The sequence below is a fragment of the Phyllostomus hastatus genome, unplaced genomic scaffold (assembly GCF_019186645.2).
Source record: "Phyllostomus hastatus isolate PE091 unplaced genomic scaffold, TTU_PhHast_1.1 phas_contig_209, whole genome shotgun sequence".
NCBI classification, from domain to species: domain Eukaryota; kingdom Metazoa; phylum Chordata; class Mammalia; order Chiroptera; family Phyllostomidae; genus Phyllostomus; species Phyllostomus hastatus.
The window spans coordinates 10303798-10592155 of record NW_025333735.1 but is presented as its reverse complement, the minus strand read 5'-3'; the positions used below and the strand labels follow the sequence as shown (position 1 = coordinate 10592155).

At 39.1% G+C, this 288358-nt stretch overlaps 1 protein-coding gene and 1 pseudogene across 1 annotated transcript; both read left to right on the top strand.

Annotated features, from left to right (window-relative positions):
• The first annotated feature begins 70389 nt into the window (after window positions 1-70389).
• Window positions 70390-77114, top strand: LOC123816409 (annotated as a pseudogene).
• Window positions 77115-123555: 46441 nt separating this feature from the next.
• On the top strand, window positions 123556-283264 carry ST6GALNAC5 (ST6 N-acetylgalactosaminide alpha-2,6-sialyltransferase 5). The gene is made up of 5 exons (XM_045835611.1): window positions 123556-123753; window positions 124545-124793; window positions 263819-264228; window positions 270510-270617; window positions 281652-283264. The coding sequence occupies exons 1-5, from the start codon at window positions 123739-123741 to the stop codon at window positions 281881-281883; spliced, it is 1014 nt and encodes a 337-aa protein (XP_045691567.1). The 5' UTR covers window positions 123556-123738; the 3' UTR covers window positions 281884-283264.
• The last annotated feature ends 5094 nt before the right edge of the window (window positions 283265-288358 follow it).

Below are 288358 nucleotides of genomic sequence, written 5' to 3'. Positions count from 1 at the left end.
TAAATGTGTATTCTCTCATAGTTTCTTTTTTAATTTAATTTTTTCAACATATTTTTGCATATTCTCCCCTTCCAAAGTGTATAGGTGAACTCTACAACTTGTCCAAAGCCTCTACAGGAACAAACCCCTAGTAAATGAATTTCAGCCATAAGAACACATACTTGGCATGGAAAATAGTTTGTTCTACAACCACAGACAGGAACACCAATAAATATTGTTAATCAAAGTATTTAAATGAGTACTTCATCATATACAATGTTAAAATTCTAAGAAGGTAACTTTCTTCTCATCTTCCATGTGTCTATCAAACATTTGTCAGAATATGCTACAGTAGAATGATATTGAAACTTGCAATTCAGAAGCCATGTTCTTATAAAATGTATCTATGCCAGTTAACATTCTATCTTGTTTTTCTCGCTTTCCTGCTGAATGTTGGGGAAGGAATCACCATTTCTATGCTGTATACCTACAGCCATACTAGATTAAAAACACACATAGGGGGGCAGAGCTGTTTGAACAGCTTTTAGTCACCAGTGGTGGCCTTCCATAGGATGACTTCAATTTTAATGACATTGCTTAATCTGAGAACAATTTGCAAAGTGAAAAAGTGCATTACAATGTTCCCTGTAATACATTATCAACTCTAATATCATTCTTTTGTGCCTATTTAAACATCAAGTTAATATTTATGGGCAATAATATTTATCAGTAAGTATATTGGAATCCGGGTTTCTTCCCCAAAACATTTTTCTATTAGATGAAACTGCAAAGTTGATATATCTAATTTCAGAACATTTGTATACTGAACTGTAAAAACCTATGTGTTATAGTAGGTAACTTTCTGAGCTTTAATTTTTTATAAGGAGAATAAAACTTTCAGGCTATGTTTCTATGTATAGCAGAAATTACTATAAACAAGCAATGCAGGCTTTGTTCATAGGACACAAAATAGCCTACAAAAGTAGGCAAGAACATAGTCAATAATATTGTGATAAGTTTGCATGACAACAGATGATCACTAGAGTTAGTGGGATGATCACACTGTAAAGTATAAAAATGTAGACTCAAAATATTATATGCTTAAAATTAATATAACTGATTTAATATTATATACTAGTTATAGTTATTTTTCTTAAAGTAAGCAAGCCCTGGCTGAGTGGTTCAGTTGGTTGGAGCATTATCCTGTACACCAAATGTTCTATATCTTCATTTCATTCCATTGATCTTCTGTCGGAGCACATACCTAGGTTGTGGGTTCGATCCCCAGTCTGGGCATGTGCAGTAGGCAATAGATCAATGTTTCTCTCATATATTGATGTTTCTTTCTCTCTCTTTCTCTTCCTCTCTCTCTCCAAAAACATCAGTAAATGTATCTTCAAGTGAAGATTAAATTTTTTAAAAAGTAAGCAAGAGCCATCGACAGCCTAGATGAAGAAGTCCAAAGTAATAAGGAGTATGTAAACAGGAATACTGAGGACAAAATAGGCCTGAGGCATCAGAGAAAGCCCATGTGTAACTGCAAGCTCAAAAAGACCTTTGGGGGAAACTTATTTTTTTTTTACAATATTTTTAAAATTCCTAGTGCTAGATTTAAAATACATCTTTCTGTAACCTCCTCCCATGAAAACAATTGAGTTTTGGTTCATGGAACACATATACTTTCAAATTCCAAAACGACCCCCAGAAAACTCTACAATGTTTCTAAAGAGGTATAAAAAAAAAGCCTGTTGACAAACTAGAAAGCTTATTAGAAACACTGGTTTTGGGAAAACAACAGAGCAAATATAGGAATATAGTTCTAGACATACAAAGGTTCAGAAGGCATCCCTTCTGCCTAAATATACTTCTGCAAAATAATAATAAATCCAGACAGAAAGAAAGCATGCTCATGGCTGTGCATATGCTCAGGAAAGAAAGACTTTAGAAGGCTCTAAGGTCTTATATCCTCCTGACTTCGAGGCTGTGCTAGAGCAGGAACTGAAGGCAAAGGCAGAGCTGTAAACTGGCTGAGTGCTGAAGGTGTGCCCCAACACACCAACATAGTCCATCAGCACGGATTGGAACACTTTTTGGTCCCAAGACTTTAAGTAAATCTCTGTCCAGTCACAAGTTGACTAAGCCAATGGGACAGTGGATCCAGGAGCCAGACACAAAGGTAGAGAGGATTTACATAACCTGGCTCTAAGACTTACTATAGAAGTGTAGTAGTCAAGATATTATGATACAAATAGATTAATAAGTCAATGGAACAGAATAGAAGTCCAGAACTAGACCTTACGCACACATGGTTATTTGGTTTCTGAGAAAGTTACCATAGGGAGAGGGAGAAGACTGAGTAAAAAACATTCCTAGGAAGTGCTCAGGGGTGATGAAAATGTTCTATATCTTCATTTCATTCCTGGTTACACAACAATTTATATTTCCAAAACTCATTGCATTGTACTGAAAATTGGTAAACTGTATTATTTGTGAATTATACCTTGATAAAATTGACTACAAAACTTGAAAAGAAATAAATATATTAAAATTGAAAATTTTCCAACTGTAGAATTTTGAACTTTCAGTAATATATCTATATAAAGAAAATTTTGTCTACATTTATTAATTTTCTTAATCTGTGTAAATGTATTATAAAAGTTAAGATAAATTAAAAAATTAGTTTCTAAAAAGAATACAGGATTAATGGGGATAAATAACTATCTAGAATTAAAATCTCAAATTATTTGAAGACAGCATGGGAGAAATTAGAGAATTTATGAAAGTATGTTAAATGCCTTGTTTAAAGTAATAGAGATTAACCATATGTGTGAAAATTAACCCCTAGAAGGAAAGAGATAAGAAGTATGACTGCAAAACTCCTGAGGGGAAAAAAAGCAAAAGGAACAAAAGACAAGCAATTTATGTAAAGATAAAAAAACAGTTATAATATATCCAAATTCTTTATATATTTTTAAAGTGGAATAAATAAATACATACAGTATATTTTAATGGGGAAAATAGTCTAAAAATTGTGTATCTACATTATTATAGATATAATAAGTGTGAGTATATGTGTATGTGCCTGTGTATATGTGGGTACAGAGTAAATATTAAAGTAGCAGGAATAATGCCTGGTTATCTCTGGGTTATTATAAACAGTTTTATCTTTTTTTCCTGTAGTGTGATGTCTATGATTTCTAAATGTTCTTCAATTATTATAGGTCTGCATGGGACTTTCAGGCAAGATTTGGCTCCGCAGTATTTTCATTGAGTCCACCCAGCAGTGTAAGGCAAGGGCCAGCCCACCCCTCCAGTAATTCCTTCCACCTCTGCAGGTTGAGGCACCTGGGATTTCAACTGTTAAGTTGCTCCCCACAGTCTGCAGTTCATGCGAGAGCATAGGTGACACAATAACACACCATGACAGCCATGTAGCCAAGCAGAAACCTAGTTGACAATGAAATGCCTACCCCAGGAAGCATCCCTGTGGCACTTTAAAAACAAATGGAAACCAGGTGCACACAAATCACACAGAACTGCAGCCCCTCATAGAGAGCTTGAGACCCATGGACACTCTGTGAGCCCCTATTGACTAGCGTAGAATATTACCACGTTTATTCTTCACACTAACGTAAGAGGCAGAGAGCAGAGCTACATCTTTCTGTCTTGAAACAGCTCTGGGGTTGTTGCTTTTGGCAGAATGACCTCATCAACCTGTAACCTTTGTGGTTGGAAGAGGATGAAAATCACAAAGGAATGTGAAGGTGGCCATGGCCTTGGTATCATTTTGCTGTCACTTCCAAGATAGTTTCTTCTCAATTCACAATGAAGAGCTGGCAAAATGGACCATCTGGAAAAAAAGAATTAGATGACTCTGATCTTTGCCTCCCTGAAATAGTCCTTCAGGAGCACACAGCATTCAGCAACAACCGCTGTCATTTTCCCCTTCTCAGCAATGACATCCAACTCAACTTCAGTTATGTGGTTATGTGGTTATGTAAAATCAATTGTTCAATAGCATAATTATCAGCTATTCTGAAGAAATTGAATTTATTGATGACAGTCAGCAATCCCGATACGTACATCAGGGAGGAAAGCGAGAGTAGCTAACTGTTCAGTGAACACACTTGGGCCTCTGCAATTTTCTCTGTGACAAATTGTCGACCCCAGATAGATTTGCTGACCAGTCCACCATCATATTGTTCTGCTAGAGCAATTCCACTGCAGGTGATAGTAGCTGTTACTGAAACTTGCATTGGGAAAATGAAACTAAATATGACCAGGGTAAGGCATAGCATGTTTTAGGATCAATAATCAGCACTTGTGCAAGTGAAGCTGGAATACAGAGAATGAGCCGCTCTGATTTGTTTCTATTAAGGTGAAGTGGGTTTTATTGCAGCTGTTATGATCAATTGAAGGTGAAAAGCAGAGGGAAATCTACACAGAGAAGAAGACAGTCTCTTCTCAAGGGCAGCTAGAAATCTATCATGTCAGCCTAACTGCACCTGACACATGGGATCCTGGTGATTCTTTAACCAAAAGGGTTTCCATCTGGATACAAGCAGTGGAAACAGTGCATGGTTTTGTTCACTTCACAATTGCTGAAACTTCCCTGTAATCTTACTTACTTCTCATTCCCATAATCTTACTTACAAGTGTTGGGTACAATACCAAAATGAAGAATTTTACGGCTGAAGTTGGAATCATAATCACATGTTTTCTACTCAAGTTCAGTATAATTATGCACAACTCTGCCTGTGGGGAAAAGGAAGTGGATCTGTAAACAAACGATCCAGATTCATGACGTGAAATTGAAAAGCAGATGGGAAATGTATGATTATTTCCACAAACACGTCAATGAGGTACCAAGAATGTGCCTATGTGACTCAAATTCTCTCTCCTTCAACATTTGTGCCATCTCGGCTTTAACTCTTTTGCAGGGGGAGTAAGTGGTCCTGTCAGCAACAGCTTCGTGCAGTAAAGCCTCCCTCATTAAGTCCATTGTCAGTTATTTGAAGTTTTCTGAGTTCAGTAGCACTTTGTTTTTGACACTATCTTTCCATCCTGGAATGCCTTGCTTTGTGGCACGGCTGAATCACTGTTTATGCTGCGGCCCCATACTGAGAATGTGCCTTGCTGTTCGTCCACCTGCCTCTGCCCTGCCTCACTTGGGAGCCCCACTCCTTCCATTTGCCTCTGGGTGGCTCCTTGTGGGCTTCTCAATCAGAACTTCTCTTCCACCTTGCTGTGCTCACACTGACCTTTGTCCTTGATCCTAACCCAGTATTTACTCTATGGTCCTGCAGTCATTCTAATTGACTTCAACATACTCTGGAGGACCAACCACTATTCCCATCACCCTCCACTTCAGCACCTCATTCCCATGCATGGTCTTAATGTCAGCATCATTTTCATCAATAGCAAGTACAACCTCTCAATGCATTCCACTCTCTAAATGCTTTTTGTACTCTTCCAGCTCTTAATCTGATCTTCCCAGTCCAACTCTCCTTTCACCCTACAGGAATGGTGAATCTATGTCCCCTGCCCCACCCACCACCATTTCACTATCCTTATACTTTCTGAATCTATATCCAATCCTGGACTCTGCCATGAGCTACAGACATACGTTTATGAATACCTATGAGACATCTTTATTTGGATATCTAAAGAATTACCACAAACTTAATGTCTTAAACTGAGGTCTGATAACTTTATCTCCCCAAGTTATTTCCCAGTGGTGTTCCCCATTTCAGTAAATGTCACCACCATCCAGGAAGTTATTCAAACTAAAATCCCCAAATTGCCTTGCTTCATTTTTCTCTTTTTAATACATCCTTCATATAGTCCTTCAGCAAGTACTATAAACTCAACTTTCAATGTATCACTCATCACCATCTCCAACTTCTAAAGCTTCAGTTAGCTCTTGCTTAGAATAATGCATCATCTCCTGATTGTTTGCTGTTTCCTTTTTGTCTCTCAAAGTCCATGCTCCACACAAGCAGCCAGAGTGATCTCAGTGCTTACCTTAAATCACATCACCCACCACTGTCTTTCCATTGTAAAGGCATTGTGGAAGGCTTAATCTCTCGCTGACCTCATCGCCTCCTCCCTTTCTCTCACTTAATATATTCTAGCCACACAGGAAGCTACATTTCTGTTCCTTGAATACATAATTTTCTGTCAGGTCTCAAGGTCTTTGCACATGTCCTCCCCTCTGCCTGGAGTCCTCTCACACCCACATATTAGTTTGATGGTCTTCCTGTCATCACTGGGATTTTAGATCAAATAACATCAATGTAGAGAAATACTCTCTACATTGCTTAACACAATAAGGTAGCCCCATTTCCCTAGGCACTCCCTCTTCCAACTCCCAACTTAGTATGTTTGTGATACTTCACAATATAAAAATGTTTTCTTGCAATAAATCTATCTCACCATCCCCATCCACCAAAATAAATAGAAGATCCATGTTGTCAGGAACTTGGGACATATAACTTACTCTGTGTCTCTTAGTGGACAGGGCTGAACATAAAGCAAATTATCAATAACTGTTTGTTCAAGATAAAATTGATAAAATTACATTAAGAAATGGGCTGTAATTTAATTTTATACTAATAAAGGTGAAAGTGTTATTTCCAGAGCAATGAAATCTATAAATAACATTTCAAAGAGAGTGTTTGGCTATGTCATAGAACAAAGCTCTCAAACACATTAGAAGCACGTACTTTCATACGTATTTTGTGATTGTCTAAGGGGTGTCCAACCTGCAGCCCAGGATGACTGTGAATGCAGCCCAACACAAAATCGTAAATTTACTTAAAACATTATGAGATTTTTTGTGTGTATTTGATCAGGGATCTCAATGTATTTAATGTGTGGCCCAAGACAACTATTCTTCTTCCATTTGGCACAGAGATGCCAAAACGTTGAATAGCCCTGATTCAATTTATATATATATATATATATATATATATATATATATATATATATAATATATATATATTTCTGTGTTAGGTTAGGACAGCTGTCCAGAAACATGTTGATGTAATTTCTTTTCTAAAAAAAAAGAAAAGAAATAAAGTATTTATTTATTTTTAGAGAGGGGAAGGGATGGGGGAAAAGAGAGAGAGGAACATCAATGTGTGGTGCCTCTTCAGTGCCCCCTATTGGGGACCTGGCCCACAACCCAGGCGTGTGCTCTGTCTGGGAATCAAACCGACCACCCTTTGGTTCACAGGCCAGTGCTCAATCCACTGAAACACACGAGCCAGGGCTATTGGTATAATTTCTGACAGACACAACACAGAGTAAGCACAGTGATGTTCATTATTGTTTTAAAAGGGCCCACAGTTCAGACATTTTACTAATTATTCCAAACCAGAACCATGATCTTTGGGCTATATACCAATGTGACAAAGTTTATTTTATATAATTAACAAGGGGAATGTTAAAGAACATTTTAAGGATTCACATTCCATGAAGTTGGTCAAGGATAGCACAACAAATATTAGTCAGCATCAGCCAGTTTTAATCACTGTCATTTTTAAAACACATGTCCGTAGAGACATGAGAAAATGACAGATGGATGGTTGGAAATCATTAGCTAACACTTGATAGAGCTTGACTGGAGCTGTGCACAGACTGCAATTGTACTGTCTCTCTAATCATTGTTTAAATTTACTCTGTGCCAAGTGTGTTTAGGTAGTACTAGGACATGCTTGACAGTATTCGTTTTGTTTGGAACCTGAAGAAAATGTGAAAACGTTGGGCAGAATGCAATTGCCATTTATAGTCAGAAAGATTAGCTCTTGTTAGAAATTATATCCCATTAAAAGTAGGATCGAGCTCCCATTTAGGGTCCTCCTCCTCCTTCTGTGATTCCCTAATTCTGACTACTATTCACCACTGTCAGGTCACCCAGCCTGAAATCTTGGTGTCATCAGAACTTAACTCCCTCCCTCCTGTTGCCTCTTAAGCTCAGACTTCTTCCACTGCATTGGTTCCCACCTGTCTTTTTTTCCAGCATTGCAGAAATCACCTAATTAAATCACCTTCCTGCCTGCTGTATTCAATTCTCTCTATTCCCAGTGCTGAGGAATGAAGAGAGGGGGAAAGGGAGTGTTGCAGAGAGACAGGACTAAATCCCTAAAGGCATGCCCAGGAATTGGCTAATGCCCCCACAGCCTCAATAAAACTATAAGGTAAGAGGACCCAGTGAAAAAGGCCCTTGCTCTTACCCTGTGAAATTCATCATTGGATGATCAGACTATCCACAACCAATAATGCCCATTGAAGACAAACTTTATAACATGCCATCCTCACACCTGTGGGAGACTGGGTACCACTTCCCTATGTTCCCTTAGCACCTAGGCACAGCTTTGTAGGGACCTGACTGCTACATTTATGGAGCTTATGAAATTAAAGCTCTGTCTGACCCACTTCAACCTCCAACACCAGATATTTACTTTGTCATCATTTTACCCTTTGTACTCATACAGATTACAATATCTAACACATCATGGGAGTATGCACAAGCACATGTCCTATTATAAGCATATAATAATTCTTTAGTTAACCAATTAATTAGTTATTGCATGATTGATTAATTAACCAGCTTGTACATGGGACTTGAGGAGATGGCATTAGGGATTTAATAACCTATTTTTTGAGTACACAGATGTGGCATCAAGAGTTCCAAACAGAACTTGGGCAGCTGATGATTTCAGTGCCTATTGTGGGAGAAGAACATTAGCGGTTAAATGCTTCATTTTTATACATCAAGAAACATGTGCTAAGCCTACATAGAAGTAAGGCCTTAATTCTCTGCACTTGTACTATGCTCCTTCAGAGTCCTGCCAGGACTCTGATTCAAGCCATGTTCTTGAAAATTCAAGCTTCTGTAATGAACCAGCAGAAGAAAGATATTACTTTCCTTAAAAGCTCACCATTTCCATCCATGGCTCTTTTCTGAAACATTTATTAAACACACTCTGCATGACAGGCACTGTAGCTGGCCCTTAGATGTACTTAGTCATCACAACTTTCCCATGAGGAAGGTTTTATTATCATCCAGATTTGACAAACAAAAAACTGAGGCTTAGGAAAACTGAATATTTTGCCAAAGTCACAAAGCTAGGTAAGTGCAGACCAGGAATTCTAAACCAGGTATGTCTAATCCCTAAGCCATGTCTTCAGCATCGTGATGTTCTATTACTGCACCAATGCTGAAGGTAAATATAGAAAAGAGCAGCACCTTCAGGTGGTTCCTGAATCATTAGTCAGACAAGGGCTAACTCCCGTGCTAACTAGAGGAGAACAGGATGACTGCTACACTAGGTTGGTCAATAGTAGTCATACCCACCACTTACATTTGCCTTGAACATGCACCTGTGTGCTGTAGGGAAAAAAATCAGTAAGACATGGTACTTGCTTTGGAGAGTGTGTTAATGTAAAAAGGAGATAAAGATATGTTTAGAATTCTCAGGAAATATAGGAACAGACATTTGGTCTAGTCTGGATTCTAGAAAGAGTTCCTGGAGAAGCCAATGCTAGAAGTAAAATATCAGAAGAAAAGTAGGAAAGGGTTTCCAGGCTAAAAGAACAGAATGTATAAAAACTCAGAGGACTGAAATCATGTAATGGGTACAAAACCTGGAAATATGTGGGTGTTGCTCAACTGCAAAAAGTGGAAATTAGGAAGTAAGCAGATGAATAAAATGACCATATGCCCAGGTTTTCCTGGGATAGTAAAGTTTAAACCTGGATTTACATCTAAATTAAGTGTGCATATCCCTCAAAACTATCCTGGTTTGGGTGATAATCTCTATGACCACCTTGCAGATGAGGCTACAGGGTGAAATAGAAGCCAGAACATAAAGAGTCATTTATTCCATAATGAGAAGTTGTCAAAAGTATACAAGGTTTACCACAAATATAAGGTAATTTTAGGAAATACACAAACTTTAAAAAATTTTAATAGTTGCCTATGTAAGAAATATCCAAACTTGTACAGAATTTTTGTCAGAGTTTGGCAAATTGGCAATTGCCAGGAAGCAAGGCCTTGAATGCTCTGGAGGACAGTCCTGCCATTTCTTTTATGCACTTGAAATTAAGGAGGAAGCATAAGGAAGATTACATGAAGGTGGGGGAAATCAAGTCAGGGATTAGATTACAGGATAGTTAATGAGACTATGTGCTCTTTTAGGGCATGTTAACCTAGATGCACAGAAACAATGGACAGAGCTTGTTTAAAGCAAAAATTGGCATTTTACTAAAGAAGATGTAGGCTTGGGGCATGACTACCCACCATTACCTGTCCAGTTGGGAATGTATGATTAGATCATCCTGTGAGGTTACTTTCCATAGAACCCCTTTTGCATCCACATAGTTATATACATATGTTAATTTATATTGGTGGGGGAACATAGCTAGCACATCAAATTCATGATTTCATGGATATTATCGGCTTGGATAGACTAAAATAGTTACTGTTCTGGTGATCCATCCTACCTGGACTCCATGTACTCAAGCCCAGTGTTCCAGCAGGGATGTTCCAGACTTTGAACAACTGAAATTTCTCTTACAACTCTTTGGAAGGTTGGAAAGGACACACAACATGGGTTGGGTGCATGGATTCTCATATATTGAATAGTATGGATAGCAATGTATCCTTTTCAGCAGTACACCAGCTATTATTTTCAGTGGTGTAAGACTATAGCAACAATATGAAAGGGCTATGGAAATGACTGAAATGTAGGAAGCACTGCAGTATGAGACAAGGAGATGATGAAGGGCTCCAGGCAAGGGGGTTCCATGGGAATATTCTTATTTTACTCTCCTGCTTAAAGCTTTTCACATTGGTCCTTGGTTGGAGTTTAGGAAGCAATGTTAAAAGAAAATCTAGGAAAAGCAAAATTATTTTCATAATTTAAATACATCATTGTAAAGACAAAACTAAAAGGTGGTGGGATGGAGAGAGGACAATTTTTGAGATACTGTATGTTTTGGAGCTAAAAATCAATAAGACTTGATGATGGAGCAGACGTGGGAGAGAAAATAGTCTAGTTTGAGTCCTTGGTCTCTGCCGATGGCAACTGGAAAGTGGTTCCACCAACCAAGACCAGGACTAAAGGTGAAGCAGCAGGTTTGAAGCAGAAGACAGTGAATTTACCAGTTCTTTAGCCACAGCATGACCGCATGGAAGAGTGAGGTAGATGAGATGTTCAGAAAAGAGCATTGAATTCAGATCAAGAAGAACTTGGTTCAAAATTTAGATTTGTTATTTACTTCTGAAATGTGCATAATATATTAGTCAGTTGTGAGAATTACATGAGAGGCTATGTGTGAAAGCACTTTGTAAATTGCAAAGTGTCTTGTTATTTTGAAGTAAATAAGCAGACGCGATAATGAATTCTAAGAATTGAAAGATTATAAAGCTCAAAGGCACACTTAAAGAAGCAGACCACATGGTCTGTTCTTCCTGCGCTGCACTCAAGCCACCTCCCACAGATGAGACTCTCTTATTTTTTAAAACCCCCTAGAGAAAGAAACCTGATTCACTCATTTGAGAGTTTTAAAACCTTCACTATTTATCAATATTTAGTCTAATTTTATTGTGCTTCAACTCCTTTTGTTCTATATCCTTGGGTACTTTACATTATTGAAAAACCCTTCATGAGGGCTTTCAATCTTGTCTTCAGTACGCTAAATGATACCTTACCTATTAAGCTATCTGTTCAGCTATTGAGTGTATATATTTCTCAGAGCAACCAACTTAAAGAAATAACAATTCTTCATCTCCTTAAATCCTTTTTTTTTTTTTTTTGGAAAAAAGAAAGGCTTATTGTGTAGTATTTATTTGGTGATGGCGTCAAATCCTGGGTCTATTTTTATTAATTCATTCTCTCCTTAAATGTGTTCTGCTTGAGGAAAAAGAGGTGAAGAAGAAAAATATACATCCCGCCTTTTCCCACTGCCTTCCCCATCAGAGCTCATACTCTAATAGGAGAGAAAAACAAATAAGGCCTTTGAGACTGGACTAATTTTCACACCATTACTGCTTCACCAAAATTTGTCAGAATCTGGTTATCTGTTTGCTTCATATATTAAATCTTGGAAAAATCTCTCTGACGAATCATTTGGAGTAAAACGTTTTTGATGAATTTAGAAATAAATTGTATCCCACTTGTTACTGCTTGAGGCAAACACCAATTGTCTAACTAATATCCATACTGACAAAATGCTCCCCATATTTCTTGCCAACAGAATTGTGAAGATGTTTGAAAATACAAAAAAAAAAATACTCATTCCCCTACTTCTTTTGCTGTTAATGGTGGTTAGTTGGTCCTGTTTGACTAGAGACATGGAAGTAAAAATCTATTAGTTAAGATTTTAGAAAAATTATTATTTTCCTAATAAAAAGGGACAGACTCCCCTGGTATCTCTCTCTTATCTTTTATCTACCCTCCTTTACTCCACCCCTCCCCCTGTTTCTTCATGAGATTGGATGTAATGCTTAACAAGAAAAAGCTGTTTTATGAGCATAAGGAAGAAAGTTAAATAGTAGCTGAAACCTAGGTCCTTGATGACATCATGTAGCCAACGTACAGCACTAGACTCTCTGCCTCCAAACTCCAGTCTGTAAGGAAAAGAAAACGCTATTGTGTAAACCCCTTTTTGGAGATCAATGCACATCCAAAAACAATTACCAATAATATGTAGCCCTTGTGTTATTAGCAATGAGGGCCACCAACCAGCATTCTTTGACATAAAAAAACATAATGTCACAGAGTGGCCTAGATTTGGGTTTCCTTTCTCCACCATTTTAGTAATTTGGAAGCAAAAAAGGAGAGTACTCTATGACAAGTGTTCTTAAATTAGTTCTTTAATTTTTCTATTACATGGTTGCTAGAGCACAATTTTGTGAAGTGTAGATATCTCTAGGGTGGTGGTGTGGTGTCCGGTCAGAATTGTTCCCTGTGTGTCTTCACCCTATTTGGGTCATATTCCACTGCTATGATACAGAGAGTTTGTATACTTCCATATAGGAGATGTATGCAAGATATCAGAGACACAGTATCTTAGAACAGATAACTATATCGTCTGATGATGGGGATGCAAAACATCTCCTCTTCAAGACTAGTCTGTTCACATGGATTCTAGATTCACACCATCTCTATACAAACACTGGCAATCTTTAACATATTTGTCCTGCTGAGATCCAGTGCAAAAGGTAATGGAGAAAACCTACAAATGAAAAGATTAAGGCTTCAAGTTTCTCACCACATTTTCTGATAGCCACAGATTCTCTGAGATCCAGAAGGCTTTGTTGGTGGGCCCCAACAGGTATGACTACAGGAGTGTGAGATGGCTGTATCCTGCTGCCTCAAGCTGTCCTAGACAGTTGGCCATAACACCCTCCTCTGGTAAGACTGGCTGAGGGTAATAGCCCTGACCCTAGTCAGAAGTAGCAGGACATATAGAGAATGGGCTTCTAGCTTTATCAGTGACAACCAAGTATATACATTTTGTACTGACCATTCAAAGAGGCCAGATATTCAAGAGCTGTAGACATCAGATGAAACCAACTAATTCTTTAGCCTCTTAAACATATACCTAAAAGCCCATCACACATTACATTTCAAAAATAGCAGTGGCACGGAAGCTCAAACTGAAATATTAAGTTCCGGTTCCAATAGCTGGCTTGTACCAAGACTTAAAAACTTTTTTTTTTTTTACTCTCCCAGGCTTCAATTTGATGAGAAGAAAAAATAAAGAAGGATGAGAATCTCTGTGCCTTCTTACCAAGATAGCACCTAATAAAAAATTAAACAATATTGAATAAACCTTCTACAATTTTCCAATGAAATAAGGAGTCATTACTTTAAAAATCAGAAAATGTTCTTTTATTCTTTCAACAAATATTTATTATATGCTGACTTTATTGGCCTGGTGCAGTTAATTATATTAATTAATTGTATATTTCCTTGTGCACATAAAGGTTTTGCACCATGCAGGCCCATGTGGCAAATATTGACCCTAGCCTGAACTTCCCAGCCAGCCAGCATGCTTCTTGGTCACTTTTCTCCTCCTATACCTTTCTTTTCCTTTTCTCCTACTCTTCTGCTGCCAAACATCTTTCAAATGCAGACAACACGCAGATAATTTTACTGTTAGCTTAAGCAAAGCAAGTAAGACATAAATCCTCTGCCAAAGAAGTCATTCAGTGCATTCTAAAGCCCAGTTTTATATGCTGTTTTTAAAAGATCTACTGTTTGGTGTGACTCATGACACAGTTCTACTTCCATTAACTCAGAATTAATTACGTGACCTCATCTCTTCACCACCCAAGATTCTGGAATTGAATCCAGTGTTCTAAGAGGCCCTGCTTCTCTTTGCTGCAGTCGACAGCCACCATTATAACATCAAAATACACAAAAAATCACCTCAGATCATCATGATCCCCACCCTCAATCCAACCAGAAGTTTGCTTGGTGCTTATATAGGATTCGGGATGGCTTAATAGAGTTCCCAAGCTACAGACAACTTCCTGGATCATTGCATCCACATGTAAGTATGAAATTTTACAAAACCTTAGGTGAAAAGATGGTAGAGCAGCTCTGAAAATGACATTGTAAGGGCTCAAATTAATCTCTGGAGGTAGAACATTTCATAACTGAAAGCTCTTGCCAGAAAATTCTTTTAGTCCGTTTAAGCTTCATTGCCTTTCCAAGTCTCTCCCTTGTCATTGAGATGTACCTGTTCGAATGTCTGGAGTTAATTTTCCTAGGCAGTTGTCTTCACAAACTTTTTCTTTCTACAGTTTCTTTCTCCCTTCCTCCCTCCCTTCCTTCCTTCCTTCCTTCCTTCCTTCCTTCCATCCTTCCTTTCTTCCTTTTCTTTCCTTCCTTCCTTATTTTCTTTCTTTTTCTTGTTCTTCTAATCTCCAATTTCTTCCAGTCTCATGGCTTTCTTTGTCCCAAATGACATTTGCTAGGATTCTCAATTTAAGTCCAAACGTAAATTTAATTTCCTGGCTGCTAATGGAATGCACACAAAGCTACCAGAGTGTCTTTCTAACACGTAAGTCTGGTCATATAACTTTGTGGCACAATATTCTTCAACTGCCTTTGTTACTCACTCAGAATAAAATCAAATTTCCTCATCAAGACCTTCATTCATTTATTCAGTCAAACAAATATGGTCTTACTGAGAGACCCTGTGTGCCAGGCATGGCTCTAGTACACAGAGATTCAATGTTAAATAAGATATATACCTTCATGGAATTTACATCTAGTGTCAGAGAATGAGACAAATAAAAAGAAGCGACTAACATAACTTCTAATATAAACTGTGAAGAAAATAAAGAAGAATAAGAGGAGAGAGTGATTGGGGAAGGGGACTCTTTAGTTAATATGCTTAAGGAAGGTCTCTCTTAGGAGGTAGCATTTGATCGGATAACCAGATTAATAAACTCTTAAGATCAAAGCGTTAGTTTAAAAATGAGTGTAACATTTTTTAAACAAATATTTATTTCCAGTTGATAACTAGCTTTAAGAAATTTGGGGATAATCAACTCACTTGACATCACTGATAGTCATATTCTTCTGTACCAATTGCAAAGGGCCCACTGGGAAAGGGGATATGTGTGTCTTTCTAGGGCAGAGTACACTCTGTCTGAGGCATTGTGCTGGATGCACATTCTTGATAGTCAAGAAACCCTAAAAGAGCTAAATGGTAATGGAAAAAATACAGTTAAAACATTTTTAAAGAAATTAAAAAATAATAAAAGACTAAAATAAACTTCATGAGAACAAAACTGAAAAAGAGAAAGAAACCTATGAGACATGTATTATTATCACTATTTTACAATGAAACTGAAGTAAAGAAAAAGTCCTTTATATATTCTAAAAGGCTTTGTGCATTCATTACATCATAAACATAGTATTAAATGTTAATGTTGTAGAGGATTGCGTTGGCCAAATCCTTCAAACAGCTTTTAGGATAATCACACTGATAAAGTGTTGGCTGGCAAGACAACAGAAAATCTAAGATTGTCAAATCTGTCCAGGAAGATCTAAGAAAAAATAAATAAAGTGTTAGTTACCTATGAAATCCAGCTATATAAGATTTATTCCCTTATATAGGTATGTTACTTTGTAAAAATTATTTTGAATAACAATCTAATCTTACCTCTTTCTATACTGCTCCCTTGTAGACTAACTTTTTGTGCTTGTGTGTCCTCTAAATTAACAGAATCTTATTGGGCTTGAAACCTGTACATATAGTGAGACCTTGGGTAATGAGATCCTTCTCGGGTAGATAATGAAAACATCTAATATCTAAGTCTTCTTCTAAGTCTAAAATATTTGACATTTTGTAATTCCAATTTTGCATCCTTTTAAATTCCAATAGTTATAGTTTTAGAGGACCTAGTGAATGACTTTGTCTTTGTAGTTTCAAATGAGATAAATAAAAGGAAAATTGGATAATAATAGCTAACATTTACTGAAATCCTATTAAGAATCATATTTTAAGTCCCCACATGTAAAAATTGACTTATCCCTTACAACAAAACTAAGGTAGGTTATTATATTGATTTTACACATGCAGAATTAAGGTATGGTTATTTTAATTGTCCAAAACCATTAAACAAAAGAGCTGATATTTGATCTGTATTAATATGCTATCAGAAGCTATAGTTTTAATTACTACACAATACTGCACTTAACAATTGGGCTATGAGGAAGAGGGGGGAGCTAGAATTGTTCTGGTTTTTCTTTTATTTTCTCCTTTCTTTCTTTCTTTCTTTCTTTCTTTCTTTCTTTCTTTCTTTCTGACCATGAACATGTACACTTTGCTTAATTCCATTTTTAAATCATCACAACAATTGATTTCTTGTTTTTCATATGGGATAGCTAGAGCAGAATTGGAGTTGCTAAATCAGTAGGTTGAGAAAGGATGCACATTTCATGGCAGAGTTTGGTGGATTTAAGTCACATGGGCAATAGCAGTGGTGAGCAACAGGTGAAAGTGGTAGGAGTATGATACTGTGCAATTTTTTCTTGTATTATATGACACACTAGCTGTACTTTTGGAAAATAAATTATAATTATATATTTTTTCAGTCTGCATTACTTGACACTTAAATATTTAATAAATTCACCTGTTACTTCTCTTGCTTTAAAGATATGAATTTTTCCAGTTTTACTGAGAAAGGATGGACATACATCACTGTATAAGTTGAAAGTATACAGCATGATGGTTTGATTTACATATATTGTGAAATGATTACAATAGGTTAAGCTGACATCCATCTTCTCATATAGATACAGATAAAAGAAAAAAGGTTTCCAGCCAAGATAAAGGCATAGGTAGATACACTTTTCCTCCTCTCACAACCAAAAGAAGGATAACAACCAATTTAAAAACAAAAAACAACCAGAACTGCTAGAAAACTGAACTGCAAGAAAGTCAAACAACCAAGAATTTAAAGAAGAAACATTCACCCAGACTGATAGGAGGGGCAGAAACAGGAAGCTGGGGTGGTGAGAATGTGCAACAAGGCAGCAGCCGGTAGACCAGGCAGTCCCATGTTTGTGTGCAGATAAGATGGGAGGAACAACTGAGGAGTCAGACAACCCATACAGCCCAGGGTTCCAGCATGGGAAACTAAAGCTTCAAAACCTCTGACTGTAAAAACCTGTGTGGATTGCAGTGGTGGAAGAAACTCCCAGTCTCACAGGAGAGTTGGTTGGAGTGGCCCGCAGGACCCTAGAATGTACACAGGCCCACCCATCTAGAAATCAGCACCTGAAAGGGCACAATCCACTTGTGGGAAGCAAGGGAAGTAACTAAAAGTAGGACAAGAGCCAAGTAAGAGGTATTGTTCCCTCTCTCATCCCTCCCCCATGTACAGTGCCACACTGCAGTAGCAACATGGGTTGCCCTGCCCTGGCGAATACCTAAAGCTCTGCCCTTTGCAAGTAACAGGTATGCTGAGACAAAGAAATATGGCCCAAATGAAAGAACAGATCAAAACTCCAGAAAAAGAACTAAGCGATGAGGAGATAGCCAACTTATCAGACGCAGAGTCCAAAACACTGGTAATAAGGATGCTCACAGAAATGGTTGAGTATGGTCACAAAATAAAGTAAAAAATGAAGGCTATATGAAGTGAAATAAAGAAAAATATACAGGGAAGCAACAGTGTAGAGAAGGAAACTGGGACCCAAATCAACAATTTGGAACAAAAGGAAGATAAAAAACATTCAACCAGAATGGAATAAAGAAACAAAGGAGGGAGGCTTAGGAACCTCTGGGACAACTTTAAATGTTCCAACATCTGAATCATAGGGGTGCCAGAATGAGAAGAGGAAGAGCAAGAAATTGAAAACTTATCTGAAAAAATAAAGAAGGAGAATTTCCCCCATCAAGTGAAGGAACTAGACATGCAAGTCCAGGAAGCTCAAAGAGTCCCAAGAAGTTGGATCCAAGGAGAAATACACCAAGACACAACATAATTAATTACCCTAAGATTAAATATAAGGAGGGAATCTTAAAAACAGCAAGAGAGAAAGAGAGAGTTACCTACAAAGGAGTTCCCATGAGACTAGATGATTTCTCAAAAGAAACCTTATAGGCAAGAAGGAGCTGGAAAGAAGTATTTAAAGTCATGAAAAACAAGGACCTACAACCTAGATTACTCTATCCAGCAAAGCTATCATTTACAATGGAAGGGCAGATAAAGTGCTTCTCAGATAAGGTAAAGTTAAAGGAGTTCATCATCACCAAGGCCTTATTATATGACATGTTAAAGGGACTTATCTAAGAAAAGAAAATCAAAACTATGAACAGTAAAATGACAATTCACAACTATCAACAACTGAACCTAAGCACAAGCAAACAAACAAACAAAAATACTAAGCAAACAACTAGAACAAGAACAGAATCATAGAAATGGAGATCACACGGAGGGTTCAGTGGGAAGTGGGGGTGGAGAATGGGGAGAAAAGGTACAGTGAATAAGACACATAATTTGTAGGCCCAAAATAGATAGGGGGATGTTAAGAATAGTATAGGAAATGGGGAAGCCTAAGAACTTATATGTATGACCCATGGACATGAACTAAGGGAGGGGGAATGCTGGAGGGAGCGGGGTGCAGGGTGGAGGGCAATAAAGGGGAGAAAAAAGGGAACACTGTAATAGCATAATCAATAAAATATACTTTAAAAAAGAAAAAAAATTCTCCTTATGATGAGAACTCTTAGTATTTACTCTCTTAACTTTCCTATATCATATAGTTGTGTTAGCTATAGTCATTATGTTGTGCATTAGCTCTTTAGGATAAATGTGAATGTGTGGCTTAGAAATTATTTTACTCTGAGAATATTTTGCAGGACCTCTCACCACCAAAATAAATACTATTGTTTTTAGAGTATAAGACAAGTATATTATATAATGTTCTTTGTTCAGTCCTGATACATAGGTAAGAAAAGGGTAGTCGTGGAATTTACATGTCTTTAAAACCAGAGCATTGGGAAGGGATTAAGACCACAACTCAAACTGCAAAACAAATATGTGATAATGCTGATAATTAACTTCACAGACATGGGGTTATAGGGAAAGGAGTTCAATTCATCTTCATTCTAAAATAAGCTAGATCTAAGGTTAATTTCAGGTTTAAAGAACAAAACTCAGTAAAGGTTTGTGCCCTAGACTTATTCCAAATGGCAGTGAAATATCACTGCTGGTACTATTTTACGTGTATATCCAATAATGTTACAAAAATATTATGCTGGTAGGCATGTGTATATAAGAAAAAATTAATATAGTTTTCTTTCATATCCATAAAAGGAAAGACAATAATATAGGGCACATGTTGCTGATTCTACAGACTACTTTTTTTTTTCTTTAACAGGGAAGGAAGCTTTGCTCCACCCTGCTGAAAAGAGGAATTGTACTGTGTCCACTACAGTAACTCACCAGCAGACCCAGTAGGCTTTGAGATGTGCACTATTATTGCTCAGTGAATACAATCTGATGGGAAATTCTTAGAGGAGGGATAACTGCCATTGCTCTGGCTGTTACTGACCAGTGGCCCAGGCTATTAACAGGTGATACCTTAGAAGGAGTGCATCACTGCCTAAGTCTTGACCATAAAAGATACCTTTTGACTGTTCCCTCCAGTGTTTTTCAGAGTTCCACATCCCATTCTTAAGGGAGGGATTAGCTTATGTTGTTTTCTTTCAACTATAAAGGTCTGGGGTATTTACAGCTTGCTCAAGTCAATTTTATAAATAGTCTTTACTATGTGCAAGGCATTTAGGATGAGGCATTAGCAGAAAGCTTCAAAGATGAATAAAAAAGATATAGTCTCTGCTCTCAAAAATCTGGTTTAAAAAAAAACATGTAACTACAATACAAGGCAAAATGAAATTCATTCTAAAGACATTTTAGGAGAGAAGCTGTAGGAGGGCAGAGTGTTGGAAATCCTTAAAATTTAGTATATCACATAGATTTGGATGCACCAATCTGTTTAAAGCAACAGATAGCAGCTCTGGCTAATGTGAACAGAAAATGGAATAAATAAAAGGGTACTGAGTAGCTCACAAAATTGTAGGAGGGCTCAGCATGGAGACTTTGCAGGCAAAAGTAGTATACAAAATCACATAGCACAGGGCTGGGCTGAGAAGACACCAGTGCCACCAGAGATTGACACAGATTCCACAAAGTGCACTACCCACACACGGACAGTGAACATAGCACCATAATCCCAGAACTACATTCTGAAGTCTCTGAAAACTGAATGTTGCTGCTGCCACTCTCATCAGAGTGAAATCCACACAGTCCCTGCCTTTCCACGTCACCAGCATCCAGCTGAAAGCCTGGAGTAGCTATCATTCATTGCCAGGGCCTGAGTCATGTTCCTACACCATAAATTCAAGTGTCTGGGAGAACAATCGTGATGTTTTCCATTTCCCTAGCAGGCTTCAGTTCTTTATTATATGGTAAGGTGGGGAGTGATTCACAAACACATAAAAGGTATTCAAATGCTGGGAGGCCAAAATTCATTGCAGCAGTTTACCTATATCAAGCAAGCTATACTGGACACCCAGTTTAAGGGGATGATCTGTAGTTGGCTCATTTTGGTTTACATGTCCTGTTTCCTTTGTTCAGTGAGATAATGCTTTTGTGTTACTCGCTACCGTCCTGTGTTCCCTTCTGTCTTAGAGCATTTTGCAGTCTCCTAGGTGAGATAGTCAGAGCTGATACTCCTAGGGTTTATTTAATTGCAGTATTTTTTATTTGTGCCCAGGATTATAAATAAGACCATTTGAAGGGAAAAAGGCTTAATTGAAGGGAAAAATAGTAATCTTTCTAAAGTAGGTTGTGGTTTAGAAGAAAAATAGATATTATTATAACATGTTTTTTCAAAGAGATAGTTGGAGATAACTCACAGAGGTGGATAGTTCATCTGACAACTGAAAGAACTTTGAGATGTAAGAGTAGAGGTGACACAATTAGCTATTAGTTTCCTGACAATGAGCAATATTCAATACAAAATGTTTAAGGATGCAGAGTGATTTCAGGCAGTGGAAAAATATAATAAAATTGAAACCCTCTCCCAACCATTTAATAGGATAATATAGAACAGGTTTTCCTAAGGCACTCTGATTCATTAGTAAACATCCCCTTGGTTTCCTCTGATCACTAAATAAAAAACTTTTGGTAACTAAAAAAAACTTTAAATTAAATAATTACACAACACAAATGACTATATAGAAGATATAAGGCATTCCTTCTGAATTTCAGACTCATGTATACAAATGTCTATTAGAAGTCCACTTACAACCCTCAAGTACATAACACTCAATATCCCTGAACTGAATTATATTATCTACTCGCCAAACCCTGTCCCCTTTTTAATATTTCCTACTAAGTTAATGGTGCCTCCATATTCCCAGGCGACTAACCAGGAACTAGAATGTCACCAACAAGTCTTCTTCCACCTAAGCTCTTACATCTAAGCCATTACCATATTCCTCAAATTTTACATCATAAATATGTTTTCAATCTGTCTGCTTCTCTCTACGACCACAATCACTCTATCTGAAGTGCTAGTCATCTCTCCCAGGAATCACAGCCATGCACTCATACTTGCCCCTCTAGCTAGGCACCTTCTGTCCTTGGAACCACCCTCCAGGCAGGAGTCAGAAGGGCCTTCTGAAAAGTCTTCTGGGCTCCTCATTTCATAGATGTTTTGCATTCAGATGAATCTGGTTTTGAATTCTGACTTTGCCCCTTATTAGTAAGTTGGTCTTGGGAAAGTTACTCAATCTCTCTAAGCCTCAGTATCTTCATTTCAAGATGGAAAATAATCCCTTTTTAAATGAAGATTACTCTAAGAATTAAATGGTAAAATGTGTTAGAAAGGGTCCAGCACAGTTGCCAGCATAAAGTAAACCCTTTTGTGAAATTTTCTGTAATCATTAGCAAGAATTAAAGTCTTTTTGTATAGATTTTCCATCAGAGGAGGATTTCAACACAAAGCAGATTCCTTTTTTAAAATTAAAAAAGTGAAAGGACAATGAATAAAACATTACTTGCATGCTCTACAGAGTACCATGTAACAAATGATGCCCTTGGAATCTCCCAAGGGCAAAAGGGGTTGTTTACTTCTCAGTAGGAACAGTGTCAATGAAAAAAAAATTTTTTAATCCACCAAGACGCATGAGGAGTGACAGCAGCAACAGCTCCAGCACCATTAAATGTTTTACAGGTATTCATTCATTTATATATTCATCAAACATTTATTAAGCACCTAACATGTGCTCTGTGCTTCTTGCTGGGAATACCAAGAATAGAATTCAAAGTATACTCTTAAAGGAGCTCATAGTTTAGTGAGCACATTGTAAGTTAAAGTGCTTTATAAGATAATAGAAATATGCACATTCTTTGAGACCTGTAAGACCTCCATTGCAAAGGGAAGGAATTAAAAAGAGTGACAAGAGTAAGAGGAAAAGGAAGGGTAAAGGAAGTTCATTTGAGACAGAACAGCACATTGACAGACACAACTTCCATATATGGAGAGGTCCTGATTGATGAGTCAGTGGTGGAGGTAGATTTTGTGTCTGGTTGTGACAGGCCCTTGCTTTGCCCCGGGACACCAACATGGGACAATATTAAGGACTATTGCCTTCAGATCTTAGCCTCATCTGAGGTGACTCCTTGATCATTGGTCTCTCTAAAACCCAAGTTTAATTCATTCAAAAGACCTTCACCCCCTCTTTACCAAAATGCACAAGAGGGAGTTAAATCAGTCCTTCTTCTGGGCTACTCTGTCTGTCCAATTCCACCTGACTATACGCTCCTAAAGATGCAGTGACTCGTGGCTAGTTGGAAGAAAAGCCAAGGGCAGGAAGAAAGGAATGCAAGGCCACATTTTAATCAATTGAGTTATGTCCTTATGCCAAACAAAGATTTTCCAGAATCTCAGTGCCTCAGAGGAAAGGCCATAAAAGACTCTCATTCATTTCTAATTCTCTGTCTCTCTGCCTTTCTCCCTCTCCTATTTTTTCATACCATTCCTTCATATCTCTGTTCAATCACCTAAATTATTGTTCAAGAAAACTAAACTCCTCCCCCAAATCCATCTTCTCTATGTTCCTGCCTAAGTTACTCACAGCATTCTTTTCAGCACAGTCACTGAGGTCCCCAGAATAAAAGCAGAAAATATGGGTTTCCCCAATTCTAATTTCATCTATTTTTCCATAAGATCTGCAGGTCTCCTGACTTCCTTACTAATATTGAAGTCATCTAGTATCTTGGGCAACCGGGTGTGTGGCAATACCACTAGATGAGACAGGAAAGAAAGAAATCTGAAGAAAGGGTAATAAGCCCTCAGTTTGACTGTGTTAAGTTTGAGGGATCTCTGAATGGAGGTACACAGTAGGCTGTTGGAGATATGGGTCTGCCTCTTGGTAAAAAAGTCCAAGATATAAAGACCTAGGAAAGACCTCACCAGTTACATGAGTGCCAAAATTACCAAAATTGATGAGATTCCCCAAAAGCAAGATAGAAAGCAGGGAATAAAAAAGACTGAAAACAAAACTTTGAAGTCCAAGATGAATGAAGAAGATCAAGTGCAAGTGAAAGAATGCATGGTCAGAGAGACAGTAGGACCAGAAAGTGTGGTGTCACAGAAGCTAAGAGATGAGGAGCATTCAAATTTGTTCATTCCACCCAACACTGATAAGATATCTATTATGTTCCAGGTACTGTTATAGATGCTGAAATTTACCTGAAAGAAAAAAAGAAAAAGAAAAAAGAAACTCTTTTCCTACATGGAATTATATTCTAGGGGAGAGAGACAAGTAACAGGTAGGTAGTGATACAGTGATAATAAGCTATGAAAAAATCTGAAGCAGGTAAAAGGATTGGAAGTGATGAGGGAAGCAGATGATATTTTAGGTTAAGTGTTTTCAGGGAGGGCTTCTTTAAGAAGTGGCATGTACACAGAGATCCAAATGAAAAGGAAAGATACAAATATCTGAAAGACTAGTGTTCTAGAGGCAAGGCACCAGTACATTCAAAGGCCGTGAAACAGCCCTGCCAGCTTGTTTGCAGACCAACAGGTTGGCCAGTGTAGTTGTGGTGTGGTAAGGGGGATGCAATAGGAAATGAGGCAAGAGATTTGGCCTTGGGCCAGACCATGCAGGGTCTCACTGAGAGGTCAATTGTGATGACTGAGTAGATGATATTTTTTACAACAATTAACAAACCATTGATGACCACCAGGAGAGCAATTCAGTCAAGTGTTGTGGAAAGAAGCCAAATAGACTGCAAGAGTTGAACAGTGGATTACACAAGATACAGGAGAGATATCTCTTTCAAGATTTGTGTGTATGAGAGACAGGATCTCATACACACAAATCTTTCATCATTGCTGGGTTGAGACAGCATTTGCTTTAGGACAGGGAAAACTTGACAAAAAGAAAGATGCAGAAGAGAAAAAGGGAAAATCATGGACAAAGGAAGGCCCCACAGGTGAAACAATGAGTTGAGAAGCACAAGGGCAGTGAAGCTTTGAAGAGGAGGAAGGACCTCTGCAGACTGCTGTGCATATGCCAACATGATGCAGCAAGGTGAGCCATGGAGTTTGTGTGCACTGGTCTCTATTTCTCATGAGAATGACGAGGTCAAGTCCTGTGCTGACAGTGAGAGGAATGGGTACGAGTGGGAGCCTGAGCAGGGTGAGGATAGAAGATACAGAGAGAAAGGTTGAGAGAGGGGCAATCCACACTGAAAACTTTGACAAAGGGAGGCAACCCATGAGTTTGTAACCTCAGGATCCAGAGAAACCTGGAAGTCTAGGGCAGGCAAGTCAGGCCAGAAAGGATCCAAGAGGGTAAGTGGAAAGAGAAGAAAGGAACAAGAGACATCTGGGAAGCTGATGCCCACACACTCTAGTGCAAAGAAAGTGGTGGCTGACAAGAAAATTCACACTGTACAATCTCTGTGCATCTAGCAGGGCATATTCACAGATAATTAAATCCATGCACAATCTGTTCGTATCCAACTACAGCAGTACCTTAGTACAGTGGTACTCGTTAATTCATTCGAGAATCCATGACAAGTGACAAAACTGATGAGTACCGGACGAGTGATAAAGCATTTTCTCTTGCAGGGCAGCCTTATGACTCATACAAGTTCTAGCAATTGCTATGAGTCTTAATCAAGTGCTAAGTGCTGAAACACTTTTTCTCATCAAAATGTGATGAGTACAGGGTTTGATGAGTTCTGAAGCTGAAAAGTATCGAGGTATGACTGCATTTCCTGTTTCTGAAGTTCTGGGAAAGCACATCTTTCAAGTATGATTGGCTAATAAACACTTAATATTGGAAGTATTTCAAAGTTGGTAATCAGTATGTTATAGATTAGTAACTAAGAGGGTTGTCTCTGGCACCAGGCCTCCTGGATTTGACCCTGTCTCTCTTGCTTACCAGGTCTGTGACCTTGAGTAAGTTACTTAACCTATCTATACCTTATTTTCTTCAACTGTAAAATGGAAATCATAATAATATCTACCCTTGTGGAGTGATTATGAATATTTATAAATCACTTAGAACTAAGTCTGGCAATATGAACACTATTTACTTAAAATAAAATTATCTTCGGTCAGTAATAATGCTAACCATTAAACATGAATTAGCCTAATTCTCATTTAAAAACTATAAGATAGGAACTTCTGGCCAAGATGGAGGCATAGTTAGATACACATTGCCTCCTCACACAACCCAAAAGAAGGACAACAAGAAATTTAAAAACAAAAAATAACCAGAACTGCCAGAAAATCAAACTGTATGGAAGTCCAACAACCAAGGAGTTAAAAAAGAAACATTCACCCAGACCAGGAAGAGGGGCGGAAAGGGGCAGCCTGGGTAGAGAGGACTCGAGGCAAGGCAGTCCTCGAGGATCTGGGCAGGTGAGGTGGCAGCTGGCAGAGCAGGCAGCCCCACATTCACATGGGGATAAACCGAGGGATTGAGACAGACCGCATAACCCAGGGTTCCTGCACAGGGAAATAAAGCCTCAAAACCTCTGACTGAGAAAACCTATGGGGTTGAGGCAGCAGAAGAAACTCCCAGCCTCACAGGAGAGTTCACTGGAGAGACCCACAGGGTCCTAGAACATACACAAACCCACCCACCCAGCAACCAGTACCAGAAGGGCCCAATTTGCTTGTGGATAGTGAGGGAAGTGACAGAAAGCCAGCAGAGAGATGAGCAAGCAGCACTGTTCCCTCTCGGACCACTCACCCCTGTATAGCACCACAATGCAGTAACGTAGGTTGCCCCACCCTGGAGAATACCTAAGGATCTTCCCCTCACTTTGTAACAGACGTGGCATGACAAAAAAATATGGCCCAAATGAAAGAACAGATCAAAGCTCTAGAAAAAATTCAACTAAGCAATGAAGAGATAGGCAGCCTGTCAGATGTAGAGTTCAAAACACTGGTAATTAGGATGCTCACAGAAATGGTTGAATATGGTCACAAAATAGAGGAAGAAGTGAATGCTTTGCAAAGTGAAATAAAGAAAAGTGTACAGGGAACAAACAATGAAGGGAAGGAAACCAGGAATCAAATCAATGATTTGGAGCAGAAGGAAAAAATAAACATTCAACCAGAACAGAATGAAGAAACAAGAATTCGAAAAAGTGACAACAGGCTTAGGAACCTCTGGGACAACTTTAAATGTTCCAACATCTGAATCATAGGGGTGCCAGAAGGAGAAGAGGAAGAGCAAGAAATAATGAAGAACTTCCCAGTCTGGCAAAGGAAATAGACTTCCAGGAAGTCCAGGAAATTCAGAGAGTCTCAAAAAAGTTGGATCCCTGGAGGCACACACCAAGACACATCATAATTACATCACTCAAGATTAAAGATAAGGAGGGAATCTTAAAAGCAGGAAGACAAAAGGAGACAGTTACCTACAAAGGAGTTCCCATAAGACTCTCAGTTGATTCCTCAAAAGAAACCTTGCAGGTAAGAAGAGGCTGGGAAGAACTATTTGAATTCTTGAAAGGCAAGGAAAGGACCATATCCAAGATTACTTTATGAAGCAAAGCTATCATTTAGAATGGAAGAGCAGATAAAGTGCTTCTCAAATAATGTCAAATTAAAGGAGTTAATTATCACCAAGCCCTTATTATATGGAATGTTAAGGGATTTATAAAAGAAAAAGAAGCAGATCAAAAATACGAACAGTAAAATGGAAACAAACTCACAACTGTCAACAACTGAACCTAAAAAAAAAAGAAACAAAAACAAATTGAGGAAACAACTAGAAGAGGAACAGATTCACAGAAGTAGAGATCTCATGGAGTGTTATCAGCGGGGAGTGGATGGGGGGAGAATAGGAGGAAATGTACAGGGAATTAGAAACATAAATGACAGGTATAAAATGTACAGGGGGTCCTGGCTGGTGTGGCTCAGTGGATTGAGTGCTGGCCTGCAAACCAAAGGGTGTCCGGTTCTATTCCCAGTCAGGGCACATGCCTGGGTTGCAGGCCAGGTCCCCAGTGGGGGCCTCTCAGAAGGCAACCACGCATGATATATCTCTTCTTTTTTTTCCCTCCCTTCCCTTTTCTCTAAAAATAAATAAATAAAATCTTTAAAAAGAACAAACAAAATAGACAAGGGGAGGTTAAGAATAGTATGGGAAATGGAGAAGCCAAAGAACTTATACGGATGACCCATGGACATGAACTAAGGTGGGTGAATGATAGTGGGAGGGGAAGTACAGGGCAGAGGGTGATGAAGGGGAGAAAAAAATGGGACAACTGTAATAGCATAATCAATAAAATGTACTTTTTTAAAACTATAAGATATGTTGATTGTTCCCATTTCATAAATTAAATAAGCTGAGGAGGGTTAGGTGAATTTCCCAAGATTACACAGCAAGGAAGAATAGGAACTGGGATTTGAATGTGTGTTTATCTGCTCCCAAGATGTGTGTTCCTTCAACTAACTCATGTGAAAGTTTATACTTCCAAAGGTTATATCTGCTTGGCAATTTCCAAGTGGAGAAAGCCACTATGTACTTGATGTTGTTCCCTTTTGAATGGCTTATGAGGTCTGTTTTCATATGCATCTCAGCTACAGAATCCAAATCACATCGCATATACACCACACGCACACGCACAACCTCCAAGCTCAGCACTGAATCACAACTCAGATTTTGAGGTTAAGTTTAAAGTATATTAGTTTTGGTTTGGTTGTTTTAAACCTTTGATGACATTTGATACATTAACTTTCTGCCACCCTGAAGTAATTTTAAAATGTCAGCTGAAATGATTGATTCATATTCACCTTTTATAAGGTTGCACAAGCCCTACCAACAAAATGTAGATGACTGATTAAAGGAAAATGTGCCATTTGCTCTATCTGACTTAGGAATTCCCTCCATACACGGCACAGCTCATTTGCATTCCAGGTCCCTTGCTGGTACACAGCCTTTGGCAGTAGTGTAGGGCTTCCCAAATGCCAGTCCAGACTGTTCTGTGATGATGTCATCACAGGTCTGTGGCAACAGGGTAAAAAGAGAGAAGAAACATCCATGCACACTCAGTTTGTGGAGGTTTCTCTTCTGGAAAGGACCATCTTGTTAGAGATGCAAGACCACAAGAAATTCGAGATCACTACATCACACACTCCAAAGCCAGACATGTTAATTCAACTCCCAGTCTCACCACCTATTAGAGAGTGACCTAGGCAACTCTTACACCCAGTGCTTCACCTTCTTATAAAATGAAGGTGGTATGTTTTTTTATTAATCTAAGCTTCAAAAAGCATGTTTATTTTATTTTTTAACTCTTTATTTTTTTCCATTACCATTTAGTCCCCTTAGCCCCCCCACCCAGTACAATCACACTATTGTCCATGTCCATGAGTTCTTTTGAATTTTTGCTCAATCCCTCCCCTCACTTACCCTGTTAGCTGTCCTCCTGCTCTCTATCTATGAGTCTCTCTATTTTATTTGTTAGTTCAGTTTATTCATTAGATTCTACTTATGAGTGAAGTAATATGGTGTTTATCTTTCTCTGACTGGCTTATTTCACTTAGCATAATGTTCTACAGGTCCATACATACTGTCACAAAGGGTAAACCTTTCTTCTTTTTATGACCTAGTTGTATTCCATTCTGCAAATGTCCCATAGTTGTTTTATCCATTCATCTACTGATGGACACTTAGGCTGTTTCCATATCTTGGTGATTGTAAATAACACTGCAATAAATATTGGGGTGCTTATGTTCTTTCAAATTAGTGTTTTAGCTTCCTTCAGATGTATTTCTGGAAGTGGGAGAGCTAGGTTGAAAGGCAGATCCATTTTTAATTTTCTGAGGTGTCTCCATACTGCTTCCTACAGTGGCTGCACCAATCTGCATTCCCACGAACAGTGCAAGCGGATTCCCCTTTCTCCACATCGTCGCCAGCACTTGTTTGTTGATTTATTGATGATAGCCATTTTGACAGGTGTGAGACGATATCTATTGTGGTTTTAATGTGCATTTCTCTGATGATTAGTGACATTGGACATATTTAATACGTCTAATGACCATCTGTATGTCCACTTTGGAGAAGTGTCTGTTCAGGTCCTTTGTCTATTTTTTTCATTGGATTGTTTGTTTTTTCAGTGTTGAGTTTTATAAGTTCTTTATAAATTTTGGATATTAACCCCTTTTCAGATATATCAGCAAATATGTTCTACCAATCTGTGAGTTGTTTTATTTTATTGATAGTTTCCTTTGTTGTGCAAAAACTTTCTGGTTTGATGAAATTTCATTTGTTTTTTCTTTTGTTTCCCTTGCCTGGGGAGATATATCTGATAAAATATTGCTATGAGTGATGTCTGATATTCTGCTGCCTATGTTTTCTTCTAGGATTTTTTTGGTTTTGGGTCTAAAATTTCTTCAATCCATTTTGATTTTATTCTTGTGTGTGGTGTAAGAAAGTGGCCCAGTTCCATTTTTCTGCACATATTTGTCCAATTTTCCCAGCACCATTTATCTATCTTTAGCCCATTGTATATGCTTGCTTCCATTGTGAAATATTAATTGACTATAAAGGTGTGGCTTTATTTCAGGGCTCTCTCTTCTGTTCCATTGATCTATGTATCTGTTTTTATGCCAGTACCATGCTGTTTTGATTATTGTGGACTTATAGTATACTTTCATATTAGATTGCATGATTCCGTCAACTTTGTTATTCTTTCTCTGTTGCTATGTGGGGTCTTTTGTGGTTCCATATAAATTTTTGAAATATTTTTTCTAGGCCTGTGAAATACTACATTGGAATCTTGATGGGTTTAATTGGTATCTACAGAATATTTCACCCCAAAGCAGCAGAATATACATAGTTTTCAAGTGAAATGGAATGTTTTCTAGAATAGACCACATGTTGGGATCTAAAACAAGTCTCAATAAATTTAAGAATATTGAAATCATATCAAGTGTATTCTCTGACCACAATGCTATGAAACTAGAAGTCAATCACAAGAAGAACAGTGGAAAACACACAAAGACATGGAGGCCAAATAAGATGTTACTAAACAATGAATGGCTCAATAATAAGATCAAGGAAGTAATCAAAAGATACCCTTGAATGAATAAAAGTGAGGACACAGCAATCCAAAATCTGTGGGACACAGAGAAAGCAATCCTAAGAGGGAAATTCATAGCATTACAGGCCTATCTCAAAAAAAAAAAAAGCTCAAATAAACAATCTAACTTTACACCCAAAGGAACTTGAGAAAGAACAGCAAACAAAACCCAAAGGGAGTAGAAAGAAGGAAATAATAAAGATCAGAGCAGACATAAATGAAATAGAGTCTAAAAAAAGATACAAAAGATCAATGAATCCATGAGCTAGTTCTTTGAAAAGCTAAGTTTCCACTGTACAATTTCCTTGTGAGAATTCATAGTGTTCATGCAGTTAAGATACACCTGGCACATAATACTCAAAACATATAACCCAATGATATCATATCAGGACATTTTGTTTTTTCTGTCTCCTGACTTGAAAAAAATAGCCTTTGCTTTTATAAATAGTATCAGTAGCACATGTGTGTCATAGTTGTTGGTTTTATTTTGGGGGTATTATTGGTGGTTTAGCTGTTTGTTGTTTTCATATTCTTGCTTGGCAACATAAAAAGTTTAAAAGATGTCACTAGCACATGGTGGTTGTTGCTTCTTTTTTCATTTTGTCTTTTTTTATTGTTTTAATATCCTTGCTTGATAAGACAAAAAGTTTACAAATTCATGTCAGTCCCCAAATTAATTTTTAAAATGTATTGGTCCACAAAACCCCCAAATGTGGGTATCACTTTCACCCTTAGGAATTTTCTCAATAAAATAGCTGCCCCACTAGCTCATGTGCAGCTGTGAATTGTGGGACATTCCATTTTAATTCAAGTAAGTGGGATAAAGGAATATTATAAAGACAGCTAGTGTAACTCCTGGGACACTTTTGCCAACCCATCTAATTAAAGGCTACAGTGGTTACTCAGGCAAGGCAGAAAGATTACCCTCGGCTTAAGTAATGAAACTGGTTTTATAATTTGAGCATTTGGAGATGTAAGAGGGCAGTGTGTCCATTTGCTTTACAAAATATCTCACGTACTTCACTCAAGACTTTTAAATGTGAAATAATATCAGTGTAGTCAGCATGAACTCTACCCACATATACAGAAAAATCTTAAATTGAGCCTTACATTTCTTAAAATCTTAGACTTCTGCAAATATGTTCTTAGACTGCTATAATTGCTATTCTGGGATGTCTTTTACACAGCATTTCTCAAAGTAAGTTCTTCAAAACGGGATTCTCCTGTGGACTGTATTAGTTTTCCTGGGGCTGCCATACAGAGTGGTTTAAACAACAGATATCTATTTTCTCACAACTCCAGAGGCTAGAAGTCTGAGACTGAGGTATCATCACGGCCATACTCCCTCTGAAGGCACTAGGGGACAATTTAGTCTACCAAGGGTGTCCAACCTGCAGCCCATGGGTTGTATGCAGCTGAGGATGACTGTGAGTGCGGCCTAACACAAAACCATAAATTTACTTAAAACATTATGAGATCTTTTTTGTGATTATGTATCCCAATGTATTTGACGTGTGACCCAAGACAACTCTTCTTTTTTCAGTGTGGTACGAAGATGCCAAAAAGTTTGACACCCCTGGTAGGCCACTCTTCTGATTTTTGGAGTCCCTTGGATTGTGGTAGCATGGCAATCCTCACATGGCGTTCTTCCTGTGTTTGTGCCTGTCTCTGCGTTCTTCTATGAGGATCCCAGTCATATTCAGTTAGGATCCAGCCTACTCAAGTACATCCTCATCTTAAACTATTGCATCTGCAATAGCCTTACTTCCAAATAAGGTAACATTCTGAGGTACTGGGAATGAATGTTGCAAGGGGCTGCATGTTTGTGTCCTCCCAAAATTCATATGTTGAAACCTAATCTCCAATGTGGTAGTATTTGGAAATGGAGTCTTTGGGAGATGATTAGGTCATGATGGGGTAGCCCTCAGGAATGGGATTAGTGCCCTTACACAAGAAAGCTCAGAGAGCTCCCTTGTCCCTTCCACAGGTGAGGGTACAGCACAAAGGTGGCCATCTATGAACTAGGAAGCAGGTCCTCACCAGACACCAATTCTGCCAGTGCCTTCATCTGGGAGTCCCAGCCTCCAGAATTGTGAGAAATAAACCCTGTTTAAGCCATCCAGTCTATGGTATTATTTTATTACAGCAGTTTGAACTTAAACAGGGCTTCATTATATAAGTTGAGTATAGGGGACACTATTCAACCCATAACAAATACTCTTCCATAAAATGGTTCTAAGGCTAAAAAATTGGGAAAGTTGGCCAGCTCCATCCACTACCTACATCCATAAGGCACAGCAGCTTCTTGTATACCAAGAAAATTTATAAAACCCAGTGTGTCTCAAATTGAGGAGACTTGGGAATATATTTTCTTAAGTGACATTAATTTACACCCACTATTATTCCATGAAATACCCCTCAGAAAATGCAGCCAGATTTCAAGCAGGACAGCAGCCCAAGGCTAAGACCATGGTCATTGTCCATAACAACTGTGAAAACAAATTGCAGGCAAAGCAGCAAGCCTGTGACAGTCCGTAACCCTCTGGCCTCTTCTTGTCTCTTTGGGAAAAGAATAGGAGAGTTACACATCCTGGACATAGAAGCTCTTTGTGGCAATTATGACAGACTCAGAATCAAGTGGCCAAAAGGAGGAGGGGGAAACAGGATGCTGACATTCTGCCAAAGCTCTTAAATGAGGTCATGCACTTGAGTGCACAGACTATTGCTGATAAACGGCAGTGCAGGAAGAATGGGTAGGAAACAATATAGTGTGGTGGCGGCTGTTTTATGAGTGGGAAGAAAAAAGAGAGTGAGGAGGAGCATGGGGGCTGCATCGTGGTTGCTGATAATCAGATCCACAGCTGGCTACCTTGGGCAAGCACTCAGCCAGTCTCAGTGCCCCTGCAGCAGCACTGAGGCTCGTTGCCCTGCTAATCCCACTCTGCACATCGCTGTGCTCCAGAGGAGCAGGAGAGAAGTCACTGTGCAGGGGTAGATGTGCTTTTCCTTTTCAAGCAGATGCGGCTTTATTGGACGCCTGACTCTGCGATTAACTTTGGCTTATTTTTTGCCATATGTCTTTCCCAAAGCCGCTTTAATTTCTGGTGCAAGCTGAGCCCCTGTGATTTTATTAATCCAGTACTGCTTCTGCTCTTCACAGCTGGTTCACCACTGGGTCTGCATTTGGCATTTTGCTCTCCTCCTTTGGCCTGGCTAGGACAATCGCTGGCCTACTTGTCTCCACAGGCTCATTATCACTTTAGACCATAAACCTGTATCAGATACTGTGGAGCTACAGTCTCTTCATTCAGAGCTGAAAGAAAAATGTGCTAAATATGACAATACCTGTGGAAATCTTTATAAGGCCTGATATAAAAAGGGGAGAAATGAACAATTGTAGTGCAGAGAGGAGGGCAGCCAACCAGAGGCATTTAATTGGAAAGCAAACCAGCCTCAGGTATGTGAAGATATGGGAGGTGATACCCAAATTTTGATGAGAAACAATTCTGAATAAAACATTTGAAAACAAACAGGGGAAGAATATGAAGTCTGTTTCTCAAAGGAAAACCTTCAACTGAGTCCAAACAAAAGACGATGTCATCTAGTAATAAAAGGCAACTGGCCCTGGCCAGGTGGCTCAGTTGGGTGGAGCATCATCCCATATACCAAAAGGTTACTGGTTCAATTCTCAGTCAGGGCACATACCTAAATTGGTCCAATCCCCAGTTGAGGACCATACAGGAGGCAACCAATCAATGTTTCTCTTTCACAATGACTGACTGACTCTCTCTCTCTCTCTCTCTCTCTCTCTCTCTCTCTCTCTCTCTCTCTTTCTCTTTTCCTCACTCTCTCTCTTTTCCCACCCACCTGTCTCTCTCTAAAACCAATGAACATATCCTCAGTTGAGGATTTAAAAAAATAACATTTGCCATCCTCTGGCAAAAAATGAGTCTTCAAAACTTCAAAAGCCAATTTCCAGGGCTTTCAATTATAGCCTCTAAATTCCAAACATAGGCCCTTATCCACATGAAACGATTGCTTAGCAGGTGAAATGATTAGCAGAACAGTAAGATCAGAGATTGAGATGCCAATGTTATGCTAGTGTCATGAAACTCAAGCAATCAGTGTCTGTAAGATAAACCCAAACTCCCCTTTGGCCATTATTTGAAGCCAGAAGATGATCCATTTTCCTGCCTGTCATCACATACCAAAGGACTCAAATACACACACACAAACACTCACACACACAGACACATAAACACAACTAAAGTTTCTGCTTCTCCACTTAGAAAGAGGAGCTGAAATCTGTGCACTTGCAACCATCTTGCCAAAGGCACACATGTTTACCTGCCTTCCCTCTCCACTCCATCTTGGGGATGTGGAACAAAATAAAGATAAGCATATTGAGAAAAACTGGGAAAATAATAACTTCACTCTGCTGGTGACAAATTGAAACCCAACAAGGCTGTTGGATAAAATGCAATTGTTCTTCGGTCAGCAACATATCGTCAATTCTGTCTTAGAAACCAAAGCAAAGGTCTACAGAAAGCTCAGAGCCCAGGAAAGAAAACGAAACACAGGAGGGTGGTTAGTGATTCCCCACAAGTGATCTGGGTGTTCTTTAAAACTGCATCATTATTCCAGGCTCCCCACAGGGTTTTTTTCTAAGCAATTCCTTCTAAATGCCCTCAGAGTGAAAACATGCTGTAAGTTCAAGGAAGAATGACTTTCTGAGATGGAATACGCAACATCTTTGGGAATTATGAACCAGAGGGTGGTGCAGGAGGGCATTTTGATGCTAGAAATTAGAATTGCTACAGAAGATAAAATATGGTAGGAATCCAACCTTGCTTTGGCAAAGTTTGTCATATTTGCAAAATTTTCACAAGTAGAATAAAAATCAAAGCATTTTATTTGTAACATGTTTCTCTTCCTCACCCTGATACCTATTTTTATTGTTATTTCCACTAATAAATCATTTTAACAACAATGTAGAGGCCCTGAGATAGTGAATTTCCATTCAAATGTACTTTATTTTGTCATTGAAACTAAAGATGAGGGAAGTGTGCCATGGCCCCTCTGATGCCCTCCCAGAGGCAGTATATCCTCTGAACATTGAGTAACCAGTGTTCTCAATCTGGGCAGAACGCTGGATTACCTTGAGAAGGTTTTTCAAAACCCTGAAGCCTGGATCCTCCCTCCCCAGAGATTCTGATTTATAACTTGTCTGGGCTTTGGTATGGCACAGGGATTTTTTTTTAAGCTCCTGGGTAATTTTAACTTGAAGCCATGGCTAAAAACCATTTTGAAACTAACACATAGCATTTGGGTTTATTATTTTTACAAATCTTTTTCTCTAATATTCCTTTCTTTCCCTACACTTCCAGAATTCCCCAAGGGCCTCTCCTCAGAACCACCACTGACTGATACTGTAAGTCCTGGTTATAGCCCAACAAATGGGTCTGATGCCCTTTTCTGCTATAAGATGAATTAAAACAGCTCCATATCCCCACTATCTGATTCTCTCTCTCTCTCTCTCTCTCTCTCTCTCTCTCTCTCTCTCTCTCTCTCTCTATATATATATATATATATATATATATATATATATATATATATATATATATCTTCCCTGATTCAGTACACCACACTGCATATCATATCATACAGATTGAAAACTTAGTAAAAGGTTGGAGCAATTTCAGAAAAAAAGCTACGAGTAGGAAAGAACAGAGCTTCTACTGAAATGGACTTTTCTGAGCAATTTCCTTACTATTAACCAGGGCTCCCTGTCATCATGGGTAGCAAGCTCCTCCACCAAAGGCCTTGTTTCTAAAATCTCTCAGTAGACTTGTTTCACTTAGTATAATACCTTCTAAGTCCATCTATGTTGGCACAAATGGCAAAATTTTATTTTTTATTGCTGTGTAATATTTCATTTTCCATTTCTTTACCTATTCATCTATGATGAGCACTTAGGTTGCTTCCATATCTTAGCTATTGTAAATAATGATGCAATGAACATAGGGATGCATATATATTTTCAAATTAGTGTTTTCCTTTTCTTTGGAGAAATACTCAGAAGTGAAATTGCTGAGTCATGTCTTCTCCAAGAAAACTCCACCTCTTTCCACTCCTAGGTCCTCCTTCCATACACCATATTCCCAATTGGATTTCCTCAGTCTTGAGAACAAGCCTTTTGCGTAAGCCAGATGGGCAGTGTTGCTCTTAGCCTTCCAAGTTTCTCAAATTGTCAAGGCAGACATAAGGTCTAGTCCCAGGAGCAAGGGTTGTCCTGGATGGTCCAATTGAGTTTTCTTTCCTGTATCTCACCACTAAAGTTATATTCCTACCAATGCCTTCAACTAGAGACCCTAATAAGTTAATTAGGCAACTTTTCTCAAGAGTGGGTTATTTGTCCCTTCCTGTTCTCTACACTCTCTTTTACCCCCTTCCCTCTGTCCCTTTCCTGGCTGATGCCCATTTGTGCCTCAAATCTCAGCTGAGGTGGAACTTTCTCAAGGGAGAAAACCAGTACAAACCAGTACAGTGTTGGCTAGGAATCTCAAATTTAAATAACTTCAGAGGTCAGCAAGATATGCGAGTATAACACAGTAGAGAAGATTAGTGACTTAATTCATTTAATGCTATTCCATCCTGTATTAATCAGTTTTCTTCAGAGAAACAGAACCAGTAAGATATTAATATATATTTCCACATATGTATAGAAATATATATGCATATATATGGAAATATATACTAATTTATTATGAGGAATTGGCTCACATATATATTTATGGAGGCTGAGAAGTTCTGCGATCTGCCATCTGCAAGCTGGAAACCCAAAAAAGTCAGTTTAATTCAGCACAAGTCCATAGGCCTAAGCACAGGGTTGCCAAAGGTTTAAATCCTAGTCCAAAGGCTAAAGAAGAGGAGATCATGTGTCTCAACTAAAGCTGGAATGCAAGAAACACAAAAGGTAAATTCTTCCTCCCTCCACCTATTGTTCTATCCAGGCCCTCAATGAACTGGACGATGCTCATCTACATTGGGGAGGGCTGTTTACTTTGCTGAGTCTACTGATTCAAGTGCTAGACTCATCCAGAAACACCTTCACAGACACACCAAGAAATGATGTTTAATCTGGACACCCATGTCCAGTCAAGTTGACACATAATATTAAGCACAACAAATACTAAATGTATAAAATATAAAAATTATAAAAATTACTGTGACAACCAAACAAAATACATTTAAGTATCTAAGTCAGCCTACTAGTCCAAGTTTTTTTAACTCAGGTCTAAATCTATATTGAGAAAAGAATATATCTTTACTCCATCTTCAAGACATATGTCCTAGCATAGCAGTTATCATTAAGCTATAAAAAGATGTGCTATTCTTTGCTGCTTTACCTGAATCATCATTGAGGAGCTACATTACCACTAGTGGATATCCCCCTACTCAACAGTGTTGTATTAATTCTCATGTTTACACTTTTAATCAAGCTGCTCTCTTTTACCCCCTTCCCTCTGTCCCTTTCCTGGCTGATGCCCATTTGTGCCTCAAATCTCAGCTGAGGTGGAACTTTCTCAAGGGAGATTCTCTACCATGTCACCCAAGTTAGTCTGGACCTCCTTAGGCATTCCCATAGCACCCTGTATTTGTTCATAGAACCCTTAATAATTTTATATATCTTCTCTAGGCACACTGACCAGATTGGAGAAGATTTATAAGTCAGATGACATTGTGTGTTAGTGAGGCTGTGCAACAAAATGAACTTTTTACTGCTGCTGGTGGGAATGAAAATATATAACATATAATTGCATGGAAATTCAATGCCTAGGTATCAGTCCCAGAGAAACTATGTGTACAAGGAGATATTGCTGATAATTTACACAGCAGTATTTTTATAATCTACATCATTAAAAAAATGGACAATTAAATTGTATTAACTAAAGTATATTCATCAAATGGACTACTATGCAACAATAACAATGAAGATATTAAAGCTACATGTATCAATGGATGAATCTCATAAACATAATTCTAAGAGAAAAATTTCAGTCATAGAAGACCACCTGCAGCATGATATAGTCTTTATAAAGTGTTGAAATACTTAAACAAAATTATAACTTGTTCAGGGAATATACAGTGAGTTGTATTAGCTTGCTTCAATGGCTATAACATGGAGCTCAAACTGGATGGCTTAACCAACCGCAATGTGTCTCACATTATGGAGGCTATAAATCTAAGATCAAAGTGTCAGCAGGGTTGGTTCCTTCTGAGGGCTCTGAGAGAGACTGTTTCATGCCTGTCTCCTGGCTTCTGGCAATTTGCAGACAATCTTTAGTGTTTCTTGACTTGCACATGCCGCCATCCTCACGTGGTGTTCCCCCTATGTGCATGTCTGTCTCTGTGTCCAAATGTCCCCTTTTCATAAGGACACAGTTATATTGGATTAGGTTAGGCCACACAGTTATATGTGGCCTACCCTAATGACCTCTTCTTAACTTGATAATTTGCAAAGACCCTATTTCCAAATAAGGTCACATTGAGAAGTACTAAGGATTAGGACTCAATCATGTTTGAAGGGACACAAGTCAACCTATAACACAAACACATAAAGAAATGCATGATAATGATAAATGCTAAATTAAGGGAAGTGGTTACTTCAGGGGAAAAGGAGGGATATGTGTTCAAGAAAGGGTTAACTGTACTTCAACTGCCATGAGAATATTTCATTTTTGAGGTTGGTCAAGAATACACAGATGTTCATGCCCTGGCTGGCGTAGGTCAATGGATTGAGCTCGGGCTGCGAACCAAAGTGTTGCAAGTTCAATTCCCAGTCAGGGCACATGCCTGGGTTGTAGGCCATGGCCCCCAGCAACCACACAGTGATGTTTCTCTCTCTCTCTCTCTTTCTCCCTTCCCTCTCTAAAAATAAATAAATAAAATCTTTAAAAAATAATTTTAAAAAAGAATACACAGATGTTCACTCTTATTTATTATAGTTCCTTTTATGTCTAAAATATTTTGTGATAAAATATGTATACTTAAAATTACTTTTCCTAATGTTGTTCTTCAAATTATGCCATAAAATATACGAGGACAGAACCTCTGTATCACAAGCCTAGCACAAAGCTTGGCACACTGTGGGCCTCTAATAAATCCCTGAATTAAAGAATGAGGTGCACATTATTATGCTACTTGGAGATGAGAAAATTGAGGTGCAAATGAGGAGCTTGAGGCTATGATCACATCATTGTATGGATGATTGGCACAGTCAGGGCTTGAATTCAAGTACTCTGCCCTTTCAAAGATCACTATTGCCCTTTCTTGGTGAGCAGGTGGGTAACTGAAGGCCCCAGAAATCCAAAGAATTATTGGTTCTTTTTTGTTGTCATTGGATACTCAATAGTTAATTGGGAAAAGACACTCAGATGTTAACAGGATTCAGCACCTTTAACAACAAAGACACTAGGTAAGAATTTAGACATCAACATCTGTGGAGATATATACCCACTGGAATTGCCTGGATGCAGGTGGGTAGCCTTGAAGAATTATAGTGATGACATCTTTGTGGCAAAAGTAAATAAATAAGAACTGGAGGGATCTGCAGGGGTGTCCAACCTTTTGGCTTTTCTGAGCCACATTGGAAGAGTGGTCTTGGGCCACGCACTAAATACATTGCAACCATGTAATCACAAAAAAATCTCATAATGTTTTAAATAAATTTACAATTTTGTGTTGGGCTGCATTCACAGCCATTCTGAGCCGCATGTGACCCGCGGGTCGAAAGTTAGAGGGAAAGAAGCAAATGATATAGCACATCTCTGGGGATAAGGATATCTAGGAAGTCTGCTTGTGTTCCTAAATATTGGAAATTGTCTCTTAGCCCACAGAAGTGGGTCTTTCCATTAATTTTATACTACGTGTCCCCACCCCTTTCATCATGGTTTATTGGACCAGAGATAATTATCAGACCAGAATCTACCAATCACTTGTAGATGAGAAACAGAGACTGAGAAGTTTAGTCAGTCTTTGCAGCTGAATGGAAACATAACATCTGAATTTGCATGCTGCGGGTTGGCCACATTCTACACGTTAAACAGGAAACCTAGAAAGAGGGTTAGGAAAGAGAGAGGAGAGACAAGAGAACACCAGTGACTCATGAGAAGCAGAGATATATAAGGAATGAAAAATAGAGAGAGCAAAAGACTTTCCAGGTGCTCTTTCCAAATCCTTCCTGAGGGCTATCTATCCTTGTGTTCTGTGAAAGATCCCCTATAGTCGTAAAATAAATGTCCATTTTACTTAAGTGAGGTCAAGTCAGTTCATGTTATTTATAACCAAAAGAGCTGACTAGTATAGCTTGGCAGATGGTGGGTACAAAGCACACACACAAAAAAAGGAATAGGTTTCTCAGCCCAACAGTTGGCAGAAATAGTGTGCCTGGTCCCATTCTCCCAGCCTCGCCCACCTGCTACCTTTCCATACCACTCAGCAGACACACTTCTACTTTTTCAATCCAGAATGGGAAACAAATGAAAGGAGCAAAACCTTCTAAATTATTAGCATGAGCCAAATGGAGCTGGACAGCCCCCCACTACCCACTCAGCCACCCTCAAGCAGTTGTCTCCAAAAGCTAAATTGGAACAACTGAGCCAGAAAGAATTCAGCTTTGGGAGCACACAGAAACCTATCCCAGGACCGGGGAGGTGGGACACTGATGTAGTCATGGCAGTGGGAAAAGGTTTTAAGGCTGAGAAGTTTGAAAAACAAAGATGAGAACTGACAAAAAGAGAAATTAGAGTAAGCAAAAGACCAAATACCCTTTTTAAGCTCTTTAAGGACCATATTAATCACTATTGTACAAGTCAGTAATAGTTTGCAGGCAAGAAAGAGAAAAAACCAAACGCATTTATTGGAATATGTCCATGTCTACCAATTGCCCCACAATGGCTCTATGCATGTATTAGATGAGCATCATTAACTTTAAGGAGCTACATAGAACTAGACTGTATCCAGACCATGAAAGTGAATAACCTTCTCTTTATGCAACTTTGTGTCACCAGTAAGTAGCATGGTGCCTGAGTCAAGGTTGGTGTTCAACATGTTCTTCATGAAATTGATTAAAGTGAGTTGAAAGCGTTAAGATGATCATATTGGAAATGAAAGTTAGGAGTATACTCTTGATTATTACAACCAGAGGTGAAGGTCCAATATTAATACACAAAGCCATGTTTCTGACAAAAAAAAAGTGAAAATCAGAAAACTACTTTTCTACCAAAAATATTCAAAACAGTGTCTCCTGCACTATAGCATAACTGTGAAGGCAAAACATCAACAGAAGGCCTAAAGCATTCAGATTATAAGGAGACAGAGCCTCAGCTTCAAGTAAAGTAAGGCAGTGAAGCAGCCCCTATATACCTGGGTGAGTTTCTCCACTATGCTGCCCACCCATGTTCCTTTCACATTGCCACCATGCCTAACAGCATCAAACATTTTCCTCATTTGATGAAGAGGGCTTGTGAGTATGCCACAGGGATTTCAAAAATGAGGGATGCCCACTTGTGACAGTTCAGATAGGGCTCAGCAAATCCTCACTTCTGGTGTGAGAAGTGAACAACACACTAATGACAAGTATGCTGGATACCATTACTAAAAGGAACCCACCAGTCATCAGGGACATCATGAAGAGTTAATGTGGATCCCTTGCTCAGATGATGGTCAGTGCCTCCCAGAATGCTGATGAGTGTTCTGCAGGATTGGTCTGGCTTCCCTGAGGGCCCAAAGAACTGGGGGTCAGTGATCTTTTGTCGCTGATACCTTCCCCTGTCTGCAGTTCCCTTAGGTGTGGTCCCTACACCAGCTTCTCTTCTATGCCTATGCAATCGTTCTGATTTCAAGTTCCCTCCATATCTCAGTGATCCTAATTTCAAGTTCATCTGGATCTTCTTACTACCCTGGAAGTTCATCTGGATCTTCTTACTACCCTGTGCAGTATGATATGCTGGCATAATCTTCAGGCCCTGCATGCTTGAGAGCTGCCTTCATGATTCTCAAATCCTCTCCTTGTTTAATGAATCTTTTCGAACTCAGAAATTCGACCTCTCAAAACTTATTTCTGCTTCGAATTCTAATAGCCTATTACAGAAGTCAAAGAACAAGCAAACAAAAATCCTTCACTGCATTCTTTTTCCTCTTTGAATCTCTGCTGCAGCAGTTCTCATTCTCAAGGCAGTATGGATGCCTCCAATGGTTTCAGGAATATTCACCTTCAAGGAAATGATGAGAACAAAAGTACACATTTCTTGGCTTTACTTTTATGTAGCATATTAACAGGAATAAGGTGGCCAGCATTTTGCAAAGGCTTCTGGAGGAAGAACACATAGCAATATTATTTCTAAAGATTTTACCTAAAAGGAACTAACTGCAGGGTCATAAATAGGGAATTTTAAAAGCTGATAGTCCTTTCTAGTTTCTTGACCAAGATCTGAAATCCCTGGATCCTGCTCACTCTCCTTGCAACTAAGCTTCTGATGGCTAGAGGCCCAATAGAGATTCCCCCCAAAATGAAAACTTTTAGTCACTAGCTAGGTTTTTGCTCCAATTTTCTTTCAGGTCTTCTACCCTGGTGAACTGAACTAATATGTATGAGACCCACAAAATACTTTACCCTTTCAGGTTTTACTCCCTCCTACCTTCACTTTGGGGCTCACCTTTGACTCCTCAAAAGATGATGAGGTTGATAACCCAGGGATTCTCCTAGTGTCACACTATGTGAGATGAAGAGAAGAAAAACAAAAGAGAGGCAAAGAGAAGAGAGGGAGAAGATAACTTTTTAACCCTCTTTTCTCCTTCAGTTTAGCTACACCATTATCAGAGGAATCACACTGTATGTGAATAGAAGACTGTGTTGTCCTGTATCCAAAGTTGCATTTCATTGGACTTTCATTGTTCAATATGGTAGTCACTAGTCACATGTGGCTATTTAAATTTGAATTGTATTATTAAAATCAAATTAAAAGTTTAATTCCTCACTCACACAAGCCACATTTCAAGAGGTCAAGAGCCTGTGTGATTAATGGCTGCTCTTTAGACAGTGTAGATATAGAACATTTCCATCACTTCAGAAAATTCTAATAAATAGCACTGTAAACCTAGAAAATGGAGAGAAAGGGTGGGGACTAGAGTTCCTTAGAGCTCAGTGAGTATGACCAATAAAAGTAACATCACAAAGCAGACTCAGGTAGTGGTAGTAGGAGGAGTGGTTGTCTTCATAATAGCTTAGCATTTATTAAACACATACCCAGGTAGATACAGGACTTATTTCCATTTTACAGAAGGGAACAGGAAGACTATGTAGTATGCTCAAGCTTAAACAGCTATGAGTGGTGGAGCCAAGTCTCAATCCAGGAAGCTGGGTTTTAAGAGTCCATTCTCTCAACCACTATGTGGGATTTAGAGAAGGATCCACAAAACCTGAAAGAAGAGTTATCTGTACCAGAAAGATGGAGCGTAATCCAGTGATATTTGAAAAATGCATAGGGTTGTGCTTTTGCAAACACTGGCTACAGCTTTCCATCAGCTACTCAGAAGGAAGGATTGAGACATCAGTTCCAGATTCAGCAGTGTGTCTTTTGTTGTATTTGTAGATGTTGGTATATTCTAAAACACATGTTCATTATTGTTCCATAATCTTTAATGATTCTTTAGTTGTCATTCTAGGTTATAAGCTTCATGGAGGTGGGGATCATGTCTGTCTTTCATATGAATGTAACACCAATATTTAACACCAGCATTTAAAACAGTATAAAGTTTGTAGTAGTTTCTCAAGGTATATTCTTATGAGAATAATGAAGAAATAAATAAAAATAATCCCTCCAGTTTCGTTATGCAACAATATGTGGACTGGTGGGATTTACCTGGTTATCAGAGTCAAGACTATGATGCTACAGATACTCAGTACTCTTTCAGAATGTCTCACACAATGGGCATTTCTTAATTTTGCAACTGAGTTTGCATTCTTCTTTCCTGTGGTACAGCACCCCAGTTTCTATCTGGGGAATGACTCTTTCCCCATTGTATACAATCTTGAAATCCTGTCAGTCAAGGAGATCTGCCCTCCTCTAGACACATGGATGCCAAGGTGGACCAAACCACTTCCCTTGTCTGAATGGAGCTGCACAGGCAGAGACAATCACATGGAAGAGATTCACTCCAGCTGCAATACCCATAAGACTGACCTTTGGAACTGTCCTGGTTTTGGCCTTTTTTAAATCTGTTTTCTCAGGTGTTCCTTTAGTCCTGTGAGTATCCTGCATACTTCCCAAACAAAACAAAGGAAAACAAAACAAAAATGTTCTTGATTAGGTTAGCCAAGTTGATTTTGATATCTTTAAAAAAAGAAAAGAAAAAGCCTGCCTCTAAGGAGGCTTTTCCCTACTTGCATGTACTCAGCATCTCCCCACCATCATTTTACTCACGGCTGGGTATGTCATTTGTGAGCCCAGTGCAAAATAAAAATGTGGGCTCCTTATATAAAACAGGAGGGAAATGTTATTAAAATAATAAAAGTAAAAGCTTTTTCTTCTGTGGGCTGTCTCTCACCTCATGGAGTTTCTTTTTTGTTTGTCACTCCAAGTTTAAAAAATGAAAATTTGAAATTATCATGATGAATTTTACTGTTTATATTGTACAATGTATGTTTTAAATTAAAATATTAGAGCACTTAATTGATATGCAGAATCACCAAAGTTACACATTCTGTATTTTATAGATCATATACATATGTATTTTGTTCTCACTAGAACAATGGGAACACTGTACAAAACTAACTCAACTGCTTTTACTTCACTTCTTGGTACCTGCATATTCCACCTTCAACTTACTGCTAAGTAATTTGGGACTCGAAGGAATAGAAATGACAGGAATCTCCTTTTTTGTCATCATGTTCAGCATAAGTTTAGGGTAGCAGCACAAGTGAGAAGGGGTATGTATGATTAGGTTCCTTGGTCATTCATGTTTCTTAGAAATTATTGCCTTTCTGCATTACAAGCAGGTTCTGGTTAGAATGGAAGCATTGTCTCATGTGACTGTGTACCACAGTTACCTTATTGTGGCTTTGAGTCTCACTGAGCCCCCACACATTATGTATCCTCTGAAATTTTGTGCTCGTGGGGTGTTGCTAACATTATGTGTAAATCAAGTGGCAAATAACAGCAGTCAACATGTATATTACCTATACCCCTTCTGCTCACACACCTATTCTACTGTCCCATTGAACTTTACTTAAAAAATGTAAGTTAAATATAAAAATTATTCATAATTTCAGGACAGTAGCAACAGACAAACCACTCATGGTATGGGTCCTGTGAGACCCCACAGGTTGGGTGTGAGAAGCCAGCCCTGATCTCGACACAGCTTGGATTTGGGGCAAGAGCAGTCAAACAGCCTACCCTCCATCCACTTCAACTCTGAAGTCTGATGGCCTGTGGACTCCTCCTTTCAAGGAGGTGCCCCTGAATGGGAGCTCACCCTAGTGCCCTTTCTGGAAGATTTGGGGAAAATAAGAGGAAATCAAGTTTCAAATAAGGGTTTTATGATTATCCTATTTAGGTACATTCCAGAGAAACCTCTAAACCCCATTTAATGAAAGGGAAGAAAAAAACCCTGAGTATTATTCTACTGCTTCTTATAACCATAAAAGAAGGGAGATTTCTACATGGCAGGGGAGCATCCAATAGTGACCATCTACTAGAAAAGATGAGCACATTGCTGGAAACATTCTTGAGAGGAGCCTTGAGAGTGACCCTTTTTATTCCCAAAGCTTCAGCTCTGCCTTCCTATTGTTTCAGTTCAGAGGTGACAGCATTTGAGTCATGAAATAATAACAATTTTGAATTAGAGAGAACTTTTGAAGTCTTCATATCTAACTCATGCGACTTGAAGACTTTCCTGAGGTCACAACACCAGTTAGTAGCAACACCTGACAAACACCTTAATTTCTCACTTTTATGTATATCAGTAGACACATAGCATTCTTTCTCCTAAAGATAAACATAACAACTATGCTGTATGATTCCAGTTACACAATGTTTTTAAAATAACAAAATTATAGCAGTGGAGAACAGATTTGTGATGGCCAGAGATAAAGGGTAGTAAAAGCAGTAGGTATGGCTGTGACAGGAATTGAGGGATCCCTGTGGTGGGTTTGTGTGTTCACTACATCAGTGTCAATATCCTGGTTATAATACTGTGTTATAGGTAGTGTGAAAAGATGCTCACTGGGGGAAACTGAATAAAGGATACAAAACATCGCTCTGTATTATTTCTCATAACTGTGGATTAATCTACAATTATTTCAAAATAAAAAGTTTAATGAGAAAGTTTAGTAAAGAACACAATTTAAAGTTTAACTTCAATCATTTGTGATAAATAATAAAGCCAAATACTAAATTAATAATAATTGAATACTATTTTCTTACATGAGCAACTTGAGGTTGTACCTGGGCCCTCATATTGCATGCTATTCCTGATTTTATTATTATTATTAATTTATCATTATTAATTTTTATCATAATTTTAACTCTTCAAGGTTTTTTCCTGACATAGGCTATTTGACAACACTCTTCCAAAAGAGCAAAAAGTCACAGTCCCAGAATACACACAATGAGGTGACACCTGTGTCGCAGGTAACCAAGAATGTTCACATTCAGATTTCAGAGAGGTTATGAACACCACTCAGCACCTCTGGACAACATGGTTTTATCTCTTCAGAATGACTCATTGTAGGAGAAGAGACATTTATAGAAGAATGTCCATCAAATATAAAACCACCCAATGAAGACTATTAGGGCCATTTTGGGCTATTAGAGTGCATCCTGGAAGAACAGAGAAATAGAATGATTTAAATTGGCTGGCCTCATCTCAAATTATATGAATAGTTCAAAGTTGATCCCATTTGGAGTTAAAGCTACAACCAGAATATTTTCAACAGTTACTGTGAATTGCCTTTTCATAGATATGATTGTCTTGTGAACAACCATGAAACAGAAGTAATGTATATATATTATTAAAATTACTGAGAGTGTGGATACATGAACAAAAAACATCAGTGCACCACCACTTTGGTCATTTATCCTAATTTTGACTTTAGTATTTGGTACAAAATAAAGGTAGTTTTGAAAATTTGGACTTTTTGATCACTTAAGCAAAAAAAAATTTCTTTCCAGTGGAAAAATAAATGAAATTTTTGTTTCATTCATTTATCTATTCACCCTTAAAAAAATCATTCTGTGTAAGCACTATACTAGCTATTTAGTGTATCATGGGGATAAAGTCATGAAAAATAATTAGAGCAGCAAAAGTTTAATTAGTTTACATAGGTACCAAGCACTGTTACAACAAATATTAAATTATGTGGGGTTTTGAATAGCCCTATGAGGCAGGTATCACTATCTTCCTTGCTATCTTCAAAATAATGCATCTAGAAACTTGTAAATTTTCCATAAGGAACATCGTGTCTGCTCCGTGGTAAAGAGCAAAGCTATAAAACTTGCCTGGCAAATTGGGTGTCAATTTCCTAGCTACTTCTTGTGGGCATTAAAAAAAAATCCTCCCATTAGTATTTTATATTTCTTGCTGCTGATATTTCCACTGAAAGCAATTTTATTAATGTGAGGATTCAAAAGGACAACGTGAAAGGAAAATTAAATAACTTTTTTATATTACAAAAAACCTTCATGTGGGAACTGATAGTTAGAGCTCAATCTTTGCTCATCTTGGGCCCACAAGCCTAATTAACACTGACTTGCAATCAAAGCTATTATTCTAGTGGCTACTTCCTTTGCGGACCTGCCACCATAGCACTTCTGACCCTACTTCTTGTTTTCAAGTTCACACAATAGATCTTTTCTAAAATGTCTCTTTTTTTCCTTATGAGAATGAAACTAGTGGTATTAGCCATCTCCCCTACTGCTTTTCTTTTGAATTCCTTTTAACTTTTTTATTTTTTTTTTATTTCTAAGGATCTCTCTGGAATGAGAGCACTATTTCTTTTTTGCAATGCCTCCTTTCACACTGGAAAAAAAAATGGAGTTTGGTACTCAGTAAAGTGGAGGCTCTCTGACTGTAAAATGATTAGAAAACACTTTGTTTAGAATTCTAATCCCCTGTCCCACTGAGCATGGAATTACTCTCCAGGACACATTGGAGGGTCCCTGCAGGAAAGTGGAAGGACACAGGCCTCAGAGTTAGATGGATTTAGTGGAAAATTTCAACTCCCTCACTTTCTAGCTCTGTGACCTTGGGCAACTTAGCTAAGCCTCAGTTTCCTTATCTATAAAACAGAGAAAATAATGTGTAGTTTGCAATGTTGTTTTAAAGATTTGGACGACTTCTGGCCAAGATGGAGGCATAGGTAGACACACTGTGCCTCCTCACACAACCAAGATAGGGACAACAATAATTTAGAAATGGAATAACAACCAGAACTGACAGAAAATTGAACTGAATGAAAGTCGGACAACCAAGAAGTTAAAATACATATGTTCATCCAGACCTGTAGGAGGGGCAGAGTCAAGCAGCTGGGCGAGGGTCGAGGCATGAAGAGCAGAGAGCATTGGGGCGGGCGTGTAAGGCTTCCGGGGCGCTCAAGACCACAGCAGGTGGATCCTGAGCATGCAAGCGGCAGCTAGCAGACCCCAGCTGAGGGGTGGCAACTGGCAGACCCAGTGAGGTGGTGATTGTGAAGCAAGGCACCTCAAGCAACCCAGGATTCCAGCCCTGGGAAATAGAGCCTCGGGGCACTGATTGAAAACACCTGTGAGAGTTGAGGCGCGAGGAGAGACTAACAGCCTCACAGGAGAGGTTGTTGGAAAGTCCCATGGGGTGCACGAGCCCACCCACATGGGAATTGGCACCAGAGAAGCCCAGTTTGCTCAGAGGAAGCGGCGGAAGGGACTGAAGTCCCACGGAGAGCAGAGCAAATGCCATTGTTCCCTCTTGGACACCACCCCCACATACAACATCACAGCCCAGTGAGTGGGGTGCCCCACCCTGGTGAACACCTAATTGAAAGCTCCACAATCAGTACTTTTAAGTGACCAAGAGATAGCCAACCTATCAGATGCACAGTTCAAAGCACTGGTGATCAGGATGCTCACAGAACTGGTTGATTTTGGTCACAAATTACTTGAAAAAATGAAGGCTACAATAAGTGAAATGAAAAATGCACAGGGAACCAATAGTGATGGAATGAAAGCTGGGTCTCACATCAATGGAGTGGACCAGAAGGAAGAAAAAAACATGCAATCAGAAAAGAATGAAATAAGAATTTTAAAAAATGAGGAGAGGCTTAGGAACCTCCAGGATGTCTTTAAACATTCCAACATCCAAATTATAGGGGTACCAGAAGGAGAAGAGGAAAAGCAACAAGTGAAAAACTTATTTGAACAAATAATAAAGGAGAACATCCCCATTCTGGCTAAGGAAATAGACTTCCAGGAAGTTCAGGAAGCTCAGAGGGTCCCAAAGAAGTTGGACCCAAGAAGGAACACACCAAGGCACATCATTACATTAGCCAAGGTAAAAATGAAGGAGAGAATTCTAGAAGCAGCAAGAGATAAGGAGACAGTAACCTACAAAGGAGTTTCCATCAGACTGTCAGCTGATTTCTCAAAAGAGACCTTACAGGCAAGAAGGGGCTGGAAAGAAGTATTCCAAGTTATGAAAGACAAGGACCTACACCCAAGATTGCTCTATCCAGCAAAGCTTTCATTTAGAATGGAAGGGCAGATAAAGTGCTTCTCAGATAAGGTCAAGTTAAAGAAAGGAGTTCATCATCACCAAGCCCTTATTTTATGAAATGTTAAAGGGACTTATCTAAGAAAAAGAAGATTAAAAAAACATGTACAATAAAATGACAGCAAACACAATTATTAACAACCATACCTAAAACAAAAACAAAAAGAAACTAAGCAGGAACAGAACCACAGAAATGAAGATCACATGGAGGGTTAGCAACAGGGGAGTGGGAGGAGGAGAGAGGGGGAAAAGGTACAGAGAATAAGTAGCATAGATGGTAGGTAGAAAATAGACAGGGGGAGGGCAAGAATAGCATGGGGAATGTAGAAGCTAAAGAACTTATGACACATGGTCATGAACTAAAGGTGGGGAATGTGGGTGGGAGAGAGTGTGCAGGGTGGAGGTTAATAAAGGGGGGTAATGGGACAACTGTAATAGCATAATCCATAAAATATATTAAAATAAATAAATAAATAAAGTTTTGTAGGCACAGAACAGAGTCTACAGCAAAGTGTGACTTTTTCCTTCTTTGGGGGGAGATTGTGGGGGATTAAAGTCAAGGTGTAGGGGCATCAAGTAGAGAGTTAAAGGAAAAGAAAGAGTATACTATAAAGCATCAGTGTCTCGTAGTTAGTGATGGTGAGAAGGCAAACCCACCGTGGAAGCTTTTAGTGCAGTGAGCACACAGTGTGGTGGCTGATGATGAAAACCTTGTGTTGTGGGGTCTGGAATCAGACAGACCAGTGTTAAGTCCAGTCTTCACCATTTACTGGTTGTAATATTTTCTTCTTCTGTAATTTAGGTAAATTAATATCTCTTTCAAAAGGTCATACAAAGGCTGAATTCCATAATATTTGCAAAGTACATAATGCCAGTGCCTGGCACGTAGTAAGCTCTCAATAATTGACCACATTTTTTATTAATATCAGTAGCAATTAGATGTGAGTTTTACTTTCAGTGAATTTCTAAATCTTTCCAGGCCTTCATTTCTCACTTGGAAAATGGATGCCATGGAAGGTCCCTCATACACCTATTGTTAGAAGGGAAACAAACAGCTGGTGAGATACTTGGCACCTAATGGGTAACAGATACTTGTCTTCTCTCTTGTCTGCTATGATCATCAAATAGTAGCTGGAAACTACACTCCTGACTTTCTCTGAAAATGTACTTTTGTGAATGAATATCATAGCCTCTCTCTGTATTTTTCTCCATCTCTTTGAACTTTGGTTGTTTCTCATTCTCAGACCTGACCCTTGATGTGTGATCATTCTTGATTGCCTGGGAGATGTGTCTGATGTTTCCCTGAAAGAACCTTGTTCCAGAAAAAGTCTCTGCTACGGCTCCCACATTTTTATTATCAGCAGTTTGTTTCCCCATGACCTCTATAAAACAGAAATTCATTTTAACACTTCAACTGGAGTAAGTTAAAACTTTCCTTCTTGACAGGAAAACTAAATATCCTAGAAGGGACTGGGTGATGGAGTAAATGAAGAATGTGAAGACAGAAGAAAAAATTTTAAGAATAAAGGTGGGAGAAGGGTTTCAAAGAACACAATCTTCATATTTTCTCAGCAATTTGAGAAATGCAGCAAGGTCTTTTAGAATTGGTTTCTGTAGTTTCTCTCTTCCCTCCCCTCCCTGCCCTTCCTCTTTCTGTCTCTCTTTTTCATCCCCCTTTCTTCCCGCTCCCTCCCTTTCTTTCTTTTCTGATTCACATTTATTTTTGCCCATTTAAACAACTGTACCTGCTTTCTCTTTTTCCACTCAGAGTGTTTTAAACTGTTTCCCACTTTCCCTCCCTGGTTTCAGGCACTTCTTCTATTGCATTTGCAATCCCCATGCTGACACAGCACCACCACTCTCTTTCCCTTTCTCATTTATAACAAATATGTGCAGAAAATTCATCCTGCTCAGTGTCAGATGCCAGATCCACTTTAGACATGCATTATTTTTATTCAAGGTAGGTTTTATTCCCTTTGTCTTTACCATAACCTTCATAATGCACCCACACATTCCCCATCATTACCTGACCAGTAAATCAAAAAAACTGTCTATTCTTTATACTTTTAAAGATGTGAGGTAATATTAGATGGTGAAACCTGGATCAGCTCAGAGTGAATTAGTGCCCAAAAGCTAGGAAGCATGGAAGGTTGTCTGATCAGACTTCTTTTTTCCCCCTGAAACTTATCCTAGCTTTTGAATTTGTAAAAAGAGAGTGAATAATTTGGTGGGAACAGAAGATTTGCATCATGTCCAGCTTTTCTTTAGGGTTGAATTTTCCACTAAAAACCTTCTTTCCTTCTGGAAATTGGAGAAATTCATGTCCAGGGAAAGAAAACACATGTGCTGTTAGAAATATTGAGTCAGTAGTCACTGCCATTTGAGTCCCATTTAAGCCTAATATAGAGATCAGTGTCTACTCTGGTGTTCACTTTCATAGAGCTGAGACTCTAACATGCAGTCTATGACCAAAGTGTTGGAGAAAACTGCCTGCAGAAATGCTCCCACATCCCACACTCTGATCCCCCAAATATAATTCTTTGGGTACACCAATGGTAAAATGATTTTGGATATAATAACAACCCACTAGATTATTATAGTCTCTTTGGAGTTCTTGACTCTAGGACCCCCAGCACAGTGCATGTGGCATGCCCTCAGTAAAAGCATTTTGAGGTGAGTTGAACTGAGTGGATATTAGCCAAGCCCTGCTTAATGAGTGAAGCACAAGATGAATAGATTGGTTCAAACTACCACAGCTGTTATCGTGTTCCATTAAGTAGACACAGCCAGACTCAACACAGATACAGTGTTCAATTTAAAGGCTGAAACAGTGGTCATAGAAAACTGCCTTATTCCCAGGCTCTTGTTCTTTTTTCCCTTTGTAACAGTGCTCTATACATATTCCATTTAATTGACTTGTTGCTTCACTGGATTGTGCACACAATACAGTAGTATCACCAGACTATAAGTTGAGATGGTCAATTTATGTGCAACCAGAGAGATCCTAGAAAGCAGTCAAATTGCACTGAAACAGTTTTTTCCTGTCAGGAAGCCATTAACAGTGAGCTCCCTCCCTCTCCTGGTTTCTAAGACAACACAATTGTTCACTACAGCATCATTTCTCATAAGACCCTGGAGTGAAAATCAGGAATTCTGATTTGCATTTCTGCCTCTTCCCACTTGGCTTTGGGACCTTGGATAGGTCATTAAACCTCTTTGGACCCATAAAACAGCATCTTAATTTTGCCTTTTTACTTGTGTTATCTTATTTTTTCTTTGTTAAGGTTCTTGGTTAGAAATTGCTTTTTAGGTTAGATCTTTTAGGTTAGGTGTTGCTTTAGGTTAGATTCTTTCAACAGCAAACATGTGTTGAGTCCCAACTATTCTAAATTCCAGGGATAATCAAACTTATGGCTCAGAGAAGTTTTTTAGTGAGGCCACTAATTAGAAATTCATTCTAATGATGGCAATCTAGATCATTTTAATCAACCTGTAAGAATGTGTAATTATAACCCACCTCACCATTCTTTTGACATTGTTTCTGTAAATACTGCCTCTGACTAACATGTAGCTTATAGATAAAAAGCATGTTTGCATAAGAATCCTAGAAACTAACTTTAAAAGATACAGCCATCCCTTCAGTCATCCCAGTTCTGGGAGATTTGCTACCTTCAAATGAAAACCAGAATGATGTAAAACCAGAATGACAAAGACCAGGATGATGCACACCAGACCATTGCTTAACCAGTTTTGAGGTCCTAATGGGAATGGACTGTGCTGGTCTGCACCTAGGGAATTACTCAACCTCCTTCCCCTTGATCTCTTTGTTCTGCTTTCCCTCTCCCTCCTTATAAAAACCTCTGCCTGCACAGAGATGTTAAGAGTTACTTTGGTACAAAAGTCTCCCATCTTCTCAGATTGCTGGCATCTAAGCAAGCCTCTTTCCTTTCCACCAGCACCTGTCTCACCAGTTTGGCTTTTGTTGTGGCAGGAAGCCAAACCTGCATTTGGTTCAAACTCCCAGGCTGGAGACAACAAAAAGGAGAGAAGAAATATAAAAAGCATCTTCTTAAAAGCACCTGAGAACTAACAAGACCCCGAGAATGACTCAGCCACAGTCTAGGATTAGCTGAGGATACAGAGAATTAAACCCAGAGCTCAAAGGTGCTTTTGCCCGGGCACACTTGCCTATTTGGGAAAAAAAAAAACAGCTACAAAACAAAGTTGTGATTCTGGTGACTTTGGAAAAATAATAGAGAAAAAATAAAACCCCAAGACCTGCCAAATAAATCTTGGGAGAATGACCACTCACCACATTAAGATGGGACCCCCAAAGGGCTATAGTCTCAAGTGTGAAGCAGAAATAAACCAACTCTTGCTTGACTCAGCCTACATTAATGGCAACTAAGGGTCCAGGGAACTTCAAAGCTTAATCTTCAATTAATATTATCTGAGATGCGAATTGACTCAAGCCCCTGGTAGAAGCCAACAAAAATTCTCTTTGGAGAAAAGTATCAATATCCTAGGCTTCCAATTTTAAAAACTAAAATGTCAAGTACAGATATATAACCAGACAGCAAGAAGACATAAGTCAACAAGAGTATCTTCTCAACTAACAAAGCCCATATGCTTGAATTATCAGACATAGACAATAAATGGCACATTTTTCTTCCTATGTTTAAAGAAATAAAAAGCACCCTATAAAATATCTGTAAATAATAAGAAACTACAAAGTTACATAGCAGATCTGAATAAGAACTATTTAGAACTCTTAAAATGTAAATTAATAACAAATTAAAAACTAAATTTTATATTACATATGTTAAACACAACTGAAGACAGAGCTGGTGAACTAAAAGGCAGATCATAAGATATTGCACAGAATGTAGCACAAAGAAACCAAATGCAGAGTATACAAAAGGTAAAATGCATAGAAAGCACTGTAAGATTAACACATATTTAAATCAGGTTCCCAGGATGAGAGAAACATAATGTAATAAGAGAAATATTTTAAAAGATAATGGCAGATAATTTTCAGAATGAAAACTTAAATTCAAGGCTTGTAAACTCCAAATTGTATGTTCTTTTTTTGTGTTTGGAAGTCTTAAATTTCTTTATGCCAGCATTCTTTATTGTTTGACATTTATCTTTCTCTTCCTTCATTTACTCTTGTCATCTGTGTTTATCCTGAAAAAAATATTTTGTAATATCACTTGTCCTCAGAAAAATGGTAATGATTCCACCTGCCATCTCTTATAGAAAGAAATAAATGGCTTAGTGGAGGTCTCAAAAAAGATCTCCTTAAATTGCCAAGAGATCAATGCTGCAATGAAGTTGTGTGTGTGTGTGTGTGTGTGTGTGTGTGTGTGTGTGTGTGTGTGTGTGTGTTTAATAGTGCTGTGGGGATCATAGAGCACGAAACAACTAACTCAGTCATGAGGAACTTGAAAAGCCTTCTCCAAGGAGATGGCATTTCAACTGGGTCACAAAGAGTCTTGAGGGAAGAGTGGGAGTTTGTCAGACTAATAAGGTGGAGTGGGCATTCTAGGTAGGAGAAAGAAAATGTCTGTAACCTCCAGACATTAACATTCATGGAGTGCTGAAGGAAGCAATTCATGTTGCTTGAAGACAGTGCATATGATAGGAAAGAAGGGAAAGGAGGTCTGAACAATTAAGATGGCATTAAAATGGAATGAACACCACTTGAAAGAATTTGGTTTTATCTTATAAACCAGTGTTCCTTGAATTGGAGTTCATGGACCCTTAGGAGAAAAGTGAGGGCATAGTCTTGAGATGCAAAAGATCTTCCAGAAAAGCTTCCCACCCTCCTTTTTTGATGAGAATCTAAATAAAACAGAACAAAGAAGCAAACAAACAAAAGCCTTAAAATGAATACAGAGATATTCTGGATCATTTGGATTACTACCATATTTATCGCCTCTGGTTACATGGCACATTAGATTCAATGTGAGAGTTGAATACATGATAGACTCTATTTTTCAAATACACAACCACTCTGTCTATAAAATAATCAAGAGTGGTAGGGACTATTGTATATTAGAGATTACATGCCTCATTTTTAAAAAAGTATCTGAGTCTGATTTTTAAAAAAGTAACTTTGTGCAATCCAAATAAAACACAGTACCATCAGTTTTCAACCCTGGCCTAAAGTGACAGTTTTCAACTTTTAATGTGCTAGTAAGTGCATTTGATTGTATGGGGTTACATGGACACATCCTAGTGGGAAAATGACACTTGTCCTACACTGAAGCCATTATATTCATGTGGAATTATTTTACCAGTTATTATGAATTATGTTTGCTTCTCATTGATAATTGAAGTAAAACGCAGTTTCCTAGACTATGATTTTTGTTTCTTAAGTTAGAAAATAAACTGAAACTCTGCTGTGAGATCATGAAAACAGCATTGCACAGGAGAGTGATGTTCCCTTTAAGAGTTTCTGGTTTATAACAAATGATCAGCTATGGATTTATTCAGTAAATTTTTTGTTTATGCCAAATAAAGTTCAAAGAACATCATGGGGAATTGGACAAAAGATCTTTGACTGTGGTTTGAATACATTTTCTTCCAAATTTCAGACAAAATAGAAATAATGATTGAAAACTTGATTTATAATCATTTCAAAATAGTCCGAATGTCATTTCCAGCATTTACTGACATCTTTCCACTGGCTCTGTGTTACAGCCATGAATATTTTTTAACAACTCTAAGAAGTAAAAAAAATAATTTCAGATATTATTTTCCCATACATAGGTCCAGTAATAATTGGATTAGGTAATCGTTTAATGCAGATTGAAATATGCCATAATGATAACCTTATCTTCAAGTTACCATGATAGCTCCATAAGGATCAAGAGGCAGCTCATCCCAATTGGCATTTGATGATTATTCTGTAGACAGAATACAACAACGAGGTGGCTTGAATATCCTAAAATAGTAAACAAAACTGTGATGCTACTTAATACTCTTATGAACAGCATCCTTAAGTTAACAACATTGCACTCTTTAATAATTTCAAATTTAAGACACAGAAACAGAGTAAAGGTAACACACAGAAATAAGAAAGAAAAATTTAGCTTTCTTATTCTACTAATTTTTCTTATTTAATTAATGTTGTTAATTAGAATTTTATTGGCATAGCTTTGTCTATATTTGATTCTATATTTATTTTTGGATTAGATTTACATATATTTATGAGGAACAAGAGTTATATCTCATCTTTTGTATCAATAGATTTTGTTTTTATTATAATAAATATTTTAAGTCACCATTATGAATCTTAAAGAACTTATCTCCTTTAAAAGAAAAACACTGTTATAGGCCCTATGTTGCCTCTGAAAGATTTAAAAAGGAGAGTAGGTGATCAGGTTTTAATTTTAAATTTACCCTCAGACAGTGTGTGAAGGTTAGAATATAAGGGGGCAATACCTGAGGCAGGGGTTCACTTAGGAAGCAGTAATGTAGTTGGGAGATAATGAGGATTTTAATAAAAGATACTGTTTTAGGTTGAAGAGGAATGGTGACATGCCAGGTAGACCCCTTGCAGCTTATTTCCTATTATGCACAATGGTTTAAGTTATAGAAGAGTATATGGCAAGGATTGTGGAATAGGCTTTTTGGGGAAGAGGATAACTTACCAGCTGGATCAAGAAATCAAGAAAAGGTGAGAAGGTGAGAAGGTGAGGTTCTCTGGATCTTAACATTATTCCATAGGCAGACATGCTGGGGCTGAAGCTCTGATGGCCATGAATGTGGGGTCTGTGTTCCAGCAGAAGAATGCCCCCACACAGCTATGAATCACTTTCTTTATAGGACAAGCTTGAAAAAAACCCAGCTTTGCCAACTGGGGGAATACAGAATCTGCCTAGAATAAGACTGTCTGAATTTGAGGTGCTAGCAATTTGAGAACTGACCAGGAGTGTCAGATCTTCAGAACCTAGAAAGCTTGAGTTCATGAGATGAAGCAATTAACCTCACTGGAGAGAAGACACCTGTTGACACATGGGAAGTGCTGCTTCTCCCTCAAAGAGAAGAAGACCCAGTTTTGGCTAGCTCTTTGCTCAAGCAAAGAGGGAGAGCTTTCAGGGTCACTTTGAGACAATTATGCTCATTACACTACAATCTAAAAGTTATTTCATAGATAGAATTCATCAAAGCTGGTGATTAATTATGTTTTGGGGAGTGAGTGACAGGGAAAGAGGAGTCAGGAATTGCTCTTAGTTTTATATCTTGGCTAGTTGAGTATATGACGATTCCTTTAACTGAGATAAAGGATTTGGAAGAAGAAAAGGGCTTTATGGTGAAGAGAGAGATGATACATTCACATTTGAATATTTTGAGTTTGAGATGTCTATCATGCAGTCATTTGAAAGAAAAGGAAGCGAGGGAATATTGATTTGAAAGTCAGATGCACTGGTTATACTTGAAGCTTGGGAGGTGAATGATAATGACATTTTTTCTGTGTAGACTGGGAAGAGAATGGAAAGGAATTTTAACATTTAAAAAACAGCTCAGTATAGTAGATCAATTGGTACATGGGTTGAGGCTGGGGGCAGAAAAAGGAAAATCATATATAAGAAGCCCAAGAGCTTTCAGTCTAATGAAACATTCAGATAATGTGAGAATTTTTAGGAAAGTAGTAAAAGCACATTTTACCATTGTCTGAGAAATGGTTGAGTTTATAAAGCAGATGACTTTTTTTCTGGAAGTTTGCTGATGAAGAGGAGAGAAAGAGGAGCAATAAAACAGGAATCAACAGGGAACCATAAGAGAGAGTATTGTTATTTATTATATTATAAAATTATATTGACAGCCTTATGAGTTGGGTTGACATTACATAAGATATATGGAATAAGGTCGGATTATATTTGCCCACCTCACATTTTGTTTTGTGTTGTGTTGTTTTTTAATTACCATTATTTTTAAGGTGTTTAACAGAAGAGATTTTACTTTAAGTGTAAAGCAGATCTGCAAAATTATTTCTCTATTCTAATACCCTGTTAGCATTTACCCTGACTTCATTTTTAGGCCCTCTGAGTCAGCCCTCCCCCTAATTCCCAAGACCATGGTAATGTACCAAAAATAAAATTCCTAGCCCTGGCTGGCATAGCTCAGTGGATTGAGTGCGGGCTGGGAACCAAAGTGTCCCAGGTTCGATTCCCAGCCAGGGTACATTCCTGGGTTGCAGGCCATAACCCCCAGCAACTGCACATTGATGTCTGTCTCTCTCTCTCTCTCTCTCTCTCTCTCTCTCTCTCTCTCTCTCTCTCTCTCTCTCCTTCCCTCCCTTCCCTCTCTAAAAATAAATAAATAAAATCTTTAAAAAAATAAATAAAATAAAATTCCAGTCACATCAGTCACTTGCTCATTCATTCCATTCCCAAATGCAAATGTCCATTAAGCCTATATTCACTGCATACCTCTATGTGCAGTCTAATGTGGGAGACTAAGCAGTAAATGAGCAATCATAAAAGAGCCTGGTACAAACTGTAATAAGAAGCCTGGCACACCAGATTGAGAGAGTTCCCCAGAATGGGGATGGCTCATTCCATGAGTCCCCATGGAATGTCAGGAATTGACTGCATTTCTCATAAATGCCCATTTGCTCTAGCCTTTCTCTTTCAACTTCTGAGTCTTCTATATGCTGTTCCTTTTATCTAAAATGCTTACCTCCATACCCATCAGCCTGTGGAACTCCTATTTAAGACTTCATACACAGGTATCTTTTCCTTAAAGTCATCTCCAACACTCCTTGGTTGAGCCAGGTGCCCCAACTTGTGGTCCCTGAGAAAGCATTAACTTTTGCAGAAATATTTGTCTTCACATATATCTATGTAGGTACTCTTTGAGGACAAACTATGTCTTTCATTTCTAATACCTCCACTCTAGCATAATACTTGGCACATAATACACAATTAATGTTTGTTAAATGGCTGAATGAATAAAGTTGCTTGACAAGTGAGTAGTCTAATTCTAGAACATTTTAGGATCCTGTGCAAAATTCATTTAATTCATTTAATTTTCCTGATCTTTTCCAGCTATATGTCTGGCTATTAACAACTAAGGCCCTTTATCACAATAAAATTCTGTAATTCTACTTGACCCTCTGTGCTTATGAGTACACATAATATTTGATTGTTCAAACATGTCTACCATTGGCAAAGTCTAATAAATTGATTCATTTAACCTTCAACCAATATTTATCAAATATTTACTGTGTGCAAGGACCTGTGCTCAGTGTTAAGTATCAGCCATGCAGATAAAGGCCTTGCCTTTCTTGTCCTAACGAAGTTCATGATCTAATGAGGGAAACATTGTAAAGAAATAAGCTTGTACATAAGTACAATCTGGGATAAGAGCTATGTAGGAAGAAAAAAACATGCAGCAAGAGTGATTAACAGACCAGGCTTATTTTAAATTATGGGGTCAGAGTAGGCCTGTTATAGAGAAGTGATATTTAAAGCTAAGATCTAATGGTATATAGGAGGTGAGAACAGAGGGAGACCATTTCTGTCAAGGGGACACATTTGAAAATGCCTGTTGACAGGAAAGTTGGTGCATCCAGAGCCTAGTTAGGATGAAAAGTCCCTTGAGTTGGTGTTGGAGAGGTAGGCAGATGCCAGACCATGCTGTGACTTTTGAATCAAGCTAAAAATTGTAGAACTATTTCTGTAATTAGCAGAAGATTATTGAAGGCTTTTTGATAAGAAAATTACATAATCATTTTGATTTTAAAAGATCTCACATATGGTGTAGAAAATGGATTTGAAGGAGCAGAAGGGAGTATGAGAGTACATTAGAAGACTGTTTTGGTTAGAAATTTAGGTTTGGTTGCTTGTAATGGAAAATCCCAGAGAGTAGTGGCTTACAAAAAGCTAGGAGCCAACTCTCCTCTCATGTATGAGGAGGCTTGGGTGAGTAACCCAGGGCTGGGGCAGAGGCTTTTATGTGTAAGAGCTGGGCTTTTATGATTATCTGGGCCTTTCCCTCATGAGATGGTCACAAGATAGGCACTAAGGCATCTGCCAGCATGTTCACATTTCAGGCAGGAAAAAAAAAAGGAATCTCTAAGGCAAAAATAGAATATGTCAGCACCAGTCCCCACCCCCTCTAAAAGACTTTCTCAGAATTCTACCCAACAGTTTTTACTCATATTTCACTACTCAGAACTGTGTCACACAGCCACCCCTATCTGCAAGAAGACTTCAGAAAAAAAAATTTTAAACTATGTCTGTTACCAATCCAGACAAAATCAAGCTTATAAAAGAAGAGAAAAATGAATATTTGATAGGCAAAAGCTGCCTCTGCCCCTGTTGACCGTTTTTCATCTCTTGAAGGGAAGGTGAACATGATTTGCTTGTATGAGAGATGTCTATTCTAGGTTAGGGAGAAGCATGCTGTTGTTTGTAAGTTTGATGACGGGACGAACAATATGCCATGTAAAGGACTGAAAAGGAGGCCTGGAAGACACTGTAAGTGTCCAGTCCCCTTCTAACTTGCTCTCTTGAACTACAATCGTAGATTCCTTTGCTACTTGGATACTGACATATTATCTAGTTTACACCCATCAAAGTCCCCCAAATTTTGGATTCAGAAGTGCCAATGCATTGTGGCATATCAATGTTCATATGGATATCATCTTTTATGGCAATAAGTTGACAAAAATGTCTGTTCTCCTGGTAGGACCAGAATTCTCAGGTCCTATCCCTAAGATTAATATGTGCCAAAGAATCCAGGGATATGGTTGGGTATTTGTTTTGAGTGTGTTGTCCCTGGATGTGTTTTCATGGCTATGTAGTATCCAAAATTCAGGGGCTTTCCAGTCTCCTGACCTTCTGTACCTGGCCTATCATCCTTGCTCTGCTCATTTCTAACTGCCTAGATCCTGGAAGCAGACAGCAGAGAGATTTGAATCTTAGTGCCACAGTGTACTGGCTATGTAAACTTGGGAATCTTATGGTTTTAAGTCTTATATTTAGATTTCCAGTCAAGATAGAGGCATAGGTAAACACCTCTTTGAACAACCACAGCAAAAATTACAACTAAACTACAAAACAACTATCATCCAGAATCATCAGAAAACTGAACTGTATGAAAGGCAAACAACTAAGGAATTAAAGAAGTCAACATTCATTCAGATGGGTAGAATGGGTAGAGATGCACAGAGATGCAGAATGGGTGGTCCTACATCCATATATGGTGGATAATAATTGGGAGGGATACCTTAGGAACGAGGGATCCCATCTCTATATTAGACCACTCAGCCCAGGATTCCAGTGCTAGGAAGATAAGCCCCATAACTTCTGGCTATAAAAACCAGTGGGGGTTGGGGCAGAGGAAGAAACTTCAAGATTCTCAGACATCTACTCTTAAAGGACCCACAATGGACTTAGGACTTGTATAGACTCACTCCCTCTGGGCTCCAGCACCAGGGCAGCAGCTGGAAGGACACCAGTGGCACACAGGGAGAAACTTAAGTGTCTGGTATTGGGGTGAGTGCTGGAGGACAACTTGCTCCTAGACAAAACTCCACAGGCCAGACAATGACATTGTCCCCTTTCTGAGCCCTCCCCTACACAGAGCCACAGAGCAACAACACCATATCGGAGAGTCCATAAACCCAGTTCACACGGGTTGCCCAGCCCTGGTCATTACCTATGGCTCCACCCCACCTAACTTATTGGTGCATTTTTCTATGATAGGCCATGTTACTAAGACAGGGAGCCAAAGCAACTCTACCTAATACATAGAAACAAACACAGGGAGGCTGCCAAAGTGAGTAGACAAAGAAATATGGCCCAAATGAAAAAGCAGAACAAAACTCCAGAAAAATAACTAAATGACATAGAGATAAGCAAAGCATCAGATGTAGAGTTCAAACACTGGTTATTAGGATGCTCTGGGAACTCAGTGGTTACTTCAACAGCATAAAAAGGACCCAGGCAGAAATGAAGGTTACACTAAGTTAAATAAAGAAAAATTTACTAGGAACCAACAATAGAGTGGATGAACCAAGAATCAGATCAATAATTTGAAATATAAGGAAGAAAAAAAGCATTCAACCACAAAAGCACAAAGAAAAAAGAATAAAGTGAAAACAAATGAACAAAAAAAAAAACAAGAATAGGCTAAGGAGCCTCTGGGACAACTTCAAATGTACCAATATTCAAATCATAGGGGTGCTGGAAAGAGAAGAGAAAAAGCAAGACTTTTTAAAAATAATGAAAGAAAAATTCCCTAGTTTGGTGGAGGAAATAGACATACAAATACAGGCAGCACAGAGAGTGCCAAACAAGACACAATATAACTAAAATGTCAAAGGTTAAAAATAAAAAGAGAATCCTAAAAGCAGCAAGAGAAAAGCAGAGAGTTACCCACAAAGGAGTACCCATAAGACTGTTGGCTGATTTCTCAAAAGAAACTCTGCAGGCTAGAAGGAACTTGCAAAAAGTAATCAAAGTGATGAAAAGCAACTACCCACAACTTAGATTACTCTACCTAGCAAAGCTGTCATTTAGAATTGAAGGGCAGATAAAGTGTTTCCCAGACATAGTAAAGCTGAAGGAATTCATCATCACCAAGCCATTATTATATAAAATGTTAAAGGGACCTATTTAAGAAAAAGAACAAGATCAAAACTATGAACATTAAAATGGCAATAAATTTACAACTAGCAACAATTGAATCTAAAAAAGAAAGCAAACAAGGAGAACAGAAACAGAATCATAGATATGGAGATCATGTGGAGGTTTTATCAGCTGGGAGGCAGAAGGAGAATGGAGGAAAAGGTGCAGGGATTAAGAAGTAAAAGTTGGGTTCTGGCTGGTGTGCCTCAGTGCAGGTCTGCAAACCAAAGGGTCGCTGGTTCGATTGCCAGTCAGGGCACATGCCTGGGTTGCAGGCCAGGTCCCCAGTGGGGAGCAATGCAAGAGGCAGCCACACATTGATGCTTCTCTCCCAATCTCTCTCCCTTCTCTTCTGTCTAAATAAATAAATAAATAAATAAATAATCTTTTAAAAAAAGAAGTACAAATTGGTGGGTACAGAATAGACAGGAGGATGCTAAGAACAGTATAGGAAATGGAGTAGCCAAAGAACTTATATGTATGACCCATGAACATGAACTAAGGGAGAGGGATTGCCCGAGGGAATGGGAGGTACCAGGTGGAGGGGGACAAAGGGGGAAAAATTAGAACAACTGTAGCATAATCAATAGAATGTATTTTAAAATATATTTAGCATAATCAAAATATATTTTAAAAATTTGTCTTCTGGCTCTTTTATAGATTTATTTTTAGTTAATCAGTGTTCTTTAAGAAACACTGCCCTACTACAAACAGTTAGAATGGATTGAGCTGTCTACAACTAAGGACCTTGAGTAGCATAGGAGGTAGCGTCCTATAGGCAGTATATAAGCAATATTTTGTATTGTTGTGAATATAAAATGTTTGCATAATATGATGTATAACACATGTCATTTTCTTAAATGCCAACGACCTACTTAACCCTCTTTCTGGATATCTTAGATACCCTAGACTCAACAAGTCCACGTAAGAAATTCCTGGTATTTGCCACTTAATCTTGTTTTTACGGCTTTGGGTTATACAACCCAGAAATTGAGTAGGCTTTGTAGATAGTCCCCTCAGTGAACACATTCATTCCAAAACCAAGTTCTACTTTGCTACCTAAATGCCTAGACTTCATTTACTTTTCTCTATGTCCACCATCACCATTTGGATGTGCTCTCTCTCTCCTGGAGTACTAAATTAGTCTCTTACCTAATTATATCACAAATTCTCTAGGTCTTTTCTAATCCAGATTTTACAGTTTTGCAACAATTTTCAACACTGAGACAAACTCATTAAACTAATCCAGAAGTCCCTGTACAGTCTGGCCTTGCCCACCTTTGTAGGAACACCTATCACCCTACACCTTGTTTTCTGTCCTGCTTACTTGCCACACTCCCCAGCTATTGCATATGTTCCTCTTCTAGAATGTTCCTCTTTCCCCTCTTTTCCTGGGGAACTCTTACTCATTCCTCAGATCTCAGCTTAAGCACAACTTCCTACTTGACTAGGATTATGAAACTATATAGCATTTATCACAGTGACAATTTTTAATTTATTTGTTATTATTTGATGAATGTTTAAACCTTCTAGACTATAAGTTCTATGCAAAGAGGAACCATTTCTGATTCAATCTGTTATATAATACATATTGTTTTCATTTATATTCACTTGATTACTGAGATTGAACAAGCGCAGTGTCTTTTGAACAGTGAATAAAAGAATGAACAAACCAGGTAATTGTACGTGTAATTGCTCATTTTCATATAAAAGCTACAAAGTCAGCAGTATTTCTAAATTTCCAGACAGGTTCTCCAAGCAGTTAAGTGGCAGAGGCAGGACTTAAGTTCACTACTGTCTGACTCCAAAGCCTGATTTTTTTCCATTTCATCATGCTGACTTCCTCTCTTAAATGAGACAATGCATGTGAGAGCACTTTGTAAGAAATATTACCGGGTGTGGGGTATTTTTATCATTACCATCCAGGCTGAAAGAACAAACAAAGGGCAGTAATGCTGCCCACTATCAATATTGAATACCAAATGATAAAGGGAAATGTCTAGCATACTCTGTTTGCACAATACCACACTATCAGTATTCTTGCATTTTGGTTTGGTTGGCAGCCTCGGGAATTTAGTATTTTGTTAGGAGTCTTGTGATACCACTCAAAAACACAATTCATCTTGATTATTAATGTCTCTTGAAATATTTTATAATAAATAGACTGTTCTGATCTGAACCAGATAAAACTAAGACTTTATTCAACTCTCCTCATCTTACAAACCCATAAGTCATCAATGATGTAATGCTAGAGACAAAGAACAAAAGAAGAGGAAGATGAGTACAGACAGGGCTAACTCATCATTTTCTTATCTCTGAGGAATGTGTCCTCCCAATATTTCTGACCCACTCCAGCCAATTACTTTGATTTGTAGCTGGGAGGTGGTAGCTTCCAGGTAAACACATCATCTGCTCCTTCTATTTGGCAGAGTCAGAGGAGAAAAAGCGCATAGTCATTAGGGTCTCCAGACGACACCAGTCCTTAAGACAATAACCAAAGCAGACTTGGATTTGGGGAACATTTTAAGAGCAGGGTGAGCAGGAACTCTGAGGACTCTAAATGTCACAGCTTGTTGATAGCCAGCTTCTCTAGTCCCTCATCCCAAATGAGGACAGAAAGGAAACAAAATCAGGACTGTTTTTTCAACATATTCAACATGACCAAAATAACTTATAGGCATTGACAAATAGTATAGATAATTCTCTGGTATGTTGCTTCTTTACAAATAATATTGATAATTTCGCTATTGAGGATTTGAAAGAAAGGCTAGCGTAAGAGGTAGAAAGATATCAATTAAAAATCAGCCAATGATGGTACCACCCAGAAATAACCTCTGTTAAATTTTGATCAGATATATTTACTTTCAGCATTTTATATTAATATTTTAAACAACTGTTAACAATTTAAATATATAATTTTGTATTATTTTTATAAGATATTATCATCTTGCCATGTCATTAAATTCTTCATGAACATAATTTTAATAGCCAACATAGAATTTCATTATAAAGATACACATATTTTACTTAACCCCAACTGAAGATATTGTCTTCTTTTTTTACTTTTGTTGTATAACACCATAATAAAGATTTTTACTGTTAAATTGTTGTCTCTATATGTTAATATTTCCTTAGACTACATTCTGCAGATGAGATTCTTGTATTGAGAGACATGAAGGACAAGGTTTTCAATATGTATTTAGAAATTGCTTTAAAAAACAAATGTAAGTTCATTTTATCATGTATTCATCAGCCTTAAGTATTAGTAATTTTTAAAATATTTAATACTACAGTAAACAATGTCTTATTTTAATTTATGTTTCCTTGATTACTAATGGGATTTGATTAGAATTTTATATGTTTTTTATATTCTTCTTTTACAATGTTTACATATTCATTTTTCTATTGGGCAGTGCCCATTTTTTTAAAGATTTATGTGAGTTTCTTATATGTGAAGGATGTATATAGCTTCATGAGGCTAAAGTTTATGAGTTGCTGTTTTTCCTAAAATCTATGGAGTTTGGCAATTCAACTGGCTCCAGTTCATATAAGCTACTCTTAATATTTTAAAAGACAGGCAAAGAGATCATGAAGATTGAGAAGACTAACAAGCAAGCCTAAAATATTTATTTATAACCAGTGATTTTTATATAACCAGAACCCCCATAAAGCAGACATTTTGGGGAAGAGAAGATAGTTCCAAAGGTTCTAATGACCCCAAGGTAATTAGAATATTCACTTTTAAGATAAGAATTTTATTTCACTTTCTATCTGGATAGTGGTGGATTGCGGGTGTTAAAAATGCAAACTGATAAGCAAGGAATAAAATTAAGATGAAAAGACTTACAAAATGCCTTCTATGTTGCTTTACCTTGCTGAGATGATGGGCTGGTACACAAGATAAAATAAATTATCCAGGAGTTGTGCAATACAAAATATTCAAATGTGGAGAAAGAAATAAAAACCAGCACTAATAATGACCTGGAAGGTGGAAATAGGTATACTCTTTATGTCCATCCCTATGCTTTAAAAAAATCTTTTTTTATTCTGTAAATATGTACTACTTTATAGTCAGATATAACTAAAGCTACCAAAAAATGCCCTGGACTACTGGCAAGTTCAACAAGTTACAAATGAGGGGAAAATAATCTCACTAGAACTGTAATAAGTATATGAGACTATTTATGGAGTGAAAATTTAGAAGCAGCATCCCTATTAACACCAAAGAAGAAACACATGGATTAAGTAATGAGATAAGTTCTTGCAGGTGCCAAAGGACCACCTAAGAGTTCATTTGATTTGGAAGAACATGGACCTCAACCTCCATGTTTTTGTTAAATGATCTTAAAAAAAATCCCTTAATTACTGAGCCTCAGCCTCTTTATCTGTAAAACAGGAGTTAATAATACTCAATTGCAGGATAACTGAATATTAGTGACAAGGTATATAACACATTTAGCACAAGTTGGCATAAATAGATAAATATTATTTTATTATTATCATTGTAACATAAAAGTTGCACTTTATTCTCATTTTCAAATAAGAACAGAGAGTTTAGATAACTTACCTAAGAATTGAAAAGTAGTGGAATGAGATTGAATCAACGTATGTTTGACTTCATAACTTCTCAGAACCACTGAAGTGTTCAATATATGTTATTTTATCTGAATGAATGAATGAATATTGAGTGTATCAAGACAATCCCAAAAGCCAATAATGCAATAAAAACAAACATGTATTATATCTCTGGAGAGTTTAAAGTTCCATCTAGGAAACAGACTTGGGGATTTACATGGTATTTTAATAGCTTGCCCCAATAAAAATTTTCTCTCTGTGTAAGAGAAAGATGCACATTGAGTCAAATAGCTGTATACTGGGTGTTAGATGCACAGAATTTAGCTATTGGACACAAATTCTAGCAAGAAATAAAATACATATCACAAAATCTGGGGAAAAGATATTTGCAAGAAAATTCAGTAACCTGACCAACAGTGTTTAAAACTGAGATATGGGCATAAATAAAGTAAATAAATAAAACCACCAACCTACATTCTATGGAGTACAGCAAGTGTTACAAAGAAAGGTGCCATCACAAGGGTACAGCTGACAATTCTGAAGAAAAGACTGTAAGGAAGCGAGTTGGCTGCAATCCTCACAACATCAGGGATGGGGACATCTGTTCCAGGAAAATCAATCACACATGGATAGGATAGAGGTGAGGGCATGGTATGGTAAGGGAACTGCAAGCAACTCAATATGGCTAGAAGGCAGGATGTACACAGGGACCTATGGGAGGGAGTCTAGAAACACTGGCAAGATCCAAGGTAGGACTATCTAGCATTCCATGCCAGAAACCTTGCATTTTATATTGAAGGAGAGAAGCCACTGTCAGATTTTAAGGAGGGCAATAATAGGATCAAATTTGTGTCTTTTTATGGAGGATGGAATGGAGACAGACCATGACAGGTGGCCATGGCAATAGCTAGGATGCATACAAAGTAATTAGGGCAAGAAAGCATGATATCCTAAGTGCAAGAGCTTGCAGGGAAACTGGAAGAAAGGAGACTGTTTTATAAGCTGTTTAGGAAATACAAACACTAGACCTGGGTTGTGTGGGATGCATGAGAGCATAACATTGCAAATGACTCATCAAACTGGAAACATTTGCACTTGCTTTTTTCTCTCTTCATCTCAGTTAAAATATCATTTCTTCAAAAAAAAAGTAGTCTCTGACTACCTTATTAAAAAAAAACATTTCCCAAAAAAAGATGAAATACTACCATTTGCAACAACATGGATGGACCTTCAGAATATTACGCTAAGCAAAACAAGTCAGTCAGAAAAAGCTAAGAACCATATGATTTCACTTATATGTGGGATATAAAACTAACACTCACAGACACAGACTGACAACAGTGTGGTGGCCACCAGAGGGAAAAGGGGTAGTTGATCGTAAAGGGTAAAGGGAGGCAAACATATGGTGACTAGAGATGATCTGACTTTGGGTGGTGGGAACACAATGCAATACACAGATGATGTATCATAGAAATGTACCATTAAAACCTGTATAATCTCATTAATAAATGTCATACCAATAAATTTAACTTAAAAAAAGACCTTTCTCCAACACCTGTCTATCACATTACCCTGCTAAAGTTTTTTTTTTATAATAGTACTCTCAATCAGGGATTATTTTACCTATTTGTTTACTAGCTTTTGCCCATCTTCTCACTAAGTCATAAACTCAGTGAGTAGAAACGCAGTATTTGTTTTATCAATACATGGCCAGGCACATACTAGGTACAAAATAAATGTTAGTTGAGTTCATGTTTCTAGCTTGACCAGCTGAAAGGTGGTGGTACCCTTGACAGTTAGAAAGTGCAGGAGATATAAGGGATTTCTGTAGGGATGGAAGAGAAAGATGAGAAATTCTGCTCTGAAAGTTTTTAAGTCTGAAGTGTCAGTTATAAGTTTTTGGAGCAATTACAGTTGGGGATATCTGGCCCATTGTTTAAAGCTAATGAAACTTGGGGCACAGATGTGGGCTAGCAATGGGGGTTTAAGAGCCAATAGTATTTAACAGCAGCACTTGAAGCCATTTGTATGACAAGGTGCCATGCACACTAGCACTGATTCAAGGGCACAAGTTGGGGCTTAAATCCAGCCTGGCTCTGGCTTGCCAAGCTTTGTGCTTAGAGAAAATGTGAAGTCGCTGAAGAAAGGAAGATTTCTTCATCACCAAAAGGTGTTATGATCTGGGCAAGCCATGCACCCAAGAAACTGGGACACCCCAGGAAGCAGGGAGGACCACCTTTTCCTAACTGGCACAAAAGCACAGTGCAGGCAAACAGCATGCCTATGAATGAATAACACCCAGGAAAGAGGACAAAATAGCAGCAAAGGACCTGCTGCAGTCACATTCATCTGGGTTGCATTTTGTTGCCTGGTTGTTTATAGTTCAGAATATGAGGAAGGTGGGATGTAGGTTCCAGGGTATGAGTCCAAATTCCAGCTCCTTTGATTACCAACTGTTACCCCCAAAGAAGTCATTGTACCTCTACAGGCCTCAGGTTTGTGTTTGTTTTTGTTTTTCTTTTAATTTTTAAAACAGGAAAAATAATGGTGCTTATCCCATAGGACTCTTGAGAAGATTTGATGAAAATCTCAATAATGCCCATAGCACAGTGCTTGGCACAGACCAAGCCCTGGAAAATGATGGTCATCATCATGATAACTGTAGTGGACACTGATGCACCATCATCCAGATTCATCTTTAGAAAGAAAGGAACTTCTTCCCACAGTGGAGAGCACTGCCAACAGAAAGTTCTTAGCTGTCAGCTTCTACAGAGATATTCATGGCTGCAGAGAGCTGCCTTGCTCCTGGTCACAGACTCTTCCAGCAGCACCAGGTATCTAATGACCAATCCACATAGGATATAAAGGCCAAGTCCTTTCATCCCAAATTAAGGCAACTCTGAAGGTTCATTCCCACATTGGAACTGCCCTGAGGGTCAGCCCAGCCTCTAGTGAGGCTAGGGAGGGAATCAAAAGGTAAAAGAATAGCACACTCAGAGAAGGGAGCTATTATACAGTAGATATACTGTGCAAGGCTGAAAAGCTAACTAGAGGGTTTTGTTCCATGGGATAGCCCAAATGATACACCAATCACCAAAATAATAAGGGATGCATTGGTGCCACGGGTTCCAGTAACACTAAGAAGTGCAATGGTGGCTCTCCTTTTCAGACCAGAACTGAAAAATGGAGACTCCATTGTAGATCAGACCAGCAAGTAGCAGGGTGCTAATAAGACCCTGAAACATTGAAGGTCAGATGCCAGAAGACTGATGGATGCAATTATGGTGAGTGACAGTCAGAAGGGCAGACAGGGGTTGGGGTTCTGACCTATAAAAGATTATGGAGAAGGCTGATTATAAATGGCATGCCTGGGTGGGGCAGGGGAGGTAGAGAATAAATGGGCAGCCAACAAGGGTTCTGTCAATGTACATAATCAAAAGATATCGAAAATAGATGAAATAACATACTGCAAAGCTGTGAATCAAAGAAGGCAGTCACTCCAATATAAAGTCACAATTCCTTGCCAGTTTCCAGGATTGAGCTAGGTTTCAGACCCAGGTCCACTGACTGAAAGAGAAGGCAGGCCCCAGGAAAAAGCATCTTCTAATGCCACACAAGTGTATATAGTAATAATTCCCCCAAAGTGACCTACAGCCATTTACTTGAGTAGCTGTGCAGTGAAGAAAGGAGATTACCCAAACATTGAGAGGACTCTTGGACACAGGGTCTGAGTTGACAGTGACACCTGGAGACTCAAGGTGGCATCATACTTCACCATTACTGTATGGCTATAGAAGAGCCAGGCAATAAATGTAGCCTGGACAGGATTATGTAAAAGTGGGTCCCTTGAGTCCAAGGACCCATCCAGTATTCAGTTCCCATGTCAGCAAATGTATAATTAATCTGAAGACACCTAGTAGTTGGCACAATGGACACAGACAGTGCTTGGCCTGTGGGGCAAGAGTTACCATGGTGGAGAAGGCCAGTGGAAGCTTCTGAAATTGCTCTACACTCTAAGCTAAGACAGGAAGCCAAAAATAATGTCACATCTCAGGAAGAATGGCAGAAATTAGTGCCACTCAGACCTAAGTGGGTAGGGATAGTGATTCCCATGATAACAGCATTTAATTTATAAGTCTGGACCCTATAACAGCTGGTGGAGGATGACAGGATGCTATTGCAAACTCAAAAATTAGAAGCCCCAATTGCAGCTGCTATGTTAAATGTGTTATCTATGTTAGAGCAGATTAACAGACTCTGATACAAGTTATGCAGCTATTTATCTGGCAAATGAATTCTTTTCCATCCCTATCAGAAAAGAGGATCATAAATAGTTGCACTCACTTGAACAGACAGCAGTATACATTTGCAGTCTTGCTGTAGGGCTTCTGGGAAGAGACAGACCACAGGGCATCAAATGACCATGAGGCCAGAACTGTCCATCATGACCTGAATTCTGTCAGGCTCACCAAGTCATAAAATTGGATGGGCCCAGCAGCAATCTATCTTAAATTGGAAGTGCAATGTTGGAGTACATGAACTGGCTTAAAGAGGAGGTAGGACAGATCCACATGTCACCCACCAGTTTTTCCCCAGTACTTTTTCCTCACCTGCACTCCAACACCTAGGGTCCCCTGGGAGATCTCTCATAACCTCCAAGCTTGATTCATGAGTTGGTCTGTTTTCTATACGACAAAATGCTGAAACTGAATGGTGGCAGCAATACCACCTCATTCAGAGGTGTCCTTGATAGACAGTAGTGAGTGGAGATCCCCCCAGTGGGCAGAGCTTTAGGCAGTTTACAGGGTCTTCCAATTTGTGTCAAAAGAGAAGTGGCGTAAGTTAAGAGTATAAGTGGACACTTGGGCAAATGTCGTGGCTGATTAGCCTAGAGTCCAAAAAGAGGAAGAGAGGAATCTTGGGAACAAGGAGTTCTAGAAAAGAGGGATTTAGGTAAGAGAAAAAATTATTATAATCTACTGAAATTATAGAGCAGCTCACATGTCCTCTCCCCCACTCTTCCTGCCTTGTGTTGAACCCAGGAACACAGTCTAATAAAACCTCTAGCCCAGAGTTTGCTCTCTGGGAAAATCAACCTGAAAAAAAATACTTAAAACATTGAAATCACAACTTTGTTCTCTGTTATATCCCAGTGCCTGATTCTTCCTGCCATATATGAGGTTCTTGATAAACATCTGTTGAGTAAACGATTGAACCTTCAAGGAGGCTGATTAGACAAGGTCCACCACAGAACTATTCCTGAACTCTGTACCATTCTTGAGTTCTTACCTTCCTGGCTCTAATGCAGGTTTCAGCAGTCTGAGGAAGATATCACATGGTCAGAGTAAGAAGACCATCTTGCTCTGCTTTGCCAGGCCCAGATTATTATGACTGCAAACACATACACATGCACATTCATGCACCTTAACTCAACTAGACATACCAAAACACACATTTTCGTCTGTATTTTGGACAGCTAGAAAGTACACTGATGATTTTTACAATAATCAGTAACAAATGATATCATGAAAGAATAGTTAATGAACTTCTATTTTCAATAAATTGTGTTAAAGAAAAACAGCATTTTATAGAATATTAGATTTTTTTAACAAAAACTCAAGTTTCTTATTTAACACTTCTGGATAAAAATGTTTATGGATGTTTAAGTATAATGCATCACTAAAGTCGAAAATGTTGTTTGTAAATGTGAAACAAATTTGTTTTCAAATATTCAAAATAATAGAAAGAAAATTTTGTTAAAATATATGTAGTGTTAGTTGCAAAGTCATATGTCAAGAAGACATATGAAGAGAGCTTGAAAAATGTTCTTGATGAGATTAAATATCCTATATAATAGCATCCTTTCTAAATGTAAGGAATTCACTACCCACCTTTCATTATATCCTCTTCCTAACTTGTTCTCGCATTTCACTTGCCCAAAGAGAGAAAGAACTGAAAGTTCTGCTTACACCATTTGTGGGATAATGAAAATTCTAATTTTTATCAAGATAATTTTATATGTAGATGCAAAACCACTGGATTATGAAGTTTGAGTCCTCTCACTATGTAATAGAATTATGTTGGTCCAACCTGGGGATAGAAAGTGCTAGTGACTTCCAAAATATCCACAGATTGTGGTGGTAGCAGCAGTAGTACAGCCTAACTTGGTGTTCTAACATACCCCTTCACTGTTTGGGACACGGAGGTGATAGCATTTTAATAGTCAACTGTAGATGGCAGGTAGTAACTCATATATCCTAATATTTTTTATTGTTGTTCTATTTATTGCTGTTCTATTTATTGCTGTCCCAATTTCCCCCCACTGCTCTCCCCTGCCCCACCCGATTGCCACTCACACAGCCAATCCCCACCAATATCTTTTTTTATCTGGATTGTTGCTACAATTTTAAGTTGCCTCTATTGCTGGTTTATCTTTCACTTATTGTTTAATTTTTAAGTATTTGATCATGTTTGTAAAACTATAAAACTATTATAAAACTACTATAAAAATACTAAAGATAAAAAGTTACAGTCCTCCCTTTCCCTTCCCATTTGAATCCACATGTATACCCTCATAATCCTGAAATACCAATTCATAAGAACCTATGCATGCCAATGTACATAGCAGCACAATTTACAATAGCCAAGTGCTAGAAACAGCCTAAGTGCCCATCAGTAAATGAGTGGATCAAAAACTGTGGTACATGTACATAGTGCTGGAATACTATGCAGCAGAAAGAAAGAACCCCTACTTTTTGGAACAGGATGGATGGAACTGGGGAGCATTATGCTAAGTGAAATAAGCCAGGTGGAGAAAGACAAATGCCATATGATCTCACCTATAAGTGGAACCTAATGAACAAAACAGACAAATGAGCAAAATAGAACCAGAGACAAAGAGATAAGGAATGAAATGTCAGTGACCAGAGGGGAGGGGAGGAGGAGAAGAATAACAGGGGAAAGAAGGGAAAGGGTCTAGTCAAGGAACATATATAAAGGACCCACGGACATGGACCACAGTGTCGGGACTGACTGAGGTGGGGCGGGGAGAGCAATGAGGAAAAGTTAGGACAACTATAATTGGACAACAATAAAAAAAGAAAAAAATCTACATGTCATCATTTTAAACAGTTAATTTTTGGATGAGGGGATGGAGGTGTATAAATACATTTATATGCATTAAATTTTATGTAAATGTCATCATAAAGTCACCCAAATTTTTATGTCTTTTCAACCTTTTGCTAGATGGTCAGTATTTTGGTTATATTTTGTTTTGTAAATTTTCATTTCTGATCTGCTTTTAGTTCTGTGGTGAGCTCTCCCTCTCCAGAAGCCGCCGGGTCCTCTCCGAGTTTTGCACTTTTAGATACAGAGCTGCAATGCAGTTGTGATGCTGAGTGGAAGGCAAAGCCCATACCTCCCTCTTGGCCCCTCTGGCCAGCCAGGCACCTCAGATAAGAGCTGTGCCCAGGCCAGCACCAGCAGCTCTGCCACCAGCGCCAGCTCGACCATCTGCTATGAACTCACCTGCTGCTGCCCCCACTGCCCAGCCAGGTCTCATGGCCCAGATGGCAACCACTACAGCTGGTATGACTGTGGGCTCTGCTGCAGCAGACCACACACTAGGTCATGTTATCACTGAGGGCTTCAGTGGAGGAAGTAATGCTGAGGCCTCAGGGCCTGACATCACTTACCAGGAGCCTCAGGGAACTCAGCTGGCATACCAGCAGCAGCAGTAGCAGCAGCAGTGGCAGCAGTTTGGCCCATGCCACTAGGAGACGAAACAGTTTTGAGGTGTGCACAGAACCAGAATGACCTTAAGCTTTGTGAGGGTTTCATGAGGTGCTAACACAGTGCAGATTTGCAAATGGATTAGCCTACTCAAGAAGTTCATATTGAAGAAATGGGAAAACATCTCTCATGACCAAGTTAATTTAGTATAAAGATATAACTTATAGTGAAAGTATGAAATTACCAGTTAAACCTCTCCTATTATTAATAGTTTCCTTCCCTCAGAACTGCAATGGAAAAGAGGTTTTTACTATACAGAAGTTCACTGAGGTATTGAGTTTGGGGCTGGGCAAATGTTTGTGTGGCCTCCTTAAACCAGCTTCTGTGATGTTAATGTTAGTGAATCAGAATAAAGTGATTTTCTTCAAAAAAAAACATTACTTATGGAAAATGAACATAAGTCCCAACTTCCTGGTTTGCCATATTTTTAGGACTTTAAGATGCACTGGACCATAAGACATACCTAGGTTTTAGAGGAAGAAAATAGGAAAAAAATTGAAGCAAAAAATATGGCAAAATATTTAACAACATAAATAACATATGTCGCCACCCTCCCCCCACTCACACACACACAGTGAGTCATGTAAGCTAGATTCGGACTATAAAGTACCCCCCTTTCCCTCTCAAATTTGGGGGGAGGGCATTTTATAGTCTGAAAAATATGGTAACAATGTTGTATTCAATCTGTTGAGTCTCCAGTATGAAGGTTGAAGACATTGGTGCATGTACATCTCTCCTTATTTCTCCCCAATCCTTACCACCTCACATGTTGGGGTTTTCCAGTTTACTATTACTTTAACTGTGTCAAGTATAACAACCTCTATATTTTGGTTTACAACCGTAATCCTCATAGTTTATTAACCTCTTATTTCTTGTTACAGTTTTCTAATGCCACAGGTCTTCATTTGATTCTCATGCTTAGCTTGATTTCTTCATCAGTCACAGCAGAAATATTTGAGAATACAGGGAGGGCAAAACAGTTTTAGAGCTGTAAGTAAATGTAACAGAGTTTAATCTTGTATTATTATTTATCAATTATTGTAGTATTTTCCATACAAACAACTATAAACCTACTTTTGCCCTACCCTGTATGTTTGTTTTGTCTTTATTAATAAACAGCTTGGCTTGAAATAAAGTTTTGGTTTCCCCTTTCCTCTCTTTTCTAAGACCACTAAAGATATTGCTCCAATATCTCCAAACTTTGAGGTCAACCTCATTTTTATTTCCTGAACTTCACTAATTCTTTCTACCTAGATATCAATGAAGCTCCTTTTTATTTTTCTTGAGGTTTGTTGCTTCAGCAGGCCATGACTTAGAGTTTTTTTTATTTATTTTTAAGTGTTTCTTGTATTGCCTTTCACATCCACCCTTATTTTTTCTTTTTCTGTTTGTTTGTTTTCCTTTTTTTAATCCTCACCCAAGGACAAGCTCATTAATCTTAGAGAGAGGGGAAGGCAGGGAGAGAGGAAGAGAAACATCGATGAAAGAGAGAAATATCCATCTGTTGCCTTCTTGTACCTGTCCCAACCAGGGATCAAACTCACAACCTAGGTATGTGCCCTGACCAGGAATTGAACCCACAACCTTCCAGTTCACATGACCATGCTCAACCAACTAAGCCACATAGGCTAGGGCAAAGTTATTTTTTTAAATATATTTTAGTTTCTGGAACAAACTAATGGGAGGGAATAACAAATTCTCCTGGAGATCAGAAGACCTGGGCTCTAGAATTTTATATAAATAGATAACTTTGGATTACTCATTGATGCTTTCTGGGACTTCATTTCCAGGTAGTGCTATAGGAGAAAATATTACATCATTTCTAACATCTTCTAGCTCCAAAATCCAATGATACCCATTCAGATTCCTGGCTTTATACAATATTTACTAACTCACTGCAACCCTTGATAAGCTGAGAGTATTATAAGAAACGTAAATTAATTATAATAAAGAAGAGAGAACAGATGTGGATATCTCTTTAGCTCTTCCTCCTTGCTACATGTTCAATGGAATACATTACATATAAATAAATGTTCATATGTGTGATCTTATAAAGATATGGAAGAACTACGAGGAGATTAAAAAAAAAAACAGTCAAAGCTTCGGGTCTTTTTCTCAGGGGCCATGTCCACATTTGCTTGGAAGCATCATATTGAGCTGGAAGGGTGCTGAGCTATGCATCATGAAATCTGTTTCTGGTATGAGTTTGGGCAATTGATTCAGGTAAACCCCGGTTTGAACCCTACCTTTGCCATTTCCTAGCTGTGTGCTTTTGAACAAATTGTAAAGCTTCTCTTAACCCTTGTTTCCTTATATGCAAAATGACAATAATTATACTTACTTTCTAGAGGTATTGTGGGCATTAAATGAAGCATATTTATTTAAATGAATGTTTAGTTCTCTACCTTCCAGCCACTTTCTCTCTGAAATATCTTCTCACGTTAACATTCTATGAGTCTAATTAAAATCGGGATAATGTAGTATATTATTCATTTCCTCCTATTTCTCTGTGATATTTTTGTAAGGTACCTGCTATTATAGCTTGGTGTAATATTTTTCTATTACTTGGAAATCTCATTTTTTAGAAAAATATTTGCTAAAGACCCATTTGTAGTTCCTAATTAGGCATGACAAATGTATCCCTGAGACCACCATTTAGTAATTGCAAAATACACATCATAAAAATACATAAATATAAAGAAAACTGCCTGATAACAGCTGGATTTTTTTCATTTCTCTACCTAGCAAATTCTTTAGATTTGGGGAATTCTCTGAGGTCAACAGGAAATCAGGCATGTGGAAAGAAACTTGACATTTTATATCTAAATATCCACCTGAAGAATCTGAATTTGACATGAAATCTTGTTCAATTAAAGAAAAGAGCAAGTTAAATATAGCATTTTGCAAATAACAAACAGGTGCCGGTGAGTACACTGTAAAAATGCAAAACAGAAATAAAATATATGCTTAACTGCTGTAACTCTTTTAATTGTGTCTCCTGAAGCCATGCATCATCTGGCTAGGTGATTGATGACATCATTTAAATTCAATTCTCAAAAAAATAGCCTATTAGATCACAAATAAAATTGTCATATTTTCCACTTACAAAAAAGAGAAGGTGGGTTATAAATAAATTAGCAGTCTAACATCTCCTCTCAGGGGATCTCACATTAGGCCTTTTTAAAGTAATGAGCAGTGTGGTGGAAACAACACAGAAATCAGCTGTTTATTAGCACCATGACCTTGGGCAAATTGCTCAACCTGCTCAAGGCCTCATCCTCTTTGTCTCTAAAGTGGGGGTAAAAACCAAACAAACAAAAGCAATTAAAAAAACAGATTTCAAATGGTTGTTTTAAAGATCAGGTGAAGAAAGCAACCTTGAAATGGCATTGTAAAACAAAATGGCATTATTAATAATTAAATAAAATAATTAATAATAACTATTAATTATTAAAATAAAATCCTGGAATCTCTGTTTTATATTTTATTTCCTCACAACCCCAAATCTAGAATATTTTATTTCTCCTCTTTGCTCAATTTTTAGGGGAAAGTATGAATTTTGAGAAACTATACCATTCCTCTAGTTTGACCTTCAAATGTAAAGCATTAATAAGTCCCACATAATTAAATCAAAACCTCTTCCTTGAGCTTCTTGTATATTATGCTTTTCGTTAGGTGTAAGGAGAGAAGAAATGCAGCCCATGTTAGTGTATGGGACTTAATGAAATAGAATTACAGTAAGCAAAACTCACCTTCAGTATAGGTAGTGCTGAACATTTCAGTCATCCTTTTAAAAGGATTTGATTTCCTCTTTTTCTCTGTCCCTCCTGTGCTGAATATCTTCCTTTTGCTTTTACGGACTCAGCTCCTTGCTTTGCCATCTTGCTATCTGCCCTCTGGGGGTCAATCTGCCTGGCTACATGTGGCCTCCCTTGCCCTGGGGGCCTTCAGTAATGGATCCCCACAGAATGGAGAGGGGGAAGAGAGCGAGGCTCGGGTATTTCCTTCTGTGAGCTGGCTGTGTCCCTCAGGTGAAGGTCACAGCTTCTTTTCTGTTTCTGTTCTGGGCATTACTTCTTCTTCCTCCACTCTTCCTACCCTAGGGGTATTAAAGGAATCTTTGCACTGTACTTCCCTTAATGGCTTTCCATCACCCTTTGCAACTTGGTAATACTCTCTTTATTCAAGTCTCCTCAAACTATCCAATTTAAGTGGTCTTCTATTTGTTGCCAAGACCCTGGCTGACAACTTCCCACTCCCAAATTCCCATCCATCTCTACCTCTTACCTGTCTGCTTTCAATTCTAGGTCCTGTTTGGCTTGATATCTCTAAGCCAGCGTTTCTCAATTTAGGAACTTGCAGACTCTGAAAATACATTTCTGGCCTCTCAGGAGTCCATAGACACCAATGTGAAAAGCAATATATCCATTATTCAATCGTCACCTCCCAACACAAGATCCCCATAGGTTCATTCTTTTTCTATTTAAAGGAATCTGACCATATTAGATAGGAGTCAAAATAATTATTATATGTTATTGTTTGTTTTTCTAATTTATTACATATTACAAAATCCCAATGGTCTATAAAACCGATAGTTCTTAGAACTAAAATATAAATGTAGAGAGAGTTAAGTCTAGTGCTTTGATTTTTTAAATGAACTAAGACTTAGAAAAGTTAAGTGATTTACTCAAGGCCAAACAGCTTTCATTGACCAAGTTGCTATCTGCTCCCTGAGTCCTAATCCAATGTTTTCCTGTCTAATACCTTACCCAATTTACACTATCTTGTACAGAAAATAATTTGAAATAAAATGTTCTGTGCCTGAATAGGAACACTTTTCTAAGAATCTGTTCCTAAAAGCAGGGGAGAAATTATAGACTTGTGAGATATTCAGGATAGAAGATACGTTCAGACTGCCCCTGAGTCTCTAGACAGGGAATCTGAGCCCCACTTGTGCTCCTCATATTTCCTGAAGTATTTCCATGGCATTTTCCCCATCACTTTCAGAACCTCTAAGGGGACTCTGAATCATTTCATACCCAGAGTGTCTCCATAAATCTATCATTTTTCCTGATGGTAGGATTTTAAGGCTCAAAGATATGGTAAGATATGTATAAGATAATGAAAAAGCAAAATATGCCATCTGATGGAGAATATCACAAGAACTAACTTGTAAATCAAAATATGAATTAGTTAGCAGTTTCCTTCATTCTAGCTTGATGGCAACTGACCAAGGCTCCCAGGAAGAGGACACACATGCCCAGTGAGCCCACAAAGTCAAGGTGCCTATGGCAGCGCAGTGTTCAGTCAGCATGCTCTTGTGCTAACGTTTACACAGGACGCCACCACCAGCGCGAGACATTCAAGATAAAGTTTTCAATCTCTGCCTGAGGAAGGCGTGACTGCCATTCAATCCACAGGAACATGTCAAAAGATAGTATTAACACTGAGCAGACATCATTTTTCATCTTAAAGGGGATATTAAATAAGCATAGTAAATTCATACAGGTGAGCCTACATGCAGTGGCCATAAAACAGCACATTGTTCAGGTTGAATTCTTTTATGAATCCTTATTCTGCGAGTCAATTGGCCAATAACTTTGCCAAATTGTTAATATCTATATTGAGGAAGGCCATGAAATTGAGGTCCATGGCCACCACTATGATAAAATCAATTCTAATTTTCTTCTTCCACCATTATCAGTGGGTACACTGGAATTTGAACAGAGATGTTTGAGATTTTTCCTTAGATATCCATTTCAGGAAACCCAGGGCCAGCATCTGGTCATTACCTTTTGCTTACCTCTAAAACAGAAAGACCTTTTAGAACACAGGCATTTTGCTCAAATTTGATAACATCTAAATGTAATCCATAGAAGTTTGCTGCAGAATAAGCTAGAATTTTGTGCCTCATGAAAAAACATTTCTGCTTACTCCACCCTCCATCTCAAAAGGCAGTACTATGACTCTCTGAGGCTCAGCTGGCTGAAAAAGGGTCCTTTAACCTTTATGGTGGCAGAGGATGGCTCAGGTCTGTTCTTTTGTTTGAAACCCCTAAATTGGCTGCAAATCTAGAAAGAGTCCAGGAGTGCCTCCCATGAAGCCTGCTGGAGTGTTTTACCCAGGTTAGTCAGAGTGAGGGGCTTGAACTTCAGTCCTGGCTCTGAATCCTGGTATAACCCTGACCCAATTCATTCATCTCTCTGAGGGTCAGTAGTGTTGTCTGTAAAATTAAGTACAGCTATTTATGCAGTGAGATGGATGAGGGGCTAAAGAGAGACTGTAGGCTGCTTACACTGAAGTTCAGCTTCAGCCCTGGGGTTTAGCCAAAATCTGGTAGGTACTTCAACTTTGGCCTTGATCTTTGAAAGGTATAATAAACAATTTACCTACTTTATCATCATTTCTGGTATTCCCCACTTCAAGAATGGCCAATGATTGTGGGTTCTCACCAGTTATCAGATGGATATAACACATGATAATATTGGCAATAAGAGCAGGGGGTTCTATTAAGACTCGGCATTGATGTAAGAACATTCACCTTCTACTATATCTAAGTTATTTCTAACCCTGCTTAATTTTTCTACCTAGTCCTTTAACTGGTGAGAGCTGATCTCCCTGGTGGGTTTGTCCATCACACCTAAGGTCTGGAGCCTGACATAATATCAAGGGAGCAGAGAGTAGACACCACATCCTCACAGTCTTCTTGCCATGCTGACTCCCACAGAAATATCTCCTCTGATTGCCTACTCCCCCAGATTTCTTTGGATTTAGTGGTTCTCTCTCTGCTACTTCTGAACCATTCCTGGACACACAGGAATTATTTTGCAGCTCCTACACCATGCTAGAATTCAGAGAAATTCTGAGTATCTAAGGTCCATTCAGGACACAGGCATTTCTCTTCTGGATACCTGTCACTTTCCCAGGACTCTGTGTAGGAGGAGGCTCAGAGACCCTCTCTTTTCAGATCCTACAAACTCATCTGGGCTTACCAGCCAGCCCCACTCATCTCGGTCTGGGGCTCAGCCCAGATAGCAGGGCATACCGAACTCCTCTGTTAGGGGCACATCAGTGTTTCTTATAGGATAGTCTTCTATCTCTACTGACAGATATTTTTTCTAGTCTTCACTGGAAAGTTTGAGAATTCTCAGAGCCTGTGCTTTTGAAACACAGGCCAGGACAATGACTTTTTCTCTGCTCTGTGTAGCCACTTTCTTCTTCTGAGCCAGTGAACACAAACTAATTTAGTTGGTCAAATGTGGAAGAAAGGTCAAGGGAGGAAAGCAAATGTGAGGAGAAAAAACAGTCATTAGCATTCCTAAAACATCATACCACACACTAAAACACACGCATGCCCATGCACATACACACACAATGAGTAAATTTAAAAATACCAGTCCAGCTGTTTAAGCTTCTCTGTGAAAATCTCTAGCCCTCTCGTATTTGGGAAATGGCAGATCAATTTATAGAAGAGCTTTCAAATCCTTGTTCTAATAAGCTTGTCTAAGTAATGCCAGCAATACCCATAAATAGATGCAGTTCCAGACCCCTAACATCTGGGCACAGGAAGCAGCATGGCAGGTGGCAGGCCCCGTGCTCATCCACACCAACCTGCTTACCAGCATCTCCTCTGAGAAGCCCTTCCTGGTCCCCCCATAAAATGGTCACCAGTCCCTCACTGTATCCTATTATAATTCAAGGGCTAGGTTTCAAGTTGCTGAAAACTCTAAAGAACAATGGCTTAAAGAAAAGATGTTTATTTTCCTCTTATGTAAAATGAAATTTTAAGGTAAGAAGCCCAAAGCTGGAGGCTGGCCTCTTGATCACCAAAGATCTGGATGCAGAGGTCAGCCTGCTTTCACTGCTGCCCTAGTCTCTCCTTCCACGACTTCCACCTCAGTTTCAACATGCATGTTTAGACTCCAGCTACCATATCCCAGAGAGCAATAAAAGACAGGAGATGACAAAAGAATATCCCTTTATCTTTGGAAACATCCCAGATGTTGCACATAGAACTGCTATTTCACATTGGCTGTAAGCTAATAGCAAGGACACACCTACTTCTATAGTGGAATTTGGTAAATGGTATTTTAGCTGAAGGGCATGGTTTCTGACAAAATGTGGGGTTCTTAGTTGTAAAAAAAAAGAAGAGACCCTAGAAGGCCTCAACAGTTTCTCTCACTCTTTGTAAAATGGTCACCATGTTTGTTTGCCTGTCTTTGCAAGCATTTGGTAAGTCCCTTGAAGAAAGAGAAAACAAAACAGTGTCCCATTCATCTTTCTCCCCAAGATTCTAAGAGGGCCTGACGAGAGTTACACTCACTACATGTTCGTTCATAAAGTAGAATTAGAAGTACCTGCAATGTGCCGAGCACTAGATGCATGTGATCTCTAGCTCTTAATCAAAATACAAAACAAAAACCATTAAAAGTACACTGAAAAAGAACCTGTTTCAATCCCATTTTATGAAAGTAGGAATCAGGCTTATAAATATTAAGTAACTTACACAGACCTCATGTCCTGTAAGGGGCAGAGTTTGGACTTAAAGAAATCTCTGCCTGACTCCAAAGTCACTCTTTTAATTATGTGGGCTCCCTTACCTGCTGTTTCTACGGTTTCCTTCTCTGCAACTAATGTGACCTTACAAGGAAGACAACATGGATTCCTGAACCTTGGTTTATTAGCCCATATCAGGGCCATGCTAGTGGAAAAAAATGACTGGTGAGAACAGTGTGTCCTGGCTCTTGAAGATAAAAGCTTGGTACATCTCTTTCATTTACCACAAAATCCCTTCCTCATCTGATCTCACACTTCACCATTCAGTCCAACCGTTCCTTCACTCTAAGCTCTACTCCAAGGGCCAACTGATAAAACAACCTTCTGCACTACCTTGATGACTGCTTATTCCCTTTGGGTAGATTTTTGCTCATCCTGGTAGGACTCTAATATTACCTAGACCACCAAGAATGATGGTTGCAGAGTTCATTCTTATCTGAGGTTTCTGCCCCACTTAGTGAGACTCTGACTGCTCTCCTCGGCTCTCGATATTACTGTGGTCACAAAAACATAGATCCTTACAGCCCCCTCCTCTCTGTCTTGACAGGGCCTTAAAATAGTTTACTATCTAAAAATCTATTTCCCCAAATCCACTGATGTAGTATATTCTATTTCTATTACCATAACACAAATTATTCCTAAGTATATAATGCCACATAATTATCTTTATAAACCCTCTAACCAAATACACTTTATATACTTATTAATTAAACTAATAAAATTCCCAATAAAATTTCATATTGACCTATATTGCATGCTATATTACACTATTTTACCTTTCAAACAGGGAAATTCTTAAACACTGTAAGCATATGACTATGCAAGTAGAATTAGTCGCAGATCAAGACTAGAATGCAAGGCTTTTGGACAAATGGTCTGATTATATGTCTTAAGTGTCTATGTTCTCTGGCCCTCACCTTGCCATGTATCATATCAGCTATCACTTACTTAATTCTTAGATTGATCCATGTGGAATACATTGTCTACAGCCTGTGAAGCAGGCCCCAGCCCTAACTGTTCATTGGACTATATTCAGCAGCAAATTACACTCTCCTAAGAAAGCAATATTATAGCCTTATGACCAACAATGTTTAGTTTAGTCTTATTTTGTTTTTGCTTTCTTTCCAAATAGATATTTCCATGAAACCAATTTGACTTAGGAAAGTATGGTTTTACTCCTCTTTGGACCCAACCTTTTCTGACCAAGCCAGGTAGGTGGTAATAAATAGCATTTTAAAACTGTTTTTTTAACCAGGATGGCATATGGCCTAACCGTTGGTAGACACTCCTCAGGAAATGAGACAACACTCATTTCCAAGTGTTGATGAGAGCCCTGCTATCACCCCACCAAGCTGTTTAGCACTGCCAGCGAGGGACAAATGCAAACACCCTGGCATCCCCAAGGCACAGAGTTTAGATACGAACTTCAGGGTCTTTCAAGGGACTGGGCAGGACCTGGAACAGGTCTGGAAATCCTGGAAAACTTTTCAGAGAAGAATATGAAACCAAAAAGAACAATTCTATTTTAACTAAATTCAAGAAAAAATGTATTAATGCTGACTACACACCAAGAATAATGTGAGGCACCAGAGGCACATAGATCAGAAGACATACTTCCCACCTTCAACGGGCTTAGGGACTAAGGAAGGAGATACAGTTATCCCTACTTAGCTTACGCATGTCACACTGTGCCATGGATTCCAATAAAGGCATAAGAACAAAAAGAAGAGCAAGAAGAAGAATGTAAATACAAATACAAAAACTAACACAAATATAAGAATGACTAATATTTGCTGAGTGCTTACTATGAGCTCTAAATGCATTATCTCTCTTATTCCTCATAACAACCCATCAGGTATGAGTCAGTACTCTGCATTTTGTAAGCAAAGAAATGCTATTGGGATGAGCAGACTGAAGTAACAAATTCTGCCTTCAGGCTTTGGGGAAGGCTTCACAAAAGAAGTAACATTTGTTAGGATCATCAAATCTGGTTCTTGGGATAGGCCCCACCAGGCAGCAATGAGACTTCATAATAAAGCCACTAATAGAAATTACGTACTGGGGGATTTTCTATGCAATTGTTAATGGGGAAAGCGCCTCAACTAGATGACTAAATATGTTGTTCTAGGCCATTAAAATTGCATTATGCATATGCTGAGGTTGGAATCGGCTAAAACATTATGGAAGGCTGCTAATCTGATCACTAGACCATATTCAGTAAATTTGTTCAAGGATGAGCCAAAGTTAAAATTATAAATCCAGTTGTAAATAAGGAAATAATTGGATGGCACACATAAGTTGATGGGAGTTTGTGGCCAGCTACAACCTTTTTAAAAATTTACTTTTTATGAAATATTTTGTACATTCAAAAAAGTATGTCTAGTGACCAACTAAGATATAAAGAATGATTAAATGAACAGTCCTGTGCCCAGCTTAATAAACAGAAAATTGCTAAATCTGGCAAAGGCCCTGATATGTTTCCCCAGTACAGCTTTTCTTATTTCCCTCTCTCCACACCAAAGATTGTGGCTTTTTAAAATAGTTGTATAACATATACACATAAACACATATAGCACATATATGCTATATGTGTTAATGAACATATGTTCATTTTTGTACACTTGAACTTTAGTAAGTGGAATCATAGTCTGTGTATTCTTTTGTGATTTGCTCCCCACCAACATGGTTTCCAAGTCTCATCCACATTGAAGCAGACAGTTACATTCAGTCACCTTCCCTACTGTAGAGTATGCAAATAATTGATCCAGTCTCTTGTCAATAGACTTTTGTGCAAACCCAGCATGAATATTTTAAATGTCATTCACATCAGCAGGAGCTTTTCTACAGTCTATACCTAAGAATAAAGTTGCTTGGTAATAGTATGTTTTCTTCAAATTTAAAAAATAATGGCAAAGAATTTTCCAAAGTGCTTATACTGATTTATACTCTCACAAGGTCAGTATGTCTTATATTCTCATCAAGATCAGCATTGTCCAACTTTGTCAGACTGATGGGTGTGAGACATTTTTATTGTAGTTTTAATTTGCATTTCTCTGGTCACTAATTTTTCCACATAGTTATTAGCATTAACATTTCTTGTTCTTTGCAATGTCTTTTGATCATTTTTTCTCTCAGGTTTTTAAAAAATTCATGTTAATATAAACAAACATTACTTTTTCATTTTTGGTTTATATGTGTGTGAATTGTGTAAATTACATCTCTACCTGAGGTAAAGATTTTATTCACATTCTCTTTTAGAAACTTGAAAGATTTCTTGCACTTTTAAACTTTTAACTCACCTGAAATAGATTTGTTTAGAATACGAGGCAGAAATCCTATTTTAGTTGTTTGTGCATGGATAGCCAGTTGTCCTGATACCATTTATTGCATAACACATTTGTTCCCTTGGTTTGTAATGAGAGCTCTGTGCATGTTCTATATATGTGATGCTTTTATATATGGGTGGGTCTGTTCTTGGCTCTATTCTGTTTAGCAATTTCTTTTTTTTGTAGATTTTGTTTATTTATTTTTAGATAAAAGGTAAGGGAGGGAGAAAGAGAGGGAGAAAAACATCGATGTGTGAGAGATTCATAGTTCAGTTGCCTCTTTCATACCCACAATCAGAAATCTGGTCAGCAACCCAGACATGTGTCCCGACTGGGAGTCATACCAGTGACCTTTTGGTTTGCAGGCTAGCACTCAATCTACTGAACCACACCAGCCAAGGCTGTTTAGGTGATCTCTTTATGTACCAATACATTAGGCTAATATAAGGCTTTATGACAAGTTTTTACAGTTAATAGGTCAATTTCCCCCATGTTTTTTCTCTTTTCGAGTTACTCTTGGCTGTTTGTTTGCCCTTTGCTGTTTCACATATATTTTAGGTGCTATCCATCAAGTTTCATCAAGAGTTCAATTGCTACTTTAATAGATCAACTATGGGAGATCTAATCACCTTATCCAGGAAATGTACCTCCATTTATTTAGGTCTTCTTTAATGTCTTTGAGTAAAATTGGGTACTTCTCTACAGAAAAGATTTAGACATAATTTTTGTTACATCTATTTCTCAGTACTATACTTTGTTGCTATTTTAAATATATTTTATTTTGAGCTATGTAACTATTGGTTGCTATTGTATGACCACACAATGGATTTAGAAATTGATCTTATAACTGGCAATCTTATTAAACTCTCCTAATGTGTGTGCATGTATATAAAGTAAGTCTTTTATCTGGACAATTTTCATGTCATCTCTAAATAATCAATTTTGTTTATCTCCAATCATGTCAACTTTTATTCACTTTTCTTGCCTTACTCCAATGGCTAGAACCTCCAGTACAATGCTGAATAAAAGTCATGGCACTTGGCTTCCAAAAATTGGAATATTTCAGTGACCTTCTTGCACAGGAAGCCATGCCAATATTCTTGGACTCATTCCATTGTTAGTTTCCATGCTGCCAAGGGAGAGACAGCTAAGTTCTGCTGTCCCAGATGGCAGTTGGCCTCCCCTAGATAAACATGCAGGGAACCAAAGAGATGATTGCACAGGGCAAGTCTTCCTTCTGGGGCAAGGCAGACTGTTTCCAGGGCAACAAGTTTCAGTCCTTGACCTAAATCATCCTTTTGACCATATCTCCCTCAAGCCCACTTCCTTGAATAAAGTCTTCATCTCACAAGCAGCCATGCCTTTTTATTTGTATTCTCTCACTTCGACTACCTCGAAATGAAAGGCAACATTTCTGCCACAAGGTGACCACAAACAGGTCCCAGGTGACAGAATGACCAATCTTCCAGAGGACCAAATTTGCATTGGTACTGATACACGTGATTATCGTGCCAGCCCCAGATATGTCATACTCATCATCTCTGCAACTGAGTATGTGTGCTTAGGCATTTCAGCATGCCATCTCATCTTTTCTTCTAAATCTCTATTAGACAAATTGGAACTTCAGCAGCCAGTGGCAGATTTTGGTCCAAACGACTTTTTGCTGGCTTATGAGAGTGAAATTGAGCATTTCAGTTTTAACTCCAGTAGATATGTAATTTATTGCATAAACTGGGAAATTGAGAGTGAAAGGGGGTGATAAATAGATAAGATGCCTGGGTGCAGGTGAAAACTAAGGCTCTCTGAAACCACTACAAGTATATTACTTTCCTAAGTGCTATTTCTATCTCTAGCTCCTATCCCCCACAATGTTTCTTCCTGTCATGTTTCATCCCTAATTCAAATGGTTTTCAGTTCTATTTCTGTGAGGGATTCACCCAACCACCAGCCAACCTACCTGTCTACTTGGAAACTGTAAAACCGCAAATGAGGTGTAGCTGAAGTACGTGATGAAAAATCATTTGAAAGAACCTCTGCTTGACCTCATGTGCTGTGTTTCACATCCTTGGTAGTGTTGCAAAAGATAAGACTCTAATCTTATCTGTACTTTTCTTCACAAATTACATTATCAAAATGTTCTGTTAAAGTAGATGGCATACATAGCTTAATACATACATACACACATAAAATATGACGTAAGTGGTTTATTTACCCTTGATCAAGGAAATTTTCTGTAAATAACACCATATCAGGATGATCTTTAGTATGCTTTTTGTGCTTTATTGGTGATACTCACAGGAAAGCGTTTCAGTTATTTTCAAAGAACATTTCAATGGGTTTCCAGCTTACTCTGTTTACCTGACTGACCTGACTGACACAAACCAACATTATTATTCTGTACCAGTTATCATTTATTAATTGCATTTTAATTAGTTTCAACTACTGCCAGCTTACAAGAGGAGATGACCATCAAGTGCAGTAGATACAAACTTGAAAGAGAGAAGACGAGTGACTCCTCCAATTGAAGAACTGGTTTATCTGAAACAGATAATACAGGGTCTGGCAGAAGTAACGCCTGCTTGAATGTGGTTGGTAGGGTAATAATATGGGTGTAATAATTTATAGTTTTAACTTCAGTATTTCACCTACAGTGTCACATGGTGTGCTTGAGTGTGATATTTTTATGTTATAGAATTCATGCTTATGATTTTACAATAAAAGATTTTATAATAAAAAGGGGTCATTATTTGTGCTGGATCGTACATAAGTTCCACAAACTACATTTCCTGATGCTCCAAATATTCTCCTGATAGTCTCCAGTTTTATATTTGCATAGGAAATTTAAAATATGTATCTATCAAGAAAAGTGGATCTCAAGAGCTAGATTCAAGACCAGCACTGAATCTAGTCTTAGAAGTTCAAGGAGATTGAGATACTCACAAAACAGTAAATGATAATAATAATCAATATTTATTGAATTCCTATCATGTGTCAAGTTCTTATCATATTAAGAGCTTCATAGTTATTATCTGATTGAATCTCCATGCCCCTGTGATGTAGGTACTACTGTAATCTTCATTTTATAGATGAGAAAATTGAGAAACTTGTTTGAACTCATAACATAGAGTAACAGAGCTAGGATTTTATTCTAGAGCTGGGCCATTAAATACTCCAGTGAACAGTATGGCTTGCTGTATATATGAATTAAGTACGAAACCTCTGACACTCGCTTTCAGAATCTCTTGTCACCTTCTGCAGACTACCCCAGCATGCCTAAGATATCTTTTTACCCGTGCTCCACGACTATAATAAGAAGCCTGTTTACTCATCCACACATCTACTCATTCATCAAGATACATACTGCTTCAGCTATTCCAAGAAGGGAATCTTGCTCTCAGACTGTGATAATAAAAGAAGATTTTAGAGGTGAGGCTACAGTTGACCTATTTCTTCTAAAAGTGAGGATGGGAATCTTTCCAAGTTGGAATAAATAGAATGTAACCAGACACAGAGTTAGGAAAGCGTAAGGATTGCTTAGGAAATGTGGTGGTTCAACATAGACACAGCATAACATACTGTGGTAGGAAGTTCATTTGGAAAGGCAGGTTGGGCCAGATCACAGAGTTTATCAGATTAATTCAGGAAGCCACACACATCCCCTCCCCCCAAACTGATAGTTTCTTGGAGTCGAGGACCATGACAATCATTTCAGTGACCCCTTCTCCCACAAAAGACATTTCATGGTGTTTTGCTCATCATAGACACTTATAAATATGCTAAACATAAAAAGAAATAAAATGTCAGTCTTCCCAAGGCAATGTGCTTAAAAAAAAAAACATGGATCACAACCTTAAATGAAAGGAAGTATATTCAAGTGGTGTAGCAGGGCTTGCATAAAATGAAAGAATAGAATTTAAGGAGTTAGCGGCATCTCAGTAGAATGTCTAAAATTGTATGAACTAATTAAAAACTAACATTTTCTGTGCTTGGGCTATGTGCCAGCCAGTGTCCTTGGTGTTGCATTTAGCATCTTAACAAACTTTGTGAATACATACAATTATTATGTCCAGTGTCCATTCAGGGATACTGGGGGTCATCAATAATCTCTGCAACATTAAACTAAAATTAGTGTGCAACCAGAATTTATGGAAGCCTCTAATTTATGATTCTATTAAGTCTGACCATTTTTTCAAGGATTGGCAACAATGAAAACCTCCTCCTACACTGAATGTATACACATAGTTAAAATGTCCAGCTTAGGGGAAGAAAGCTTGTTATTAGAATATGATTTGTGTTGTCTTGATCAGGTGTTATGCTTGTTTTAAATTACTGTTATTTTAGCTTCACTATTTTTATTTCACTTTTTATGGGTTAATAACTCTAAAATTGGTAATGACTTTTGGGGGACTCTAATTTTTCAGTAACTAAGTGGAAGAGTTTGAGTATAGTTTTCATTATTTTAATCTACTCCAATTTTTTTTTACTGTAGGGTATTTTTTAACCAGAAAGTTAGGAAGGGGTAAAATAGGGGAATCAAAGAATCTTTTGCTCCACCTGAGGTCAGAAAAAAAAAGAAAGGAGGATAGAAAGGAAGGAAGGAAGGAAGGAAGGAGGAAAAAAAAACTGACCTAGAAGAGGAATGTTAAATAAATGTCATCACGGCCTCTGCTCTCATAGCTGACATCTCTAAATGCCATGGCTCTCTTTCCCAATGAGCTAAGATGCAACCTCAGAACCCATCTTAACCCAGCATCCCAGGGAGTATGTGGGCAGAGGAATCAAACCCTATGTGCAATCTATATCCTACAGCTATACTCTAATCTTTGATTGGGAAAGAATCTGCAACATAATTACTGCTTATGAGTTACTGCTTTGGTTGGCACACATCATCAGCCACACAGCCATGTTTAGGCATGTTTAAGCTTCATATATTATGTCATTTAGTTCTCAGGATAATCATATGATACCAGGACAACCAATCCCCACTTTGCAATAGTTTTATAGTTTAAGTCTCACAGCTATTCACTTGCTAGTTCCCAAATATTAACTACCAATGGCCTCTCAGTCTTTGGGCAAGGGAAGAAGTCCCTATAAGAATATTCTAGAAAGTCTTCAAAAAGCAAATATGTGAGCCTGAAGAAAGAATGCAAGTGCAATCAATCAAGTAAATTCATAAAAGATATGGAGGCTGTGTAGTGGAGGTTTTTCAAGGCAGACAAGGTAGTGCTGAAATTAAGCCTCTAGATATAATATAGATAAAGGACAAACATATTCTACAACATTGTGCATTCAGTCAGGGAATATGACAGGTACTTTCATCGCAATTAGTCCCTGAAATTACCTAGAAGGTGAGTATTGTTGGCCCCTTCCACAAAGAAGAAAAATGATATTTGGAAAGATTCAGTTCCCTTCAAAGTCTTACTCTATGAACCGTGATACAAACTGGGTCAGCTGAATCCAAAGCCTAGACCCACCCAGATCAGGCAACCTGAGAAACAAGTTAGTGTCCATCCTAATTGATGCTGAAATTCAAAGCAACTCAGTCCTACAGGATTGGACTAGCCGAGGTTTGGAACAAACTCAAAACCAAGATCTAAGCAATCTTAAGCTTCAGCATTGAGGAAGAAAACAAAGTTATCCACACATGTGAATAATTGCCTTATGCAATAAGAAATTATGCAATTTCTTTTCTCTACCAGGACAAATGCTTTTCCTTTCTCACCCAAAATACCAGTGCCAAGGGCCTCTATCAGTCACTTTACCCCATTGTACTGTCATCAAACAAATCGTGCTAGTCATTATTTCTGCTCAAGACTTGCCAGTGAGCATGCATCAGAAAATGTCAACCTTCCATTTCTCATCTTAAAGACGACAACATAAAGTAGGAACCGAAATTCACACAGGTGAACCCATCTGTGCTAAACATAAAAGCACACGGTCTTCAGGATGAATTATTTCAGTGTTTAAGCGTTTTGACTCAGATGGCCAACTTTGCCAAATTATTGTGTTGGGTGTTTTTACTTTCAGATAGAGACAATTCAGAAGGAGGTTTTTAGTCACACCCCCTTATAATCTTAAATTTAAATCAAGGATTTGGCTGGCTCCGTTTTCCTGACATTTTGAAAGCAATCTGGAGCTAGAGACTTTGCACCCTTTTTTCTTTTAAATTCTTGTGCTTCATTAAAAACATGTGTCTCCTATTCATTTATTAATCATGGGCAGCTCCCAAAATCAAATATGCCTCATCTTCCCCCATCCTCCTAGGATAATAACATTGGTCAAACTTCATTGAAATCTCATTTAGTTGGTGTTACAGACATTTCAGAGAAGTAGAAGACACTTTCCAGTCAGAACTGGGAATCTGCTACTTTTCCTATGGCTCACTTGGCCTTAATTTTTTTTAAGTGAAGGCAAATATCCTTCCCCACATAAAATATTTCTCTAAATGGAGTGTGACTTATGCATCAATAAAAAGTTTGTAAGTTCCTCCTTTAGCAAGCAAATTAAAAATACAATTACTTTTGTATGTATTTAAAGAGAATATAGCTGGATTTTTATTTTAATATTAAGACCAGTCTTTTCAGAATTATTTGTCATCTTCCATTTTATGTTATGTCTAATTAAGGCTAAAAATTGTGAGCATAAATGTAAAAATTAGACTTATACATAATTACCCAGCACTTATCTCCTAAATAAATACATTCTTAATTTTTTCTCATTACAGGAACAATACACACTTTTTGAAAAAGTTTCACTAAAAACAAAATAAAAAAAATAAAATTTAGCCATAGTCAACCAATCATCCAGAGTTAAGCTCTACTATTATTTAAATGTAGATGTCCCTGTCTTTTATCTTTCCCTATAAAATAATATGTATTTATTGGAAGTGAACAAAAGAAACCTAATTGAAGAAATTAATGCAAAAGCAAGGATTTACCATAAGGATAGTAGGATGTCTCCCTGAACTCACAAGAAAGAATGCAGCCAGGCCTTAGGAACAGACTGAACATTGCAGGGGAATCAGGAAAATCTGTCCTCTCCATCCTTCATCTGTTTCCTCATCTTGAGTCAGAAAACAGCAAGTACCTTGTGATTTTGAGTCTCCTCCATTCCAGCAAGCAGCCAAACTGAGAGTGGACACAGTCCCAAAGCTCTCTGTGAAAGGAATGAGGTTTTTTTAAAGAACCCATCCTGACCCAATCAGCCATGGACCAGGACATGCTTATGTTCTATGAATATGGTGGCTTCCACTCTAACTGCATGTTTGAGTTGAAGATAGATGGACAGTAACCTGAAGAAAGGAATCACTGAAGTGGCTAGAGAGACACAGATATCCACTAGGGGTATTTTTATTTTGCAAAAGTAAAAATAAACTGTACATATTGTTTTATAATTCTGCCCCCTCACTTTATAGCTGTTGGCTAACACTGAAGTGAATTTCCTTTTTTCTCCCTTTATTCCATTATTGACTGAACTTTCTCTGCAGGTTTGTTTCCCTAATACAATGCTTTCTCCAATCTTGTACATTATGACAAACACATAGAAAACGATACTTTCGTTATACACTCAGTAAGCTGGAGGAAAGGTGAGGTCATCTATAAGGAACTGAGTGCAATTATATTTTATTTGTATTATAAAGTTATGATTCAAAAGTAAAACAGTGGGCAAAGGACTTGAACAGACACTTCTCCATGGGGGATGTACAAAGGGCCCAGAGACATATGAAAAGATGCTCACTATCACTAGCCATCAGAGAGATGTAAATTAAAACCACAAGGAGATACCACTGCACACCAGTAGAATGGCCATTGTAAACAAAGCAATAAACAAGTGTTGGAAAGAATGTGGAGAAAAGGAAACCCTAGTACATGGTTGATGAGAATGCAGACTGGTGCAGCCACTGTGGAAACAGTATGGTATTTTCTCAGAAAACTGAAAATGGAACTGCCTTTTGACCCAGCAATTCCACTACTGGGATTATATCCTAAGAACCAATGCACCCCGATGTTCATAGCAGCACAATTTATAATAGCCAAGTGCTGGAAGCAACCTAAGTTCTCACCAGTAAATGGATGGGTAAAAAAACTATGATACATTTATATGGTGGAATACTATGCAGCAAAAAGAAATAAGGAGCTCCTACCCTTTGCAACAGCATGGATGGATCTGGAAAGCATTATGCTAAGTGAAATAAGACAGGCGGTGAAAGACAAATACCATATGATCTCACCTATAAATGGAATCTAATCAAGACAAGCAAGCAAAATATAACCAGAGACATTGAAATTGAGAACAAACTGACAGTAAAAAAAGGGGAGGTGGGAGGGGACAATGGAGGAGAAAGAGAGAAGGGTTTTTAAGAACATCTATAAAGGACACGTGGACAAAACCAAAGGGGGGTAGGATCAAGGGTAGGGAGTAGGGATGGCTGGGGTTGAGGGGAGTGGTAGAGGGGAAATGGAGACAGCTGTAGTTGAACAACAATTTTAAAAAATTTTAAGTAAAACAGTTAAAAAGTAAAATCAAGGAATACATTAAATATTGAATTTGTATAAAGCTTCCAAATAAAATATTCTCAAGGTTTAATAAAACTTGAGCTTCCTTCCACTCTTTATTTAATCATATTTTATGCTTGAAATAACTACACAAAATTCTTGATGAAAAATTTTTCATGAAGATATTTTCAAATTCTTTATAGGACCATCAATAAAAATCTTTGGTGATTAAACAATTATAAGCATTTTTATGATTATTTAAAAATGTATACTTTATTTAAAGGAAGTAACAGCTCCTCCTTTTCTTTTTATCTAATAATGTACAATTGAAATTTGTTGTGATGATGTGAATGGGTTATGAATCTACTGAATTTTTTTTCATATTAGGTGTTTTCAAATTATATATATGAAGGGAACCCAAAAAGTCAGAATTATCTTCTGGAGGGTGGGCCCCTTGTAGTACAGGCTTCCCCAACTAGGTGGGTGTTTTAGGAACCCATCTGTATCAGTGTACTAGCTGGTGTTGTGAGAAGCTGTGCTCAGCTTCAGTGAAATTTTTCTGAAGATTCTTTCAATACACTTGCCCATTTCATGATGGGTGATTTACGAGCGCACCTGCTCACACAGCACTGAGTGTTCAGCAGTTTTTGACTAAAAACGGCATGACCTCCCTGTCCCACCCTCTCTATTCACCCTGTCTCACCCTGAGCAACTGTTATTTTGTTTCCCTGGATGAAAAAAGTCCTCAAAGAGAAACATTTTGCCAATGTGAAAGAGGTGGGGAAAAAAGGCAGAAGCACTAAAAGGCATCAAAATCGAGGAGTTCAAAAACTTTTGAGCAGTGAAAAAAAACATCTCAATGGATGTACTGCATCAAATGGAGAGTACTTTGAAGGTGACTGAAGTTTAAATATGTAAGAATAGGTACACAATTTTTATAAATACATTCCATTTTGGGGGTCCCCCCTTGTGTGTGTATCTACACATACATATACAATGCTGGAATTTTCAGAATGAGCATATATTCTTGGAGAGGCCATTTTGGAGGTAGTTAAGTCGTCACTAACATGGACATTCTGCCACAAATGGACAGATTTTCCTGTATACATGAGGAAAGGGGCTTCCTCACCCAGAAGTCCCTGTACTGAACCAACCTCACCCGGGGCCAGTGCAGTATGCTCCCAACAACAACTTGCTAATAACAGTGGCTTCTGAAAGATGTCCAAGTGGTATTAGGCCCTCTTTGCCTGCTCTCCTCACAGCATGGTGAAGCAGAGTGGAAGCAAGAGACAACACAATGCCAGCCTATGGGTACCAAGGGGTAGACTATCAGACCATGCCACCCTTCACAGAGCCCTCCACTGGGCAGCTCTGAGTCAAGGGCTTTGGAACTCCAGCAGCCTCAGGCCCACCCAGCCACTCCACAGTCAAAGATCATCATTTCACAGCTTACCTGTAATCCATTCATAGTACCTGGGTAAGGTTGTGATCTAATGATAGGGAAGTTTTATTCACTTTATTCTCCTACTACAGTGGTTCTCAAATTTTGTTCAGGGAGCTCCAGGATTTTATTGCAGGGCCTCAGAGCCCTCCCGTGGGTGAAGGGCTAGAGCCATGGGTTTGCCTCTGGGTCTCAACCAGGGCCGTCTTCACCGTTACCTGTTCTGTATTCAGGCCTGTACCAGGGGAAGGGAGGACTGCAACGCTCAAAACAAAAATGTTTTAGCCTGCAATATTGCTGTTTATCCCTAAAACTTTTGAAAACATATATGAAGGTACATCAACCAAGAAACAGTGTACTCCATCCTGTAAAATGTGAGATTTAACCCCCTCCCTGTTTACCACCCAGTTTTTATTGAAGTGATCTAGGATTTGGGGGTCTCAATCTTTTAAATACATTTTGACATTATGTATCATCTCTTTCCCTTTATATTGACATTTGCAGTAAGTTTTATAAATACAATACATTAGCAATAGTAATCTAAATTTAATGCTATTTCACTGGTTTCATCTTTTACTATTGTTTCTTTTAGGAAACATCTTGATTTCTAAATTCTTTATTATGATTGAATTCTTGGTTCACTGGAGCACTTATTCAATGATTTTTTTCAGGAAAGGTACACAAACAGTATCCTTTCTGAAACCTTGTGCATCCAAGATTGTCTTTCCTCTGCCCTTCTATATAAAGCCTAATGTGGCTGGGTTAAAATTCTGGAAACACAATATTTTGCTCCTTGAAATTATATAGACAATGTCTCACTGTTCCCTGACAGTGTTCATTTTAAAGAGGAGAGTTCTGATGTCATCTGTTTCATTGCACTGAGAAATCAGTAAATTAAAAAACTTTACCCTGGTGTACCTAGTCATTTTAATTATTTTAACTCTAAAATTCAAGCCTTTCCTCCACTTAAAAATATTTTTCCTTTACTATTTCTTTAACTGTTACTTCCCTCGACCTATTATGTGCTCTCTTAAAGGCATCTCAGTTATGTAAAATCAGCTCACCTAAACTATGTCCCATGTATTTTATCTCATTGTTTTCATTCCTTTATCCATTCCCTTGGTGTCTTCACACAATTTATCAAGCTTATTTTTTGTTCATTAATTCCATTTTCTTCTGTGCTTAATTTACTCTCTGCTTCTTTCCATTGCATGAATTCAGAGTTCATATTTTTCACCTCCAAAAAATACTTTTTACTTTTAGATTCTTTCTTTTTCAAGACTGCCTATTTTTGCCTCGTTAATACAATATACTCTTACTGGAAATGCACATAAAAGATTATCTGAAAGATTTTCTTCATCCTGTGACTTAAAGGGTGACAACTGTCCTGGTTCATTAGCAGGCCCACTGCTTTCTGAGGGGCTGCTGCTTCTCAAATATCCAGTGAGTTTTGTCCATTTGCCCATTCTGCAGAGGGACAGCTATGTTTGCCCAGCACTGAGAGTTCAAGCAGATTTTGCCACAGAGAATTTGGGTTCCTAATAAAATATTTCAGGCTGAAGTCAAATAGAAAAAGAGTGAATTTAGATTTACTGTAGTTTTAGGATTAAGGTATCATGGCAGCTAGAAAGTTAGCTGGACCTCCTCCTTCCCCTCTCCACCTGGCACAACCGCCTTTATAACGAGTCTGCACAACTTACCATCTGAGCCAATTACAATCCCTTAATGAGGACTATGAGGGAGCCAGTTTCCTCATCTATAAGGCAGAATGCCAGTACTTACCTCACAGCAGTGCTGTGGGATTGAATGAAGAGCTCTCATGTGTGTGCACACGCACACACACACACACACACACACACACACACAATCACCTGTCACATTGAGTGTCCCTGCTGGCGTAATTAGAGGTTGCTGGGGACTTTCACTGCATCTCCTCCCATTTACCCACACGTGGGCTCTTCCTCCTCACACAGTAATTTCAAAGCTGGACAGCATTTCCCTCAGTCTGTGATCATCATCTTTTCCAATTACGTTAACTTGCTCTTCTCGGTGGGAATTTAGAGGAGGGAGTAAGTTTTTACCCCATTGCAACAGTACTTGCCACAAAGTCAATTCTTAATTTAGGCTTGTTAAATGAAAGACTATCCATAGCATCCCTTCCCTCTTAATTCTAAAACTTTCCTGTTTATAAGTGTGAGGCAATGATCTAATGTCACCTCTAGAATGCCAAGGCTTACTGAAAAGAGTTTTATCACAGTTGGCAGCAGCTGACACCAATCAAAGTTCAATTAGTCGATGAGAATGTCAGAGAAATGATTTTAGACTCTTTTAGGGCTGGGAGTTGGAAAGGCAATTGGTCAGTGATGTTAGACAAGAGGCTGGGAAATTTACTGAAGTGTTTTTAAGAGTTGGAACACCTAAATGAACATATCCTAATCAAAGATAGACAGAACAGCTGAAATCTGTTCAGAGGCATTTAGAGCTTTAGGACTGAGCTAATTTTAATCACCATCTTTAGATAAGAGAGATATACGCAGGACATTTTGGTACATTTAAAAATTCTATGTGAGGTTTGAGACTGAGAACAAGGAGGTAGAATACAGAGTCTCACACCAAGATTGCAGAGGCTCAAATAGCTCTCTACATCATGAGACCAATACTCCTTTGCACATTCTGGAATAAGTTCAAAGGAATATTGAATTTGGAAAATAGAATGGAAATCATTTTGGAGCCAGCAAATTAATCCTTCTTTAATGATTAAAAACATTGTTCATCCAGGACCAAAACAAACCATAACATGGCAAGAGTCAAACTATATAAACAAGCTAAGAGAATCTGAAGGATAAGAAAATACAAATAAATATTCATACCTTTATGAGCTTACATCCCAGTGGACTTGGTTCTACCTGGTACAGAGAGAAGTTGGTCAGGTCAGATCAAACCCATGGTTGTTCATGATGGTTTACTTAGTAGCACCTAAAAGGAGGCTGCACCCCCAAATGGAGCCACCCCCATCTCACCCTAAATGATAGCATTAAACTCTTTTATGTTACGCCACTCAGAATTTTGAATTTATTTATTACTGCAGTATAGTCTAGCTGTTTCAGTTAGCTTTCACTAAATAATGCTGTTAAAGCAAACAACCTCTAAATATCAGTGGTCTGCACAGCGTTGGACATTCTCCTATTAGATGTGGTTACAAATGGACTGTCTCTCCTTTATGAGGCTTCATTCTGGGACTCGAGGTGAAGAAGCAGCCCTTATTTGGTGTGCTGCTATTCTCATGGCAGAGGCAATAAAGCTGGTGGAACCACATGGTGACTTTTAAACCTCCTGTTCAGAAGTGGCACACAATACTTCTGTCCCCATTCCATTGTTCAAAGGAAGTCACATGGCCAAGAAAATCACAACGGGGCAGAGCACTATAATCCCTTCACAGGTAGGGTAGCAAATAATGGGGAAGATTAATCTACCACATTACCTCACCCTGGTTAATATACATTTTGGGAATGGAGGGGTGAGCTGTCACCAAAAAAACAAAGCAAAAACAACCCCCACAAAAAAAAAATAAATAGTATAATATGTGACATTGGTCTGGCAGTGAAGTGTGGAGGAGACTGCTATGGGGAGTTGAAGAGATGGATACCCATGCAATATATTTGGTGAAACTATCCCCTAAGGTAGCATGGAAGGCAGATCATATGTCTTCTGGATAGGCATCTTTAGAGAAAGAGGGAGAAAAACTAAAATTTAGTTTTATATTTGACTGTGTTGGTAATATTACAAGACAAGCAATACACTAGGGAAAAATTGAGCACTATCAAGCAGAAACGAAGTGGGCAGAGTCTAAAAACGTAGGGTCTTGCAAGACTGGAAAAACTGATTACTTTCAGACCCCAAATGGTAAGAGATGAGATGTAAAAATAACTTTCAGTGACAAACTAAAACAGAAATTTGGTCTTTGGAGAAGAACTGCCTACTCATCCTGGAACAACTGTTCCTCTAACCCTGGGCTGATACATGAAAGATAAACTTCTGTCTTTCTGGAGTCAGTATGTTTTGGAGTTTCTTTGCTACAGCAGGTTAGTTTGGGCCCTGACTGGCATGCAACCATAAAGTCACTCTGAGTACCAAGGCATCCAAGACTGGGTTGTATAGTAGATGTCTTGGAGGCCAGAACAATCGTCCAGGCTTGTTTGACATCTAACCTAACCTTGAGTAATTTCTTGCTCAATTAGTCTTTATAATTACAAAAAAAGGAAAGATCTTTTCTAATTTGTTTTCCTCCTATTCTAAAGTGTCACTGAGGCAAATATCAAGGGATTCAAAGACCTGCAGGAAATTATAATCTGGTATAGAATTTACATTGAATGTATGGAAAGGTGGATATGCAAGATCACATCTGGGTACTGACATTCTCCCCAATTCAGTTCAGTTCTTCAAACATTTATTGCAAACCAAAGAGATTGAGAGATAAGCAGTTTTTGCCCTCAAGAAGTTATAATTGATTAAGGGAAACTTATCAACATGCATAAAATTGTGACATAGCACAGTAATCCTATTGCAGAGGAAAGTAAGCATGGGGTGCTCCGGGAGCACAGATGTGAGACACTTATCTCAGTTGCAGGCAAGGGCTCAGGGGACGTTTTGCAAAACAAGAGATGCCTTACTAGAGTCTTAAAGAAAAAAGTGAAAGAATTATCCTTGCAAAAAGAAAGGAAATAGTATTCCAGGCAGAGAGTGCCATGGGAACTAAATCAAGTATGGGAAGGAGGTATCTTCAGTCCTATTCCAGAGTCTCTAGTTGAGTATTTTATCCAGAACTGTCACTTGTCATGAGTGCAGGCCACTGGGACTCTGGAAGCTACCTATTATGTTTGCCTCCCTTCCACTGGTGAATTATTTCAGATAACTAACCTTAGAGAGTGTCCTTAGATACAGTGGGCCATGTGTATAAAGTTGTAAGGGCTTAGGATTCTTTCTCTCACATGTTGGCTGACAATTCTTCATGGTGTTTCTGCATGTCTTGTATCAGCTTTTGTTTCGTCTTTTCAAGGATATTTGTATAACAGACAGCCTTTGAAGACAGAAATAGTATTCCCCTCCAGGTCAGAAAGCACATTTGTTTCTTGATCCAGGATGATAAAGATCATGTTTCACTCCAGACATTATCCCAAGATTGGTTAGAGGTTTACTAGCAACACCCTTTCAACGATAGGCATTTTCTCAGCTGTGATGGAAACCTACTATGTGTACATCACCTGTGTGCTTTGTGAAACTTGGGGGCAAGGAAAAGCAATACAAACATGAAACTCATGCAGTCTGCTAAGCCATCAGTAATAAAGTCCTCTGTCTCTGACCCAGGGGTCTTATGTATCCTGCTAGGATCTATGAAATTGTGGCAGCCTAACTAGTTAGCTTGTAAGTGAATAAAATCTCAGATTTCTCATAGTCACTGACATTCCAGAGATATTTTCATTTGGTGTCAGAAAATATTCTAAACCAAGGAGATGAGTTTCTAATAAAAAATTTCAGACATTAGCAACAGAAACAACAATATTTTTAACCAATGGGCTCTTCCATCATTACCACCTTGTCTGCTGTGTGTTAGGACAGCCCTGGCTGAGCGCTTTGACATTGGCTCCACGTCTGAATGATGGAGTGGGAAAATCAGGGAGAGTGGAGCCTTCAGAAGGAGATTATTGATGCTTCTCAATGTATTGCAAAAAAAAAATGGTTTAGAAGCCTGACAGGGATTTGTGTGTGTTAATACTTTTATATTGTTGAACGTATTGTGTCATGTTCTAGAAGAGTATGGGTATGCAGTTAAGTTGACTTTATAGGAAGCCATACATGTCAAACTCCCTGCCTTCTGAACTATCAAGGTTCTGCCATCTCCTAGGTCCTAGGAAGTGGTCCTGGTCATTTAATATAAGCTGTCTCACCAGCAAGGTGTCCATTTCCAGCCTGTGGGGAAGCAGGAAGAGAGCATGTGGAAGGCAAGCAAATTTCTTCAGGCAAATGGCATGAAATTATGAAAGTTGCCCACTTTCCTTCTACTCATCCTCTTTTGAGAGAGCTCGGTCATATGGCCACACTGAGCAGCAAGGGGAGCTGGAAAATGTTGCCTTTGGCTTGGTTGCCTCTACATGCCCTGGTAAAAATTTGGTGGGGTTAGGGAGGGGCTCTTTAACTAAAGAAAGTGAGGAAAAAACACTGGGAGGCAGGTAGCTGCCTCCTTCACAGATTGAAAATATGATGACCCACTGCACTGCACTTCCTTACTATAACTCTAAATATCAGTAACCTGGATGAGTCATTTCCTTAAAAAGCCTGACCAACACATGTGTAAGCCCTCAACAAATGCTTCTTAATTAACCTGGTGGGATAAAAAGAGTGCTCTCTCCTTATGTGTGCAGAGTGATTACAGCAGCACCTGTGGGTGTCCCTGGTAGGTCCAGGGTGAGGTCCAGGGTGGATGTTCACATGGAAGTGAAAATCTCTTGTGTGCTTAGCCAACTGCACTCACTCAGTGGAAAGAAGTCAATATCACTCACATGAAGAGTAATGGACACCTCTCTCTCACCACCTTACTGCTGATTAAAAGAGCGGTGGTGAGGGAGTGGGAAGATGGGATTTATCTTCCTTTTCCCTCTGCTTGAGGCTGCTCAGGGCAAAACACTATGAGAATAAGAAAGGGGGGTAGTCTTTCTTGCCTGGACACAGGTTGTTTTAGACTAAAGAAAAAAAGCAATGTCCAGATAAGGTGAGTCTGTCTTCCTAGCGAATTATCTAAATAATCCAGCGACATATTTCCTTGCTTAATGCATGGAACACAGTTAAAAAGGTGCCAACTAGCATTTTATTCACTATTTCGAGGACTTTTTGGAAATGAATTACTAAATTGTTTGAATCCCAAGAGCAATTCAAATAAAAGTTAAAAAAAACAGCAAGTTCTCCATCAGTGTTTATGCATTAAGTGAAAACACTCAACTAAATAAAAACTAAGTTGGGAGCCTAGTGTTATCAGCATACTCTCTCATTAGCAGCTCACAGCCTGGGAGAAAGACACTTCTAACAGCTTAACCCTTCCGAAGACACCACATGTGCCACTGCAACATTTGCTGTGTACTTCCACTACTACTTACTCCTCCACTTAATTCCCTCCAGTAACTTCTCAAGGCCAAGGACAGCGGTTCTCAGTGGCTTTCCCATTGCAACACACAGGACAAATGTCATTTAGATGCAAGAACTCAACCATTGCTGACCAAGGTAAAGAAGCAAAGCAAATATTATCATAAATATTTGTCAAGGAAATATTTGTACATGGAACCAGCTAAACATCTCATTTCATGAACAGAAAAAAAAAATAGATAAACACAGCCAATCTTTATTTTTAAGGGGAGTTTTGTTTTTTCTACCAAAACCCTAAGGTTCTTCCTACTTCTGGGCCTTTGCATCCTCCAAATCTTTACACAGTTTGTCCTCACTTCTTCCAGCTTCTGCTCAGTTGCCACCTCCTTAGGAGACATCTCTTAACCCTTTATGCCCTCCATTACATTTCTGAATTTCTTCTTCACTGCATTAATCATTCCCTGAGATTTTATAATGTATCCTTATTTTTCTATTTATTCTATTTTCTCTCTTCACTTAAGAGAATATAAACTCTCTAAGGGCAAGGTCTTTGTTTGCTGCTATGGTCTCAGTAACCACATGAAGAGTGAATAAATAATTTGTTAAATGAATGGACAAATGTCGATGCACAAGTCACTATCAAGTTACAGTTATTTTTATCCTTAAACTTCTTATCCTAGTATAATATACAGCCAGAGGAGTACACTTATGTATCCTAAATGTACAAACACATGTTAAGTTTCACAAACAAACACGTTATCTGTAACGAGTAACCAGATAAAAACATAACATTACCAACTTCTCTAAAACTCCCTCATGCTTCCTTTCAGTCATTAACCCCCACCAAAGCTAATTATCATCTTGAGTTCTAGATTATAAACTAATTTTAAATATTTTTAAACTTCATTTAAATGAAACCATAAATATGTTTTTGTCTTTCACATAATGTGATGCTTGTGAGAATCAGACACACTGTTGTGTGTAGTTGTATTTTATTCATTCTCACTGCTGTATAGTTTTTTACTGTGTGAATATACCATAATTTTTATCATTATAATGTGCTGTTGATGGTCATGTGGGTAGACAAGTTTTTGGTGCATGTGCACCCACACTTCTACTGGGTCTATCCTTACAAGTGGAATTGCTGGGTGGTAGGGTTTGCTATGCAATTATATTTAGTAGACACAACCAGTTTCCCCAAGTATTTGTACCAATCTGCACTTCTACCAGTGGTATGAGAGTTTTGGATGCTCTGGAGCTATTCATAATTTCAGTGATCATATTTCTTCTAAATGTTTCTGATTGTTTCTGATACTCTCTTGTTCTTTGCTTTTTGTTTTCTATTTCTTTGATATGTCACACATAGGTATGTTATATTCTATATCATACAATATAAATATCTCTAGTAGTTTATTGAGTTCAAATCTTTGATTGCTTGTTTCTGCTGATTTTCAAACATGGAGGCTTGTTTTCTCATATGTTTGGTAAGTTTGTTTGTTTTTTTAATCATAAGCTATATTTGCCTTAACTTAATTTCAGGAAATTTAAGTAGCCAAGGTTTGAGATGTCTTTTTCCATCTTTAAATTTACAAAAGCTTTAGGTGCCAGAACCAGTTTAATTTAATCTCTTGGCTTGATATTTGCCTAGCTACAGAGGTAGTATAAATTTAAACCCCCGTCACCACACAAGAATAGGTCTATGGTAGCAAATCCTCAGGAGATACTTTGATTTTTCTGCTTAGCAGAGATAAGCCAGTTTCACTGTCAATTTCTAGTTCTCATTCTCCATGAGGGTGTGGCCCCTTATAGTGTCCCAGATGTATATGAGATGGACCTACTCAGCCGCTTGCATTGCAATATTCCGTATCCCTGTATGTGGCATCAATCCCCAGATCCCTATTTTACTGGAAACTGCATTTCTCTCTCCTTCCTCAGCCAGGACAGGACAGGACAGGACAGAAAGCCCAGCTTCCTGTACCCACTTACCACTCTGGTTTCATCTCCTAAGTAATATAATTTTATTTTTATTTTGTTTATGTTATTGGGCAATACTGGCTTTTGAAAATTTTTCTTACTTTCTTGCACATTTAGTAATGCATTTATCCATTAACTGGGCATTTGTCAGTAAAAAAGCTTTTCAAAAAATCTAATCTGTCATGCCCCTAAATGCCTATATTTGACTTATTAATATAAAAAAATTATTTCTCCCTCCTTTTCCCTCTCCTCCCCTTTCCTTCTGTTCTTTTGGAGACAGAGGCATAGCTGGAGCTAAGGATGGTATATGGCTGAAAGACAGCAGAGCTGGGGGGGTGGCTGGAGGGTGGGGTGCCAAGAAAGCAGTGATGGGGAGGAGGTGACTGTGTGGCCAAGAAGACAGCAACAAGGCCAGGGAGGCAGCAGTGGGACTGAGGATCAAAAAGACAGCTTACAATCTAAATGATGACATGCGGCAAGATGGAACATGTAAATACATAAAAGGGGGGACCAAAAAGAACTAAAATTATCTTCTGGAAGGCAGGCCCCTTATAGTATAGGCTTCCCTTGCTAGATGAGTGTGCTAGGAACCCCTCTGTATCAGTGTACCAGCGGGCTTGTTGTGAGATGTTGCATTTGGCTTCAGTGAATTTTTTGGAAGATTCTTTCAATGCCTTTGCCCATGTCATGATGGGTGATTTATGAGCACACCTGCCCACACTGCAGTGAGAGTTCGGCAGTTACCAAAACCAGCATGACTCACCCTTCCTATTCATCCAATCTCACCCCCAGTGACACTTTTTTGTTTTCCCAAATGAAAACAGTCCTCAAAGGGAAATGTTTTTTTCTGTGGAAGAGGTGAAACCAAAAATGGCAGAACCACCAGAAGTCATTAAAGTCGACGAGTTCAAAAACTGTTTTGAGCAGTGGAGAAAACATCTCAATAGCTGTATTGCATCAAAATGAGAGTACTTTGAAGGTGAATGAAGTTTAAACATGAAAAAATAAATACACAATTTTTTATAAATAAATTCCATTTGGGGGGTCTCTCCTTTCATATTCATAATAATATGAACCAGGTTTCTCATTGTCAGAGTAAGGATTAAAAATATAGAAAAAATGGTGACTAGAAAGAACGGTAGGCATTGGATTAGAATTGAAAGTATCAGTGTGAACATAGATTTTTAATAGAGATGTAAATAAATATTGAAATATATGTATATATATGCAGGTATATGTATCTTAGCTCTGTCTAGTGACCCAAAATAAATAAGCAAATCACACACCAAAATCTTGGTTTCTAAATATTGGGTTGACCCAAAGGCCCATATGGTTTTTTCTGTAAAATAAAAGACACAGTTTTCATTTTCACCAATAACTTTATTGATTTGGATATTTTGAGTATGTTGGCTATATCTGCACAGTAGAATGTTGATTGTTCTCAATGTCTCAATTTGATTGCCATTAATTTCAACTGGTCTACCTGACCATGGGGCACGTCCAGTGAGAAATCTCCAGCGTGAAACTTTGCAAACCACTTTTGACATGTTAAAGTAGTCACAGCACCTTCTCCATACACCATAAAATCTTTGTATAAGTTTAAGTTTCATTTTTACCTTTCTTGTAATAATAAAGCACAATATGCCAAAAATGTTGTATTTCTTCCACTTGATATTAAAATGGCTACCCCAAAATTTACTGATTTTGATGTTTTTTTAAATGCACACTGATATAACAGTTGTCACAATACAATATAACAAAATTGTTTCAAATGGTTTTAAAGACAGCTAAGCACTACTAAAGCCATCTTACAGAAAAGAAAAAAAAAATTTCTGGCCAATCCAATACCATCCGACATTAGAAGGAATCAGGGCTCCCTGGGAAAATAGCTAATTTTAAGGGTGAGACAGCGAAAATAGAAGATAAACCTGGAATATCTCATTGACCACAATTTAAGGAATACTCAAATAATGACAAAGATACTTTAAAGGGACAGAGGAGTCAGCTTGAAAAAAGCCTTCCACTAGTCAAATCTGGGACATTATAAGCAACAAAATAAATATTGATAGTAATAGATTAAAATCTGTTATTAAATAAAACAAATATCCATGAGACCACACTGATAGGAAGGGAGGAAGGGAGGAAGGGAGGAAGGGAGGAAGGAAGGAAGGAAGGAAGGAAGGAAGGAAGGAAGGAAGGAAGGAAGGAAAGAAGGAAAAGTTTTTCCTTACAATAGAAAAATGAACTAATAATAGAAAACATCATCTGGCAAACAATGTACTGGCAAGTGATTTAGACAGAAGTTGTCTTTGAAGGAAAGGCTGGTGGGTGATGGTTTGATGAGGAATAGGATAAATACTATATTTTGTATGTATAATGCGCACTCACATTTTTGGCCCAAACTGTCAGGGGAAAAAATCTTTCATTTTAATTTTTTAATTCAATTTTTATTTACTTAAATTCAGATACTGGCTTTTTGCATTATTAAGGAATTTTAGCATTTATTTTTTAACATATTGTGATACTAGAAATTTTATGTAACAAATAATTACAAAACACAAGAACAGATACAAAGTATTTCAGGTACTACCCATATATAATGCACATCCTTATTTTTCTCTCAAGAATTTGGGCAAAAAGTACACATCATACATGGCAAAATACAAAAGGAAAACGACTTTGCAGTAGAGAAACCTGGCAGGCACACCATCATGACCAAGTGACCAAGGTAATGTTGGTGAGTCAGATGAACACTGTGTATCTTCTGATGTGACAATCACAAAGAGCACAGCTCTCTTCCTGCAGAGCAAGCATGCCAAGCTTGCTCAGGAGCAAACATTAAGCAGACCCAGATGGGTCGTGCTAACACTGCACTATCTGGAATCATAGCCACTTAACCATATATGCCTATTGAGCACTTAGAATGTGACTAATCGTGGTCTATATGCTGTTTATACACTGAATTTCAAATACTTTGTATGAAAAAATGTAAATATATGATGTTATACTGATTATATTACATTCTGAGTACAATGGATTCAATAAGTATATTATTACTATTAACTTCACCTGTTTCTTTTTATTTTTTTCTAATGTGGCTCTAGAAAATTTAAAATATATGTGGTTCATGTATTGAGCAAGAGTTCCTATAAAATGAAAGGCCTGCACTGTTTAATTTTATCATAGATGAGAAAGGCAAAGAAATAATGAAGAACTATTTCATACTGAAGGACCCTAAAGTGCAGGACAATTAAATGCACAGACTGAGTCCATCCAGTTTCCTGAAGACCCGACTTGGGCAAACATCTTTGCAAGAATACCACAGAGGTAAATGGTTGGGATTGAATTCATGGAAAAAGTTATTGTGTCTCCTGGCAGAACCTAGATTCATAAGGACAGGAAGCTCAAATGTTGCTAGGAGGCATTAAACATAATAATGCAAGGTAGCACTCCTCTCTATCTGTTGGTTCCTAGAGGTCTGTATCTTGGTCACAGAGAGAAGGAAGAAAACAGGCCATATATTGATCTCTGATTTATAGCAACCTATAGGATAGAACATTAACTTTATAGGATGTTAGCTTCAGTCAAGAACAATAGTCTTTACACAGAAATAAAGAACAAAGTGACAGTAACCAGAAGGGAGAGGAGAGGGAGATAATGGGGGAAAGAAGGGGAAGGGTCAAGGCAAGGAAAAGGTATAAAGGACCCATGGACAAGGACAACAGGGGATGGGGGAGGGAGGATTGAATGTGGGAGGTAGGGGGAGGTAGGGCAGAGGAGAGTAATGGGGGGCAAATGGGGACAACTGTAATTGAACAAAATAAAAACTGTTGTTTTTCTCCACTGTTGAAGAGTAACTGCTTCTGAGAGTTGAGCAGTATAATAGTACCAGTGATGTCCTTGAGCATCCATTTTACTGACCTTTATCTTTTGGTCCAACATTGCATTACCATCAAAACACTGCCTAAGGCACTGGTTTGCACAAAGGTGCTGGCAGAGACACATGGGGAAGGGATCAAATTCAAATCCTCTTATCAATCCTATGACATAGATATTCTTATCATTTCCATTTTACATATGAGGAAACTGAAAAAGAAGTTAATTATTGCTGGAGGTCACACTGTAAGTGGCAGAGACAGGATTCATATCCACTACCTGCATCCAGTGGATGATCTTAACCACTGGCCTCTTTTTGGAGAAGTTAGGTGACTCGACCAATGGAACATCCAGGACATTGGTCCTCTAATTACCACCTTATCACTCTGTACTCTCTGCTGTACTACCTGCCTTCTTGAAGGGTGCTGGAAAGAGAACACCAAGGATTTATAATCCGCAGGAAAGAGAGAGTAAACATTCCTTACATAACCACTGAAAGTGCTAAACATATCATGTTGTTTATCTTACAAAAATGAAATGTGAAACCTCATTAATTTTTAAGTAGCATAGATTTAGTAGCATATATTTTCACCAAACAGAAGTAAACTGAAATCATTTGTCACCCTCCTATGTAAAACCCTTCAGTTATTCTTCACTACCTTTCAAATGTAGTCCAAATTCTTTAGCTAGGCAAACTTTATGAACTAGCTCCTGCCCACACAATCCCCCACCCCACCCTGAGCCCTACTGCTTGTGTTATAGTTCCCCACTCCAGACTCCAAACAAACCGAAATATATGCCTGTTCTTCCATGTCCCTTGGCATTTGCATAAACTGAACCATCTGCCTACAAAGCTCTTCTCCTCTGGGCTGAGGCCTGTTCTCCTGGCTGCTCTGGCCCCACATGGTTGTATTAACAATGTTTTATTATTTTGTATATTTTGATGCTTTTATATTTGGAACCTTGCTGATTCTGGAGGGATTGCCTCTCTGAGGGTTTGCTAATTCCTAGAGATAACAAACAACTAACCCAGGAGCATGCCTTTATATGCAAACTAAGCAATCCAGAGCCCATACCCTCAACTGCCTTCTGTTTTTCAGCTCTTGTCCCCCTATCCTAATTACCCAGAAAACCAGGGACAGCTGTATGCCCCAGGGCCCACTGAAATTATTCAATTAGCCAATCCTAAACTTGCTTACCTTGCCTTGCTCAACCATAAGAAAGGCTCTTGCCCATATCCTTCTCTTTTTCCACCTCCTGACCAAACCTGGTCCCCTGTGGCATGGCATGCCCCCCTCTTCATCTTTCAATGGCAATCATCTCCTGATCTCTTGACCTCATCATACCTAAATAACAGCCAATTTAATAACCAATACTTTCAAACCTGGTGGGCTAGTTGTTCTTGCTTTTCTGCTGCCACCACACCATGGACATGCTGCTATTATTGCACTTTTCACACACCCCACTGCTATCCTTTACGGAACTGGCTCCCTGAGACACCTAGCATGCCATGTGCACAGTGTAGGCTCTCAGGAAATGCTTGACAGACGAAGCATTTAATTAATCAATTAGTCCTAGGAACCACAGCATGTCACGTCACTTAGATACAAATTTCATCACTTTTCAATTAGTCTTTCCACTTATGACACCTATAAATCCAGATACCAAATTTGTACATGTAAAATTAAAACTCAATTAATAGTACATATCACTCGTTAATATAAGTATAAAATAATCCAAACTGTAGTAGCAAATAATCCAAGTTGAAAAAATCTTTTGCAACTGCAAAATATTATTATTAGGTACAAAAATGTGTGTGAAAGACATTCTGAGCAGAAGTATGTAATGGAGTTTTATTACCTCAATTTTACACCATTCATCCCAACCCCATAAATCTGAGGGTTCATAAATTCTATTCGATGATAACTTACAAAAAGAAGAAATGACTTCTATATATTTAAGCTCTTGATGTATAACAATGCATAAATTTTAAATGATTCCACAGTATATAATTTCAGCTATCCTGTTCTTAAAAAGAAGGAGAAATCACTTATAATGGAGGGCCTACTATGTGCCAGGTAGTAACTGAATTACAGAGGTTAAGTTTCATGTTAATCTTGCAAGTTAGGAGATGTGGCAATCCTTTCCCTCCAAAGACATCATTCAAAGGACACCCCAGCCTTTTATCTGACGTGGAAAGGGAGTGAATTTGTGTGAGAAGTTAGCCCTGGTTGAAAGAAAGTGGAAGGAAGGGTCTGTAAATAGAGAATGAAACAATGCATGACTCTACAGGAAGAGAAGATAAAAATGTTACAAAACACATAAGGATACGTGGGAAAAGATAATAGTTTCTGGACTGAGAAGTCACAACAAAGAAGTGGTCATCCACACCCACACGGGATGAGTGAGCAGCTGCAGTCCAAGTGAGATGACTTGGAGGGAGGACACGTAAGCATGTATGACTTGGTTTCTGCTTCGGTATTGTGAGCCCAGCTAGCAACACCTAATTACCAAAACCATGTCTGATAACACACTGTGTATTCTATCAATAATGAATGAATGAATGAATGAAAAATTATTCCTAAAATAGTTTAAGTTGTTATTCAAGTACAAATCTTCATGCCAAGTCATTTGGTTGTGCCACTGACATACCCACGTTTTGGCTCTCATAAAAATGGTTCCCCAAAGCGTGCTGTCATGGCTCTGCTCTGTCATCGTAGGAGATGCAGCTGTTTACCTGAGGGATGACAGAGAGGATTTTACTCCTGAAATATCCAATAGGCCACAGAAGGCATGAGAGACAGAACGCGTGCAGGGATGTGTCAGCTTGTTTTCATTTTTTATTGATGCTTGTGTCTCTACACCAGCATTAGAAAGGCCATCGGTTTCCAAGTTATGCTAGTTTTCCAGGCGGAGCCTCCATGGCTGCTGCCTCAGGAGGAGCAAAGAGATCTGGGCTTCCCACTTCAAAAGGGGAATGACATCAACTTTAACTCACATAGGGTGACTCCAGGTACAATTTTATTTTTAATGACAATAATAATTGACAGGAGCTTGTTTTTTTAAAAAAAGTTCAGTGTATATGAGGGTCCAAATATTGACCCTCATATATTTGGGGACCACTTAGTAACTACATGATATTGGGCAAGATACATTGTCTACCCATGCCTCCATTTCCTTATCTGTAAAGTGGGCATAATAATGGTATCTGAGATGGTTGCAATGAGAATTTAGTACACAAAAAAGGCTATCTACATATTAGGTATTCTCATTATTTTCTTATTTAATCCTTAAAGTCGTCCCTCTGAGGGCAGTATCACCATCATCCTGGTGTGGATAAAACAGCTGGGGCTTAGAGAGATTTAGTATATAGCTCAAGGTCAAGTCTACAAAAGGCAGAGCTGGGATGCAAACATGAATCTAGTCAACAGTGAAGCCTGTACCCTTAACTTTGCTCAGAGGTAAAGTGTCCTTTCCACAGATTAAAAAGAAATTTGAAATCAATAAATTAATTCTCATAATGAGGAGGCAAAGTTCAAGTTGACTTTTTTAAAATGTTGACTTTTTAAAAGTTGAACACTTTCAATGCTGCTTAAACAAAATCAGCTATTTTAAATGGCATAGGCAACATTTTGAAACAAAAGAAGCCACAAGAATGATATAAACTGGTGTGGGAAAAGAGGCAGAAAGATGCATATAGATCTATCACGCCTTTTACATTAGCAGAAATATTACAAGGTCACTCAGGAATGTACTTCTCCTTTTTAAGATTTTAATTGTTTATTTTTAGGGAAAGGGAGGGAGAAAGAGCAGGAGAGAAACATCAATGTGTGGTTGCCTCTCGCACACCCGCAACTGGGGACCTGGCCCACAACTCAGGCATGTGCCCTGACTGGGAACCGAACTGGTGACCCTTCTAGGTTACAGGCTGGAGCTCAGTCCACTGAGAGCCACAACCAACCAGGACCAGAATGCACTTTTCAACCCATTTTGAAAACTCTTTAACTGGTTCCCCCTCTCGCAGCTGCTAACCCTTATGTTGTAAGCTGTTTTTGAAAGAATAGTGAGCCTGCCTTTGCCCATGTAGGCCCAGCATCACCCCTGAGTTTCTAAGTGAGCCAGGAGCACAGGGAGCTTTGCAGCACACAGCCTCACTCAGCTATCAGATCGTTACATTGGATCCTGTAAGGATGGCCCTTTATCTTTCATATTTGGAGGAAAAATTTCCTTTCTTTTAAGGGGTCACAGTGTTCCCTGGTATTTGTTTTACCCCACTTTACTTTGAGATATTACCAATAATAAAACAAAAATCCATTCTTAATGTGAAAATCTTCCTCTCCTAAAGTTTCCTGGTCTTCCTTCATCACTATTGGCCTGCCCTTAAATACCTCAAACTTCATAGGTCTGGGGGTTTATGAATCCCCAACAAAGATTCACCATGTCCATCCACCTCGTTGAACTGTGTGTTGTGGCAACAAGATTTCTCCATAGAAAGGTGGGAAAGCTAAGTATAAGTGCTGTCTCTACTGGTCTCGTGACTTTGGATGAGTGGTTTTAGTTCAGTCCCAATTTTAACAAAGTTCAAATGGTGATGATAATAATCTTCCACCCATTCACTCATTCATGTTAACTAAGCACCTACTCTTTGCCAAGTAGTTAATGTTGGGAAAACAAAGTTAACGTTGGGAAATTTTGAATACTACAAAATTTCAAAATTCAACTGCTCACAATCTGCATCAGGAGATAGACATTTAAACAAATCATTGGTGAGAAAGGGGAGGGACATTGACAAAAGATGCTTCTGTTTAAACAGCTGCTGTGGAGGCAGGAGGAAATGGCCATGAGTAAGAGGTACCCAGCTAGCTGTGAACCACACGTTTTTTCTACCTCACTGGGGTCTTAAAGTGCTAGAACGTATAAGTCTCTGCCTGGCAGATTTTTTTTTCTGCCTCCAAAGCCTACCTGCTTTGCTACCTGTGCGGCTAGGGACTCACACCAAGGAATCAATGCCCACAGCCCCACACCCAGAGCAGCCCTCAAGCAAACAAATGACATGACTCCTTCAGCCCTTGGGTGGAATAACCAAGACCTGGAGTTTCCCTAACAGGACTGAGCCCCAGGTGTCTATGGTAATAACTTGCCTTATAACACATCCAATTGGCTACTTTCTCCTCCAGGGTCCCTTCCTTACTCCCCTCACCAGGAGTTTCCTCACCTGCCAAACAAATATACTGTTATTTGTCAATTGTACCTTAAATTTAAAAATAAAAATAAGAAAAAATGGCATACTGGAGCACAATGTTTTAGGTTCCTGGGCTTACCTCAGGGACCACCCCCCGCAAAAAAAAGGAATGGTTGAATGCATAATCAGAAAGGATCCTGGGTGCTAAGCAAGAATTTCTAACTTTATCTTGAAAACTGTTCAAAAACAAAGGGATCTTTAAAAAATGAACACACCAAGTGCTGATAAGGATTTAGAAAAACTGGGACTCTCATTCACTGATGGTGAGAATAAAAAATAGCACAACCACTTTGGCAAACAATTTGACAGTTTCTTCTGAAGCCAATCATATTCCTATCACATGACCTAACTGTTCCACTCCTAGGTATTCATGCAAGAAAAATAAAACCATACAGTTACAAAAAGTCAAGAATAGTCTTAGTAACTTTATGCATAAGAGCCCCTAAAAGGGAGCACACTTTTTTTTGCAGGATTTAGCCATGGTTTCTCCTTATCTTTATTTGTTTTTTATGTAATATACTTTTTGTTGTTGTATTTTTACCATTACCACTTAGTCCCCTTATACTCCTCTGCCCCCGACACAATCACACACTGCCATCCGTGTCCATGAGTCCTTTTTCTGTCTTGCTCAATCCCTCCACTCCCTAACCTCCCCCATCCTTAGCTGTCATCCTGCTCTCTATCTATGAGTCGGCCTCTATTTTGTTTGTTAGTTCAGTTTGAAGGGAACAAACTATTAATACACTAAAGAACATGATACACCTCAAAACTTTATGCTAAGTGAAAGAAGTCAGACTAAATTCATATAGTATATATTTTCATCTATGTAAGTTCTAAAATGGGGGAAGCTAATTTATAGTGATAAAAATCAAAACGTTTGCTTATTTGCTTATCAGGCGGGGGTTAATATGAGTAGAAGATAGCATGAGGGTATTATTTGGGGTGACAGAAATTATCTATTTCTTGACAGTGGTAGTGGTTAACAGATGTATAATTTTGACAAATCTCATCAAACTGTACACTTAAATTTTGTGTATTTTACTGTATATAAAATATATCTTGAATAATAAAATATCAAAAAGTATGTCACAAAATAAACAAGTGCCTTTGGCTATATTACACATAGACACAGGATGTAAATTATATCTTCTTACCATCAGACAGGTTTACAGTTCAGTAGAACTGGATTATAGGAACGCTTACAAAACCTCTATTCATTTATACTTTAACAAATATTTATTTATTCATTTTTAATGTTTATTTTTACTCTTTTAGAGAGCAGGGAGGGAGGAAGAAAGAGAAGGCAGAGAAACATCAATGTGAGTAAGAAACACCAATCGTCTTCCTCTGGTGGGCACCCTGGCTGGGGACAAACCCACAACCTAGGCCTGTGCCCTAACCAGGATTTGAACACATGATGTTTTGGCTCTGACCAACTGAGCCACACTAGCTGAGGCCAAATATTTATTTTTTAATAAATATTTAGCCCAATACTACCACTTACTTATCTGGCAACTTTGGACAAATGACTCTCAATGCTTCAGTTCATTCATTTGTTAAATGGGGATGTAATAATGCCTATCTCATGGGTCATGTGGGGACTAAACAAGCTAATATATGTAAAACTCAGACCAGTGCTGGCGTATAATAAGGGCTGGATGAATGTTAGTGATTAATATTATTACCCTCAGTTATGTGCTGGGCTTGTAGGGTATAAACAGTAATAGGACATAGTTCCAGTTCTAGAAAATTTATGATCTAGAAGAAAGAATGAACAATAAATATATAAATGAATGTGCTTAGTACAATAATAGAATTTGAAAAGTGCTTTGAGGACATAAATGACTAACTGTCTTGGAATGGAAAATCCATTCAAAATGACAGTAATCAGCCACCTAAATCAAATCAAGTTCAGAGAGTCATTTTTTTTACTTTTCAGTTTTATCATTATTATAATGATGCCTCCTATTCTTGGCAGCATCTGAAATTTGGAGCTCCCAGGGCTCAAGCCTGTGACCACTTTCCTTCTGTGCCCTGGCTCATTGCTACATGACCTCGTCCTTTCATGAACTGTCATGCCCAGTTCATGTCTCTAAGCCCAACATCATGCCTAAACTCCAATTGCCTGTGACATCTCATACTGAATACATCTAAATCCAAATTCTCCATTCTCCCAGCTGCCCAGTCCAAAAGGCTTGCATTTGCTTGCCTCTTTTCATTTTCTTATATCTCCTACCCAATAGTGAGCAAATCCTGAAACCTATCACTCCTAAAAGCGCTATGTCCTCCTTCTAGTTAGACTACTCTAATGGCTTCATAAGGAGGTCTTCCTGCTCCCACTCTTCTTCCCCCCAAAAACTTTTCCCAACACAGCAGCCAGGTGACCTTTCCAAAACATCAAGAGTACATGTCCTTCCAATGCTTTAAACTTCAGCTCGTTTTCTTCATACCACCCTTTTTATGGCCTGTGAGGCCCTAGATTATCTGGCCATGGACTACCTCTCTGCCATCCTCTATCAGTCTTCTTGCTTCCTAAACTCCAGCCACACTGACCTCCTTGCTGTCTCCTTAATATGCCATTAAAGCTCTTACCTCATGGCCTTTGCACATGCTGCTTCTGCCTGGAATTCCCTTCTTCCAGATAGCCTCATGGCTCACTCCCTCACTTTATTCAAACCTCTGCTCAAATGTCACCATCCTAGTTCAAACAGCACATATACCTCCACCCCAATCTCTAACTGCTTTACCTTGCTTTCCCTTCTGGTGCCTGACATTTTATTATATTGGTTTATTGACTGAGCTTGAAATGTGAGCCTCATGGGGCAGAGTCCTTGTGTGTCTCAGTCACATTCCCAGGGGCCAGAACAGTGCCTGGCATACAGTAAATGCTCAACTGATACTTGTTGGATGAAGAAATGAGTTATTATTATCTTAGTTATTACAGAGCTCCGTAGTGTACAAAACAATCACAAACACAGTATTCCAATATGCCTTTTAACAATTTGTGGAATAGGCTTTGTTGTACACAATTTAGAGGTACGTTAAGAGTTTGCTTAATATTTTTTAAGTCTATGGCTAAAAGTCACACAGCTCTTGGTCACACAGGTCAAGTTCTGGTCTTTTGCCTTCAAACACATTTTATTGTATTAATCATAATCATAAAATAAAATAGTTAACCATCTCTTAGTACTCCTCTTGACACTTCACTTATAGTATCTTATTTAATGCTTCACAATAATGCTTTGAGGTAGGTACTCCTATGATTGCAGTTTTACAGATAAAGAAACTAGGGCACAGCTAAGTAAGTTACCCAAGGTCACAAAGCTTGTAGGTGGTAAAAACAGAATCTGGGTCTTGGCAGCCTGACTCTGGAAACTTGTTCCCAACCAACAACCTCAGTTGGCACAGACTATTAAAAAAAAGAGAGCTAAGTAAACTGTAGAACACCAATGGATAAGTATCACATTTGTTCTAGGACTCTCTGCCATATTAACCTTTTTGCTTTTACTGCATATGGTAGAATCTTTCTCTTTCCTTTTAATATCATAAGGTAAAAAACAGCTGTATCTAAAATGCAGTTTACATTATGCTGCTATCTGCTTTTCATCCATCTTTGAAACGGTTAAAATATTTGTTTCTGAGCTGAGAGGTTATTTAGGAGTCAGGGGTAGGGCTCAGGGATTTTCATCAGTCTGTCTTTCTGCCTTCTTTGGTAGTTTTGTAGCACCTCTGTGGCTGAGTGTGCAGGCTGGCCTGCCCTCTGAGCTTCAGATTCCACCTCCTCCCTCCCCATGCCTGATATGCCTTGTTTCATAAATTCTCTCCTTTAGTTTATCACATAACCTACATTGTGAAACACTCAAATTCTTTTCCTTTCTTATTTTTCACTATAAATCTATTTGATTGGATGTGATGGCACTGGAGGCAGAACTGTGGCAAAATTTTAAATGCTAAGAAATCCATCTCAGCTACCTGGATTTTGAGAAGCAAATTGTGATTCTCTGACTCACTTTGTATTAAACTGGACAAGTTAGATGAACTAAAAAAGCTTTATTGACTCGTCTACTTGCCTCCAAGTCAATCAGATGTCTGTGAACACCACCTATTCTCTGCTCTTTCTGGCTATCCAATTTATTAACTTAAATGTGTGCATAAAGTTACACAAGCATAGGTGGATATCTTTAAGATGTCACACTCCTCAGATCTGAAATAAGCAAGCTCTCAGAAGTTGAAAAATAAATCAAGTGCTTTGATTGTTTCCTAGTCCTTTGTAGCATAAGGGCTTATAGCATTTATCTGAGAATAGGCTGTGAGTCCCTGAGAGCTAACATGTGATCTATTCATCCAGGTATCCCCAATACCTCCCACATTGGCGGTGCTCACCAGAGTAGGTGCTTAATGTGGTAGGTACTTGGTAAATATATGCTGAGTCTCTAGCATTCTGTCTTTCATTGCATACCTTTTGACTTGAGATGTGCACACACATACACATGCATGTATGTGCTCATGCACACAGAATGGTGACCCCTTAGAGAAGAGGATCTCTGTCCCATTTACCTCTGTTTTCAAATATAGATCCATCAGATAGCAGGCAATCATTAAATGATCACTAAATTGAACACACAAGGATTTTAATTTTTGTTACTGATTTTCTCCGCCCTTCTCTCACCCCACCTTGTCCATTTGGCTCTCAAGGCAGAGTACCTAAAACCATTGCATTAATCTAATCAAATATTCAAATCAAGTTCAGAATTGTATTTTTTAATTTAACCTGGCCATTTCATAAGTAGATTTAATAACTAGCTAACTGCTATCTCAGGAGAGAAAAAAAAGCATAAGCTTAATGCATTTGGTCAGACATACTGTGTAACAGATGTCCAATGTGCTGCCATGAGCTTAAATCATAAATTTGATGGCTCTGTTTGGCATGGCAAAATATATTAGAAGTGTTTTATTGGTCACTGGGCAACTTGCTAGATGGAAGGGGAATAATACTGAAAAATGCAGGAGCCAAATCTAGTAGCGTCTCGAAAGGAGCTCTGGAGGAACACAGATAATCTGCCCGCAATGATTCATCAAGTTGGTCCTTTGATTCACTAATTTGAGTGTCAAGTGCAACCATACAATAAAGAATTGCCAAGATCTAATAAGATTCTCCTCTGGCTGCTGCTTTTCCTGCTTTAACAACTGGTACCATTCATGCCTAAAGCACAAACTGAATAAATAGCTTAAAGGCTGGCAGTGTTAGACAGTGTTTACAATATTTTGGCTTTCCTTGTAAGGCTAAATTCTGTATGCTTCTTCCCCCAAACACATTGCATTGATAGCTGTAGTTGCACCAATAATTTTAACTTTCCTAATACTAACTATGGAAGGATGCCTCACAAGTTAAAAATAGTTCCTGTTGTATCATCAGTCCAGCCATGGATTAGTGGAGATTAAAAAAGGATTGTAATGCCTTTTTTGGCCTTGAGAAAGCTCTTATTATGCCTATGGTTCAGTTGGCCTGCTGATCATCTCCATCTTAATGTAATCTTTAACATTACACTGCTACAGGTGAGGTGTTAAGTAATATATTAATATAACTATTTTCACTGAGCTATTTCACAAGAAGTATGTTCTTAGCTAAATTAGACATTTAACAAATTTCATTGGCAATTCAGTGTGGGGGGAGAGTATCCTTTGAACAGGCTATTGGTGTGACTTTCTCAATATAAAATAACTTTTAAACATTTTAATTGAAGTTTTGAATATGAAATTGTGTACTGTCAGTGCAATAGACTACGGCAAGAAGAGCACCAAAGGCCCTAGGAGACTTAAAAAACAAGCAGTAAGCAGTTCTGTCTCTGGGAGCCACAAGTCTTTCATTAAAATTAGGAAGATTCCACAGGTCTAGTTAATCATGTGGATATAATGTATTGAATGTTTTTACACTTTAAAATCATTTAGATGAACACTAAAGACCTCAAAGATCCAATAGCAATATCAATGGTAATATTGAAAACAAGCATTGAATGAAATAATTTAGATAAAAATTATGATGTAAAGATTGCATGAGAATAACTGGATTTGAAAAGTAAAATTAAGGGAGAAGAGAATATGAGAAAGCTTACTATTGGAAAACGGAAACAATAAATAATTTTTGAAAAAATATTTTGTGATAGATTTCCCCATGCTATGAACATAAATGCAAAAGCTACAAATGGGGCAACTGACATTTGGGCAGTTGACTTGTTTTTATCAAAATCACAGGGGAGAAAATTTATTTTGCAAATTTTCAAATGGGAATCACGCTCAGAATCCAGTTCGGTTTTCCCTTTTTTTTTTTTTAATTTGATGATTTCATAAAAGATAAATAAGCCCTCGGACCAAGAGGTGGGTATACTGGCACGGTTAACTCTCTCGCCCCAGAAATTCCACTAGGCTAGAAAGAATATTTGGGGGCGGGAAATGGGGATAAAGAGGTCTTTAGGACCCAGCAGGCGGCGGCAGGCGGCAGTTGTGTAGATCACTGAGAGACTACCAGGGTCCGGTTCAGTTTTAATTCTGTCTCTAATCTCTGCAACGGCGGCGCTTCCTGGGTCCCAAGGCTCGCGTGTCCACTCAGCTGCAGGCGGCCGCCTGGCTAAAATCAGAGCCGCCTGCGCCCCATCACCCATCATGGAAATCCTCCAACAAAAAGTAGCCCCGGACGCATGTGCCTGAGGATTCCGCACAAAAGAGGTGCCCAAAATGAAGACCCTAATGGTGAGTCATTTGTTGCAACTCCTCTGGGCAAAGGCGCGGACCCGTGGGCACTGCGTCCTCGGGGTGCACGGGAGAGCTCCAGGGGCGCCTAATCCAGCGCTGCGAGGTCGCCTGTTACAAAGGGATAACTTTCCACCTGCTCCGCGTCCCCTCACGATTTCTCGGTTCTGCGTGGGTAGGAATCCCAGAGCCGGGTTGGAACTCGGGTTGTCTCCGCTCCTGGATCTCCGCAGGAAGTCTGAGGGACCAGCGGAGAGCTGGAGTGGTGGGCTCAATGCTCGGGGGATGGGAGATGCAACCGCCTGGCAAAAACTAAGAGGGACAAGAAAGGGGGACCTTTGCAGACTTTCTTGGTTTCCTTGTATTTCAAACTTGCAAGGATCACCTACGGGTCCAGGAAGGAGAGGGTGCAAGGGTGTAGAGATTTCCAGCAGGCGAGTTGGCGAGAGGGCCCCCTTCCCAAAGTGCGAGCCCACCCCTGTCCTCACCGCCGGCGCGCTCTCCCACCAGTAAGTAGCCAGGCTCCGCGCACCACCTGCCCTCTGCCGAGAGATCTGGGAGGTGGCGTCGGCTGAGAGCAGCTATACACCGGGAGCATCCCCTGCGGTACGCGCGCACGGGGACTCTGCCGCTTCTGCCCCGGCTGAGCGCTGCCGAGACCAGGACCCAGGCCAGTTCCCGCTACAGGACCTCCCCCTGGCCAGTCCGGCAATCTTGAGGGTGTTTCCAGCAGGCGCGCTCCTGCCCAGTCGGCTCTGAGCCGCTCTCTGCTTTCTCCCGCCCTCCCGCAGCGCCATGGTCTGGCAGTGTGTTTAGCGCTTACCACTATGTGCACCAGCTTGTTGCTCGTGTACAGCAGCCTCGGCGGCCAGAAGGACCGGCCCCCGCAGCAGCAGCAGCAGCAGCAGCAACAGCAGCAGCAGCAACCAGCGGCCACAGGCAGCGCGCAGCCGTCGGCGGAGAGCAGCCCCCCATCGCGCCCCGGAATCCCCGCGGGACCGCGACCGATGGACGGATACCTTGGTGTGGCGGACCACAAGGTGACAGCTTTCTCCCCAACCGGCACGCCACTCAGCAGGGAATCCCACACACCTGAACCTGCCCTCTTTCCCCGGGCTGAGAGGTGCCGTGAGTAGGTGCCTTTCGGACTCCGGAAGGCACAGTGGACCCGCTGGGGTGGGGTGGGATAGTTCTTACTTGACATGAATTCCTATTTGAAAAAGGGTGCAAAGTTTTTCAGGGAATAGGGATGGAATGAGTGAGCCCCAAAGCCTAATTTCCTAACAGGAATGGGCCCTGGAACTAGAATCCTCTGATCCCCAGAATTTCAGCTGCTGGGGGCGGAGGGACGGGGGGTGGGGGGCGGCGTGCAGGTTTGCTGCAGCTTTGGGTTTGGCAATCCAGTCGCGCCCCTGTAGGAGGAGACCTGGGATGGTGCGAGTGTCAGTCCTAGCATCCCTCTGACCGCTAACCCGAGGGTGAGCAGCAGCCAGTCCACCGCCCCTGCTCTGGCTCAAAGATTCCCCTCAGACCTGTGCTTCCGATTGCTCTGAGCAGAGGTACCACAGCCCTGGGGAGCGGTGCCCGAACAGGCGCGGAAGGCTGGAGGCGCAAACTCAGCCTCCATTGGCTTGAAACTGTCGGTAAGGGCCTGTTTTCCTCTGCCTGCCGGGAAGCCGCTACATGGCGTGGCTAATAATTAATAAGATAATTTTTAAAAGAAAATTGAGCCTCCTGTCCCCGGAATAATGAATTTCTGGTTTCAATGTGTGAAGCCTCTGGGAAAATCCTAATCAAGTTTCCTGATTCTGAAAAGACAATTTAATACAGTTTAAATGTATTCTCTATTATTTGAATCTGCTAATATATTTTGATTAAAACAAAATTCCACTCTATATCTTCTCTATAAAGCTAGAGGATTTCTTGAAGCCACCCAACTATTCTGCTTTTTATATTACTAGACCTTACGGTTGTGAACCAAAGTAATATTTAGCAGGTGATCCTTTTGTGTGAAAAGATTGCTCTTACTCTCCATGAAAAAGTCAAACTTTTTTTTCAAACTTTTTGAAAGTAACAGTCAAGAAGAGGAAGGGTCATTGAGGAACATGTATAAAAGACCCATGGACAAAGCCAAAGGGGGTAGGATTGAGAGTGGGAGATGGGGTGGGTGGGGCAGGGTAAAGTGGTGGTGAGAAAATGGAGACAACTGTACTTGAATAACAATAAAGAAAAAAAGCAACAATTAAAATATTTCCATTCATTTGTGCAATGAATAATGCTAAGGATTGTGGAAGGTACAAAAGAAGCTAAGGCAGGATCCAGGCTTTCGGGATCTTTGCCTGGGGTGGGGAACATGCCAGGAAGTATAGATAGATAGATGATAGATAGATAGATAGACAGACTGGTAGATAGATGTATAAGAAGTGCAAGACATAAACTGTTAGTACTCTTGGGTCTAGAGATGAGAAGGATCAAGGAAAGTTTCTTCAAAAATGTGGAACTTGCACTGGGAAGAATTCAGAGAAGCCAAAAAGAGGAAGAGATTTCATTAGGAAGTGATTTGTGGGAGGGGGTTGATGGTAAGCTCGAAATCAAAAGTCGAGAGGGCCATCAATTTTACAATTACAGCTTCAGTTTTCTAAGTTCTTGGTTGACTCCACACTTTGTATCTGCATGTGGGAGAAACCGATAAGGGCTGAAGTTCTAAGAAAGTTCAGACAGTGGCCTCTGACAGCAAATGGATGTGGTGATTGTGTGTAACTGGTATATGATGAGTATATGGAACTTAGTGGATCTTCATGGTGATTGTTTCGTAGAATTGGCTATTAGCATGGGTGGAGTTTTGATGAATAGGGGTGTCAAAAGGTACTTTTGCTGAAAGCTTTGGTTGGCCTTCGGGAACATATTGGTAATACTTTTCTTGCCTGTGCCCTTCTGCTGTACAGACAGGCCAGCTAAGAATGTTGATAATCCGATGCAAAATATGATGCCCTTATGTTTGTTTTCAAAACAGTGCTGCTTCTTCAAGCAAATATGTTAGATTCCATTTTCAATGTATCAGAGGCTTATTTCATTACAATGAAGAGCAGCTCTTATTTTGGAAGGAATGTTGAAATTCTATATGAAAAAGTTAGATAATCTGTAGTAAAGAGTTTTATAACCTGGAAGTATTATGTGTGTGATAAATATGTGTGAATGTCTTTGGAATTGTTAACAGAGAATTATAAATGTGACCAGGAATATCTCTGCAGATAATTAAATAGTAATGAAATTCTATAACAGAAAACCAACATCTCGCAAAATTCCATTCCCAAAGGGTTCAATAAGTTTTATCCCACCCCAAGCAAGGGAACAAATGCAAATCTTAAAATCTATGCCCCTCTTTCTAGGCTGCACCCTAATTGTCCCACTGAGCTATATGTAAACTTCTGCCCAAAATGCAATCTTCAACCCTTTTTACTGTTACTATTTAGCTGGCTAGAAATTAGGCGGAGTTCAATTTCTGATGGCTGTCTGAATGTGCATGTGTAAAATGTTTTTGTATTCTTCAAAAGGTGCTGTTCAATCAAGTTTATTTAGAATCCTCCTATACTCTTGCTTAGGCAGAGATTTGTTAGAATATTACTAAGAATTTTTTTCAGTTAACACTGGGGAGGGTAAAAAGGAAAGCTTTTCTGTTCCTGTTACGTTACCAGATGATACTGTGATTGCTTTTTTTGTTTTTTGTTTTAACTCTCACATCAGGCCTTAGAAAAATTACAGGATGTGCTGAATGCAATGACCAGCAAGCCATATGCTGCTGCATATTGAATCAGAATTCCAACAGACTTTTTATTTGCCATTGATTTAGAGATTCTGGAGAGAGTTACAGATACTATTTAGGAAAATGTTCACATCTCCATGGCCAGAGGTCCCAAAGACTGCTAAATATGTAGTATTTCTGTTCAGTTGCATGACAGTATTAACATTATAACTCCAAGGTTAAATTCAACAGGTGGTCCTAATCCCAAGCACCTGAATTTCACAAATTACAGCCTGTCTGCAATGATAGTCTTGTCTCATATGGCTGCAGACTAAATTACTGTTGAGATTAAATCACTATGTGCTTTTGTTGAAAGACATGCTGCAAGTCAAGTCAGTGATGAGCAATATGTGTTGAAGCTTAAAATATCACTTTTCATGGTCATATTTCCGACTTCCTTTTTTACAGACTATGTGAGCTGAAATTGTAATTACAGCAAGACCAAGTGAAGAGTACTTGCGATTTCTTGCAATAATGAAGGCATTCATTTTCTGTTAGATTCTTTCTTTCCATTTCCAACCCCTTTCCCTCAGACCTTTTCCCACACATGTTTCCACCAATTCATTTCCACCTTTTTACATGTCTGTCATTGCAGTGAGTGCATCTGTGTCTTGCCACTACTTTCCTGGTTCCCATTTTTAAAAACCATTGACTTCTAACCTTACTGGCCAGACACAAGCAAAGAAGCCAATTTTCATGGCTTTGAGAACCTTCTGCATTTAGAATTGCAGCATAATATATAACCAAACTGAAACACACATGGACACTCAATCAAGCAACCCTCTGAGGAAAGCCCCAAGTCTCCCAAGCAGAGTGGAAGGGGCATGGAGCACCATTTTATTTCCAGTCTGGATCTGGTCTGGGTAGATAAAGTCATTTGCCATCTGGTGGACTTTGTGAAATGAAACTGTGAGCTGATTACCATTTCCAGTGGACAGGAGCCCTTATCACAGAAGGCCCATTTGTCACCTGGATTGCCCTTTTCTGAGATGGCTTAGGAAAGGCCAATGATCAATGCGGTCTGAAGCTGAGCTGCTATCTCCTTGCTTTAGTAGTAGCTCCCAGAAATGGATTTTATACATACCTGTAGCATACTTCTTGCTTCTTTCTTTGCTTCTTTCCTTCTATCAGTCTTAGTTATTTGAACAAAACAAACTGCTTAGTTAGAGGTGATAGTACTATAACTATTAATTGGTAGATGTGTATTTGAAATAAGATAAATCAATACCAGAATTGAAAAATAATTCAAAACCAGGGAAAAAAAACCACATGCTATGTAAATTACTTTGAAATTATGATATAAGTGTTCTTCCTTTAGAAAAGCATACAAATTCTCTAATACAAGTTTATATCATTTATTAAACTTTATTTTATGGTATTGGAGTTATCCAATAAGTTATAAATAATTTGGACCTTAAATAAATTCAAAGCGAGCTCACTTTAAATACTCACATATTACAAAATATAATCAGCCAATGATAATGAAATCCTTTTTTCACAAAGCATCAACACAAAGGAATCATGTGATAGACAATTTTTTTTGCATGGGTGAGGCATTGTAATAATGTGATTGGTTTGGAAGAATTGTTTATATAACATGTATTAAAATACTTAATCTTCCTTAATTTTATGAGAGCTGGGAGTATTTATCCAGCTCCCCACAGGAGGAACCCCAAGATACCTCCGTGCCAAAGCCCAAACCACACCTTGGGGATGAATCTGACCTGGCTCCCTCTCAAGTATCTGGCATTCTGGCCTCCTAGCAAATCCTGAAACACTCATTCTGCTTCAGGACCTTTGTACTGGCTGTTTCCTTTCTCTGTAAAGCTCCTGATTAAGATTTTGCATGGTTCATTTCTTCTGGTCATTCAGCCCTCAGATCAGATGTCATCTTCTTGTGGCCCCCTCCTCAACAGTCTTTAAACAGCCCCCTCCTTAATAGTAATTCTCTGTTACATCAGCCTATTTTATTTTCCTTATAATTCTTACTATCTGAAATCACTGTAAAGTTTAGTTGTCTACTGTTTATCCTCCCCCCAAGAGAATCTAAGCACTATGATAGCAAAGTATTTGTTCATCTTATTGGCCAGTTTAACTTTAGGCCCTAGAGTAGTGTTAGGTACTTAGTGGGCACACAATAAGTATTTATTGAAGGAAAAAAAAAAGTAGGTGTGTGGGGGGAGGGGGTGTGTGCCAAGAAGGACAGAGCCAACTCACCCTGTGTCGAGTCCTTTCTCTACAAGAAACATCAGTGTAGTCCCAAGGCCCTGCATGCCTCATCCTTCTTAAATTTGGTATAATAATAATATAATAATGGGAAGGAAAGAGGCAATTATTTAAAACATAAGAACCTTTGGGAGTGAGGTCTAGGAACCTATACTTTAACAGGCTTCCTTTACAATTCTTACGCACATTAAAGTTTGAAAATCATCGTTTGAAACATTTTTAATCATCACAAGGTGTAGTTCTACAGCTAATTTGTTTCTGGGTTTTTTAATTAATCATTGCCCTTAGTAAATATTCATTGAAGGCCTAATAGTTGAAAAATTGGATATTCTAGAGAAAGAACACAATTCCTACCCTCAAAGAACCTTTGATCTCATTGGAAAGAAAAGACAAAGAGGCAAGAAAGGTTAAATAATAAAGCAAGTTCTGAATAATAATATGAAACCAGGAAACAATAAATCAAGGCACTAAAAAAGAGGCAATTTCTGTGATCTTTCTCTTTTATAAAAGAAGTTCAGTATTATTATTACCTTAGAAGTTATAAGATGTTCAAACTAAAATTTTGTTACTCATTAGCTCTTTTTAATACATATGTGCTTGTATTATATATATAAATTATATATGTGTGTATATATGTGTATGTGTATGTATATAATTTAGTATATGACATCCAATGAATAGTTAATAACTTAGATATCAAAGCAACTTCAAAGTGGGTTGATTTTATTAAAAGTAAACAACCTCTTTATGTTTTTCTTAGGCATGGCATAGGGTCTTCCAACTCTTGAAGGGAGCTAACCCAGTTACCTTGTTTGACTATCTTTGTAACACATGGTGACCGTGTTTTCCAAACCAAATCTCATGACCTGTGCCATGATGAATTTGAATGTAATTGTGTTGGCTACAAGACAGAATATTTGCAGTCAGACCTGTCCTGGAATTTTGGCATTTGCTTTAGAGAGGACTCTTTATAACCCCAGGGCCAAGTGGCAGCACAACATAATTCCTGTCCAGCAAATACTGGGGTAAAGGGAGATTAAAGATTTTTTTAAAAGACTTTGAAAAATTAAAACCCATCATTAATCAACAAATCATTTCAAAAGCCTCCTATATAACTATTATATACTCCTACTGCAGCTGTGAAGGATCTTAAAGACAAGAAGACAAGGAATGATTATATCTTAAATAATAATAATATTACCCATACCTTGTGAACGTGATTCAAGAGAAGAATTATCTTGGGAGTCAGTAAATTTATGATGAAATGACTGATAAAAACTTGGGTGTGGGGACTTTTACGAGAGGTACTCGGGTTCTTCTTTACAAGCTCTTTTAGTGTTAAGTGCTTAGTCTGGGCCTGGGACAAATAAATATTTTTATTGCATGCTCTGTTCAATGTGGTTTCCCAAATAAAAGTCACAGGCATGTATATTCTCAGTTAGACAGCATGTCCACAGGGAAACCTTTCTGACTTATAGCCCAGGTCAGAGCTGAGCTGTAAGTTTTGCCTTCATAGCCAGGATCCCTTGATAATACTTATTCTGGTTCATTGTCATTTCTTGTCCAAAATTGTCTGCCTTCCCCACTTGACAATCAGCTCTTAGAGTCTAGGGATTTTTCCCCCTCTTTGTTTGTCATCGTATTCTCAATCTTTAATAAAATGGTTCTTGAACAAATATTTGTTGAGTAAATGAGTATATCTATATAAAGATTTTAAATTTTTTGCAAAATAAGCCTGCATTAAGAGTGTCTGACCATTTGGAGTTCCTGAAAATGAATAGCTACACATCATAAGTAACTATTTCTCAGAAACAGTTACAAAGCTACTGTAATGTGTAGCTTTGTAACTATTTCATTTCTTCATTCAAGTACTTATCAGATCTCTAAAAGCACACTCAGAATTTTAGGACTAAAAGAAAAACTTAAAAATTATCAATAGGAATTCATGAGCGGTCATGTGGTTTGCCCAAAGTTTTGGGTTAGTGGCAGAGCTGATGCTAAAACGTGGGTCTCTGCTGTGAAAATCATTATACCATAAGAGAAATTCAGAGTCAATATATTCTAAGCAGTGACTCAACATTATTTGAACATAATTTATTGAAACAGAGAGCCTGGACCTACCCAATTATTGGAAAGAAATGAATATTTCAACACCTTATTCTGAAATTAATACTAGAATATGCCTCTGGATAGTTAAGAGCTTCTTCCACCAACCACTGACTTAGTGATAGGTACTCTCTAACACCTGCGTAAAATGTATGGTGGCCATAAAAATGGAACAATTTACAAATCGGAGTGCCTTTAAAGAGTAAGCCAAAAGAAGTCTTGTGTTTAATTTTTGCAGAAACTGTCCTGACCAGACCACTCATTTAGCTGAATTACCTTCTCCACTGTGGGGAAGAAAACATCATAAAAAGACTCAGTTAAATGAGGGTGTGAAGAACTGCCATTCTACAAGTGATCATCCACTCCTCCTGGGTTCTAAGATGTAATATGTACTGTGAGATAAAATCCCTTTGGGCAACTAAGAAATCATTTTATCTATGGTAGAGGAAAGTAACCTCGGTAAGTTGTAGCTCAGCATGAAAAGGAAACTTTTTTATTTTATTCTCTTTAAATAGCTAAGAAGGTATCCCATAGCATTCTGGGAAGCTCATAGATTCTGAGGATACTCTGGCACACTGAAATGCAGAGTTAAAATGTTTTTTATGAGAAAGCATATTCTGGAAATTAATTGCACATATGGGACTTCTCTACTGACTGAGCTGCAATCTTGCGTTTCTAATTTACAGATCTGTTCATGTTCTTTGCGTGCTTCTAATGGCTTCCCATTGCCTAAAGCATCAAGTTCAGACTCCACAGGAAGGCTCCCAAAGCCCGGACAGGGTCTACCAGGCCTACTTCTCGAACCTCACCTCCCACAGCTCCCCTCAGCCCAGGCTCCACACACCCTGGGAGCACAGCTTGCTGTTTCACACTTCCCTGCTTTTCCTTCATTGAGGAATGCCCTTTCTCACTGTATCCACTGGTGAAGAACTGATCATTCATTAAGATCTAGTGCAAGCATCTCCTTTCTAAAGTTTTTCTGGATACAATCCCTGTGCAGGGTTGATCCCACATTCTCTTACGCTTGCCATGCATTAGTCAGTCACATATTGACTGGGTGCCTACCATGTGTTAGACACAAGGGAGAAAAAGAGAGGAAGCATTCAGTCCCTACCTGCAGGAAAATCAGTGTGGAGGAAATACATATTACAATTACTGTACCTTTGTAAGTGCTGAAGTATTCTCTGTATCCTATACATGCCTATAATGACACCATATTGTGATTATTTCTTTGCATGCTTGTCTCACTGACTAGCTCTACTTTCTTGAGGCCAGGAACATAACTTACACATCCTGGTATTTCCAGAATCTAAAACTGTGTCAAACTCAATAAATCTTTGTTGAATGTTTGGTGAACAGAGTCCTGCTGTAATTATATGTAATAGAAAGAGATTTGAACAAGTCCAGCTAATAGACTTACTAATCATTGAAATGACAGAAATGATAAGTAGGGGCAGAAGGATTTCACATATGTGGCATACGATTAATTTGTGGTTTCCCTTTAAGTACAGAAGAGCATTTGCTGACCTTTCCAGAGCAGTTGACCAGGTGTGACATCCAGGGATGTCCGTGTGTGAGGAAAGTATGGTGTTGTAGGAGGCATGGGACATGCTGAGGCTTTTTACTTGTGAGCTTTTGGCATGATGGGAAACTTCTTGGCCTGAGCTTGTCTGTAGAAAAGGAGCTTAAACTATTGGGTAGGCTAAAAAGACCGTCATGTTTTTTTTCCCATGGAGTAAAGGACACACTTTTCATTTTCACCAATAACTTTATTGATTTGGTTATTTTGGGTATGTCAGCTATCTCCCGCTATTGGCTTCTAGAGGGTGGAGGCCAGGGGTGCTGCTAAACATCTTCCAGTACATAAGACAGCCCCACAGAAAAGAATTATTTGGCCAAAATGTCAATAGTACCAAGAAACTTTTCAAATCATTTTTGACATGTTTGATCAGTCACAGCACCTTCCCCATACCCTGCACAAATCTTTTTTGTGTGTTTCAGTTGTGTTTTTACCTTTCTTGAAATAATAAAGCATAACATACCAAAAATGTTGTGTATTTTTTTCATCATCAATATTAAAATGGCTGCCCAGAAATTCACCAATTTTGATAAGTTTTTTTAAAATGCACACTGATGTGGCAACTGTCACAATACAATCTAACAAAATTGCTTCAAATGAAGTTAAAGACAACTAAGTACTACTAGAGCTGTCTTATGGAAAAAGACATAATGGACTTTTTGGCCAACCCAATAGATTCACTCATTCCCTCATTTGCCAAATAATATTGTATATCTACCATATTTCTCCCATTGTATTCAGAACCCAAGTGGCAATAATGAATAAGATGTAATGTTTGACTCCACAAAACTTACAGCTCTCAGAAAGACAGGTAAATACCAAAAAGTACAGTGCACATTTGTCTATTTACAGGCTATGGAGATCAGATTTTATCCTGAAAGCTTTGGGGAAGTCTTTAAAAGGTAAATTAAAGAAGACACTCCCTCATATGTGTATCTCAGTGTATCAGCATTGCTTTGGTGTGGCACAGGTCAGAAAGGTCTTAGGTTATGGGAAGAGGGACCAGTTAGCAGACTGTTGCTATGACCTGCATTAAGTGATGTTGGTGGCCAGAGGATAAAGGGACCTAAGATTGGTTGGTATGGCCTATGGGTTTGGTTCTCAGTCAGGACACATACCTACATTGTGGATTCAATCTCTGGTTCGTGGCACATACAAGAAGCAATCAATCAATGTTTCTCTCTCTCTTTCTTTCTCTCTCCCCCCTCCCTCCCTTCTTCTCTCTCTAACAGCAATAAGCACATCCTCAGGTAAGGATAAAAAAATAAAAATAAAAATAAATAAATGTGCGGGCTGTGAACCAGTGTTGCAGGTTCGATTCCCAGTCAGGGTACATGCCTGGGTTGCAGGCCATGACCCCCAGCAACCTCACATTGATGTTTCTCTCTCTCTCTTTCTCCTTCCCTTCCCTCTCTAAAAATAAATAAATAAAATTTTTTAAAAATTTAAATAAATAAATAAATAAATGGACCTAAAGTTTCTGCCAAACACAATTTTCTGTGATTGCCCATCCCAATGTGTGGGCACAGACAGTCTGAATGCAGCTTTCAAACAGCAGAAGGTTAGTGGTTCGAGACTGCCTCTCAGTAGTTAGTGAAGAGAGTTTGAGGATGACACCAGATGGCATTCCACCTTTGTCTAATTTTGAACCTCACTGTGCATCTTAACACCACATACTGACTTGAGCAAAAACGATGGTGTTATGGTTAAGGCTGAAGCAAGCTGTTGGTGGAGACTCCACAATGTATGCTAGCTATGACAGGAATTAAACCCACCACCTGCAGCAGAGCAGTAGGGTGTGGAATGAATGTGCTGGAAGAAACTTTATTATGTAATAGTTCTACTGGAGAAAGCTTTATTCTAGAATAATCTTGTCAAGGGAGACTTGGTTGCATAATAAATCTTACCCAGCATAGATCTGTTGGAAGTACGAGGTGGAGAGCAGTTTCCGTTCCTTTGATTTCCCACATAGTTACAGACAGAGCAATTATCATTCTTTTCAATCACCTAAGTTTGTTAACAACTTCTAAGAAAAGTAAAGTTTCTATTTCCCTTGCATCAGAAGGAAATTGGCCATAAAGTAATGTAAAATTTGCCAAGAGGGAGTCTGATTCCTAATTCATTCATTTGGTTGGGAGCAAAATTATGTATACCTGAATGAACTCTGGTTTTATGGTTACTTGGCAGTGTCACACCTGCCAGGCTGCTGGCGGGGATTTCCAGGTTGTCTTGAATTACCTGACGTGGTATCTGCTTCCACGCTGTACTGCAGTCTAAAGCTGGTTCATTTCATTTTTACTCTGCTTGTTTCAAGTTTTGAACCAAGTGCAGGATATGATAACATTCTTCTGTATCCCAGATCCTGGAGAAGGGAAAAAGGATTGTAGGAACTTGTATGTTCCTTGCCTTACTCTTATTAACAACTGTGTGTAGTTTTTGGTTCTGTTTGAAATGTGATGGGTTCTTAATGGGCCCCAAAAGTTCAGAAATAAAAGTCAGAGAGAGCTGTCATAGAGAACAGGCTTTCCCAATGGAATGACCCTGTAATAGTGAGGTGTTAAGATGAAATAATTGGACCCAGGACCAAGACTAAGGACCAGAGTGAGATGTTAACATCAGTTGCTCCCGAGTCTTAGGAAGGCAAGTAGGAGTGGCTTATTGTGGGCTGTGCAGTGTCTACAGACGGGTCACAGTTATTGACATTATTACATTTGAATGGGACCTGAGGTGTTGTTTGATAACAGAACAGAACCAGCATCACCTCCTTAAAAATAAGTCCATCCGACTAGGACTCACAGCAGTTGTTTTTTTGTTTTTGTTTTTCTGGAATGAGCCCCATAGTGCCTATGATGAAAAGTCTCAGGTCATCCAGGGAGTTATGAATAGCAATATCAATTGGTCTGCTGAGTAAAGACTATTCTTAGTAGGCCCAATGAACATTCTGATGGTGTCTCACTCTTTAGAAGTCTGAATTATGGAAAAGAGTCAAATTTCACTTTATGTGTCTTCCAGGGTATTCTGACAACCAGCAAACACCAAAACATAGTAGTTAGTATTTCACGCAAACTTCCCACAGACTGTATTGGAGATTATTGAATGCCTTTGTCCTTCCTCTGCATTATTTGCACTCAACCACGTTAAAAAAAAATAAAGAAGGGAGCAGAGGCAGAGTGCTGGTTCTGAAAACCAACTTAACCCCCACTCGGTTGTAAATGCATAATACTGATCTCAAAAATGGCAAAAGGTAGAAAAAAATAATTATTCATAAACCTACTACCAAGATATAATTACTGCTGATAATTTAATGTATTCCCTTACAGATTTTTCATACATATCGAATGTGTATATGTGAAATTTTAATATCCTCCCTTTCTATTTTTTATTCACATGTGTTGGGTCTGTGGGGCCCATGTGTATACAGTATTACCAACAAGATATGATCTGTGGAATACAGAAGGGCATGAGCAACACTGTTAGATCTTAGTGAAAGACCTGTCTTATTTAATGGCTTAAAATCAAAATATTTTCCAATTAGAGTTAGAATAATTAGGAAATGTGTGTTGATCATTGTGGTGAATTCTCCACTTATTAAGCTATAGACATCTTTCCAATAACTTAGAAAACACCTTTCTTTCCCTGGTGTTTACCGTCCTCCAGTACTTTTCAATTGTGATGCTTCTGTCCCTACCATTCATTCTCTGCATGTTTGCTCAGCTACAGAACGTGTTCCAGAATTTATGTTTTAAAAATCATTCCTTATAGTCCCTTAATCCTTCTTGTCACTTTTCTCTAAATTTCCTCCAACCCATCAGTAGCTATTTTGGCAGCTTGGCCCGTGGCTTCAAGGGTACAGCTAAGGATCATGAGCTCCATCTTCACAGTCCCTCTGCGTGCGCCCTTTCCAGAGCTGTGCCTCATGTTGGCCTTTATTTTCTAGGGTTCCTCCCTGGGATTCAATCAGTCCCCTATCCTTATAGAGTACAGATCTCCCTCCTTGTTTATATACTGTACAACTTTACTTTGACATAACCATCTTTCCTAAAAAGAAATTTTACAGCACAAATAATTATCGCCTCTTTAATTAGTAAATTTTTATGCATTTCTTGTTCATTTTCTAGTTTTATAAAACACTTTTTAATTCTTTTATCTTATTTTAACCTACCACTTATTAAATTCTATGACTGTTCTTCTCTATTCCTTTTTTTTTCTTTTGGTGCTCGATAATTTCTCTGAGCAACTCTATTTCTTGCATTTTTCAAATATGTACTAGCTGTTATTTCTTGATTTTGGCATAACCTCAGAACTCGCATTACTCTTCCACTCCACGGGTAGAATAATTCTGTCATTAGAGACATCAGGGCCTGCCTCTCTCATGACAGCCAACTGGCAGGGGATATATTTTATACATTTTGGTTGGTGGCTTTCAAGTAAAGGAATATGTCTGAAAACACGCAATCTTTGCCAAAAAGCTCCTTATCTAATCAGCCCTTCCTGTTGCTACCTGAGCTCTCTCCTTTATCCTCCAGGTTAAAGCATCACTCAATCTATCCCGTCTATTGTTTAAATGTTTTTATTGTGGTAACACATACATAACATGAAATCTGACATTTTACCCATTTTAAGTGTATGGTTTAGTGCCTTAATATTCATAGTTTTGTCAACCATCACCATTATCTGTATTCAAACTTTTTATCACCCCAGAGTCTCAATAACCTAAGTAATAACTCCCACCCCTACCCCTCACTATAGCCCTGGTAATCTTTATTCTACTCTATGAATGTACTTATTCTTGATATTTCATAGAAGTGGAGTCACTCAATACTTATTATTTTATGTCTGGCTTATTTTATAATGTTTTCAAGATTTATCCGTGTTGTAGCATGTATCAGAAGTTGGCTCCTTTTATGGCTGAATAATATTCCATTGTATGGATAAACCACTGTATGGATTTTATTTGTCCATTTATCTTTTGAAGGGGACTTGCGTTGTTTCCACCTTTTGGCCATTGGAAGTAATGCTGCGATGCACATTGGCATTGTTATTCATTTTTGCAAGTTCCTCCTTCACCTTTCCCTCCTTTCCCATCCTCAGGGCAACACCTGAGTCTTTAGCTCCCTTACCTCACACCTGTGCATGCCACCCTACCCCTTAGCTGTTCCCATCTCCATGAAAACATGTAAAAATAAAAGTTAAAAAAATGAAAGGGAGAAGCCATCAGTTGTACTAATTAATTTCTTTATCTCAAAAATAATGTAAACATTTTGAAAAATAGGAGAGAGGAACTGTTCTCATAATCCTACCACTTTGATGTAACTAATGATACAGTTTTGATTTATTTCTGTCAATATTTTGCATTGCATTCTTTATTTTTTAAAACCTAAATGTGAGAATATTATGTATTTTTTAAAAGTTATATGATTTTAAATCTTTTGTTTCCCTTTTGCTGACTTTAAATAGCCATTAAAATTTCCTTTGGTTCTTGTGTACTTTTTTATATCCATTTGTACCCTATAATTCTCAGTCATCTTGTGTACTTACATTTTATGCTGTCCAGACCTAACCCAAATATTTGCTTGGCCTGATGCATGAGTACAAATGAAGGCTCTCATACATCCTAATGGGTTATCAAAGATTATGTCTTCATTTAAGAAAAATTTTCAAGTTTCAAAGGTTTCATCTTTATCAGTAATTATGTCTTCATTTAGGAAAGATTTTTAAGTTTCAAAAGTTTTGTCTGAGCCATTGGAATTATGGATTTGATCAGAATAATTTCCTTGTTCATTCTGTTTGAACAGTAGTTAAATCTTTATTAAATAAGAATGGATAATACCATGCTTGAGAATTTTATGTGGGTAATGCTTGACAAAAGTCTACCTACTTGAATTATCTCCAGTTTTCCAAAATGTAGGCACTCTACCTCTTTGAAGGTTTTCTATTCTTTTTTTTTTTCCAGCTTTCCCCCTGCCTGAAGTTCCTTTTCCAATGTTTGAACTTATCAGAATCTCACATTCTTCTCATTCTACTCCCTTCTCCCCATACATACTCTGAAGCAGTGACCCACTCTACCTTAGCGGTAGTGCAACCCACAAATCTTCATGGCATTTCAGCACAGTGGCCTGTTGTTTTGAGGCTAGAGGGCAAGAAATGTGGGCAGGTGCTTTCTCTGGGGCAAGTGGTGTTAGACATGGGTGGATGTCGACAGTAATGGCTGATGCTGGGACAAAGAGATGGAGGCGCCCGAATGGTCCTCAGTGTAACTCGTGCATTGCTGGTGCTATGCTGTGTCCTGCAAGCGGTACTTATCAAGTGTCAGTGTGGGTATGAATCACCTAGGGGTCTTATTAAAATGCGATCCAGAATCTTCAGGTCTGAGTTGGGGTCTGAGAATCTGCATTTGTAACAGACACCTTGTGATGTTGCCGCTATTGGTCCTGGAACCACATTTTGAGTGGCAGGACTTCCATAACATAAGGCCCTGGTCATGGGCCCTCTCATCTGATGCTGTGTGTGAGTAATACTGTGTATGTCCTATGTGAATAGCATACAGCTGGAATTTTTCATCTTAACTAGCAATCATTGCCTTTTAAGGGTTTAGTTCATTTACATTTATTGTGTTTTTTTCCTATATAGTACTAAAATATTGGAGGGTTGTCTTTTTTCTAAACATTGCTTTTGTACTTGTCTCTTATTCTATACCTTTTTCTTCATCTTTTTTCTTTCACCCCTTCTTCTGGATTGGTGGAGTTTCATGGGGTTTTGTTTTTGTTATATTTTGTTCCTGTTTTGTTTTGTTTCATCATCTTATTCCATTTTTAAACTATATTGGCTTGGAAATTGTATTCTTGGTTTCTGTTCTTTTCATAGCATTCTTATTTTTAACATGCATACTTACTAAAGTCCTAAGTTAATTAATATCTTTATCCTCTTTCCAGGTAATTCAGGGACCATAGAACACTTTAAGGCTGGTCAACCCACATGCTAATCTTACATGCTCTTCCATTTCAGGTGTTTTTTCTTAAAGACCAACAAATTAGATATTAGCATTATTGTTCTTTTAGATCATGTTTACATAGGTTTACATATATATTAAGAAGTTCTTCAGTTGTTTTGCTCATCATTCCTTCTTACAACTTAGATTTTTATCATCATCCTTCCTGAAGTAAATTTTTTAGAAGTTTGCAGATGAAGTTTTGTTGATGGTAAAAACAATTTCGGTTTACCTAAAAATATCTTTATTTTGTCTACATTTTTGAAAGAGAATACCACTCAAGGTCACCAATAATTTTCTCTCATAATATTTTGAAGACCTAATTTCTGTGTTTTCTCCACGTCATTGTTGATAATGAGCTGTTTGGCATCAGGTGAATTGTCATTACACTTTAGGTAGTCTAAGCCATTGTCTCTTCAAATATATTGTCTCTCCTTTATCTCTTCACCATGTTTTATTTATTTGTCTAACTATGTTGAATTCTGAGTATTTTCTTCTGATTGTTCAGTTGGCTAATTCTTTATTACACTGTGTCAAATCTGCTATTTAACTCTTCCACCAATTATTTTTTCCCCAAGTCATTTCTAGATTTTTCCCCAACTTGCTCTGATCTTTTTAAATAGTGTCTCCTTCCTTACATATGACTACATTTTATTTTTGTATCTGATAATTCCAGTACATTAAATCATTGGAAACCTAAATATTTTTGGCTTTTGTTATTATTTTATTCAAGGAAGCTTATTTATTTACATGTAGTATTTATGTTTACATGGGTGTGTAGGTTTATCATGATTCTGTTCATCTGATGTATGTCATCAGAAATCTTTAGTGACCTCTGTTGAAAATGCATGCCTCCAAAGTAAGCTTGCACTTGTTTCTGCCAAGAACTACCACTCTAAAATAAGCCTCACCTTCTGCACACATTCCAATAATGTGGATGTAAACCACAAATTACATGATTTTTATGAATTCTCAAGGAAGAAATTTTTTACTCCCTTCACCCAGAGCCAAGGGCAGAGTAGACGAGTTTTCTCATACTTTCCTTGTACTACAAGGACTTTATTTTTCTAGTTCACCTTTTCCTTGAGGGTTTTGGCCATTCGGGGTTTCCCTCACTTTCTTGAACTTAACACTGTGCCTTCTCCATGTGGCTGTTAAATACCAAGGCTCTAGGCAAAGGATCAGCACTTATCCTTAAAGCATCAGCTGTCTACAGTGTCTACTCAACCAGCTAGATTTGTACTGTGGCTTTATTCTCAACCTTTGTGTATTTTCCTTGCTTTGTTGTTAATTAACTTAATAAAAAGATTTTAAAACATTTTATCCAGCTTTTTAAAGAAATTTTACTTGATGTGCTTATATCAATGGCTAATTTTAAAATATTATTTTTAATTGATATATGGCTATTGTGGTTATTTTAGAAATGTACAAGTAGAATAATAAATTAAAAATCTCCAAGAATTTTATAAACTAGAGGTAGCATTAACATTGTAAAAATTTTGAAATGATTTCTTATGATCTTTTTTATCTATGTACTTTATTTTTACGTAGGGTAGACCACACCATATGCCTGAATTTGAGCATAACCAAAAAGTGGGAAAGTGGAAGATTATATAAAGAGGTTGACAACAAGTAATATCAAACCTTTTCTCAATTCTCACATCATTCAAAGTTAGTTTTAAATATATAATAATTCATGATGTATAGTTGTTACAATAAAACTTTCCATTACGCAGATTTCTCTTGCAGAAGGCAGAAAATATTTTCATTTAGTAATTCTTTTAGCACCGTGTCCCAGCCGTATTTTTTAAATACCCAGTTATAGCAAGTGTTGGAATGGAATAATATCAGTAATTTATTTAAATGATCATCAAACATGGAAAGAGATTTCATCTAAAGCATAGAGTTAAAAATAATAATAAAAGATCTGGTTCTGTGAATGTAATGAAAACCATAAGTGGAACAACTGAGAAAGAAAGATAATTTAAGGGCAACCTTACCCCCAAACAAAAAACCCAGAAGAAAATGTAATCCAAAATTGGATTACTAACTTTGGATTTAAATCAGATAAGAGAAAACTTCCTGGTTGTTTTTACCCCAACTTTCTTCTTATTGTGTTAATTTTTATCTCGCGTGGCTAGAATACACATGAAAATCACTTTTTCAGTAAGAATAAGTTAGTGGATGGACTTTCTAATTTGCCCACCTGATATGTTTAGATGCTTTCTATTTAGCTGTCAAAAAAAATTTTGTGTGGCAGTTTGTATTTCTGAACTCTCAGTGAGGTGCATTGGAAAATGCAGAAGAACTCTACCTTGGAGCTCCTAATATATTTAGAAAAAAGCAGACAATAAAGAAAATGTTCAATGAAGGTTTTTGATCAGATTAGATTTTTGATAAGTTTTATTCACATATCATTCACCTTTTAAAGTATGTAATTCATTGTTTTTTCCAGAGTTGTGCCATCATCACCACAATCTAATTTTAGTTTCTTTTTTTATCATTTTTATTGTTTTTCTATTACAGTTGTCCCACTTTTCCCCCTTTGCACTTCTCCACTCATCCCACCATATTTTCATCACTCCTAAAAGAAGCCCCATGTTCATAGCAATTTCTCCTTGTTCTCTTTTCCTCTCAGTCCCTGGAAACCACTAATATACTTTCCGTCTCTATGGCTTACCTTTTCTGTACATTTTATATAAATGAAATCATTCAATACTTAGCCTTTCTGACAGGCTTCTTTCACTTAACATAATTTTTAAGACTTTGTTCATGTATCAGAACTTTTTATTGTCAATTAATATTCCCTTGAAAATTGCCATATTTTATTTATCCATTCATCAATTCATTGAAATTTTGGTTTTTCCCACTTTTGGCTATTAAAAAATAAAGAATAATAAACATTTGAGTACCAGTTTTTATGTGGACCACATTTTCATTTTTTCTGGGTATATACCTGGGAGTAGAATTGATTGATCATATGGTAATCTGGAGTTTAACCTTTTGAGGAACTGCCAAATTATTTTTCAAAGAGGCTCTGCCATTTTATAGTCTCACCAGTAATGCATGAGGGTTGATATTTATCCCTCTTTGCCAACATGGGTTATCATCATTTTTTTTATTCTAGCTATCCTAGTAGGTATGAAATAGTATCTCATTGTGACTTTCATTTGCATTAACCTAATGATGCATACTTTTTTCATCTTAATGATGCTAACTTGTCTATTTTTTTATCATTTGTGTTTTTGTTGTCATATTAAAGAAACTATTTCCTAATCAAAGGTCATGAAGATCTGCTCCTATGTTTTGCTTTAAGAGTTTTCTAGTTTTACTTCTTAGGTTTGTGGTCCAACTTGAATTGTGTATATGATGTTCCATAGAGGTCTAACTTCATCCCTTAACATGTAGATATCTAGTTGTACCAGCACATTTGTTGAAAATACTATTCTTTCCCCTATTCAATTGCCCTGGCACACTTGTCAAAAGTAAATTGACCATAAGTATAAAGGTTTATCTGTGGGTCCTCAAGTCTATTCCATCAATTATGTTACATATACAGTGACTAGTCATACCAGCCATCACACATTCTTTTGTGTTAAGACTAGCATGCACAATGATTGATTATAAGTTGTCATGGAAAAGAACCATGATTTTTAAAAAATTCTCACCCAAGGACATTTTTCATTGCTTTCTTAAAGAGAGAGGGAAACATTGATTGGTTGCCTCCCATACACATGTGGACCAAAGATTGAACCCACAGTCTAAGTATGTGCCCTGACCAGAATCTAACCCAAAACCTTTGGGCTGTAGGACAACATTCCAACCAACTGAGCCACATAAGCCAGGGCAAAGCACGATGATTTTTTATTAACAAAGGTCATGTGAAGATGTCTGTGCAGCTGAGCATTTGTTTGGTTTATATAGACTAAAAATAGGCCTGCTTTATACACTATTGAGTAAGTAGTTCCAAGGTTGTAAAATTTCTCAGATCTCTCGGAGCTCACACTTGCAGGAAGCTTGATTTCACAACTCTTACATGACAGTCTCGAATAAAAGTATTCCCATGAGAGTGTTACTAAGGACAGAGAAAAAGATTGTGCCTCTTTTATTACTGCTATTGTTATTTAGGGCTTCTGTGTTTCTTGCTGTTGTTTCAAAAGAATGCATTTTGCAATAAGCCACAAAACCATAAGATAGATCTTAAATAGGGAGAAACATGTTTAGGAATTTTGTTTTCTTTAGTCACAGCGATTTTCTATTTACTCTGGAAGGTAGTTACCATTATTTGTAAGCAGGGAAGATAAATGTGGTTTCTGATGATACTCATCTGTATGAATAAAGCAAATGCAGTATCTCAACTTTCCCTTCCATTCTAGAAAGATCTGAATATATTTTAAATATTTCACTCAAATTACCATCATCTTAACTGCTAAGAAAACATCATATTTCTGAGGTGAGAGAAGAGAAGACCCTTAAGCAACAGCACACAATTACATATTTCTTTAGTAGGAAGATCACTTGTACTAATAGCTGATACAGAGGAAATTTAGGAAAGAAGGAAAAAATCAGCTTTTCTATGTCTGGAATCCTTTTGGCAACAAACAAATGAACCGACATAAAGTACACATGCTAACAAGAGCCCACATAATTAAATCTCTTATTTTAAGTTTTTGTCCTCAATCTGTCTAGTTGTGCAAAGAAAGTAGGAGGATTAAATATGCAATGAGTAGTGAATGCCTCTAGCTGTCTCATAAATTCTTCCTCAGAATGAGTCAACATGTGTTCATCATCCACCATAACCTGTTTATTCTCACAAGCAAGGCATTTTCAAGAATGTCCAGATTCATTGCTATAGCCCCAAGCATGTAAGGTTATCAGAGACCAGGGTTTTGTTCTACATATCACTCATGTATTTACTCCATAATTGACACCTGTAGTCTTGGCAAACACAGGAAATAACACAACGAAAAAAATGGAGATCTTGCCCTGAAGGACTGTGTGAGATTTGGAGATCCATCACTCAATAGCTTGGAATAGAGTGTTTAGTAATAGTTGGTTAATAAAGAAGGAAAGAGGGGAGGGAGGGAAAGATGGATGGACTGAATTGGATTTCATATCTCATAGCAGTGAAAAATAAAATCACATAATGACACATTGAGACATGAAGTGGTATGAAAGATGAGGAAAGATGAGCTAAAAGAAGGCAGAGCCCCAGGAAAGGAAAATTATAGCATAATGCTTAAGGGCACCATCTTTGAAGACAAAAGAGACCAGATTTCAATCTCAGATCTGCCATCCATTGCCTGTGATTTGGAGAATTCACTTAATTATTTCTGAACCTCAGTTCCTTCTATACTGTGTATGTAATCACTGTAGCTACCTCATTGGATTGTTGGGTGGATCTAATAAGGTAATAATGAGCTAATAGATGCTATTCCTTTAGTGCGATACCCAGAACACAGGAAGCATTCAGGCACCATCAGCCATTAATGGAAGATGCAAGTTATATTCAGGTTTCTGTTAGCCCTAAAATGTAACCATGACACAAAAAAGTAAACATTTTCAAATCAGTCATAGATAGAAAGCCTTTAGATTTTTTTCCCTACCTTTGAAACATGTTGAAGACAAGGCCTGTTATGGAAAGCTTCTGTATGAGAAACTGTTATTTTTTGTTCCACTTGTGTTTCTAAAATCCATCAAATGCCCAAAGTTTCCACCTTGACCTTCCTAAAGGCTGAAACAAAAACTGAATCATCATAAACTTTTTTGAGGATTGCATTAAATCTACTCTGGAGCAATATGAATGAGGTCTCTTTGTAACTGGCCTTCTGTCAACCTGAGTGGTTTTATTCCAGGACACAGAGTGTACACCGCCCGCCCCACCCGGGGTGGCCATCATCCCTGTGGCAGCAGTGGTTCAGATCCTAAGGAGTTTCATGTGGGGACTTACAACAAAAATCAGTCAAATGTATGTGATGATATCAGGTGACATATGAGTTCAGAGCACATGGGCAGGGGGGAACTTTAGGCAAGGGAATTTGGTATCCAGCTGTGCCCAATGTACCTTCCCTACGGACTTTATGGGCACCCCACTGCCACTTGTCATTTGGTAACTGAGGCCATACTCAAAAGGAATAAAAACCCTTTACATTTCACAATGCTATCTCTGAGCAGTGTGATTCATGGTACAGATGGTGATGTTCCAATAATTAATCCAAACTCTCTAAAATGTTAGAACTAATCAACAAATTAAGTAAAATTGCAGGATATAAAATCAACATACAGAAGTCAGTTTGTTTCTGTAGTCTAGCAATGAAATATCTAAAAAAAAATAAATAAGGAACACAATCACATCACAATAGCATTCAAAAAATAAAATACTTAGGAATAAATTTAACCAAGGAAGTAAAAGATCATTACAATTAAAACTATAAGAAACTATAATTTGATGAAAGAAATTGAAGACACAAACAAATGGAAAGATATTCTGCATTCATGGATCAGAAGAATTAATACTGTTAAAATGTCCATACTATCCAAATTCATCTAAAGACTCAATGCAATTTCTATCAAAATTCCCGTTTATATCATGTGAAACAAAATTGCCTTTAAGTATTCACTGATTATACTTTTGTGGATTATCCAAAGGCTTAAATTCTAAATAAAATATACTTATTAATACATTTAAAAATATCTCAATGGTACTTTTCACAAGTGTAGAAAAATTCTAAAATTTATGTGGAACCACAAGATCCAGAATGGCCAAAGCATTTCCAAGAAGGAACAAAACTGGAGGCATTACACTTCATGATTTCAAACTATATTACCAAGTTGTAGTAATAAAAACAATATGATACTGGCATAAAATAGATACATAGACTAATGAAATATAATAAAGAGCCCATAAATAACCACCCACATATACATTCAACTAATATTTGACAGGGGGATAAAATACAAAATAGGGGAAAGTACTGTTCAATAAATATTGGAAAAATTGGACAACCACATGCTGAAAAAATGAAATTGGATCCCTATCTTATACCATTTGAAAAAAATAAATAACTCAAAATTGATTAAAGACTTAAGCATAAGACTCAAAACCAGAAAATTCCTTAAAGAAAACATAGGGAAAAATATTTTTGATATTGGCTTCGGGAACAAATTTTAGACGTGACACCAAAAGCACAAACAACAAAAGCAAAACCCAACAAGGGGGACATCAAACTCAAAAGCTTTTGAATGGCAACAAGAAAATCAACAAAATGAAAAGGCAACCTATGAATGGGAGAAATTATTTTCAAACCATATATCTGATAAATGTTTAATATCAGAACATATATGAAGAACTCATGCAAATCAATGATAAAAATATCCACTTTAAAAATGGGCAGACCTGAAAAAAATTTTCCAAAGAAAACATATAATATGAATGGCTTACAAGTTCATGAAAAGATGTTCAACATCACTAATCATCAGGAAAATTCAAATGTAAGCCATAATGAGATATCATCTTGTACCCATTAGAGTAGCTATTATCAAAAAGACTAGAAATCACAAGTGTTGGCAAGGCTATAGAGAAAAGGGAACTCGTGCACTGTTGATGAGAATGTAAATTGGTTCAGCCCTTATAGTAAACATAGAGATTCCTCAATATATTAAAAATAGAATTACCATATAACCCAGCAATCCTACTGAAGGGTATGTATCCAAAAGAAACAAACACAGGCTATCAAAAAGATATCTACACTCTCATGTTCATTGCAGTATTAATCACATTAGCCAAAATATGAAATTACCTAAGTGTTCATCAGTAGATGATTGGATATATATAATATCACTTCTATGCTGGAATCTAATAAATCTGAACTCACAAAAACAGAAAGTAGAAGGTGGGTACCAGGGTCAGAGGGTGGGGTAATTGGGGAGATATTGGTCCAAGAGCACAAACTTGCAGTTAAAAGAAGTTCTAGAGATCTAATGCACAGCATTATGACTATAATCAACAATACTGTATAACATACTTCAAAGTTGCTTACAGACTAGATCTTAAATGTTTTCATCATGAAAAAGAAATGATAAAAAAAGAAAGAAAAAGAAATGATAACTCTGTGATGTGATGGAGGTGTTACCTAACATTACAGTGGCAATCATAATGCATATATAAATAAATCCACGTTACTCACTTTAAACTTACAGAATGTTACATGTCAATTATATCTCAATTTTTAAAAACATCATTCATCTAAAAAAGTGAAGTAAATAAATAATAAAATAAAATTATACTAAGTACTTTTCAGGTGCGATATGTGTGGTGAAAGTTAGTTGGAACGAGTAAGTATTGAAATTTGTTTGAGATGTGAAATTATAAGATTATGGTTTGGTGTTCCCACCACAATTTTAAATAATACCAAGCATCTTATATTTACTCTTCACTACAGTTATGAAAGATTGTGTAGATCACAAGGGAGTGGAAATATTCATTTCTCAAAGGAATATTTGGTGTTAGCCCACAATTAAATATACTTTTGCAGAAAATTTTTATCAAACCTGCCATAAGGAGGAGTCAGTTATTTGTATTTTTCCAGGATTTTAATAAATTCCCTAATACCTGATCAAAACAGTTGAACGTGTTAACAATGAGCAAAATGAAAGCAGGAAAATGACCAGTCTGATTTCAAAAGAAGACAAACTGGTAAAAATAGTTGTCATTTCAAATATTTCATCTTTACACTTTGCCAGTAGGAATAATTTTTCTTAAATATGTGTTTCTTCTTTCTTCAGTGATTAAAAAATCATATTTAGATACATTATTACTAATAAATATTTTCCTCAGTTTAATGACACCGGTTTGCTGAGAATTATCTGGATATATAATTAATTAAGATAATGAATTATGAACAGATTTATGGGTTAATAATTTCTCAGAACATTGGTATTTTAGGAAATAACATGATATTTACAGTCAGCACATTATTAGCTTCATTAGATATCAGTGTAGTTTCAAATAAATGTATTACAAAGTTCCTTGGTAGTCTTGAATGAGCAAATGTTTTGCTTTAGAATGCAGAGCTTGAGGAAATGAAATAATAGTAGTAAGTGTGTTCATGCTACATTAATTCCAACATCCTCTTCTGATGAAAATAAATAATTGGTATATTCTTACACATCAACAACAGGACCACAAAATACTTCAAGGACATAAGAATCATGAATTCATACAATACATCTTACCTTGTTAATCCTCAATGTCCTTAGGATAGAAGAAAACTTACTGTATATCAAGTATACTGGTCAGCCTTTTAGGACATTTCCCAATAAAGGTTGAGAAGAGCCTGGGTGCTCCTTCTAATGGCTTGTGCCTAATCTATGTCCTTTCTCAGCATCTGTCTGGAGGGCACAGCACTGAGATCGCCTCAGCCCAGGCCTGGGTTTACTTCCTTGTACAGTAGGGAAGTGTTCTTCCTTATGAGTATAGTTAAAACCTAGGTTTTTATGTGGATGAATTTGGGTCCAGCTGTGATGATATATGTTCTTATGGTCAACTATAGTATCATTTTAGCTTTTTTATTACAAGTCATCAACACTATACCTGGGAAACATGAAAATAAATTATGCTACATTCAGAAACTGCTGAGAAATAACAAGAAACAAGAGAACAGGACACTTTGGGAATATAAGACCTATTGAATGAGAAATATTTTGTGCTTGTTATAAATGGATTTGCTACTTGCAGAGAAACTCTATTGCACTGGTCTTCTGAACTGGCTAACATTTTTTCAGATCTTTTGCCTAGTGTAGCAAATAAAATCCTATTTATTCTTTTAGAAAGGTTCCGTAGTGTCTTTATCAATTTAAATTTTGCTTTATCATTTTATCATAGAGTTGATTTTTAATTTCTCTAATATGTTCATGAGGTGGCAATATAAAATGTAATACCAATTTCTGATTGCAAAACGTTACACATGGTTTTTTTTCCCAGCCCAATTGTGTAATCAGCTGAGAAAGCAGAATGCATCTCTTCTCCCCTGAATTCCTTTGCAGAATGTCTCCTAGAGTCAAAGGAAGGTATCGTCCTATCTCCAGAAAATTGCCGGAAGATGATACATTGTGATTAATTGGTTCCATTTTTATTGTGATTATGTTTCTTTAAAAAAGAAGACACAAGATCTTGTGTAAAGTTCTAAGGAATACACTAAAATAGAACTAATAAACAAGTTCAGCAAAGATGCAGGTTACAGATCAATATGTAAAATCAATTGTATTTCTATATAATTGTGATGAACAACCTAAAAATGAAGTGAAATAATTCCATTTACATTTGCATCAAAAAAGAATAAAATACTTAGAACTAAATTTAACAAAAAACTTTAAAACTTATACCCTAACAACTACAAAACATTACTGAAATAAATTAAAGAAGATCTAAATAAATAAAAAACATTTTTAGTTCATGGACCAGATGACAATACTCCCCAAATTGATCTTCAGATTCCATGCAATCCCTATTGTAATTTCAGTGTGTTTCTTTGTACAAATTGACAACCTGATTCTAAAATTTATATGGGATTTCAAGGGACTTAGAGTAACCAAAACAATACTTGGCAATACTCCCCAAATTGATCTTCAGATTCTATGCAATCCCTATTGTAATTTCAGTGTGTTTCTTTGTACAAATTGACAACCTGATTCTAAAATTTATATGGGATTTCAAAGGACTTAGAGTAACCAAAACAATCTTTAAAAAGAACAAAATTGGAAGCTTTCAAATTTCAAAACTTACAATAATGTGAAAGTGATCATGATAGGGTGTGACTTCATAGAGATATTGTATATCTCTATAGATCAGTGGAACAGAACTGAGAGTCCAAAATTAAACCCATGTGTCAATGGTCAAATGATTTTAACAAGGGTGCCCAGACAATTCAATAGAAAAAGATCTTTTTAAATTATAGTTTATTGATTATGCTATTACATTGTCCTGATATTTCCCCATTTGTCCCCCTCCACTCAGCACCCCCAACTCCCTCAGGCAATCCCCCCACCATTGTTCATGTCCATGGGTCATGCTTATAAGTTCTTTGGCTACTCCATTTTCCATACTGTACTTTACATCCCCGTGGCTCTTCTGTAACTACCTATTTGTACTTCTTAATCCTTTCACCTCTTCACCCATCACCCCCTCCCACCTGGCAAGCTTCCAATAATTAACTTCTTTTCTCTTGCTTTTAAAACTCTGTCTTTATCTTTAACCTTTGGCCTTTTAATAATGATGTGTATTGGAGTGGACTTCTTTGCATCCATCATAATTGAGACTCTCTGCACCTCCTGGATTTACAGGTCTATTTCCTTCACCAAATTAGGGAAGTTTACTTTCAATATTTTTTCAGATAAATTTCCAATTTCTTGCTCTTTCTCTTCTCTTTTTGGAACCCTTATGTGGCAAATGTTTGACCTCTTAAAGTTGTCCCAGAAGTTCTTTATATTATCCTCATTTTTTTGGATTCTTTGTTCTTGTTCTGCATGGTTGTTTTTTGCTTCCTTATGTCCCAAATCATTGATGTGATTCTCAGCTTCACCCGTTCTACTCTTGTTTCCCTGTAAATTATTCTTTATTTCAATTGGTGTATCCTTCATTTCTGACTAGGTCTTTTCTATGCAGCTGATGTCCTTACGAACTTCCTTGAGCAACCTTATAACCAGGGTTTTGATCTCTGCAACTGATAGATTGCTTATTTCCATTTCATTTAGCTCTTTTTGAGGAGTTTTAATCTGTTCTTTCATTTGGGCCATGTTTCTTTTTCTACTCATTTTGGCTGCTTCCCTGTGCTTGTTTCTATATATTAGGTAGAGCTGTTTTGACTCTATGTCTTGGTAATATGGCCTTATGTAGTAAGTGTCCTGTCGTTCCAGTGGCACAGCCTCCCCTATCACTCAAGCTGGGTACTCAAAGTACTCCCTTTGTGTGGGCTGACTACAACTTCCTCTGGTAGTTGAGCCTTGGTTGCTGTTGGCAGATCAATGGGAGGGATTTACCCAAGCTATTTAACTGCAAAGACTGGCTGTGACCACTGACCACCAATTTCTGCCCTCTGTGGAGGATCAGCTGTGCAGGGGCAGAGTGGTGGTGCTCCAGCATGGTCTGTAGATGTCCACTGGGTGTGCTGGCTTTGGGGTTTCCTGGGTAGTACAGGCCGAGGTCACCCCTGACTTGTGTTTTGCCCAGGGCACCCTGCCTGAGCTATAAAGCAGTCTGAGATGGCTGCTACTTATGCTGGGCTTAGAGATTCCCAGGTGAAGCCAAGCTGTGACTAATCTGGCTGCTGCTAGGGCTCACTGAAGCCAGCTGTTGGTTCTTTGATAGGATTTAGGGGCCAAGACCAGCCATTCTTTTGGAAAAGCAGCTTGGGTAGGCCTGTAAATTGGGTGGGGTAGAACCCCTTGGATCTCCAAGGTGGGTCACTCAGTGTAAGCCAGGTTGATGGAGCCTCACATATGGCACCAGCCTACTGGCTCGGGAGGGGAAGGTGGATTCAGAAAAGGGACAATGGCCTCTGCTAACCCCAATAACAGATACTTCAGTCTCTCCCTATATACCACTGGTGCCCTTCAAGCTGCCACCCTGGTGCTGGACCTCAGGGGGAGTGAGTCTGAGTAAGTAAGTCTGTGTATGGGTTCCCCAAGAGGAACTACTTAGGGCTCCAGCAGCCTCCTCTACCAACTCAGTCCCTGCTGGTTTTTGCAGCCAGAAGTTATGGGAACTTATCTTCCTGGCACTGGGATCTTGGGTTGGGGGACTTGGTGTGGGGCTGGGGCTCCTCACTATTGAAATATCCCTCCCTAATTTTAATCCATGTGGGTGTGGGGCCAACCCATTCAGTGTCCGCAGCTCTCCTACCAGTCTGGATCGATGTGGTTTCTTCAGTTCTGTTCTATCAGACTTCCATTCAACTCAATTTCTGAAGTTCTTGAGTGATAGTTGTTCTATATTTTAGTTGTAATTTTGATGTGGTTGTGCAGAGGCAAGCTGTATCTGGCTGCATTGCCATCTTGACCAGAGGCCTCAAGAATAATCTTCTTAAACAAATGATGCTGGGATGACTAGATAATTAAAGTAAAACAACAAAATTGGACCCTTACACCTGCTGAAAATTAATTCAAAAAGGATTAAAGGCTTAAATGTAAGATATACATATACATATAAGTATAAATCTGTAAAATTCTTAGAAGAAAATTAGTAGTAAATCTGCATGACCTTGGATTTGGCAGTGAATTCTTAGGTCTGATAACATAAACATGAGAAACAGAAGAAAAAAAATTGATCTTCATCAAACTTAAAAATTTCTATGCTTAAAAGAACACTATTAAGAAAGTGAAAAGATATCCCACAGAATGAGGGAAAATATTTGCAACTCATATACACTTCAGCCTGTCCAGAAAGTATCCAGCCATGTACTGTGGAAAAAGAGACATTTATTGAACAAGATACAAAATAAAACAAACATTGTACATAGGACAATGACACTTCAGTTCCCTTCAAAGTTAAGCACCTTAAGATCTCACACAGTTCTCCCCATTGCAATCAGCTGCCCTATCTTACTTTCCTGAATCTCATCGATGATCTGAAATCTCTTCCCTTTGAAAGGTGATTTTCATTTTGGGAAAAGCCAGAAATAACAGGATGCCAAATCTAGGCTGTAGGGGGGCTGAGTCACCTGAGTGATTTGATGTTTTGTCAAAAAACCCAGCACAAAATGTGAGGCATGAGCAGGCGTGTTGTCATGATGAATCTGCCAATCACCAGTTGCCCATAGCTGCAGCTTCCAAATCATCCGAATAGTTTCTGCAGAGGAATGTTTAATCTTGATGCAAAATTTGATGGAGATTCATCCCTCTACTCAGTCATTTTGAATGTGACAGATACACAGTACACATGGTCACTCAATGACATCTACCACACCCACTGACCAGTACAGTGAAGTTGTCATTGTTCACACATGTACATTCCAGTCCACTGTCCTGACTGCCAGGTTACATCAGTGTCTTGCAAACCGTTTTTGTTATGTTAACAATAACTAGGCTTTTCCAGATACGCCTTTGTGTCTCACAAGAAACTTGTGTCCACAGTATGTAGAACTCTTACAACTCAGTAATAAAGAGGCAGATAACCCACTTTTTTAATGGAGAAAGAATTTAAATAGACATTTTCAAAGAAGACATACAAATGAATAATAAGCACATGAAGATGTCCAACGTCGTTAGCCATCAGGAATGTAAATCAAAACCACAATGAGATAACCCCTCGGTTATATCTTGTACCCAGTAGAATGGTTATATTAAAAAAAAACAGATGATAATAAATGTTGGCAAGAACATGAATAAATGAGAGCCCTTATAGACTACTAGTAGGAATGTAAAATGGGTGCTACCACTTGGGTAAACAGTTTGTCAGTTCCTCAAATGGTTATACATAGAGTCACTTCCAAAACACATATTTCCCAGCAGTTCCATTTCTAGGTATATAACAATAAAAATAGATACAAAAAATTCATACATAAATGTTTATAGCACTATTATTCATAATAGGCAAAAGGTGGAGAAAACCTAAATGTTATCAGTCTATGAATCAATAAACATCATATGGCATATTCATACAATTGAACATTTTCAACCATAAAAAGAATGAAATACTGATACCTGCTACCATACAGATGAACCATGAAACCAGGCACATGTTATGCTAAGTTAAATAAGCCAATCACAACAGATGACATATTGTATGATTCCATTTCTATGAAATGTCCAGAATAAGCAAATCCATTGAAACAGAGTCAATTAGTGATTTCTTAAGGCTGGGGTGAGGCAGCAATTGTTATTTAAGTGAGTGATAACTGAAGGGCATGTAATGAAAATGTTCTAAAATTGATTGTGGTGAAGATTTCACATATCTCTGAATATACTAAATATCATTTAGAAAGGTGAACTGTCTGGTATTCTATCTCAATAAAGCTGTTATAAAAATACAACAGGAATATGATGCCCTAATAGGTTTAGCCTCAGGCCACAAACTCTTGCCTGTCCCAGGGGAAGAATTCCATCCCACCTGAATAATGAGTTGTAAATAAGCAGAGGGCAATCTTCCTGGAAGAAGGATGAGTAAATGCCAGATGTTAAAAAGAGAAAAAGTTTGCTACACCTGTCTTTGAGGTGATTACGAGATCTGGTCTTTACAAAAGGAGGGTTATAGTAGAGTCTTGGTTAGGCAGAGAAAGGAGAGCAATTCAAATGCACAGTTAGTGGGTGCCATGACAGGCATCAATGTAGTCATTAAAAGACGCCTACAAGAATGTCCATAGCAATGCTATTTATATTAATCCCAATATCCCTCAGTATTTAAGCAAATAAATTGTGGCATACACAAAATGGAATGCCATGTGACAGCAAGTGCAAATAAACTACAAAAACACATAATACAGATGAACCTCACAAACCTAACATTGAATGAAGAGGGCTATTCACAGTAATGCAAACAATATGATTCCATCTAAATAAAGTTCAAAAATAGGCTGAATGGATCTGTGTTTTATGAAGACAGATTAGTGCTTATCTTTGTCAGGGTGCTGTGAATGAAAGTAGAAAAAGGGCTTCTGGAGTGTGAATAGGATTCTATTTCTTGATCTGGGTGCTGTTTACATGGGTTTCTTTACTTTGCAAAAATTCATTGAGCTCTACACTTATTATTTATGCATCTTTATTTGGTTATTTCTCATGCAGGCATAGAGACTTCCCCCAAGGCTGAAGTGGATGGATAGTAACCACTTACAGAAATCAGAGTTGTGGGGTATTTTCTGAGTGTGGAAAGAAAGATTCCTTCCAGCTTAGCCATTTCAATTTTATCATCTTGGAAGCAAACAGTGCAGCGCTTTTCCTAGTATCAGGTTAGCCATGATGGTGGCCATCCCCTGCCACACTGCTCAGCTGTCCCAACATGCTTCCTAGCAGATTCACATGGAGGACATGGGTGAGGGTGCAGATTGAGTAGGGAACAGTGTGTTTCTCTATAGCTTGCTTCTATCCAAAGTAGAAATCATGCTCATTCTTTCATTAAGAAATGTAATTTTTTCCTACCAGGGCACTTTTCTTCAAACTGTGATTAAGGGAAGGGATCTTTCTCTGAGTTCTGTTCATTGAAAATTAATTTAAAAATTTTCCAGTTATAAATACAAACTTGTATTCTGTAGCCAAAAGTAATTTTCATAGAATAAAATCTTAGTTTCTTAAGTCAGTTTTTTTGTGTGTATAAATTGGGGTCATGTGTGCATTATCAAGAAAACCTTCCCAATAAATGTACTAGAGATTGCTTTACTTTTTTCAATATAGACAGAAAGCTTTGGGGGAGATGAGTGAAACATTCATTTCTCAAATTTACCACAATTTTTCCTTATACCACAGTGATTTTTGTCTGGTGTTAAGATTGAGAAAGGTGCCTTTTGTAATGTGGCACAAACTTCTTATTCTCATAAGCATACAAAAGTTATCCTGACCTAAGTGCTTTTGAAAGGAAGCAAAATGCTCTTGTCTTAAATGTATGCATCATTTTGAGGTAGGAAAAGCCATAATGGGTCCTTTCCCCTTTTCTTAACCAAACAGCAGCACATGCCATTTAGGCTATTATCTAGTAACAAAAAAATTCCAAGCTAATGTAAAATAAATTACCTGCCAAAATTCTCTTCTATTGGGCTGTGAGGTAGCCAAGTTAAAAGCCCTTTTGAGTTGGAGAATATGACAAGGAAAGTGACACACCCCTAACCAAAGTGAGCTTTCCAAGAGCTTCTAGAACAATGCCACTCTCATTAAGTTTTCTCACACTGGTGTTTGTGGGCAGCACTTCTCAGGGATCATTCTCCATGGAGGAAATAAAGTGGCAGAGCTGTTCATGAATGTGCAAAAAGTGAAGTAAGATTTAAATTGAGAAAGGCATTTCAAATATTATCTGAACTTTTGAACTTCCTGATAAGACAATTATCCTTAAAAGTATGTACATGATGGGAAAGAGAATTAATGCCACTTAAAGTGTTGCATTTTAGAAATATACTGTCATTAAATAGAATACTTTTCTCATTAGTTTTTGATTGTTGAATACAGGCATGACAAGACTTTCAAGACGATACTTCTGATTGATAAGATGGAGTACAAACAGAAAGTTCTTAAGTAGTAAGGCACATGTGTTTAGAACTTGTCTCTTTTTGCTAAGAAGTGTGCAGATTAATGCAAGATGTCTCTCTGTATGTATCTCCACCCCAGGTCTCTCTCCTGAGCTGCAAATCTTCATATCCAGACACTTTCTAGATACATTACCTTTAATGCTCCACAGGTACTCTAATTCAACATATTAAAAAAAAAAACACTCATCATCTCAGCCATAATTGGGCCTTTACTAGAATTTCCTATTTCTATTTTTTGTTAATCATTGATAAACCCTATTCCAGAATTAAATGTTTATGTACCATCCTTGGATTCCACCATCTCAAATGCTAAACACACCAACCAAGCACCTCTCACACATCTCTTAAAGCACCCACTTTCTGTGTCCCCACACTTGCCCAACTAGAAGAGGCCAATGTCATTCCTCCCCTGACTCCCTCAGCATTATTCTAACTAGTCTTACAGTGGCCATCCATTCCCTTGCCTCCTTTATTCCATTACCATCAAAGGAATCCTTTTAAAACTCAATTCTCATGTCTTTTCTTTACCTATTCGTTGGGTTTCTGCTCTTAGAGTAAAATTCTTAACGTGGCTTATAAGATTCCATTGTGCTCTTGATCCTGATTACTGTTCTAGCCTCTGTGACCCCCCCCCCCCCCCGTTCCTAGCATCTCTGAGCATGCCCAACTATCTTTGATGGTAGCTTGGGACAGAAAGAGCAACTGAGGCCACAGGTTTTCAGATCCACTACTAGCCCAGGCCAACTCATAAAAACCTCCAAGTCCAAGACAAAGTCTTTTTGTGGGGTGATGGTGACAAGACGTTTAGCTGATTCTATCTGTAACTACACTGGTAAGAGAGGACCGTTCCCCATACTTTCTTATATATCACCAGACTCTGGGACGTTCCTCTCATTTACCACCTGAGTGCTTTGCCAGATGATATTACTCTTCATCCTGAACTCCAGTTCTGCCAACTTCCCCTGAGGGTCCACCCCACCCTACTCTATTTTTGGTTACTACATTCTTCAGTTTGCTCCCTACGCTGCATGGGGAGAGAGATCTCCTATTTGGGGCCATCAGGATAGGTGTTTGAACTTAGCCTTTGACTCTGCTTTATTTAGTGGATTCCAGCCAAGTGCATATTCTTAGCTCACCTTAGTTTTAGTTCCAAGATAGTCCCCTTCTTTATATTTTGTCATTATTTTCATATAGCTTATTAACAAGCATACTAAAAAACTTAATTTAGTGCACTATATTTCTATGAGGGTGATATACATGGTATTTCCAACATGCAAAACCACCTGTAGAACCTGTGGAATTGTTCATTTTGCATACTCATGATTAGCCAAAAACCCTATTTTAATGCAATAGATTTCCTTTCTGATGATCCTGCCTATTACTCACATCTCAACCCTTCCCTTCTCACCTATAGCTCCCAGCAGACTAAACTCTCAGGTTCTGATGTTCACCATGTTTTCTTTCTTCTCAAGGCTTTTACACTACAGATTGCCTCTGGACCACTGGGGTTTGACCTTTTCTCTTTGTTTGGCTACTTTATAATCTCAGTTGAGACCGTATTTTCTCCAAAACATCTGGGTTAGAGGTTTTCTGTGTGCTCCCACAGCACCCTCCCCTTCCTTTCATAAGCTCTTCACACACTGTTGGGTTGGAGTGTCTATAAGCACTATTACAGCAGGATTCTCATCTTCCTGGTTTATCCTTGCATTTTCAAAGTCAGTTGCAGTACCTGGCCCCAAGCAAGGACTTAATGATCATTTCTTAATGAATGAATAATAATAGATCACATTATTAATCATTTAATCAGTGAATCAATGAACTTACAGTTTTATGCAAATATCTGATGCTCTAAGAAATTGAAATTTTATATCTGAAATTATATATTAGTTTCATTTACTAAAGATTTATCTCTATTTTAAATCATAATTACCATTTTTATTATTGCCAGACTGCTACACGGTAAAATACATGAGACATCGAGTATTGCCTTGAGAAACCTGTTCCATCATAAAAACTCTTTAGGCCTCTCTCAGCACTTTCCATTTTATACTGAAATTGCTCATGTTTGTGTCTTTGTAACCTATAGAACATTAAGTGCTTCAAGGACAGTGAGCACATCATATTTACTTTTCTGCCCTCACAACCTCATATCAGAGCAGTGTCAGTAGTCAGCAAATGTTTATGTCAATGCTTAAGATAGGCCAGAATTCAAATACTGGCTTAACTACTGTCTATCTCTGACACCTGTCTCTGTACCTAAGCGTTCAAGCCTCAGTTTGAGCTTCTTCATCTGTAAAATGGGGATTTGACTAGCATAAAAGATTACTTTGCAAGGTTGTTATGAAGCATAATGTAAAATATAATGAGAAGAAGTACCTGAAACATATAGAAATTATAAATAAGCTAGATCAAAGGGTAGATCTAAGCTGCTCTGTGAAGAATTCTGGTATGTCAGAATGTTAATTTTTTACTGTCATGAGCTGGCAAGACACCATCTCAGATCTAATAAAATCTTTGCAAAAGAAGCTAAAGAAGCAAACTTCCCAATTTTTGTATTAAGAATATTTATCGGGGATAGAAAAACAAACAGGACGTTAGGATGCAAATAAAATACACTATAAGACAATTTATAGAGAGCTCAAGTGTATCAGTTGTGTGATCTGCCTTATGACTATTCTTTTAAAAAAAGGAAATGAATTGGATGAGTAATATTCTCAGACTAAATCCTTGAAAATGAGATGTGCACTTGGAGACCGCACAGAGAGAAAAGGGCAAGAAAATCATAGCAGAACTTGCTCTTTCCTAAACTAAAATTCTACAGAGTTGTCTGTATTTCCTTGTATTGGTTTGTCTGATGATTTTCATGTCATTTCCTGTTATTTTAGTGAGAGTTTGGAATTTTTTCAATTGTTGCCTGTTCCTCTGTAATTATTGTAGTTGTATCTTATATAATTTGTGAAAATATATGCAATCATGGAATTAGAACATGCAGTTGGTGATATGCAGTATCACAGTTGCAGAGGTTGAAGGTGTATAATTTTTTTAATCTTTGGGAGAAAAAAGCTAAGTAAATATAGTGATCTCAGGGGAGAGCATTTTAGCTGTCTAAATTGATTGCCCAAAGAAGTCAACCAAACATTTTTATTTAGATGTAGATAAGATGTTTTGTTTTTTCCTGACATAACTAAGAGATTTGGACATATTTGGGGGTTGGCCAAAAAGTTCATATAGTATTTTCCATACAATGGATTTAGTAGCACTTAGTTGTCTTTAACTTCATTTCAAACAATTTTGTTAGACTGTATTATGACAGATGTCATACCAGCTACCAGCGTGCATTTAGAAAAAAACTTATCAAAATTGGTGAATTTTTGTGCAGCCATTTCAATATTGACAATGGAAGAAAATATACAATGTTTGTGACATATTAAGCTTTATTAGTTCAAGAAAGGTAGAAATGCAACTGAAACACACAAAAAAGATTTGTGCAGTGTATGGAAAAGGTGCTGTGACTGATCGAAGGTGTCAAAAGTGGTTTGAAAAGTTTCTTGGTACCACTGACATTTTGGGCAAATAATTCTTTGCTGTGCATTTTGGGCAAATAATTCTGGGCTATCCTATGCATTGGAAGATGTTTAGCAGCACCCCTGATCTCTACCCACTAGAAGTCAATGGAAGGAGATAGGCAACAAACTCAAAATATCCAAATCAATAAAGTTATTGGTAAAAATGAAAAATGTGTCTTTTATTTTACAAAAAAAAATTACAGACTTTGTGGCCAACCCAATAGTTTTAAATAAAAAGCCTGATACCTAGTGAAACACTTATTAAAAAAAGTTTCAATATTAACTTTAAAACATAAGACACTGAAGCTCACATGCTCCTAAGGACATCTTTCCTTTAGGTTATTCATGTGTGTTTGAAGATGTATTTATTAATACTTTGAACTGGAAGTGTATTATCAACATTGACATCTCAATCTATAAAATTAAAAGTGTTGATGTTGATGTAGATAAAAACACAGATGGTGGTGATTTTTATGCCTTTCAAAATCTCTATGACTGTGAAATTTGTTCCTCTATTTACACATTAGGTAAATAAACAGTATACTTAAATAAGTAGTCAAGGCCAAAAAAATATTGTAATTCAAATTCAGCACCCACAGGAATCCTAGATGAATAAAACCAGGCTTTAATAAAGAACCCCATTAGCTCCAAGATTCCCTGTGCACAAAGCGAGCACAGTCTATTCAGCTACATTCATCGTTAATTAAAGGACTGCCCTTGCTATTAGATGAGGGGCAAGTAAGCAAAGATCCTCACTCAGGGAAGACTTGAGGCTGGCATAGATCTTTAAGATTTTAACATGTTTATTAAAAATTCCTTGGTAGTAATAATAATCATTTTGGGTATTTGAGAATTTGGAAAGTGAATAGAAAAGATGTTTTTTACCAAAATAAAGCAAAATTGATCTAGTTATCTGCATTAAATTTTTTAAGCACTCCTGTATATTAATTACCCATTTATTGGCTGTATTCATAGTTTTTAGAACAGAAGTATCTCTTGCCTTCAAACCAAGAAAAGAATCCAAATTTGGATTGAAAACAAAATTTCCTATACCTGTGTTCTAAGTAAGTGTTTCTAAGGCATAGAAGTTACAGGTGGGAGGCTGGGACAGACGACCTCAAAGAGAGGTGACTCAGCTGCCTCCCACAGCTGTTCTGCATTGTTTCTGTCAACCCATCCCTTAGGCAGAATCTTAAGAAGAACCGAGCATTGCCAGAGAGACCCTCAGTCTTCTTGTTGTCCCTTTTGTTCCTTTAAAAAGAAAAAAGCCCAACTTGTTATGCCCTATTCAAATGTCACACATTGGTCTTAGGGGCTGAAACTAAAAACTTCATGATCCAGACATTTTCTCTTTCAAATTTAATCTTGTTCTAAATTTTATTCTTTAGGTGATGAAAAAAGTAAAATTACTTTAAGTGTCATGATTTTGGTATACACTGGAAAATGAATGAAATCATTAAGGGATAGGATTTTGAAGCAATCTTCAGTGCTCAGTAAGGAGAAACCACAAAATAAAGCTTGAATAAACCTTTTCATATATTTCCTTCAGTACTGCAGTTAAAATCTAGCTGGTGTGTCATTGGCTTTGTAGAAAATAGGATTACTCTCTCAATACAAATTTTGAGACTTTACTTTTAGGTATCATACTTGCATATGGGGTGTGCCTTAAATGTTACCTTGGCTAGAGCTTCCTGGTTCAAGCTACAAGTTTTTCCTTATGTTTGGTTAAGCAAAATGTTAGCATAGGTTCTTGTAAATTAAGTCTTAGTGCATTAAATGCCACTAGAATTTAGTATAGATATTCACAAAGTACTTGTTAAATAATTGTAATGAATAAACTAAATAAATTTTTAAAATCTTAAGTAGAATTGCTGTATTGCTCCAAATCCATTCCTCCTAGATTAATTGTGGAGTCTCCCCAGGTGCCCCTTCAGGGTGAGTGGAAAGTCAGAAGGGCAAGGCCCTGAGCCCTACTTCCTTCAAGGAAATTTTGACTTTATTATTGGACCCTGCTTATGACTGTGATCTTATGCATGTGCTTTACTATTGCTCTCACAAACACATAAAAAAAGAGGGAGTTTTTCCTTCAATTTATAATGAATGTTACTGATATAAATAGTCAACACCAAACAAAGCTAAAAAAAATTTTAAAAGCATAGAGTAAAATTTTTAATAGACAAAAACACTTGCTTCCAACATTGAACATTACTAAAAATCAAGCTTAGAAAACTAAGAGTAAATATGAACAGCAGAGTCAAATGTCCTATATTTGTTTATGATCTATTATTGATCTAGGATCACTCACAAATCTATGCTGCCCTGTGATTCAATTAAACTGCCAACTCACGCATACATAAGCACATGAAATATTAACGGTTGCCTCTAGTTAATGGGGTTATAAAATTTTTAACTTTAGTTTCTTATGTTGTAATAGATAATCTATTATTCAGGTAACATACAAGAAGTTATTTTTTTAAAGACATTTAATCAGTTGGGTAGAAATTACCTCTTTTCTGAAGGATAGAGGTATAGATAAGAGTTAAGTTGATGGTGTACATGAAAGCTCTTTTCTGACTTCTAATAAAATTTGAAAATGAGGAAAAGAGCTCAATAAAATGTTTCTAAGTATGAGAGTCATTTTTATGCTAGAATCTGTGTTGGAAAAAAAAGGAGACCCCCATGTGAGGTAGCTGGCAATCCTTGTCCTTCCGACTGCTTAGTGTTTGTGAAAGTGTGGTACTTTGGACCCTACTGAACATTCTCTTCAGCTGGACAGGAACACAAATAACTCTGTTAAGTGGAATGTATTTATCACACACACACACACACACACACACAGATTTAAAAAGGTTAATTGACATGAAGAGGCTTCTATAACTAAAGAATCATAAGGACTCTATTCTCCCCACTTCTTGTTCTCTTTGCTACTTTTTTGTATTCATAAGTTAGGTTTCCTGGGATGTCATTAGAATATCGTAAAATAGCATTGAAATCCTACCTTTTAATTTCTTCAGGTAAGTACCCCTCTCCTCCTTAATTTACCTACACTTTTATCTTTCTCTTCAGTAGTTGAGTACAGACCTTTCAGATATGGTTTGCCTGCTTCTAGGTTTATCCCTTCCAATTCATCTTTCATGTAGCTGACTGAGCAATCCTTCCAAAGAACAATGTGACCACAGCAGTCCCTACCTAACTGGCTTCTGAGTTTCCGTGGTGCTCTGGGACAGGCTGGCCTGTGTCAGCCTACACACCTCTGGATTCCTCTACTCCCAGCCAGTGTGTTATTTAATTGCATCACACTGCTTAGATCAGTTTGTTTTTCACACTTACTAATTGTTCACATTGTTTATTCCCACTGCCGGACTCCCTCGCTTACCCCATCTTCTCCTTGCCTTGCAAATCCCCATATCCTTAACAGAAACTTTAACAAGTTTCTGTTCATTTTTCAAGGCATGGCTCAGCCATCTTCTTGTCAGAAATGTTTTCCCTGACACCCTCACTCTGTCCCTGAGAAGGACAAGATGCTTTCCCTCTGTCATCCATAGGAAATTTACCAGCGGTCCCATTGAGCATAAATGAACCTTATACCCAACTGTCCCATCTTCGAGGCTGTGAGGTCTTTGATTTTAGAACTGGTATTAGTTCATCTCAACATCCAATGCCTAACAGAGCATAAGCACTAAGTAAACATACATTGAACTAAGCTAAGTTCCCAAAGATGAAGCCAAGAGCTCTTAGTTACTTCAAAAAAAAATAAAATTCTTATTTTTTGTTAGAATCTTGACATACTCAGAATGCTTCTACCCTAAAATAACTTTGTAACCAAAGACTTGAAACTAGAGTGAGAATGAGAACTGAAATGTTAAATTTCAATCGTCTAGCATTGTGCAAGAAATAATAGAAAAGACTCATAACCAGTCTCTTTGAGAACTATTAATAAAAATCAGAGAAAACACCCTAAATATGGTGGTAAATAAGGTAAAAAGCTGCACAAAGCTAGAAATCTAGGAGATGGAAATATTCGTGTAAAAATGAGGCAATGAGAAATAATGTCCTGTATTGTGTTTTGACACGCTGTGCTCACTGTTTTGGCCATGACTATATTGTACACGTGAAAAAGAACAAAGGGAAAGGGAAAGTGTGTGTGTGTCACGTCCAGGAGAGGAAAGCCAAGTATCTGAGAGGAGCTTCTCTAGTCAGCTCTACTTGTCTGGCTTTTTGATGTCCTGGTGATTTTTTTAAAGCTTGTCTTCTATGAAGAAATAACAAAGCTTAAGAATTTAAAAATCTCAGCTGCTATAAATTCAGTAACTTTTCATAAATCAACCTCATTATTCTTTGACATCTTAAAGGAAAACAGCTATATGACTGATAATCATTGCTGAATTTCAGAATCATGTGCTACAGCAACTGTGAAGAAATTTAAACAAAGGCTACTATAGTTAGGGTTTATTTAAAAACCTACCATTTTAGATATAATGTCAATTAATGAATAGTCTACTTAATCTTCTTTATTAAAAATGGCTAGGGTCCCAAACTAACATAAATATATACACAATTTTAAATTGTGGTTTAGCCTGCTTGCTTCAAAAATGCCCACCCCAGCTCCTTCTGACAAGGTGCTGTGCTGATTCCACAGCTGATTGAATCAAGCCATGAGAACAGGAAGCAGCCAGAATGAATGGAAAGTAAAGTGCTAGTGGATGTAGACCACCTGCTTGAGAAGTTTGATGGTGAAGAGAAGCAATAGGTTAGTTGGAATTATGCCTGAGGGACTTTATTAAGGGTGGGATGAAGTTGGGAGCAAACTTATAGGCTGAGGAGAAGCTTGAAGATGAAAAGAAAAGAACATTACTGAATGTGGTGTGGCCCCAGAGGAGAAAACTGAAATGAACAGGGTCTCTGCCTTTGACAGGAGGAAGAAGGAGCCTTCCTTTGACACAGAGGAATTAAAAAAGGAAGGGGGCAGGGGGAGACACCAAGAACTGGAAAGAAAATTGAGAGAGAACAATAACTCTTCTCTTCCTGTCTTAGAAGAGAAGATCCTCAGTATAAAGAAGAGTGAGAAATCGAATGGAATTCTATGTAGCCAAGAGAAAGAAGGAGCTTATACCCTTTGTGACAGCATGGATGGAACTGGAGAGCATTATGCTAAGTGAAATAAGCCGGGTGGTGAGGGACAAATACCATGTGATCTCACCTTTAACTGGAACCTAATCAACAAAAGAAAAAAGCAAACAAAATATAACCAGAGTCATTGAAATTAAGAATAATCTAACAATAGCCAGAGGTGAGGAGGGAGGGGACAGTGGGAAGAAGGGTTTTCAGGAACTACTATAAAGTACACATGGACAAAACCAAGGGGGAGGGTGGAAGCAAGGGAGGGGGATGGGATTGGAGGAGTGGGAGAGGGAGAGGGGGAAAATACAGACAACTGTAATTGAACAACAATAAAGTAATTTAAATAAAAGAAAACAAAAGAACAACAGAGAAAATCAATGAAACAAAAAGCTGGCCCTTCAAAAAACAAAAACAAAAAATCGGTAAAATTGATAAATCTGCAGTAAGACTGACAAAGATATGAATAGGAAAGACACAAATTACCAATACCAGGAATAAAACAAGGATACCACTTTAAATTATGTATCCATTAAAATGACAATAATAGAATACTATGAGTAACTTTACATTCATAAATTCTACCACTTCGAAAAAAATAGAGCAATCCTTTGAAAACCACATACTACCAAGCTTCAACCTGAATAGCCATATAACCATTAATAAAACTAAATTTTTAATTTAAAAGCTCCAGAAATGGGAATATCAAGGTGTGTAAAACTAATTCGCCATTTGAAAAATCAATCAATGTAATCTATCATATCACAAGTTAAAAAAGAAAGACATAATTATATTAATTGACAGAGTAAAACATCTGAGCAAATTCTACACCCATTCACGATCAAAACTCTCAGCCAACTAAGAACAGAAAGGAACTTGATAAATATCTACAAAACACTGTAGGTAACATCATACCTAACAGGGAAAGACTGAGTATTTCCATCAAAGATGGGGAACGAGGAAGGGTGTTTGGCACCACTCCTCTTAAGCACAGTACTGGGAAGTCCAGCCACTGAAATAAGGTAAGAAAAAAAATGCTTTAAAAGCATATGTATTGAAAAGGGAAAAAATAAAACTATGTCTATTTGCAGATAACATGATTATTTATATAGGAAATTCCAAGAATCTACCAAAAACAAAAACCTAGAAGTAATAAGTGAGTTCAGTATGGTCACCGGATAAGAGATCAATGCACACAAATCAATTATATTTCAATACACTCACCATGAACATGTGGAAATAGAAATTAAAAACTCAAAACCATTTACTGTCACTCCAAAGAAAATGAAATGGGGTTGGCCAAAAAGTCTGTTTAGTTTTCTCCATAAAATAAAATATGCATTTTTCATTTTCACCAATAACTATTGATTTTGATATTTTGAATATGTCAGCTATCTCCCATGTGGTACAACATTGATTGTTCTCAATTAATGTCTCGATTTGATCACTATCAGTTTCAACTGGTCTACCTGACTATGGAGCATCATCCAGAGAGAAATCTCCAGTATAAAGTTTCAGAAACCACTTTTGACACGTTCAATCAGTCACAGCACCTTCTCCACACACTGCACAGATCTTGTTTTGCGTTTCAGTTGTGTTTTTACCTTTCTTGAAATAATAAAGCATAATATGCTGAAACTGTTGCATATTTCATTCCATCTTTAATATTAAAATGGCTACATAAAAATTCACCAATTTTGATGTTTTTTTAAATGTACACTGAAATGACAGCTGTCACAATACAATCTACCAAAATTGTTTCAAGTGAATTTAAAGACAACAAGCATTACTAGAACCATCTTACATTAAAAACCAAAAGAACTTTTTGACTTTTTGATAATTGATAAATTATCAATTATAAAATTGATCAATTTTACTTCGTCAAGATTTAAAATGTTTGCTCAAGAAACACCCTATTAAAAATAAGATATGACTTGGAAAAATATTTGCAAACCACATATCTAACAAAAGATTAGTATCTCAAAGCCCTGCAGTAAAAAAAAAAACAAAAAACAAACTAATTAGTTAGGAGATGGGCAAAGATGTGAACAGACATTTCACTGAAGCAAATATAAATATGGCAAATAAGCACATGAAAAGATGTTCAACATTATTATTCATTAGTTAAATGCAAATTAAAATCACAGTGAACTACCTACTTCACACCTACCAAAACGACTCGATAAAAATTAGTGACAGACCAAATGCTAGCAAGGATACAGAGAAACCGAATCACTCATATACTACCGGTAGGGGTGAAAATGATACAGCCAGCACTAAGTTCAGCAGTTTCTCATAAAACTGGTCATTTCAGCCAGCAATAACATTCTTGGTAATTTAGCCCAGAGAAATGAAACTGATGCTTATACAACAACCTGTCAGAAATGTCCAGAGGAGCTTTATTCATAATGGCCAAATACATTGGGAACAAGCCAGCTGCTCTTCAGTGACTGAATAGAGAAACAAACTGGCGTGTCCGTGCATGGAATACTACTCAGCAATAAAGAGAACAAGCTACTGACACAACAACTTAAAAGAATCTGTAAGGAATTATGCTGAGTGTAAAAAGTAAACTTTAAAAGGTAAGCTACTGGATGGTTTCATTTATATAATATTCTTGAAATGACAACATGATTTAAATGAAGAACAGATTAGTAGCTTTCAGGGGTGGGGAGTTAGGGAAAAGAGATGGGGAGGAGGGTTAGGGAGGTCAGTGTGCCTCTAAAAGGCCAACATGAGGGATCCTTGTGGTGAAAAATAATGTTTTCCTCATTGACTATATCAATGTCGATACCCTGGCTGTGATATTATACTAAAGTTTTTCAAGATGTTACAATTTTGGAGATATTGGGTAAAAAGCATACAAGGTCTTTGTGTATTATGTCATATAACTGCTTGTGAATCTACAATTACTTCAAAACAAAGTTTATTTAAAAAAATAAATAATACTACAAAATGAAAGAGAGTGAATAGAGATTGGAGACCTTCAGCCATAGGACAGGATTTGGAACAGCCCATGTGGAAAGTGTTTGTCCACTAGACAGGAATAAAAGGACTACCCAGTTCCTTTACCAAGCCCACTGAGGTTAGATTTTATGGAGGTGCAGCAAAACAGCTGAGGTAGTTAGTGTGCTTAGAAAAATCATGACCACAAGCTATGCCTGTCCCTGCCACATTTAATGAATACCATGCAGATATTCACAGAAACTGTAATGTATCAGCTCAGCACTTCAAAAAATTAATGTGCCATTTCAATGAAAAGATACCGTATGCTGTACTCTGGGCTTTTGCAAATACACCAAATGAAAGTCCAGTTGAAATATTGTCAAATAAACACAGCATGATGGTACTAAAATGAGCATGGGAACCAGGCAGGGGAAAATCAGCACGCTGTGGTACCTACCAAAGACTAAGAGAGAGAGATTTCTGCTGAGTGGTCTTAATAGGGTGCACACGTGTGTGCATGTGTGTGAGCATGTAACTGCAGATGACATATGGGGGATAGGTTTGGATGATCTGAGGCTTGAACTAAAGACATTTTTTTCAGATAAAAGAAATATTATTTATATCTTCAATGCCTACAAACTAGGGTCTCCTCAGAGGTGTTGCTTTTACCCTCCACTGAAGTCCTTTCACTCCAATTCCAACTGTGAGATGGGGAAGGCAGAGCATTGAAGGGATGATCCACTGCCTAAGTACCCAGATGACGTTTTCTATTTAGGGAGGTTCTTTCGAATCTGGATGGCAGGTCTATCTTGTATCTTGACGTTTCAACAGCAGTTACTTTTATGTGTAGACTCAAGTATTTGTTGAGTAGTTGGATGTATCTGTACATACTATTGAAATCAAATTTTGTTTCTAGCAGTTTATTGTACTTTATGGAGGATACCATAGTATTTTTTTTTAATTAAAACGGTTTATTTCAAAACAATTCTAGTGTTGCCCTGACTGGTGTAGCTCAGTGGGTTGGGTGCCATCCTACAAACCAAACTTGCTGGTTCAATTCCCAGTCAGGGCACATGCCTGGGTTAAGGGGTTGGCCCCCTGCTGGGGATGTTTGAGAAGGAACTGATTAAAAATTCTCTCGCACAACATATGTTTCTCTCCTTTTCTTTCTCCCTCCCATCCTCTCTCTCTAAAAATAAATAAATATATAAAATTGTTTTTTAAAAAAAGAATTCTAGTGTTTACCCAAGAGTTAGTAGAGAGCTGATCTAATATCCAACATTTTTTTTACTTTAAATAATTTTTTTATTTCAACTCCAGTTGACATACTATGTTTTATTAGTTTTCAGTATACAACCCAGTGATTAGACATCACATATCTTACTGAGTGGTCATTCTGATAAATCCCATACCCCTCTGAAACTATACATAACTATTAAAATATTATTGATTGTATTTCTTATGCCATACTTTACAGCCCCATGACTATTGCATAATGGCCAATTTGTGTTTCTTAATCCCTTTACTTGTTTTCACCCATTTCCTAAACCTCTTTCCACCTGGCATCTGTCAAATACTCTCTGTATCTATTAATCTGCTTCTGTTCTGCTTGTTCCTTTGTGTTTTAGATTCAATTATTAATAGATATGTATTTATTGCCATTTTATTTTCATATTTTATATTTTTTCTTCTTAAAGAAGACTCTTTAGCATTTCATGTAATAGTGGTTTGGCGGTGATTAACTCCTTTAGCCTTTTTCTTGTCTGGGAAGCTCCTTATATGTCCTTAATTCTAAATGACAGCTTTGCTGTTTAGAGTAATCTTGGTCGTGCATCCTTGCTTTTCATCATTTTGAATATTATTTTTCCAAGGCCTCCTGGTCCCCAAAGTTTCTGTTGAGAAATCAGCTAGCAGTCTTATGGGAGCTCCAATGAAGGCAAGTATCTGCTTTTCTGTTGCTGCTCTTAAGATTCTCTCCTTGTCTTTAACCTTTAGTATTTTAATTATGTCTCTTGGTGTAGGCCTCTTTGGGTTCATCTTGTTTGGGACACTGTGCATTTCCTGGGCTTATATGTCTATTTCCTTCTCTGGGTTAGGGAAATTTTCTGTCATTGTTTTTTCAAACAGGTTTTCAATTCCTCTCTCTCTTCTCCTTCTGCCCCCCACCATTATGCAAATGTTGGTACTTGAAGTTGTCCCAGAGGCTCCTTACACTATTCCCACATTTTTTAATTCTTTTTTCTGTTCTTACTTTGTGTTTTCTGCCTGCCTCCATATCTTCCAAATCTCTAATTTGATCCTCTGCTTCATCTACTCAACTGTTGATTTTTGTAAAATCTTTTTCATTTCAGTTAATGTATTCTTCATTTTTGCCTGGTTCATTTTTATGTTTCCTTTTCGGTTTTTATGTTTCTTTTTTATTTGTTGAACTTCTAAGTTCATCTACTCTTCCCCTGAGTTCATTGAGCATCCTTACAACCAGTGTTTTGAATTCTGCATTTAGTAGATTGCTTCTCTTCATTTGGTTTAGTTCTTTTTCTGGAGTTTTGTTCTATTCTTTCATTTGGGACATTTTTTCCTCCTCATTTTGGCAGCTTCCCTGTGTTTGTTCCTAGGTATTAGGTAGAGCTGCTACATCTCTTGGACTTGGTAGATTGGTCTTATGGATTAGGTATCCTACGGGATCCAGTGGCACAACCTCCTCATTCACCTGAGCTGGGCAGTCTAAGTGCTCTTCCCACTTCCACATGGGCTGTGTATACCCTCCTGTTGTAGTTGAGACTTGATTGCTCTTGGGATATCAATGGGGGGGATATACCCCTAGGTGGATTATCTGCAAGGACTGGCTGTAACCACTGTGGAAAATCAGCTGTGCAGGGGCCAACTCCATGGAACAGGACTTGTTTCAATGAAGCTCTGGCTCCTGCTGAGTCTGCCCCTTGAGTGTGTTGCTTGTGGAGATTGTTGGGTGGTGCTTTGACATGGTCTGAAGCTGTTCACTTAGTACACTGGTCTGGGGCCTCCCAGGAGGTACAGGCCAAGCTAGGTCTGCCACAACCTGAGTTCTACTTGTAGCCACCTGGCATGAGCTGCAAAGCAATCTGCAGATGGCTGCTGCTTGTGCTGGGCTTACAGGTGCCCAGGAGAGGCCAAGCTGTGAACCAAGGCTGGTTGTCACTACGGCTTGACCTGGGGCCATTTAGCGAGAGGTACAGGGCATATTGAGACCAGATGCTGTTAGTTTAAGAAATTTTAGGAAAATCCAAAACATGAGCCAAGACTGGCCACTTGTATAGAAAAGCCACTGGAAATGGCTTGGGTGGGCTCACAAGTTGGGTGGGGTGAGATTCTCGGGAAATCACAGGGGTGGGACGAACAGTATGAGCCAGGTGGATGGAGACTCAGATATGGTGCTGCCCTGTTGGGGAGGACTCAGGAAAGGAACAGTGACCTTTGGCAGCACTTCTGTCAGGGTGAAAGCTACCACTCCAGCTTTTGTCTGTATGCAAGATAATTCAGGTCCTCCTCACTCAAAAGGAACGTATCTCATTCCTTTTGAGCTGCTGCCCAGTGCTGAAACTCAGAGCAAGTTAGACTGAGTAAGTTCATGGTGGGCCCTTTCAGAGGGATGCCTGAGACTCTAGAAGCCCTCCATTTTACCCAGCCATAATCCCCACTGGTTTTTACAACCAGAAGTTATGGGGACTTCTCTTCCTGCACTAGAATCCTAAGCTGAGGGGGGTGGGGGGGGATTGTTGGGGCTGGGACCCCTTGCTCTGCAGGTGAAACCTCACAACCAAAATATCCTTTATGATGTTTATCTGCCACACATGAGTGTGGAAATGGTCCCTACTTCTCTTACCAGTCTTAATGTGGCATATTTATACCCTTAGTGGTAGGACGTCCATTCAACTAGATTTCAGATGATTCTGAATGATGGTTGCTCTGTGGTTTCATTGTAATGTTGATGTGGGTGTGGGAGGTTGCAAGTACAGCATTTACCTACACTGCTGTCTTGTCCAGGCCCCCAAAGTATTTAACACTGTCTTTTACTAAGATTTTCAAGTCTCCTTTTCTCTGCATTGTCAACTTTACTGATGGACTCATTCAAAAATGTTTCTTTAGCTTCCTCACATACTGTCACATACATACCAAAGTTCTTCTCTACCCTACCCTGGTGTTCAATAATGATGGGAGCATCAGCAGTTCTATTAGCTAAACATCCAGGGTTTCAGACCAAGGGCAATTTCAGCCAAGGGAACCACGAGGTTCCAAGAGACTCTGAAGGATTAAGAAATGTATGGTCTTTTGGGTGTAAACATTTCTGACCAGTATGAACTCATGAGAATAATTAGATTTTGTTCCCACTTTTTTGAAACTAAAAAGAATAAGTTATTCTGGCTGTCCCGGTTTTCTTAAAGATTCCAGCAATCAATTTGAATTTGCCAATTCAAAGCTAAAGACATATTTACCTTTGTGATTGAAGTAACTTGTATTTGAAGGTCACAGGGCTGAACAGACCAGAGCGGAGTCTATTTTTCTGCCTTCAGTCAATACTGTGCGCACATTAATGCAAAACTAGAGCAGCCTGTCATTTGCTTTAAAATTTCAGGTGACAGAGGCTCTCATGGAAATGCATTCTGGAGCTTTAAAGCCTCCATAAGTAGGGATAGTCACCCAATCCAAATATGTTATAGCTAAAGAAGAAAAGTAATAAAGAGATCTGTGTGCCCTACATTCCATCATTAGTTATATGCTTGGAAAACAAATGTATAAGTAAAAAAACCCAGATTCAGATTTTTTTCTGAAGTTTCAGTAATAAATGTAAACATTTTTTTTCTATTCCTCGCACCTGTGGGAAATACAAACTGCCATTTCAAGTGGCTCTGCACATTTTGTTATTGTCAACTTTAGCAAAATACTATTTTAAAAGATAACTAGTGACACAACTCCCTGGAAGAGATTCTGGGACTTAGACTGACACATTTTAATCCCTAAGCCAGCAACACAGACACCAGGACTTCCAAGCCACAGGCAGCTTTTATGGGCTGCCTGGTTACTGAACCTGGCCAGCTCAGAACACTGTCACCTCCGCACTTCCCACCCCATTGGACCCATTTGTGGGACAGCTGAGCAAATGGGCTTCCTGGTAGGATCAGGGGAATTGGGCATTGACAATTCTGTGGCTCTTTTCATTCTCTCTTGTTCTTTTATTTTATTTTTCTTGTTATGACTATAAAGCAAAGTAATAGTAGAACACTTAGAAAGGATCAAAAGCTCTAAAAGAGAAAAAACCCACATAATCCTGATATCAAGTGATGGTCACCATGATCTTTGTGAAAAATTAAAGTAGCATGTTGATTTAGAAAATTTAACCAATATAAAAAGAAGTACCCCATCACCTAGAGGCAACCAGTGAATACTCAGTCGTCTCTGTCCATACCTACACAGACAACTGTCACTGTAATCTATGAAAGGGGTCATTCTCTGTAGCATGCCGTGCATGCACTTGGGGTTTTTTTTTATTCAATTCAATTTCACCAAGATCATTCCATATCAGAAAATACAGAAAAACTTTCAATAAATGCAGATAATTCTTTTAGATAGGTGGATGGATATTTTCAAAATTATTCAGTCTATCTATTATTTATGAATATATAGATTGTTTCTAGTTTTCTGTTTTCCAAAATAATGAAATGCTTCAGTGAAGCTGTTTGCACATCTATTCTTGCACTTAACTTAACAGCTCCTTAAGATAAATTTCTAGGTGAGTAATAATTGGGTCAGTTTTGATATCTGTTTTAGGACTGCCAAAAGAAGCGTTCTGAGAGTGTGTGCTCATCGTAATGCATCAGGTGCCTCATCCCCTTCTCAGTGTTGTTAATATTCTCCCAATTTTCTAGGAGAAAGTAAAATACTCCATTCATTAAGCAAAAATAAGTCATTTTTACAAGTAGTTTTTCATAAGTAGTGCAGTCAAACATTTTTCACATATTTATTGACCATGTTATTTATTTTGTAAACTGCCCATTTTCAAATTGAGGTTTTTGTCTTGTTTTAAACTGCTTTGTAAAGATTTATTTTATATTATAAATACATGCCTCACTTATTGCAAATATTTTCCCCATTTGTTGTCTTTTGACTTGCTTATAATGTTTTAAATTATGTATAAATTTTAACACCGCCAAATATTGTAGCACCTAATATATAATTTTAGATCTGGCTTTTGCATTTTTAACATTGTGTTGCTTTTAATTCCCCTTATTACTAAAAATTCTAGTTAAACCACTTAATGAAAGTATAAAGCGCATTTTAGGAATGTACCATCATTTATCTGCTTCCTTACTGTGGGCTATATTTCTATTGCTTCAGCTTCTCACCACTATAAATGGTGCTGTATTGGAGACAAGTGAGGTGATAAAGTGACAGAAAAATAAAGTAGCTGTGATCTTCAAAATTTTATTAACAGCAGAAATTGAACGTGAAGTGAGACTATTTTTCTTTTGTCACTCTTGAGAAAGGACAAGGATTTAACAAAGGCCCAATTGTGGTACCCTAAAAAAAAGATGAGACATGTGTTTAGAAAAAATAGCCCCAGGGAAAAATAAACAGAGGACAGAAGCACTTTAAATTTATATATTTTAGTAACTTATCATTTTAATTGAGCTTCGGGGGTGTTTCATTTATTTGTTTTGCACTTGTCCTGTTTGTTCTATTTAGACATGAAGTCTTTTTCCTCTTAGTTTTAGAGTCCCTTGTGACTTCCATCTCATTTTGTTATTCTTGGCAATAATAAAATGTGTTTATTCTCTTTAAACTTTTCTAATAAGTGGCATTATTACACTATTCAAGCATTTACATTTGATTGATGAGTTTATCCATAAAGGTGGTTAGTAAATCTGTGGAAGTCATTTATTTGTGATTCCAGTACAATTTGCGTGCCAGTATTAATGCCGCTTTCTAGAAGATTAAGCACATGTTATGGGCCTAATTTGGGGTTCAAAGTGGAAAGTGGTGATCTTTGCAATGTGTGATTTATCAGAAGAAAATGAAGCTTGATGGGGACAGTCTGAGAGCACACAGCTGGGGGAACCCCAGATAGACCTCCTATAGTCAGCTGTTAATCAATTATTTATGTTGTGGGACTTCCTGCACCAAACAGGGTGAAATATAGTTTGAGTAATTTGAGAAGTTTGAGTAAATGTGAAACTATTGTTTTTCTCTCTCTTTTCTTTACCAAGGCCAGGGAATAGAAGTCGGCAGCTTTATCCTAATATGAATTGTCTTGATACTGTACTTGTATCTTCATCCTTCATTGATTTTTAGCATGATATAATGTATTATAGCTGTATTCATTACAATGTGATGCACCAAAATTATGCTTTTGCAAGTATGACTTTTGATAAAAGGAAATACTTGTGAATATTTGTGCCATATCAACTGTGTCACATGAAGTTCTTAATATACTGTAATTCAGTAGGGGCGTATTTTCCAGTTTCATTGCAATACATGCAGTACATTGGCTCCATTGCCTGGCCTAGGTTTTAGAGTTATTTTGAACCACTGAGGGTTTTTCTTGTAGTTTCCATGGCATTGCACCTAATTAAATCAGGTGGGTAAGCCTAGTCCAACTAGTGACTGTCAAGTGCATAATTGGGTAGCTGTAAGTGAGAAGGGTGGCTTCTTATTATGGAAATGTGCATATTTACTCCTGCCCAATTTCAAAGTTTGTCATCTTTGCTTTTGAGGATGGGGCCTCTTGCCATCCTCACAGCCCTATTTCCACTCCCTGCCCAGGGTCAGTAAATAACTCCACAGGCTGTTAGGGTTTTGTTTCCTGTTCATATGCACACTGTTACGTGTATGCTGTTAACGTATCTGTCTCCCTTGTGTGCATCTTAACAGCAGAATTTGAGCCTGTCATCTGTATATTCTCAGGCCTTGGTGCCTATCATGGGTTCTAGCACAACATTGTATTTTATTAATTCAAATACATGAACCCAGTTTTACCATCTAAATTGTGCCAACAATTAGACTGAGTTTAGAGGTGGATCCTTCTCTAGTCAATCCTCTGATGAGGCTACAACCCCTGCCAACAGTTTGCTTGTGGCTTTGTAAGACCCTAAGCAAAAGGTACAGCTAAGTCTGTCTAGACTCCTGACCCATAGAAACTGTGACAATAAATGCACTATTTTAAGCTGCTAATTTGTAGTAATATTGTTATTTAACAATAGATAACTAATGCACTGATACTTTGACTTATCCAAATTTTAACCTCTAAGCATATTTTGTAAGGAAAGCAAGGTATATTCTTTGTAATTATTGGCACTCACTTCTTTTCCTCATTTTAGTAGCTTCTGCCATCTTAGCAAGCCTGGATAAGGGATATAGATGTATGGTAGTTAACAATAAATCAATTATCATTTCACAATATTTGACAACATTTTAAAATTTACATGTAATAGACCTTAGGTTAGTAGATAATGATTCAGTTTTTCACATGCTGGTTTGACAAGGTACTGTGGTTGTGACATTTCAGACACATATATCTAGGGTTCCAAAGAGAGATATGAAACAGAGAGAGATTTTTTTAAATCATTAAGATTTTTCAGATGGTAATTAGACCTGCAGAAATGAATTGAATCACTTCATCATCTGTGGAAGGTAAAAAAGACTAAGGACAAAACCCAAGAAAGAACTAACAATTAAAGGACAGAAATAATAAAAATCAGCCAAAGGGAAACCAAGTCAGGAAGATAAGCAGTGATTTAGGAGAGAGTGATGTCAGAGATGCCAGGAGTTTCAGAGTGGAGAGAGTAATAACAAAAAATAAAAGTAAAATGAGACTTAAGTTAATTGGATTCAGAAATTAAGAAGTGATTGCTGACCTTAATGAGGTGGGAAAGAAGTTGGATTTCAATTACTCACTGAATAACTTAGAAAGAGGAATTAGGTGATAGCTGAAGGGGAACACTGAGTCAAGGAAAGACTTTTTCTTAAATGATGAAAAAGACTTTTATGTTTGTTGGCTGTGAAGAGTTACTAGAAGACAGGTTGTCAATATGGGAGAGGAAGGGGAGCATAGTTAAAACAAAGTCCAGGATTGATAGGATGGTCAGGGTGGAGTGGACAGCAGGAAGAATTAGCCCTAAATGGGGGAGAACAACTTTCTCTCAGACTAGAGGGAAATAAATTGGCCTCTATGTGGAAGCAGATACATTCATAGGTGTGGGGCAGGAAGTCAGGGAATTAGCATGGCTTCACTTTTCCTGTCTGCTAAGAGTAAGTGGAGTGCTGCTGGGTTGAAGGTGAAGGGATTTGGGTTTGTCTACATTAGAGTGATGAACCTGAACTTGAGCAAGACCTTGCAGCCCAGTTTCTAAAGCTGTTGCCAAGGTCATCATTTTTGCACTCATCTGAACTATCATCATGCCTCTTGGCCGACAAAGAGGGCTTTTTTGTTTTGTTTTGTATTGTTTTGTATTTTAGCATAATCACAAAAGTAAAAATTAGGTTGTCAGTTTGAAATAAGGAATTCCATCTGTAGGACGTGCTTTTTGCAATGGGGTGGCATGCTCCCCTTCCTCACTGGAAGGAGTAGTGCTACTTTACTTTTCCAGTCCCCACCTCTTTCTTCCCCAATTTAAGTGAAATGAGGTCTGTCATCCCTCATTTTTCCCGATGACTGTTTCCTTTGGAAACTGCGTATGCATTACGACTCTTTAGAGGTAACCTGTTTTTTCTTCAGAAAATCAAAGACTATAAAACTAGAATGCTTTTTTCCATTTCACTTCTTTTTAAAAAAATATTTTCTTTATTTTTTAGAGAGAGGGTAAGGAAGTGAGAAAGAAAGGGAAAGAAACATCTATTGGTGCCTCTCACAAGTACCCAAACTGGGACCTGGGCCACAACCCAGGTACATGCCCTGACCAGAAATCAAACCGGCAACCTTTCAGTCTGCAGGCTGGTGCTCAATCCACTGAGCCACACCAGCCAGGGCCATCTATTTCATTTAAGTAGAATCTTAAAATTTGCTCCCAGAGACATGGTCTGTAAGTAAAAGGTCCTTCCTATCTAGATAGGTTATATCTAGAGAGAGCTCTGGCAATGGCTGCTTCCAAAGGCAATATTCAGATATTTTGAAATTATTACAGAAGTTTATTCTTTGATTTAACATAATTATTAAATACCTGTTATGTGCCTAGTGCTATTCTAGGCTCCAAATTAGAACTCCCCCATGTGATGGGGGAAGGGAGACACAGTGAAGCTGAAAATAAGCAATTAAACATGTTTTAAAAAGATGAAAAGATACATCAGATAGTGATAAGTGAGAAGTATGAGCAAAATGAAATATGGAGATGATAGATAATAACTGGGAAGAGGCTGGCTTTAGACATCTAGAATATACAGAATTTACAAGATTATCAGATCGCAATCAGATAGCTAAACAGAGTGCAATTACCTTGGCAAGAACATAAATGGCGTAAGACCCTCTGTGAACATATTTTTTAAAAGCTGAATCTAAATCAGGAGAAATAACTCCCTTCTGTGAACCTGGAAACCCAGAGACAGATACATCCCTGACATCAGTGGAGGATAGTACATCCAGTCCATCCTTTCCTGAGCCAAGAAAAAAAAGCCCCATAAGTCAGAAAAGAAGAGGCCAGAAAGCGTTATAGATGGGGGAAATTATTTCTATAGAAATTCAGTCTCTTGTCAATAAATAGTTCTCTTAGCGTATTGATTTAAGCTCTCTCCTGTTATTACTCCTTTGTCTTACATTTAATCAATTGATTATATAACACTGATAATAAATATATCATAACCCCCTCTTTTCCCAGTCTTCACATGGATGGTCTCAAAGTATCATCCTTCTTCCCTTTTGTTTAGACTTTGGGTTCTGAACTTACTTTAACTACATTTAGACTCTGGAAAATGGAGGTTTCTGAGGTTATGTTTGAAAGATCTTTGAGTGACAGGCTCCCTTTGGCCACATGGAATTGCAAGAGTGGAATAAAAAACGTGGGTTTAATTCAGACTCCAGCAGCTTTTTTCGCCTCAGAAATGGAATCTGGCAGTGGCTAGCCCCAGGGAATGTAAACAGAACCTTACCTGTAATTAACCCTGGGCTTCTCTTGTTCTCAATGCAAATGGAGTTATAATGTATAATTGTATTCCTTTAGTAGAATGGAAAGCTTGTTTTTCAGAGGGGAACTGGCAGTTGAATAGAGGACACACTACCTGTCCAATTGTGACAGCTTCCTCCTAGCTCCTTCTAGAAAACCTGAAAGATAATAAAACTGGAGTTGCATTTGAGGTCAGACATATGGTAATTACTATAACAATATTATCACCTGGGTTTTGCAATGGCTTTGTCAGTGAGGTGCAATTTCACATACTATCTGCTATAAAATCCCCATTTTTGGTTATTGATAGCAATGCCTTTCTAAAATGGTATAGGCGTTTTGTGACAGCTGCGAAGCTCCTGCTTTATATCCAGGTAATTGGGTTGAGAATAAGGCCTGCATGCTAAACCCTGAAGATGGTGAAAGCCCAAGGAACACTGTATATTTTTGGTAGTTATTAGCAGGCTAAAAGGAAAGAAAGTCCTTGCCGGTCAGTCCTTCTGAAGCAATTCTGAAGGGAAAGGAAGGAAGGAAGGAGAGAAAAAGAAAGATAGTTCCCTTTAGAAAGTCTCTGTGGGGTCTTCAGTCATGATTTTTAAATTTGGAGTTAAGCAATTATATCATGAGTCATAGGTAATATTTTAAGACTCTTACAGTATTTGCCAATTAGACTATAATTATTTTATTCTGTTATTGGTTGTTTCATAAGTCAGATTTTACTTTGCTTAATTGTTGATTTTATAGAAACTACTTCAACATAAATGTGTGGGCATATAATAAATACTTTTATTTGTCACAGAAAAAAATTGGTTCTGTAGTATGTTATTCTGAACTAGCTGTATGTATTCATACCTGCTTTGAGGTGTCATAGTGTATTGAAAACACTGACAGCATGCTAAAAAGCACTACTCTAAGTTCTTTTTTGGAAATATGTGGGAAATAAATAATAAATAACAATAGTATGTCAAAGAAATTTTATTCTTAGACTAATAAAAAGAAACTAATACAAGTTCAGAGAGGGAGAAAAATCAGATTATGGGTTTTTCCCTTTTTAATGTCATCTCTTGTGCAGAATTCATTTTTTAAATCCCACTAAAGACTCATAAAACAGTGAGCTCCATTCAGGAGCTATTATTTGAGCACAAATGATCACTTGTAGCAATGTTCAGTGAGTGTGGCATGGCATACTCTTGTTGAATTGAATAAATATGTGTATGTAAATGTGTACATTAGCATGTTAATTCCGCTCTGAAGGGCTAAATACTAGAAGTAATATTAATAATTTGAGAGTGAAATTGTTGTTGTTTTAGCTGGTTATTATGATTTAAATCTCTTGGTTAATCTTTTTTTTTGTGATGGAGAAATTGCCTAGATGTCGAATAACTGAATTGTAAAGGTAGTAGTAAAAAGCTAAAGATCTTTGGCCATAACATTTATAGCCATGCATTTGGGATTTGTATAAAAGATCTATAACAAGGTGGTAATTCAAATCATTTTGATGCAATTTAATTCAAGAATTATTATTATTGTTAAATGCCTGAAAAGGCCACACACTTTCTAGCCACCTGAGAATAGACCTGTGAACAAAATTAATTCCTGCTTTCATGAGCTTACACTTATTAAGTATAGATTCTGTGCCAAACCCTGTGTATAATATCTCAGGTAGAACTGCCAGTAACTCTTTGAGGTATTGTACCAATTTCTCACCAAATGAATTTGAGACTCTGAGTGGTCATTTTTTAGTCTAGGGGAGAACTAGGAGCTGGCTCCTGTCTGACTCCCCAAGCACTCTGAATGTTCCTCTGGGGCAGCAGAGAGGTTATCTTCTGCAGATGTAAAAAAAATCCTTAATTTTTCAAAGAAAAACTAACAGGCAATAAAGACACCTTTACATGGGTTAAAAAATATGTGCATAATTGTTTGCTCATCATATTATTTCCTTCTGTAACTTGGTCTTCGACTATTTTCCAGGAGCTTTAGTATTTTTACATTCATTTGGAGCTCATTGTATGATTAAAATAGTGTGCTTTTGTTGTATGTACTATGAAGAGTTCCCTGTCTATCACTTTATCGCTACACAGCTCTTTAAAGCAAATGTCTAATTCATTGTCTTTTATCTGAAGCAACAGTTCTATCTTGAGATTGAAGTAGAAACCAAACTGCAGTTTATTTGGTTGTTCATACTTTAAAACATAGTAAGGAAAAGATATACACCAAAAATAATGTTTTATTTACTTTTGTGAATGAGCCTTTCCCTTTGGAAAGAAGTTCATGGGCAAGTTTCATTGAAGGATGTCCTTTCTTAGGCACATTATGTGAATGTGCTGTTGGAGTCTGAGGAAGAAGGCATTCTTGCTATGGAGTACTTTCCTTTGTGAGGTCAATCCTTAATTTAGAGAAGTTTGCTATAAGGTAATTAAATAGTATTTGTAAGGTTGCTCAAATGAAGTAAATCTGGGCGATTTTCAATTGCAGAATCACTTTTCTTTTGAAATTGCATTAATTGTTGTACTATTGATAATGAATCTTAGATACTAAAGATTTTTTGAGGCTGTAACAGAGGTCATGTGGTGATGTCGTGGAAAGAACACTGACTGGACTCTGGGCCAGAAGATGTGAGTTTTCACCTCCACATGAGAACACGGACTGGATGATTCTAAGGTCCTTTTAGGAGTGTGCGATTCTAGAACCACTGGAAAAGTCTTTCCCTTTTTAAGTAGGGACTATTTCCTCTTTTTAAAAGTAATTTCTTTTTTCTTCTTTTTCTGGATTTAGAGAATTTCAAGAATTCAGTCGTATGTGTTGAGTCTTAGATATCTGAGTTGGCTCTTAGCCATATGGATTTGAAGTCAAAATAAAAAACTATAACTAAAGATGCACATTTAGAAGTTGTTAGTAGACAAATATTATTTAAATTCATGGAAATAGTCAACATAAAAAAACCCTGAAATTAGGAGAACTCAGCATAGGATCCTAAAAAGACCCAATATAATAGTTCTATAGAAAAGGAACTGGAAAAGGAGATGGACCACTAGGTCCAAGAATTGGAGGTGCCATTTGATTGTCCCATGAGATGCAGAATTAATTAAGACATCATGGTCACCTGGCTGGCGTAGCTCAGTGGATTGAGCGCGGGCTGTGAACCAAAGTGTTGCAGGTTTGATTCCAAGTCAGGGCACATGCCTGGGTTGCAGGCCATGACCCCCAGCAACCCCACATTGATGTTTCTCTCTCTCTCTTTCTCCCTCCCCTCCCTCCCTAAAAATAAATTTAAAAAAAAAGACATCATGGTCAGTGTCAAGAAATGAACACAGATAATAAGTAAAAATTTTTAAAAACTATAGTAAAATTATATAATAATTAGGGTATTGGAGGTCCATCTAATAAACCTTATTCCTATAATTATTGTTTGAATTCCTATGTAATTTGCAATTCGCAAAAAAGAGGCCCCATATCCTGTTTTATAGGGAAAGGGGATCAGGAAAGACTGCATGAAGGAGGAATTAATCTGGGCCTAAAAGGGTGATGGGAGAAGACAGTGTTGAAGACATTTCAGATAGAGGGGAAAGAAACCTAAGCCAAAGCATAAAAGGAACATAAACAGGACATGTTCAGAAAGCAGTGCAGGGCTGACTGTGCTCCAGCCAGTCCTTACGCAAGTGGATTGAAGGCCAAAGGTGGACAGGTAGATGGGCCCTATTATGAAGCACTAAATGCCAAGTGAGGAACTTATTCCTAACCAGTTAGGTAATTGGAAGTTACTGAATGAATTTGAAGTAAAGAACTTTGCTCAACATAACCATTTAAAATGGAGATTTACAACCCATAGAAATAGACAAATAATGTGTAACTTATTTATTAAGCATAACTAATGCTTGAACACATTAAAGTTCAGAGAATTTCTTTTGGGTACAATCAGAAGGTATGATTAAAAGGAAAGGCAAAAGACTAAAAAAGAAAATGTCCCTTTGTGTATACAAGGCTATTCCCATACTCTATCACCAGTTCCTTGGATTCTCCAAGAAACAGGATATCCCTCAAAGTCAATTTTGCGTTTATTTTCCCAGGGAGGAGAATAAACATCTTCTGACTGAATAGCAGATGACTTCTTCTTTCTTTTTGATCATGGAAAGATTTTAATACAGAATCCAAAATCAGAATGATGTGGGGGAAAGTGGCAGGGACTTAGTTCCCAGGTTCCTAAGGTACCATCCTTCATTCTGCAAATACCTACCAACCACCTTCTGAGTGGCATATGCTCAGAAAATGAGCCTCATTCACCACTGATAGCCATAAGATGGAATGAATTTAGGTGATTCTCAGGATGGTCTGACTGCTCTTCTCTGATCTATCTGACCAATAAGATTTTTTCATGTACCTCATTGCCCCTGAGAGGTAAGGCTGATTCTGACCAAAATGAAAGGTTAAGAATAGCCACTTTTACCTCTCATCTATTCCCCCTGCTGTCTCTCAAGTCTGTCTGAAACCTCAGCATGCAAGACACATTGGCACAGAGAAGGGATATTGTCAGAGAAACAGTTCAAAGTTGGGGTATTTCTTTAGGTAAAAGACGAGATTTTCAATGAGGAATGTGACAACAGAATTGGATGTAGAACAGTCAGATGAAAAGCTATTTCAGAGTGAGAATTATTAGCACTTTGTGACTCACTGAGGGTGGAAAATAAGAAAGAGTGGAAACTCAAAACTGTCTCTGAAGTCATAATTCATTTAACAGACAAGAAGAGAAGCAGGGTGTGTGTGTGTGTGTGTGTGTGTGTGTGTGTGTGTGTGTGTGGTGGTTTGGAAAAGGGAGCTTTAAGAGGCTCATTTTGGACACAGTCCTCAGACATGCCACACTGAGATCTTCTGTGGATAACTGAATATCATCTACCTCTCAATAGAGTGGTCTGCTCACTTTAAAAACAGAGCAAGGACCAAAAAGACACTTCTCTAAAGAGGACATACAGATAACCAAAAGACATAAAAAAAGATGCTCAGCATCACTAATCATCAGAGAAATGCAAATTAAAACCACAATGAGATAACATTTTACACCTTTCAGAACAGCTATCATCAATAAATCAACAAGCAATTGCTGGCAAGGATGTGGAAAAAAAGGGAACCTTAGCGCACTGTTGGTGGGAATGCAGACTGGTGCAGCCACTATGGAAAGCAGTATGGAAATACCTCAAAAAAATTAAAAATGGATTTGCCCTTTGACCTAGCAATCCCACTTCTTGGGAATATATCAGAAGGAACCCAAAACACCAAATCAAAAAAACATAAGCACCCCTATATTCACTGCAGTGTTATTTATAATCACAAAGATATGCAAGCACCCCAAGTGGTAGATGGGTGGATAAAACAATTTGGGGTATTTACACAATGGAATACTATTTGGCTGTAAAAAAAAGAAAAGAAAATTTTACCCTTTGCAATAGTATGGTTGGATCTGGAGAACATTATGCTAAGCAAAATAAGCCAGTCATAGAAAGAAAAATACCATATGATTTCACTCATATGTGGAATCTAATGAACAAATTGAACTAACATGGAAAATGGGGTCAGACTCATAGATGGAGAGCAAGATGGCAGCTTGAGGGTCCGGAATGGAGGGATTGAGCAAAAAGCCAAAAGGACTCATGGACATGGACCATATTGGTGTGATTGGGGAGGGGGGTCCAAGGGGACTAAATGGCAATGGAGAAAATACAATAAAAATTTTTTAAAAATGAAAGACAGTGGTCTGGGCTAGAGTATACAGGTGTGGGATCGCTCCAGGAGTGGACAGAGCAGAGGTCCAAACCGGCCCTGCAGGTGGTTTTTGTCTTCTGCTTGCCATTTCTTTTTTATTGTTGTTTTTCATATTTGACTATACAGGTTTTTCTTAAAGACCGAAGTTTTGGAAAACCATGCACTAAAAGCCTTATGGGGAAAAGAGGAATGAGGCAGATCATTCAAAACCCATAAATTTGTAACAAAAACCATGTTAGAATCCCAATAAATTTCTTAAACAAGAAAATGATTGATAGCTTGATGGAAGGTGGAATAAGGAACTGTTGAAGCTACTGAATTTTAGAGGAAAGAGAAAAGAGTAAAATGCATTAATTAAGACAAGCGCCCAAGAGGCACTTCCAAGACAGAGTACATGCCAGCTTTACCAAAGAGGGGATGAATGCACAGGCCTGGCTGGAGCACTTAGGGATCAGCCACTGCTACTTGTTGGTGCAAGTTTTAAGATGATGAGAAAAACTAGTGTAAAAACAACATGAACATGGATATGAACTTGATACTGATGTCAGTCCCATTGTTACCAGAGGAGCACATAAAAGAAACATGTTTTTTTCTCCTATGACCTACCTGGTGAATAATATCTATGCTCATAATTCATTGTTCTCAGTAAGGCCCCTGAAGAGATCAAAACTGACTGTATTCCAACTAGAATGCCGTTCAGACTCGGGTGTTTAATATCCATTTGCCACAGGCTCCATTACTCCCTATTTATTGTCTTGTATACCCTCATCTCCTAACCATTCTACACATTTATGTTTCCTGCCCTGTCTGTTGGGGTTTGGTTTGCAAGCCCTAGTGTAGCAATGAAAAGAACTTAGGGGAAAGCTTATAATTAAAGGCAGGCCAGAATCTAAAACTGGCAATCAGAGATGTAGATGGATGGAGCATCTGGAGAAAATTTTAGAGGTGAAATCAAAGGAGGAGGGTATTTCCGAAAAATTAAGTCAAAAGTATAAAAGGCTGTGGAAAAGTTCTTAAGAGACCATTGGATTTGTCAGACAGTCTAGCACTGGTAACTTTGGTAAGAACACTTTTTGTGAGTGGGATGGGGCAGGGCCAGGCTGCTGCACAAGGAAAGAGGGCTGTGGAGGGGGAGAGAGGGAATGTGCTTCTTTCAAGAAGTTTGATGAGAAAGGAAGGAGAGGAGCACTGCTTTTTACAAGGAGGCATGTTGAGAGAATTCTCTTTGTAGAATGAGGAACACTTGAACATAATATTTTTAGACTGAAGGGAAGTAGCTACTGGGGAGGAAAAAGGGAAATGATTAAAGAGACAAGAGAAAGAAAAAAGACTAAATGGAGCAATTCTCTAGAGAGCTTATTTCCATTACATAATTTGCTAAACAAATGTGGATTTGTCTTTGTTTTATTTCTACCTCCTTCTGACTGGAAGTGTGGTAGACATTGCTAGAAGGTGATATCTTGACAGAATCACCCCTGCTCCCCCCTTAACACCCACTCCGGTAACTGCTCTGCGTTATTCTTTCGACGTGACAGGTGGACCACAGTACTTTCTACAGGAAGACATTCACTGACAGTGCTTTCTGCCAAGTTGAAGTGAAGGGCTGAGTCCCTGGAAAACTAGGAATTGGTGCAGGCCATTTCTGCTGTGACTGAAGGGGACGAGCAGATATTCAGGATGAGTGGACCTTCTTCATTACTGATGAATCACCTGACTTATTATTATGCTTAACATTTCAAACATTATTAATTTTAATTATTTACATTTAATTATCTGCAGTATGTAAGCATCCAAATTCCGCAGCTAATGTTAGCAATGAAATATTTACTAAACAATCAACCCTCTTGGATTCCACAGAGCTAAGTGTTTTCAATTTGCAGCAAATCTTCCCTCCAGGAGGCTTCCTTCACACACTAGTGTTTTGCATGTGGCTGTGCTCTGGGCTCTTCCGGCTTCAGCTGCTGCATCCATTTTGTCTCAGTGACACTCTGTCAACTCTAATGGAACAGATTGCCCTACCCAGCATTAGCGTTAACAGGTTGAGTGCCATTGGGACAATCACACCATCTCCCTTCTCATTTCTCTTCTGAAAGGTCTGGAAACGCATTAACAAGGAGACAATTCGCATGATAGAATGAAACAACCTTATTTGTGGTCAAAAGGCAGAAGCATGGTGAAAATTAATCATAGTTCCCACAAGAGATGGTCAGTCACACAACTGATCAGCTGGATAGCTTTTCCAAAGCAAAATCAAGACCCACTCTCAGTAGAAATGTCATTTCCATAACAAAGGCCAGGGGAAAACAGGCTTATTTACCCTGGCATCCCTGACAAAATACCCCACAGTTCCATTATCCTTTGTGCCCATGGTCAACAAAATGGGAACCAGCTGCAGTTGCTTTTCCGGGAGTAGAGATTGATGCAGTCGTGCTCACTAGAGGGATCTCCCTTGTTACCACTTATAAGGTCACCGGAAGGGTTAGTTATGTCATGTATACAGCATAGTGGTTAAGAGTGAGGTATGTAAATTAGACTTTCATTTATTTCACAAGTGTATACTGCTCACCTGTTGTTTGCCAGGCACTGTGCTGGGCGCTAGGTACCTGGGAGACAGAAGCAAACAAGACTAAGGTGGTTGTGACCTTCATGGACCTTATATTCCAGTGAATGTAAGACTCCAGGTTTTGAGTCATGACTGCCATCTACTAGCTGAATGGTTTTGGATAAGTTAATCAACATTTTCAGGCCTCAATTTCCTCATCTGTAAAATGGGAATAATTAGAGTGCCTCCCTCGTAGAGTGGTTGTAATAAATATGATTATCTATGTGCAAATGCATGGAAAAATCAGAAATCATAACTAGAACTTGCAGCTGGCTTCACTGGATGGTTGCAGCTTAGTTACACATGTATAATTTTGCTCAATACTTGTATTTGAGGCATTTTACAAAATTAGCATTTTAATCGTGAGTGTTAAATTAAAAATTGTCACTGTGCAAAGCTCTAGTTTAAGTAGTAGTTAGAGACAAGATACAGAAGATGTGGCCATGGTGACAAGATGTTAGAGAAGACGTATTTCTGGATTCACATAGTGGGTGAGACCGCTAGTATAACAGCTGGCATGAAATAAGTTCCCAGTAAATGGTATTTGTTATTAGTGTTATTATGATTATTAGGCCCTGAAGGCTTCATAAATAAATAAGACTGACATCATGGGACACAAGTGTGGTTCTTGTGGGTATCAAATAATTAATAAACATTAGCTGATACACAGACATTAGTGTGCATTTTTAGGGCAGCACATTTAAAGCATGTATCAAATAGAAAGGACCTTAGAAATTATGTAGTCTGGCTCCCTCAGAATGATGAAACATGGCATCCAGAGAACTAAAATCACTTGCCCAGGTCACATAGTGAGTGGTCAACTGAAAACTAAAATCTGGCCTTCTGCCCCAGCTGCGAAAGGCCTGCTGTACCCCACACCGCCTCTCTTCTAACCACTTCATCTCCTATCCAATGGCAGTGCTGGTAAGTACCATCTCAGCACAGTGGCAAACTTCGAACACCTTTCCTTTCATGACAAGCTTAGTTACAATCTTTGGATTGCACCAATTTTGCCTCCTCTGACTCCACCTTTCTGCTTCCTGTCTTTTACCAAACAGAACTTCCACTTTTTCATATTGTATCATAATGAGTATTACATTTCTTAGCTCCAGATCATTTTGACCTGTGATGTATTAGCTGTGGAAGTGATATAGTAACCATCTATTTCTGCCTTTTAAAAAGTGAAAGCAATTCCAAAGTAATTGTTGCCAATCACAAAAAATTGTAGGATTGACAATCATAGCTGGTTTTCCTGGATGGTTGTGGCTTAGTTGTGCTTGTTTAGATTCACTGAAAACTTTTGTTTGGAGGCTCACAAAATTAGCATTTTAACTGTGGGTATTAAATAAAAATTGTTATTATGGGGCACAGAGCCAATTAAGTAGTAGTTGAAGACAAGACATAGAAGATGTGGCTGTGGTAAGCAAATGTCAGGACTGAAAACTCTGTAAGCTTGGTTAATGGGTCGGGCATTCTTAAATATCCAGTTCAATGCTCAGCTCTTCGCCCTGAACATATAACAAGCTGCAAGCAGCATTCAGGAACGTTAGTTAGCAGCTCCTTCTAAAGTAGACCTGGATTTATCTTTATATCCCATGCTAAGGAGACCACATTATTGTCAACATAATAGGCACTGTCATCACTGGTTTTTTGTGTGAGGTAATGCACTGACTTCTGCTTGAAACCTAAAAATTGAAGTAAGACTTTGTTGCTGGCCTCACTTGCTATAGCTGGTTGAATGATGGTTCCCAAAGAGATATGTCCACTTCTTCATTCCTGGAACCTGGGAATGTGACCTTATGTAGTTAAGGACCTTGAGATGAGATCATCCTGGATTACATGGATGAGCCCAAAAATCCAATGACAGGTATCTTTGTAAGAGACAGAGAAGACACCTACTCAGAGAAGAGAAGACCATGTGAAGACAGAGGCAGAAATTGGAATGATGCTGCCACAAGCCAAGAATGCCTGAAGCCACCAGAAGCTGGAAGACGCAAGGAAGGATTCTCTCCCTAGAGTCAGGAGGGAGCTCAGCCCTGCGGACAACTTCATTTCAGGCTTCTAGCCTCCAGCCTGTGAGAAAATAAACTCCTCATTTTTTAGGCCACCAAATTGATGGTAATTTGTTACAACAGCCCCAGGAAAGTAATACACATGCTAACTGCAAATGCAGGGCTCCCCAAATGAGGTGTGTTGGATGTGGCTGGTCACTCAGAGTCGCTTCTAAAGAACACTGGTTATGTGGGTGAAGAGGTGAGCAGGCATATGAGACAGGAGTGGTCTTGCCTGCATGAGAAAGAGGCAAGTACGCAGAGGCCTGGCCAAGATTCTGGAGGAAGTTTTCACACACTCTTCTGCAAGGAGCTTTACTTCTACAAGGATTGCTTGTTTGTTTGGTTTCTCACACATGCTTCTACGTTTCTCCTCCTCATATGTATGTGGAAGAAGAACACCCAAAACTTGTTTTTATTCTGTCCTGTAGTATAAGAACAATTTAGACAGCAGTGCCAGCCACTTTAGCAAGCAATATTTATTAAACTGTTTTTAACTATTTCTATTATGTACCTAAGTTAGCATTTATTTTTCCTTTACCATTCATTCACATATGTCTGCCATATGACAACCCAATGTTCTCTTAGGATTGGGAGATCATTATGACAGATAAACTAGCCAAGCTGCTCTCATCAATTTACTCTACAAAATAATAAGCAATTGATATTTCATCTATCAGTCACTGAGAGCATCTGGAGAAAAACCTTCTTACGTCCACACATCTGTGCATTCCTTCATTGGGTTTGTGGAGACATTTGTCGAGCCCTCTGTGTGCGCCAGATGCTGTGATGGGGACAGAGTGCTCAGATGCACAGAGCCAAAGGGATGCTGTCCCCCTGAAGCTCACAGCACAGCTGCACAGCTGGGCCTTGGCAGCTCTGGACTTGGTGTTCGCTGAGATTCCTTCCAGATCTAACTTTGCTGATTCACTCTCAGACACTTCCTCCCCCAGCCCAAATCAGAACAACCTGGACTCCAGAAAAACATTCCTGGAATTTATGAGGGCATCCACAGGGCTTCTCAGAATGTAAGATGATGAGTTAGGCCGATACTCCCTCCCCTCTCACCATCCACCTCCACAGACATCCAGAGTACCTTTCCACTGCCTCAGTCAAGACAGAACTTGACAAAATCTACTACGACAGCCAATTTGCACTGGACTTGTCAGAGCAATCTGAAAAGCTACCCCTCTAGAAGGTTAGTTTGAGTCGTTATCAATTCCATAAACTCTCTTATTTCTGCCCTGAAGAGTCACTTAGTACACATTTCAAACAGTATGGGATTTCTTTGGAACACAATGATACCTGAATATTGCATTCTTCAACAAAAGTAGGGTGTGGGTTTGCACATGTAGGAGCAGCAGAACAGTGCATGCCCAGCAGGTAATTTATGTAGTGGTCACATGCCGAGCAGCACAGGAGTCTGAGTGCAGGCCAATCACAAGAGAGAAAGCCCGTGTGTCCCTGCTGCTGCTTCCTTACCCTAAGGCCGCCCAAGGCAACAGTTTTCATCCCGGTAGGATGCAGGAGTGCTTCACTGTTACACAGCGCCAGAAGTCCTGGAGTAAACAAACCCTGGTTCTGTCTGAGAACACTGACAACAACTCCTTCGGAATTGCTTTCCTTTTTTAAAGAGAGAAATAGCTATTATTTCAAGAGCTGCGAGTTTGCAGGTCAGATGTTCTGGAGCTAACAAATGTAATATTCATTATGACACAGCATGAAGAACAGAAAGTTTTGTTTGGTAAAGAAACATTGTTTAATCACAGGCCCCAGGGATATAAATATAAAACTGTATTTAGGGTACTGAAAAAAATTAGATTGCCCTCTTTCTATCTCCTTTTCTTACCCCTTATTCTGCACCCCTTACCCATTCCCAAAAGTGTGAGTCACATGAAGGTAGGGGTTCTTGTCCATTTGCTCATTGTGGTATCCCCGGTGCCTGGCACAGTCTGGCATATACTTGGTGTTCAGTATGTATTTGTTGATAAGCAAATGAATGAATGAATGCATTGCAGTCTGAAGAACTCTCCTTCCAAAAGAATTAATTTGTCAAAATAAGCTGGCACGTTGCTTTTAAGGCAGCGTCCTTGATTAAGGGCAGGCTGTAAGGTTAACATGAGGTAGAGTTTGGGATTTTAGCATCCCACCTAATGTCATTGCTCTTCCATGGAAACCATTCTGGGCCGCCCCCCCCCCCCTCCAGCGTTTGTTTTGGATCTATAGTTATAACTTAGAGCTATAGTTTCTTCCCAGAACTCACCTGAGGGAAAATTGTGTTTTCCTTACTCTTAATGCTCAGCAAATTGAGTAAAACCAACTTAGGTGAGTATTTGACAATCTTTTGAAAAATTAGAGGGCTGGAAGCTCAAGACAATCGCCTTGGGGATGCATGGCCACATGGCCAGGCTCAGAGTGGATCTCAGGGAAAATCAGGACTGACTCTGGATTCAGTCCTGGCTCACCCGAAGTGCCAGGGCAATGCCAGAGTCACAGGGTAAAGCAGTCTGTGAAACCCTCCTTACTGGCCCGAGTCCCATCTGCCATTCTAAGATGTTAATACTCGTCTAAACCTGATACAAAGTGTCCGGGAAGCCTGGGGTTAACACAAGTTGTTCTTTAAGTACAAGATTGATTATGGCTTCCAATAAAATGGATCTGTGATGCCTGAGGTGATTTTTTTGGAGAGAAAAAAAAGGAAGATTAAAAGGGCTGTGTCAAAGCAGTGTTTTGATTAGACCAACAGCATAATTTTAGAAAATGGAAAGTAGTAGAAACATAGGAGAAAATGTGCTTGGGGCCTGCCCTCCTGGGATGAACCAAGGCCATAAATCATCCCCCATTGTTCCCAATTTTTCAAGTATAATGTGTCTATACTTGTAGACTTAAATTTTCTATGTTATGAAAAAAAACTAACATACAACCCCATATATTTAAGCTCCTTTTATTATATTTGCCATCTTTTTAATTTTTGGAAGATATTTCATTTACCCTTTTCTGAAACATATAGTGATCCTGCGTTTTACCTTCTCATGAAGGAAAGAGAGTAAAACAATAAGCTCCTTGGGACAGGAAGAACTGATTAGTAAATTTCCCACTAGTTCCCCAGGCCTGCAGCAACGAACGGCTTTCCTGACGACTGAACTTCGCATCCCTGCCACCGTCAGTCTTCATAGAAGCCATGCACTCTCTCTCCCTCACTGTGATGCAAGAATGATTTTCCCTCTGAGTGGAATAATGGCTGTGAAGTCATTTAGGTATTCACAGGGAAAAAAATAGCCTTTTGCTGTTGTTTTTATTGATTCCAGGAATAAGGCTAAGAGAAACGCTGTTCCATTTTACCATAAATACTATTAATCCAGATATGAGTTCTTAGTGTTCACAATGATTGACTTGAATTTAAATGAGCTACTACTCAGAGTTTCCATCTAGACTCAGATATAATAAAATTATTCAGCCACTGTAGCTAAATTTCAGAGTTGCCCATTGGACCACCTAAACAAAACTTTTATTTTCGATGCACCAAACATGACAAAAGAGAGTAAAAGCCTTGCTGCACAATTCTGATGTACAGTAGTTCTTAAAAATAGTACATACTTCACTGTCACCATTTTTTATTTATTCACTCCTGACCTCATTCCCAAGGTAACTCACCCATTTCTCCCAGCAGGTCCAAGACCAATATCTCACTGTAAGAATTTTTCACTCTGAAAAATAAGTTGGCTTTTGAATTTGACAAAAGTAGAGATTAGAATTACAGTGCCGTTTTAAGAGAAGAGGTCTGATTCCCAGTCTACATAATAATTCAACAGAATTTAAGACTGTCTTTAGCACTTTGCATTAGCAGCAAGTAATTACCTCCAACTACAATGAAATGAGGGTCAAGAATGGTTTCAAACAATCAAGTGGAAGTGTTACTTGCTTTATTGGACATGCTAATACAAAGCTGTATTTGGAAGAGTCGAAGAAAATGCCTCCAACCCAAATTGCCTTGTGAGCTTTTTCGCAAGAGTGAGCCAGAATGGTTTGTAAATGATAAAAAGTTTAAAGTGTTTAGTTTTAACACTTGAAATGAATCTACCTAGAACTTTAAGTGATTTTGGATTTCCATATTTGTGTCTAAACTTAATGATGCATTCTGTGCATAAAAGGATAAGCATACATACTTTTTTGTACCTATAACTTACCTATTTTCAAATGGGTGTTTCTATCACAAAATAGATAGGTTGGCATCCTACCAGATGTGAATTATATAATTTTAGAATGTGGAAGTATTGGATGAATACTTTCCTCTTGCAAAATAGGTCTATGAAACTTATTCAGAATCAAACACATTTTTATTCACTCAGTCATCCATGATTCTAATCAACATGGGCAACAATTCAAATTCATAACAATAATTTATTTATTAGCAACAGATTAACTTCAAGAACAAAAATGTGACCAGGTCCACAATTCATGAATAGGGGTGTTTTTTATTTGTTTTTTATATTAGGATGAATATATTTTATATATCTAGGTTGATGACAATATAAATAATTTTAACTTAAAAGCCCTATCTTGTAGCTTTTTTAGAAAAAAGTTTTATCTATCATATAACAGTAAGTAGAAATTAAGCTCTTTAAACTAAATAAGTAACTTTAAATAATGGATTGTAAAAGTTTACATTAGATCATGATTATTAAAAAACTACAAAGTATTCAAAAATCATCTGAAGCATTTAATTCACTTAAAAGTTTTATCTCTTATCTTAAAAGATTATTTTGAACACAATAAACAAAAGAAGAAACAATTAGGGAAAACTAGAACTTCTAAAATGCATCAAAGCAGAAGAAAAAAGTTGGGCATGTGTATAATTTCTCCTCAAATCCCTCTAGCCGGTGCTGACACATTTATACCCCTAACAGGAGAGCAGGAGAGGTTCTCTAGAAAATGCAAAATCTTTAATCCTACAGAAGTCTCTTCTCCTGAATCCTGCTTCCCTCATGACCCATCCCTCACCCCAGGTCATCATCAGATGGGGATTTGATAAATCAGAAGAAAAGTCAGGATATGACAGGCTCTACTTCAGTAACAAAACAACAACAACAACAACAAAAGAGTAAATTGTTAAACACACTACGGGTTTATTCTGCACCTAATCAAAGTCCAAAATCAATCAGATGACCTCTTCCATCACATAGCTTTCAAGGTTGCTGTGTGAAGAGGAGAGGAAAAATTTCACTCCAGGTGTTTTGAAAGGCCAGCTTGGAAGAGTCTCGTGTCACTTCCTCTCATATTTTATTGGTCAGAAGTCAGCCACCTTATTCAAACCTGATGCATGGGAGGTGGGAACGTGTGGGTCCAGCAAGAGGACATGGAGTTTGCACTGTCTCTGCCACAGGAGACTTTCTAACTCTCTTCAGCTCATCCCACCTTAGCAGTCTGCTCCCTGATTTCTTTCCTCGGGACCAAAGTCCTTCAAAAGAAATAAAACTTTGCAGTGAGAAAGAAAGAGAGATTCAATGAAACCCTGCTCTTATACCAAGCTCCAACAGCACAGAATCCCAAGATGGTACCATATCTCAGTGTTAGAGACACCAGGTCACCCTGCACATCATTTTATTAAAGAGTAAAGAGAAATAAAAATATATTAAAAGAAGTAAGAATGTAAGAATATATTTCTCACTTGACTTCCCTTCCTCCCATAACTACTCCCATTGTAGTGAATATGATATATGTCTGATTTCCTTACTCCAGAAGCATATCAAGAAACTTACACTTCATGAAGGTTAAGCTACTCATTATCAACCTTATCTTCATTTCTTAAAAAATAGCTACTAGTGAAGCCATTTCATATTCTACTGACTATTCTGTGACACTGTGTTCATCAGTATGAGTGACACTTTCTGGACTCATCCAACCAACATTTTGAATGTCCTCCAAGTGCCAGGCCTTGTGCCACTTGATGCTGAGTCTGCACTCCTCTTGATGCTGACTTGTGCACTCCGGAGCCCACAGTCCAGCAGCCGCCGTCTGAGTGTGGACAGATGTGTTACAGGGAAAACAACCCCTGTGCCTGGTAATCACCCCTTCTGGGATGTTGCTTGGTCTGTGCTGCCAACAGGGAGGCCTCTGAGGCATCAGTTCCTTACTGCTCCCCAATAATAACATTTAGAATGGTGTGCAGCTCCATTAAAAATGAAATGTTTGCTATTCTCATGGAACTTAAGAATTGGAATTACTTTTTCCCCAAACCAATGCCAACTCAATAGTCTATCATCAGACTTTATTTGAGAATAAGGGGGCAGGGAGAGGACAGTTGTTGGCACACTGCTTACTTGGGCCAGTTTGGGCTCACTCTTGCCCTCAGATTATGCAGACCCCGGCTCATGGGGTCCACCACATTGTGGATGAGACATGAGACAGTCACACAGACTACTGAGTCCTGTGAAGGAAAAGGGTGAGCATAGCTTTTCTCTCAAGGGGACCAAAAGCAGCGGCCCTTGCCATGACCAGCCTTTATTGGGTTTCTCGACACATTATGTGATGGTCCTCATTTACTATGCATAGGTTTGCTTTAGGTGGTTACCTTTTACAGAAAACAAAGGAGCCAATGCCCTAATCACATCATAGAAGAAGGATATTTGCAAATGAAAAGGGAAAAGTAGTTGAACCAGTTACATTCATCCTTAGAAGGTTTAGCATGGATTTTAGGAAGTTACAGTAAGCACTTGCTGTCCCAATTGAAGGTGAGGGAGTTTTAGCAAAAGCAAGTCTCAAAGCAGCCTAGGTACAATGCAGGCCTGATTCCCCATGGGAGAACCCATCCATGGGTGTGGGTCCTGTGCATCTCCCAGTGGGAGCCAGGCCCACACCACACAGAACGGTCTCTTACACTCAGAGATGATCCTTGCCCATGGTGGGTGGGACTGAAGTGGATGTGAAGCTATAAGCCAGGACTCCAGGAGGTCGGCTTCCTAGACCCAGATCTTCTTAAGCAGCTCTGTGACCTTGGAAGAGTCCTTGGAGGCATACTTCAGTTCCTCTGAGCTCCACTTTCATCTCATATAAATCAAATGCTTGGACATGCCTCTCCCAGCTGTGACACCCTGTTCTTCTGGGCATCTATGCTCCTGCCTCTGTAACTGAAGTCACCAGTCCCGTGTCATATAGGGTTTCCAGGGCAGAAATGTTGGAGCTCTGTCACCAGGTTTATCAACTCAAGAGGCAGCCCTCCTGCAGTGATGTGCCAAGAGAAAAACCATTAGATACATCACCTAGGAACTCTTTGGCACTGATTTTTCTTCCTTACAACTTCCAAGTGCTCACTATGGTCACAAACTACAGAAGAAAACAATCCTTCTCTAGCCAGTAAAGTCACAAAGTGAAACATCTTGATATCTTTGCATTCACTAATCCATCACCAAGACAGCCTTGCCAAAGTGTATTTAGCCCATTGCTGAGACAGAGTCCATGGGTTTAAAGAGAGGAAGTTATAGAAGGCAGAGTACTGCCTGTCACCAGGAGCCCAGCTCAACCCATGGGGACTTGTCATACATCATTATGGAAATATAGATCTTTAGAGCTTCAAAAAGGCTCAGCCTCCTCCCCATGTTCACACACATTTTGCAATGTGGGAACTGAAGTTCAGAGAGGTTGACTAACCCAAGATTATGAACAGTGGGAAGAACTGAAATAAAAACTTCTATCTTCTGACTCCTGACTCACAGGCCCATGCTCTCACATCACATCGTGCTAGAGAATTCATAGACACACTTGCTGAAACCTGAATATGGTATCAGGAACAATAACATTATAATGTAGTACCAATAATGGTAATTATATATGCCACATATTTATATTATACATATATCATATTCATTATGCACATACCATTTATTGAATAGTCAGCATTAGCCAGATACTGTGCTAATCATTTAATATACCTTAGCTCTATTTCTAACTCTATAAAATACAATCTCTTTATTATTCTTGATTTATAAGTAACAAAACTGGGGCTTAGAGAGATGAACTATCATTCATTTGGCAACATATAACCCACTCATCCCACTGAACCAACTTTTTTAAGCCTTTATTGTGTACAGGCATTAAGCCAGTCATTGTGGTAGAACTGAAAGATAAATTAGGAAAGAACTATGCCCTTAAGGGGATAAAAGTAACACCTGACATAAGCCACAGACATTTGTAATAGTTTTATAAGGGAGAAATAGAACTGATGTCAGAAAAAAGATTTAGCTATATTCCAAGGGAATTCAAAGAAAAGGATGTATTTTTTCAATATCGAATGTTTTAGGGGAAGAAAGACAAAGGCGGAGGTAGCTGAACTGAACCTCAGCAGAAGGGTAGGTGCTGAGCACTGGAATTGGAGTGAAAGGCATTCCAGAATAAACAGCAGCATAGAGCCCCAAAATCTCTAACCAAGCCTGGAACCAAGCGAATCAGTTGGGAAGTTTGATCTCTCACCAGTATGTGGCCACAGCAGAAGGACGGTGAGTGTAAAATGTTTGGTAAATAAACACCCAATGTGACTAATTTCATTAACCATGTGCTTTAAAAAAATCTTACTTTCTGATTTTGTTATACCAAAAGAAATGGGAAAACCATTAGAAAACTTGTAAACTTGGTGTCTAAACTAAAAGCAAAATGGAACTGACCCAGAACACTGTGAACTTCTCTTCATGGGAGAAACTAGAGCATTTTCCTGGAAAGTCAACAGGGTTTACAGTTGTAATAGTCATTGAGGTCGTTGATTCTATGAATCCACAAGCCTGAACATATTATGGGTCAAATCAGTCTCCCAGAAACAGAGAATCTGCAAAAGGTAAAAGCCTGATACAACACAATAACCTGCATGTCCACTATAGGGAGGAATCATGAATTGTCTGCACTAGAGAACAGAAAGAGAACATTGGGTTTAAACCTGTGCTAGTTGTTTAAACACTCTCACTCTTTTAAAATATGCACTTAGACATGCTTAAGTTTATTTTGAATTTTTCTAAAATAAAGGTAGCACACAATTTACAATGATAAAATATACAACACTCTCTGTTGTAAATTTCATGTAGCCCATCAGTTTGCGCAGAATGCTTTCATTGGTTTTTGCAAAATTCTTGTCTGTAGCCAATCTGTGGTTGCAATTAATGAATGAATATAGTTCTAACATGAATGCAGTTGATATTTCTGGTTATTTAATGAGTAAGATGAAAGTGAAACACAAAAGGCCTATGTTGGAACTTGACTTACTCTTCGATAACATAAATGACTTCTTTGTTGACTCAAAAAATAGTTTCAAATAATAAAAGACTATAATTTCAATTTTATGCTATTCATGATGTAATGGCTACAGATATGACATACTTGTAAGTTTAATCTAAAATATTATAATTTTCTCTATTATTTTTGTAACAATCAAAAGCATAAAAAGGCAAATTATAATCTATAGAGTTTGCTTATTTCTGTGATATAAATACTGCTGTGTGGCTGGTTTCCAGCTGCCGGTGAGATACCACTGAATGCAGAGTGGGGAGCAGAGACACCGGAGCAGACCTTATATAATGTTTCCACTGGTATGGATTGAATCTTAGGTGCTCCTAAAGTTCGTATCTTAAAACCCCAACTGCCAGTGTGATGGTATTTGGAGGTGAGGCATTTGGGAGGTAATTAGGTTCAGATACGCCCTTGAGGCCAGGACCTCTCGAGGCCAATGGTGTCCTCAGAAGAAGAGGAAAACAGACCAGAGCTCACTCTCTTCCCGCTGTGTGATGACACAGCCACAGCTAGAAGGCTCTGTCATCTACAAGCCAGGAAAGTCCTCATCAGAAACCAAATGTGCCCAGCATCTTGACCTTGGACTTCCCAGCCTCCAGAACTGTGAGAAATAAATGTCTGCTGTTTAAGCCACTCAGTCTACGGAGGATTGTTATGGCAGCCTGAGCAGTCTAATGTATCCTGCATATAGACAATGTAAATAACCTATGCCGTGATTAATAGTAAAATGTGATAAAACGGTCAGAAAGTGATGTGTTTTGAGAATTTGTTTCTCCTGCTTTGTTTTGTTTACTTTTTATTTTCAAATAATTATAAATATATAGAAAGTTACAAAAATAGTACAAAGTCCCACATACCATTTACCCAGTTTCCCCAATGCTGACATCTTATGTGATTGTAGTACAATATCACAGAGAAGAAATGGAGGCTGCTAGAGTACAGACTTTAATCAGTTATCACCATTTTTGCATACACTCATCTGTGGTATGAGTGTCTATGTGGCGGGAGGACGGGGTACAGTTTTATCCCGTGCACAGATTCATCTAACCATCAGCACATTCAGGACACAGAAAAGTCCCATCACAACAAAGGAATTCCATTGTGCTTCCTCTTTATATTGTCACCACCCCTTCCTTGTCCCTGAGAACCATTAATCTCTTCTCCATTTCTGTAGTTTTATTATGTCCAGAATGTTAAAATATATGTAAGCATGCAGTTGTAGACTTACGAGACTGGCCTTTTTCTTTCACTAAAGCCTAATTCCCTGGAGCTTTTACACATTTGCTGTGTGCATCACTGTTTGTTATTTCTGAGGGCTGAGTATTGGGTGAACGTCTCAGTTTGTTTTACCATTCACTCACTGATGGATATTTGGGTTGTTCCAGTTTTTGCTATTATGGGTAGAGCTGCCACAAACATTCCTATACCGGTTTTTGCGTAGAAGTAATTTTTTGTTTTTCTGGGATAAGTGTCCAAGACTGTGATTGTTGGGTCATGTGATAAGTACAAAAAACTTCCAAATTATTTTCCAAAGGGGCTGTATCATTTCACTTTCCCACCAGCATGTATGAGTGATCAAGCATTGCTACATCCTTGCCAGCATTTAATTTGGTTACCATTTTTTATTTTAGTTATTTTAGTATTTGAGTACTGATAAGCTCACTGTGACTTTAATTTTCATTACTTAATGGGCCATGATGTTAGATATATTTTCATGTGCTCATTTGTCACCTGCATCACCTCTTTGGTGATATATCTCTACATTTTTCTTCCCGTTTACTAATGGATTGTTTGTTTCTTTGCTGTTGAGTTTGAGAGTTCTTTACATTTTCTAGATGTAAGAGTTTTGTGAGATATGTGGTTTGCAAGTTTTTTTCTCCCAGTCTGTAACTTACCTTTTCATCATCTTAAAAGAATCTCAGAGCACAAAAATTTTAAATTTTGATGAAGCTTAATGTATCATTAGTGTCTCCTGTTATGGATCTCGGCCTTAGTGTTGTGTCTAAGAACATCTCACATACGTTTGAATCTTGAGGATTTTCTACTAAATTTTCTCATGAAAGTTTTAAAGTTTTACATTTAAATCCATGATCCTTTTGGAATTAATTTTTTATATGGTGTGAGGTATTAAGTCAAGGTTCACTTTTTGGCTCATGGATATCTAATTTTTCCAGCACCATTTGTTAAAAAGATAATCCTTTTTCTATTGAAATGTCCTTTGTTTCTCATATAATTTATTTCATTGTAAGTTTAACTTTTAATAATGGCTGTGCTTAATATCCAACTCACAAACTCCCTGAAAATTTAACAATCACTTCTGAATGCCGGTACAGGTTAGCTTCAGCACTCCTCTGGTTTAAACTCTGCTGTGAGGTTTTGATTAGGGGGAAAAGGCAATCACAGGTATGATTAAGGACGTTAAGTGTGTGTGAATACTGAAATGTATAACATAAAACATTATAAAAGCATCAAGCCCAAAGGCAACCTTGATACCATCTTATAGAAATTTAAAACTCAAGTTTGAAGCTTACACTTTATTAGCTTTGGGGAGAGAGTGTAGGAATTGAATGTAACTCATGCTATTAATTTGAAATGTCTTAATTAATAGGTTTCCTTCAAACTAATTGGGTGACCAGGAAGCTTGGTAGAACCATCGTGGCCTCTGTGGCCAAATAAGGCTGGGTCTGAGTTTTGGGTCTGACATTTACAGGCTTTGAGGAAATACTCACTGCCCTTTAATTTCCCATGGTGGTCATTCATTAACAAACACTCGATGAGTTCCAGGAAGTGGAGGGGTTGGAGATACAGCATGAGCAAAGTCATCATGAATTTGGTCCTCAAAGAACATACGGTCTGGTGGAGAGCTGGACAGTGACCAAATGAACACACAAGTAAAATGGCATTACAACTGTGATGATGGCACAAAGGAGAGGTGGAAAGCAAGTGCTATGATTCAAACAAAACAAACAAACAAACAAACAGAAAACAGCATGGTTTCCAGCACACTGAGGTTGCTAAGTGGTATTTTTTCGTTACAGATTTAGGGAAGATCACTGTGGTACACTTGGAGACCTCACCTAAGGGCCTGACCACCTGTCACTCAGGTTGCACATCGTAGTGCCCTCTTTGCCTGTGAAGCAGAATTGGATGTACTTTAAGGGCCCTCTTTGACTCTAAGAATCTATGACCATCTTATGTGTCAGGCAGGCATTTGTTTAATATGTTTATATAGAGATGCAGAGAAATTTAGCAATTAATGTGCTACTCATTAGGTCAGATGTGATATATATTTATATTTTCAATAACATTTCTACTATACTCCCAGTCATTACGCCCTTTTGTAACATGCACTAAATTATGAAAAAGTATTCATAGAGCTGGAGTCCTGAAACCTGGGCCAATCAGATGAGTGTTTGCTAATTTTATTTCCAACTGTTATACACATCAGGTTTTATTTGGGAGTAAGTTATTACTAATCAATGTTTTTGTCATGAAGTACATAAATCTATGTTAAATAAGCATCCAAACTTGTTAATGTCCTTTGCTTTCCCACTTGAGCTTCTGTAGTTTCATCAGAATAATTCACTACAGTCAGTTTTAGATACTTTTTTTTTTTGCTGGTTTTCTACTAAGTCTCCCCTGACTTACTAAGCAACCAGCCCCACTGTTGGCTGCTAGGGCAGGGGCTGTGGAGGCACCGGAGCCCTTTGCCTCTTCTCTGAGGTGTTTTATTATTTTTCTTATTTAGGTAGAATTTACATGAATCATGGTTTCAGGTACACAACAAAATAATTTTATATATATATACATATATATGTGCACATATGCACAGCTAAATTATCTCCATCAGTCTGGTTAACATTCATGAACACTCATTATTACAAAATATTTTTTCTTGATCAAAACTTTTCAGATGTATGCTCTTAGCAACTTTCAAATATATGATAGAGTATTATTAACAATGTACTATAAATAATAGTCACCATGCTGTATATTATACCTCCCCAAACTTATTTTATAGCTGGAAGTATGTATTTTTAACTCCCTTCACCTATTTCACTCCCTTCACCAATTTTTTAAAAATATATGTTAGTGCTTTTTTAATGAACATTTGATTCAGTTTAGGGATTGTGTTACAGTTTGCTTCTGCTTTGTAGATTTTTGAAGGGAAGACTTTTCACTCACTAAAATCTTTGATTCTCATTTTCCAAGGTATTATAGTAACTTTGTGGGGGTGCTATCTCCTGTTTTAACATTGAATTAGCTTGTATTTTCCTAGACCAACAATAACAGGTGATTCTGTGTAGACAGTGGCAGGTCTTAGAGAAGCTCACTGGGCTTCTTACTTCAAGAGCCCTGCCTTCTGCTAATATAGTGAAGAGGACTGTCTTTAAAAAAAGACAGCATCTTTTTTTTTGGTGGGGGGGCTTTTACTCTTCTGGTGAACCAAAATCTCACACACTCTATTTCTCCTTCTGCTCCACTGCCTGGGTTCCAAGGACACTTCCCCTCTTCAAAAAAAAAAAAAAAAAACACCTTTCCAAGACTTGCATCTCTGGACCTATGCACTTTCAAACCTTCCCCTGTAGTTTCCCTAGTAGTGGTGTTCTGGTCCAGCAGGTTAAAGACCTTTGTCAGTGTTTACCCTCTCAGAGCATTCTTCTTACTGGGAACGATTCTATCTTTCTTGTGGTTTGTTTCTTACATTTAATTCTTTAATTCTGTAAGTATCACTTGCTTTTTGGCTTATTTATCTATCCCTTCTGTTCTGGCCTACAGGCACAGTAGAACATAAGGGACCATGGCCTAGTTTGCTTAGAAATGGACAGATGCTTAGAGAAATGAGGGGCAAGCAAGGGCCTTGTTCAAATGTGGCCGATGCTTTTTGAAGCACAAAGTAGACAGGGGTGGGGTGGGCTTGCTTTTACATTTCTTACAAAAGTTGAGTCCCAGCCTCTTGGCACTTAAGGCTCTCATTTCTGCTGAGTTTGTTTTAGGACTGACTGCCCTTCAAAGTTGGCTTCTTATCAGATTTCTCAGCTTTATGGGTTGTCACATTCTTTATCACTGGTTTAAGTCATCGATTCTTCATTAAGACCTAATTTTCTCATAAGCAACTACTCCTTCCTCCCCTCCCTGGGACCCTGCTGTAACCTTGCCCAAAATAGTTCTCAGGGACTATTCTGTTGCCTTTGAAAGCCTCTACCTTGAGATCATAAGAGGTGTTACATCAAAAGCAGCTTCTTTTTTCTTTGGAGATTTAAAAGAAAGGCACCTAAACAGAAATGAGTACAGGAGCACTTGTGTGCTAAGCAACATCTCTGAGGCTGACTCTGTAACATGCAAAGCCCTCTTCATTTTGCTCAAGAAGTAGTGAAAGGAAGGCCATCAATTCTGTCCTTTTAAGTATATATTATATGGGTATATCCAACAACCGCCACTCAAGCAGCTGCCTGGGTTATGCCCATGAAGCACTTTTGGAGAGACAAAATTGTGAATTCAATTAAGAATCTCTATATTGAAAATTCAGAAGGTCATTAGACCTCCTTAAAGTTCTGTGTCCTGTTTACAATTGTTATTCATAGTATGCACATATATCCCTGGGGTGTAAATAAATAAATAGGAAGGAAAGAAGGAGAAAGAAAGAAAGAGAGAAAGAAAGAAAGAAAGAAAGAAAGAAAGAAAGAAAGAAAGAAAGAAAGAGAGAGAAAGAAAGGAGGGAGGGAGGGAGAAAGAGAGGAAGGAAGGAGAAAAAAAGAGAGAGACATGAAAATTGAATTATGTCATCCTCCCTCAAATAAGCCCTTCATTAGCTTTTCTTGTTTTGGGGTAAAAAACAAATTCATTGGGCCCATAAGATCATACATTGTCTGCCCCATGCCTGCTTACCCAGCAGCATCTGTCATTCCAAATTCCTTGCTCTCTGTGCACCAACCTCATTGGCCTCATTTCAGTCTGTTCCCTCTCCCTGGCCATGTCTGCTCCCTTGAATGTACCTGTCATGGCTCTTCCCTTAGTCAATATTTGTACTTCTTTCAGATCTCAGGCCAAATATCATTTCTTCAGAAAAGTCTTCCTTGAATTTCCCAACACATGTTTTCACAGTAACTTGTACTTCCAAAGTAATTATAATTGTACATTTTCTGCAAGGTCATTTCACTAGCAGTGTTCTCCTCCTCCAGATAATAACCTCCGTAAACACAGGAATAGACTTGATTCTTGCCACCATTGAAGCCCATGTGCCTAGAATAAATCTGATACATGTGAAGTGCTGAATAAAATTTTTGCTGGATGCCTGAGTGAATTGATTAATGTAAAGCAAATGATGCAAGCTTACTGTCCAAAATGAAACAAATACAGTATTGAACAACCATTTAATCAGATAGACAGTCATCCAATTAAAAAATATCATTATAACCTCTGAAAATGATGCTGAAACAAACACATACATAGCCTGAGAAACAGATGGGATAACAAAGAGAGAAAGCTGAGGAAGAGGGTTGAAGGAAACAGGATAAAAAATTCAGAGCTACTTGCTGGTTCTGTCTGAAAGCACACTGTTCATTTCCAGTCACATCACTGTCAGAAGGAGTTTGAAGACACAGTGAAGACCCTGGGAAGCGCAGCTTGGATGACCCCTGATCAAATGTCAAGCAGCTTGCAGAAAATTTAGACTTATAGCGGAAAATCAAGAGGACTTGAGATGTAGTTATAGACCCAAAGCTCAATCACTGATATAGGAGCTGATGTCTCCTACTTTCATTTTAACAAAGACCTGTTTATGCAATGCAGGTCCAGGAAATTCTAAACAAATTTATGAAGTTTTTTTTTTTATCAGTAGCAACTAAAGCACCTACAGGCATATGGTAATGCTAAGTATTGAAATTGATATTTAAGGATGAAATATTCTTATATCTGTAAATGAATTTTCTCTCACACACACACATGCATGCATGCACATTTGTTTTAACGAAAGTATAAAAAATAAAGGGTATAACACAGAAATATTGGTAGTTTGATCTTTTAAACCCAAATACTACATATTATATTAACACTGCATTTTAACCAGCCTCTCTTAGTCTAAAAGAAACAGAAGTATGGCTGTTGTTTTTCACTCATTAGTGCATTTTGTTGACTCAAAAAGTGAAAGGATATTTATAATCTCTTACTGTTTACCAAGAGCTTTTGTAGAGAATAACTGAACATTGACTTTTTTATGGAGTTGTTCATGTTATGCTTCACACAGTTATATAGATGGAATTGGCTTCTCCAAATACAGTTCTTGAAACATAGTTCTTCTATCTTGTGGAAAATGTGTGCATAGGATTATTAGGAACATTTTTAGAAAATCTGGCCTGGCTGGCATAGCTTAGTGGATTGAGCATGGGCTGGGAACCAAAGTGTCCCAGGTTCAATTCCCAGCCAGGGTACATTCCTGGGTTGCAGGCCATAACCCCCAGCAACCGCACATTGATGTATCTCTCTCTTTCTCTCTCTCTTTCTCTCTCTCTCCCCCTTCCTCCCTCCCTTCCCTCTCTAAAAATAAATAAATAAATAATCTTTAAAAAAAAAGAAGATCTGGTGAGCATAGAAAAGGGAGTTGATAGAATGACTGAGAATAGAGTTAGGGAGGGACTAAGGTGAAGACTAAGATAATTGGGCAATATTGCCCATTAGCTGGACTCATCTAATTACTTATCACATTAAAGAATGTGGCTAACAACTCAAGTAGTCATGTACTTTTTTCCAGCTAGAAGATAAATCAAATTGAACATGACCAGCCAATGTTTGATTAATAATAGGCTAAGATCATACAGTGAGTGCTCTGGTTAATTGATTGTTGTGCATTTACAACCATTTCTACTAGAGCAGATACAATTCTGCCTATGTTTTTGACCTTGAGAAAAGATAATAAGACTAAGCAAGATGGGGGCTAAAGAACAAACTCAGAACAGCAGAATTGAAGAGTGGGGTGTCTTAATTATTGATGGCCTGGGTTAGATGATCAGCACGTAGAAGAGTGGGTTGGGGATCTAATTTAGTGGCTATGCAGAGGCTACCAGAAGTGCTGAGACTGCTTCTCAAAGGCAGATGAGTCCTGTATGTCCCTTTCTCTCCATTTTTGCATTCACCTCTGTGGTAGGCAGAACAAAAGCCCACAAATCCCTGGCTCATGTGACTCAGTTGGTTGGAGTGTCATCCCATAAAATGAAAGGTCACAGATTTGATTCCCAGTCAGGGCACATTCCTGGGTTGTGGGTTCATTCCCTGTCAGGTGCATACAAGAAGCAACTGAGTGCCAGGATTGATGTTTCTTGCCTGAAAGAAGCATCTTTCTTCTGCTTCTTTCACACATTGATGCTTTTCTCCCTCTCTCTCTTCCTCCCTTCCCCTCTCACTGATATCAATAAGCACATCCTTAGGTGAGGATAAAAAAATAAAGCCCACAATGGTGTCCTAATAGGTCCTAACAGCTATCCTACTCTCCAGAACTTGTGAATATGTTGCCTTAGAATTCTTCACCTGAAGGGACTTTGCAGATTTGATTAAGGTTAGAGACCTTCAGATGAGGCAATTATCCTTTGTTATCCAGATGAACTCAATCTAATCAAATGAGTTATTAAAAGAGGACAATCTTTCCCAGCTGAAGTCAGAGTCAAAGGCAGATGTGACTATGAGGGGTGAGAGAGATGCAACATTGCTGTTTCTGAAGATGGATTTCAGGGGCCATGATCCAAAGAATGTATGTGGTTCCTAGAAGCTGGAGAAGTCAAGGAAATGGATTCTTTTTGGAGTATCCAAAAGGGAACACACCACTCTCCTAACTCCTCAACATTAGCCCAGCGATACCCGTGTCAGACTTCTGGCCTACAAAATGTAAAATAAATTGTGTTGTATTACACTCCCAGTTTGTGGTAGTTTGTTATAGCAGCAATAGAAGACTGATACAATCCCATAATCTGAGCCACCAATATTACTTAGCTGAACTACAGCAGTCACCTCATAAATGGTTTCTTTTTCTGCTTGTAATTCTGTTCTCCCACAGCCCACAAATGTTTAGTTGTCATCTTGAAAAATGCCAGATCAATAGTATTTTCAAGCACAAAACTGTTCAATAAATCCATCACCATTAGGACAAAACCCATAATTCTCTTTTAAAAGATTTTATTTATTTATTTTTAGAGAGGGGAAGTGAAGGAGAAAGAGGAGAGAAACATCAATGTGTAGTTGCCTCTGGTGCACCCCTACTGGGGACCTGGCCAGCAACCCAGGCATGTGCCCTAGATTGGGAATCAAACTGGTGACCCTTTGGTTCACAGACTGGTGCTCAATCCGCTGAGCCACATCAGCCAAGGCCAAAATCCACAATTCTTAGTGGCCCCACTCTAACCTCATATCACATGGCTTTCTCTCCCATAACCCAGAAGTTCCCCCTCAGAGGTCGCTTTTCAGACTTACCATAATTGTGTCCTTGTTTTTATTTATAATGTAATCACCTATGTTTATGTCACTAAATTATATAATTTAATTTTGTCAGTGTATTGAACATTATCTAAATGGAGTAACACAGTAAGTTTTGCTTTGAGTGTGGCTTCCACTCCACACTATCTTTGAAAATTGTGTGTTGCATACAGATAAAATTTGTTCATTTTCATTCTAATAATCTCTGAATTCTTTTGGATTTGCTGAGTAAACAATCGTATCACCTGTAAACAAAAAAAAATTTGTGTCCTTCCAAAACTACTTTAAAAGTTTTTTTCACTTACAGTTGACATACAATATTATATTAGTTTCTGATGTAAAACATAGTGATTAAACATTTATATACCTTAGGAAATGGTCACCCCATAAGTCCATGACCCACCTCACAAAAAACTCCTTTTATTTCTTGTTTTTTCTTTAGTGCACTGGTTAGACTTCCAATACAGTGTTAAATTAAAATGATAATAGCAGCCACTCTTTTCTCATTTCAATTTCAGAAAGGGTTCAGCAAATTATTATTAGGTAAGAGGTTTGTTGAGCATTATTGTTTTGTTTTGTTTCCATGATAGCATTTATCAGGTTAAATACCTTCTCTCCTATATCTAATTTGCTAAGTGTTTGGAACATGGATGAATGTTGACCTACTGAGATGAACATAACATTAATTTTTCTCTTTTATGCTACTAATAAGGTAAAGCATATTAATTAATCTTTGAAATGTTTAACCAAACTTTCTTATTCCTAAATAAACCCCATTTGATAATGAGAGGTAGGGGTGTGTGGGTGTGTGTGTCTTACTAGGTTACATTTATTAATATTTTATTCAGGATTTTTACAGCTATGCTCAGGAGTGAGACTGGGCTGTAATTTCCTGTAGTGTTTTGTTGTGCTGCTTGGATTTATTCATTTGCTTTTTTATGCAGCAGAACCATGCTGCCTTAACTACTGAAACTTTCTACAATATTTTAATTTCTTTTTTAAAAATTGTATTTAGTGATTTGAAAGAGAGACGGAGAGACTTGTTGCTCCATCTGTCTATGCACTCATTGGTTGCTCCTTGCACACACCCTGACCGGAGACGGAACCACAACCTTGGCACATCGAGACCACATTCTAGCCACCTGAGTACTCAGGCAGGGCCTGCAACATTTTAATTTCTAAAAAGGCTAGTTTGCCTGCCTTATTTGTTTTTTGATGGTTCTGGTTTATAAAATTAAAAATCCGTTTATCTGATTACAGGGAAAAAGATGTTGGTGTTTTTAGTAAATTTATAAGTTAGGGAAGATTAACATTTTTATGATTTTGATTTTATGAGTTGTTTTGTTTGTTTTTTTAAAGGTATGTAGTATGCCTTTTCATTTGTTGAAGCCTTATTTTATATTCTTTATGCCTGTTTTAGAGGTTTTTTCCCATAATAGAAGTCTGCACATTTTCTTGGTAAATTTATTTATAGGTATTTTATTAGTTTTGTTGCTGTTATAAATGGAGTCTTTGTGAAGGCTATTGATTTCTGTGTATTAGTTTTATAAGCTGATATATCACTGCATTTCTTTATTGCTAGGATAGTTTTTAAAATATAAAATGTTATTATTTCTTCTCCTTTCCAATTTTATACCTCTCATTTTTTCTCATTATAATTTTATGGGATTGTAAGTCTGTACACCGTTAAATGATAATGTTAATACTTGCTGTCCTTCGCTTATGAGGATATTTCCAGTGTTTATTAAAAATGGCATTGACTGTGGGACAGAGATAGATACACTATCTCCTGCTAACCAACTAACCATTGATTACTCTTTTGTTGAGTGTTCATCAAGAATGTATCTCTCAAATATTTTTTCTGTATCTATGGAGATTTTCATATTATTTTCTTTTTTGACTCATGAAAATGATAATTAGATCTATATACTTCCCAGTATTGAACCAACTTTGCATTCCTCAGATAAATTTCACTTGGTCATCATGATTTTTTATTCTGCAGGGCAAGAAAGTTTAGAGCAACATTATTTATTACATTCAAAAATTGGAAATAATGTACAAGTTCATTAACAGAATAACAGACAAATTGGGGTACTTTCATGAATGAAATACATAGAAATGAAAGTTAAACATCACAAAACTATGTGCAAGGTGAATAAATCTCACAAACATAATATTGTGTCCCTCACCCCTCAAAAGAGCCAGACACAAAAGAATATATTGCATGATTTTATTTACATAATGTTCAAATGTGGGCAAAACTGAACTATATTGTTTAGAAATGCATACTTAGGTGATAAACATATAGAGAAAAATGAATTATTATCATAAAAGTAAGGATAATAGTTACCTCTAAAGGAGAGAGAGGGATGACTGGACAAAGTTACCCGAGGGGCTCCTAGGGTGCTGGTGATGTTCGAGTTGCTGACCTAGGTAGTATTTGCATAGGAATGTGCTTTATAATAATTTATGGAACTTTCTATTTATATTTCAAGTAGTGTTTTCATATGTCTATATTATATTATGAAAGGTTTTCTTTTTAATTAATTGCTAATAATTTATTTAAGGTTTTCACATCACTATTCAGAAGTGAAAAGTATGTAATTTTTCCATGTTTTTCTTGTTCAACATTTGGTATGCTAATTTCATAAAAATAAATTGGAGATTTTTTTTGTTTGTCTAGGTTCTGAAAGTGTTACTATCACTGTACTTTATCACTATTTAATAGTATTTTTTAAATATCACTATTCTTTAAAGGATTAAGTGTAAGACCCCAAATAATAAAATGACTAGAAGAAAACATAGGAAAAAATCTTCTTGATATTCATCTGGGCAGTTATTTTTTGGATATGACCCCAAAAATATAAACAACAAAAACAGAAGTAGATAAATGTGATTCCATCAAACTAAAAATCTTCTGAAATGGCAAGCAAAACAACCAACAGAGTGGAAAAAACAACCTAAAGAATGAGAGAAAATATTTGTAAACCATACATCTGACAAGGGGTTGATTTTCAAAATAGATGTGGAACTCGAACAATTCAATAGCAAAAACAACAACTAATAATAATAATTCATTAAAAATGAGCAAAAGACCTAAATAGACATTTCTCAAAAAAATATATACAAATGGCTGATAGGTGTGTGAAAAGATGTTCAACATCATTAATCACCAAGGAAATGCAAATCAAAACTACAATGAGATATCACTTCACACCTGTTAGAATGGCTATTATTATCAAAGACAAGTGTTGGTTAAAAACAGAACCCTTGCATGCTTTTAGTAGGGATGTAAATTGACACAGCCACTGTAGAAAACAGTATGGATGCTCCTCAAAAAATTATGAATAGAATTACCAGCAATCCCACTTCTAGGTGTATTTCCAAAGGTAATGAAATCAGTATCTAGAGAGATATCTGCATTCCATGTTTATTGCAGCATTATCTACAATGGCCAAGACATAGAATTATCCTGTGTCCATGAGTAAGTGAACAGACAAAGAAAATGTTATATATATATTCAAAAAAAGGGATCAGCAAAGTAATATTTCTCTAGCTGTCTCATCTTAAAGTTATGGTTTGTGGCTTTTGTACTTGAAGAGTTTGAATGTACATACAACCCTAATCTTAAACTTTCTTTCCTTGAGAATCTTATAGATTTTGTACCTGATATTCAATGTTGTAAGAAATATAAGCCTAGCTTGATTTTTTCTTAGTACAAAATTGGCTTGATCTTTTCACTTGTCTGCCCAAAAGATTATTAACCCAGTAACTTTACTGGGTTATGTCTCATTGGTCAGTCTGGGTCTTTGTTTATTTCTATTCCATTGCATTAACTTACTCATCCTCCATGAGTCCACTCTGTTTTCCATAGTATCTCTTCACTCTTGTGCTTTGTTTTTGCTTTAATATCTTTAATCTTTCTATTTTTTCTTATATACCTTTCCTAGGTTCTGCCAGTTTGTATCTTATTTCCCACTACTAGTCTACCATATTTTCCCTGAATTCTTCCATTTCTGTGTTATTATTTATCTTCTTTCAACCAGGTAATCACTTCATTTTGGAATTTTTTCAAATTCATAGCAAAACATTTGTTCAAAATTTTTATCTTGGTAATATTTTATAAAAGGATGTACTTTGTTAAAAAAAAATGCTCCTTTTTGTTTTTGTCTCAGAGTACCTTCGTATTAAGATGTGATCATTTCTTTTTAATTATTCATCATTAAATTCATTTTAGTACATCAGTTCATTGTTTTGCTTTTCTAGACAAGGCATTTTATTAAGAGGTCTCTTGAGGCATGGCCAGGTTAGCATTCCCATCTAGCACAGCTTCACAATGTGAAGGTTCCTTCCTTTTCAGAGCTTCCACAAAGACACAGTGCCTGCTAAAAAATGTGCCCCCTCCATCTGAATCTTCATTGGCCTTGCTTCCTCTTTTTCATTAAACTCCCTATGGTTCCATTGGGGGTGGAAAGTGACCTGTCTCTGTACACCCTTATGCCAACAAAGAGGTCAGATTCTGCCTCTGAAAGGCACACCTTGCCCTTTCCAGAAGTGACTTTTTTTGTGGTGTTTCCTGAGATCTGTTAAGGCTGGGCTCCTACCACTGAAACCATAAGATTTTCCCCTCAGCATCTCTACTTCCTTTTGGGAGAGCTCAGTTGTTTTTAGAAACTATTAAAAATATAATTAAAATCTGTCTTGAAGTTTTAATAAAAACTGAGTCTGTGTTTTTGCTTTTCCATTCTTCAGTTGCTTTAGGGTAGCTTCCAGATAGAGGTGTAAGGCTGCATTACACAGTCATACATATGGGCTGCGAGGTTTTACCCCATCCCTACCAGAAGAATATTCTTTTATGTACTTGCAGATTCTTTTTTCTACCATCTTAGTTTCTTTGTATAATAGCCAAAAATAGTACAAGAACATCTATGCAACTGTAGGCATTGTTTATCACATGGCAACCTGATTTATGAAATTTCACCACAGAAATGATGGTTCTGAGCATGAGCTCAAAATAGCAGTTACCTGACAATCCAGAGACATTAGGTTGCATGTGTCCCAGCCTGTCCGTTCTGCCGGGTTGAAATGAGGACCTTATCAGCATTCTGCTACCTCTGTTGCTCATTTCAAAATAACTGAGTAGAAATGCCCCAAAGGATAATCTTGGTACTAGTTCCAAGGCTCTGTGTAGATAGCCAGACTCTAAAAGTTAAGGACCCTGTGCCTTCACAGATTTATTCCTGCTGCCTAACCTTCTCAGATACACTCCTGGTTTACACTAGGAGCCAGTGGAAAAAGGGACCAGTGACAATTGACAAACTGTTTTATGAACTGGCCTGCTCCTGGCAGCAAACCAGAGAGCACACTAAATGGGATGATTTGAGAATTTAATAAAGGAACTACCAAGTAACTCTGGGACTATGAACCCTTGACCAGGGACTAAGGAAAGCAATCAAGCAGTAGCGTAGCATCTTGGGGTCTGCGAATGGCAGGAAGCCTTGGATCTTCTCTAGGCATCACAGGGCCAAGAACGGGGGTGATTCAGGAACCCATAGATGGTATTGTGTAGAGAGGGCTTCCTGAAAGAATCCGGCCCTCAATAGAGGGGTGTCGACCGCATATGGAGGGTAAAATCCCAACCTCCCTCCTCTCACTATCCAGATCCTACAGAGCCTCTCATTGGCCAAGACCAGTTAAAAGCCAGATGGCAAAATCAGCCCATTGAGCAGTTCATAATGATCAGCCACCCAGAGCAGAGGGGAGGAGAGTAGAGAGTGGACCTGGAGGAGCAGACAGAAGATAAGAAGTGCTCTATGGATACACCAATTGACTAAACAAAATTCAAAGGGACTTTATTACATAGCAAACATGTTGCAAAGATTCTTGGCTTACAGAAAGAAAATACAAGATTATTCTAAAAATAACATACACCTCAGGCTACATGTCAATTAAAAGGTGAATTTTAGGGCTTAATACATATGCATCATTTTGTGAAAATGAACAAATATCTAGGTTTAAAAGCTAGAGCATAGAATTGTTTAAACACATACCCATTAAGCATTATCTGAAACTCACTGAGTTTTTATCACCATTTCACCCTGATCTGCTCACTGCTTCTCATTCATTTTCCATAAACACTTCTTTTCTTCCCAGCCTAATTTTAATCCCTGGGTTTCTACCTCAGCCTTCTTCTCTGCTAGTTTTACTCTTTCTCTTGAGCAGGTTTGTTCCATTCTTTGATGTTGTTCCCACACCCTCTCTGATGACGCTCCAAACTATCTCTCCAGTTTAGCTCTTCTCCTGAGCTCCCAGCTCACAGAGCTAGCTGCCTACTGAGCACACTCACTTGGGGGCTTTACAAGCATTTTAAATTTATATGCTGAAAACCTAACTCATTATCTTAGGCCCCTCCCCCAACACACACTCATGCCTGTTCCTGAATTCTCAGACTTACCCAACATTTCATGGCCTCCTTAATTTTTGTTTTCTAACAAAGAGACAAATTATAGAAGGAATTCCTTTTGTTAGAGAAATAAGGAAATACTCAAAGGTCTCTATCAGTGCTTCCTATAATGAGGAAGAAATCAGGTATTTCTATAGTCTATATAAGGGTTAATTTCCCAAAAGCACATCTCAAAAGTAATCTTCAATACCCTCTCCTTTGCTTTCCACACCCAGTTGGTCATAAGTCTATAGTGAAGACATATATCTCATGCCTTTCCATCCTCGTACTATATCCCAAGTGTCTGGCATTGAAATGAATACTTCTTGAGTAAATGAAAGACTCAGTCTTCCAACTCTACCTTCTAACTCTCTCTCTTCCATCTCTGCTGCTACTACCGTGACGTAGATCCTGATTATCCTTTTCCTAGAGAACTGAAGAGCCTCCTGAAAGTTCCTCAGGCCTCCAAATGCTCCCCACTGCCAATCCTTTCCCTTCACCACAGCCAATTACCTTTCGAAAGTAGGATTCTGCTGTCATTACCCTTTTTCTTAAATAATAAAAGAAAGACTGCCACTAAGCTTTCCCTTCTTTGCTGGGCCCACAAATGGTTCCTGGGTGTTTGTCCAACTGTGTACTTTACATTCGAATTTGTATGCTTTTAGGCAAGACATGTGCTCCCTAGTTACCCAGTAACCCCTGGGCTACCCAACAATTTGCTGCCACTCATTCATAGGATAGAATCCCAAATCCTTAGCATGGAAATCAATGTGCTTTTCTAGCCTCATCTTTCCCTCCTTACCCATCCACTCATTTGAAACTCAAAACCTCAGCTTTCACAGTTCTCTAGAAGGTGTTCTGTGTGCCATGCACCCATCTCCCTTTCTGGGTAATTCTTCCTCATACCTTAACAAACACCTCAGTATCACCCCTGCTTTGATTCCTTTGTGAACTCTCTAGTTTTAGTTGTTCCTTCCTCTGTCTGTCAGCACTGCACAGTAATTACATTTTTACATTTATGTTTACTCAGCTACTTCTAAACCTCCAAGGTCTGAGTAGATTGCAGTTTTCCTTTGTGCAAAATTTGGAAAATAGCAAGAGCTGAATCAATGTTTATTAAATTAATGAACATTTTATTAACTTAATTGATTGAGCATCCTTAGTACTCATTAAACAGTACCATGTCTCTTATGTTTCACTGAAGCTTTCTCTAATGAATTTTGAGATAAATAAGGAATATTGCTGCACTATCCTTTGGACACATGATAATTTAATTACTAATTGTAATTTCCTTGTATTACTCGAAATAATAACTTCCCCTATAATGGCAAATCTCTGAGATTTCTGTTTAAGGAAATGGGTATTGTTGGAGAAATTTGCAAAGCCTGACTTTGCCAGGCTCTATACCTTGCATCTAAGCCGTTCGTTCTCTACTGAGTTATGTTCAGCTTTCAGCTCTGGAACATGCTCCTTGTTCATCTCCTTTGTGTGGATTTACCCATCTGTCTCCTCTTTCTTTCACTCAGCTCTCCCAGGAAAGCCATATTCCTTCTTTTCTTGGTTGTGAATTTCTCTCCATTGGAGCTTCCTGACATGGAATGTGAGGAAGCTTTGGCTGAAAGGAGAGAAAGAATATGTTTTTAAAGCTTTCCCCTTTTTGCCAAATATCAAAGGAAACTTCTTTAACATTAAACAAACTTGTTATAAAAATAATATACACTATAAAATATAAATGCAACTGCAATGTCATTATAAATACATTTTTCTTATCAGAGAAGGCAACAGACAAATCAGCCACTCTTGCAAGGTAATATTTCACAGAGACAGCTGAATTCACCCAGTGCTGAATTATGTTATAAAGCCAGCAATTTAGCATTGTCATCTATTTTGATTGACACCAAAGCCTTCTAGGACAGGAAATGTAAAAACATGAGAAAAAAATCACTTGCAAAATGGCTTGATAGCTCTTGTTAATGAGTTTTAAAATGTAGCACAACAACTTAATCAAATCAGACAGCTCCATAAAAGAATTAATTTGGTCATTGGCTCTCTTTCCAAAATGACTTTGTTTTACTCTGTAAGGTGAGGATTTCTCTGTGAGTAAACCATTCACTACTGAATTCAGAAAGACACGACCTGGGGTCAGTGACAGGTTTCCCAAAGTGGCTCAGAGCCATTGCATTGTAGCCTCCTGGGGAACAAGCTGTACACCTCCACTTTCATGAAAGAGAAGAAGAATGTGAATGACAGGGGTGAAAAACCATGAGTGCTCTCTTAGAACCTCCATGTTGGGTAACTTGTACATTAAATTTTAGAGATTGGGTGACACTGAGATAGTACTGATGGACCACCAATGGGAGAGGATTTGGGAATCTGTCCTCACTGTGCCCCAGACCACAGTGATGTCAAGAGGAAAAACACCCACAGGACAATCATCAGCCAAAAGCAGGAAAGTCCCACTTTATTTTTTGCTAGCCTTACAGCCCAAACTCTGGAAGAGATTATTAGAAAGGTGTTCTTGGCCCCTGTAAACTAGACCAGAGGCCTAAGAAGACTCATTTCCTGTCTACCTCTGCTCAAGCCTCAAACGGTCTAGTGCACCTCATAACTGAGATTGGTTCTGAAGACAGCCTTGGGGAAAAATACATGTGGCCAGAATTACCCACCAATTTGTAGGTCACCTGACACTGGTATAGATCACGGTCTCCCCTATCGCATTTAGGTCTTGTAAAACCTAGTACCTTTAAATACTAGGAATTGTATTTAATTGAACATGACATTGAGAGTCAGGGAAACTGGAATGAAGTGAGGAAAGAGTAGATGCAGAGACACTTCCCCAGACTTATTTGGACCACATTCTTACAGACGGCCAAATTACCTGCACATTTCAAATTACTAATTTTTCCTTCTCCCCACTTCTGTTCTATGCTGTCTCTCTCTTCTTGAGTTAAATTCCTGTATATAGTGCTTGCCACCATCTCTATTTGACATTTATATCTGTGTTTATTAAATATAGGTCTGTGTCATCAGTGAGCCTGTGGGCTCCATGAGGGAAGGGTCTATGTCTCTTGGTTCACCATTTCATTCCCAGCAAATAGCAGCGAGCCCGGGAGGAGCAGAGTAGGTATGTATTAAATGAATGGATAAATAAAAGAGAGAGACCACTGGGTTCCACTGTCTTTGAAAGTCCTGCAGTAAATGTGGTCCAATCATGTTGCAGAGCTGTGGACTCCTTTATCATTTACAAAGAGCTTCCACAAACATGTCCTTGTTGTAAAAGTGACAGACATGCTGACCCCACCCCATCTACAGATGAGACTGAGAATTGGAGATTTGAAGCAACTTGCACACAGTTGCACATCTAAAGGGACTCCTTTGTATCAGAGTGTGTAGACAGTGATTATGGCTTATCCTTCACTGGGCACAGGTGTTTGTCTCTGCTCAGCACTAGGCATTGCACACAGCTTTCAGGTGGCAGCCCTTGCCCTCAGAAACACTCATGATCTAATGAGTGTGCAAATCTCCAGCTTATATTGTTAGATTTTTTTGGTGGTTAAAATCCTACCCTGCCCACAGTTACAATAATACTCAGTGACATGGAAGGAAAAGCAAGGCTCGGTGGCATGCAGACATGGACAACTATTGCTTCAGGTTTGAAACAAGATTTTAATCATTCTGTAGATGCATTTGGAATTCTCATGCTAGCACATATTTGCAAAGTTGAGGCCAGAAGGCTTAAATTTATAAAAATGACTGTGGAACTTCTTTCAGCATGTATATAGTTGGAACCAGGGTAACATTGTCAGGAAATTACTCTGAAAAATATAGGCAGAAAGTGCTTTTTAAATTTTTTTAATATTTTTCCACTGTTAGTGTCTCCATAGAATCCCAAGTGAGAAAAGATCCTGCTGAGATGTGAGGTGGAAATATTCCAACATTCCAGCAAGTGAGATCATCAGAGATGACGGGAGAAAGCGGCATTTTAATGCATGAGAGGAATCTTCCAGGCTTTGTACCAGGATGTGTTATATTTTAACAAGAAGGGTTCCCAAAGGGTCAGTTTCAGGAATGTCACCTCAGCCCCAGGTTGACGGGCTGTCACACTCGCAGATAAAGCAGAGTGGGAAAAGGCGCAGGCCTGCAAGGACGTGCAAATTACAAAGCAAAGCTATTTTTTGTTTGTTCCACAATGGGTGAATTTGAAACAACAAGAAAAAGAAACCTGTAAGTAAATAGGAACTTGGGAATAAATTAAGTGTTAAAGGGTTAGTTCTCACATGTAGGAGATACACAGAGTGTGTATGGTTTTGTGCAGACAATAATTCCCTGTTTCAAGAAAAGGTAGAAGAAAGGAGGAGATCATTGTGAACAGAGGTTGAGGACTTGAAGGAACACGACAAGGTTGCAGTGCATTGAGAGGGAGGAGTTTTGCGTGGAGCACAGTAGCAACAGATTAGGTGGCTTGGGTTCAAGATAACCTGAAAATTTTGTAAAGAAAGTTTCCAGCCAATCGGTGCTTTAATAGAGAAAACCCTGCCATATGGACTGAAGCTTTTCTAGGACTTATTAGTTGATCCCTTAAATAGGATCCAGATGACTAAATTACCACCCATTCAGCACTCTGGTGGGTATCATGTCAAGATCCTATCTTTTGTTTTGTACTAAAGAAATAGAATTAGATACCTATAATACAGATTACATTTGAAGCTATCAATTTTGAGTTGTACCTAGCATAGCTATAATAAGGGATCTCCTTTGTGTTTTACATGAAACACTCTGTAAATGATATTTTCAAGGAAAAATGTTTAGGACTATTGCATATTATAATTAAACAAAGGGTAGTCTTATTTCAGATCCAATGATGATCTGCAAGGACTCTGGACAAGGAGATGAATTGTGTTCTGTTCTGAACAGAATGAATGGCATTATTCGCAGGAAAAGAAAAGCTAGTTTTTTTTTTACATACCACTTGCATATTGGTTTTTTCTCACTATTAGATAAACTTAAATTTTAAAGTTTAGAGTTTTAAAATTCTCCAGAGACTTTGAACCATCATTGAACAATCCATCAAAAATCCAGAGGCATTAAAAGTTCTGTGACTAATATGTGTGAAATGTTTGAAGATGAAACTCTCTTTTGTAATTATACACTGCAGAATATGGAATAGTTTCTGTCATGTGAATTACCTACCTGAGGATACTGTTTGAAAGTTCTTTCTTGCATAAATAACACTTAGTCTCTTATAGAAGTGTAGCAGTGTTTTCATATCTGGAATGGAAATTATTTTAGAATCATTCTCATGAAAGATTTTTTCATTATGACTTAGATCTAGTGACTGTGAAAGGGAAGTAAACTCACACAGCTGGCTCTTTGCAGAGAGTGATTCAATTTATTCTTGTTCCAATATAGTAGGAAAATAAAAAGTTTACAATCACCTTTTGGATTCAGTGTGGTATTTCCCCTTGATGCCTAAACAAATGGAAGACAGGCAGCTTTGCTAGCATTGGACTCTAGGCTAGGAAGGGATTTCTCCTGTGTTTTATCTGAAATCTGGTGCTTCTCCATAATAAGAGATTTAGACACTGAGCTTAATCCTTCAAACAAAACCAACATCTTGTGACTTTTCCAGAGATTGTCCTGGTTCATAAAGAGAAAGAGACTTACTTTAACTCTGATCTGGTGTGTAAGTTTGTTCTTTTGAATTGCACAGGAAAACAACTGGGGAGATGGGATTGTGTGGTTCAACCCCTGCTGCTGCCACTGAGACAGTGACGCAGTAGGTCTGAGGGGTGGTTCCTGCATTTGTAGATTTTTTCTTTATCATGGTAAAATTGCATAACATAAATGTTTTCATTTTAATCACTTCGTAGTGTCCAACTCTATGGCACTGAGTTCACCCATACTGTGGTGCAGCCAGCACGACTGTCCACACGCAGAACTTTCTGAAGTGGGGTGCCCCTCAGTGATAGCTCTTCACTCCCCTCCTCCAGAACAGTGACCACTGTCCTACTTCCTGTCTCCAGGGATTTCATCATTCTAGGTACCTCCTCTATGGGAAATCATGGAACCATATAACATGCATCCTTTTGTATCTGGATTGTTTCACTTAGCATGTTTTCAAGACTCACTTATGTTGTATCGTATATGATTTTTATTCCTTATTCCTTTTTAAGGTGGCATATGTTCCATTGTATGTGTGTATATATATATATACACACACACACACATCAGTCAATAGACATTTGGCTGTTTCTACCCTTTGGCTATTGAGAGTAATGCTGAGAATTTGGGGGTACAAATATCTGCTCAAGGCTCTGCTTTCAATTTTTGGGGGTCTATATCTGGAAATGGAGTTACTGTATTGTATTGTAATTCTATGTTTAATTTTTTGAGGAACCACAATAATGTAAGAATTTATAGTTTTTAACCAACACTGCAGGTTATTTGATCAGGTGATTTGAGAAACACTTTTTTATCCATTACATGTCACTGGAAAATGAGCCACCTCGATAATTAATAGCTGAAAACAGGAGTCTGCATGGTGGCCACAACCAGGGGGTGTGGATATCAAGAAGCAGAAACAGAGCTGGGACCATTATTATTATCATGCCCTCACAGCTTACCTGCTTAATTCAATTTTCTGATGAACGCTGGGTTATCTAAACTTTCTCCTGCCATCGTAAATCAGTGAGTGAAACACAACAGCTTCTGAAGTTGCACACGGGCCTCAAGAACTACGTGTCCCAGCTGCTCTAATATTCGCTCCATTTGTGTGCTCATTCATTCATTTAACAAATCCTCACTGTGCATCTGCTTGTGTCCGGAACTCTTCGAGGCCTTGGGGACAAAGCCATCAACAAACTAGTGCAGGTCTGCTGGTGGAAAAGTTTTGGGAAGGAGAATAAATGTGCTTGGATCGCCATTCATATCTAAGAAGTTGCTTGTTTTTTTTTAAACCTAGTGAATATTCTTCATTTCCCATTCTCCACCCCTTTGTGCTTTTATGAATATTCCAATATAGAATAAGTTTGTTTAATTAGAAGTTCCAGATATTTGAATGCCAAAAAGCAGATGTAAAGCTCTATAAGGACATGAAAATTGACTTTTAACTTGGAATCTTTAGCCAAGACAGATGGATTTGTTTCTCACCTCATTTATGTTTTCTGCAAGGTTTTACAGCTAAAACTCTGGGCCTCACGGCTTCTTGAGGGAGGGAAGCTGATCTTCACAGCTCAAAGGGTGCTGCAGAGCACACACAGTTGAATACTGATGGACGTCTGGGACACACATTTCCTTTGGACATGTCTCTTTTTTTTTTTTATTGTGTGTGTTTAGTCCTGTGGGAGTAGAGTGGAATTCTGTGTTTTTAAACTAGCATTACTTTGTTGGAAAGGTTGACTTTTGTAGACTAGAGGTGTCTTGCAGCCTTTCAGCACCTGGAGATGAAATCAGCTCAAAGCCCAGTCAGCGGTTCAGAGGTGCTTCAGAACGAAGCACCTTTGCCATCTAAAACTCACTACCTGACCAAGGGCTTTCTTTGGGTGGCAGCCAAGCTTCATGTTTCTGTGTAATAGGACGTCACAGTGGAGAGAATGAGAAGGTCGCACTGGGAGAGCTCAAAGCGTGCACTTCAGAGTCAGACAGGTGTGTCAGTTATCAGCTTTGACCTTGGGCAGACGACTTAACCTCTCTTATCTCAGTCAGTTTATCTATTACATGGGATGATAATACTGCCTACCTCAGGAAATTTGGAAATAGTTAGGGAATGCATGTAGAGATCTTAGCACAGTCCCTGTAGTAGGCACTTGATGAAATATTAGCTAAAGGCTGTTATTTTCATAAATGCCATTATAATCTGCAGTTTTTTCACCACAAAGAGGTGCCTTTGGCCTGGCTCGTGGTGCCAGAGGCGCTCTGTGAGCCCTCCCACCACCATTCCAAACTCAGATAAAGACGGTTATGAAACTAAATTTCGCTGTTTATCCATAGCCAGTCAAGGACTTTTATTTGGGTGGCTGCCCACTGTTGGAGCTAATTTTCCTTGACCTGGAGTTGTCGCAGAGGCAACGGCAAATCAGTCTTTCTGTAACAACAACAAAACCCAATGCTTCAAATACTAGCACCTTGCCTGGAATAATTTTAGTGTTGCTGGAAGGAAACTCCCTTCCCCCCAAATGTCCCCTGGAAGTTTCCACCAGGCTTTCTAGAAGAGCCCAAAATGTAGATTTATTCAATCTCATGTTTTCCAGTTTGGACTCAGCTGAAAGTAGCAGCTGGACCCAGTGGGAGTTTGGTTGGGAGTCGACTTTGATGGATGGGAATAGGAGTTTGGATTATGGGTACGGAAACCACGCTACTCACATTATCTGGAGCAATCCGATTTCACCATAAACAGGAGATACTCAGGAGAGAGTCAGATGCTACTTCTGGGCAACCAGGAGGCTTGCATGACTGGTGCTGGGAGAGCAGGAAAATAAAGCAATTAGGGCCAGGAGAGGAATCCAGAGAGGGTATGAGTGAAGGGTAAAGGCAAACCTTTCAGCTGAGTTCTGTGAGCCACATTAAGGGTGCAGCAGTGTGGGAAAATACCACCTCCTTGCCTTCTCCCTGTGACGGGAGGAAGCTGATCTGCCTGCCTAGATTTATTTCTCTCTGGGGCTGTATTTCTCCCCTCCTTTTTTCCCCTTACCTTGTTATAGGGTGATCTTTTTCCCCCCTGAGGAAATCATAATTCTATCACTGTGGAAATTGAGGTGTCTCCCAGTTTCTTACTAGTCTTAGAATATTTTCTTAGGACAAATTGTCAATTTCCTTTTTTATGGAAAATACTAAAATACTTCTTTTTTTAATAGAGTGACCTTGATCCCTTCCCATGTGCTTTTCTTTCTAATTTCTAGACTGGAGATAGAAAAATGGAATTGAAGGGGCTGTCAGCCTGATGGCAGCAGCCACGGTGACAACATCAAAGGTTTTGCTCTGAGACCTTGAAGCAGAGTCCTGGGTCATTTTTATCAGTGACCCTCCATGAAGTGACAGCACTACGGACCCAGGCTTTACTGTGTCTGTCTCATCCAGGCACAAACAAGCTCAGGGCTTGGGGCACAATCATTACTCAATAAATATTCATTCAGCACCGATTAGACAGTCTCTGACATAAGATAATAACATTGCCAGACATGACTGAAACCATTGGGCTTAAGGCCTCGAACAAGTGGTCCCTGGCAGCTCCTCTCTGGGCCATGGGGTCCTTCCTTCTAGGAGGTCTCTCCCTCTGCCTGAGACACAACTCATCTAAATGGGTGTGGCCTGTGGACTCAAGCCTCAGAAGCCAGTGTGTGACCGTCATCTGCACCTGCGGCTCCAGGACACTCGGGCATGCTGGACTGAGCCCCTGGCTGCCCCTTCCCTTACATATGTCGATGATCATTCTCTTTTTAGTTTGGGAAGTGGAAATTCTTAGACTATTTCTAAAAGCAGCTGCAACCTGAGGACAAACTGATTCAATTCATCAGTTCTTTTGAAAGTGATGTTTGAAAAGAAACTTGAGCTGCCTCTCTCTTCCCAAAGAAATGTACATGTTATTCCAATGCTGAGGACCCTAAAGAGCTAGAAAGTTTTTTCCAGCCCCTAACGTTTCAGTGCAAATAAGAACCTTTGATTATTTTCCTGAAGTTGAGGCCACTGCTGCTGGCCTCTTTAAAGCAAGGGACAGCTCAGCCTAGCACTGTCTGACAGTAGGTGACTCCTTGCTGGGAATAAGCTCCAGCTTTTTCCCAAGGTTGTGCATGGCTGGAACAATGACTTAGGGTGGCACTCAGCAGGGACTGTGATGACAAGAGCAGTGAGAGCTTTTCCTGTGGGAAGTATTGACTCCCCAGACAGAACTAAGAGGCAGAGAAGCATTTTTATTTTATGTGTCTTGGTCCCTCAGCCTGTACAAAGTCACCCACACATTCAAACTGGAGGAGGGACTTAGGGACGATAAGTGCTCCCGGTGGAAGAAGCAACATGTCATCCCCTGGAGATGTTGGGGGGGAGAAAACCATGAGACATTAACTATTACTCCCCAGGAACATAGCCCAGTCATTTTCACTTCTCACAAAATACCCAGAATGATTCCAAAGGGCTGAGAACAGCTGTCTCTGAGAGCACACCCCACCGGTAGTGTATATAGTTGTATCTCAGACTACTTGAACTTGTTTAATTTTTATTTTATATATAATACTACTTCATTTCATATATAAATAATTTTATTTTTAAATTTTGTATATGTAGTATATAATATAATTATTTTGTACATAGTAACTCTATACTGAAATTTTAGTTTGTAATATAGTGATAAAGATAACATACTGTGTATATAAAAACTGTTTATCATACACACAATATTGTTCCAAGTGCTTTATGCACATTATCATCATTAATCCTCACATTTAATTTTTGAAGGAAGTGTTATTATTATCATCATTTTACAGATGAGAGAAGCTAAGTCATTTGCCCAAGATCCCGTAACTGGTGAGTGGTGGGGCAGAAATTCACCACAGACCTGGTGACCCTGGTGCCTGACACTTTTAACTAACTACCCCTCGGCACTGATCCAAGTGAACAGAAACTTTTGGAGATCTGTTGGGAGAGAATGGCATCACTATGCAGTAGAGAAATGTAGAAGTCTGTGGGAAGGGACGGAAAGATGGCTTCTCTGCAGAAGCCATTGTTAGGAGTGTTTGGAGCCTGAGATAAACTAAGGCCATCTATTTGTGGCCAGGAGCATACTTAGTTGATTAATATCCAAACCTATAGAAATACAGACTTTCCAGAACCTCGCCAACCAGTTGTCAAGATGGTATGAAAGGCTCTGGAGCTCCAGATCAGCACTTACTCTAGAAATGAGAACGGAAAAGCATCAACATGAAGTAGCTCCTAGGGTAACCCCACCTGGCAATGGCAGGGAGTCTTGCTTCTGAATGCCAGTTACAACTAGGAGCAGTAGAAGAAGGGGTACAAAATGTGATACAATAACTTACGTTTCTAATTAGAAGTCTTACTAGGTTTTATGTTTTTAGGGAAACCCTTCTGTGCTGAGGAAAGGCTAGAAGGACAAGTCTTAATTGCTCTGAATGGACTTCCTCCTGGTTAGGGAGCCCTTGGCCACTGTGAGCCAGTGGATGGGCTTTTGTGACAGGCCAGTCTAGATGCGTTTAGCTAAAGTTCCAGATGATTATGGGTAAATCAAGAGAGGTTTCCAATTCATTTCAGGATTAATTTATTCATCCATAAACATTTATTGAGTGTTTTTGATGAACCAGGCAAGACCATAGAGAACACAGAAAGGGATATGGTGGAAGGGGATATAGAAATAAGGAAAAAATAGTCCTTTTCCCCAGGAATCTGGCAGTTGAGTGGTGGAGACAGACAAGAAAACCAGCACCAATTTATGGGGTGCTTCCATAGACATTTGTGAGAGTTATTATATATCCACGAGGCAGGGCACTAAACACCTCTTAGGGGTAAGAAAGTCAAGTCCAAGAAAGCCCCCTGAAGGAGGTCTTGCATTATGTCATGAAAGATTTGCAGCTATGCAGGCTGATGTGGAGAATACCCAGGCAGACAGAGCTGTGTGTGCACAGGAGAGCATAAGGCAAAGGCGGCTCCACAATCCTGCAGGTGCATCGTGAACATCAGGAACCAGCCAGCTGGTCACCCAGCTCCTTTGTACTCTGTCGTACAGTCTCAAGAACCCCAAGCCAGGATCTATGTTTCAATATGAAGTCAGAATCCCTGATTCTAGAGCCTCATCAGGGGTTTTGTGCATAATTTTATATTAATACCACCTGGACAGCAGATGTCCCTTTGGTGAAATTAGAATTGCCAGGGAGGAAAGGAGCAAATATTTTTTAAAGAGTCACTATGTTCCAGGGACAGGGCTAGGTGATTTTTGGTTCTGGGGTAAGGGGGTGGGTGTAGTTCTTTATGTCTTTTTTCGTCATTGCACTTCCCAGCAACTCTCTCACCAGACTGCAGCTGCTAGCCTTAATCAATCACTGAACAGCATCTTCTTTTAAAAAGGGATGAGTTGTGACTTGTTTTCTCCTGGGCTTCTATTTGCATTTAGATGCATCTTCCAACGTGAGAAGCCTTCCCTAAACCCTAATGCTACATTGTATTTCAATAAGTGACCTGCCTCACAGCCCTACTCCCAGCTGCCATTCAGCCTTTAGGGACTCTTACAATTATTTACATCGATGTGGTGGCTCACCACCTTAAGTGAAAAGATAAACAATTAATGTCCCATCTCACAGCGGCAGCCTGGCCTTCCTGGGATGCCATTAGGACTTGTCTTGGAGAAGGCTGTGCAAAATGGCTGCTCAGACTGAACTTTAACTAATTATTCAATCAACGATTTGGCAGGCCAGTCAATGGGAAACAATGTACAGTCGGCTGAAATTGATCACACTTCATTTCCCATCAATTGTCAAGCCAAATTGTGGATAAAGTCATAAGTAAAGGATCATTGCCCATCATTCTTGGGACCTGCTTTCCCTATCTTTTCCACTTACTTAGACCCCAGACTGATCAATAAAAAGCAAGTATTTTGTTCTTGCAGTGAGAGCCAATATAAAATGTTTACCACCTTCAGAGATGCAAGGGGAGGCAAGAGTATTTTCTATTTCATAATTGATGCGGCTGCAGCCATATAATCCCCTAACCTTGTCAGGCAGCTCGGATATGGAAGTTGGTTTTTAAATCCCATGATCCATTATGCATCACTTACTTCCACATCTATTACCATTCCATCAGCCAAATGACAGGATTCCCCATCAGGGCCTCTGAATGTGTAGGGCCCTTCAACTTTATGCCTGTGGCTAGGCATGTGGAACTTCACACATGGGTGATTTACAGGCAATTAGTGGGAGGCAATGGCAGATTTAGTGTAGCTTTTCTGCAAGTTATGAATAAAGGATGTGGGAGGCAGGTCCCCCCCAAAAAAAGGCTTGGAAAGATCTAAGTGATGAATTTTGTGACTTTAACCACTGCCCTCTTGCAGGATGTTGTAAAATAGAATGTGTTCTTGATAAGTTGACTGGCAGCCTCTAAAATCCACTGCTGGCCCAGGTTGGTAGAGACCTCCTGGGTAGGCCGGCGGGTCCTGGAGAAAGCAGAGATCCCACAGACTCCAATCTATATACATGTTTCCTTACTCCCACTGTGCTCCCAAACCAACACCCCTCCTTCCTTATACCCTGGGGCCTGACAGACCCCTAGGCAGGCAAGGCCTTCAGGGTCCCGACCTCAGACACCAGGAAACAGCCAGAGTGGAATTTTCTGAGAAACATGGCCATGTACAAAAATGATCACATTTTCCTCCCAATTAATTGTGAGGAAATACAGAGTAGAGTCTTAAAATCTTTAAATCTTTACATTTTATCACATAGGAAATGAAAGTGTAGAAATTTGAGTGACCTCCCTAATGTGACACAGCTATTTCATGACAAAGCTGGGTTTTGATTCAAGATCTTCAGTGCAAGTTATTTTTTTCCCTAAACCATATTTCCTTAATTGGCTGATTTCAACTTACCAGTTTTCTCATACATGTATACATCCTCTATTTTCTTCTTTACTCAACAAAAATTTACTGGGAACTCACTCTGAGCAATATGCTTCCTGCTTGTACCCTAGAGGAGTCACCACCTAGGGAAGGAGACAGACCAGCAAGCAAGCAATGCAGTGCAACATCGTGGGTGTTTGTTGTGAAAGTGGTGGGACAGTGACTGCTTTGGGAGTGTGGAGAACCAGCGCTAAACTTCCATCTTTGGGGTGGTCTAGCAAAGTCTCCCCTAGGGAAATGGCTTAAGGCCTCAAGGACAAGAAGGAGTGAGTGAACCAGGCTGAAAGGACTTTTTCGGCAGAGGAAATAGCTTATGCAAAGCCCCAGAAGCAAGACAAAACTTAACAGGCAGATGGTTGGAGTTTAGAACACAAGGTGGAAAGAGGAAGAGATGGGCTAGAAAGCCTCCTTGGCTTATTCATGGAGAAGCTTGTAATCCTGAAAGTGACTGCCTCCACAGAGCCAGGCTTCTCCTCCGGTTCCTCCTCCTCCTCCCTTTCCTCGTTCTCTTCCTCTTCCTCCCCTCTAGGAGGAAGGACATCTGGTCATCATCAAGAACCTACTAGAGTGGCTACAGTGGAAGTAATGTTTCTGCTTCAAAGTACGCAGTTGTGGTTACTCACGCAAACAACCCCCGACCCTCCAAAAAAGACTGTGAGCTAAATGATTTGATCAGGGTGACTTGTTGCTGGTCAGGGAAGGAGCTAAGAGCTGAGGCAAGGCTTCCTGGCCCACCTGCTTACACAGCAGTATTTAATACTGCCTTTGACTTCTTTGTATACTTGTCTTTTCATGCAAAATGAAAACAAAACAAAACAAAAAAAAACCTCACTGGGATGTACGCTTTTTTAAATTATGTTATTTTCTTTATCAAATGTCTCATATTGAAGAAAACATCACCATTCTCAAGTCTTTAAACTGTCCTCCATCCACAAAAAGGGTTTGGGATATTGCACAAAAATTAAGGTCTTCAACAAATTCTCAAATGTTCCTTTTTAAATTGAGTGAAAGTAATATACTCACAATTATTTCAAAAACAATGTGGTAAGCCTCAGTATTAAGACCTCTTAGTTCTGATGGACTGGAACGATTCAAAAGGAAGGAAAATTAGCAATGATGTCGGTGAGCTTGAGGGCAGCAAACCTAGTCCAAGCTGTGGAACCAGGAAAGGGCGTAAAGAACATGGGGACAGGAACCTCTCCACTGCCCCCCGGCAGTAAACCAGGGGTACCTGGAGTGAGAGCCTTTCTTTAAGTGCACACTGCCAATTTCTATTTCCTTCAGCCTCAGAATGTCAATGAAGTACAACAGGGGATGTTTCCACAGGATATTAAAATGACAGAGAGTGTTAGTCTCTGTTCACTGGGGAACAGAACGGGCAGCTATCCCACTGGTATGGCATTGGGGGTGCAGACACAGATGCCTTCCGGGGCCAGGCCGGAGCTATAAATGTGCAAGGTTGGCTTCCTGAGCACTGAGGGCACGTGGCAAATACCCTCTGCATGTACTAGCTCCATGGGACAGGGATCTCAGGGAAATGAGGAACCAGTGACTCAGGTTCTCTAAGTTTCCAAGGAAAACTAAAATTCTGGGGTTTGTGTGTTTCTTTTATATTTTTAAATTAGAAAGTTTCTGGTTTTGAAATGGTGCAACCCTGGTTCGTATCTGTGTTTACTAGGAGGGAAAGTGATTGTTTACTGTATAGTATTGAACATTTCTACCTGAGAACTTTCAATATTATGCAAAAAGGTCAGCATGAAATAAGAAAAGCAGGAAAACAAGGAAATCACCAACAGATGAATATGGCATTTCCCCAGGGTGCTAGTGACAGGGGCTACGGGAAAATTCAGGGACCTCTACCCAGCCCCTTGGCCCTGTTGACTGGACAATTGATTCCTTGAAGCCCCAGGAGAAAATGAAACCACATCAAATCCCTTGAGCTTCGGGGAAGGAAAAAATGTCATCTCTGCTTAAACTATTCTAGTATAAGGCAATGACATCCTCTGAATGACAGAGCAGGGGGAGAATATACCTGGATATTCCCAAATGTGATTTGTTAGAGGCAGAAGTATTAAAATGTTCCCCACAGCTTGATGGCATGGAACAGTGAAAAATACATCCTTTCTCTACACGGTTATGTGTGAAAGGAGAAAGAGGCCCTCTCTCTGCCAGCCGAGTGAAGCCGCAGTGGCAGCATTCTATGTCATTACCACCAAAGTGCCCCAGAGCACAGGTGACAAGGGCCAAGAGAAAGCCCTTCGGTGCAGTGAGGACCGGCCTGACCAGGCCTGCGCCGGCTGCTGTGCTCATCTTACTGTGGCACATGGTGCTCACACCCCCATGAGTTCTCACTCGGTAGCTGCATCTTTGTGGCTAAAGGGGAGCAGAGAACTAGAGGCAGAAGATTCCCACATTGTACAAAGCACCATCTCCATTCTCCGCTCCATGTTAATCCTAAAGCCTGGCCTGGGAGGGTTTCTGTGCTCTTTATAATTAGCCAGGGTCACTCCCGAGTCCTTTGTTCATGGTGAGCCAAGGAGCAGAAGGGTTGCTGAAAGTTCTTGCCCAGTTGCAATGATAATATTTAGGAAGTTAGTTCCTTTTTCTAGAAAACCCAGCTTGGATGTGCCTGCAGCCTTGACACATGTGGGGTTTTTTTAAGATTTTATTTATTTTTAGAGAGAGGGGAGGGGAAGGAGAAAGAGAGGGAGAGAAATATCAATGTGTGGTTGCCTCTCACTCACCCCCTACTAGGGACCTGGCCTGCAACCCAAGCATGTGCTGTGACTGGGAATCGAACCAGCGACCATTTGGTTCACAGCCCATACTCAATCCACTGAGCTACACCAGCCAGGACAGCACACATTTTTTAATAATGTGCTTGTCACTTATAAAAATTTCCATTCTTCTCATAATTATGGGGATGTAAGAGTGTCTCGTGTTTCATTTCCCTCCTCCAGATTCCTGTCTTAGACTGTACACTGGCCTGAAAATGAAAAAGGTCTGGAAATCAGAGCACCGACAGCAGGCTGTGGTGTGAACACAGCAGTTTAGGGAAAATGACCTGGACCATCTTCGCCATGAACACCCCTCAGTTTGCATTTATACTGTCAGAACACTGCAAGAACTGAGACAAGTATCTTCACTATTTTGCTGATAAAGAAAACAATTGTACTAATAACATTGAATAAAGGACTTTAGGAATAACTTTGAAATGTAAATTGGGGGTGGTTTTTCAACGTGGTATAATCCTTATGATCCATGTAAAGATGATAAGTGTGCCAGGGAGGGAATTCTCGTGTTTAATTGTTATTTTGAAGTGCCTAGAGTATGGTTTTAAGACTGTGGTGTTGCACTCATGAGGCAATCCGGAAGAATTTTCAACTTCTTTCTCATTACAGTTCTACACTTTGGTGGAGAGGGAGCACTGGTATACCATGCCTCTTACTGAATGTGTTAGTAATGAACTACCCCAAACTTAGTATAAAACCACAAGACACATTTATTATTATTATCACCATCATCACCATCATCATCATCATCATCATCATCATCTCTCAGTCCTGAGGATTGATTAGACCCAGTTGGACAGACTTCCACTGAAACCCATCATAGGATTCATACCGTTTCAGTCAGAGTCTGCGGTTAGAATCATTATAGGCTCTGTCACATCTATTGCGGCCAATGCTAGCTGTTAGCTGGGACCTCAGGAGGTGCTGTCAGACAGAACACCTACAAATGGCCTCTTCGTGTTACCCGGACTTCCTCACAGCGTGGCCACTGAGTTCCAGGGTTGAGCATCCCAGGACACCATTTCTGATGCAGCCTCTGGAGTCACTCAGGGATCCTTTCCAGTGTGTTCCATTCATCAGCGGGGCGGCAGTAAGGTCAGCTCGTAGTTAGGGCAGTCAGGCTGTACCTCTTGATAGGAGGAGTATCAAAGAATTCTGAGAAATGAAAAAAACTTCAAATCAGTCTTTTAAAAAAGTAGTCAGACCAGCCTCCTTTTTAAAAAGCAGTTATACCTTTCCTCCATCCCCTTTTACCCACTCACGTCGGGAGGAAGAACAACCCAAATAAGTTACCAGAATTCAACAAACCAAATTGGCTGGGGCTGGAGAAGGTTGCTTTTTTCTTTTCCCAGATGAAGTTATCTATGAAACGAGGATGACAGTTCCTCTTTTAGAAGCCTCTGAAATTAGCAAATGATTCTCCAGGAGGATAGGCACGACTCCTGAGTGGCAATGACTTCATCACATTTTGGTGCTGCCGTGCCCACAGCCAGGCTGTGATGTGTAAGTCCACTCACACTCTCCTTAAGCCCAGCAGTAGGCAATACCCATTGTTTGAGAACATGCATTGTTCACATGTGCCCTTGTCTTGGATAATAGCTCCTGTTCGTCAATGTGATACATTGCACTCTGATTTTCTACTTCTGTCTTTCTTTTGGGATATTCCTTTCTCCTCTCTGATTGCTTTTTCTTCTTAGACCATTACTTTAGTTGATAGTGCTAGGTTATCATTGGCTTCAATCTCCCTCTCCAATAAGCCTGTGATTAATACTAATCTTCCTCATGGGACACATTTTATAGGATGCACAGTGCAAACCACTCTCTAAATCTGCGCTTTATATGGGCTGACAATTTACAAGGTTGCACCTCACACTCATCTCAGGAAGCTTAAGGGGAAATTTGAGAACCATGTAATCAGACTCTCGAATAAGAACAGAAATGCCTTTCATATACAGATGCTGGCAAGCCATTCAGCAATCTGTGCTATGCCCCTATTTGTCCTTTAAAATTTTTTTCCAGCCAATCAAATACTGGGTCTGAATTTTTAGATCAGTGCTGGCTGGGACGTGGCCAGTTCCCACAAGGCCAGCACACATCATTTCTCCCTTCTAAGGAGAGTGATATTTTAATTACTCTAATGAAAGCTTTCATTTACAATCCTTTCCATAAAAACAGAAAATTAATGTGGTTGCAAACACCTCACTGAAGCAGAAGCCTTGCTTCATAGTATAAATGCACCTTTCCTAGGGAAACTGAGCTCCCTAGGGATTTATAGACACAGCATATTACCCTTGCCATTTGACACATGGCTGGGTTGACATTTTGTTTTTCCAGACCCAGGAAAGTGTTTTCTGAATAGTTTTGATTCCTCATATGAAGTCTGTACCCCTAAACTATGTAAGTTAAAGAAGCCAGTGCAATACAGTGTTTTCTTGCAACTGTGTTAGACCCGGTATATTCTTCAAATGAATGCTCGCATCCCAAAAAGAAAGGCACTTTGATCAGACTCAAGGCTTTTGAGCAACATGAGCTAGATGTATGATTTGTTAATGAGTTTACGTGAAACTCAGAGGAGGCTTCTGTCTCTTCTACGCTAGTGTGTTCACATAGTGCACCAGTAAAATGAATAGTTATGAAAATTGGGCTTGATTGGTATTTTAACTTAAAAATTCAGACCCAGTTATATGTTGAAGAAAATGAATGTATAAAAACTTGGGTCTTCAGCATAATTAAATTCACTCCCAGTCTTGTTCTCACCTCTGAATACCGGACAATCCCCTGAATTGTCCTTTTTGGAAAGAATAATATCTCAGAACCCTTCTGGGTTTTTTTTCTCTAACATCTGTATTCTTTTCTGAATAATCATATCTTGGGAAACTAGGAATTGTGGGTTGAATTGTGTTCTGCCAAATGTATGTTGAAGTCTTACTCATCATTACCTCAGAATATAATTTTTCTTGCAGATAGAGCCTTTAAAAGGTAATTAAGTTAAAATCAGGTCTTTAGGGTGGCCCTAATTCAATATGAATGGTGTCCTTAGAAGAAGACGTTAGGACACAAACACAGGACAAGAGACAACAGGGAGGACGCTGAGAAGGCAGACGTCTGCAAAGCGAGGAAAGAGGCCTCGGGAGAAACCAAATCTGCTGACACCTCGTTCTCGGACTTCCAGCCTCCAGAACTGAGAGAAAATAAATTTCTGTTTTTAAGCCACCCACTCCATGGTATTTTGTTATAGCAGCCTTAGCAAATGAATACATTAGAAGTATTTTCTGCATGCAACAGGAACTCATTTTCCTGGGTAACTAACTAAAAGTACTTTGCACATTTCTAGCTACAGCTCTGAGCAAGGCGACAGTAGCCTGGTCTCCCTTTCAGAGTGTGAAAGATGAACAAAGTTGGACACTAGTAAAGATGATAAGGATGGATTTGTACCAGTAATATACAGATTCTATAAGGAAACAATAAGGAAAAGAGTCCAACGTGAACTGACCTCCAGTTCAATTTGTACAGAGGTGACTGGGGGTTTAAAGAGAGTATGAGGGAGGGGAGTGAGTGGGCTCAACAGCGTCAGGGAACTGAACCATTACAGAAATATGGAAGTGCAGGTTGGTCCATGGGAAACCCATCTGGGCTTGATACCTGGCATTTTTCAAAGTCCTTCCACAAAGACTGGGAGACGGGGGCCCTGTCTTCAGGTGTTGGCTGGAACAAACGTGAAAGCCTTGAGTTTTCTCAGGCAGGCACTTTAAGGGGAACTAGGGTCATCCTAGGAACACAGCCCTGGGCTCTGTTAGTGTTTGCTCAAGTCTTCACAGGCCAAGTTCACAGGCCTAGTGGAGAAGAAGGCTCAGAGGAGCCCGCTAGAGTTCAGTCAGGCAATCTTTGTCAGGGACCATGGGAGTCCAGCGGAAACTAGGCCCTGACAAATGCCAGTTAAGCCCTTCTGGCTCTAAGAGGCATGGAAAGGAACCAGAGATTGTGTTGACATAGCAACGTTCAGTAACGGAATTCAGAGCCACTCTGAATTGTGGGATAACATAGATCTGGGAGGAAACTCCATGAAACCACACCTGAAATCTGAGGCAGGCTTAGAAATCATGGCAGGGTAGGAGGCAGGAGCCTGCAAAGTTAGAATGGAGGGTTAGCATTTTTTTTCTCTACCCGCTGCACTTTATTATGCTGTGTTTACACAACACAGACAGAGAAGTAGGAGGCTGAGTGTGGGACTGGGGCAGAACTGGGCCATTGCAGAAACAACTAGAAGAGCCTGAGCTACAAAGTGGGCAGAACAGTTTACAAAAAGAGTGATTTGCATGCCATAGGTGGCTGTCCTGTGCTAATGCTGGCTGAGTGTAGCCCATTCAGGTAAGGGGCCACTCCCAGGGTGACCGTTCCAAGATAACCCAGGCAACAAACTGCAGCCCAGTGCAAGGCCTCAGGGCAGAGGGCCCCTTGGCTCATGTGGGCTTGAAAGCTCAGGGGCTTCTCAGAAGCCAGGAGCACGTCATGATTCTGACACTGCATGCCAGACTGGACCAGCTCCACCAGAAATATTCTCATAACACCCTGTGCTTTTCTTTCCTTTCCTAGCATTTATTACAGTTTGTAATTACGTATTTGTGCAATTAGTAGATTAGCGTATGTCTTCCCAACTAAACTGTATGTTTCATAAAGGCAGAAACAGTGACTGTTCCACTTTTCATTGAATTCCTAGTACCTAACATGGTCCCTGGCAAGAGCTGACACTCAAGAAGTAGTTGTTGAATGGATAAATAAATTGATTTATGCTGATACTCCCAAGCTGTCAGAGCCTCACTTCCTTACGAACACTGTGGGATGCATGGGAGGTCAAGGACAGAAAGTGATGTCTTCCCAGGGGCCAGCTGACAAGACTGTGCCCTCAGCTTGCCAAGGAGTCTCAAATGGCAGGTGCATCAATGTGTATTGGGAGAGCATTTTGCCTCTGAAAGACCAATGAAGGTCTCAGTGCCTTAGCCAGATCCTTGGATTTTAGAAAAGACTTTGACAGATGAGGCAGAAAACTCTCTGCAAGGAAAAAATGGGCAGTGGACCTGCCTAAGGAAGCCAGGCCAGGATACGATCCATGTCTAAAAAGTCTACAATCCTTGCAAACAGAAGGATACACCACACGGACAGCTGTTCAGCAGCCTCCAAGCTTGAAGTGATAAAGCAAACAAGGACCATCACCATCCACGAAGCATCAGATCCCCCGCTGCCCAGTGCAGGGAGTCAGAGAAGCTTCCTGTCCCCTGATTCCATCTGCTGTGACCCCCCTTTCCCTGCTACCCAAATCCTGGCCAGGTCATCTCCCAGGCCTTTGGCCTCTGCCCCTTCTAACTTCTTCTGTATCCACCTTTGGTCCATTTTTCTCTGCGGATTCTGTTTGTCCCAGGCATGAACATCGTAGGCATTAAAATGTGCTGGGAAAAGTCCCATCAATTCTGAAACATTCTCTCTCTCCCCCCTCCCCTTTCCTCCCTCTCTCCCTCTCTGTCTCTCTTATTTACACACAACACATAAGCACACACACCTGCCCTTGTCCCACTCCAAGGACACTAAAGTGTAGACAGTGTCACGTGACACAGTCACTCCTTTGGCTCAAGGAATTAAAGACATAACAATTAAACCATTGCCATACCTGGACACAATTTACTTGGTGCAAGTCATTTTTCTCTGGGTACCAGTCAGGTCTGGAGCATGGGGTGCTTCTGTAGCCACAGTGAGATCCTTGCATGGCCAGGAAGCAGGCAACCATGGTGCACTGATCATGTAGTAGGGTGAGAAATGTGTGGGTCATATAGAGATTATTAGAGGAAGAGAAGAGAGAAAAGGCCAAAAGAGGACAGCCAGTTCACGGCTCTACCCACTGTGTCAGTCACCGGCCCTACTCCAGACCTCCTTCCCCCACACTGCCCCTCCCCCCACGGGCAGTCTCCTCCTTCCTGATGCAGAGCCCCCCACCTGCCAAGACCACATGGCCCAAAGGCCTAAGGCTCCTCCCTGTAAATACTGGTGATGAGCTCATTGTCCTCTCACAGAGCTTATTTCCTTAGGGAGGCCAGCACTTGTCCAAACTATTGTCAGGAAAGAATACTATTACCCCATAGATTTTCTGTGAAGATGCAGCATTGCATCATGGGAAGGGAACTGGGCCTGGGTTTTAACCAGAATTTTAGTCCCTTGTTGGCACCGAAGCACTGTATGACCTTGAGCAAGTTCCATCACCTCCCAGGGCTGCTCTTTCTTTTATGTAAATGTCATGCCACCTTTGGCTTGTTTGCTGCCAATTTTGTGGGGAAAAGCATCCTGGGAAGTGTGATTATAAAAGAGACTCCTGGCCTCCAAGCCATGGGAGGGACCCTCGTGCTCAGACCCCATGGGCACTTTGGATCGGCCTCAGCTCCTCTGGTGTTAATTTCCTCCTCATCCTTGCCAGTCCTGCTGTCTTCGTACAAGGGCACAGCATGGCCGATTGCATTTAAAACTGCTTTCTAAAAGGCACATGCATGCAGCCTGCCTGGGCTGCCTGTGTGTGGGGCTGGGACTGAGTCATCTCAGAGGCCTAATTCCAGCCTTGGTACAGGCTTGCAGAGGTGTCATTAAGAGGGGTTCTGAAGGCTGACCTCAGTGACTCTTGGGGAGGCGGGGTGGGGATGGAACACAGCCCTGGCTCCCGTGCCAAGGAGCAGCATAGCAGCCAGGTCTTTTCAAAGTCAGCAGAGGGGGGACAGCAGGTGTCAACCTCTGCACATGCCTTTTTTACTTATCAGGTTACTACCCTTCTCCTCAGTTTGTGTGTAGCCCCGTGATGGCAGCGATTGTGTCTTGTTAGCTCCTCTTTGTAACCTTAGCATGCAGAACAGTACCTGGAACACAGTAAACTACTAAGAAATAGATTTCGAATAAATGAATGAATGAGATAGTGCAGGACACATTCTTGCAGTCTGGGCCTCCCCCAACAGACCACCCCTAAACAGATCAAAGACAAGGCAAGCAGAGGTCTCAGGAGGGGCACAGTGGTTTCTGTCATTAGCTGCCCGATCCCCCTGCTCCTGTGTGAATGTTCTTGCAGGCAACGGAAGGACCCAGGGAGGAGCAGTGCTGACAAAGAGTGCCTGCACTTCCACTCCAAGGAGAGAAAGCTCTGCGGGCTAATGGCAGAGGAGAGCAGCAGGATGCCCACTGCACCGTGCTGACAGGTCCTTTCACAGTTCTGTGTCGTAATTAATCCTAAAAACTATTCCCTGACTGTTAATTACTTACAATAAAAATAAGTATTGTCCTTTATACTGAAGATGAATTGAAATGTGTTTAGGTTTCTTTATACTTGGATGTGGGTTTATGACCCAGTCTCAGAGGACCTACACTTGGGAGCAAGGGTGAAGGTCTGCTTTAATTCCTCATTGTCCTCTTTCAATGGCTGGAAGCGTGAGCTCGAGGGATCATTTACTGAGCATTTATTGAGTGTCAGATACTGAGCTAAGCTCCATGGATAAGACATCATCCTCCAGGCATTTGCAGTCTAGCAAGGGGCCCTGACAAATAAATAAACCACAGTTGTAAATAGTGGCAATTCCCAGTAATTCTGGTGAGAAATGATAGAGAGCTGAACTGGGGTGTTCAGAGTAGAAAAGGAGGGAAGTGGACAGCATTGAGAGAAACTGAGGATGAAGGGCAAAAACACCATGCTTCTTTGTTTGAGGTAGAGAGGAAAAGGGAGAGCTTAAGTAGGACTCCCGAGCTTGGGGCTTTGGCAGCTGGGTGGGGATGGAGGCTTCACCCATGAGAGGAGGAGTGGCAGGCGGGGGAGACTTATGATGACCCTAGCTCCAGATGTGTTGAGGGTAAAGGTGCTGTGTGCCATCCAACAGGAAAAGTCCATTAGGCAGTGGAATACCTTAGAGAACAGGGGAGTTTCACTGTTTAATATTTTTAAACACCAATAATGTTCTAGATAGACAGGTCCTCCTACATTTGAGGACTGATTTACAGTTCTGGCATCCCTCCCAAGAAAGTCTGGTTTTTGAAACAAACTTCACATCAGCCATGAGTGCAGCTGAAAATGAGTCAGGCCAGACCAGTAGGGGATACAGTCTGTCAGGCTCTGTATTTACCATGCCTTCCTTCCACGACCCCTGCCCTGGTCTCCTGCACCGTCAGCTTTGAAGCCTACTTAGTCCTTCTAGCCTCCAATTATTTAACTCTCCCATAGCCTTTCAAGATACACCCTGGGTATCTCGACACCTCAGGCATGTCCAGGAATAAACACAAAAGCCAAAAGTGTTCACTTCTGCTCAACCAAACCAGGATCATTCACTACGTATCATGACTTCAAAGCTGAAACAAACTTTCTAATAAATTGAGTCCCCCACTCACAGGGCAGGCAATTTTATTGGAAGTCAGAGAAATAACCAGAACCTTGTCATCTTGTGATTAGAATTCAAGTTGGAGGAAAACAGTATAGGCCTCTGAGAAAATCATGAGTAACAGGAATAATGAAACCCAATTCCTTCAGCTTTAGAAGTTCATCGATTAATTCACTCAGCCAACAAATACATCTTCTGTATTTAAGCTACTTTGTGGGACACAAGTGTCAGTAAAAAATAAGATATGAAGGGTCACTCTTTAGCAGACTTTCCTCTGTAGCTCACAGGGCACTTCGAAAGACCTTTGAGCAGGACTGATGTGACCAGAACTGTACTTTAGAAAGCAAACGTAGTTCCTGCACTCCAGCCACTCAGTAAAATTAATGGACAAAAAAGGAAGTTTCCTGGCTGCCTGGTATAATAATTACAGTTATACTGCCTGCTTCATAAACAGATCCAAAATATGTACAATTGTCCTTGTGCACATTGTCAAAAAGTAATAGTCCCTAATAGCTGTCACCCAAGCAGTGGTCCAGGGACTTGGTCTCCTTCCCTTCTTTGGCTCTGCTGTCTTTGACACATGGCCTCCAAGTTCACTGCACCATGTATATTGAGGCCTCCAAAGGGGAAAGAGAGTGGAGAAGGCTCTTGTTTCTTAAATTCTCCAATGGCATCTGTCGCATTGGGAAGCACATGGCTCCCTCTGGAGGACTGGGGACGACAAACGTAATCCCTGGTGGAGCAGCCTATACTGTGGATGGGAAGCATGAATTGTGGTGGAAAGTCTATTAACACCTGAGTGAGGAAAGAAAAGCTTATTTACCTTTCAGCAATAACTTTTCAATATAGTCTAGCACCTTATTTTGAAGCATGGTTAAGGAATGAATTTGAGGAGCAAATGAGGCTTAAAATAACATAAAAGCACAGTCCCTTTTAGCACAAACTCGTATTTGTCTAAATTACTTTTGAAAGTTCCAAATTGATTTTATACTTCCTTACCTAAGTGAACAAAGCTTAACTTAATTTAAGCTTTTCTTGAGGACTTAGGATCCCCATTATGAATGTCACTTATTATAATGCAGTGTGTTGTATACCGATGGCTTTTGAGTGGTGTGGAAATGTTTGTTTCTGCACTGAATGCCTCCAGAATTTTTGCAGAATTTGTGCAAAAATTCTGCAAAATTCTGTTCTGCAAAATTCCCTCTCAATCTTTTCTGGTCTCCTAAGAATTTTTATAGTCACTGTGTAATCTCAATGCCTCTAATTTTTGTTTTCTAATGTTTCTATGTTTTCCCGCCATTTTTTTTTCTCCTGGTCCTTCCCTTCTGTAAACTTTCTGTTTTTGTTTTTGACTCTCTAATCATCTTTTATTTGCAATTCTTCCTCTTCAACTCTATTTTGCCTGTTATGGCAAAAGAGCTTACACACACTGGGGAGAGGGATGAACTTAGGTGTCAACACAGGCTGTGTCTTAGAAACTTGATGACCTTGAGCAATTTAACATGCAGCCTCTGTTTCCTCAAATATAAACCAACACTGTAATACAGACCTTACTGGTTTACTTTAGAGTTAAGTAAGATTAATAATAGTAATAATAATAATAATAACAACAACAACAACAAAACACATTTCTCTATAAAAATTAGCAGCCAGTATTATTTTCACTTGGCACTTAAGAAACCTAGTTTTTATGGGCACCCTCAGTAGAAATGATAACAGCCCACAGAACTCCAGAAGTAAAAACCCATCAGTGGATGGAGGAAGAGCCCAAATATGGGAGACATTTTCATGTTGTGGGTAAGGGAAGCCATGGGTCAGGGTTCCTGAGAGTCTCCGAGGAATGTGGATTCACTAACGTGGTTGAGCATGATCTAAAGAAAAAAATCTAATGTAGATGAATGAAGTCAACAGAGCAATACCAAGAGAAAAAGAAGACTGGGTAAACATCTTCCCAGTTTCCAAAAGGAAAAAAAAAAAAAAGAAAAGAAACTCTAAACCCTGAAGCCATCAATCCTTTCTGCTTCCATCCACTCCCAGTTTTCTTAAAGGAGCTGGGACACCTGCCACGTCTTGCTAGGAGTCAGCTTCCTTGCATTTGAGAACACCTCTCTGAGTTTGGGTGGAGCCAGAGAAGTAAAGGGAGTTGTGCGCTGGGCAGGCTGCCCAAGAGGTTCCATTACAAAGATAGTAGATACTTAATAACTACATGTGAAGAAAATAAAACAGAAAAAGAAGAAAAAAGGTGATTTTTCACTAATGCAGAGTAAGTCATTCTGTGGCTCAGAGGAGAGATCACGTTCAGCAAACTGAAGCAGGTGGCAAAGTACCTCCCCAGTCTGTACATCATGGCTGATGTCCACCAATGGTCAGCCAATGAGCAGACTGAGCCGGCACCAATAATTCTGTTCAAGCTTCATGTATTATTTATTTAGCTAATGGCTGCCTCACTGGTAGCTCAGCACTATCATGTTTACTGAGCTTGGCAAAGTGAAAAATTATGATTTTGTTTACTCATGTGTTTCGACCTGGGGTGCTGAGTTGTTATCCAGGCTGCTGATGACCAGTCTTTTACTCTCAGAGCTCCTAAAGTAGGCAGTTCAATAAACAAACCATCAGCTTGAACCAAAGCGTCAACACTGACGCAATCTGGTTATTTGCTACTTGGCAGTAGTCAGTGTCCAGAATCTCAGATAATGACTCATTTGGGAAACTTTTTTATGCTTAGATTATAAAGTGAACGGAAACAAGGATTCAGTGTAATCAGTTTAGTTTGTACTTCTCAGTCTTCTGCGAGAAAAATGAGTATTTGCCCCAAATTAAATATTCTGTTTTGAATGAGTTTGTCTCTTGGTCTACACTTGGGCATATCAAATGGAAATGGAAACCTGAACAGAAAGCCTAGGAGAGGCTGTGGTTCTGGAATGGCCCTCACCTGCATGAACTAATTTAGTTACTTCTGCAGCAAATATTTAGCAAACACCTATGTATTAGACCTCTGGGATATTTTGGTGACCTGTGTTTGGTGACCCCATAGAGATATGAACCCAGTTCTTAAGAATCTGGCCATTGTGTGGAAAAAAGAGACAATGAATCAATAATTGCAGATGGGATGAGAACTATAAAGGAAGAAACAGGATGCTGAGCTAGACTTGGGGGTTAGGGAAGGTTCACTGAGGAAATCACGCTTTGAGTGAGCAATGAAGGGGTTACAAAAGTTATAAATGGAGAGAGGAGAAAGAGAAGGGAAACTTTGAATGTTATTGCTATCTCACAAAGTAACTCTATAAAGTAGATGTATTGTTCTGGTTTACAACTGAGGAAACTCAGGTTCCAAGAAAAGCATGGAAAAGACTCTGAGGCAAAGCCTTACGAATAGTGCCCCTTGGAGCTGCATGGAGCCCCAGGGTCACACAGTCAGTGTGATTGGATTGTAGAGAGCCACAACAGGGTGGCTGTGCCGAAGGACTTAACAAGGTATAGGGACCTGGTAAGCCACTGGAAAGACCTCATTCTCAAAGCAACAGAATGCACTTAGGGACACTAAGCAAAAGCATTTCCTAATTAGATGTACATTTTACAGAGACCATTCTACCTGGTGTGGAGCATAGAGAGAGGTAGATGTGAGAGGATGGGCTATGAGGCATGACAGTGACTGGATGAAAATGTCGGGTTGAACAAGGGGTGGGTCAGGGGAGAAAAATGTGCAGATGGATAATAATGATCAAATTCAACAGAGATAGAGGAGGTTGAGTTAGCAGGCTCAGTGAGTGATTGGACGTGAAGGAAGGAGAGAGACACTTTATTCAGTAGGGTTCTTATAGTATCTGCAATAATTAAATAATGATAGTCATAATAGTCACTCCTTGCTAAGTGTCTACCATGGCCATTTTACAGATGTGAAAACCAAATCTGAGAAGAGGAAGGTACCGACAGATAAATGATTGAACTGAGATTTCACCGCAAGTCTGACAACCAAAACAGTGCTTTTTCCACTTTAACACTACAAATTTAATGTTCTATTCAGTTACATTTTTTCTCATTTGGTCAATTGAAACATTAGCTTCCTCACCTCCCTGCCCCTCCCAGTTAATTCAGCTATATGTGAAACTTACAAATTCTCATAAGTATTGCCTTTGACCATCAATTTTCAGTTATCTTCCCAGATTTGGGCCATGCTGTATTTATTTTAAAGCCCTTTCAAATGTAGCAGAAGCCAAAGAAGCTAGTTTTATAGAATTAGGTCTGTCTGGCAGCATTAAATATCACCTTACTCTAATGAAAATGCATCTTTTTGTTTGTTTTAATGAGCACAGGGGGCCTTTATATCCAATCTCCTCCTAGAGGAGGTAATTGCACATGAGTGACCTTTGAAGGAAATCACATCAGGGAATTATTTGAAAGGCTGTGAGGTGAGCCAGAATGTAACATCAACCATTGCACTAACACTGCAGAGAAGAGGCAGGCTCTGGAAACAGGTTTGCCTCACTGACAACTCATCCATGCCCGTTTAGGACAGAGAAAAATCACCTACTGCTTGCCAAGAAAGTAGTGAGTAGTAAGAGATTTCTTTATCTCTTGAGCACCCGCTATATGCCACGTGTATGTTGTGATCCCTGCCCCCATAGTACTCATGTTCTGGTGGTGGGGACAGACAACAAATAAAAAATGGCCCTGGCCAGGTGGCTCAGTTGGTTGGAGCATCATCCCATACACCAAAGGGTTTCAGGTTCGATCCCCAGTAGAGTGCATGCTGGAAAAATCAATCAATGATTTTCTTTCACATCAATGTCTCTCTCTCTCCTACTTCCCCTCTTTCCAAAATCAATCAATATATCCTCAGCTGAGCATCAAAAATTAAAATAATAATGTAAATCATTAGAGATTACCATATAAAGAAAATAAACAGGATCATGACAGGTGATTAATTTGTGCCTCTTCTCCCTCATCTGATAAAGTCAGGAGAGTGGTAGAACCTGCCTCTCAAAGCCGTTTTCAGGACTAAGTTACATGATATCCGTGTTGTGCTTAGAACAGTGCCTGGCACATGAGTTGAACATTTTGTTGGTGCTATTAATGATTAATATCTTTGTCATATAAATGACAAAGGCCCACTTCAATTAGGGTGGTCAGGGAAAGCCTCCTGGAGAAGGCTTTTAGTCTAAGACATGAGAGATGAGAAGGGAAAAGCATGTGAATAACTGGGGAAGCAAAGACCAGAGACCAAAGAAAAGGGCACCCAGTCTCTCCCAGGAGCAGAAAGGAGACTGGCGGTCACTGGGGCTGGAGATTGGAGAGTAAAGAGAGTTGAGGCAGGCAAGACTCCCACCAGGTGAAGAATTTGGATTTTATTCTTCAAGCAGGGTAGAGAAATGGCATTCTCTATGCTTGAAAATCTCACTGTGGCAGCTGCGCAGAGAATGAACCGTGAGGGTGAAAGCTGAGAGACCAGGAAGTGGCACTGGTGGGTGGGGACGCTGGTGGGAGGGTGGGTGGCAGTGTATTCATTTCTCAGAGCCACCAGAACAAATAACCACAAACTCGGCGTCTTAAAAAAACAAAAATTTATTCTTCCATTCTGGAGCCTAGAAATCTGAAATTGAGAATTTGGCAGGGACATGCTCCTTAAACATTCTTCCTTAAAGAATCCTACCTTGCATCTTCCAGCTTCTGTTGGTTGCTTCAGGCCTTGGCGTTCCTTGGCCAGCAGGTGCATCACTCCAGTCTCTGCCTCCATCACCATGCTGTTCTCCCTGAGTGTCACTGTATCTCTGAGTCTGTTCTTAAAAGGACAACAGTGATTGGATTTATGACCCATGCTGATCCAGTATGACCTCATCTTGACTTTATATCTTAATTACATCTGCAAAAACCTTTTTTCCAAATAAGCTCACAATCGTTAGGTGCTGGGGTTTTGGACTTTGACATACCTTTTGAAGAGAGAACACAAGTTAACCCACAACAGGCAGGAGGGTACTGACTAGCCACACCTCTGAGGGGCTTTGCTGGCTGTGGAGAAGCCTCAATGGCCCCACCTCTGGGGCAAGAACAGCCCCCAGCCATGTACGGAGGCATTCAGCATCTACCTTGTCACAGGGGCTTTAGATGATGTATGGCTACTCCAAATACACTCACGCTAAGTGTGGCATGTCAAGGGAGGTTCCTTCTTATTTGTCTGTCTCCACCACACCACTTCCATTTGTACGTTCCATCTTAAGGGCACTATTACCTCGTGGTTCCTCTTTGGGGAGTCCCCAGTGACTTTGAACAGTCCATGGACGTAGGTGGATTTTCCCAGGGATTCGGGAGTGAAGAAACCTGGAGTTTATCCCAGGTGCTGCCCTTAGCATGTAATCTTGAGCAAATCACATAACCTCCTGAGTTTCAGCTTCTTCTTTTGAAAAACGAGAGTACTGGCCTGGTTTAGGATTTCTCAACCTGCAGGGTACACCAGAATCACCCGGAGGACTTGTTACAACACAGATTGCTGGGACCCACCTCAGAACATTGGATTCAGAAGCTGTAGGGTGGAGCCTGAAGATTTGCATTTCCAGCAAGTTCCTAGACTTTCTTGTTGCTGCTGGCCTGTGATCCATACTCTTAGAATTACTGGAAGAGAAAATCTCTAAGATTTCTGTTGGTAATGCTATTTTATAATTCCATGAAACTCATTTTAATATAATAAGCAAGGTAAAGTGAATTTTCTAATTTGAGTTATCAAAATCTGTTTATTTTTCCAAGCTTTATTGAGGTATAATTGACAAATAAAGTTGTATATATTTAAAGTGTATAATATGATGATTTGATATACACACACATTGTGAAGTGATTACCACAGTCAAGTTAATTAACACATTTATCGCTTCACATTATTACTGTGTGTGTGGTGAGAATGCTTAAGATCGATTCTCTTTTCAAGTTTCAATGCTGCACACTAGATCCCCAGGACTTAGTGATTTTATAAGTGAGTGTGTGTATCCTCCGACCAACATCTGCCCTTTTCCTTCACCTCCAGCCCTGAAAACCACCCTTATACTCTCTTTCTATGAGTTGAGTTTTTAAGATTTTTTTTTTAGATTTTTTAAAGTGAGATCATATAGTACTTGTCTTTCTTTATCTGGCTTATTTCACTTGGCGTAACATCCTCCAGGTTTATCTAGGTTGTCTTAAATTGCAGATGTCCTCATTTTTGTGTCTGGGTGCTATTTAATTGCATACATGTGGCACATTTTTTTATCTATTAATCCATAAATGAACACTTAGATCGTTTCTATATCTTGGCTACTGTGGGAAGTGCTGCAATGAACATGGAAGCAAAACCAGTATCTCTCCAAAATACTGACTTTGTTTCCTTCTGATATATATGCATAAGGCAGATTGCTGGATTATATATTAAATCAGAATCTGATTTAAATATAAAATATGACCCAGCCATCATTCATTTTATTTTACTTGAGATGTACCTCTCTTGATTTCAGGGTGTTCATCAAATGGCTCTTCCTTCTCTCTATGCTTTCCTAGACCACAAACCCCCCTCCAGCTAGCAGGTTCTGCACATACAAGTCACCAGTAGATCAACAGAATGCTGACCCAAAGTTTGAAAGAATTACGTACACTTGCTATGATTTATTTAGGGCAGATGTGGGATGATAATAGATGGAATTAGAAACCCAAAAACTAATGGCATAGATAAGCCCATGAAAAGATTCTTAACATAACTAGTTATTAAGAAACTGAAAATCAAAAGCACAATGAGATACTTCTTTTCACCCATTAGAATGGTTATAATCAAATAGAAACAATAACTAGTGTTGACAAGGATGTAAAGAAATTGGAATCCTTATGTATTACAGGTGGGAGTGTAAAATGGTGTAGCCACTTTGAAAGAAGTTTGGCAATTTCTCAAAATGTTAAACGTAAAGTCATATGACCAAATAATTCCACTTATAGGTATCTACCCAAGAGAAAGGAAAGCACGTGTCCACATAAAACTTTGTATAAGAGTGTTCATAATTCCTTTATTCATAGTAACCAAAAAATGGAAACAACCTAAATATCCATTAACTAGTGAATGGATAAACAAAATGAGATATATCCATTCAATGGGATATTATAGCAATAAAATGGAACCAACTGCTGATAGATGCTACAATATAGATGAACCTCAAAATCATTATGCTAAGTGAAAAAGGCAGACCCTAAAGGCTGTATGATTCCATTTATGCAAAATGTTCAGAAAAGGCCGATCTGTAGAGACAAAAAGAGTATCAGTGGTCATCAAGGGCTGGGCATGGGAAGGGAGAGTGACTCTATTTGGGCAGGAGGTTTTTTTTCAGGATGAGAGAAATGTTCTGAAATTAGATTGTGGTGATGGCTGCACAATTCTGTGAATATACTTAAAGTGATTGAATTTACATTTAAAATGTATGAATTTTATGGGATGTAAATTATATATCAATAAAATTATTAAAAACCTTTGGAAAATAGAATGCAATTAAATAAATAAAAGGAAAACTTATGGGATTTCCTGGGCCCCTCTTTGAAAGTCACCTAGTGCTGAAGGTGGTACATGTGTCCGAGATTCCTCTAGGAAATATCAGCCTAGTGACCCTCACAGAAAAGATCAGAAACTGGTTACCAGCAGAATGGTGATACTTAAATACAAATAACATATCTTTCACCCCTGTATGTGCCAAGCACTGTGGTAAGTTCTATATGCCTTTTCATTCATTCATTTATTCAAAAATATTTGTTGAACTCCTCCTTTGTGCTAGGCACTGTTCTTGGTGTGGAAGATGCAGTGTGAATTCAACAAAGGCCCTCCTTTCATGAAGCCTCTATTCTAGAAAACAAGAAAGACAAACATGTAAACACACAAGCCATCATTAAGACTATTTAGATAGAGATACATGAGTTTAAAAAGTAAATCTGGATAATGGATAAAGTGACAGGAGGTAGAAAGGGAGGGCAGTGTGGGGTAAAAGCCAGAGGAGGCCTGTGTGGTAAACTGAAGGTAACACCCGAGGAGCATGAAGGAGCAGCTATGCAAAGATCAGGAGATGAGTGGCCTGGGTGGGGAACAGCTAATAAAAATCACATCGGACAGCAGACAGTGGGGAAATGGAGAGCTCTGCACAAGGTGATGCTGGAGAGATTGACAGGATAGAAACTGCAGACCTTGAGGACCAGGGTAAAGACTTTGATTTAGAGTCTGGTTCCTCATTCCCAGTGCAATAAGAAGCCACTGGAGGACTTAAGTAGGTGAGGGACATAATCTGATTTATACATTAAAGGACACCCGAGAAGCTCCATGGAGACAGAAAGAAGAGAATAAGGGAAGCAAATTCAAGAGTTTGCAGCAAGAGCTGAAGAGAGATTTTCGTGGCTTAGGTGAAAGTGGTGGCAGCAGGGATGTTGAGAAGCAGTAAGACTGGAGATGTACATAGGAGGGTAGAGCCAAAAGAATCGGATGATCTGTAAGGGGTAGAGAAAGAGAGGTATCGAGAATGATCCTTGAATTTGTCTTGAGCAACTGGGTGGAAGGTACACTATTAATTGAAATGGCAAAACCTTCCCTCTGAGGTTGGCTTTGGGAAATTCAGATTATAGAATACACTGGGGTTCAGAAAAATGAAGCCACTTAGCCCCAAATTATCCATGTAAGGGGTAGAAGAAGCAAGTTCAAAGCCAGTGATTCCAAAGGCTGTATTATAAACACTGCACAGGACTGTCCCTGCTCAGGGAGCACTTTTGTCTTTAGCCAGCCAGTAGATGGAAATCATGGCAGGTGGCATTGCATGGAGAGAGGAGGACTTCTCGGCAGTGAAGGCTGGTGGGTGGGCTTGTCATTGAATAAGAGGGAAAGGAGCAGCTTAAAAGGGTAACATGTTTTCTAGGGAATCACATTAAATAATCAGAGTTGCTTATACCCAGTGTCAGGCTAAACTGAGATTGACAGTTAACAAAAGCCCAGTAATTGTAGGAAAACATCAGATTAGAAAGTACAGAGATTCTTGAAACACCTGAAGCCATTTAATATATCTTATGTTTTCTCCAGACCAATAGGCAGCTCCCAGAGCAAGACTGGTCTCATTACTGAACTAATGGACATTATGCTCTGAGGTACCTTTCTCTCTGCCAAATAAATCAGAATTTTGAAAAGTGAAGCCCAAGATTGCCATGCTACAAATGTTTGCAAGGACATCACTGGGTATTTTAAGTGTCAAGTTTAATTTGACTTGGCCTGCTCTGTTCTCTTAAGAAAAGCTCTGGAGGCATCAGCTAGGTCACGGGGAGAATTCTTCTGCTCTTGCTCTCTGGGCTGTGACAGAAATCAGACCTTGATTCCCCAAGTGTGCTTTGTCAAGCAGGGATTGCTCCTGTCACCACAGCCCAAAGGAATAAACTGTGATGAAAGCTGCCATGCTCCCCTATTCCCTGAATTTTTGGGGGGAGGATTAGTGGAGGGGGGTGGGGTGGTGCAAGAAGAGATTCATTCACACCTTTTAAAACATTCTAAAGCCACTACTAAGTTACATACACTGTTCTAGATACTAATGCTTTATACATTATCATAAACCAAAAGTGACAGGGAAAATAAAATGTTAAGCTTTGTGTTTGCCCACACGGTTGCCCATGTGTGTGCGTGTGTGTGTGCGCTCCCTCTGGAGAGCCAGCCCGCCTGGCCCCGACAGGCTTCTGTACCTCATGCACCTGGGGCCTAGCCTGCAGCTCTGAGAATCAGTGGCCTGGAGAGTGGGTAACTCCTCTGTGTGCTGTAGATTTTCCTGGGCATTTTTCACCTCACAACAGCTCTAATGACCTTGGCATCAGGCTCTTACTGGGGATTAATAACTGGCTGGGCTTAATGGCCCTTACTGTGTCCTGGGCCATTTTCCCAGCCAGCCATTCATTCCAGCGGTTCCCTGGGCTCTGGCCATTATGGCTCCCTGGGCCCAGTGGTTGCCCTGAGGCAGATGGCGGGAGCCTCCTTCTCTCCTTGGCATTAATGCAAAGGGCTGGGGTCTGTGGGCAAGTTATTGGTTAGGGCACCACATTATGTCTTCTTTTTCTGTCTCATGAGATAGGTTTTCTCAGAGGGCAGAGCAGGCAGGAAATTGGGTTTCACTCACTCATGTATCGATCCATCCATCTATTCAATACTAACTGAGTATTCTTTGTGGGTCAGGGAGCAAGAGAGATTACCAAAATTGGAGTGACCTAATATGGCTGCCTATGTTTCCTAACAAAGGATGGAACACCTCCTCACCAAATGGGGCTTTCAGGAAAGTGTCCCCAAGAATCAGGGAGGCTGAATACTATGAGGAGGAAGTCAGAGAGAAGGCCTCTCTGGGCAGTGAGTTCACTGGGAGCCACCTCCCCTCGTTGGAGTTTTATCCCCCAGGCTGCCTAGAGGAACCCAAAGTTCACCTTCCCGCATGGTGCTGAGTGATTCAACTCAGCATCTGAATGCTCAAAGGAAGAACATGCAAATACTACATGGAATCTTAACCCACCAGAGCAGGGCTATTTCCACCCATATCATTAAGACACTAAGGATTGTAATAGCACTAAGATGAGGAGGATCGTGGCTCTCTCCAAAGACTATCACATCCCAAGAAACGGTTACACAGTTTGTATGATTTGTAATCATTCTGCCTCCCAAGACCTCATTAGTCCCTCCAAACACAAAAAAAAAACAGACTTCATTTCCTCCTTTGTAAGTGATTCAGCCTTTGGCGCATGCCCTTGTCAGCTGCAGGAAGTGTAACATTATGTTTAGAACAGCTATTGTCATTTTATTGGCACCACTTACCAGAAGACACTTAACGTGTAATTCAGACTCCAGGTTTTTTTTTTGCATTGTTTGGTGTGTCTGCGCAACTCAAAGAGTGGGTGTTGGGGCCGAGGTAATCCATATCTCAAAGCTAAGGCAGATGGGCAGGGGCTGTGAGGTAAAGCATTCTGGAACTAGACGGACCCCATTGTGTTTGAGCGGTGCCCGCTCATCACAGAGGGTCCATATGGCACAGCCAGGAGCCTTCCCTGAAAGCGTCCTCTGCTGAACTCATGTGAGCATACGATAAAGAAGACAAGAGAAGTCATTGGAATCTCCATAAAGTGACACATAAAGTAAAAGTAAAAGTTAAAGTTAAAGTTAAAGTTAAAGTAAAAGTAGAAAGGGTTTTACTTGTCAACCAGCCTGTGCTCTGAGAATTTCAGCAGAATAATTATGGGAGAAAGAAATACTGGGAACGTTCTTCAGATTGTTTTCCTCTGTAAAAATTGGCACAATGCCTTGAAATTATACATCAAACTGGAAAATTCAGAATGACAATTCTAGATGAGTCTGATGAGAAAAAGCATGTTCCAATGGTTTTAGGGTCTAGTGGAATGAATCTTCCAAACTGACCTTATTAAGCAAATGTACTTAGTTACACAGTACCCCAGGGGTGTATTAAGTGCTAGGGAAATGTCTTTTGAATGAATGAATGAATGAATGAATGAATGAATGAAACAATTGAATGTCATTTGGCCACAAGTATCTAGTTGGTCCTCTTTTTGATTTACAGGTGAAAAGGTCAAGTACCTGATTTGTGATAGAGTCAGATTTAGGCCCTAGGTCTCCTGACCCTAATCATCACTGAATAACTTGCTATTCGCAGATGCCCTTGTCATCTTTGTAGGAACTCTTTAGTGGGCTTCTCCATGAGTAGAGTTTTCTTGGGATGCAGGGCTTTCCGTGCTAAAATGCAAACAACCCCTAATGAACCGGTTCAGTTGGTCACCCTAAGTGTCAGAGTCTGTCCTGGGGATCTTCCCTGCTCCACCACCAAACTTTCATCAGCCTTCTGCAGCTGGGTTTCAGCCCTCCATCACCTCTGACTATTTTGACCAAGGTCACCAAATCCAAAGAACACTTTTTAAGGCTGGCTTCACTTGTCCTATCATGTTTTATGACACTATTGGGCACTCCCTCTTTTTAAAAATTATCTCATCTGTGAGCGGGGGCTGGCCTCGGCACCCACATGTGGTGGCTGGAAGCCAGAAGGATATCTTGGCTGTAAAAGTCTCCCTTGAGAAGTACAGAGTCTCAACCCCATGCTGGGACCCCCCCCCCAGCCCCACCCACCCAGAGCACCAGGGCTGGGAAGTGGAGCAGAGCATGCATTGTTGGGAACCTCCCTGACTAGTATCAGAGGCTGAAACCCCCGCCTAGCTAAGGCTAAGGGAACACCCTTGGAACCGTAAGCCAGCAAGGAGATAAAAGCTTATCTCCCTGGCAGGAATGCTGCTTCTGCTGCTTTGTTCATAACTGAACCCCCAAAAGCTTGGTCGGTTAGCCAAAGACGGGTAAGATTCCCCACAGGGGGAACGACCTAAGCCAGGCACGATCACTTTTGGGAGGCCCCCCCAAAAGAAGGACTTGGGGGGCTGCAGCAAAAGGGGGGTGATGGACCCTCGCTCCTCGGCTTTGACAAAGTCTGAGTTCTCAGCGTCTGGGAGAAAATCTCCTTATCTCTTGGTTACCTAGTTCCCTTGCTCCACCTAAGCCTAAAACAATGACAGGGTGGTGCAGCTCGGTACTGAGAAGTGCGGATTTCCCGGGGTGATCAGGCCTAAGAAAGAACATGTAAATTACTGTGAAACCTTCTTTGTTTAGAATGCTCTCAGTTGAATGAGAAGGGTCTTAGGAGGAAGTTAGTTTGTTCCTCAGTCTTACAGCTCTTTGACCCCCCAACTCAATAGACCGGCAGAGTTCTTTGTTTTCTATAGTTCCTTACTTCCCCTAATGAGTACTGTACTTTACCTGAATTATTATGCAGCATGAGCCCAATAAAAGCAGGTATGGACTGTAAATCGGCGCGCTCCCCACTAGGGGGGGTGGCCATTTCGTCCCTACTTCCCCACAGAAACTAGTCTGTCTCTGTGCATGTGTCGTTTTTTCTCGTGTGTTTATCGTCGAGCCATCCACAGCGTTCCGTGGTCACTGCTGGCCGGTGACCCACGCGCAACACTGCATAGCAGATAGTGAGCCTGCATCAGATAGTGAAAATCAGCAGGATTCTGTTTGCCTGGAAGAGGAAGGAGTCTACTAGAAACCCAGGTGTTCTCTTAAAGTGCTAACACACAAGATCTTGCTCTCAGGCACTTACGCAAGGCTCCAGTAGAGGGAAAGTGACTCAGAGCATACAGAAGTCACAAAGAGAAGACCTGGGTATCATGATCCTAAGGAGAGATCTAAAGGGTCAGCTACTGATATCCCTATCCTGAATCAATATCCCACACTGCCCCTCAGGAGCCATCTTCCCAGAGTCCAGCACTCCTATTCCCACAGCACCAGCCTGGATAGTGCACCAATTCAGTCTTCCAAATAATGGTAACACAACCCTGCCAAGCTTGAGTGTGGCAGAAAAAACTATTGGCTACACACAAGGGACATTTGGTGCACCCTTTCTCTGGAGAAACTGTAAGCAGACACAGACAGACATTGAGCTGTTAGGCTTTGGAATGGGGGCTAGTCTTCCTCCAACCTGCAGGCTCAACCTGAATCACTCCCAATGGGAGACTGTTTTCTTCTATCTTCCCAAGCCCCAGTGGCCCCACCCTGCTGAGCTCAATTCCTTGGGGGAAGGAAGGGCCACTAAGAGCTGGATCCACATCTCTCAGAGGTTCCAGTCTGGGGCTCAAGCAGGCATGACTATGCAGTTAAGGAAAGGTTTAGAGCTCACTCTCCTGCAAGCTTGGCTAGCACCACCCCCAATGGAAGACTATCTTGTTCTGTTTTCCCAAGTCCTGGTGTCCCTACCCTGATGAGCTTGCTCCTGCAGTGAGGACAGCTGGCTGTACCCAACCTGGACCAATGGTGTGGCCCTCTTCAGAGAGCTAGATTTGGAAACTAGCAGAGACTGAGTGATACAGCTCTGAAGTAGAGGTCACATTCTCCCCATTGGGTGCCCTACCACACTGGTCCCAAGTAGCTTCATCCTCCTGAACCAGTCACCTCACCCTAGCAAGCTTGCACTGTGTGGAAAAGGCAGTGGGGCACAGCCAGCTTGGGTCTACTCTACAGTATTTCTTCAAAAAGCTGTTGGGGAAGTTCAGGCAACCTCAAGGGGTAGCCAACAGGTGGATGTCAACAGCAGAGACCCTTGGACCTTTTATTGATCTGCTCCCAACTCAGAGCTGCAGGAAGCCAACCCTTGTACACATCTTTGGCACTCCCACACACACCGAGGCCCAACAGACACAGCCACAATCAGTGAATAGTGTGATAGCTCCAGACAGGTATCCCAAGGATGGTTACACAAAACCTCTGACACCGACTGGCACTAGAACCATATCCAAGTGGGCCCAGAACCAACACGACCAGTGGGGGGTTTCACACCTTGCCAGAACTTGACTCAACTAGCCATACAAACAGCACAGCCAAACGGGGCCTCCAACAAGCACCACACCCTGTCAGAAACAACTCCGCCTCAAGGTGAAGCTCCTGAATAGCAACTCATACACAGTGAACAAGATCCATCTTTATAGTCAGCCAGCCTTAGGGTTAACTCCACCCACAAATGGGCTGGCAGCACTCAAGACTCAACTACACCAGGAGGGGCCACATAACCCACACAAAAAACATTGCTGGAGCTCCTAACTCAGGTGATCTAGAAGGTTGGGTCACTGAGACCTATAAGACACCTATATCATAAAGCCTTCATACTAAGCTTGGGAGTCATAGCAGATCTACCTAATACACAGAATCAAACACAAAAATGCATATAAGCACCAACTGGTATGGCTCAGTTGGTTGGGCATCAATTCCCCATCAGGGCAAATGCTTAGGTTCCAGGTTTGGTCCTCAGTAGGGTGCATATGAGAAGCAATTGATCAGTGTTTCTCACATCAGTGTTTCTCTCTGTCTCTTTCTCCCTCCTTTCCCTCTCTAAAAATAAATAAATAAAATATTTAAACAAAAAAGGCAGACAAAATGAGGAGGCAAAAACAAATATGCACCAAATGAAAGAAGAAGAGAAATCCCCCCAAAAAGAATTAAATGGAAGCAACCAAGATACAAGATGCAGAGTTTAAAACAATAGTTATATGGATGCTTAAGGGCCTTAGGGGAAGAATGAATGATTTCAGTGAGAAATTAAACAAAAAGATAGTAAGCATTAAAAGGGGCATAGAAACCATTACACAATAACCAGTCAGAAATGAAGTATATAATATCTGAAATAAAGAGTACACAAGAATGAATCTTCAGCAGGTTAGATGAAACTGAGGGTTCAATCAGTGATTTATAGGACAAGCAAACAGTAAGCACCTAAGCAGAGCAACAAAAACAAAAGAGAATTTTTAATAATAATAAGGAACATCTAGGGGACCTCTGGGACAACATCAAGCATGACAACATCTGCATCATAGGGGTGCCAGAAGGTGCCTTGTAAATAAGTACCTATCAATAATAACTTCAAATGGGAACAGATTAAACTCTCTAATCAAAAGATATAGAGTACCTAAACAGATAAAAAAACATGACCCATAAATATATTGTCTGTCAGAGACCCACCTCGGAACAAAGGATACACACAGACTAAAAGTGAAAAGATAAAAACATATTCCAGTATAATGAAAGTGGAAAAAAAGTAAAGGTAGCAATACTTACATCAGACAAAATAGACTTAACCAAAGGCCATAATAAGAGGCAAAAAAAACATTAAATGATATGCAAGGGATCAATGCAACAAGAGGGTATAACCCTTGTAAACACATATGCACCCAATATAGAAATACCTAAAAATACAAAGAAAATCCTGGTGGACATTGAGGGAGAGATTGAAAGCAATACAGTCATAATTGGGGATTTAAACATCCCATTGACGTCACAGGTAGATCCTCCAGACCAAAAAAAAAAGAAAAAAAATTCAACAAGGCAGCAGTGACTTTAAATGACACATTAACCTGGATGGATTTAATTGATATTTATATAATATTTCATCCAAAAGCAGCAGAATATACATTCTTTTCAAGTGCCTATGGAACATCCTCTAAGATAGACCACATGCTAGGACACACGTAAGCCTCGATAAATTCAAGAAGATGGAATTATATCAAGCATCTTCTCTGACCACAATGATATGAAACTGGAATCATTACATTAAAAAAAACTCAAAAACACTCAAATGTATGGAGGCCAAATAACATGTTATTGAACAATTAATGGCTTAACAACAGATACAAGGAAGAAATCAAAAGTTACCTAGAGATGAACAAAAATGAGCACACACCAAACCAAAATCACTCAAAACAAAAGCAGTCCTGAGAGGAACATTCACAGCATTCCAGGCCTACCTCAACAAGCAAGAAAAAGCTCAAATAAACCATCTAACCCTATACCTAAAAGAACTAGAAAAAGAACAACAAAGCCCAGAATAGGTAGAAACAAGGAAATAATAAAGATTACAGCAGAAATAAATGGCATAGAGACTAAAAAAAAAATGATACAAGAGATCAATGAAATTAAGAGCTGATTCTTTGAAAAGGTCAATCAGATTAACAAACTTTTAACCAGACTCATCAAGGGAAAAAAAAAGAGAGGGCCCAAATAAATAAAATTAGAAATGAAAGAGAAGTAACAAATGATACCACAGAAATACAAAAGGTTGTAAGAAAATACTATGAACAACTATATGCCAACAAACTGGACAATCTGGCCAAAATCACCAAGTTACTAGAAGCATACAATCTTCCAAAATTGAATCAGAAAGAGTCAGAAGATCTGAATAGAACAACTACAACTAATGAAAGCAGTAATCAAAAATGTTCCGATAAACAAAAGTCTCAGAAAGGATGGTTTCACGGGTGAATTTTACCAAGAATTCAAAGAACTAACAACTATTGTTCTCAAAGTATTCCAAAAAATTCAAGGGGAGAGAAGACTCCTAAGCTCATTTTACAAGGCCAGTGTTATCCTAATTCCAAAACCAGATAAACACACTATAAAAAAGAAAATTATAGGCCAATATCCCTGATGAACATAAATGCTAAAATCTTCAACAAAATATTAGCAAACCAGACCCAGAAATACATTAAAAAGATCAGACAACATGATCAAGTGCGATTAATTCCAGGGATGCAAAGTTGGTACGATATTCACAATTCAATAAATGTGATACGTCACATAAACAAAATAGATGATAAAGTCACATGATCATATCCACAGATGCAAAAAAAAGCATTTGATAAAATCCAGCACTGATTTATGATAAAAGCTCTCAGAAAAGTGGGAATAGGAGGATCATACCTCAACATAATAAAGGTCATACATGACAAAGCCACAGCCAACACTATACTCAATAGACAAAAACTGAAAATGTTTCCCTTAAGAACAGGAACATACAAGGATGCCTGCTTTCATCACTCTTATTCAACATAGTACTGGAAGTTCTAGCCAAAGCAATCAGACAAAGAGAAAAAGCAAAAAGCATCCAAACTGAAAAGAAAGAAATAAGCCATCATTACTCACAGACAACATGATGCTGTATATAGAAAACCTTAAAAACTTCACCAAAAAATTACTAGAACTCATAATGAATTTAGTAAATCAGCAGAATACAAAATTAATATCAGAAATTTATAACACTTTATACACCAATAATGAATTATTAGAAAGGGAAATTAGCATCATTAAAATGGCCATACTATGGAAAGCAATCTATAGATTCAATGCAAATCCTATTAAAATACCAATAGCATATCTCACTGATGTAGAACAAATATTCCAAAAATTTATATGGAACCATAAAAAGCTCAGAATGGCCTCAGCTATCTTGAGAAAGAAGAACCAAGTTGGAGTATCACATTACCATATATAAACAGACATATAGCTCAATGGAATAGAATGAAGTAGAGAGCCCAGAAATAAACCAGTGACTTTATGATCAATTAATATTTGACAAAGGAGGCAAAAATATATAATGTGGTAAAGACAATCTATTTAATAAATGGTGTTGGAAAAATTAGACAGATACATGCAAAAAAATGAAACTAGATCACCAACTTACACCATACACAAGAATAAACTCAAAAAGGGAAACAAAGGGAAAGATAAACAAATGGAACTGTATCAAAATATAAAGCTTTTGCACAGCAAAGAAAGCATCAACAAAATAACAAGGAACTCACTGAATGGGCAAACATATTTGCCAGCAATACATCTGATAAGTGGTTAATATCCAAAATATATAAAGAACTTATACATCTCAATAGCAAGAAAAACAATCCAATTAAAAAATTAACAAAGGATCTGAATAGACCCTTTCCAAAGAGAACATACAAATGGCCAATAGATGACTAAAAAGATGCTCAATGTCACTAATCATCAGAGAGATACAAATTACAACCACAATGAGATATTACCTTACACCTGTCAGAATGCCTATCTTAAATAAATCAACAAACAAGTGCTGTTGAGGATGTGGAGAAAAGGGAACCCTCAGGCTCTGTTGGTGGGAATGCAGATTGGTGCAGCCACTGTGAAAAGCAGTATGGAGTTACCTCAAAAAATTAAAAATGGAACTGCCTTTTGACCCAGCGATTCCACTTCTAGGAATATATCTGAAGGACCCTGAAACACCAATTCAAAAAAATATGTGCACCTGTATGTTCATTGCAGCATTATTTACAATAGCCAAGATTTGGAAGTAACCCAAGTATTCATCAGTAGATGAGTGGATAAAAAAAACTGTAGTGCATTTACACAATGGAATACTATGCAGCCTTTAAAAAGAAAGAAATCTTACCTTTTGGGATGGCATGGATGGTCCTGGAGAGCTTATGCTAAGTGAAATAAACCAGTCAGAGAAAGACAAATACCATATGATTTCATTTATATGTGGAATCTAATCAACAAAATAAACTAACAAACAAAATAGAAACAGATTCATAGATACAGAAAACAGACAGAGCTGTTAAAAGGGGTAGGGGGGCTGGGTGACAAAAAGGTGAACTGATTAGATAGATAGATAGATAGATAGATAGATGAATAGATAAATAACAGAGACACAGATAACTATATAGTTTCGGTGGGAAAGGGGTGTGGGTGGAAGTGGAAGAAGGCAAAGGGGGTATAAATGGGGGCACATAGAGACTTGACTTTGGTCGATGGGCACATGATACAGTGTGCAGATGATGTTTTATTGAGTTGTACACCTGAAACATGTATGGATTTGTTAACAAATGTTACCCCAATAAACTCAATAAAAAGCATATGCTTTAAAAATAGAAAACAACATTATACCATCTGTTTGTTTCCATCACATAGTCCTTCCCTGGCTTTCCTCCCACTAGACAGGCTCAAATAGTCCCTCATCTTTAGTCCCGTGGGCTCTTGTGCCTAATCACATCATAGTACTTACCACACAGTCCTGCATTGTTTGTTTGGGGGCACCCTGAACTTAGACTGCATGCTTTTTGAGAAGAAGGACAGGGTCTCTTATCTGTCTTGCTATTTACATCACCAAGTTCAATGCCTAACACAATACAGGAACTCTATCATTGAATACATTGTTGTTGAATTTTTCTTCATCCTTTATGTATGGGATGTGCAGGCAAAAAAAAAAAAGAAAGAAAAGGAAAATTAAGTATTTCCTCCTCCTTTGGCTGATGAAATTGTCCTTCAACCCCTGCAGTTCATCAAGGAAATTCAGAAGGGCTCCCTATTCCAATTTCCAGCGGTTTGGGGTGGGGGGAATAGGGGCCACTTTCTGGGTATCTGTATTGTGGCTTTTCTTCAAAAGGAAGGTTTGGTTTTAACCACACATCACCGTCATTAACTTAAGGCTCTCGTTGGATGAGTCTACTGTGAATGGGCTTCTGAGGAATGGAGGTGTTAGATAGAAGACCCTCACCTCTTTGCTGCATCCACCCAGCCCAGTGCCCTAAGAATAATGACAACACTACTGATGGGGAAATAGCTTCACTGTGTTTCTGGGAGGGAGAAAAGGAGGTAGACAATGATACATCCCATGATATTATTCTATTTATTCCACTGCACTGAAATCCATAATAGTGAATACCATGGACTCTGGTTGTGAACCAGAATATCTGCTCTGCTACTTCCTAACTGTACAGTCTTCACTTTTCTATCTCTCAATATTCTCATTAGCAAAATAGTATCTTTCTTGTAGTGTTATCTGAAGAATTAATGTACTTATAGAAAAAGCTCAGAAGAGTCCCTGACATATAGAAAACATCAAAAAATATTAGCTAAAGCAACCACTCTTTCTTTTGTGCCCAAGTTTCAGTGTGCTCTACACAGCCCCCTCCTCATCCTGTTATACTCCATTGCTCACCTTTACTGACCCAATTTCCCTCACTAAGGTATGAACTTTGAGGGATTCTGCTTTTCTATTCCACTTGCATTCTTACTGCCCAGCATGTTCTTGCCACCTAAGAATAATCAGATGCCAAGTAAATGATGAATGTGCAATGGTAGAATCTCCATTTCATAAGCCCGTGTGTCAATTACCAAACCAAAGTGACCAGTACTGATGTAGTGAGTACCTACGATGCACTCCACTTGGGCCAGTCATCCCAATAACAGCTATCACTTATTGCATGATTACCATGCCTGGTCCTATGGTAAGGTGTGACCCTTTGTATTTTTGTGGGTCAAATAGTGGCAATTTTAAATGGCTCAATCTAATACTGTATTTTAATGTTATCAAGGTAAAAGAGGGGCTATTAATTGTCTTAGTTAAGGATGAAAACAACTGAGGCTTGTGGAGATTAGTGGCTTGCGAAGGTCATGGGTATCGGGTGGTAAAGACAAGGCTGGGCCCATCCTGTGAGCCCCTCTGGGCCACTATGCAGGGAGGTGGCTGTCCTCAGGTGCTCAGTTTGGTTCTGAAGACAGAGCTACTGGCTCAGGAAACTCCCAGGGTAAATGTAAGACTGAGTACATTGGATCCGGTTTCCTGAGACTACACAGGGAGCCAGCATGTCCTGTTCAAAGTTAACAGGGAGGAAGGGCAGAGGTCTGGGGAAAATCTAACAACGAAACTTCCCCTTAGAACATTCTTGACTGTCATTTTCTTGTGCACTTGCTGGTCTTGACCTTGGGTCTTAATTATATTATCTTCAAACAGCAAGTAAGAGATGTTTCTCATTAGACATGAACAGGGGAATGTTTAATTTGTTAGCACACAGGTGTCTGGAAAGCAAATCATTGGTTCAGGGTGTTGAAATGAGCACCGTCACCGGAGCTGTCCCTGGCGGGCACCACACCACCGGGGCATCCTCGGGGTACGTGCGTCCACGGGGCATGCACATGCTCACTGGACGAGGCCCCTAGCTCCAGGCTTTCTATTCATTTTACAAACAAACCAATTTCTCTCTCTTTCCTCTTAAAACAGGAGAAACTTCCTAATTGTCATTTCAAAATTACAACATCTGAGGGATTACATCTGCATGTCTTTTCCCATGTGATTCTTAGACAATGTTTATTCGGGATAAACGTATTTGTACAGCATCCAAGAATACTGATAAACACTAAACTTTCAATAAGGTGAATTAAGAGCATTAGAGCTAATGTCATAGCAATTTGTGGTGCAGTCTTTTCTTCAGTTTGGGGGTAACGTTGGATTCAGAAAGACCTGGGTCACCCACCAGTTCTGCATTCTTGGGCAAATTTCTTGGGAAACATCTCTGAGAATCCTTGCCTGTAAAATGGTTGTACCAGCACCTTTCTGGGTTGATGTGATGGTTCAGTTATTCAACATCAACGAGGCTTGGAGTCCAGTGTCTGGCAGATCAGTGCTAGCTCTCTTTCCCTCTTGTCCAATGCTCCCTCGCCAATTTAGAAGAGAATGGTAAGCATGAGAATGTTGATGAGGCAGTAGCAGAAGAAATATGTTCCCGCAGGATAGGGAGATGAGAGAAAGGCAGACTTCTGAAGCAAGGAAGTGGCCCCCTGGTGCCAATGGAGGGTTGCCGCTGATGGTGTTCTCCCCCTGCCTTTCAGCCTCTGAAAATGCACTGCAGGGACTGTGCCCTAGTGACAAGCTCGGGACATCTGCTGCGCAGCCGGCAAGGTCCCCAGATAGACCAGACGGAGTGTGTCATCCGCATGAATGACGCCCCCACTCGTGGCTATGGGCGTGACGTGGGCAATCGCACCAGCCTGAGGGTCATCGCACACTCCAGCATCCAGAGGATTCTCCGCAACCGCCACGACCTGCTCAACGTGAGCCAGGGCACGGTGTTCATCTTCTGGGGCCCCAGCAGCTACATGCGGCGCGACGGCAAAGGCCAAGTGTACAACAACCTGCAGCTCCTGAGCCAGGTGCTGCCCCGGCTGAAGGCCTTCATGATCACACGCCACAAGATGCTGCAGTTCGATGAGCTCTTCAAGCGGGAGACGGGCAAAGACAGGTACAGAGGCGTGAGGCCAGGGGTCCCGCAGGGGCACGGGGAGGTGGAGGAAATGTTGCTGCTGGCAGATTTCACCAAAAGCAAAGTTTTTGCTAAGGGTTTTTTATGGTGGTCCCACTTCTCATGCCTTTAAAAGAGCTCACCTCCTGTAGGTTCCTCCTGGAAACTGGGCTGCTCAAGCTGAATTTATAAGGCAAAGTGAAATGAAGAAAGGAAACCATTATATTGGATAATCCAGGGCCAAATCCCCAGTTTGGAGAAAGAGGCCACATAGCTGCTGGCTTACACTGGTAACAAGCACAACATGATAGCTTTATTGCATTTCGTTTGCCTTGTGTGAACACTCCCATAAAGAAGTATGGTATATGGGTGTATTTTTCATTTTCAAAGGCAAACATTTATTCAGTCAACCAATGTTTATCGAGTATCTATTACTTCACTGTACCAGGCACCAGGGATACAGTCAGAACCAAGACTAGAGCATGCCTTCCTGTAATGTAAAGCTTTGCAGTGCAGGTGAACACAGACCGAGCAGTGGCCAGTGTGCTGAGCGTGAGCAAGGACAAGAAAATGGTGCTATGGTATGCAGGACAGGGAGATCTGCCATAGTCTAGGGACTTTCCAAACTGTCAGTTACGGCTCAATCATGGACCATGAAGTAACACACTGAGTCACTGCAAGGTATTTTTAATGGAATAGAAAGAAATGGAATAGAATGACATAAAACAATCACTATCAGCATTCATCACCCATAGTAAGTCAGACAAAGTATTGCTTAATTAAATAATGTTTGTTTGGGTTTTATACATGTAAGTATATAGATGTAGAAGGTTCTTTTGGAGGGGATAGAAATGTTCTAGGATTAGATAGTGGTGATGATTGCACAATCTTGTGACTATACTAAAAACACTGAATACACACTTTCAGTCGGCCCTGGATGGTGTGGCTCAGTGGGTTGAGTGTCATCCTACGAACTAAAAGATCGCTGGTTCAATTCCTGATCATGGCACATGCCTGGGTTCCGGACCAGGTCCCTGGCTGGGGATGTGCAAGAGGCAACCAACTGATGTTTCTCTTGCACATTAATGTTTCTTTCCCTCTCTTTCTCTCTCCCTTCCCTTCTCTCCAAAATAAATAAATTCTTTAAATAAATAAAATGTAATGAAAACCATACATACATCCACACATACGTGTATATATGCTCAATCATAACATGTATTTCTTACTATCAGTGTAGGAGATGGGGCAATAAGGGAAAGGCTTTCTCAAAAAGGTGTATTTAAGCTGAGACCTAGGCCAACAAGTTTTTAGCCAGGAAAAGAAGAACCTGAGGAGGGGAAACAGAAACTTCCTTATGAGTACAGGGATCAGAGGTGGGAGAACATGCAATGGGTTAGAGAAAACTCCCCTAAAGCTGCAGGGGGGAGGGGGGCAGGAAGTGGGGTGAGGGCAAGTGGCCTGAGATGAGGCAGACATGGCTCATGGGCTGGCCAAATCCAGGTTTAAAAAAAAAAAAAAAGACACCTATGTACCAAAAGGAGAACAGCAGCAAATTCCAAATACACAGCTATTGGTCACAATTCTGACCCTACCCCGCACTGGCTGTGTGGCCTGGGATGTGTTACCAATTTTTCCGTGACCTCACATCTGAAAAGGGCATAGGGACCAGGCCTCATAGGACTGGTCTAATAATTAAATTCCCTTGTTTTCTTACTTCCAAACATGTATTTTTATAATTAAGGTACATTTAATGATATAATTTATGCTCTCCTTTAAAACTATTTAGAGTCAATTTTATATCTTAAAACTAAAGAGACATGATAAATAAAATGAAAGCTATAAAGTACTAAATCCATGATTTGTCTAGTTTAAGCAGCTCATTACTGGAAAACAGAGTCTTAAAGAAAGACCGAAGGCTAATGTTCCCAAATTCTTTGCTTGGAAGAGCTTTCTTTTTTAGTCCTGGTAACCTCATGACCATTGAGAGCTGGTCCAGGCAGCAGTGGGCATGGCATCAGGTGGAAAGAGGGGAGGGGGAGCTGGCTGCTGGCCGCTGGCCTCCTTCCCTGGTCAGCCCACACAGGGGATCCTGGTCATCACTGAGAGCTACATGAAACCCAGTCATTTATTGCCCTTTAAAAAAACCACAAGACAGACCATCACTCATTTGAATGAGTTATTTAACCAAGAGAGCATCCTATAAGGGAAGAAGAATGAGGGGAGTTATTTATAGTTTCATTTTTGACTGGTTGGAAAACTCTAAATAAGTAGAAATTTTTTTAATGAAAAACACTTCTCTTTTTTAATGTAATGGTTGTTTGCTCATTTTAAGTATTCTTGAAACACCACTGCAGTTTTGCCATTTCAGATAGTTAGCCATTGCTGTGAATCTTCTTAACAAATTATTTTCAGTTGGAAATTTGGAGGCTAGTCATTCCACCCTTGTTCCCTTAGATCTTTAGGAAACAACCTTACATCAAGACATGTCTCACTCACTAAATTTATTAACACCTGACCAGTGGAAAACTTTTCCTCAATAGGTCTGTCGCCCTGGTGAGCCCAGTAGGAAGGAGAAAACCAAATCTTTGAGGATGACTAGTGGGCCCCTCAGGTGCGGACACCAACCCATGAGGGTCCACTTAGTCCCTGCTCAGGGGAATCTCCTTTGTGGACTAGGGGTGCCGAAGTACATTGTGACCTCTGCAATCAGTGCGCCTCTTAGCTTTAGGAAACAATCTTAAAGAAGATAACATTGTATTGATTCAATATTCTCAGGTGTCCGTATTCTTAACTTGCAACCTACTCTAAGCTAAAAGAATCAAATCTGAAACAGCCCTGTAGAACAAAACTACATCTGTAAATTAAAACATAAAACATTTAGGGTCCTACAGTATTTCCTCTCTGTATGCTTTCCTTGAAACCCGGCAAAACCATAGCATGTATTAAAGATACACAAATAGGACACCTAATTTTACATCACATGATCAGGGCATTCGTTCCAGGCTAATATTTTGAGAAGGAGAATAATTCACCAGATTTTGATTTATAGAGGTTTCACCCTACTTAAAAGTGGAGAAACAAATGACTCAGGAACAATCTGCAATTAAGAAGCATGACAAATGGCATAGATGGCCAAGTGGTGTTCTTTAACATTAGAAAGTAACTGTACTTGAAAATAACTTTATAATTGAATAAGGGTACATTAGGAAAATATGATTCAGAACCAATATTATAGTAATTAGATAAAGGAAGCATAAATGAAATAACTGCAGGAAGAATATTTCCATGGAGATTATAAATGAGATTCTGGCAGAGCAGAAAGGCCTTTAATTGTAATTTAGTATGCACTATAGAATTATCAGCTCAGTGTGTTACTTCATCATATAAAAGAATATCTGATAATTTTCCCTAATAAGCACATGACAGCTCTTCATATTCCTTCATTACAGCTGATTAAGTATAAAAACAGTAGCTATTCCTTTGTTGGAAAAAGAGTTCGAATATTTTAAGAAAGACAGCACAAAGCAGTTGCATTTCTATAGCATGGGATCCCCAAAGGCTATCATTTAAGAAGTCTGGGGAATTTTAAGTGGCAGTTTGAAGAACTCTTCACTGTAGTTTCTTTAGCCCTCTACTTGGTATTCTTCCCACTTTTACCCGTAAAACCTTTTTCTGTAGAGCCACATCCTCCTGTGTGTCGGGCAGTGTCGTGTGATCTCTGCTATATCACACACAAGAAAGCCACAGTTCTGGGGGAATTTCTGCCCCTAGGAAAGGCCTTCCTGGTGTTCCCGACAACTCTAAAAGCGTGGGGACACAGGTGTGATTCCCAGGTCTGGGCTCCACATCCTCCCAGTTACTCACTCACCCTCTCTGAGTCTAGACAACTGGCCAGCACATGGTCATGGCCACATGGGTGAAGACAAGCTCTAATTTGAGGCACCACACTTCCTTGCCTCTGCCCTCCCCATTCAGTCATTTCTGCTCTCTCCCACCTTCTTCATTCCCAAAGATCTTATGAATATATACATGAATACATCCCTGGTGAGAAGAATTGGGGATTGTTAATACCTATGTAGGCTGGAGGCTCCAGAACTTTGTGATTACTTCCTTGACTACTGATGATGGGTTCTACACAAGAGTGAGTAGCAGTTTCTTTGTGGGTGCTACAAAGCCCTGAATGGAATGACAATTATTAGGTTCATTTGCTTCAATTTAGCAGCTCAGAGAGGAAAAGGGGGTCTCAATGTATCAACATTCCAGACTAGACACTTTTTATGGTGTCCTCTCCTTTACTCTTCAAAGAGCCCAGGAAGGTGAAGATTCTCATGCCTGCTTTACAGGTAGGAAATTAGGGCCCAAAGACCAGCAATATAACCCACTGTAGGTCATTCAGCAACTTAGTGACAGAAACTGGTAAGATTATAAACCCATGGTGTTGTCATCTTTAGGAGTTTTTAAATCATCTCCTGGCCCTGGAATGGGTCACGATACATTGGAATGGACAGCAGAAAGTTGTGGTTAAGCAGAAAGAAAGGGATTAAGCACCAGGAAGTTGGAGCTGTGAGTTCAGGAATGACTAAATCAATCATGCCTATCAGGTATTCAACAAAACAAAGAACTTAAAACATACCCCCCCTTTTTTGTTCCTTATGTGAAATGGAAATAACGCAAACTGCTTAACAAAAAGTCTTCCTTCTCCAAGAGGGGTGCCACACAGTGCCAGGAGAGGCCTTTCTGCAGTGCCGTTCTTCACATCACATGTGGTGCTGTGGCTGGGCAGTCAGACAGTCTGACCTTGGGGATAGGTGTTTCCACCTGGCTAATGAGGCATGCTGTAAGCACTGGGGAAAAAGTGAAAGTGTAACCCCAAAGAATTGAATTAGTATCCACACTAGCATAGTATGGTGAACCGAGTTTCTTACAGGGTCAAATTAGACCTTGACGCTTTGTCTCCACAGTCATCCTCAGGCTCGGCCTGTGGTTGGAGCCCAATACTGATGTTTGAGTGGGCAAATGAATAGACATTGGATGCACAGATTCACTCCTTAAATTTTGTCAACTTTTGGACTTCTAATAAAAATTTTCAGAGGGCTCTGAGGGTTCTGAAGTAAAATAAAACAAATGCTCGTTTAACCATAAGCATTCCTTTGGTCCTTTTTCCTCTGGTCATTAGCCCCTCTCAAGTGAAAGTACAGCAGGTCCTCAAATAATGTTGTTTTGTTCAGCATGCTTTGTCATAATCATGTTAAAGAGGGGAAAAAATCGATTCCCAGCCAGGGCCACTGTATATGTGGAGTTTGCATGTTCTTCCCATGTTCTTGTAGGGTTTCTTCAGGTACTCTGGTTTCCTCCCACATCCCAAAGGTGTTCACATGAGGTGAACTGGTGTGTCTGCATTGTCCCAGTCTGAGTGAGTGTGGGTGTGGGTGTGAGTGTGCCCTGCAATGGAAGGCCGTCCTGTCTGTGTCCGGGCTGGGGTCTCGCCGTTTGCTCTGAGCTGCCGGGACAGACTCTGGCCACCCATGACCTTGAACTGGAATAAACAGGTTAGAAAACAATCATCCTACTTTTTTATTAATCTTTCTAAAATGTATGTATAGTTCACACTTATTTCAATGTTCAGTATTAAAAGTGCTTTGGGTCTTTATTTAGATATTTGGTAATGTTTTTGTTACCAGAAATATTCCAAAGGACTTTAAGTCTTGTTTATATCAATTAGCCTATAGTAAAACTGGTTTCATCATAAGTCATTTTGCTTAAAGTGGCAGTTTCCAAGAACCCATTGTTGATGTTAAATGAGGACTTACTATACTCCTAAAGAAAGACATTCCATCAAGTTGTAGGTATTAGTCTAGTTGAAGGCCAGTTTCAACTAGATTGTTTAATAGATCAATCAATTTATAGTCAGATACTTTTTTAAAATCATATTATCCAACCTGCTTGGAGAACAAAGAATATTTCTAGTTAGGCAAGTATTCCATTTAATAAGGGGTTGACACAAGGGGGGCATCCTCTTACAGGACATTGAGTTGTGGTGATATGCACTTGAACTTGGAACATCACAAGTCCACCATGGTGGCCCATCAGTAGCATTTATCATTGTACCCTGGAACGTGATGATGTTGGTAGAGGTATCTCTCTGGTAAAGTTCCAGCTTTTATCAAATGGAGAGAGGGTGTGTGTGTTTACAGTCAGCCTTGCTCCAGAAAGGGTTTCAGATGGTAGTGGGTATGATGATTATTTCACCAGCTTTCAGACTCAACCGTTGTTCCTTCCAGGAAGATCTCCAACACTTGGCTCAGCACTGGCTGGTTCACAATGACGATCGCGCTGGAGCTGTGTGACAGGATCAATGTGTACGGCATGGTGCCCCCAGACTTCTGCAGGTAGGGTTTACTCTGCAGGTGTAACTCACCAGCAGTGCTGTGCAGGGTTGGTAAATATCTACTTCCAAATATCAGCCACAAAACATGTCTGTCTTCTTGAAGCAATTAATTAACATGTCCCAAGTTCTGGTTCTAGAAATAACAAACAGCATTTAATTATGTGATATAAAATATTAAAAGCTTTTGTTTATACTGCTGGAGAATTAATCCATCTTGTGGGCTTCATTTATCCTCTGAATATCTATCAACCAAAAGTAATGCAATAATTGGCATAATATTCAAGATGAACAAGCATTAAGAAATATTTGTTTTATTCTCATTTGAAAGGAATGTGGTAATTTTTAATGAATTAAAGAGGAGAGGTTTTTATGGTAATGCCTGTTTTCTAAAATTAAAAAACTCCTTTGAGCCTCTTTCCCTTACCACCAAGTAGCCTCAGTTTGTGCTTCTAAGGCCAAAGCACAGGCATAATTATTCTGATGAATCACTTTAAAGGGAACATACATACACCTCCATTGCTACCTTGTTACCTCCTGGCATGTGCCCAAGTAGCGTATGTGTCCTAACACGTGAACTGATCTGCAGGAGCTCGATTGAAAACTCATCTGTAATTTAAAGTTGTGGTGCCTATAAATTCAGAAAGTGCCCTAATTTTCAGGAATGCCTGATGTTGGCACATCGCCTCAGTCCTGATCTTCAGATGGTAAAACCTGGGGTGAGGGGTGCTTTAAAATTGTTCAGTGAAATGTATGCTTGCCTCATGTGTTTTTAAACCTAACACTCTCTCCAAAGCCATGAGCCTTTATGCAAAATCTGCAATGTAGAGGTTTGACACAAGGGTGAGAAATGGGGTATTTAATCACGCTGTTTCCCGTTGGCCACTTTTCCCCCCAAAACCCAACAGCAGCAGCAGTAGTTTATATAAGAGCAGGTCACTCTTACAAGAAGAGGAAGCAATGTGTGGACAAATCAGGCCTTTATTATGTGCGTGGACACACCCCTCCCCCAGAGGGACACAATGTAGTACGGCAGGGTGTAGAGTCTGGAGCCAGACCACACAGGTTCCAAGCCAGGCCCGGCCTCTTACTAACCTAGCATGACCCTAAGCACATTACTCAGTCTCTCAGTGTCTCAGCTTCCTCATTATTATAGGTGGAGATGAGGAGATGATGATAATAATAGATTCTACCTCATAGGGTAGATTAAACAAGTTAACACATGTAAAGCACTTGGAATAGGGTCTAGTACATGGCAAGAGTTAGCTTGGATTCTCACCCAGTTCCTCATCACCCAATTCACTGGCCTTGTTTCCCTGTTTAACAATCTATGTGCAAAAAGTAGGTGGGACAGTATAAAAAAGCAAACTGCCTCCTCACATCAACAGGCCAACAAAGACAGTGAGAGGGGCACTTATGGGCATGCAAAGTGCTGTCAAAGTTGATGGTTATGCAGCAGGTATAATCCTGTAATATTGCCATTAGGATGCCAGGAAGTGCATGAATCAATTGAAATGTTAATAACTAAAGAAATATTCCATTTATTATGGAAAACAAGTGAAAGGCAAGTTAACCTGTCATTTCTCTAGCTCAGAGTTAGCTCATCAAGCCCTGTACATAGACGGGAACAGTATATGGAACAGCGCTAACGAGGAAGCCAGGGCACTGCCAATGCACCCTCTGTTGTCACCAACTCTGGGCTTCTGTTCCTCAGCTACCATCCCAAAGGTTCCATAGTTGTTCTCACAAGATGCTTTCGGCAAGAACTCTTCAAAAGGATCCCTCTGCCCAGTGTCCTGTCAGAGAAAGTGGAGAAATGTGTGGACTGTCGCCCGGGGGAGAGGGTCAGGCTGGAGAGAGCAGCCTGCTCTGTCATAAACCCGGTTAAGAAGGGTGAGAAGGACCAGGAGCAGCACAGGTTTTTGTTTCCTTCAACTTCACTCCAGAACATGTTGGTTGAACCACCAGGCACCCAATTCCTAACTGGGTGACCTTGAGCCTTGCTTTCCTCATCTGCAAAATGGTGGTAGGAAAATAATGAGAGCAAATAGGTCACAGTGAGGATTAATGAGATCATGAAATTAGAGTATCTGATAGAGCGCCCGACACACAATTAGTGCTCAGGAAAGATTGTTATTATTACTTTAATACATTAATACCATAGACATATGAAATTACTATAATTACTATTACTATCCTAAGTACTTGAGATTTACCCTGAAAGGTATTGAGAACTTGGGGAAGTTCAAAGAACAGGACACTGAGGCTCACAGTAAGCCTTCCCCACACCAAAAACCAATGCACATGACAAAGCCTCCTGGAGTCAAATGACTCTTGCAAATAGTATCTGCAACCAAGAATGAAAAAGCAATATGCAGGTCAATTCCTCTACTGTTCTGACCATTTCTGCCCCAGCTTTTTTTCCCCCTGCTCCTCCTAGCTGCTCAGCCTGGGCGCTCTCCAGCGACAGAGGAGTGGGCAGGGATATGTAGCACCCAAGTGCTCCATGTCTTATTTATGTAAGGGGCTGTGTGTCATGCAGGGTACATGTGTCATGAGCTCTAGGACTTCAGAAGGTAAGGTATCAACAGGACCAAAAGTGGTAAGGGAATGTTTGGGGAGAACAAAGCCTTTGGAAAAGCTCAAGCAAGTCAAGTTCACCAGAATGTAAACTCCCCATGGGCAGAGATTTTGTGTGTTTGGTTCACTGCTGAAGCCCTAGTGCAAAGACAGGAGATGCTTACCATCCAGGCCTACAGCCAATGCTCCATGAACATTAAGTGAATGAATGGTCCTGTCCTCTTCTCTCTCTGTAGTGCTGTAGTAAGAGGGTGCTGATGCGGGTGAAAATAACCACTTCTGCCTCTCAGAAGCTGTTGACCTTGAGAAAGTGATAAGACTGAATCTTAGTTATTTACTGACTGTTTCAGAAACCTGAGCTTCTGTATCCTTAAGATGGTGATGACAACAGTACTTACCTCAAGGGTTTCTATAACAGTTCCAGGAGGTAACAGGTGAGGAGAGCTTGGCATAGCCTTGGTGTATGTTAATCATGCATAAATTTACCAGGTGAAGGGATGCACTAAGTTACAAGTGTGGATAACCATTAGCACATTTTAAGGAGATGCTCTGAGAACACTAATAAGTGATGTGGAACTGGTTGCTGGAAAGGGAAAGATGAACGTGGCCTCCAGTGTGAGCTGGGTCCTGTGTCTCTTTACTCTCAAGAATAGGCCTTATGTGGCCTCTGGCTGCCCACCAGGTATCACAGGCTGTTCACCGTGTACCTACCCATTCAGTTGCTTCCTTCATGTGCCCAGTTTCTTATGGGAGAGAAGCATTAGCCACATGGGGCCAGATTTCAGCAAGCAAAACGAGAGCCAACTGTTTATGTCTGGTAAATTAACCTTTTTGGAACTTAAGGTACAATGGGAACCCTCAAAAGAAGTCATTTACTAAATTAATCAGAAAGACAAACAGACTTTCATTTATTCAACTAACTTCTTTTAGGCACTGGGGATGTAATTTCAGACGAATGACCGAATGACCGAGGGTCTTTGCCTTCAGTCACCTGAGTGTCACAAATCTGACTCTGTCACATAAAACCCTCTGTCATCCCCAAAGCTTTTAGAACAAAATTCGCACTCTCTAGCTTAGGCACAAGTCCTCCAGGGCCTGGCTTCTGTGCTCACTGTAGTCTCATCTTCTCCGTTTACACAGACTTACTCTGCCCTACTGAAAAACTGATAATGGAGCTCACCCTGCTGATGCTGGTCCCTTTGCCCTTAGCCCAGAATGCCCATCCCTCCCTTCTTCACCTCATGGTTCCTACTGGCTCTTCAGTAAGAATATAAGTGGCTGACGTTTTTTTCTGCACATACCACATGCCAACCCCACATTTAGTACAAATACCTGTGCCATTTGCTGAACCTTTATGATAATCCCACGAGGTAAACATTATTATTATTATGATCATTTTACATGGGAAGTTTTAAGTCATAAAACAGCTGGGTAAGCCTGGAGAGAAGATAGGGGCAGAGGTAGGATTTCAATCCAGGTCTGCAGGACTCAAGAGCCAGAGCTCCTAACTTCACTGTTTCAGATGCAGCAAGTCCTCCTCCTCTTTTCTCTGACCTCCTGTCTGAGTCAGACCCCGCCTGTGTGCTCACGGGGCCCTCTGCCTCCTTCACCCTGCCCCACCTCATTGGTCAATTTTTCATCTCCTTCATTTGCCCGTAGGCACCTTAAGAGGAGGCGTTGTTTCCACATTTGTATCTTAAGCACTTGTCATTGTGCCTGCACCTGCTATGTATTTAAAATGGATTGGCTTAATAAATAAATTTAAAACCTCCCTTTCCTTGTTTCCTTGGCGATGTTGAAGAGACTGATTCTAAACTTATCTGAAACTAAAAGTGTCAGGTGAATAAAAAGTGTAGTCACAAATGGCAAATTCAGATTTTGAGGGTCCTCAGAAGTCACTGGCAGCCACCTGTTTCATCCCCATGCGGGGCCAACACTGGTCCTCCTGGAGGGGCTCAGGTGTCGGGCAGTGATGTCCACCTGCCTGCATCAGCATACTCCAGGCTTATCGGTGTTCAGAAAGCGGGAGCAAATTAACCCCCTCCTGCATCTTTGACAGCATCAAAATATATGATTGTGTGGACAGTAGACCCTTCAATCATGCCATGTCCATACAGGAAGCCAAATCCATTCTCTCTCAGTGGACTACAAATTGCAGTGAAAAGATCTGTTATCCTTGCTTCCCAAACTAAGTCATGTTAAATATTTTTAATCTCATTTTCCATTGTAAATTATTGGCAGTAATAATGGGCTAAGCATTTGAATTCTATTTAATAATCTTATTTCTGGTCATACTTAACACATTACCAAGTTTACAACTCTCAGTTACCTATTATTTCTTCACTATTAATTAGAGGAGTAATGACTCAGAGAGATCACTGTCATGGAACTAAATTAATATCTCATCCATAATGCGAAGGACATCTCAAAGGTATCATGAATATCAGAGAGTTGATTCTGCTAGAATTATTGGCTAGTGAATATGAATAAATCTGCCGGCATAACAGATGAAGTTCCTACAGGGCAACAGCGCACCGTGCAGAATCTGACGCTCATGCAGGACGGGGAGTGATAAAGCACCCATGTGGTTCACATGTGATGAAGTAGCCTTTAAATTTATCGTTGTATTGCTTCCTAGATGCCTGTTGTTTCTTCTTTCTTTGCCGTAATTCGACCAACTCTGACCAGTCGCTAGGTGTTTTCATTACCTTGCATCTCTCTCCTGTGGGTACCACTGATGTATTATAAGACATTATGGAACCACCTGAGGTGCCTGGGCTGTCAGGAGTGAGTTCCAGTGACTCCCTTTAACTTTTGCCCCATGGCAGGTAAACAGCTAGTCTCCTGATGCTCAGTGTGCCCCAGATACACGACTATGATTCCACCAGCTTCCAAGGTGTTCAGCAGTTTACTTTCCAAAGAGGCTCCAAAGACAAGAAATCAGGCGGCAGAATAAGGTGGCGCAGTGGGTCTCATTGGCCTGAGGCAGATATTTTGGAAGGCCTGTTGTGGGAACATTTTCTTCTGACGCTGCCTAGTGTTCCCAAAGGCCTCCCATGCAGGCCAATTTCAGAACAACATAGACACTTGACAGCTATTGATTTCACTCCTTTCCTCAAACATTTCCTGACTATCTGCTCTCTGCCAAGTATCACGCCAAGAATAGAAGTGTGTTTAGAGAGAGAAGCAAAGGCACCATTCTTTCTTTATGGATAATTCAGCTGCAAACCCAAGAACAGGGTTAACCTAGATGATACCATGAAATGGAAATACCCCTGCCCCCTGCTTGTTAATGTTATGAGGTTTCTTACCAATTGCACAGCTTCCAGCATGGGGCATGACGAACTCCTGCTGCCATTAATGCTAGTGGGCAGGATTGTGAATGAGCATGAGGCCTCTGCTTCGCACCCTGACCAGCTGCACCGAGCAGAGGGCACCTCCATAGATAAGTGCTTGGGAAAATGCAGCAAGGACAAAGTTATCCCCAACCATGTGCTGCCAACCCCAGTGGGAACCTGGGGTGCCATTAGTACAGAAACCCATCTGGCGGGACAGGAGCTTTTCCAAGACACAAAGCCTCACTTTTCAGAGAACAACTTCGGTCCAAAATTGGGTTCTGAAACTTCTTCAATTTCTCTGTTGCATCAGTTTTCACATTTGTAAAATAGCAGTAATGACAGTAGCTTTCTCACTGGGGCTTTGTGAGGAATAGATAAGTCAGTCTATGAAGAGTGCAGAGCACTGGGCTTTGGGCTGAAAGAGTCAAGTCTAGCCTCTTGGATGACCCATGGATGAGGCTATGGGCTTAAAGCCAGGCACGGGACTCAGCCTGGGTACCAGATGCTCGTCTATCAAATGGAGCAGCAATACTTACCTGAGACCGATGGAGAAGTAAAGATGATAATGCAGGTTAAGAACCAAGGTTCAGCAGGTATTTAATTATATCAGCCATCTCAAACCTGGCTGCATATTAGAAGCCCCTAAGGAGATTTTTAATGTTGTTATATATTTTTTTAATTTTTGTTTTGATATAGTTTTAGACTTACTGAAAAAGTTGCAAAACTAACAGCTTGGATGGAGCTGGAAAGCATTATGCTAAGCGAAATAAGCCAGGCAGTGAAAGATAAATACCATATGATCTCACCTTTAACAGGAACCTAAACAGCAAAACAAAGAAACAAACAAAATATAACCAAAGACACCGAAATAGAGGACAGGCTGACAGTGACCAGGGGGGAGAGAAGAGGGAATTTCAAGGGAGAATGGGAAGGGTTTACAGGAACAAATTTAAAGGACACATGGACAAAAACTAGGGGGAGGGTGGTAATGGGAGGGAAGTGGGGAGGGTTGGGTGGGTGGGCTGGAATGGGAGTAAAAGGGAGAAAACTGTACTTGAACAATGGTTTAAAAAAAAAGTTGCAAAACCACACAGAGCTCTGGTATACCCTTCACCCAGCTTCCCCTAACGTTAATATTTTGCATCATTATGGTCCAATTATCAACACTAAGAAATTAATACCAGTACAATATTCTTAACTAAACTACAGACTTTATTCAGATTTCATCAGTTTTGTGGCTGATGTCTTTATCTCCTTCAGGACGCAATCAGGGAGACCTTGCATTTACCTATCATTTATCCTTCGACTCCTCCAACCTGGTACAGTTCCTCAGTCTCTCCTCATCTTTCATGACTTTGATACTCTTGAAGAATCTGGTCACTATGGTAGGATGTCCCTCACTTTGTATTTCTGTCATTAGATTGAGTTTACACATTACTGGGAAGGATATCACAGAAGCAATAAGCCCTTCACAGCATCTCATATCAAGAGTTACACGATATCAAAATGTCTCATTACTGGCCATGTTAACCTTTACCCCTTGGCTGAGGTGGTATGTCTGCTGAGTTTGCTCTTTGTCAAGTTACTATTTTTCACTTTGTCATTTATAAGCATCTTGGGGGAAAATGCTTTATGCAAATAACCTATTTCTCCTACCTATGTCCCCACTAATGTTCTGTTTATTGGTGCACCTTGCCTGCAACCTTTACTATGCTGTTCTAATGATGATTTCTATTCCCTCATTCTTTCTTTTTTTTTAATATTTTATTTATTTATTTTTAGAGAAAGGGGAAGGGAGAGAGAAAGAAAGGAAGAGACACATCAATGTGTGGTTGCCTCTCATGTGCTTCCTACCGGGGACCCAGCCCAAAACCCAGGCATGGGCCCTGATTGGGAATCAAACAGGCAATCCTTTGTTTCACGGTTCTGTGCTCAATCCACTGAGCCACACCAGCCAGGGCTGTTCCCTCATTCTTTCTAGATTTATTAATTGGAATTCTTCTCTAAGAAAATGCTGTTTCATTCCCCTCATTTATTTAATCATTCAGTTGTTTATTGAGGCCACATGGGCTCATGGATATTTATTTTATTTTATGGGCTTTTTAAATCCAATACTGCCATTATTTATTTTGATACTAAAACCTAAGGCTCTTTTTAAAATACACGCGCCTGGGACCTTCTCCAAATCAATTAAACCTGAATCTGCAGAGGTAGAACGCAGACTGCAGTATTTCTTTAAAGCTCCCTGCATGCACTAAATGTTAGTTCTCTCACTCTCCCCGCCTTCCTTCCTAAAGAACAAATATCCTTCTCCTCATCATTCTGCGGGACTTGTTCCCGCACTGGCCCCTGGACTGCGGGTGCCCGGTCGCGGCCACCCAGGTAGCTGGCTCTGTGGCTATCACACCAGCGCCGCCCTCACACCGTCCCCACTCCAGCTCGCGGGCCCAGCACATGCTTGTGGTGCCAGAATCCTCCCCTTACAACGGCCGCCTCCTGATGTGGAAACTCTGCTGATATTTATCGTTGTTTTCACTGGGATCAGGTGAAGGAAGGAGAAACCACAGCAGCCTTTAGAAAGTCAGGTCTGAGGAATTGCCAGGAATTGTGGCCTTAAAATGCGAAGGGCTTTCCGAATGGAACGGCAGGTCGCGCCTTAGGCAGGCTCCCGCCCGCAGGGCTTCCCTCTGGGTGCCTGGGCTCTGCCTTCTCAGCCCCACGAAGCACGACGCCTCTGACAGAGTTTTAAAGGATACAGACAACCCCCATTTATTTGGACACCTTTGAAATAAAGATTTAAATTTACCAAATATGTAAATTTGATTCTCTCTTTAGGTGATCGATATAGAGCCAGATGAGGTTTCATCCAAAGAGATGGTCATCCTGAATGGGGAAATTGATCCTAGAGCAGCCTTTGGCTGGTTTCCAGTCTCCCTCTATTCCCAGGTGCCAAATCAATCTCATGATTATTTTTAGAAACCTAATTGTTTCTTTAGTCAGACTGATGCCAAGAGTATGTCCAAAACTTAGATGAGTTAGATTTAAAACCTGACTTGTATTGGAATAAAAGCTTAACCCCAAGTATACCATGGCAGCTCAAACTCGGCATGGCTCCCCAAATTACACCACATGAATTTCGGGAGATTTGTCTCAGAAGATTCCACGTCTTTTTATTTTTATTTTTTTTCATAGCAGTAGTCCCAACTTAAGCTTTTCCTGACATGTATTTTCTGTACTGAAAACACCTTCTATTAAAATTTTAAGGGGACTCCACTATTTAGGATGAGTAAATAAGTGATGTCTGTAATAACTGGGCAGAACTGTGGCTGATGTTTCCCTATAGAACATGGAGCAACTTTCAAGACCAGCATAATAGAGGTGCAAAGTATTACTTCAGCACAGCATCCCACCCAGGATGAGGAAGGTTTAAATGCTGCATGACAGAAATAAATCTCTCTTCCTGGAAGAACTTTAACCTCAGAAGAGAGGCAGCTCAAAGGTTTATTGTTCTCAGAGCCACAGACTCGACACCCCTCTTGATAAAAGACTTCGATCCCTGACCCCTGTAAATTTTCTACTCTAAAAGTCATTTGTTTATTGATCTCCCTGGAAAAAAAACAAATAAGTATTTAGTGGGATGAGCATCTTTGGGACACCAAGTGACTGTGCTTACAGTAAACCCCTACTGACCGGAGGGGCAGCCCGAGCCGCTGGAAGGTGGTTTGCTGGGACACCTGGCCCTTTTAAGAGACGAGCTAAGAAGAGACAAGGAAGAGCACTAGCCTCTTCCACAAGACTGGTTAGTGAGTGTCGCTCAAGGTAGGAAGCTGTATCTACTGGGACATCATAATCTTACCATCTAGACTTCAAGACAAGAGGTGGAGTGGACTGGCCTAGAATGAAAACCAGTCTGAGACCGAGCTCTTTGGATCCTAGGGATGTTGGATATTTTAGTGACCCTACAACAAGTGCACACACTGCCTTCAAGAAATGAGCCAGTATTTCTTGTTTGAAGTAGAGACAGGATACAGAGAAATGAAAATATTGAGACTGCCCGGCTACACAAGAGAGACTGAGGATTTGGAATTTCTGGATTTAGAGACTCTAGATTCGAGTCCAGGGTAAACAGCAGGAGGAAAGTGGTGGCATCGTGCCTGCTGTCTCCTTCCCTCCCACAGAACCCAGTAAGATCCCCATGTCCCATACCTGGAGGAGAAATTGTCTTTAGAGGCTTGTTGTGTGGCTGCTAACTCCCTATAAATTTCTTTCAACAACAGAAATTCAAAAGGTATTTATTGAGCACCTACTAAGAGCAAGGCAAAGGCCTGCCCTCATAAACAGACAATAAGCAAGGAAAACACCAACAGCAATTTCAGGCAGTGATCATTGCTGTAGAGAAAATAAATCTGAGTGAGAAGGAATGAGGGGGATGTGTGTCAGGTGAAGCGTCTCTGAGGAGAACACATTTGAACTGATCCCTAAGGCGAGAGAAGTGAAGTGGTGAGAGAGTGTTCCAGCCAGGTGGCTGTCCTCAAGTACAGAGGCCTCAAGGTAGGGACGAGCTTGGAGGGGCTGATGACAGAAAGGCCAGTATGTATGGCTGGAGCATAGGAGATGAGGCTGGGTGGGTTAGGAGAAGGCTCTGGAAAGGGGTCAGATCATGTAACGCCCTACAAGGCCATATTCTGAGCATAATTGCAAGTTTTCTTGACGATTTGGGACTTGGAATGGGGAAGGGAATGATCTGTTTTTGCTTTACAAATATTTCTAGTTTCTTATAGTAATTAGACTCTATTGGTGCAAGAATAGAAATAAGAACTCTAGTTGGCTCTTTATAATATACAGTTTTCGAATCCCAAAAGCCTGAACATCCCACAGCACACTTTGAATGAAACTTTTTGCTTGATAATGGTGGTTAGTGCTTTTATTTCACAGCCTCAAAATCTCTCCACTTGCTTATTGCTTAAACATCCAAAAAAACATTTGTTGCAATTTATTTAACCTCAAAATATGATTCGCTTATCAGTTTATTAACAATAACATCTTACCTCAATCAAAGTAAGGAATCTCAAAGGAATCTCTTTTTTTCTTTAATCGCTTGTTTTATTTTTCCCCTCCAGGGATCCCAATCACCGTTCCGTCCCTTATCACTATTACGAACCTTTTGGACCAGATGAATGTACAATGTACCTCTCCCACGAGCGAGGGCGGAAGGGCAGTCATCACCGCTTCATCACTGAGAAACGAGTCTTTAAGAACTGGGCACGGACATTCAATATTCACTTTTTTCAACCAGACTGGAAACCAGAATCACTTGCTATAAACCATCCTGAGAATAAACCTGTGTTCTAAGGAATGACAGTGCCAGACTGAAACCCTAAGCACCCACTGTATTGGACACCAGGCCACTGAACTTCCTGAGCCACGATACACGACAGAGGAGCAGAACTGGTAGGAAACAGCTTCACTCCTCAGTACGTGCTACGTGCAGATGCCCACGAGACATGACTGCAAAGCAGTGCAGTTGGCTTACAGGAAAATCCCAGGATGGATACATTCTAATGAGTGTTCTCCCTCTCAAAAACGGAGAATGCATTTCAGTGATGCTGCCACGGCTAAAGACGTTTTGGATCTCTTTAAGTGTTGCCTTCAAAACTGAAACATGAGCAACTCAACAGTATTTATTAGTTGTATTCCTTTCTAGAAATGCCACATCAAAAGACATTTTCTATCGAGTTGTATCCTGACCTGACCTATAACCTTTGTCATCTGCTGGACTCTGTGTGTGTGGTTTGTAAAAAGCAGCCTGAAAGTGTGGACATGGTTTCTGAAGAGCACATCTCCGCTGACTTTCATGAAGCAAATGCCCATATTTATTTATTGAGAGTTTTGTAGTGTACTCTAGGCCAGTATTTTTATAGATTGTTATGTGGTAATTTATCCTTATCTTTATTTAGATAATTTATCCTCACTCTTAAATCCTGAATGCTGGTCAGAACGGGCCTGGGATTGGGGGGCAGGGGATGAGTCACTGGGCTTGCGATGCTCACTGGTAGCATGCAATTGGAATTGGGCTTGGAAACGTCATCTTGCTTCTTCTGAACCCTTAGGCTTCAAGAACAGCTGTAACATTTTCCAAGATGCAGAAAAGCTCCAAATGAGAAAATTGAAAACTAAATACTGTGTCATTAACACAGAAAAAATACTAAGGAGAGAAACTTAAAGATAGTTTTCTTTATTAATAATTGATGTAGATCACTTCACTGAAGCCCTAGTTTCCTCTCTGACAGAATGATGTCACTGTACTAGATGATGACCTCTTACATTTCATTCCAGATCTAAATTTCTTTGAGAAAATCTCATTGACCCATTTGAGGGGAATAATGGAGGTCCCACAAGGGCAGGAAATTTCTATTTTTTTTATTTTGTTCTTAGAGCGAAGGAAAGGGAAGTAGAAAAAGAGGTAAAGAAACATTAATGTGTGGTTGCCTCTTTTGCACCCCCTACTGAAGATCTGGCCTGCAACCCAGGCATGTGCCCTGACTGGAAATCGAACCAGCAACTCTTTGGTTCACAGGCAAGCACTCAATCTACTGACCCATGCTCAATCCACTGAGCTATGCCAGCCAGGGCTCTAGCAGGAACTGTGGAGGAGCTTTGTCCAGCAAAGCCCCCCACCACCATCACAGATAAGAATAAGTCTACCAAGACATGATCTGCTTGGGGAGGAAAGGTAGCCAGTCTCTCAGAGGAGAAGGGCCAGGAGCCTGTTCCTCAATGGGATTTTACTGGGTTCAATTTGCACAGGAGTACAGGTAAAGCTCATCAGTCATTGTCAGGCAGTAAGGATCAAACAATAGATAACATTTAAAGAACTATGAGGGCTTATTTTGAGTCAGGGTCAGATAGCCAAAGGGCCATAAAGCTTTGGGAAACAAAGCTTTATGCTTGGACCCTTATTTTATGCTTGGACTCATTTTATGCTTGGACCCTTATCAGAAAATTAAGGGGATTCTTAGCAAAACAGGTTTCATGGGATTTTATATATTCTTTCTTAGGCAGCTGATGGCTCTGAGGAACTGCCCGGTCCTGCCCAGGGCTGCACCACCCTCCGGCATTGTTTCAGGCTTAAGTCAGGCAGGTTAGTAAGGCAGCCAAGAGATTAGGAGACTTCTCAAAGACAGAATGAGGACTCATGCTATGTCAAAGCTGAGGGGTGAGGGTCCACCACCCCCTTTTTCTATAGCCTTCCAAGTCCTTCCCTGATGGCCCCTTCACGGCCATGTCTGTCTTAGGTTGTCCCTCCCTTGAGGAATCTTACCCATCATTGGCTCTAACCAGTCATCCACCCAAGGCCAAGCAGAGTGAAGTAAAGGAGGCAGAGGCGGCACCCCTGTCAGGAAGATAAGCTTTGTCTTCTTAGTGGCTTATGGTCCCAAGGTCTTTACTCAGCCTTAGCCTTGGGGGATGATAGCTTCTAAACTAGGCAGGGAAGTTCCCAACAAGGAACATTCTTTAGGGGGCCTTTTATATTGCCCTGCTACCTATGTTCCTCTTGTGGTTAAAAGCATACTTTCTCCCTGGCCTGTATTAACTAAAATCTATTCCCTGCTTTTCAAGAGATGGAGAGGGAAAAGGGGAGAGGGAGAGAGAGAGGGAGAGGGAGAGGGAGAGAGAGAAACTCCCTTGGTGTTGCCGGGCTGCAAGAGCAAGGGACTGCACTGCTGTGAGTCTGTCAGGAGAAAAGACTACAAGGAGATTTCCTATCATACCACTCATTTATCCTATGAACTATTTAGATTCACTCACCGCAATCTTATCTTATATTCACTATCGTTCATTCCCTGGTGTGGAGCAGTATGAAGGACTCATTTTATTCAGAGCCAAGAGCAGTTGGTGCAAAAGATTTTTATTTAAACAAGTAATATTGTTCAAAAATAGTCTTTTAAAAAGTATAGGAGTGTTTTCTTTACCCATGGCTTAGGATGCATTGGTTTCCCTAATGCCAAATTTGAAGGCACCAGCAAAAATTATTGTAAAGACTGACATTGTTTTTCAAAACAGGACCTGACTTGTGATTAAAGAAGTGTTACATTACCACTTCCTTCCCCTCTCCTTAATTAGTACTAAGATTCCCTGTCCTTGCACTCACTGGTACTATTAATTATGTGGAGTATTGTTACTGAGATGCAAACAGAGTCTAGAGATTTGCAATGCAAAGTGAAGTGGTGTGGCTTGAGCTATTAGAAGCCAGTACAACGGAAATGTCTGTTCAAAACACATTGGAATGTGTCCTATAAATTTTCTCATAGTTTGTAAAGATAATTTTATTCCAGTACAATCTCTTCTGCAGCACAGACTGAACACACAGTACTTTATCAACATATGAAAAGTGAATAAATCTTAGATAACTGACTTACAGGCCATCCTCACCATCACTTGAAGAGATTATGTTGTACAGATGGAAGTAGCTCCTTTAACTACTTTTATTTTTATGGAGAATTGGAAGGCATCCCTGAGAAATGCAAAGAGGTAGTTATATTACTAATCTAATAATAATCTTGAATGTCTGTGTTATCTTCGAGTTTTAGGGTTGGTTGTTTTGTTTTTTTAAAGAGCTTATGATAGCTTCATTTTTTTTTGTAACTCCTCCTTGTTGAACACTCAAAAGAGTGAAAAGCAACCAAATTCTGAAATTTCTGGCTTCAGTGGGGAATATTTTAAATATACATGTAGCTAGGATGTGTGAGTATGTGAGTTTATATTTTTTAAACATGGTATAAATAAATGTAAGAAATTATCACCTAGGCAGTGGTTTTATTACAGTATTTAAAGAAAATGCCTGGAATTCTCATAGATTGTGCTGATGGACCTGGATGTGGGCAATTTAATTCCTATATTGCCACTATTTCATAGCTATCTGTCTTTATACCATTCAACACCACTAAACATATAAACGGTGACTATAAAATCATGTTTACAGACCTCAGTGACTTCAGTACCTGTGTTTGACACCTAAGTCATAGTCATTATGTTATATACCTTTTTCTTCTCACCTCAGCTGTGTCATGAGCTTCCTCTTAGCTTTAAGGCCGCAGTGATACAAAGCCACAGCTGGATGATCCCTGGTGTCTGGTGTTTCAATGCAACAACGTTTGGCAGAGGCCATTACAATAGATAGCTAGTATGGGCACAAATACGGGAATTCACAAACAAAATCAGTCACTTTAAATGGCCCATGAAAGGAGGAATCTCACATTTAATATTCTATAGTAAATATTCACCCAAGAAAGCATACATTAAAAGAACATTAGGAGGTAAATATTCAGTGTGCTGCGTGGGGGCTTCGCTGTGTGATTTCCACTCAGGTTAATGGGTGTTTGTTTGGTGACTAAGCCCCTGTGTTTCCCTGACCCTGGTATGTGCTCCAAAGGGCTGGATGTAAAACCAAGGTGATTCAGGAACTTCCTAAGGTTTCAGAGTTAGAGCTTTTCTTCAAAAAATAAGTGAAAGTAAAACACAAAGTACTGTACCTAGAAGGGAAATTTGTGTGTGTTCTCTTGGAATCTTTAGATTACTACTGGATAATGTGCATCAGATCCCAAACAACACCTCTCAAGATAGATACCTTTGTTTTCTCAAATTCTCTCCATTACTGATCTATTTGAATTACATTTAAATGGAAGGCTATAACCTCATTTTGATATCAAAACCCTCCTCAAAGATTTAAAATATTGATTTAGAAGCTAACTGAATGCTAGGTAAAAGTGGAAGGAAAAGCTGAGATTCTGTTAGGATTAAGACAGTGTTATTTGAATGCTTTCGTACCTATTTATAATAGACCCATATCTTTGCCTCGTAGCTGGGACCTTGTTTCAGAAATAAACCCTGGATTCCAGAGAGGGGTGATGATTCAAATTGTCCAATGGACCTACTCTGAGAGAAGGGTTTATGTTCCCATTCTCCCTCTCTTCACTGTTAGGAGGTGATGTTAACACACCTGCATCAAAGCTGACCCAGTCGCTTCTGAATCCACCCTCATTGCTTCTCTCTTGAACCTCATTTCATCTCGCTGTTTTCATTCTCCCCTGATTGTCTTCTTCTGTCTACTGTGTGCTCTTAAACCAACAGTCATTGGGGGCTGTTAAGATCTCCCTTGTAGTTTTTTCAACTAGAGGCCTATCTGGGGAACAGATCTGGGATGTGTTCTGCCAGAGATATAACCATGTAAATGAGAGGACTACATCTGGCTGCAGGACAAGGTACTTTAAGCCTGTTTGCCCCAGGGCCAGGGGAGGGGTGAAGGGGAGGATTTCTAAGACACAGACTTTTGGTGCTAAAACCGGGATAGTCCTGGCCAAACCAGGATAGTAAGTCACCTATCAAAGGCAACCTCAAAAAGAACTAAAATACTAAAGACTTGGAGTGAAAAGTGAGCTCATTGCCTACATTCTAGCACATACCAGAAGATAATTTGGAATGGAAAGAAGATGGAGAATGTCCACAAGGCTCACAAATGAACAGGAGTAACCCTTCTATTCTAGTTCACTCATCCCCACTGACTCAGGGTATTGAGCCACCATAAAAATGAAAAAAAAAAAAAAAAAAGCTAAACTCCTGTCTGTTTCTACCCAGTGCCCTAATGTTATATGCTCCCTTGGGTTATCCTTTGTTTTCTTATGTGTATATCCTGTCAGCCTAATTAGATTGTAAGCTCTTTGAGAGCAGGGACTGTTTCTCTTTTATCTTTGTAGCCTCATGTCTAGTACAGTGCCTTGCACACAATAGGCACTTAATAAATGTCTGTTTTTGATGATAACCTCCTAATGTTGACCTGTTGGTTTGGTAATTGATATTTATTCATCCATGTAAGAAGTATAGGGGACCTAATGGTAGTGAAATACTTAAATTTTAAGAGAGTGTTTATAAAGTCAGTCCTTAAACTTACAATGTTTTTAATCAGCAGAGCTGACCTGGGTTGGGTAGGATAATGTTGCTGAATTCATTCAGTTTGCTAATGCTGGCTGCACTGAACACACAAATGAAGTGAAGTTCAGTAAGTTTTGTGTCCTCACTGTTAGTGGCACAAATTAAATTTAATAGTGACAAATGCTATACCATAAGCACAAAGGTGTAACGGCAGCTTGGGCTCTGATTCCTGTGGTTCAACCAGAAAAGGGAAGCTAAAGTGAGGTGAGGTGATTTGGAGCTTTCCTTGAACTTGACAGCTTCCAAAAGCTGTTGGGGATTCAACTGGTGGTTACTGAAAGTCTATAAAAACTAAGTATACATTTATCTTAAAAATGAAATGAAACCAAAAAACAAAACCCTGTATTTCTGTGAAGCAGATCCAAAATAGTTTCATCTCTGCCAGAATGTAAGGGGAAAGAAGAACTCATGGGTGGAGCATCCCAGGCTCCTGAGTCACAACCTGGCCAGCACCTGGTGTCCAGTGATCTCCAGGTTACATGTGAGGGCAAGATGGCAGAAATCAGTACAGGTGAGTTAGCAGCCAATGGCTGCCTTGATAAGAACTGTAATCATTACTCTCTTGAGCATGGAATTTCTTTCTTTCATTGTCTACTCTTCCACATATTTGTGTAATGTTGATTTCATTTTGTAAAGTGTAGGAAAAGTGCTAGAAGACAACACTAAAATGAGAAAAGTGCTTATTTCTGAATGAATGGGATTAGAGATCTTCCCACATTTTCAAGGTTTTTTATTATAATCACATAATGTTATTTCATAAAATATTTAAAAAGACACCAGAACAAGATTTCAAACAGAATCCCAACAGGAAAGTTCAGAAAAACCTAGTATATGCCAT

What these genes read in the sequence shown, in the direction of transcription:
- ST6GALNAC5 (XM_045835611.1), top strand. An exon ending in TTGGTGTGGCGGACCACAAG is followed by an intron (nt 124,794 to 263,818) that starts GTGACAGCTTTC and finishes CCTGCCTTTCAG; the next exon opens with CCTCTGAAAATGCACTGCAG. An exon ending in CGGGAGACGGGCAAAGACAG is followed by an intron (nt 264,229 to 270,509) that starts GTACAGAGGCGT and finishes TGTTCCTTCCAG; the next exon opens with GAAGATCTCCAACACTTGGC.